At 37.7% G+C, this 252,029-nt stretch overlaps 9 protein-coding genes across 20 annotated transcripts; 1 reads left to right on the top strand and 8 right to left on the bottom strand.

Annotated features, from left to right (window-relative positions):
• Positions 1 to 1,383: 1,383 nt before the first annotated feature.
• Positions 1,384 to 18,400, bottom strand: SrpRalpha (signal recognition particle receptor alpha). 2 transcript variants are annotated; one of them, XM_069822307.1, is made up of 13 exons: positions 18,224 to 18,400; positions 17,569 to 17,766; positions 17,302 to 17,479; positions 15,859 to 15,909; positions 12,681 to 12,813; positions 11,127 to 11,262; positions 9,548 to 9,702; positions 7,553 to 7,697; positions 5,398 to 5,589; positions 4,472 to 4,643; positions 4,265 to 4,392; positions 2,484 to 2,660; positions 1,384 to 1,829 (listed from the first exon to the last, which is right to left on the bottom strand). In XM_069822307.1, the coding sequence occupies exons 1-13, from the start codon at positions 18,338 to 18,340 to the stop codon at positions 1,704 to 1,706; spliced, it is 1,908 nt and encodes a 635-aa protein (XP_069678408.1). In that variant the 5' UTR covers positions 18,341 to 18,400; the 3' UTR covers positions 1,384 to 1,703. The 2 variants fall into 2 exon arrangements, with proteins under 2 accessions (XP_069678408.1, XP_069678488.1); XM_069822387.1 differs by lacking the exon at positions 15,859 to 15,909.
• Positions 18,401 to 24,426: 6,026 nt separating this feature from the next.
• LOC138696951 (upstream stimulatory factor 1-like) lies at positions 24,427 to 54,088 on the bottom strand. 2 transcript variants are annotated; one of them, XM_069822514.1, is made up of 6 exons: positions 53,752 to 54,088; positions 44,541 to 44,749; positions 44,085 to 44,234; positions 43,568 to 43,686; positions 39,039 to 39,167; positions 24,427 to 38,198 (listed from the first exon to the last, which is right to left on the bottom strand). In XM_069822514.1, the coding sequence occupies exons 1-6, from the start codon at positions 53,781 to 53,783 to the stop codon at positions 37,971 to 37,973; spliced, it is 867 nt and encodes a 288-aa protein (XP_069678615.1). In that variant the 5' UTR covers positions 53,784 to 54,088; the 3' UTR covers positions 24,427 to 37,970. The 2 variants fall into 2 exon arrangements, with proteins under 2 accessions (XP_069678615.1, XP_069678703.1); XM_069822602.1 differs by having other exon boundaries at positions 43,577 to 43,686; positions 53,752 to 54,087.
• A 14,509-nt stretch (positions 54,089 to 68,597) lies between these two features.
• Positions 68,598 to 80,304, bottom strand: mRpL41 (mitochondrial ribosomal protein L41). 2 transcript variants are annotated; one of them, XM_069822834.1, is made up of 3 exons: positions 80,118 to 80,304; positions 72,346 to 72,446; positions 68,598 to 68,916 (listed from the first exon to the last, which is right to left on the bottom strand). In XM_069822834.1, the coding sequence occupies exons 1-3, from the start codon at positions 80,278 to 80,280 to the stop codon at positions 68,695 to 68,697; spliced, it is 486 nt and encodes a 161-aa protein (XP_069678935.1). In that variant the 5' UTR covers positions 80,281 to 80,304; the 3' UTR covers positions 68,598 to 68,694. The 2 variants fall into 2 exon arrangements, with proteins under 2 accessions (XP_069678935.1, XP_069679018.1); XM_069822917.1 differs by lacking the exon at positions 80,118 to 80,304 and adding an exon at positions 74,942 to 75,069.
• Positions 80,305 to 88,697: 8,393 nt separating this feature from the next.
• Positions 88,698 to 131,098, bottom strand: Ork1 (open rectifier K[+] channel 1). 4 transcript variants are annotated; one of them, XM_069822775.1, is made up of 8 exons: positions 130,922 to 131,098; positions 126,462 to 126,540; positions 106,337 to 106,481; positions 99,242 to 99,430; positions 96,919 to 97,040; positions 93,568 to 93,781; positions 91,486 to 92,224; positions 88,698 to 90,116 (listed from the first exon to the last, which is right to left on the bottom strand). In XM_069822775.1, exons 3-8 carry the CDS (start codon positions 106,479 to 106,481, stop codon positions 89,660 to 89,662), a joined length of 1,866 nt encoding a protein of 621 aa, XP_069678876.1. In that variant the 5' UTR covers positions 126,462 to 126,540; positions 130,922 to 131,098; the 3' UTR covers positions 88,698 to 89,659. The 4 variants fall into 4 exon arrangements, with proteins under 4 accessions (XP_069678876.1, XP_069678861.1, XP_069678806.1 ...); XM_069822760.1 differs by having other exon boundaries at positions 91,486 to 92,219; positions 130,922 to 131,080; XM_069822705.1 differs by lacking the exons at positions 126,462 to 126,540; positions 130,922 to 131,098 and adding an exon at positions 125,031 to 125,184 and having other exon boundaries at positions 91,486 to 92,219.
• Positions 131,099 to 155,023: 23,925 nt separating this feature from the next.
• On the bottom strand, positions 155,024 to 188,516 carry LOC138697681 (V-type proton ATPase catalytic subunit A). Of its 2 annotated transcripts, none has more exons than XM_069823177.1 (13): positions 188,373 to 188,516; positions 183,742 to 183,827; positions 182,024 to 182,136; positions 177,376 to 177,603; positions 173,792 to 173,929; positions 171,525 to 171,676; positions 169,844 to 169,985; positions 167,174 to 167,303; positions 166,078 to 166,204; positions 164,960 to 165,208; positions 163,610 to 163,816; positions 158,895 to 159,084; positions 155,024 to 155,408 (listed from the first exon to the last, which is right to left on the bottom strand). In XM_069823177.1, exons 2-13 carry the CDS (start codon positions 183,818 to 183,820, stop codon positions 155,316 to 155,318), a joined length of 1,848 nt encoding a protein of 615 aa, XP_069679278.1. In that variant the 5' UTR covers positions 183,821 to 183,827; positions 188,373 to 188,516; the 3' UTR covers positions 155,024 to 155,315. The 2 variants fall into 2 exon arrangements, with proteins under 2 accessions (XP_069679278.1, XP_069679354.1); XM_069823253.1 differs by having other exon boundaries at positions 188,364 to 188,431.
• A 693-nt stretch (positions 188,517 to 189,209) lies between these two features.
• san (Probable N-acetyltransferase san) lies at positions 189,210 to 191,713 on the top strand. Its single transcript, XM_069823051.1, has 4 exons — positions 189,210 to 189,368; positions 189,504 to 189,640; positions 189,982 to 190,168; positions 191,243 to 191,713. Exons 1-4 carry the CDS (start codon positions 189,361 to 189,363, stop codon positions 191,433 to 191,435), a joined length of 525 nt encoding a protein of 174 aa, XP_069679152.1. The 5' UTR covers positions 189,210 to 189,360; the 3' UTR covers positions 191,436 to 191,713.
• Positions 191,714 to 196,838: 5,125 nt separating this feature from the next.
• On the bottom strand, positions 196,839 to 218,214 carry Hsl (hormone-sensitive lipase). 2 transcript variants are annotated; one of them, XM_069823464.1, is made up of 12 exons: positions 217,498 to 218,214; positions 215,376 to 215,562; positions 213,428 to 213,545; positions 209,529 to 209,636; positions 207,113 to 207,303; positions 205,315 to 205,597; positions 204,161 to 204,349; positions 203,164 to 203,343; positions 201,170 to 201,407; positions 200,185 to 200,341; positions 199,980 to 200,105; positions 196,839 to 196,955 (listed from the first exon to the last, which is right to left on the bottom strand). In XM_069823464.1, exons 1-12 carry the CDS (start codon positions 217,869 to 217,871, stop codon positions 196,887 to 196,889), a joined length of 2,220 nt encoding a protein of 739 aa, XP_069679565.1. In that variant the 5' UTR covers positions 217,872 to 218,214; the 3' UTR covers positions 196,839 to 196,886. The 2 variants fall into 2 exon arrangements, with proteins under 2 accessions (XP_069679565.1, XP_069679482.1); XM_069823381.1 differs by having other exon boundaries at positions 205,315 to 205,612.
• A 4,186-nt stretch (positions 218,215 to 222,400) lies between these two features.
• On the bottom strand, positions 222,401 to 234,428 carry LOC138698057 (gamma-interferon-inducible lysosomal thiol reductase-like). Of its 3 annotated transcripts, none has more exons than XM_069823857.1 (6): positions 233,744 to 234,428; positions 231,793 to 231,981; positions 229,024 to 229,165; positions 226,963 to 227,109; positions 224,213 to 224,281; positions 222,401 to 222,830 (listed from the first exon to the last, which is right to left on the bottom strand). In XM_069823857.1, exons 2-6 carry the CDS (start codon positions 231,804 to 231,806, stop codon positions 222,801 to 222,803), a joined length of 402 nt encoding a protein of 133 aa, XP_069679958.1. In that variant the 5' UTR covers positions 231,807 to 231,981; positions 233,744 to 234,428; the 3' UTR covers positions 222,401 to 222,800. The 3 variants fall into 3 exon arrangements, with proteins under 3 accessions (XP_069679958.1, XP_069679879.1, XP_069680018.1); XM_069823778.1 differs by having other exon boundaries at positions 229,024 to 229,197; positions 233,744 to 234,426; XM_069823917.1 differs by lacking the exon at positions 233,744 to 234,428 and adding an exon at positions 233,581 to 233,724.
• A 2,910-nt stretch (positions 234,429 to 237,338) lies between these two features.
• Positions 237,339 to 248,931, bottom strand: Spf45 (splicing factor 45). 2 transcript variants are annotated; one of them, XM_069823670.1, is made up of 9 exons: positions 248,740 to 248,931; positions 248,021 to 248,157; positions 246,494 to 246,616; positions 246,279 to 246,369; positions 244,835 to 244,928; positions 243,905 to 244,154; positions 239,539 to 239,781; positions 238,138 to 238,312; positions 237,339 to 237,755 (listed from the first exon to the last, which is right to left on the bottom strand). In XM_069823670.1, the coding sequence occupies exons 2-9, from the start codon at positions 248,138 to 248,140 to the stop codon at positions 237,658 to 237,660; spliced, it is 1,194 nt and encodes a 397-aa protein (XP_069679771.1). In that variant the 5' UTR covers positions 248,141 to 248,157; positions 248,740 to 248,931; the 3' UTR covers positions 237,339 to 237,657. The 2 variants fall into 2 exon arrangements, with proteins under 2 accessions (XP_069679771.1, XP_069679685.1); XM_069823584.1 differs by having other exon boundaries at positions 246,482 to 246,616.
• Between the last annotated feature and the right edge of the window lie 3,098 nt (positions 248,932 to 252,029).

The raw sequence follows: 252,029 nt of genomic DNA on the forward strand, positions 1-252,029 counted from the left end.
TTCATGCTATGCCACTGGTTAACAGGAATCTATAATAAGACAAACACATAAAATAACGCATCATTATTATCAGGTTTAAATAGTAATATTACGTAATAATACAAAATGACAATTTAAAACTTAAAATCTTGTTATATAGAATGTTCCTTAGAGTGTCCCTCATTTCTTGACTTTTAAATTTTGGAATGCATGAATTTTACCTTCAACTTGTTCAGACTTGCTGCGCTATTTTCGGTTTGAAAACTTTCGGAGAAGGAAGTGTGGAACAAATTAAAATAAAAGATGAAAAAAAGCGACATAAACATCAAACATTAGCACAAACATCATCTGCTTTTTGAGTTTTCACATCTTCTGAGGAATCCAGCGAGACATTTTCCAGTTGACAAGAAACAAGTAACAGCACATCACACAACAAAATGTTCCAACATGTGCTACTAAACATTTTGTTACACCGAAGCTGATGTATTAGACAAATGTCAAATAAGTGTAAGGGATGCAGTATATGTTCTTCAGGTAACAGCTGAAGCCCTTGGCCATAATGTTGATGAACTTTCTTTTATCCAGTCTACCATCCAACGATCCCAACGAAAAATAAGGAAGGAACGTGCGGAAGCCTTTAAACAAGTATTTAACGAAAACAGCCCTGACTTATGACAGTTCATTGGGCCAATAAACTTTTATCTCCATTAAATGTTAGGGATTCGAAAGAGGAAAAACTGCCTAAAGCTATAACCTATGGAGTCAGCGAACAGTTGCAAAATGATTAAGCTATTCTTATGGAATAGGCAAATGAAATGTTTAATGCAATAAAAAAGTGGAAATTAGAAGATAAAGTCTAAAGCATTTGCTGTGACACAGCAGCTTCAAATACTGCACGCATTAATAGTGCCTGCATATTAATTGAACAAATCTTTGACAGAGAACTGCTGTTTTTCCCTTGCCACCACTACATTTACGAACTAGTTTTACGTAGTGTATTTGAAAGTAAAATATCTCAGATTACAAACAGTCCTGATATTGTTTTTTTTTTTAACTCGGACTAAATTGGATATAGCAAGAAATTGGCGAAATTAATATACATTTAATTTAGGAACATATTCATTATAACCTTCACGTGTCAAATGTAAACCAAGCTTATAAATACCTACTTGACTAGTCCAGCTTAGTAATCTAGCAGTCATGCAATGCTAAAACATCTGAGCCACATTTTCCTTTCTGTTTTCTGCATGTTAGTAGAGATGCTTATCTGTAAAGAAAAAGGAACTTGGTCAGCAGTAAATCTACAACATGGGACATCCTGACATCCTTTTGGAGGATCTCTATCACCTTTGTGATGCAGAGCTTACATACGATCATATTATAGTTAAAGTAGGAAAAATCATATGAACCAGAAGGATGTTTATTTATACCAAGGAAATATGTACATCACTTAAGTAATATAACAATTTATCATTCCTCCACCAAGAGATGGTTAGTTGATTGAACCAACATCAGATTGCAACACTCGACAGTATCTCTCATGTGTTGAAGAAAAATGGGGATGTAATGTACCCAACTATAAAATTATCTTACATGACACATGATATATATTACACTTTAGGCAACAAAATAATGTTACAAAATATTCTACAAAACTGACATCATAACCAAACTGTAGGAAGAAACATGCTTCAGATCTGACAGGCAGGAATCAAGAACTGCTGCTACTTCATCAAGGCGTGCACGACTGCCTTGGCGTTCAGACTCTTGAGGTCTGTGTACGTCTGCCCCGTGCCCACGAACACGATGGGCTGCCCCGTGATGTACGTCATGGAGATGGCGGCTCCGACCTGCAAGTACAGTTGCTGTTATGAACCCAGGTCGTAAGCAAGTGTTTCAATATACAGCAGGAAATAAAACGAGAGGGGAAAATAGTGCAAGTGCAGAGATTCATGCACACATCTGTTCGGCTGTACGAGATTTGCAACCACGAAATCTATGATAAACCATTTCTAAAGTGCCTATTGGTGAGGAGAGGGAATGGGCAGCCACTTTTTAAAGTGCACAATTTGGTACGAGTTTCATTAAAATTTCGCGTTTTCCTCTTCTTGTTAGTTGTCAAATGCTGAGCACTGAAAATGAAAAGATTTTGGATGTCGAGTGTGTGAAATGGACAGACAGAATAAGAAACGAAGCTGTGTTGGAAAGAGTGGGTGAAGAATGATGCTGAAACTGATCAGGAAGAGGAAAAGGAATTGGTTGGGTCACTGGCTGAGAAGAAACTGCCTACTGAAGGATGCACTGGAAGGAATGGTGAACAGGAGAAGAGTTCGGGGCAGAAGAAGATATCAGATGATAGACACATTAAGACATATGGATTACGTGTGGAGACTAAGAGGGAGGCAGAAAATAGGAAAGACTGGAGAATGCTGGGTTTGCAGTGAAAGACCTGTCCTTGGGCAGAACACTATGAATGAACAAACACTTTATTTACATTTCATTACCTTATCATCAATAGTGTCAAACTTGGTAAGCACTATGCCATCGATGAGGTGCGGGTTCTCAGATGAGGAGTAGTCGGCCATCGCCTGGTTGAACTTTATGAGCTGGTCCACCGCTTCGTTGCCCACAAGAGCTTCGCCAACGAACAGCACCAAGTCGGGTCCGTTCACCTTGATCAACTGCAGGGAGTGAACAGTAAACAACATCCTGTATTTTCAAAGACATTGTGGGCACACCTGAGTTCTTTAATCTCGTGTTCCTCTTTTATAAAATGTTATCTTATTTGAATAAGATTAGTTTGATTTACTGTAAATATTTTCCCAATACGTTTTTACTTATTTTAAATTCCAGCTCATAAATTTGTGTTATACACGTTGCATATTTTAAATAAAGTAACAATGCTGGTTAAAAGCATTCACTACTTCGTCACCCAAAATTAATTAACCATGTGCATTCAATTGTTAAAACATATTTGAGAACACTTCCAACCCAATTTTCTTTAATTATGGTTATATTTACTTATCATAACCCCTTTTATCGCTAGTACCCTGATTATGTGCAAAATGTATACTTATCTGTGAGGCAAAAAGTGACATGGTGATAATGTATGGTGACAAGTTAAGAACTTTCTGTGTACAGTTTTACCGAACAGTAGAGACACTGTCCATTGTAATTAACTTAGATCATTCTAGAAATAGGTCAAAACTGTAGTTAGTTTTATGAAAATATATAACTCGAAATGAGGTGCTCAACACACAAATGGCACAACCCACAAAATTATATTTCCACTTCACCTCTTTGTAACAGTGCACGAAATGCGATGCACAAATGAAAATTGTGCTGAAATCTCATGTAAAAACTGGGAATGACGATTAGGCTGATTTACACTTTGAAAGAAACAATATGAGGAGCTCTTTAAATCGATAAACTCAATATGCAAATTTAGTGGGTTGGGTCATTTGTGTGCCAAGCGGCTCAAATATAAAAGGCAATCTCTGGTACATAAAGATTTCCGCTTTCTAGGCCAACAGATGAAGAGACATGATGATAAGACTGCTATGTCATGTTTAATCTGTTAAATCTCCATTAAATTTTGTTGCAGAAAATGAAAAATGAATTGTGTACCAATTAGTACTAAAACTTCCATAGCAATTTCAAAGGTCTGAAGTACAAAGAACAAGTGTTACCATCTTGTTTCAAATGCCCCTCATCCCCACAAATTAAAAATGCTAGAGCCACCTTGCAAGACAAGTGTTGACGGAACTGATATAATAGCTGATATTAGCATCAGCTTCAAGTTGTGTTATAATTTTTATCATTCCCAAGAGATAATGAGAAAAACAAGCATAATGTTCCTATATATGACATTAATGCCACTCTGGTGCACGCCACGCCGCAGGTGTGCCAACCTAATATGTTCTGGTGGCAACTCAAACTTATTGGCAGGACTAGGTATGATCAAAATGACGTTAATGGCAGGAAATTTTCAATGTGGAAACCACATCACTGTCCCTCATGGTAAGGTATGAAATGTTGAAGTTTTAAAGAGGGACAATAAAAACAGAGTATTAATGAATAAATCAGAGGAAGGAACATAAAATTCAGCTCCTACAATCAGATATAACACGGTTTTAGTTACCGGTACAAAATGAAAGAGAAAACACTGGGCAAGAAAAGAAGAAGATGGTCACAGTCATGCTCAGTCTAACTACAAGACAGCTAAGGAAAGAGAAGCATGGTTATTTATTTACGATCTTTATATTTCTCATGTTATCTGTCCCACCTTGGCCAGAGCCCTCATGAGTGGCTCGTTGTCCTGCATGCGTCCGGCCGTGTCCACCAGCACCACGTCGATCTTCATGTCACGCGCAAAGTTGATTGCTTCCATGGCAATTCCAGCTGCGTCTTTTCCTGTAGCAAAGAAAATGGCGTACTTCACACCGGCAGCTACATGCCTCTCGCAGTTAAAACTAGAAAGCAATGGACTTACCGTAGCCTTTCTCATAGAGCTGAACCATTTGCAGGCCACCGTGCTTCTCCGCAGGGTGCAGAGCATTCAGATGTCGAGTGTGCGTGCGCAGCTGCTCCACTGCACCGGCACGAAATGTGTCACAAGCTGCAATCAGCACACGCAGGTTGTTCTCTATCAGCCAGAAACATATCTGCAGCAAAGAAAATGGGCAAAAGTCACTAAAAAGTGTGTGTGTGTGTGTGTGTGTGCGATGCACCGGCATGAGCTGCAACCAACACACGCAGGCTGTTCTCTTGGCTCGTTACCTGCTAGCACTAGGACTGCTGTCATAGTAAATTTCATTCACGCAGAACCTGCAGTGCAACTTTTAGGTAAAGCACAAAATCCATAAATTCACTGGCCATTCTTGTTCCTGGATAAGCTTGGGTTCCAATCTAAAAGGCTAATTTTTAATTAGCTGTTTAACGATACTGAATCAAGTCCATGCTTCTCTACAATCAATGGAATTGGTGATAATGAGATGACTTCAGGAAAAATAAATCAGAGAATGCCATGGCGTTATCTGACATTCGTATTACAGCGGAAAGAAAAACAGATAATGAGCCCAAGTAGGATATCAACTCATTAGTCGGCCTCGGTAGCGTAGTTGGTATAGCGCTGGCCTTCTATGCTCGAAATTGTGGGTTCGATCCCAGCCCAGGTCGATGGTATTTAAGTGTGTTTAAATGTGACAGGCTTGTGTGAGTAGAATTACTGGCTTGTGAAAGAACTCCTGCAGGACAAAATTCCGGCACACCGGCGACATGACATAACCTCTGCAATTGCGAGCGTCGTTAAATAAACCATAATTTAATTTATCAACTCATTACTATGCACCATGACAGTATAACCCCTCTCCGAATACCAAAATAAAATGGGCGAAATGAACGAAATCTTTGCCTCACCTTTGCGAGGTTGGTGGACTTGCCCACACCATTGACACCACAGAAAGTCATGACATAGGGGCGCCCGTGCTTCTTGGCTTCCATAGCATCTCTCAAGATGTCGACTCGTTTCTTAGGAGACAGAATCTGCACCAGTGCTTCTGTCAACGTAGTCTTAACAGTGTTTGCAACACTCTCGAAAGTCCCCAACACCTGTAAAGCAAATGAAGCATTTCCTTCTCTTCTTAGATCTGATTTCACTTTTGCTTTGCAAAGTGCAAAAGTAAGTATAATTTTAAAAATAAGTATTTGCTGTTGGGAAAAGTGAGTTTATTGTATGATATTTTAGGGACTAAATTTGAGGAGAAAAATGTGTTACAAAGATCATCACTAAGTGAACGAAAGCCATGTAATTTACATAATCTTATAAGCAACTAACTCCTATTGTTACTTAAGAAACAAAACAGTGAAGTATGAATACAAAAATTATATCAAGTAAAAATAAATAATAATAAATAAGTGCATCACAAAGTCTTTGTAAAACAGAAAGGCACAAATAATTCTCGCTCTGCAGAACTTCAAAAAATGAAATTTGCAAAGATTGGTAAAACAGAGCTGTGCACAGCATTTAAAACAACTGCACTACATGAAAAGACGTAGCAAGCATTTCCATTATTCACTATGTTAACACATTATACATAAAGACAATTCAGGCTGCTGTCACGTCTCACAACGAAACTAAGATTTCTCTTTTGGCTTGGAATTTTTGTAGATAATGATAATATCTAACAGTGCCAACATTACAAGTTTAGAATAAAATGAGAAGCAAAAGAGAAAATGGTACATGCTAGTTAAGGTCCACCATTATGGTCTGGATTTTGATGATCAAAAAGTGCAAAAAAATTACTTACAACCTACAATTACACTTAGAAAATTAAAAACCCAAAACACTTTCAATGAAACAGTAGGAAAGGACTTATAACACTAAGCCTCTACTTCTAGATACTTTATTATAATCTTTACTGACATTCTGTATAGAACGTGCAGGTTTTTCATGTCAGAAATATTTTAAACCTGTTTTTTGGTGCTACTTACACTTCCCACATTTTATAAAAGGGTTATGTACAGAAAAAATATTTAAGATACCGTCAAATGGGCAAACTTGGAACATTATCACAGGGTATTTTCGTTTTGTCACAGCAACACCAAACTGTAATAGAACCAATGTGCTGCACAACAAAGTAACAAGTGAAGATTATGTTGCCACTGTGACAAAACGAAAATACCCTATGATAATGTTCCAAGTTTGCCCATTTGACGATAGTTTAGTCTTAGGCTGCAAAATACACTTACGAAGTACGCACAGCATTGAGTTAAATACGCACTTTAAAAATGGAAGCTAAACTATATCTGCATAGACTGCAAAATTTTAACAACTATACTTCTGATTATTCTACAATGATTTGGAAATAGCCCTCACCTCAAACATAACTCCCCCATCCAAAGAGTGAGAGAGAGAATCCAGAAAGGGATGTAGCTGCCCCAGTACTGTTTGCTTACAGCCACATAATTAATTTTTTGTATATAAAAAACAATATTTCCACAAAGGTTAAGTTTCTTTAGTAGCCATCCCTAAAACCGAATAATTTATTTGTTCATTTTATTGAAATGTACAAGCCTACATTACCTTCTGAGACAATGGTGTAGTAAAAATATTATAATAGTGTACAGTATTCACGTTTCCACTTCACATTGAAAATACATAGTGCATAGCAAAAAAAAAAAAAAAAACTGACAGTTAGTAATTATTAGGCAAAGCTAGGAAACATGGCACAGAAACTGAAAATGAACTATAGAATACTACAGTTTAATTATCAGCCAGCTGATTTTGAAGTTTATTATTTTCGCACTAGCAGCAGTATTTCAGAGCAATGTGAAAAGAATGCAGTCCTGTTACAGAGTGCAAGCTCACAGAGTACCCTTTTTGCTATCAGAAAAAATATGAACATAAAAACGAAACTAAGAAAAGTAACAGATTTCTAGATGATTAGTATAAACATGCTAAGTATGATCACAATTCCGTGCAGGGATTGCATTTTGGTACAGGGTATCTGATTTCTTCCATTCCAATACTCATCATCGTCACTTCCATTCCAATGCAGTACTAAGCACTCACCCTGCCCTCGAGCTTGACTGCCACAGACTCGCACAGCTTGTGAGCAATGTCCGTTGCCACGTTCTTGGTGATCAGGTGGTCCTTCAGCTTGTCCAGCACCCCCTGCATGCCTTCCCGTGTCAGGTTCTTGCTGCCCACCAGACCCCTGCACATCACATCGGCAAGCACTTCAAATACTACTAACTTTTAACTCTTGTGGAGTTGCAGGCAGTATATCTTCATTGCAGCCATATCGTATTTTATAACTAGCAAGAAGAATGGAGTTCTTGTAATGGGGAGGGAGGGCAACATGCACTGCTGAATTCAAATATACTTCGCTCGCACTCTTGCTCCCTTTCATTTTTATATAATTTTATTGTGTTTACATATTTTGCTAACACAGTACACTGTGCTGCAGTGTTGCATGCAGGTCCTTGCAGGGCTGTGCAAGACAGAGGAGCAATGACTCAGCAGCAGCGACATACAAACAAAACTGGATGTAATTGCATCAATATAGAAGATAAAAGATGGAAACAAGAATGCCACCCAAAACAACGCAAGTGTAGAAGATGCCAAATAAAAAATGTCAGATACCTGTGGCTAGCTTATAGAATGATGAATATGATTAGGATTAATAATAATAATAATAATAATAATAATAATAATAATAATACAGCAAGAATTTTCGGTATTAAAGAAGCCAGCAAGGCTAAAAATAATAATGTCAGTAAAGACAGATCCTTACAAACCGTCATCTGTCAGTACAATAATGTCTCCTTGCCTACTAAAGAAATTTTACTTATGCATGTGAAATAACCCTCTTGCAACAACACTTCGGAATCATATTGGTGAGGTAGGATCATAGTTTGTATAAGTAAATATATTTGTGAATAAATATTTTTAAATAGTATTATCTATAATCTTTTCGCTGTAAGAAAAATCCTAATAAAAACAATATCACGTGACTGAAGTGAGGCTTCATTGGCCACTGTTTGGTGCCATAGATTCTCAGTACGTGTTCCCGCCTACTGTTGTACATTCTGTTTCATGTTAAACATTTCCCGTTATTCGTCAAGTAGGCCTAACCTCACTTCTATGCATCTGTTTGCTCAGGGAACATTTACTTTATAATTATTGTAATTAAAACTCACTTAACTTATTATATACATTTAAAACTATTTCTTTTTCTCCGTTTTTGAGAGGGTTTCCACTCTATGTTTAATAACCACACACACCGAGGATGCAGAAGCCATACTTCAGTACCACATGGTTATGTGAACAACTACGAGCTCAAGTAACGTCAGCTTGTTACAAGAACAGACTATCTCAGTATTACTGTTGGTATTCATCCGCGTTCATAGTATATAACAAAATATAAAAGTAACTTTTCTTTTACATATGAGTGAAGTTATATGTTTCATCGTATTTAACAACTAGAATTCAATTTTTTATTTTCAAATAATACAAGATTATGGTTTCCAAATACGAACTATATTCTCCTGCGTCATGTCAGTGTTTCGAATGGGAGCCAATCATGGGTATGACAGCCACGTGCTTGTGTTTACATTAGGATTTTTCTTACAGCGAAAACAGTATAGTTGAACATTTTAAATTTTATTGTTGCTGTACAAAACTTTGACCACTAAGTACTGAATGGATATGCTCCGTTTTTTTTTTCAGAAAAAAAAAAAAAGACTAGAAACGAAAGCACTATTTAAATTTAAAAAAATAGCCTCAGAAGAAAGTAGCCTTGAAATCTGAGCCATTTGAACAAAAGCGAGAAGTCTGAATAACGGCAGGACAGCATGAGGGCAAATCAAATTTTTGTAAACCTAAGATTTTTTGGTTTCTAATATAAATAACACAGTGTAACGTCTAATGACATGGTGCTTAATCTTACAAGTCGTTCAAGTCTGTGATTTCTTTGCAATGTCAATAAGATAAGTTCTAGCTTTTAGGCAATTGAAACCCAGACATGGCAAGGTATGTTATGTAATGTAAGAAGCTCTGTGGTACCTGAACAAGGAGAAGACGCCCTTCGATTTGGCAGCAGTGGTGGAGTTCTGTTTGTGAGCCGGCACAGACTCCTCGTCCTCAAAATCTTCTTCCTCCTCAGAGTCGCTCTCCACCTCCAAGTCGCGGATTCCACCCATCATGGAGCCAATAATAATCTGTCACAAATTACTGAATTACCCGAGTGTTATTCACTATCATTCTGCAAAAAATTTTATTAGCAACTTGAATGCATACAAACTCAAGTTCTGCACTTCATAATTGCCGCAGTGAAAACCACTCCAACGAACACATTACATCACTCTTGAAACACAAGCCCTATATCTTACAAACTCTAACAAATGGAATAACAACAATCAAAGTTATAAACACATGAATTCATATAAGGAGTGATGAAATTAAAAGAAGAATTATAACTATCAAAACATAAATAAAATGTATTATAAAATGCCAATCCAATAGCCAGTATTGTAGTAAATAAAATACAACTTAAATTTAAATACACGCTTTAGCAAGGACAACTACGGAGCTCGGAGGCCCAAAGGTGCTTCATTCCATTGTTTTACATATAACAAACAGAGCCAACTCCGTTATTCCTTTAAGTCCTTGTCGAGAATTTAAACTGATACATCTTCAAGACACAAATTCCTTCGAACTTGATGAGTTGGCCCAGCTGCATGTAATTCTTGGCTATTAATCTTTGAGGGCTCGAGGGAGATAATCTAATATTTCTGTTAGCAATCTTAAGAATACAGAGTCTTAGAAGAGCTGCAGAATATAAGCTTTTGTTCACTGACTGCCATTCTTTCTTAAACCTTTTAAAAAGTTCATTTTCTGGACCATTTGTTGAACCAAAGATGCCGGAGAAGAAGAATTTCCATAATATGGTGCCAGCAAGGTATATTTTAAAATTTAGTGAAGAAGACCTTGCACAACTAGGAAAGGAATATAACAAATGAAGAGTCCACTGCAAGAATGATAGATGTCACTTTCTTGTCGAAAATGAACCAAGACTGTCAATGCATAGCTTAAGACATATAGAATGTACATAGAGAGTTATATGGCATTAACACTGATAGTCATTGTCCAGTAATGATCGGAAAATCACAGTTAAGCTTTGAGCGCTAAGCATTTCAAACTTTCAATTGCTTCTCCTGAAAAATGTATTCCAAATGACATCCATCACTCTTGCAGTGGACTCTTCAAATATTTTCTTGTAACTAATTCGGATATTGAGAGTGTATGTTAATCTTGTAACTAAAAACTGCCACGTGTTTTGTACTTACACTAACTATTTTGGAAATATTTTTATTAACGTCTTTGATGTTACAGGTAAGCAATGTTATTAATCCTTGTACTCAACATGTCATAAAGTGAACGTGACAAATGTTACTAACAAGCCTATCATTTTCCTCCGCTTCTACATCCAATCTGACACAGGAAAACGTATGCAGAAAAATGAATTGCTTGCACACTACCAGGAGAGCTAGTGTCGCTCCAGCTGCACTGTGGAGCGGATCTCCTTCGGCAGAGTGCAGTGCTGCTCATCACGATAATCAAAATGTTCTACGGCACAACTCACCTTGGTGTCAGGCAGGACCTGGTCTCCCTCAGCGGGTTTGTCCTTGGTGTAGTCCAGAGCAGCGAAGTCCTTTGCACTCCCACCCAGGCCCCACACACGGGGCTTCTTCCCTTCCTTCGGTGGCTTTGGGCTTTTTCTGTAAATGTAATGCATACAACAGGACAAGAGACATGTTAACAGGAAATAAGTACTGTTATCCTGAGTTACGAAACTTTCAATTTAACAACAGAATCTCGGAATGCCACTTTCTGGCTTTTAAGAATTTTAATGTAAAAAAATAAAATAAATATCTCTACTGATAGTCTGCTGTCAATTTCGGGGAACAAGATACAGCCAATGTTTGATGTTTGGTATTTATTTTAAAGAAAATTTAGAAACGTTCATCTTCTGATCTGCAATTAGTTCATAACTGCTGGATACAGCATTGCTCCTTGAAATCTTAAGGAGGTTTGTGGTCCACATTTTCAGAAATCAATAATTCTTACATGGATCAATGAAACTAAATGCTGATTTCTTTACACTACAACAAGAAGGGATGTGATAACTGATAACTGTTCAGTAAGCTGGGATGTTGGATGGTTAGCTTACAATTTTAATAATGGGATCATTTTTTAGATATTCTAATTTTCTCAAAAAGTTTAGCAATTTTCATCTACAAATTTGTTCTCTAACAGCAGAGTCATAAGAAGTAATGAATATCAGAAATTTCGAAGGCATATGTACTATTGGTAAGCAAAGATGCTGAAGTGACTACTCGAAGCTGTTGCTTTGCATCACTTCTTAATCAGCAAAGATAGCTGCAGCTTTTCACTCCTGCTGCAGGTTGATAAAAACATTCTAGTAGCATTCTGTTTTTTAAATAAAAATTGCTTGGTCATGCATTTGATACAGTTTTCACTACCACAGATTCAGAAAGGCAGATTGATGTACAAGTTAATATTCTTTTAATACCAGTGTGAAAAGTATCTCCATACTGCCCTGCAAATGTTTTCTCTTCCCAGTTACACTGAGATGCTCTCCCAAAATCCGAACTGTTTTAGAAAAGTCAAGAGAGGAAGGGTATAAAAAAGTTACTATTGGTCCAGAGAACTCTACGATCAATACTGTGTTCAGATGTCACTCTTTGGAGAGAAGGCCAGTTTGTTCTTCTCCACCGGTCATACTTTTGACCCCTGGCCAAGTCTCTAGTCAACTTTGATCTTTCAGAGGTGAATCTAAGCACTCCCCAAATTAGTAAACCCACTTTCAACTCCACGGATATTTGTTCAACAAACAATTCCAGTAGCTCATCACTAATCTGGTCTGCCTAGCAGACGTGTCCTCTGCCACACACTACCTCTGGACCAGCAATTATATCAATAAACAATCAACTTTTCCCTCTCAGCACCAAACTTGACCTTCTTATCCCAACTGCCCTCACCACATCAGAGGAATGCACAGCAGTTCTGAAACTAAACATTTACAGGGTGCCAGTAATACAGACACAATCCAGGAGAATGAGCTTATCTTTAAGGTCAGAAACTGCAAACTGAACCCATTAACATTATCCCATACTTTTCTGACTTGGGGCGAGGACTCTTCCCGCCAGCCGCCACTCTCTGAGCGAGGCGCAGTCGGTTCTGCTGCAACGTCTCCTCATCCAGCTCTCCGTTTGCAGGTGGCCGTGACTCAGTTTCCACAGCCTTCACTTCAATCAAAAACGTGTAACACTAATGTAGAGTCATGGCACACAATAATATTGACAATTGTGGACAGTAAGACTATGTTGCTACAACTTTTGTTCTCTGCCCTGCTGTACGGGTGACTGGCTGGAAGCCAAAGCTCTACTACTGCTTAGTGAATAGTTTCGTCAAAATTAAGTTGAATTCTTCCAGTGTAATTATTTTCCCCGAAAGATAAAGAAAACGAAAACCTCTATATTCCCTGGGTCAGTGTGAAGTACTGTCCCTGAGTTGAGACATTTATACATATCGTGCATTCACAATTCACTTTTTAAAGACTTAGTCACTATATTCCAGAATCTCCTGGCTTAGTTACCTCATGAGTGATGCCTTATTGGTGTCACTTATGAGTAACACTGTATTCTTAGTCCCATAATACTGTAATGAGTAGACTTCGTGGAATTGCCACGAGAATCGTAAGGTTTACTACGCACGCAGTATAGACTGTATGAGAAGGAGACGTGCAACGGACGGAGTATGCCACTTATGTAAACACTGAGCAGTATACTGCGGTTACAATAAAACCTGTATCCTGCATTCAAGAAATATAATGAATGATCTTTGAAGTAGGAAATGTCTAAACATGTAAATACACAATTATTTTATAGTGAGATATATTAATCCTTAAAATTTAATGTAATATACTCATATCATCCTTGAATATGTGCATTGCAGTGAAGAGTTACATACATTTTGAGCGACTGCAAAGTAACCTCCTCCGATGGTCACTTAAACAGTTTTTATATTGGGAAAATGTACGTTCAACATCACACGATGTAATACGTGCATATTTGAAGAACGGAAAGTCACTACTTTTTAGTACACCAACTTCAGATGTCTTGTCGTGACCTGATACATCATTTATAATACGAATTTGTGAATATACACAATTTTTAGCAATAATGTTTCTCAACTTACATTTCACTTTTTCTGAAATTAGTGAATTGTTATTTTGGATAACGGTTTCTTATACTTTATACACTATATTATGGGCTTCTGAGGGTTGTAGATTAGATGATTCTAACAGGGTGATGCTTTTGGACACGATTTTAAAATCAGAATCAATGAACAGAATATCTTCCAATAGCTGTTCAGAAGGCAATGATTTTACAGCTGCAACAGCGGAACTGTCTGTGCTATCCAATGTATCAATTACCTCCAATATTTTGCCGTAATTTTTGCATAATAATTAACAGCATCCAACCACGTTTCCCAACGGGTCAAGACTGGCTGCGGGGGTAAGGATATTCCAGGGGCAATTGTTTGGAACAGCAACACTCTCATTGTAGTATGTTTGATTGAATTCTTGTCTACACTGAACAAATGTTAAGCTTTGACTATTCCAACCACATTAATGCATAAACAAGTGCTTACATAGGTATACATTAGCTGTAGCTGCTCTATCTATTTGGATCGGTCACAACTCTTAACATGAACTGCTTATACTACGAGACCGGGCTGTCGCTCACCTCTTCTATACTACCGTACATCGGCAACTTGATTGCATGCTGCGTGTGGCAATTCACCGAAGTCTAGTAATGAGTATAAGTGTGCATGGGATATACAATACTGCACTTGCCCTCCAGTAAAGGCTCTGCTCACAAATAACATGCACTACAGGTTATGATCCTACTTGAAATAAAGCTGCCTGAAACAAGTGCGAAAGTAGAGGAACTCTGTGTAAGTGGCGACGTAATTTATGTACTCTGTTCTAAAAGATGGTATTTAGAGCAGCACTGCAATTTAAAAAAATCAATAAAAACCATTTGAAGCTGATAGAAAGAAGTGAGCCTGACGACCTAACTTCAACTGGTAATTCAGATGAGATCTGTATGAAATGATGGAGCATGGCAATATTCCTTTCCACGAAACTGAGGACAAGCACTTTAAAAAGTATAATGTATACAAAAGCAGTGCTGGTATTTTACAGCAAAGACTGAGTTCATAAGTATTCACGAAAATGCCCCACAGAAAGTGCTGATGATTTCTTTGTGCTTGTCATAATGCTGACATGGCAAATCAGAATAGGTCTATTTCATTTTATGGTGGTGGCAAGTCAAACAAACTTCGACAGAGTACTGCATTTTAGAACAGTTTAGCTTGAAGAAAATTAATTTAGAATTAGATTTATCAACGATGCCTAATGAAAAATGTGCCAGAAGTGTACTGCTTAAGCAGTGGGTCGAAGGACACGCAGCTTTAGCAACTGATGGTGTCTCGATATTCTTATGTATATATAAAAACCATTAATAATAGTGAATTGCTTAAAATAAAACAAGTTTTTTTTTTTTATTTTAGCTGTTCATATTTTGTTACTTTTAGTTCACATATCTTGGTTTCTAAGCATATTATGAGCATGCTTGCCGTTTTTAGTGCATATGAATCTGCCTCCTCGCCCCTCAATGATAACGCAATCAGCGTATTCCAAATCTCACCGGAGTGGTGGACAACAATGACGTCATGCTGCAGCAAACTATGACCAAAACTGCTGGAAGGTTCGATTGCTGTCATGGCGACTGTAGAAGTTGTCTGTGCTACGCTAGCAAGATTTTGCGAAATTTCTATACTGTCATCTCGTTCAAAGAAAAGAGAGCACAAACAATTTAGTTCTTGAACCAGTAGAAATATCTGATCCGTTGACACGTTCGTTCATAAGTCATTAACATATTGTTTTTACGTTGTGCTCATTACAAACAATACAGCAGAACACACCGCCATGACACAACAGTGCACGATGTCATTCGTCTGCTAATTCCCGAACCAATCAGATTCACTGATGGCGGCTGATGGATACTGCCACCATCTCTGCAAACTGATGGCACCGGTCGAGCATCAGTGACGTCATTGTTGAAATTCGGAACACCGTGATATCATCAGATTGTCAGCGCTGAGATTCAGAATACGCTCAATAGGAAGCTAGCTGCACTTAGTGCTGTTACTGTGACTGCATGAAACAGGAGCGTGTTCAGAATCAAGTCTCAAAGTGCAGTCAGAACCATGTTAGTACTTACTGTTAGTGATGCCTTCACCATTAACAAAACCAACACCTTTCTTCTTTTTCCCTGCAAACCATAACAAATCATTATCGTTTATGCAATACAAGCATCATGAATATGATTATTCCATTCACACAGACTCTCAAGGCACAAAAAAATCAATATTCACAGAATACTGCACATAACTTAGTGTATAATAAATATTACAGACTGTGACAATAAAAGAAGTCATCGTTATCCTGACAAGCATCAGGCCGAGTGGCCTGTTATAGTCTTGTTTCCTGTTCATCTCTTCATTTTGGAAAAACAACATTTTTCGTACGAGATAATATAAAATAAAAATTCCAAAATTATTAAACAAATAAGTTGGTTTTTTGTAAAGGAATTTTGTATAAATCTGTAAAAGTGATTGCAAACAGTGTTAATGTACAGTTAAGCCAACCCATGCTCAGAGAAAGATTACAGTCTTGTAGATATTCATTTTACATAACTACGCTGATTATATGCAAATAATTCATGCAGATTTATTGAAGAAATATAAACAAATGTCATTTGAGCGTGACACACGAACTCTCAACCTTTCTTTGTAATAATTGTAATCAAGCACGAAATAATCACTGTATTACAGTTTCTATGCATTGTAACTATTAACAAAGGTCAGCACTTCATTATTATTTGAATTTAACATACAGACGTAATGATTTATTTGCCTTAAATGTGCTTTCAAATATGTCATTTCTAATAGAAAATTTCGCGCTCTTAGACCACAGACTTTGTGCTTTTTCTTCCACATACGTGTTGTTACACAATCAGTGTTGTCAGATTCAAAAAATTCGGATCATAACGAAAAAAATGACATATAACAAGCAGAGATTCGTGAGATTTTTCTTTTTCATGAAAATGTCGCATTTTCATGGAATGACCCGGGACTAATTTCAGAATGCTGTTTTATATGAAGAGACAACATATTGCATTAATTAACTTCTCTTATCACTGACCCTTACTCTCCACTTCTAAGCCGAAACAAAAATAGAACATTCAAACCAACACATTCCTGAAACTAGTGACATATTCTATGTATCAGTGTATTCCTGATACAGCGCAGATTTTCTTTTCTCTTGTAAGTACCGTCTGCAATCTATCGAATTTGGACAAAAATGGTTCACGTTGTTGTCTGAAGTCTAGACTTACACCAACACCACTTCACAACTGCTGCCAAGCATCTCCTTTCACAAATACAGAATAGTTTGACCGTGTCATTCTTCTAATGCTACGCGACTGTTAGGTCAATGTCCTCAGTAGAGCAATTAAGAATATTGAACATTTACTGCAAGTCTTAACAAAATGTATTTATGTAACTCCGACTTGAAGTTAGGTAGGCCTATTTGATCATTTCTCATCATATCGCATTAACCTGGATCATCCTGAACAATTAATAAATACTTTTTAGATTCTTACCACTTTTCTTATTTTCTTTCTCATCATTTTTTCTTTCAATCATGGAAGCAACGGTTTTCTTTGACTTAGAAGATTCTTCGAATGTTCTCATCTGCTTGGGAATCTTCGCTTGATGTTTTCCCCATTGCTCTGCCGAATTCAAAACAGCTCTAAAATGACTACTAAAGTCGTCGAAGCCCTACAACAGAACACATCAACATGCCCACATTGATGTATAACTTGTATCTCTTTTACAACACTTTCTCTCACATTACAAATATTACCTACCTGAAAGTAAAGACCTTCTTGTAATTCTGTCTTGTACATGTCTCTAAATTCCAGATGAATATCATTTAAGAATTTATCAACATAAGATAACTGCAAAATTTTTTGATAAGCAACAACAAACACAAGCTCAAATTCATTATCAAGCTTGTATTTCAGTGTCAATGCATTATGCTCAAAGCTATTATTTCCAGTCCTTTCCTGAAACATTTACAAAATCAATGTCAACATAATTAACAATCCTACATCATAGAAGGGATGCTCCACTCAAACTAGCCTTTAACTAGAGATGTTCTAGTAGGCTACCTTGTCTTCTATTTCGCTGGAAGGACTTGCAATGTCTATTTCCTACGATCTAAGACAGATACAAAATACGTTCATTTGCATACTATTCATTATGCAGCTTATAGTATTCCAATAATTTAAAAGGAACCCAAAGGTTCATTGCCGCCCTCACATCGTAAATGACACATAACAGCTGCTATATTATTTAAAACGTTCCTTACAAAGTTTCAGTTTATCAGAAAATGTTTTACAAAATAAAAAAAATCATAGAATATAGCATGACATACATATATCACAATTTTCAATATGACTTGTAATTTCTAAATACATTGAAGTACAACCATAACCTTAATTATACAATGATTCTACTTACTTGTAATATGACACTTCTTATTAATGCATTAACTGAAGGTGTAAAAATTTGAGTTGTACTTTGGAAACACCACAGTACTATACCTCCTTTGCTAAATATAGTAAATAAATCCAACATTTTGTAGACACCTATGTAACAGCTGTTAATTTGTCACTTAGAACCGGAAGTACGTATTTTATAGTAGTCATTCTTTTCAAAACATAGGGATCATGGGGTATCGAGCAGGTTGACCAACATATATTTCAGAATTCAGTCGTTTTGTGCACAAGCATAAAATAGAATGATAATAAAATTTAAAGACGTAAACTCTTTCGGTGCATCTACACTGTTCAACTTTTCTTTCAACTTTACGCATTCAGGCAATGTATGCAATAGCGAAAGAAACGCATTCAATTGTGCATGCCATTTTACCTTAAAATGAGGTTGCCGTGAATAACCTGAGAATTGTTTTGAGGTATGTGGATATCAAGGGAACAAATTGAGCCAGAATCTGGGAGAGTTCGTGGGTAGCTCAGGCAGTAAAGCCTTGGCGCGTTCAGTCAAAGGTCCCGGGTTTGATACCCGGTCCTGCAACAATTTTTCTCTTGAAATGATTCAAGTCAGCACCAAAGGAACTATACCTGAAAGCCAGATTTATATGAAAATTAATTGTTTCGTATTAATTAGAGGAGCCTTTACAGCCAACCTCAGCATGATATTCTGTATGTGATTTTCCATAATTTAACAGTGGTCTGTATAGCAAGTTTGCTGGTCGACCAATAAATAAATTAAAAAAAAAAAATTGTTTCGTGATGCTGGACTGAAAATGGCGGGAAGCACAATTAAACTTTATTGAAGATTATCGCAAATACGAGTGCCTATGGAGTCTTCAACAATTTAGAGAATCATATAGAGAGAGATACAAAAAATCAAGTTGAGAACGTCACCTTCACTACGTGTATGCATGTACTTTCCTTTTTCAAAATTAAGAAAAAATGAAGAGTGGATTCCGATTCAGTTGGCATTCTTGCATCTAGAAATGGTCATGGAATGTTTCAAAACTATTATTAAACTCAGCGTTAAAATATGAGGGTTTCTTCAAAACTGTCTTTATCCAAAATAGTTTCTGTAACAAAATTTTCCTTATCCATCTGTAAAATGATGTTTCAAAACTGTCCTTTTCCTGTGCTAGTGTACAGTAAATGTAAATAAACTTTTTTTTTTTTTTTTTCCAGAACTATCTTTATCTTGAACAAACAGTTCCTTATAATATTAAAGAATTACTTTTCTTTCGTGTATTCGATACCTCTTTAGAAGAGTTTTAAGAGGAAAATTTATATATTTTTTTCTTACAGAACACACTGTTCGAGATTGCCGCCATTTTATATGCCAATTGTTGTCATTACTTGTAGTTTATGATGGTGAATACTTGTCTGGAATGTTTTAAGGTTGACATTGGCTACTGACGCGTGTTGTACATGCCTCCAACTAAAAATCAAATTCAGCTAGCTGTTAAGGGCTCAAAGTCAAAATCTGATCTCATTATGCAGCTGAGGGTTCATAATTTAGAAGCCAAAGTGTTTCACAACCAATTCAAGGAAAACAAAATCAACAGAGTTCTTTTATTCTCCTACGATTACCAAAACAACTTGGTCCTTCCACGAGTGTCCGACCAAACTGCATATTACAGTAGGCAACTATATTATTATAATTTTACAGTCTGTCGTGGCCACTCAAAATCTTCAAAAAATGACAATTACCATCTATGGCTGGCTGGAAAATGAAAAAAAAAAAAAAACTAAAGGCTCTAATGAAACCCCTTCTGCTCTACTTGATACATTGATGAATGCAAAATTTGAAAATTACTGTGATTGAGTTTGAGTCTGTTCAGATGGCTGTCCTGGACAGAATAAATACTCGACCATGATTGGGGTAGTGTCTCCGCATATGATCCATATATCTTAATGCCATCTAATCTGATACCTTCTTCTGCTCTGAACTTCTCCTGTTCATCATTCCTTCCAGTGAATCCTTCAGAGCCAGTGATCCAGCCTAGTTCTTTTTCTCTTTCTGATCAGTTTCAGCATCATTCTTTCTTCATCCACTCTTTTCAACACAGCTTCATTTGTTATTCTATCTGTCCATTTCACGTGCCCCATTCTTCTCCATATCCACATTTCAAATGCTTATAGTCACTTCTCTTCACTTCGTCGTAATGTCCATGTTTCTGCCCCATAGAATGCCACACTCCACAGAAAGGACCTCATTAGTCTCTTCCTTAGTTCATTTTCCAGAGGACCGCAGATGATGCTTCTTTTTCTAATAAATGCTTTCTTTGCCATTGCTATCCTCATTTAGACTTCCTTCTGATCGTCTAAGCAGATAAACTGTAAAAATCAATCTATCTAAAACTTCATATTTCATTTGCCCAAATTCTATTGCAGGGCTAAATATTTCCTTTCCAAGGTTGATGCCGTGTAGCAAAATTTTAATTTCAGAAATTAACGCACAACACTGCCTGTAAAATCGATTCCTAAATAAGTGTAATGCAGCACGTTTCATTGCACCTGTGCATATTTTTCTAAGGGTTTATAGTAGCAGCTCAGGTTAATGTCTACAATCTTTAAACAGGGCGTCAGTTATTAAAAAAAAAAGTCTGACTCCTAGCTGAACACATACTTGACGTAAAGTAATAATAATATCACGAATTCCTAAGGACATGACATGGGCCTGGATTACAGTCTACTTCAAACAACAGCGTAAAAAAAAAAAAAAAAAAAAAAAAAAAAAAAAAAAAAAAAAACAGTTAAATCCTATCTATCTAGGACTATGGCTATAGTCTTCATAAATTTATTTTATACGTTGAAAATATTAACATTTAAGTATGGAGATGTTATCAGAGATCATTGTTAACCACACTGACAGTCAAGAACAACGGAGTGATGCCAATGATGTTGATTTGTCAAATCTACCACTGTCGAAGTGAGTTGCACTGGATGCGTTGCCGCTGTCAGGTAATATTGACTTCTCACCTGATGTGTAACTAGGTTTATTTCGTAATCTGCCATATTTAGAATGACGCTGTACTTACAAAAAGAGTAGTGCCAGTAATTGTGAAATGATCTATCATGTTAACACTCAGTAATAAAATACAGTGTTATATTTTGAAAGGATGTGTTTACAAACATCCAATTTCCTACTTATTATGCACTTTTCATCCAGTCTTTTCAGGAGTGTTATATCGAGGTTTTATTGTATGTATGTAATTACGAAAAGTAGTTTACTATATTAACTGTACTGCAGAATCACTCATGTTCAACTTCATTTCCATTTAATTTTACTTGTCACAGTGTTTACGCCTGTTTTTTCTTTTTTACTTCTACCTCTACTTGTGTCCACCACATTTAATTTTATTTCTGCCTCTCCGTGTCCACCACATGTATTAAATTAATTTCTGCCTCTACCTTACTTATGGCTTTTAAGGAACCCGCAGGTTCATTGGCGCCCTCACATAAGCCTGCCATTGGTCCTTATCCTGAGCAAGATTAATCCAGTCTTTATCATCATATCCCACCTCTCTCAAATCCATTTGAATATTATCCTCTCAGCTACGTCTTGGTCTCCCCAATGGACTTTTTCCCTCCAGCCTTCCAACTAACACTCTATATGCATTTCTGGATTTGCCTATATGTGCTACATGCCCTGCCCATCTCAAACGTCTGGATTTAATGTTTCTAATTATGTCAGGTGAAGAATACAATGCGTGCAGTTCTGCGTTGTGTAACTTTCTCCATTCTCCTGTCACTTCATCCCTCTTAGCCCCAAACATTTTCCTAAGAATCTTATTCTCAAACACCCTTAATCTCTGTTCCTCTCTCAAAATGATAGTCCAAGTTTCACAACCATACAGAACAACCGGTAATATAACTGTTTTATAAATTCTAACTTTCAGATTTTTTGACAGCAGACTGGATGATAAAAGCTTCTCAACCGAATAATAACACGCATTTCCCATATTTATTCTGCGTTTAATTTCCTCCAAGTGTCATTTATATTCGTTACTGTTGCTCCAAGATATTTGAACTTCTCCACCTCTTCGAAGGATAAATTTCCTATTTTTATATTTCCATTTCGTACAATATTCTGATCACAAGACATAATCATATACTGTCTTTTCGGGATTTACTTTCAACCCTATCGTTTTACTTGTTTCAAGTAAAATTTCCGTGTTTTCCCTAATCGTTTGTGGATTTCCTCCTAACATATTCACGTCATCTGCATAGACAAGAAGCTGATATAACCCATTCAATTCAAAAACCTCTCTATTATCCTGAACTTTCCTAATGGCATATTCTAGAGCAAAGTTAAAAAGTAAAGGTGATAGTGCATCTCCTTGCTTTAGCCCGCAGTGAATTGAAAAAGCATCAGATAGAAACTGACCTATACGGACTCTGCTGTAAGTTTCACTGAGACACATTTTAATTAATCAAACTAGTTTCTTCGGAATACCTACTTCTATAAGAATATTATATAAAACTTCCCTCTTAACCGAAAAATATGCCTTTTTTAAATCTATGAATAACTGATGTACTGTACCCTTATACTCCCATTTTTTCTCCAATATCTGTCGAATACAAAAAATCTGATGAATAGTCAGTTTATTACGCCTAAAACCACACTGATGATCCTCAATAATTTCATCTACATATGGAGTTAATCTTCTCAAAAGAATATTGAACAAAATTTTGTACGACGTCAACAAAAGTGATATTCTTCGAAAGTTACTACAGTTAGTCTTGTCCCCCTTCTTAGTGGGGTTTGAAAAGGGCACATCACCTAGTATGGCTATTTGCGCCCTTTGTCTCCCTTTTTAAAGATAGGTACAATTATGGACTCCTTCCATTGTTCTGGTACAATTTCCTTTTCTCATATAGTAAGTACAAGGTTATAAATTTCGCTAGATAATGCGCTTCCACCCTCTTGTATTAATTCTGCTGGAATTTGATTGGAACCTGGAGACTTGTACTTTTTCAGATTTTCTATCGCAATTTCGACTTCAGAAAGTGTGGGTGTAAAAGACTCAGCAGTTTGTATTTGAATTTCGTCCTGTATTTGGTCTATGTACATTTAGCAGTTGCCCAAAATAGTTTTTCCATCTGTTCAGGATTGAATGAGAGTCTGCAAGCAAGTCACTATTGTCATTCTTGATCACTTTTACCCTTGCCTGATATCTGTTCTTAAATTCCTTTATGCCCTTATATAAATCTCTATTGTTTTTGTTCTTACTATTAGTTTCTACCTTATTCAGTTTTTCCTTCAAATAATCTCTCTTTTTATTCCTAAGTGTACAACTTGAAATAATTTTCTCTATTCGCCTCAACTGGATCCTGTAACAATTTCAATTTTGCCTGTTTCCTTCTTTCTACTATAATTGTATTCCTGTCCACAAGTGTCATCCCCAAACTACGTACTTGCTCACCCAGTCCCTTGAGATTTTTTCTATTCCCTAACATAAAATTCCAGCTGAGTGACACGACTGACTAGATGCAGGCAGAATCATAGATGCTAAACATAATCACTTTTGATGACTTGCAGGGATGCATGGAATCATGGATCACTGTGTGAATGCCAGAGGGGACATAGTGGAAACTAGAAATTAAGATACTGGTAACATTTTTTTATGGTCAAATTGCCGGACTTTTGGATAGGATCTCGTACATTACTGACATAACTCATTTCTAAATAAGGACCACAGAATAAAAGTGACTTACTGCATGTTTCCAGGTTGAAGTGTCTCAGATATCTGCCTGAAATCATCAATGCTTTGGAAAATGCATCTTTCTCAACAAAGGTAAGGAAAACATTTCTTAATCTCCTCACTGACGAAGAGAACAAAGGGAAGTTACTGGCAAAAATCATGATAAAAGTAAGTGTGAAATCCAGTAGATTTTCTGACTAAAAACTCAAGTATGCTGTCCTTACATCAGCAGATGTGGAACACACTTTTTTTCCAGTGTACATATTATTTATTAACATTCTTGTTGAAAATTTAGAAAAGCTACCAATTATTTTATGTGGGCTTATGGAGCACACACAATGCTTGTGACAAGTGAATTTGGTCGATTTTGTTTAAAATTTGTTTTACGTGAGAAGATACGAAAGAATGCAGTTTTCACTAACATTCAGTACATTGTTATAACTGTTCACTGACAACACATCTCAAATTATGTAACACACAACAAAACCAGTTTATTGGCATGCAAATAACCAAGAAAGGAAAAATGTCTTTTGACACCAGATAAAATTAGGCATCTCATCACATTGTTTGACAAATAATAGATTACTTCGTAGAAGTCATTACCATGGCGACTCAGCTAGTCAACCTACATTTTTCGTGTAATAATAATTATAATAGTAATATGTATAACATTTGATGGACTTAATAGGCTGATTGTAATCTCTAACTCGGTACAACTAGTGCAAACATTTTGCAATGTCTGTGGTGACCACAACATCACATGGAGTCCTTTTGATTTTATAAGCAGCTGCCATTGCAAATTGCTCTCGCTTCAATTTCTGGGAGAATTCGTAAGACGTGAAAGTACATATTCATATCTGGGAAGATGTTTTGGACTAGAAGAAAGAAGATGAAAGTAAGCTGACAGCTTTCGAATTATGATTATTGCTAAACAAAATGAAGACGTTAGGAAGAACTTCAACATTCACCTCCCAATCCAAACAACTGGAGAATGAGTGCCAGAGGAGAAGGAGATGTCTAGTTCGGCTTTTAAGGTGATGGGTGGAAAATTCTTCTTTGCAACTGTAATAGGCCGAGAGGTGTAATACTTGGAAGGCACGAGCTGGAGAAGAGAATGGTCGTATCTGTGTTAGCAGCTTTCTAGCAACAATTCAATTCTATATCCTCAAATGAAAGATACAAATGAAATGTGCTAAAAACGAGAGAAGACAGGACAAACAAGATAATTGAATTGAAGAAGTTTTTAAACCAAGAACACAGAAGTGTATAATAAAATATTCCCATTATCAAAAAATATAAATTTAACTTTTTGTTTGCAGCTAATATATAAAAATTTGATAAATCAAATCAATACATTTTCCAAATATAAATAATACTTAAAGCTTATAAATCCTTTCCTCAAATTCTAAGAATTTAATCTTCACAGGAAGCGTGTTTATCCGGTACTACAAAATACGTAAGTAATAAATAACATCAGGAAAATGTGTGTGTGCTAAGCTACAGACACCTTGCCAAACATCTGGGGATTTCTCATATGTGCATGTGTCTATATGGTAAGCCTTATATGTAGAGCTGTGATTTTTTGGTATTAATGATATGTGTTAAAACTACATTTTATGCTTGGAAAATGCAAATTCTTTAACAAAATTAAGTGAAATATAACCGCGAATTTTCGCAAAATTCGTAGAAATCCACAAAATTACCGCATAACCAAGATATTTTTAAAAAAGTTTTATGAATAATTCTCACCAAAAATGACTCTTCCTCCCAAATAAAACATGAAAACTTTCCTCGTTATAAAATATACATGGACATTTCTTTCTACATAGCTCATGCAGACAACGGTCATTTCTCTTTCCTGCTACAACTGCCTGCATGAAATCATCCTCTCACTGGAATCAAACTGAATTATGAATTTAATTAATGAAGCAAACAATTTTCTGTTATTTTCAAAGGGATTGTTTCAATAATAACATTAAAAACTGTTATTTAATTGTTTTTTAAGTTCCTTTAGAATGTGAAATTGCTTTTTTTTTTTTTTTTAAGAAAAATTCACCGAAATTAAACCATTTTAATCACCGAAATCAGGCTAAAATACTCACACCCCTACTTATAAGGACAGATCAGAACAATCGAAACCCCGCATACCATTACTGAAGTACGTCAGAACATTTATATGAATTTATATACAAAGATAAGAAAGGACCAAACACACTGATCATTGTACAAGCAACTGCTTGGCCACAACACATATTGCACTCTTATTCCTTGATAGACAAGAAACCTCTGATCGTTGTGGCCACAAATTCACAGACATTACAAAATGCATCTTGTACCTAGACTACAGTGTCTTCTCTATACAATCAAATCACTGAGAACAAACAAATATATAAACAGTATCAATTCTTCTCTCTCAATATTGTAATAATAAATATTAAAAACCATTCATATGTATAATATATATATATATATATATATAGTCTGTCAACAACTATCTAGTCTTATTTTTATGCCACCCGGTCAACATGCATGTTGGCTGACTACGTACAAGGCTGGCAACAGTGGGCACGTTATTCTATACAACTGTACACTTTTTACACTTCTATAACACAGGAGAAATAAATACAGCCAGGTCCCAGGACTCATGCATTCATTCATCTTACAGTTTTCCTTTCTTTTTTTCATGGTCCCAATTTTAATAAGTAAACTACATCCATTTAAGGTTTCACGCCAAGGAGTAACAATAGGTGGTAATTTCATTGTATGTGCAATTCAGAACATTTTTTATCTCGGCAGACCTCGATAAAATATCCTTCAGGATTATAAACTAATGAGAGTTTGAATAATCTGTCCAGAATTTAAAATTGCCATCTTGCGTATCTCTGTGACACACACATCCAGCCTGGAGTTCATACAATAACCAGTCAGTGGAAGTTTAAAACACGTCTATTTCATATTAGTAAGCATTTTGAGAATCGAAACAAGATATACACGAATCATGACAAATGAAATAATCAAGCTTCATATTGTCCAATTTTTTTTTTTTCAATAAAATTTATTTTTCAAGGTTAAATGTAAGAAAAAGTTAAAAAGTGAAAAATTGTGGCAAGAGCGAGGAATAAGTCACATGTTTGTGAACACACTTCAAAATACTCAATACTAAGACACAATTTTCAAATGAATTAACAACTTTCACAGAAAGACATTCACTGTTAGTTTCTATTTCTTAAAGATTAACCTTTTAGAAAGTTTTTCTTTGGGGGTTCTGTCAGTGCTATATTTCACTCTTGCATCTCAAATAGAATCTGCACAGTATGGAAGGAAATACAGTAATTGATCTTGTTAACAGGGGAAGCAATCTGAGGAGCACAGTATCCAAGTTAAACTGTGGCTTGGTTTCAAATTAGGACAATTCCTTCTGTAGCCAATGAGAAGCCCACATTCGTACCATCTTTTTCCATCATGCATCGTGAATCCAACATGGCTGATTGTTTATATAATCGGTTTGTGGATGGATAAGTACTGTTTCACGTAAATTTTCTTTGTAAAATTATAAGTTACATAGTTATTTCAATAACAATATGAAAGTTCATGTCACAGAAGTTCCTCAAAAGGAAGCGATGAAGTGTGGTGTCTACAAATCAACGCAGAAAAGAGAAGATTGCCAGGTGAGTAACCACAGCAGGTTTTTCTATAGCTCAGTCACATAATGTTTTAATTAATTGCGATTATATTTAGAAATCTAATTACAGTAGCTACCTGCAAAAAGTAAAGACATGGATACGAAATAGGCTACTTTTTTCCATTTAGTAAACCTAGAAAGTCTTCCTTTCAGTTTACATAACCTACTGGTATATTCTGTTAGTTGTTTAGAAGATTAAACCCTAAGGCAGACTGCAAAAAATCAAAATAATACTTTTTTATGTTATACATACTCTCCTAAGTCATTGCTGATCCATCCAACATGTGTGAAGAATTGGAGTGTGTGGAGCACTAATTGATAACTTGTAAAATAAAAAGGTGTTCTTCACTTCCACACTTTTGGACATATATTCATGTAGTAAGTCTCTCAAGTTGTTTTTGTTTTTAAGGAGGAATTTGTTGTATTTTTTTTTTTTTGACAATTCATGTAACAAAATTTATTCTACTTCAAACAATTGTGATATGCAAATTATATTAATATCGTGATTCACAAGTGTGAAACTTATATAAAGTTGTGCTTTGAAACCGAGTTAGATTCAAAAGTAGACAATTCAACTTTAAATATGGCTTCGTTTGGTTTCAAAAACAGAAAACTCCACTATTTAGTTTCAGAGATGGACAACTCAAATTTTTAAACTTAAATTGCAACCTGAATATTAATTTTAATCACATTTTGAGACTGAAAAAATTTTATATGACCCATGAGAACGTTAAAAAAATATATACGTATAACAGTGACATTGGTTTCCAAGGATCTAGTTTTTTGGCTCTCCTGTAAAAGAAGCAAAAGTGGAGTTGTCCAAGCTTCTCATATGCAACAATACTCGCTCAAAACAGCTTGTAATGCGATCGACACAAGTGCTTTTAGTGTGGTGGAGCATTTGGTGACGTGTGTGGGTCCACAATGCATGACATCCAGAATGACTTTGTGGTGCATACTGGAGAAGCACGGCCATCATGTCCAATGTTATCGGGACGCGAGAAGAAGGCTTTTGCCACGGACAGTTTCTTGAGGCATGACGCAGAGGGAGACGAGCACGCAAGTTGAAACTTGTGCCGCTGTGGAGGCATCAATTCAATGACTGTCGAAATTTTTACGCAAACTTTCTTCAGAGTTAGGCATTGCAAAATCGACAATGCAAGACCAGATACAGAAAGATATGAAAATGAAATATTTTCGTCTGCCAATGCCTGGATTGGACATGAGTCAGGCTCCATTCCCTGGCCTGCAAAAAGCCCTGACCACTATGTACTGTGGGGTATTGTACGGAAACACCGAGCAGCTGAAAGATGCAGTTTATGCAACATTTAAAAGTATACGCTGTTGCGGATGAACAATCAGACATGAAGGCGCATTAGGTTATGCTATGAACATGGAGGAACTCACACAGATGTTTTGGCAGCATGGGAGGTAAGTTGTAAATAACCACATAATTTCAAAGTCAGTGTAAAGGGACTTCCTGTTCACCCTGTACAAGAGGCAGTATTCGATGGCACACGAGAAAAAGCGTATTGCCAGTTAGCACCTTGCTGGCCATCGACTTGGTTTAAAGCACGTGTTAGCTTCAGTTCCCGAGAGAATGTGTAATACATTAATCACACCTTCCAACCAGATTTCACAACCTTGATAAAATTGTTTTCTTTCTTCTCTGAAATGGACTGCTTAGCCTGACCTCCTTAAGCACACAGCTGATCAAGTCACAATGATCTCAGACTGTAGCCTAAATGATTTATTTGTATTCCAAATATTTGTACGTGCAATGTCCAATACAAGTGAGAGTAGTAGTTCTGTTTTATATGTTTAAAATCTGGTATTGTATAGAATGCCAAAAATGAGAATGTAAAGTATGAAGTACAAATTATTTTGTATTTAAATTCAAACTCTAGACCAGATGTGGCAACAGCGGAGTCTGAAGATCAGATTTATTCGATGAAAAATCGGTTTATGATGAATTCTCTGTTAGAAATAAGAGTGTTAAAGTTGTGTTTTTTCTTACAGACGTAAGTAAATATAAAGTGGTGGAGGATATGTTTAAAGGCTGCTGAAAGGTATGATGTGTGTTTGTTGAGAACAGAAGCAAACTAATTTATCCAGTTAAAGAGGGAACCAGTAATTTTAGTACTGTATTATGTTACAGATTCTGACCTACCCCACATGCTTTATGAGGCTCATTTGGCAAATGATATGGAGACTAGACAGCATGTTAAAGGAACTTTCGTCTCATATTCACCTATGTGAGTTGTGGCAGGAAAAATGGAAAGAGCAAAAGAAAAAAAAGTGTTGTAGTGAAACCCATGGTATTTTAAAAATTCAATTCCCATTGTCGGTTTTCAGTCTCAGCCAGATACAGAATACCAATTTATAATGGTGTATGAGGTTCATCTTACCAAATTTGTTGTTCTCTGGCCTCTTAAATCAAAGAAAGCAAAAGACGTAGCCCAACACCTGTTCAATTTTACAATCTGATAATGCAAGAGAGCATAGAAAGAGCTAACCAAGATACTGAAAATATGATTTCGGCTTGGATGCAGGAGTGAAGGGCTACACTTTATTCAGCTGATGAAAAACCTGTGGAGTAACGGTTGGGCTGACGTTTTTTTCCAGGGTTTTCCCTCAACCCAATACGAGCAAATGCTGGGTAACTATCAGTGCTGGACTCCGGACTCATTTCCCCGGCATTATCACCTTCAGATCATTCAGACGCTAAATAATCTTAGATGTTGATACAGCATTGTAAAATAACCCAATAAATAAATAAATAATCATGTCTTTGCCTTCCACTCTGGAATTAAGAGAACACCACAAGAAGCTCTCTTCAGTTGTAAAGTAAATGTGGGCCAGATAACGTCTTCTCTGTCTTAAAACATCAGAACAGAACATTCTGTAGAAGAGGAAGAAGTATCTTCTCTTTCAAACACCGATCAGATCACAACTTATGGCGAAGGAAATATAAACACTGGATAGTCAACAGGCTGCTGTGATTACTTGAAAGAAATCTCTGGTGCTCATGGATGTCGAGACTTCATTTTATCTGGAAATCCTCTTAGAGATGGTGAGGGGAGGGGAGGGGAGGGAAACAGAAGGTTTTACGCTTTGTTTCAATATGGAGAAAGCTGTTGTAAGAAGAAAAGATTCTAAATCGAATCTCGAACACCAGGCAAAGAAAATGAAGTTAAGTTCTGACAAAAATTTCCTCCTGCCCATTTAGGAGTGACTGTTGATTCCCGCAATGTGTTTGCAGTGTCATAATGACTAGGTAATATATACAATGCCTATGAAATTATGAAACGCATTTTCAAAAGTAGAGAAATTTACACTTAGCCAAAAATCAACCGGTATTCTATATAATACCTGAATTTAGTACTTTGCTGGTAACATATATATATAATGTAAAGTCATTCAAGGACAAGTTGTTGTCTACTGAACTGTCCAAAGACAGGTCTGGACCCCACAAGTAATACCGAGAAGGAACCACTTGTAAGGCAACTAGGCCAGGAGATAATGAGGTAGGGTGGCCAGTTCCTTTCCCCCCTCTATTGCATACATCACCGACTAGCTACATATTACACTAATCAGACTTCAGATGCATACAAACAATTGTTCTTCTTCTGACACATCGTCAAGTGAAATGTACTGCCTGGTAATAGATGTACATATCAGCCAGAACCTCAATCAAAAGTTGATCATGTACAAGATAGAAAAATAATTTATTTACAATGTGTACAATTCTTAAAAGAATTTACTTCACTGCACAAAACTGTGTGACCGTTTCCTTCCAAGCTGAGATTTGACTGCTGCGTGCACATGTTTAACACTTTAAGCCTGAGCCAACACTTTTAAATGCCCAGCTTCCCCACACACGAAACATTTTCGATTTTCGTGAGGTGGCAGCATAAGGTGATGCTTTGACAGAGGAACATCTGTTTTAGATGAAATGGAATGTCGAATTGTTAAGAAGGCAAATTTGAAGATGCCCATGGAGCACAGGGGTATAGCAGTACCACCACCAGATTTAAAGTGTTAACAATGTGGGATGACTTTCTGAAAGATGTTCTGCATCATGGTACATATAATTTCCAAGAAGTACTAGAACGATATCATCATTTCATAAATATGAGACATTGAAAACATCCCCTGTAGCTATAATTCAGCTGCAGTTAAGTGAAATGACATGAAGTGCTGTGTGCACTTCCTTGTTATTCGTAAAGTGTAATGCCGTAAGTCCAGTAGCTATCTGTAACAATTTTCCAGTTCATACTATGCTCATCCATTCGTGTATATTTTATTAACTTTTTCAAATTAATACGAAAAGTCCGAAGTTCATACAGGAAAGCCTGCAGGAGGGGATCTTTTCAACTCGATTCTGACTTCACATGAGAGCAAAATATAATTTTAAACCACAAACTTACTAAAATTAATTCCATAATTACTACGCGTTGGCGATGTGCGCATGCATGAGTGCTGGTCACCGTGAGTTCATCTCTCCTTCATACAAAACAGCAACAGATTCACACTTCATACCAACAGCATAAATAAAACTACAGCAACTCAAATAGCAGGCTCACTCTATTCTATCAAGAGGATTACACACCCTAAATCCCAAGCAGAGGGCCAAGGTATGCTTTCAATGCAACGCTCTGTCTTTATGAGAAGCCCCCTGCTCAAAGAATGTGTGTGGTGCCAGTTTCTTGGTGCACCTGCGCGAACTGGGGCATGTGGCAATCACTGCAGTGATATGTCCACAGTGCATTGCTTTCCTGTTCAACTGTCATCATATGAATTCCTTCCTACATCTCTGAGCACAGTCATTCACTTACTATATTTTACAACTTGCAATGCAGATATTTGTCTATGTGGCTGCTGGTCCAGACGGTGTGCAGTACTTCATTACTGACAGGAATCCTGCAATGCACGCTGCACAAGGAACAGTCTGAAGCCCACAACACACCTCCCTTACGAATGTATACAGAAAGCAAGGTAAACAATTTCGTGGACTTGTGACTGTGCATTTTGTGTCAACTAAACGTTGCTGGATAGTGATTATTCCATGTCTGTGGTGTGTAGTTGCTAGCTCCATTCTACAACTAATTCTAAAAATGTTCCAGCAGTTATATGGCAGTGTTCACACTGCACTGTCCTACAATTAGGTATGTTGGAAATTTCTGCTTTGACCCTTGTTACTCCGGGATGCTATTTTGTCCTACAGAATCAGCAATGATACAACTCTTTGTTATATTTGCTTCCATGAAAAAATCTTGATCTGCAGCAATGTTATGAAGTGGTGCCACAGACTTGACTACGGTTTCAATAACAAAATACGTAACCTAAGCTCTCCACGCTACCAAATTAATAACTGGAAGTCTTTCCTGTTATTCCTTGATGGAACATGGAGCGAAGTGGCGAAGTGCATTTCTTGACGAAACTCCTCCTCTACCATTCGCCTCACTCTTTCTTGTTCTTGTGAATTCCAATTCAACAGTCTTCTCAACGTATGGCCTATTCATTTCCAGTGTCTATGCTTCATTTGTTGTCCCATTTGAGGTTCTTTTGGTTCTTCTTCAGTTGATACGAATTCTTAACATTCCTCTCAGGCATCCATTTATGAAACTCTGTCTGTTGTGCTGACAGCAGAAGCTTCGCTTTATTTTCCAGTAGAGTAAATGCTCTTTGCCTCTCATATCTTTCTGCCATGCCAGTGTTCACACAAGGAAGCCAAACTCTTCTATATCTTTGTCATTTATTGTAATTATCTTTCCAACATTACAATTGATTCTCATTTGCTTTGTTCCATGAGGTTTTTTATTTTTAAATCAAAATTAATTTAAAGTTTTGCTTATTATGTAACTGACTGCACACTTGCTATAAACATCCCTCCTCAGCGTTCCGAGTGTTGGAAACAGTCTGGGAGGTTCATCTCCAACAACTGTGCTAAAGCTGGCAGAAATAAGATCACAGTCCACAAAACCACTGTCTGCCCACGAGAAAGTCAATGTGGAGGCACTGGTGAGATGCAAGCAAGATCGGTCATGCAGAATTTCTGTTGATATTGGTGAACTCATCACATCGCTGCTACAGACCTGTTTGAGATGGAGGAAAGTTACATCCCAATAAGAGAACTCTGGCCTTGACTGTCTCTCCTATTCAAAATTCAGGTTGGCCTCAAAGCAGTGCATCGTGTATGTAATCTATTATGAGCATGACAAATCGAAAAGAGCAGCAGTAGGCTCTACTACATCTAGAAGGCCCCCATATGCGTCCTCACAGACCTGTTCTATCCTGGCTGAGGCAGAACTGCCCACCTGTCAGATCTGGACAATCATCGCATTATAAGGATCTGATCCAAGCCAACGGAATCCTACTTGCAAACTTTGTGAAGGGCACAATAAAACTCTACACCTCAAAATCTGTGCATCAGTGGCTGACCATGACAATATCTTTGAAAAATATTGGAGTGCAAGAGGTCAAATGACCTTACTGTCAAATGCCTGGCATTAGAAAACAACATATTTTCATAAATAATCTGTTTTCTTGTCTGTACTGTAAAATGACATACAACCTTTCACAATGTACTGCTGCATATGGAGGGGGTTAGGCAGACATACTATTTCATCATAGGAGAAAGAGTATGAAGAAACCGTGGGTTATGCACTCCTTCTGGTTCAAATAGAAGAACAAATTAAGGAGTAAAATTTCAATCAAGAGGCCAGATATTGTAACACTATGTGGACGACAATCTGATACAAGTGATGAAGTGAAAAAGAAAAGAATGGAAACTTCCAAATTTCACCTAAACATTTTGCCCACTTTACTTGTGTAATTCGTTATTGCACTTTTTAAATTTAGGATGACAATAATCAAAGCATTGACATCATGCACATTACACTCGAAGGATCCAGGGGAAAAACACGTTAAGTCAAAATTTTTCAATTTTCTGATTTTAATGCTAACTTCATGATCAGCCTGGTACGTTTTTGTTTCTTTACAAAATAACTTTATAATAGTGTTATTTAATTTTATTACAATAAATTTAATTCTAAAACGAATAATTTAATTTTTTTTTTTTCAGGGAGCCAAAGTTCAAGAATTGGAAGATGACTGGATTAGCGATTGTGCATTTATTACTGATATGTCTCAACATTTTAACACACTGAATCGCCGGCTATAAGATCAAAATCAAAACATTGTTCATATGTTCGACATGGTTAATTCTTTTGTAACAATGATAGATGTTTGGAAGAAAGTGAGTTGCATCATTTTCCATGTTTGAAGTCACTTTCGAACATTTCGGTACAAAAGATGAAAAAATACTGTGATATCCCAGACATAGTAATTACAGAGTTTAAAGATAGACGATTTGGGGATTTCAAACACTTGGAAACTGATTTTCCTGTCTTTGCAAACCCTTACTGAAGACCCGATTTACAACTTGAAGTTGCCGCCGATCTCCAAAATGATACGTTTATAAAGAGTGAATGTAAGGATTTAGTTGGTTTTGATATTTATAAAAATATCGATCCGGCAAACTTCCCGTGTCTCAGAAAATTCGTTGTGAGAATTGAAGCTATGTTTGGTTCTACATACATATGTGAACAGTTGGAATACTAGGAAATCATGAAAAAGATATCGCTTAACAGATGAGGGTCTTCATGCACAAATTACAGTGGCTGCTTACGATGAAACTCCTGGTTTCAAAAGTCTGCTGGTGCAGAGTGCGTGTTTTCTGTCATGGCGAATAAGGAGATATATTTTGTTTTGATAATTATACAATAATGATGAACAGGAGGAAAAAAAGTTAACATGGATTAAATGTATGTAACTAGTAAGTAGAAGAATATTACTTTGTTTTGCGGTCACGGTCCATCCCTGGACTGCGATACCCATTCCACTCAACTCTCTGCGACAGTGCTGTGAGGGTTGCATTTCTATTACATCACCATTTCGTGGTGTCTGGCAGCCACTGCATTACAGCGTCAAAGACACTAGGAGGAAATGCCTACTGCAACAACTTAACATAAATCAACTTTATGAAATCTGCAGTGCTTAGGAAAAGTGGCATGTCAGTTTTCACAAACATTTATTATTAATTTATTGACAACTTACGGAACATCTGCTCACTTGTGAAAAGAGACATAAGTATTTCTCCCATTACAATAATTCATACAGAAGAAAATCAAATCGACATAAACCAGTGTGAAGACAGTTTTTTTTCCTTCTCCTGTAAAATTAACATTTTTGACTTGTGCCACTTTTCCCGAGCACTACAGAAATGTTCAAAGAGAAAAACCCCAACTTATCTGTGCATTACGAAACATACAGAAATATTTTAAATTGCGATTTCAACATTGCTTTCCGGTATCCCCGAACAGATCCATGCTCACAATGCGATGTTTTCAATGCCAGGAAAAGTAACTTGGAGGCTCATATTTCAGCAGCTGAAGACGAGGAAGAAAAAAATTAATTATAAACTGAAATTCAGGACATCACAAGTGATAAGGATATCCATCTCATGAGAGCAGAAAAATGGTACAGGCTGAAACTGAACACAGAACTTCAGAGCAGGAAAGAGACAGCAAAGGAGGCGATTGTATTTGATTACCCTGGCCTAGCATTACGACAACCGATGTGTTCTACAGAAGGCAACTTTCTGTTTTTTCTTCCACATTCAAATCTTGTCTGCTGGGAAAAGCGTTTTCTATGTATACTCTGAAACAGTGGCATGGAAGGGCAGTGATGAAGTTTGTTCTCTTCTCCATCACTTTAACTACAACTACTTGGACGAACAAGTAAAAGACCCGAAGGCCTTCTATGATTCTTGTCCAGGTCAAAATAAAAACAATACAATCATGAAGTTTTTTCACCATCTCATGCACAAAGAAAAAAGGCTGAAGTCTAATTCAGGATTAATCAAACAGAATACTGAAGCACAACTTCCACGTGAATGGATTGATGTTATCTGAAATCGTCCAAGTTGATTAAGATGTGATTAAAAATGGGCTGGTCATTTGAATGGTATCTTATCGTAATAAGTTGCCATGTGTTATCCGTCTTATAAAGAATCTACAAGTAACTGAAGATCATCCTGGGCTCATACGATGTCGAAATCTCTATTCTGGACTTTGGAAGGACATCCCAGTTTTCCTACCGAGAAAGAGAACTATGCGAAGTCAACAGCTTCAGCAGCAATGTCCAGTGGAATTCATCATTCCTGACACACTCTATGAAGGTATAACATAACAGGGCCTACTAACATTTCTGCAGTGTAATTTAATTTTATTTAATATTTTATCTATTTTATTTGTCATTGTTTAGGGCCTCTGGATATATCCAAAGAAAAGTACGCTGATCTTCAGTGCTCAAAACATTCTGCACCAATCCATAAGCAGCCGAATATTTTTCAAATCTAAGACACAAGGAATGAAAAAAGCGAAAATCTCTTCAATAAGAATTAAATAACTGACAATAATTAACAGTAATTAATATTTTTTATTAATGATTTAAGTTATAGGAGTACCTCTATCGTAAGATTATTTAAGATTTTCTGGTTTTTACTATTGTAATTAAAAGGAAAAACCTGCTTTGTTCTTATTTTCATGAATACGTTTTACTTATGCAACAATTTTTGTAACATTCAAAGTGAAGATCCATTGTTTTTTGTGTTTTCAATTGTCATAAATACATTAAATGATAACACAGTAAGTACAAAAAAAAAAAAAGATATAAATTCTACAAGTCTGTAAACTTTAAAAACCTTCTCCTGTAAAATTTAGAAAATGTGACTTAACGTGTTTTTCTCCTGGACCCTTCACTTCGAAAGGCCAGTCAAGACGCATTCGCCTTTAATCTATTGCACATGTGTGATGGCAGCGACTTCCTCATGATCAACAGATATTACACATCACAGTTAAAAATAGAAAAGCAAGTCAGGTTTCAACCATGACTATAATGCCAACATCCCCAGTAATTCTATACTAAGAGGTAAAGAAGTTGATGCAAAAACAGATCATCAAGTGATTTCTTTTATAGAAGCAACCAACACTTCCCTGCATACCTTCTGAAGGCATTTCTCGGAGGCTCTATCTGATCAGTGCTTCTTTGGTTACAGTTTGTTTAGTGCTATCACAGTCTACCTTGGCATGGCACCAACGAACTAGCCTGGTGGGAATTCTTACATTCTACTTCATTGATACTGAAGCTCCATATCTCGCTGCACTACATGATCGCGGGTTGAAGGTGCTCCACTGTTACCAACTAGTGTGAACCATTCATACTTTACAAAATGCCACACATGAAACGCGGACTGGTCTGTACTAGGACACCGTGGGGTTGCTCAGGTCTGGTGGGGGAAGAATGCCGTGCTGGGACAGCTGCGCTCTCAGCAGCGAGTTGTCCCTCTTGAGCTCCTCGTTCTGCTGTCGGATGATCTCCATGTCCAGCGTCAACCTCTCGTTGTCCTTCAAACACTCGGCAAGGCGCTGGTTTGAGGAGCGCAGTTCCACGATGTACTCGCACGCCTTGGCCAGGATCCCGCCTTTGCTCTGCAACATTCACAACGGATGCAATGCTGACGAGCCAAGCAAACATTCCACTCAGGCAAATGTGCTCTTTATGAATCGGTTATTTGATGATGCTGTATCAACTGCATGCTTACCTAGCATCAGTTGAAATGGTATTTGGTGAGATGAGCATAAGGCCTATATTACACTATCAAATTTCTGTCACAGAATATGATCAAATGTAAGAATCTGAGTACATTACACCATGTCAAAGCTTTCATCACAGTTCTAATAATGTACCCACAACAGTTCTATGTTTGGTGCAATTGTAAATGCAGTACTGTACATTGCATTAATACTGAAGAAGAAATCAAAGAAAAAACGTATTTCGTTGGCTTAGAGTGTAAACCTGCTAACTAACAAAAAGGAAATTTTACAGGAGAAACAAAAAGCTGGGTATAAATTAACTCGAAAATTTTAGAACCAAATCCAAAGTACAGGTTAATTTATGTTTGTTTTCATTCACATATAGCTTGTAATTCAAAAACAGAGCCCAATAGAGACATATTCGAATTTAGCATATACAAATCATGTAAGATCACGTGTTTTCGTTTAGGTTACAAAATGGTTGTTGACTAGTGTAATTTACCATCAAAAGCATACCAGTGGCATGTTGATTTTACTAAAGTCCCAAGAAAAAAAAATTTCTATAATGAAAAATAAACATGAAAAATGTGGGAGCTGCACAGAAGGAAAGTATTTTGTACCTATGTTACATTTGAACTGCTTGAATGACGCTAGATTTTCGGGAAAACTTTGCAGTTAAAAAGTATGTCTTGAGGAAATACACTTCGCACCCTGTGGGGCTCATGTCACAATTACCTGGCCAGTCTTGGCACTTTCGGCTGTGCAGTCGGGGATGATCTTGCTCAGCTTCACGATCCAGTTGTTGATCTTGTCCCTCCGTCTCCGCTCCACTTCGTTGTGTGTGGCGCGCCTCCTGTCATCTCTCTGCCCAACAAACGACCACGGCTGTCATGTACAGTTTGTAACAGTTTATAAAATTCTCTCTCCCAAGATTTACTTAATGTTAATTTGCTGTGATCAGGACCTCCCACAACATTTTACATTTCCCTGCAACCGATCAATGTTACCTTGAATCTGTTCCACCTTCCTAATGAGCATCAGAAGCTCACTGCAATATCTACCTGACTTTTTTAAAATAATTGAGACTTCGAATCCACAATTTAAGTGGGTATATTGGGCAACTACTACAGGAAGATATTCAACTATTAAAGAAAATTGTATATGAAGTTCGAAAGCAGATAAAGCCCTTACCAGAGGGCGTAGTAACACTGCTGAGAACTGCAAAACTCAGCCTACACTCTGGTTCCATGGTTCAATTGTCACGTCACTGATTAAGAACATGAACAGCGCAGTGCTGTGGCTTGCCTTGTCGAAGCACGTGCTCACAGCTGATCGTAGTTAAGGCTACTGCCAAGTCGGTTGAATGAAATTACATAATACTGTCATGGGCGCCATCATTACAAAGGCAATTTGAATGAACACACCTAAGTGAATAGGATTGTAACAGAAAGCTCTAATTTTTGGTAATATTCGCCACACCAGTAACTAATTATGGCTGCTGCAAAATCGGCTTTCTACCACTGTGAAGCCTCATACAATAGAAGAACTGAAAGACAGTATCAAGAGAGAAACTGCTGCGATTTCAGGAGATGAACTGATGTGAGAGGGCATCATCTGCAACACACCAGCAGCAGGAAAACTTGTGACCGATGTTTGTCTGGTTTAGATGTGAATGGAATGCATCCAGATAGTAATCAATAATATATGAAATAGAAAAATAAAAAGACTTGCATTCATCTACATGCTTTAAAAGTTTATTGTAATAGTATGGTTGTAAGTGTATGAAGCTCTGAAAACACACTTTCAAACTCTTTTTCTAATGCAAAACATACCATCTTCAAGACTAAACATTCATCACAGAGGAGGCTTTCTGACTTAGGCGAGAACAGAACCAGATAATCTGCTGCTTTTCCCTCCATTATCACGTAGTTCAGGCCAATGAGCTTTCCTGCACTGAGGTCAAGTTTATTCATGACACTAACAAGAGTATGAGCTGCTCATCAACTGCAGATACTGTTAACTGTATGCAGAGGACGTAACTGAAATCGTAAGTTCATTTGTGCATGTGAATCCACACAACCTTTGTTATCAACGGCAGTGCAAATAAATGTCTGATACTTTTGAAGAAATCACTGTATACAGACGGAATGATCAAAACCGCTTTTCAATAATAGATGTTCAAAAATGTCAGAAGTGCTTTTTGGAGAACCATAACATTTCCTTTGACCTACAGTATTCACATTCATGCAGATCTTGAACTTCATCAAAACAATCCTCGTGGTGCAAGAATTATATTCGCTCATTCATACTGTTCTACCCACGTGTACAGCAGGTCTTTCACTGCATACCCAGCTTTCTCCAATCTTTCCTATTTTCTGCCTTCCTCTTAGTCTCCTCATATGATCCATATTTCTTAATGTCGTCTATCATCTGATATCTTCTTCTACCCCGAACTCTTCTCCTGTTCACCGTACCTTCCAGTGCATCCTTCATTAGGCACTTTCTTCTCAGCCAGTGACCCAACCAATTCCTTTTCCTCTTCCTGATCAGTTTCAGCATCATTCTTTCTTCACCCATACTTTCCAACACAGCTTCATTTCTTAAAGAATTACACAGATTGTTGATAATGTCGTGACAAGAAATTGAAATGTAGAAAGAAAAAAGACAGACAATAATAAAAACAAACAAGAAACCATACTGCCAAGCTTTAATACACCAGCCACAACTGAAGACTGAAACATGTGCTTTAAATGGACTGGCACTCTAGTATCAATCTTATGGAGAGATTATTTTACAGTAATTTAAAGCTACATTTTGTAAATCTGAGGTTTGCGAAATGAAATAGTAACCAAGCATATGAAGAAGATATCTACAGAAAATAATACAATTAGCCAATGATAACAACAGATGAATTTGCCCAGAAACCAATCGTTTTCGGGGGCTGAGGGAGGGTTCGTTCAAATTTTTTTTAACATTACATTTTTTCTTTCGACTATTTTCCTTATCTTATCTTCGTCTCCGGTTTTTACATATTGTACTTTCGACAATTTAAATTGCTTTCCTATTACCAATCACCAAACGAATGAACTGATCACGATTCGAATACTAGACTTTTCAGAAATGCTAAGAATCTATACAGAAACAAAGTGCTAGGGATGCTTAAACATAACACATCATGGCTGGCTGCAAAGGCCCACTCCCACTTAGCGGAATCGAATCGAAAAGAATTTCTCATCACAAGGTATATAAGTGAAGATGGCAGAAAGCGGCGCATCAAATCAAACCGAACCGAACCAAATTCATGAGGTACGATATTTATTCCACTGATGGAACAGAATTTGTTTCGGGTATGATCGTATGTTCTCGTGAAGGCTTCGTAAAAAACAAATGAGCCATATCCATTTTTGGTAGAGTAATTTGTTTACTGAAATAGTACTTACGCAGGAAAATACAATGCAATAATAAATTTTGTTCAGAATCATCCGCTGTTATATGACAAAATACTAGGCCTACTGTAATAATTATTCTCGTGATAACTGAAGCGAAATAAGTAAAAATTAAAATCCAAAAGAGCGCTATAGAACGAAATTTTGTTTCATCTCTCAAAATATAATGAAATACAGAGAAAAATTCTCCATGTGTACACTAGCTAAAATACCATGAATACAGCATTTCCTTTCCTTGTCTTCAACCTTTCTTCTTTACCCGTTTTTTCACATAACTATGCTAAAGCTATTATGAGATCCATTTTAAATTGCAACAGGCTTCAGTTCGATTCCACTAAATGTGAGCGGCAGCAGACGTTTCATTTCGATTGTGCTAAGTGGGATTGGAACATGAGTTGCTATGGAAACGGATGTCACACATGCAACCCATGTATGTATATCGCTAAGTTTATCTCTATCTATGATTAACAAGTCACAATGCAAACATGTTCACAGGGTGCCCATCGCTGTCTGATTCATAAAATTACTGTACAAAACTATAATTATCTATCGCTCAAGTTGGCAATTCTGAAAGAGGGCAAATCTGTGCTTGAGAGCCACATGTCGAGCATACTATGCATTTCTAATATAAAATGTTCTCAAAACCTGCAATATACCCAATTTGTCTGCATTTCAGAAGCACACATACAGGGTGTATAGTGTTTACTGCAGAGACCAACAGACTGCGCATCTTGTTAGTCTTTTCTTTACTGCATTTCTGATGTAATATTGTATGCTCTCATCAGACAATACGCTGTTCTTACAATACCAATTTCAAAGCCCTTGTTTCGTACAACATTTAACGTTAGAATTCATAACTTTTTTTTTTCTTATTTCGATACATACTACCACCTCTCAAAATACTGTTTTTTTAAACACCCTGTACACTGGCAAAGCACAATCATAATAAACTCTTTTAGGTTTTTCTGTATTTCTTGTGTGTGAGTGAAAAATTATCGATATTCCTAGTTACATCATAAGACTAAAGCTCAGAATTTTATCGAAATGTGGTACACCATGCCATGATACTTGCACCAATATTGTATAAAATATTGATTCAACTACCGTATATACTCGAATAATCCCCGCACCCTAATTTTTCTGGAAAGAAATCTTGAATTTTTTTGCCAAGTATTGTTACATGATATATTTATATTGGTCTTCAATTCCGTAACCCCAAGTTCCTTCGCAACAGTCAGCACTTTAAGTTGACATATTTCGCTTCAAACGGCACAACCGAACTGTTATTTTTCACCTATATAATCACAAAACCTTTTTTCGATTTCCAGGAACTTGGCTTTTTGCCCTCTAAATACCCGGTGATTAACACAGAGCTTTGAAGTCACGTTTTGTTCTTATGCCAATCACGTATGCAGCTTTCATCTACACTGCATTTCCTTCCTGCTGCACGGTTACCAACTTGTTCCACTTCTTCAATAATATGCAATTTTTCTTTCACAGTGAAAGATTTATAGCGAGAACTTCTTGAAGCCATGATTAACACCTACTGAACCGACCACACCTGACTCAATGCTTCCCACTCTAACACATGCCACCACGCACAACACACGCTATCGCAGGGTACCAGCCTTGTCGCAGATAATACCCACAACCTAATTTTCAGCTGCCAATTTTTACCAAAAAAAGGCAGGATTTATTCGAGTACATACGGTAATTTGTACTTGATCAATAAACCAAATTCTGTGAAGATACTTGTGGGAGTTTTTCTCATACATGCAAATTCAATTAGCATACAAATTCAAATAAGCTACTGATTACCCCACTTACGGAGACACCTCCGCGTGACGATTCAATCTGAATGCCTGCTCTTGGTGCCAGCGAACGGGGATTCTGTGTTCCAAAAACGTCCTGCGGTGAACCAATGACATAAAACTGACCTGTCAAAATACAGCACAGTGTTGGTTATTGGTTCATGCTCTATTTGTCAATTAATTGTGAATTTCTCTTCAGAAACTACGCTCGTCATTATTTTTATACTATAATACAGCAAAACCTCTTTTAACGAATTTCTGATGCCCTAATTTTATTATTTTATCTTTAAATTCCAGTTTTCCTTAAAAGGGGATTTACACTTCATATGAGAGTACAAATCAACACAGTCTGGGGCACTGAACTACATCCATTAACTTACTACAACGTGGGCAAGTAGCAGCCCACTGCAAGAATTAATGCCTTAGTAAGTACCAGAGAGATGCAAAATGATAGACCTGTGCAAAAATGTCAAATTTTGTAAAAATGATTTCTACAAAAATCCTCAGCTTTGCTATTTGCATACCATTGAGGGGACTGGTGAGAACTGCCTGCACACCCTGTTGCACGCCAGCCGTCGCTGCAGAGAAGCCAGGCGATGTTGACACTATCTGGGGGAGGGGATCCACTGCATCGCCTCCAGCTCCCACTTGCACCACTCTGTACGTCACGGTGCCTGCGAACCAGTACAACGCGCCAGTAAATAGGGAATCTGATTTTATAAACTCAACTCTCTTTACACCCACGGATGCATTTTTCAGATTGCAACACCGGGCAGCGGCAAGCACATGATGCAAGCTGCCAGGGTCTTCATCCATCTTGGACTGACCCTAAATTACCATCCTTACAAAATACCAGCAAACATGGTAGAAGCATCTCCCTTGTGCGCTTTATTTTTTCTACACAAAATAAAGTTTGCAGCAAGTCCAAGTCTGGTAAGTGATGTGGTTCACAGGACACATTTCCTGTTCTGTATACTAACCACCTTCTCCAGAACGGAACTGGTACTGCACATCATCATCGCCAGCATCCAGAAGGCCCTGCGTGTGTGCCAGCTCTGCAACAGCTGCCTGGTCTTCGCCAGAGCCCAAAGACCCATCCTCTTCCACGATGGTCAGACTCTGCGCTGTGATGATCTCTTTATCCGCCCCCAGGCACGACCCGTCACTGACGTCTCCGTCTTTGTCCTGGCTGCAACACAACAACCGGCTCATTCTAAAGCAACTACGAGTTAAGTTCAATTCTTAGTTGTAAATAATTTTGGCAAAAATAGACCAGCCATCACAAGACATCAGTGTCAGGTGATCAAATATCGTGTGAATGTATGCACAGCAGCATCGTGACACCTATACTTATTGCGTAAATTTCTGTAAATAATTCACTTTTTAAAACTGCAGCAAGAAAAACTAAGTGACAGCAATATTTACATGAATTTCTACATAAATTCTGACAGGCTGATTGTTGATTCAATGTCATTTGTCGATTTCATGCGAGACTTTCCGATTATCTGTAGTTTTTCAGGTAAACTCATTCCCAGTGCTGCTTGAGTGTGATAGCAATTTAGGTCGGACTTCAAAATTAATTCGGATAACTTGATTGCATCATCCACTAGCTAACGAGCTGGCTGGGGAAGGGCGTAGCTTGATCGTAAAGGCAATTTACTTGAAAATAACTATTTTTTATGTTGTTACTTACATAATGGATTAGTGCATACATTATATTTTCATACTACTGCCTACAATTCGAAGAAATAAGCATGATTACAATATGTCAGTCTGCTTCAGTAGCATGAACTTCTGTCCTAGTGAAGTACATTAAGCTTATGTGAAGACTTAGCAATGGTTTGCATACCAGATGCATAAGTTATTCACAGTTGCCTGTTGTGATAAAAACAAGTTACTGAGTATAAATATTAATAAGACAGATGATACAGTTTGAAATTTCTGATGAATGAAGTTTCAGTTTAGTTGAATTTGTATACAGCAAACCGATTTAAGATTATGAGTTTGTATTTTAATAATTATGGCAAGAAAGGCAGTTTATTACATGAATTATTTTTTGTACAATATTTTTATTGATTTTGGTGTACTAAAGCCGATGGCAGCTCAGAAGACAGTCATCTGCTAGCATTTGCATTGAGAGAGTAAGACAGCATACATTTAAATTCTCAAAAGGCAATACTGACCTTAGGCACCGACTACTGTAAGCATGACACCAAACAAACCCTGTTTCCTTCACCAACAATTCTTTGCACGGTTTGCAAACTCACACCACATGCTTCTGCATGCTGGCAATGTTCAGCCAGCACATGATGGCTGGTCAACGTTTTTAAAAATAATTATACACATTAAACACCATTTCCTGCAGTACAGTGTCTCTCCTTCCATTCATTTACCTTACACACACACACAGTATATGATAGTTTTACTTATTCAATGTGAACTAACAAACTCGGGAAGCACTTGTTACTGACTGATTCCAATTGGTTCTACAGTACAACCTTATAATCTCACATACCAAAAATGCTATGGCGCATATAGCAGACAACCAACTTCTGAGCTGAAATGAATTTATTATCTAGGCCTATTTGTTTTCCGAGAAAACATAAAGATTCACATTCTTTACTAAAGGGTACTGATATTATGTAGTTGGCATTGGAGCTTCGTTATAAACAAAAGCAAAAGTGATTACCATGGAAAAGAGTATGCTGTTTTCTAATGCCAGACATTTGACAATAAAGTCATTTGGCCTCTTGCACTCAAATATTCTTCAAAAATATTGTCATGGTCAGCCACTGAAGCACAGATTTTGAGGATGAAAAAGAGTATGTTGTTTGGTAAATACTAAGTTACTTCATATTTGGTGGTAAAAAGTTTAGCTCATCCTATACTGTGAACTTTAAAAAAAATTAAGTCAGATAAAATTCAATTTTGATAAAAAGGTTGCCACACAAGTAAATTTATGTGGATATGGTGGATACATTGAGGAATAATTGTTCTTTGTATGCCACCATAAAAAACAGTGTTCGAAAACCTCTTTCTGTGATAACATTGGTTTGGAGGCTCTACAAAATAGACCAATATGTATGATGACTAGAGCTAGAATTCGGATGTAGTAAAAGCTAATATTTTTGGTCGGTATAGTTTATAAACGTGCAAGTCATGCCCCCCACTCCTTATACTTGCCATTCAGTACTTGCATTAGTTAGCACTAAGGGTCTTTAATCCTCTTAACCACCACTTGCAAAACAGCGGGGGGGGGGGGGGGTTAAAAGCTGCATTGCCTAGTCCTTGCGACTTTTCTTGCATTTCGACTCTTGTCAACCAGGCTTAAAACCTTCTTAACCTCATCATATCGACTCAACTATACCCGGCGTCATTCTTAACTCTTACTACATATAAATCCAGCTCTAATAATGACCTATGAACGAATACATCATGACTTGGATCTGCTGAATGGATTCATAAATGCCTGAGCGCTGATGAGAGTGAATTTCCAAGTTGCTTTGCCACAATTTTAAAGACGAGTTCACTAATTTCTTAGATTATATTATAACTGATTACAAAACAAAAGAATGATTAATCAAAAGAACGGAAAAACACTGGTTCTGCTGTCCAAAGAAATTTCGGATTAAAAAATTGGCAGAAATTGCCCTCACGTCAGTTTTTTTAATGATTATGACAAACTACATAGAAAAAGATAAAATCGTGGCAACATTCTGAAAGGTGTACTGTTCTTGCAACACAACGAACACGACCTGACTGCACTGCAGAAAAGTGATGAAATGTGACCATTCCTAACACCTCACACGGGGAGACATTGAAAGGAAAGGAAAGAAGTTTCCGTCAAATGAAGCAGCAGCAGGTATTGTGGAAGAGTGATCTGCAGGCCAAGGCTTGCCTTATGACCAATGTGCTAAGTGTTCAACAAACAGAATCTGTTCTGAGATACCGTACATTGCCTTCTTGTATATTATACAGTACACACATTGCAGCCAGTCTAGAAGCGGCATAGGCATGTCTTTTATTCCCAATGGCCTGCGTTGTGCAACTCCACATTCATTAACGTATTGGCTACAAGCCAAGGTCCTGCCCAGTTCCAGAATGGTCAGGACCACCCACTTGGTTCACTATTTGTCGCCATAAGTCTTCTTTCTCAAACAAATGGAAGTCACTGTTCTTCAATTTGTCCTACTGTTGTGCTTTGAAATCCACTGGGATGTGAGCAGTGAAAGTAACTATCTTGTGAACAGCCTCTCTCCTTGTATTTGACCTCTTTTTAGTGTAATTAAGTCCTCCTGAGTCTTGCTGCTTTTGGCTAGCCTAAGTGAAGTTTTCCCAAGGTTAGTTTCCAAGCTGCATTATTCATTAAACAAGTCATATTTTTAATAGTATTTTCAAAATTTAATCCTGATCTAGAATATCCACAGGCTTTCTGTATATAAATTCCCAAATGTCCACTGCTTGGTATATTTGGGTTAGATCACACAAAGCTCCGTCACTATTGGGATGTAACAGGGAGTACGGTGAAAACCACAGCCATTTCTACAACCACAGGGTAGAGTGAGTCACAAATGATATCCACTACTTTCTTCATTGTTACATGTTAACATACAATCCAATTACTGTCAGTCTGCTAAATTCATGGAATGCCGTCCTTTTGTTAACGGTATATCCCAAAGATGTCCAAAGTAGCAAGACACTCTCTCCTGTCTTGTTTCACCTAACAAATGCATAAAACAATATCCTCATTTTCAACTTGAATATTTCGCTATAATGATAATTTAAACTCATTTCAAACTGTACTACCAAGTTTCCTGACATCATGATAATCTTCTTACTCCTCTTCATCCATACACAGATGCTTCTACTCACTGATTTAGTGATAATGCGTGAATGTAGGTGTCTCCTTACAATGGACCGGCGTAATTTCTAAATGACTGCAAGCCATATCCAGTGGCATGATGTAAACGACCATAAAAGAATGCTGGTGGCATTTCTAAGTTTGGAACAAGAACTTGGTACTGTTAGTGGTGTTGTATTTACAATTATTCAGTAAAATCGTTCACTGTGGCAGAAGAAAAAAAGTTTGTCAGAGAGGTAAGTGTGGCCATTTGAAATTACTAACAATCCTGATGACTACCAAAATCACTTACAAATGGATGTACTCTGTAGCTGCCTAACGATATGGCTTGGGTCCTCCCAGGAAAACTGTCTCAAGAAATTTCGGCCAGTGTACAGGAGTGGTGCCCGCCCATCCAGCATCGTGATGAGCAAAATCCAGCTTAACACCTGGGGGTGAACGTGCTAACCACACATACTGGATGGACGCGAGGCCAGTAGTCGGCTGGTCAGTCTTGCCCTCCATGGGCTGTCGCACAACGGATTTATTTGAGACCATATCTAAAGAAACAAGAGATTTAAAATTTAGTACTGGCATATCTGCATGGTACACTATTCCGGAAACGTGCAGAATATTATTTGAAGTCCTCAAAAAGGATTATTTCAAGATATGGGTCACGTCATCAACACTTCACATGGAGACGCAGTGATTACACACACAAAGTATCACTTTTGGATTTGGAATGCCCCATGCATTCTTGTCTATGTCCAGAATTCTGTAATTGAGGGGAACAGACTTACTTCCTTCCACCTTCAAGTGTACAGTGCTTGATATTGCAGTATATGAGGTCGCCTTTAGTTATGGGCTCCAACATTTTACAATGTATAGCCACACATTTCCTTGTGAATTTTTTTCAGCGATTCCATGTCCTAATGCCTGTTTTGGTTTCTAGATCACAATCAAAGAGCAGTAGGTCTACTCCCCATAAGCGTCGTTCCTTGAAGGTTTCTTTTATTTCGTCTCTACTAGTAAGTTTTGCAACCTTTTCTCTATGTCGAACTACATTTATTAACTTTGGTTCAGTATGTTTGCTGCATTTTTCAAGCTTGATCATTCGGTTTTTATATACCGTCAAGACTTGTCCACTATGTAAGACCATTAGTTCTCAGCTTGTTTCTTTCATTGGATTCACGATACCCATTTCCTGCATTAAGTTGGAAATTAGTGTGTGGTGGGGAAGATATCGAAGTTTCAATACTAATTCTTCATATATCCACTTCCTTCAGCTGTTTCAGCTTGCATCCCATGTAAACTTTCAATTAGCCCACTTAAGGTTGTCTAATCGGCCTTGGGTGAGGTCCAAGCACTCCGGTTCGGTCCACTTTTGCAGGTTTCACATTCAACACAGCTACCTTCGTATTGAGTATCCTCCCATTTATATGTGTAACTTCTGTTCACAGTCTATTAATACAGTATAAATTATTCATTTCAAGTGCCGGTACATGGGTAATTTAATATGGAATCATTCCTAAATACTGTAGCAAATGAGATATTTCAGATGTTACATTTTATATTTTTCTTAGGTAAAATAACATAATATGCCTATGCAGAGCTTCCACTATATGGTCGTCTACACCAAAAACCACAATCTATTGGTAAATAATTTTCAAATTATGCTTCTGATGTGAAATGGTCAAATTCGAAAACCATTCTAATCACATATATTGCAGACTAACTTCCTAATTAATTTAATTCTAACTCATAATTTAAAAACTGTTTACACACACTAAAATATCATAGCATTTGCTATTACTACCCACTACAGGTTAACCAGCAGGCCTGTTAGATATTGATTTCATCACTGCAAGGTGTGCAAGAAAAATCGCACAATTTTACTAATCATGTATTGTGACTGCTGTTTGCATTAGTAAAAATCATAACATTTCAATGTCAATATATTTTTAAAAAAGAAAGGGATAAGTTAGGCCCACTTACAAATGATTAAATTATGGAGGCAGGGAAATGGAAGATAATGCAGTACCTTAATTCATTGGAATAATAATAATAATAATAATAATAAATAAATAAATAAATACGTGAAAAGGGTAGACTACAGTGTTCATGTAAAATATATTACCGGTAAGTTTCTTTCATTATTTCCGAAAGGTTACGGTGTATGAATTGAACAATAGGAAGGTAGCACCTTAGTTTATAATATGTAATATCTTTTAATATTAAGAATGACAGCCATTTATTTTAATATAATTGAGACGTAGAAGTTTTGAAATTACGTCTGTTGACCATAAATTATTGCACGAAGCATTTAATAAGCAACGGTGAGTCCTTTAAATGTCAATGTCATATAAGTGTTCTGCTATGAATATCTAGGATCGAACAGCGCTCCGAGCTGCGGAATTGGTATTACGAGGGAACCACTTTAGACCCGTATTTCAAGAGCTATGTGCCAGCTAGAATAATCTCGTAAGCAACGTTGCCAACACACACACTACTCACGATGTACAGTCATACACAGAAGTATAAGCACATTAACATTAACTTCATGCTAACGTTTATGTATCTACAGGTACCTATCGACAAATTTTGCTGTTAGGACACTTCCCCCTCTTGTTGTGCAAGATACTACATAGGGTACAGAGAAAAGAAACTGAAACCACCAAAGCATAAACTAGGCTACATTAAAATATCTGTTAGTGGCGCTTTATGATGAGACACAAATAGGCTATGGCACAGCAAACAGTATTGTCTTCATTGTTGTGGAATGCACACCCAGCAAGCTATTAGGCCTACTTCATAAACAAGCACTGCAAGTATTACTGAGCACGATGGTAAAAGAGTTGACAATTAAGGAAAGAGAAATTATAATTAACCTACATAAACAGCAAAAATCTTACAGTGAAATAGGAAAAGTTGTGAACAGAAGCCGCTTTACAGTAAGAACAGTAATATTGAAGAACAGGGCACCATCTAAGCTAGACAACAGGGACAGGAGAAAGATTATGAAACTGGTTAAACAAAATCCCACGATTACTTCAACACAAATAGCAGCAGAATTAAAAGAATATTTAGGAAAAGACGTACAATAAGAGGAGTACTACACAGAAAGGGTAGGCTACTATGCAAGAGCGGCAAGAAAGAAGCCCTATATATTTTAGGCAAAGTAAACATGAAGAAGAGAGTGCTGTTTGCTAATGAATGTGTGTCCAAAGATTTTGAGTTATGGAAAAAGTTATATTTTCTGATGAAAGAAAATTTAACATGTTCCAGAATAATGGACGAATTTTCGTATGGAGAACAAAGCATAGAGAGTGGGATCTGGAAAATATTCAATCTATTGCAAAACATGAAAATGGTGGCATTATGACATGGGTGTGTATGTTAGTTAATGGCGTACATCAACTTGTGTTTTTGGATGGGACAATGGATATATAGCCTATATTGCAAAACAATCTCGAGAAACAAACAAACTGGGCCTGGCAGACAATGGAAAAAAAAGAGCGTTGAGGTAGTTCCAGTGATTTTGGAAGTGAAAACGGTCGAATTTGTAAGGGATTTCTTGTGGAGATGGATTTCAAAAGTTAAGGATTTTATAGGGAAAAATTTCAAGAAAAGAAAATTGTTCGGAAATGTAGTAAATTACGTGTGAAATGAGAGGTGCGTGGTAATGGAAGTGCTAACGTTGTGATTTCTAGTGAAGGAAAGGAACGTGGAGGCATAAAACACACAATGCGATGTAATGTGAAGAATGTAAAACTTGTATTAATTCAATAACCACTGGAATACAGTGGAGAACAACAAACAATAATGAAATAGCCACACAATTCCCATATTGTAACTTCGTTTCCACGTCGCTATTACACTAAACAAAGATCACCAGGCTTTAAAAATCCTGTACAGATTCGTATATGCAAGGCATAATAAAAGCCTAAACTAATTAACCTAACCTGTCACAGATTCGTACATGCATGGCATGGCATAGCCTGAGTGTACACTAGCGTGAAACTTTCGTAATGTCACCAAAGTTATGTTGGTATTACAGAGGAGACAACTGAAGATGTGGAAGTGAAGTGGGAAGGGAACTACCTCAGCGTTCGTTTAACCCAGACAATTACTATTTCCAACAGGATAATGATGCTAAACATACTGCAGAAATTGTTCGTCTCTAGATCGTTTACAACATCCCTTAACAACTTCACTTGGGCAGAAGAATAAATAAACACATCATTACTAGCAAAAAACTGAAAGAGAAATAGGGGCTGAAGTCACTGGTAAGCTTGTTGGTTCAATGCAAAACAGACTTAAGATGGTTCTTCACAGAAAAGAGAAGCCAACGAAGTACTAAATAATCATTTTGCGGCTGCAAAAAAAAAAAAAAAAAAAAAAAAAAAACTGTGCTGTGCTTATACTTATCTAATCAGAGACAAAACGAACAATTATTTTATTTTTTGTATTAAAGTAACTTTAATTTTGATTTATGAAACCGGTACCGGTATTCTTTTATACTTACAGAAGTGGAGATTAATTTATTTTCAGTTTCAATGCTATAATATGTATAATAGAGTGAAATATAAATTTGTAAATCTGTATTCTACAGATATGCTTATACTTCTGTCCGTGACTTTATGCCAAACCTTCCACGAGTCACATAAAATGAAACCCCCCCCTCCCAAAAAAAACACGTGCTGTAGTTAAGATCTTAGTAACTGGTCTGTAACTGTGTAGGCCTACACAGGTGATTATGAGAATCAATCCGGTCCCAGATAAATCTCTCTTCAAGTCTATTTCGTGAATTGTAGTCCTTATCGCATAATGTAGGTATAGGTTATATCCACGGCTTATGTCCATTATAATGGAAATCTCTCTTCCTTTGATGTCTCATTACACGGAATATTTTTACAGAACGGGCAGTAAAATAAAAATACCGGTACAAATTAGAAACAAACACAAACTGTTATTAATATGCACAGTCTCCTGTTCAATAAGTACGCCTACGTTTCTTGTTCATTATTTTTAAAGGAAAAACATATTCGTAGGACCATTAAAAATTATTTTACATACCTAACATTGGAACGCTTACTGAACTACTGTCATTTGCTATTTCCTACACCATATAAATCTTAATAAAATGCGAACAATTCTATTTTATGTAATCTATAACCATTACTCTAAAAATTCGTGACACCCAAAAACATGATGAAAACGAACTGATTCCTGTAACTGTTGCATAGGTTACGAACAACACATTACAAAGTGACCTTCGACAGAAGATTAGGAAGACTAATTACATGATTCTGACTTCTGCCTAATATAAGGGTTCTATTATAACAACATACCTGCTTTCTAAAGTATGTTCTAATATATCCATGAGAAAGCACTTCGTGAAAGTTTTGAATTTGCCAGGAAACCTGCCGACCTGATCACGGGGCCAAACAACAGGGTCATGTGAGCACCATGTAATGGCTGACTGTCTACTTGGTGGGAGGGTGTATTTATATAACTCCGCGAATCACTATGTTTTCTACACAAAATCTCATCAATATATGAAATGCTAAAATACTATGTGTACTTCACATAACCTATCAATTTGGCTGCAGATTCACTGTACTATAAATTGTGTCGGAATAAACCCTTTGCACTTATTTCTTCCGCAGTTGAAAATCCTTGAATATTAGTTCTAAGGTCAAACAAAATCATGGCCTCCTATGTTTACTAGTAAAATGCAATTTCTTAAATAAATGCGTAAAAATGGTTCGTTCTATTAAAAGAACCGAATATCTAAATAAATAATTTACATGCATGATATAAATAGTTATATATAATCAATCAATTGTACTTATGCAAGTACCGTATTATACATACTATACATTATTTTATAGAATTCGTGTGCTTCAACCCATGACACGCATACCACAGTAGGAAGCCTGCTGGGTAGCTCAAAGTAATGTTTGCTACAAACAAATTGTTTTAAATTAAATCTAGAGAGGCTAATTGTGGAACTATTGAAAGAGGATTAGTCATTGTCTATCAGAATCAAAAAATGAAAAAAGTCCCCTCTTTCTACCAACATGACAAAAGTATGCTAGAAAGAATGGACACACTATAGGTGCATATACCTAGCATATACACGGTTCACCTTTTCTTTCAACTTTACGCATTCAAGCAATGCATGAAAGATTGATATTTAATATTAATTAATACGAATATATATACGTAGTGATGATTACGTTCAAAACGACGAACCATGTAGACACAAAATCTTCATGCTTCTTAATTGAACGCGCGTTTTAAACTTGATTCTTTCAATATCCCTCCCAGATTGCATATGTACGCGCATGGAAAATTGAACCATATAGATGTAGCTTATGATTCAGCAGAAAATATTGAGGCACCCGTGACCAAAAATTTGGGATATTAAAAAACGGGGCGCTGATTAACACACAATATGAGCACTCTTTCCAGGATCCATGAACAAAAATGACAGAATATAAAATGCTTTGTAACAAGATTATGAGCCACAGTCGAATGCTAATGATGTTAGTAGTTAAGCCATGAACTAATGTAACTTGTGTGACCACACCCAATGACACCACTTCCCTCCGCTACAGTAAGGGTTGGTAAGGTTACTATTCTTTAAATGTAGGAAATGTAAAAGAGTAATAGAAAGAAGGTTTTCGAAGATCTGAGGAAAACAGGATACTTACTGAACGAAATGTAATAGAATTTGAAAGCTGGATATGCCAGCAGTACGTATGACTTGCTGCAAGAGCACACTTGCTGTGCAGTGAACTTGCAAAGATTCAACCCTTGCTGTGTATAATGTGTGAAAGTGTTGGTAGGCTTTAGTCACAAGCAACTGGAAATTGATGGGTAAGCAATCTGAAGCAGCTTGTAAAGAATTGTAGGCCTACATCACATGTGTAGGGCAACCAACATCTACCAGATTGTTTACTGTGTATTGTTGTAAATTACAGAATAAATTGTTTTTTCCTTCCCTCTGTGGACCACCAAATTTTGTATTGGTGTTATCTGCAGAAACCTCTACCATTTTCACCATAATGAAGATATCTGACATGGACAGGAACCAATTTAAAGTCCAGAGTTTTAGATACTGTACCTATCACAGTGTCCACCTTGAGTAGTGATCAGCATGTCTGACTGCGAAACCAGCAGGCCTGGAATCCAATCCTGGTTGGGACAAGTTGCCTGGTTGAAGTTTTTTCCGGGGTTTTCCTTCAATCCATTAAGAACAAATGTTTGGTTACTTTCGCCATCATTATCACCTTATCTTCGACCATCCTGCCTACTTCACACTCATATGTCATCCAACCTAGTGGGTGTCCCAACCTCAGTACAATCGGCTGCATTCAACATCTATCACTACTGACATGAATGGGCATTTGCAGTTCATGAAAACCCTGCTAAGCTGCATTGGAAATGATTGCCACAACAGGGTTGCCAGATTCTCTGATCAGGAATCCAAGACAGGAGATGATACTGCATACCTTAACTGACTACACATTTGAATTACCAGTTAGTAGCCTAATTAAAACTTACGCCATTCATTTATGTATTTCAACTAATTATATGGGGCCCAAAATTTTAAGTTTGTTACATTTTTCTAGATTAAGAAATTTCCTTTGAATTAGTGATAAAATCTACAAAAATATTGTCATATTACAACCTGATCTATACAGACAAAATGCATGATACAGTATTTAAATCCTATTAATAATAAATCAACTTCCAAAGGGAATAAAGATACATACTATAGCATTATCATATTATTTCAATATAATCCATGACGATGATAGGTTGAACAGTCTCGAAAAAATGAATAAGGAATTTTAACAATAATTTTATAGAAATGAGCAAAAAATGGTAGCAGTATTTATTTATTTACTTTTTTTGGCATTCCGGAACAAATATAATTCGACACAGGACACATCATTAAAATCCAGAACAATCCTCGGAAATCCAGAACGTCTGCCTGGGTTATCTCTATGCAATGCATATGTCACTGTTGATAGTGATTCATTTGTCAGATGTCTGGCATCCCTTTGGTGCTATTCAACCAGTGGCATATACTGGTTAAAGGGTTTGGGCTACCGCTGACCCTATTATTACACAAAATATATCTAACAATTACTTTAATTTTAATTACTATGGTAAAACTAATAATACAAAATTATTACATTATGTTATATTATAAACTTTTTCTTTTGTAATTTCCTTGGGCTACCACCGGTAGCCCGCAAAATACGCCCCTGTATTCAACAGGAGTAGCCTACATGCCGGCACCAGGTTGCCCTTCCTCCTTTCCTCACCCATTCCCTACACTACACTTATACGAACACTTACACATGCTCACCCTAGTACACGACATAACTATTCACAGATACACATCATGCATAACATGACCTGCCGAAGTGGTGTGCAACTTGAAAATGGGTCACAGTTCTGCCATCTATCCGCAGTATGCGAAACCCAAATCGCGCAAGTGAAGTAAATAGGGATCAGATACACACACATAAGCATCTAGTAGCTTGGCAATCTATATTTGGGATGAAGTTATTTACAGGGTGGGAAATATTGTCCAATGGCAGTGCAGCATTCATAATTTTGGATGGACAACCCTCCATACATTTAAAATTGTTATGGAAGTATATTATTATTATTATTACTAGACAGGCTAATGTTTCCAATATTATATTATACTATTGATAGGCATACAATTAAATTCCCATTTGCGTCATTTATACAAGAAAAAAAAAACAATCAAGATGAAGGTAATATTTAACGAAATATTGTTTATTCAAAACAAAGAAACAAGTTGTGTTTGCTTAGGAAAGTTGTGACCTAAATAATATACTGAATTACCAAAGTATTCTGAAACTAGTTGCAAGTGCAATTTCTATACAGCCTATGTGCTGACGCCTACGTGTTGTTGCCCTCTTTGACAGTAAAGATAAACTTTGAGGTTAGTGAGAAGAGTCCATGCCACAGTCACAATTCGCATTACTGTATTTTTTGTTCTTGTAATGAGGCCCATGCACTCGAATGTTAAACTGGCACACTGCAGTCACAATTTTGAGTTTTGTTCCCTCTGTGTTATCGAGTAACTGCTCTACCTTTGTTTCTTGTATTATAAAGCGAGAGATGGTGATTATGTAAGCTATCGATCAAAATTAGGACATTCATTAATGTTGTTAATGATCTCTGTAAGTTATATTTTCCATTCAATCTGATTTCCAGGTCAATATTGAACAAGTTCATCTTCTGGCCCAGTATCTGGCATGGAGATGTGTTGGTTACACTGTTCAACTGCTTCATTGTAGCCAGAGGGACGTACTCTTAGTTGCCTTTCTTTGCTTGGTCTCTTACTGGCAACAAATTGTCTTTCATCCTTTAGACACTGAGCTGTGGAAGAAGATCCTCTCTCTGAACCACTCTTTTAGATTTGCATATTCCTTCTCTTTCCTGTTTATGTTTTGAAGTGTATGAACTCGAGGAGAAGATACATTTCCTATATTGTCTCTGTTAAATTTTTTTTGCAGTCTTTGCCCCTGTCTTAGAAGCTACACTTCCATCAGGCATATTAATGGCTTATAAACGTTTGTTTGTTACCCTCCAACTTTGCTTGTTTAATGGGATATTCCATCTATCCGTGTTCCACAACTCTGAGTGTTAATGTTTCACACTAACTTTATCTGGTGAAGCATTCCGAACTTTGCTGTGATTGTGCAAAAGGTGCAGAAGTAGCAATGGATCTTCAGGACCGGTACTGTCTGTTACCTTCACATAATTGTTTAATCTATGTCCTGTTTTTCTGACTGTACACGTGATCTTCCTGTTTCTTCATTTTGTGTAGTTAATAAACGTCTCTTCTTTCTTCCTGCTGCCCAGACTTATCTGAGACTTCTCGTACTTGTATTTCATTCCTTTCAAATGCATTTCTTTTTAATTCTTTGCCTTTTAACTCAAGTTCAGCTATAATTTCATTGATCTCTCCCACTCCTTCCATGAGCTGCTCCACGTGTTTCCTCGACAACTGTAATGTACCTCTCGCATTTCTTCCATGTGGACATCTGCACGTGCCATTGTCATCAGCCAGTGTGTGTTCTTCAAGAGCCACAGCATCACTAGGATTCGAAGCTTCTGGTATTTTTGTATCAGATTGACATTCGTCACTTGAATATTTTGTATCTGCACAGAAAAAAGACGATTCTATATCTTTTTCAAAGGTCGTATTATCTTCATATCTAGAGCCCTGAATCAAGTCAGATGTTACAGAACCAGATATTGGAGCAATGTCATCAGCTTTTCGTTGGTTATTGTCGTTAATCTGTTCCTCAGCAGACGGAGCATCAGTCACATTACTATTTGAGAGAGCTTTATTCTCTGCACTGTTTTTGTTACTTTTTGTAACTCGTTTTTCTTTTACATGCTGCTTATCTCTGTCATACTCTTCTAAATTAAGTTCATTTTCTACATATGACGTTCCTCTGCTTCCCTCTCCTTCCACTTGAGCTTCCTCTGTGTATCCACCATTCAGGAACTTTTCTCCTTGGTTTGGAATGTTGCTTTCATTTTCTCTATGCCTCTGAAAGTCATTTAAACTATGTAACATGAAGAATTCGTTTATATCATCATCCACAGCAGAAAAATCTTTATTATTTTCATTATTATCTACCTCTCCATCTTCATTTCCAATTGCAAATTTGCATATGCCATCTTCTCTGTCAACATGGTCATTAACTTCTCTGACATCAGACTCATCATGTAATGAATTACTTTCACCACTTGCTAATTCTTGCACGCTCTCCCCATTGTGTGATGTGCTTTCCAGTAGTAAACAAGAAGTAAACAAATTCAGCTGTTTATTGTTGCGTGGATCATCAGATTTCTTATGCTTATCTTCTGATTGTAGTCTTATGTTACCTTTCTCAGCTGCATTTTCTTCAAAATCTTTGTCCTGTAACTCTAGTTCAGCTATAATTTCGTTTATTTTTCGCACTCCTATCACAAGTTGCTTCACCTGGATTTTTGACAACTGTACCATATCTCTTGGACATTTGCATGTGCCATTCTTATCAAATGGTACAACTTCACTAGATTTGACACTTTCTAATTTTTCTACTTGGAAGAGATGTTCGTCATTTGAACGTTTTATATCTGTAGAGATAGGTAGTGAGTCTCCATACGATTTCTGTTCTTCTTCTTCTTCTTCTTCATCATAAGTGTCGTGTTTCACAGAGCCTTGGATTGAACCTGATGATGCGGAGGCAGAAGTAGCGGTATGCAAATCTGTTTCAGTAACTGAATTTCCAAGCTTCCGTGATTTGTTCAGAACTTCTAATATGAAAGATTCGTTTACTTCATCACCTGCCGTTGAAGAATCCTTATGTTTACTCTTTTCATCTTCCTCTTCCTCCTGTTTTACGAGTGTACATTTGGATATTTTGTCTTTCATCTTGCTTTCGGCCTCTTCAACCAAGTTCTTTTTGCCAGTGCTTTGTTCACCTCCTTCCTCTTTTCTGTCCACATGAATCATGAGCTTGTAGTCATCTAGTTCCCTTACAGAACTTTGCTTTCCATAGAATGAATTACTTTTATCACTTGCTAATTTTTCCAAATCTTCTTGTAAAGCTTTCTCATTACTTGACCTATCGGTATCTTCACATTCTGACGAAAAAGAAGAAATTATATTCAGTTGTTTACTGTCGCACTGATCATCAGATTCAACATACTTATTTTCTAGTAGTAGTTGTATGTCATTCTTTTGTTTAAAGTCTTTGTCCTTTAACTCAAGCTCAGCTATAATTTCATTTATTTTTTCCACTCCTATCATTAGCTGTTCCACGTGTTTTCTCGGCAGCTGTACTGTATCTGTCGCATCTTTTTCAAGTGGATATTTGCATGCGTCACTATCACCAGGCATTGCACACTCATCAACAGTCACAACATTGTTAGGATTGGAATCTTCTGTATTGGACTGACTTTCACCACTTGAACATTTTGTATCTGCAGAAAAAGATGATTCTGCATCTTCTTCTTCAAAAGTAGTATTACCTTCATATTCGGAGCTCTGAACTGATGTTATGGAACCAGATATTGAAGCAAAATCTTTAGTAATGTCATCAACTCTGTGTTCGTTATCGTCACTAAGCTGCTTCGTTTTGATGTATTCTTCTACTCGTGACTGCTCTTGCTCAACGACAGCATGAGAGCCATCAGAGTCCTGAGTATGAGGAAGTTCAATGACGTCATTACTTGAGAAATCCATGCTTTGGTTTACTTTTATGTGCTTTTCATCTCTGGCCTGTTCAGCCTCTTCTTTATTGGTGTGTGTTAGACCTGTAGTTATGAAGTGTGCACCACCGCTTTGTTTTGATCGAAGTAGGTTCACAATTTCATTTACTTGGTCTATACTTCTCATTACTTCCTCTACCTGCATCCTTAACACCTGTAATACATTCTCAATATTATTAATATCTTCTTCCAGATCTCCTGAGTTCTTACAGCTTGCAACTGTATTTATGTCATTCTTCCCATGGTCAGTATTGTTCTGTCTTTCGTTTGCAACTGAATGACTGGCATTCTCCCGTGCAGCAGTTTGCAACACTGACGGTTCCACTTCAACATCACACTTGAACACTGCAACCAGACTTCCAAATGTTGTTTTTTCAATGTCACGTTTTTGTGGTGTCAGTAAGTTTCTTTCTTGATCACCTGTTATTTGCATCTGTTGGGACTCCTTGCGTGGACAATGTACGTAGTCCCCCTGCTGACCAATGTCATACTGCTTTACTCCATTTTCCAGGATTGTGCCATCACCTTTCGTTGCATGGATCACACTTGATAGTGATGTAAGAAATTCATCCATGGGTGGAATTAAGCTATTACAGCTGGTATTTCCTCGATCTTCTACTTGGAACTTCTGCTTAATATTCGAATATTCTCCGCCATTATCTTTGTTAAACTGTTCAACGGCTCTGTCTTCTGAGTCAGCTCCACTAGACACTGGAGGTCCAATCATTAGATAACGTGAATCTTCACACTTCTTCACATTCGAGTCCTCAGCTGGACGTTCAACAGCATCACTGTTTGAGGAAATGATATTTTCTGCATTGTCTTGGTTATCTTCCTTAACATGTTGTACGTTCTGTTTTTCAGATTTAGATCGATCTTGCACATCTGACTTGCTGACTCTCTCTTCTGCCACATGCAATTTGTTTCCAGTAAAAAAATCTTTCTTTGTTCCTTTTATATCCTCGTGCCCACGCCTTGCACACATGCACAGCTTATCTTCTACATGATTTTTTAAGTCTTCATAGATGCTGCCCAATTCATTGGAATTATTAATTTTCTCTTCTCTTAATTTATTTTCAGTGTTTTTTTCATGTTCTTCTATCTCAATATGCAGAGAGTCTATTTCAACATTTTTATCAGTATCTTTTGCACTCACATGAAAGGATTTTTCATCTTTGTACAGCAAATGACTCTCATCCGCTCTTGACCACTGAGTCTGTTGTTGAGGAGGAGGAGTTTCACTGATATCACTAACTGGCAGGACCGTATTTTTTATTTCTTCTTCATTGCCTCTCAGTTGCTTCATCATTTTATGTACAAATTTACATTTGTTATTCATATCTATAAGTTTGAAATCTTCAACAGTTGGAAACTTTTCCATGTTTTCTTGTAACCTTTTCTCATCGCTTGTGATTTGAAGTTCTAGAGAAACAGAAGTCACATGATCACATATGGTTTTTGATGTTGCAAGTCTTTCCACCTGGCCTGCCTGGTTACAGTCACTCCTCTGATCAGAGACTTGAGAATCTCTATCACACATCATATTCTTTTCTAGAGAACAAAATGTGTACTCAGTTTTTCCAGGCACAGGATCTGTTACATACACTTTGTAGGAAAATAAATGCGAACAATTATCACTGCAGATTATATCAGAATGGCTATTTCTTTTTGATATGTCGGTTCTTCCACCACGTTCCAAGTTAGCAGACATTACTGCAGTGTTACTAGTAGGCCTACTCAGTTTGGAACCTCTTTTAGCACCATAAAGAGTTTTAGCATATTGTGCTCCGTTGACTTTTTTAGTCCGTGTATTTACACATGTGCTGTCTTTAGATGTAGTACCATTTGCGTTGCAATCTTGTGATGATTCAGTTCGTTCACTTTCATCTTGTAGTACAGAGAACTCACACTTGGCGCCAGTCATCTTTGTACAATGTGATGAACTTTCTGGTTTATGAGGAGTTTTGTTTAGTGCATACGATTGGTCACACCCTTGAGCAAGTGCAGACAGAAGCAGCTTCATCCCTCCATCAGTAAATTCTTTAGTTCGTACAATAGAGTTCCCTTGGACATCTGAATTTATATGTAGTTTACCACGTGACTCAGTAAAATGGCGTCTGATTGCTTTGCATTTCCAACAAAGCCTGTCTTCATGAAATGAATTATGAAATCGTTTCTCTACTTCCTGTTTATTAAAATTCTGAATCTGTTTAAGTTTCTCGTCAAAACATGCATCACACTGATGGTGAGCACTTGTATATTTTTCATTGGCAACACTTGAAGTAGATTTCCCTTGAACACATTTTGCATTACAATCACTATGGAAATTTACTTGACAAGAGGGAGCAAAGCATTTGTTTAATTTCACAGTTTTGCGACCCTTACGTTTCTTTTCAATATCTGACATGTTAATCTCGTGACATAAGCAGGTCACATCAAAAGATCTGCGTAGTGGGGGGCTCTGTTTTTTTAGTTTATCCCATTTCTGATATTCAAAGGCTGGTGCAGAAGATGCGTAGTGTCCTGTGTCATAATGGCCTAATTCTGGCATTCCTTCTGCCAATGATTCTTTGAAAGCAAGATTCTGTACAACAGTTCCATTCTTTACTTCAGGGCTGTTGCCTACATCTTCATCCAGCTGTTTATTACAGCCACAACATGTACAATATTTTCTGTCTGTGTTGTCACTCGATGTAAAGTGATCTGAACTTGACTTATATGATTCACTACGATTCGAAAGTGAAGAATTGTCTTTCACAACTTTAGTTTCTGGTTTACTTCCAATTCTTGTACTGGTGCTGCCAGTAAATTCGGCATGTACTGATCTTGTGGAATCATTGGATAAGCCACTTTTACTGATCTCTTCTTTATACGACACCGCAAATGTTGGACTTAACTGTGCTATGATGACAGGATTGTCAACATTTGATCTGTTATATTCATGACTCCCCACATCAAAGTAATTACACAGGTGGATCATCTCACCATCTCCATCTCGATCACGGTCTTCATTTAATTGGAAAGCATCAACACTGTCTGGCTGATTCATGTTATTGCTATTTTCTGGAATATCTTTCCTCATATAATCTCCTAGAATCTTCTCTGCATTTTGCTTCTCACAATGCGAACAATCTCTCTTCAACACTTTCTTTTTTCCAGAAGAACACGTGCTACTACAAATGTCTTCTAATGGAGTAAGTTCCTCAATCAGCCTTGGTACAGGCTTTAACAATTCTTCACTGGAGATTGCATCTGGCTCCTCAGGATCTTCAATCCACTTTATTCCTTGACTGTGATGAGCTTCATTACAGTTACATAGACATTCATAAATATTTGTGACATGATGGATTTTATGTCCATAACAGCTATCAGTCCATTTATCTTTTTGTTTCTTGCTTTTTTTTTGTAGAAGATTCCGAAATGCTTAGCATTTTGTTTAAGAAATACATATGACATAAGCTACTATAAAATAAGTGTTGAATATATGAATTTAATTACACTTAATAATTCTATATCCAGTCTCATACTTACTGCCGTTTTTTGTTACTGTTTTGATTGTATTTGTAAGTATCCACACCTGAGAATTTTTATCTATACTTACGATTCATTTGCAGATTGTATAAGACAACTACTTAATGTTCACACTTCATTATCCTTAATAACATTTTTCTTTTTTTAAAATGGCTACTAAACATGCTACATAAAGATTTTGTTTCATATTATCCAGTAAAGAGTCAATGATTTTTTCCGATGTACACCATGTAAGGCCTTTGAGTATTTAAGTCATTTTTTAATACTAATGAGATGTTTAGAAATTTTGTTATTGTTTTGATGTTCTACATTTTTAATATCTGATTATTTGACAAATTACACGCAGGATAATTTTTGTTGACCTGTAATGATTGTAGTACCATGGAGGAATAAATTACATGTATGTATATATATATACATATTCCTCCATGGTAGCAAAATGGTAGTGTGGTAGTACCGTACGTGGCTAATGTCTTTCTTGTTAGCCATGTATCACAGTCTAGTATATACAGTCGCGAAGCTCAATACGTAGTAAATATGCAAACACTAAACAGTTGCTCACCACTAGGATCGCTAATATCACCTCATTACAGGCAATGCAAAATAGTACCGTCACAGTCTATTGTTTCTAGCACCCTCAAAACTCAAGCTTCGTGACTGTATATAGTAGACTGTGATATTATGTCACAAAATGATTTCCTCACTGTCTGATTTAGTCTCGTTTGAAAAACATGTGTTGAAATTTACCTTCAAAGTATAACATAATATACCTAGTAATATAAGCATATGCTGCATATAATGTGGCAGCAGCAGTAGGCCTTACATTATTATTACTGCTTACTTATCAATGGCTTTTAGAGAACCCGCAGGTTCATTGCCGCCTTCACATAAGCCCGCCATCGGTTCCTATCCTGAGCAAGATTAATTCAGTCCCTACCATCAATCCCACCTCCTTCAAATTCATTTTAATATTGTCCTTGCATCTCTCCCCAAAGGTCTTTTTCCCTCAGGTCTTCCAACTAACACCGTATGCATTTCTGGATTCAACCATATGTGCTACATGCCCTGCCCATCTCAAAAACGTCTGGATTATTATTATTATTATTATTATTATTATTACTATTATTATTTTACATTTCATATACCAGTACAAATTATTACAATTCTTACTTCTTTCTGGATAGTATTTCGTTATCTCATTTTCATTTGTTGCTCCAGTCTGCTGAGGGAATTCTGTTGTTTTTCTTCTTTTTTTTTTTTGGTTCATCAATTATTAGCATGTTGTCGTGGTTTTCGTATTTTTCCTTGATAGATTAATTGCTATTTTGTCTGTAATCCTAATATAGTCAATGTTATTGTAGACTGCACGAAATCATGTATTTCGACATTGCTCCATGGAAGAAGTCTCATTCTGAAGTCTTGCATCATTGCAATGTTACACATGCTAGCAAAACTGACAACAAATTATTAATTGAATTTGCTGCTTATTGTAAAAAATTCTGTACAGTCAGAGCCACCATCTATGTAGATGGCTCTAGTATAGTTCGATGAAAAAGCAAGAGGGCCATGAAAAAAAAAAGTTTATTTTAGTGAGTCTAGTTTCTGATGTTTCCATCATTGTTTTGGCTTATATGAAACAAAATTATTATGTATTTGCATTTTTATCATTACATAATTGGTGACCCCAACATGATCAAGTCCAGTTGTCCAGTTTTAGTTACAATCTTGTTTAGTTACAGTATGGAGCAAAGTAGCAACTCATCCTTGACTGATGAAGCTGTAAAACATATTACAATTTCGACATTTTGGAAGAATATTACAACTAGAAGCTGTTTTCTCTGAATCCCACATAACTTTTGATAGATTACGTAATAATACACATATCAGTAATCAGAATAACTTTATTTCTCACACAAGCCAAAACAACAATGAAAACATCAGAAGGCAGACTCACAGAAAACAAAAAGGTTCATTTGTTTTTTCGTGGCCTTCTTGTTTCTTCACAGAATCCTACAACAACTTAGAAACGACATCTATTAAGGAGTGTAACCTACTGTGAACTGTATGCATGGGCCACCACCTGATAGAATGCATCTGATGGCTGCTTATATTGCTTACTCATAAGACAATGCTTTCACTGAAATAGCGTATTCCCAAATTTCAATGATACGTTGCAGCACCAAATATACCTTGGTCACTGCATGTAGGATTGCCAACCCTCCCGTATTTCCCGGGATCTCCCTATTTGCCCCTAATTTTTAACAGTCTCCCAGCTCCAGTATTATTCTTCTCTTCGAGCATTTTTCTCCCTTATTTTTGCATCTTTAGGATTTTGCCATGAATGATGAGGATTTATATGATGAATTTTGTTGCTCAAGAGATGCATTAAATAAAATATGCAGTCTTTGTAGAAGGTAATACTTGCCAGAAATGGGTTTTAGTGCTCACCAATCTAAAATCAAACCATGCTAATGTTATAAATTTGGAAAAACTGGCTAGTTTTGTTTCAAGCATAGCCCTACCAAGTAGTAATGCGATACAAAGAGGAAGTTTCACCTCAGAGTTGAAAACTGCAGTCGACTTCAACTATTACGCAAAACAAAATGTCTCAAAATACTCTTAATTTAAGCCTAGCTGCCGAAATGTAGAAAAGTTGTTTTTTTAGTAACTGAACCGAATAATAGTCTATTCTCTATGTGAAATTTTCTCGATTCCTTAGTCTCCCGTATTTTCTTCAAAAAATGTTGCCAACCCTACTACCTGCATGTCTGCTTCAAACTATGGGGGGGGGGGGGAATTGTTCTACCTACTTCGTGGCAGTGTGACATATTGAAATGTGTTACAAATAATAATCATCAGAAACTTTTATAGATAAATTCGTGAAACCTCTACTTAGTAATGTAGGGAAGTTTTGACACAGAAAAAGTTTTCTGGTTTTCTTGTTCGGCAAAATCCCTTTCTGGAAAAGCACTCAAGCTGTAAGTTCCTGGGGCGCTAGTTCATTGGATGACAGGTGAGACTATTTCCTTTTTCTTCCAAGGCTGTAGTAGGACTAGCTTCACCTCCTAAGTGATGCAGTCACACTTCCCACACCATGCTTACAACACTTGGTTTCAACTTTGACATAAGTACTACCAAAAATAGAGCCCACTAATTGAAGCGTCGGCTGGAACAACATTGTAAGTTACAAAATTTTCATTCAGCGTGTTTCCATGTGTATGTCATGTTACCTTGCTATAGTCCTTGGCTTGCAACTGTCCATCAATGCAATACGTGAAATTTGTCCAATCAAAAGTTTGCTACCCTGGAACAACGTTGTACGTGTACACATTTTTTCAGCTCCTGTAAATTTTACTAAATGTAACTTATAACCACAGTCTACTATATAGTCACGAAGCTTGAGTTTTGAGGGTGCTATAAACAATAGACTGTGACGGTACTATTTTGCATTGCCTGTAATGAGGCGAAATTAGCAATCCTAGTGGTGAGCAACTATCTAATGTTTGTATATTTACTATGTATTGAACTTCGCGAATGTATATACTAGACTGTGTTATAATGTTGTTCCAGCCGACGCTTCAATTTTTGTAACTCTCTTTTCCACTGTATTTACACAACAGTTCTAAACTTTTCGTAACAAATTTGAAATTGTATCTGAATGCAATCTTTTGAAAATGTGCGAAGTTCATTCTTTTATTGCAATTTTTCGATCTGACATTTTATATGAAAGTATGAACTACATTTCAGCATTATCTTTGAAAAATATTGGAGTGCAAGAGGTCAAATGACTTTATTGTCAAACGCCTGGCATTAGAAAACAACCAACCAACATTTCAGCATTGACCAGAATGTTCCATTTCACTCCGAAGCAATATTTGTTACACCAACTCCTGTTTCATAATTGACTTTAAATAATTTTGTGACATTCTTTTAAGAATTCAAGATCTACGGGCCTTCTCATACTACTAACTTTAGTGAGACTGAAACAATAGATTAAATCTAGCTAGGAAATACAGAGAGCATGTGGAAAGACCGGAAAAGGAAGTGAGTGACTGCAGTGCACTTCCATGGCCAAACCCAAAAACTTGAAATGCTATAAAGTACAAAAAGCGTAATCGTGTCTTGTGTGACTCTTCTCCCCGCATGAATAAATTATTTGCAATGTAAACAAACACAAGCAGCACCACTTTACATGAACAGAAGGTGCAATGAAGTGAAACACACGGTTTGGATTACATTTCGAATGAAAATGGAGCGAAGTGGGGTATTAGGTCAAACTGTGATATGAGGCGGAGAAACATCATCATAACTGGAATAGAGAGAAAGCAGACGATTGAAATCATGTTCCCAGTGCAATGTATTTGTTGTATCTAAAATAAATTTATTTCCCAATGCAGTGGAGCAACTGATGGCACTACAGTACAATGCACAATTCTTCATTGAAATATGTCCGTTCCCGTCTTCCTTGCTTGAAGAAATGCTTCTTCAGGCTTGAGCTGTTCCTCTGGGCTGGGTTCCAAGGGCTCTCCACTCTCATCAAGTTTGCCATTCTTGAAGTCATTCACAATTTTCTCACTGTACACTGCATCGAACAGATCTTTGGGCGTGAATTCTGACTGGATGACGTCTTGGACCCGATAAGAGACGTAAGGCTTCAGCTACCAACACAACAAGAAATTTGTTTAAGACAAGAACTGAGTGCACTCCAGCTTTGTAGTACCAACATGCACCGCGCACTGTGTCCAGTCAACTTGTTTTTGTTTGCAAGTGTATCCCATTCCCAAATTTAATCCAACAGTTCCACACACATGCTTTTACTTGTCTGTTTTCCGTTCCAGGGATTTATATTATACATTATAAAGTAAAACTGTTAACCAGGCTCTATACACGTGTGGGGAGCAATGCATATTATGTCCAATTACAGAAGCAAATTTAAGTGCAGCGTCTCTTGTAACGGCAACTTGCACATGTGACACATTCAGTGCATGATTCAAAAGGTAACTACTTGCCTCTTTTAGCTATTATTAGATAAACACTGGAAGATTTAAACTACGAAACGTTGTGAACCACGCTTTCCCAACTGTAATGTACACCATGCCTATCCATATGTAACTGGAGGCTAGATTAAATATATACGAAGTAGCATTAATCCGTGGCGCTACAGCCCTTGAAGGGCCCAGGACAACCAGTCGACTGCTGGCCTCACGTTCACATGCCGGAGCAGAGGTGGACGATCATCCAACCAGAATGATCCTCCCCAGTCATTATAGCTGGCTTTCGCTGCCTATCATAGTTCCTCAAGTGCATCACGATGTGTGAGCACCGGTCACATACACTGGCCGAAATTTCATGAAAAAATTTCTTCCCTCATGAGGACTCGAACCAGTATGCACTTCATAACGCGAGTCCTAGACAGGATGCCTTAGAACACGATGCCATGGCGCGGGACAAGTAGCATTGCTACTTCATAATATATGCATCATATTAACATCTCCTTAAGCATAAATACAACATTTTTTTTAGTGTATCATGAAAAATGATAAAATCTGATGGGATTTTTATAGTACCAGTACTCTAAAATGGGTCGTTAATACTTATTTGAAGATTTTAGTGCGTAAAATGTTAGTCTAGTTCATTATAAAATTTGTCAACGTTTATCATTTTTACAAGAAGTACCCTTAAACTTTTACACTGCAAATTCTAACACATACCTGTCAAATGTGCTGTTGTTACTGACAATCAACAGTTTCAATTACAGTAAAACTCTGCTTAATTGAAACAGTGGAATAAAAACACATACCACATTTTTTGACCATAAAAGGCCTTTACAGTCTAACTGCGTCTTATGCAGTAGGAAGAGAAATCTGCTTTCCACAAGCCCCTATGTCTGATGTAAATGTTTTCTACTATAAAAGGAACTTAAGCAGTGCATATGGAAAATAGAGATGGTTGCTTTTCCATGTGGCACTGAGCCACAGTAGCTAAGTATGAGGCAAAGGAAGTTGCAGGCTGTTTGATTTTATTGAAGAGTGAAGTAATCCTATATTCAGACAGGTAACTGTGAAGCAGTATGCATCTGAGCATTACCAGATTGATATTTCACGCACATTTTTGTGAAAGGGCTATACCCAGAATGGAGGCTACTTCTCTATTCTCTTATTCAAAGGGAAAAGCAAGAATTACAAATTTAGTCATACATTATAAAGGAAGTGGACCAGAGTTCAAGCAACACGTTAATGCCTGCAATTGGTCCAATGCTGGCCTAAAATAAAAGAATTTACTGTCTGCCATAGAAAACCACAAACAATTACTTTCCAGTGTGGATTCGACAGATTTGTAAAAATGATAAGATAACAGCGTCAAAGCTTATTGAATTGTAATTTGTATTTTCCTTGAATATAAATTGCATTACTCACTATCCAATATTGTTGTGCAACTATGTGAAACATGATTTACGTAATATCATTATAAAAGAGAGTTAAAATGTTTATTAACTATAATTACATTACCCTAATATTTATTGAAATTCAATTATTATGGCACTGTAATGATTGTATCTACCGAAGTTCAGTATAATGCCGCTGTCCATACATATATTCTTGATATTATGAAAACTGTATTAAAACTTGAATATTTATACACTATACTTCTATTTTTTTAAGCAAGAGTAAAATCAGTTACTAGTTACGTTAACAGCAGACGTGGAAAAACATCGTAACTCAGAAAAATTAGTGACATTAAGACATTAAATACTTACTTACAAATGGCTTTTAAGGAACCCGAAGGTTCATTGCCGCCCTCACATAAACCCGCCATCGGTCCCTATCCTGAGCAACATTAATCCACTTTCTATCATCATATTCCATCTCCCTCAAATCCATTTTAATATTATCCTCCCATCTACGTCTCGGCCTCCCCAAAGGTCTTTTTCCCTCCGGCCTCCCAACTAACACTCTATATGCATTTCTGGATTCGCCCATACGTGCTACATAGACATTAAATACTAAATATAAAAAATATTTAGAAACATTCAAATGTTACAATGCATTAATTATTAATGGTGAAATAAATATTTGTTAAATTTAAAAAAAGTTATGATAAAATTCTGATTTTTGACAAGACTCCAAACTTTGCTTTTGCTCTCCTGCTAAAGTGAGTTAAGTTATGGTGTTAATTCCTTGCACAGTGTGATTTCATTATAGACTGAAAGTAGGCCTATGCAGAGTGTGACATGTTGTATCGTCAATAGAAGATAAGGATCTTAATACACAACTGGCAGAACTCTATTTAGGAGTTACAAATATTCTTATGTGAGTTTTCCATTTCATGTGCCTATCCAATTCCAAATATAATATTGTATGATAGGAAAACTGAGCACTGTTACGTGTACCAAATTTGATTACACTGATTTCATCAACATTAAGTCCTAGTTTATTTGCACTGATTAGATTCAACACTGGATTAGAAATGTTGATAACGTGATAATCACACTTGTACCATCGGCAGATAAGATTACTTGAGATGAATTATTTACGGTTGAGGCTAAACCATTAACATAAAGTAGAAACAATAAAGGACCTAAAACTATAGATCAACTACAGATTTCTTCCAATGCATATGTAACACTATCAAAATGTATAATGTTATTTACAAATGAGTGCTATTTAATGACTCAAGATATGAAAAATGACAAATATGAAATTTAAATCTTGAAACATATTATCATCTGAAACAAGTGTGAAGTGAAAAATATAAAAAGTGTGTATCAATTTGTTCCTACGGATATATCCTCCAATGAGAAAAAAAATTCACATCTTTGTCATCAGAATTGTGGAGAGTACAACTTTTCAAATACTTGCGCTTTTAGCAAATTGTGCATGGCACATCCACATACATGTGACTAGCACTAAATGAAAAAAGTATAAGCCACACTTACACCAATAATTCACCATTGCTTTCACTACTTTAATAAATTAGTGAATACAGTTGAAGGCAGTTCCAAAAGAAGCAAGAAAGGTAGGGGAAGACAACACTGAGTTACATATTTCATATTTCCAAAGCAACTAGCATCTTGTAATGCACATTACCTTGAAGCCTGTCAAGTCAGGAACAACCAATTCAGGGATCATTTCGGGCACTTCCACAAATGTGTCTCCTCTTTTATATCCAGTAGGTCTCACTCCGAGATCTGCAACATAATAATCAGAGCATGAGATAGCATTAATACACACTTACATGACTTGTATGTGTGCGTAAAAACTAGAGAATGGATTTTTAATTAAAAAAGTATTTTCTTTTCATAGGTTTCTTTTGCCTAAACCATTGCTATGGATATTTTAAACTTAAATACATTGACGAAATTTGTAAGAATCGATTACTTTTGATCTTGAAATGTTACATTCCCGAGAAGTGAGGCCTGGCTACTCCTTCCATCTCCGAACTGAACATTCCACACCTCTGTTCATTTTTGCTCCTCTAATGAAGTTCAAGGTGCAGTGCCAAAAACAACGGAATTACGATCTTAATCAATCCAAGTATCAAAATAAAGCACTAAAATATGTTTTTAACATATGCTGGTTTTTCGTAAACAGAAACGTATCAGAAATTATAACAATACATGTACAAATATTTTACCTAAATTTATAAATACATACATCTACATAACACACTGCTTGCACAAATGAAATGAAATTTCTTGATTATGAAGAATGCCTTTTTTTTTTGTGTAATACAGAAAATGAAAGTTCAGCTTCTTACTTAGATGCATAACAAATGTTTTCACATTCGCATATCTTGTAATGGACTGTAGTTTGCTTCCCAAAACTGGGTGACGTATTCTACACGTTGGTGTATCAGAATACATAATTTTTTAATGCAAATTTGCAACTAATTTACACTAGCTCTCTCAACTAATATCACTCAATAAAAGACTTGTATTCCAATGGATACCATCCCATTGTGGAATCCTGGGAAACGAGAATGCGGATGCTTTAGCAAAGAAGGGCAGCACTGCTACTTACAGACCTGTTACTAAATCTACGTATTACTCTGTGAAGAGATTTATTAAATCTACATACTTAGACTTCAACAAACAAAATTTGATAACACAATCGCAAGGGAAAAAATGGAACTCTGCATCATAATCCACAGTTAATTCCTGATTTACCACGAAAATTGTCTGTAGCTGCATTTAGATTGGCAACAGGCCATGATTGTTTGGCCAAACACCTGCACAGAATTGGATATATCTCCTAACTGCCCATTGTGCAACTCAAACCAAGAAATGGATTCGGAACACCTCAAAATCTGTGCTTCAGTGGCTGGCCATGATAATATCTTTGAAAAATATTGGAGTGCAAGAAGTCAAATGACTTTATTGTCAAATGCCTGGCATTAGAAAACAACAACAACGCTAGCATACTATTTGACTGTTGTTTGCTTCCAGCAGACCAGTAATGTCGCAGGCAGCTATACTTTTCAAGAGAGGTGGCAGGAGTGAGAAGTGCACCGGTATAGTATGAAACAACACATGACAAATGGTAGTGAGGTTCTACAGAGTTTTGTATATTTATTGATTATTTTATTTTATAATGTGTAATTTATTTCGTTGGGGTGATGGGGAGAATTAATTAATGAATTGCATTTATATGTTTATTTATGGGAAGCTGATCCATTTTTATTCACTATAAGATTTAATTACATTAGGGATATCAGAGTAATTATGAAAACTGTTAATTGGCACTCAAATCGCTCCACAAGTTCTAGAATCAGCAGTACCTGTTATTCCAGCTTTCAAGCCGCAATCACGATGGAGAGGCACAATGTATAATATTTAAAAAACACATTATCTGTAAGAAATTTAATATACAACATCACAATGTATATAATTCCCATGAATAGAATAACGTCACGAAAGATGATAAAATGAAAATAATTGACGATAAAAAAATATTTGGAACTGTAAGTAGTCCAAAATTTTACTAAAATATGGAAAATCTAACTAGGAGTTATAATGCTGTGTTTTTTACAATTTTAAAAGTTTTACTGTGGTTATTATTTATTTGTTTAAATTCCATCTCACTCGTAAGTTTGCAGCAAACGTAATGGAACAATTATTCCTACAGAACATCACAAAAATTCAGATGATTGAAACGTTCACGAATAAAGACAAACCCGGATGTTTGTACATGTTGTAAAACAGAAGAGATAGGAATTATTTTAGTTTTATTTTGAAAAAAATCGTCAATATATAAACATTTTGAAAAGGTGTCAGGATATAACCTACTGCATGGACGGGCAGTGTCATCTACAATATGGTAATATTTCAAATTATTTGTGTTATAATGTGAAAACACAAATTTCCTAAAGAAATTATCCTAGTATTAACTTTACATTCCTGTAATAATTTATTCCCCGTAGGCCTATAATGTACACCCCTGACAGATAGTTTTTCTTACACACCGTGACGCTCATTCAAACTACAGAGCTCGCAAAGTGCAATCTGATAGACAACAGTTCGTAACCTTGCCCATGCCTGCTATAGACTGTTCCCCCTATGCCATGTGCCTATTTTCCTTCTTTAATCCTTTTCTATGTTGGAACCCTCATATGATCTTTGCCTATATCTCACACCCTACTGTCAATCAGACCAGATGTCTCTAAGAAGTAAGATATTGTTCTCACCTAATGACGAAGATGGAGCCAATCTTCGAAACATTGTGAAATTCTTATTCATCAACAGCAATGGAAAAATCCAATCTGTATTTCTTCTGCTGAGAAAACACGGGATTAAGACCATCCATAAGCCGCCCACAAAGATCCAGAACTTGCTGAGACCAGTTAAGGACGACCTTGGTCTTAGGGTACCTGCTGTTTACAAAATACCTTGTGAGTATGGGAAATGCTACATCGGGCAGACGGGACGCACCATTATGGAACGCTGCAAGGAACATCAACGCAGCATAAGACTATATTACCCCAATAAGTCTGCAGTAGCCCAACACAGCCTAGAAACTGGTCACAAGATAGATTTCGGCGCCACCACCATCTTGCACAAGACATCAGGTTACTGGGACTTGGTTATCAAGGAAGTCATCGAAATCCAGCTAGATGGCAATAATAATTTCAACAGAGACGGGGGTCTACAGCTGAGTGCAGCATGGAAACCTGCCATCAATACGCTTAGACCACCAGCACACGGCAGACAGTCGGGACCAGCAAGTAGCTCCTGATTGGCTACCGCTTCCACCAACCAGAATGTGCCTGGCGGTCGGGGACTAGGAACTAGCTCCTGATTGGCCCGCAGCAGGAAGCCCTACTTTTGCATATATACTGGCTAGACGTGGTCCCACATCACTTCATTCCCTGAAGAAGATGGCAGAGCTAGCCGTCGAAAGCTTGGAAGCTAATCTCCAACTCACCTGGCTGAGAACCCGAGAAGAATTATTCTACATCAAACCTGGGAAAGCCTCAAGTCATACATAATTATATTATATTTGCAATTAATTTCCGGATCCTCGTGGTCATCCCTAATTTAAGGCCGGACGATTTATTTCTCTCTCTCAACACATTGGTCATAAAATTATGTAAATTATAATTTTCTGTAACAAAATGATTAAAAATAGTTAGACCTAATTTCACCATCAGTTTCTATTATTAAAGGATACAGTTATGCAGTGTGGCTACTACTGTTCTGCTGTATCAGGAACTTACACTTCTCATTGAGATTGGATTTATTTAGTCAAGAGGAAGGAAGCATTACCAGTCTTCATCTTTAAAATAAGTTCACTCAGGCGTGAGTATAGAAGCTGTTGAAAATGACTTTTCTGAGATACTCATTCCAGTTCGCCTTGCACAATTTTCCAAGTTCTGTATATTTTCAGCTTTAGAGCTCCCCCCCCCCCCCCAGATAACAATAATAAAATATGAAGAACGAGATGGCTTGCTGATGATGTAACTACCACACTCATTGCCCAGGTTTCAATATTTGCACCTTTTTATTCGCAAAAGAATCCATTTTCTAAACATAGCATACAATTCTACAACACATTTTCTTGACGAAATAAGAGAATTAGGATAATCCTCCTGAAATTAGTGATACAATACGACTTTCTCTTCAGAAGGTGTCTTAGTATGACCACAATGAAGGAAAGAGAGTAGTTCTTCGTTTTGAATAAATACATTGTAAGCTGCAGATGAGCAATAACAGTACAGCCTCCTCCTGCAGGTAGCATTATTGCAAATTCCGGAAATGGGGGAAGAAAACCACGACAGAATGCTTTGTCATGTAATAACTCATAAGTCAGTTGTAAAACATATCAAATAGATGAGCTGAAATGCTAGACATAGACAGAAGCTGAAACTGTGTACTGGTGTACTTCACATGGCATGATGACAAAGCAAAAAGGGAATGTACACACTTTATTATTACACAACAGATCCTGTTCAGATTAAACAACTCGTTTATCTGTTATTACAAAACAATTATCTTGCATTTACAAGGTGTGAGATTAGATTACAAAACAAACTTTATCAACTGTAGACGATAACAATGAGAAGAGTAGGTTAGGTCTGTGAAATTACAGAGATTGAAAGCAGCTATCTGAAATATCACAAAACAAGTTAATCTACTGATGAAGAGAACTCAGCAATGGAAAATGATTGAGAAGGGCAAACATTGCAAAGTGCTTATATACATTATTTGGTTTTATAAGCTTACATTTAGAACAGACTGGATATCAAAAACCGTATCTCAATGCTCAGTGGACAAACAAATATTAAGAATAATAAATCTTTGCTAGAATGTATGGAAAAAAAAAAAAAATAAAAAAAAAAAAAAAAAAAAATAATGTAGTCACACCACATACAATAAGTAACTTAATATATTGTAATTTTATACGACTTAAAAGGACCGAATTTTGATATCAAGACGTACAATGATCTACTTTCGCTGTTAGAACTTCAAAACATCCAACTTCTATACCGAATCTAAGAGTCCTTATACTTTATTTATTTACTTTAGAGGAAATGTGGAATAGAACAGCTGCCATTCACTGTAAGGTATCTAATATAAGGCAATATTCTATTACAAATCTTTGCAAGCACTTTTCTGGCTTCCAGCTGGAGATCCGAAGTGATGGCAGTTTTATCTCTGGAACTATTTTCGTGGAGAGGCTTTATGTTAGCACTTACATCTCTCCATCATTTAATGAGTGTGATCCCAAAATGCGTTCAGTCCAATTCTATGTAAGGACTGGCTAGTTTCTTTATCCACTGGTCTAAGGACTGAGCGAGTTTTCAAGGACATGCACAACAACACAAACTTTTGGACAAGGATTGGCATTGTTTGGAAGAGAACGAGCTGAAGCATAATCATATAGGCTACAGTGTATGAGCACTCTCTAATTGAGGAGCATTCTCTCTATTTCAGATGTTGTGGCTATGACGCATATTCGTTTTCCAGAGTCTTTCTGCATAAGCAGGCTGAGGATGAGGAAGGGTATGTAGTGCAGTTCTGGACAAAATAAAATACACAATGAGGCTGATTATTACAGGCACAACCATTGCAGCAGTGCTGAAGGTAATGAAACAATCCCACAATGCACGAAGTAAACTGGCCTTGTTACTGTTTGAAAAATGTATTACGCTGCCCAGGGGCATTACTGTCGACCACAAGAAATAAAACTGAAGACCAACTTGCACAAAATGTAAGGGGAAAATACAGTCCAAAATTCTTACGTAAGTACGTGTGGAGTAAGTTTCCATTGACTACAGAACAGAGCTAATACAAGCCAGGGCAGCATTCATTATCGAATGAAATGAAACAAATAGCCCTTGAAACCTGAACCTGATTCGCTACATGTTAATAATGATGGATCAAACTACAACAATAAGGCTGCAGCGACACATTTGGATGGAGAAATATACGCCATTCATCCTCACTGCAGTAGCCCTAGTTCAACTTCCTATAGAATAAATATGTTCCAAAAAGCTGTCATACTTAGCAATTCTACATTTCTAATAAAATCAGCACCTCCATCTAATATTCCCATAAACACCAATGTCACAGAAATACAATGGTTAATAAAAATCTTTCAAATACAAAATAAATATATACTGCAAGTCTGGCTTTCAGGTATAGCTTGATGCGTACATAAACTAACATATTATGTCACTGTTCATTAACAGAAAACCGCAATTCAAGCCACACAGAGTTTGTGTGCACTCATGCTGAGTTTCTGGCATCTCGTCAGTCCACTTGAGGTAAAAACTGAGCCAGTGCAGTTACAGTTCCTGGGTAGCTCAGTCAGTAGAGTGTTGGCCACCTCAGCCAAAGGTCCCAGGTTCAATATCCGCCCCTAAACAATTTTTTCCTTGAAATTATTTAAATATACAGAGTGGCCATAAAGTCTTTCCAACATTACAACTTGTTATAAAAAAACTATTAAAGTTAGAGTTGTATGACTTGTGACGGACGAAAAATAAACTTTTAAAGTTTTTTAAGGTTTTTTTCTTTTGTTTCCAGATTAATTTAGATAGAATCCAAAATGCCGTCAGAGCAAGAGAAAGTGCAGTGTGTTTTATGGTACCACGAGACACATTCACCAATTACTGTTCAAAGAAATTTTAGGAGGGAATATGGATGATCACCACCTGATTACAAAAGCATTGTTGGTTGGTACACAAAGTTTAAGGAGACTGGAAATGTAAACTCTCATCCGCGATCAGGCCGTCCACCCATGACGGAAGAGAGAGAAGAGACTGTGCGGCATTCATTTCAAAGAAGCCCTTCCAAGACTACTCATTGTGCGTCTTGTAAACTCAGAATTCCACGGTCTTCAGTGCAAAAAATTTTGCATGAGCGACTTCACTCGTACGCTTATAAAGTCCAGATAATGCAAGCTTTGGAGCCAGATGACTGCCCTCATCGTGCTGCCTTTGAGACGAGTCTACCTTCCACCTTTCTGGGAAAATAAACCGACACAATGTGAGGATATGGGGTTCAGAAATTCCTCACGTTGTCATAGAATCTCGGAGAGATAGTCCAAAATTGAATGTCTGGGGTGGCTTGATGCACGACAGAATCATTGGTCCCTTCTTTTTTTCACCGAGGATACAATAACAGCCATCATTTACTTGGATATGTTGCAGCTCTATGTGGTACCTCAACTAATGACCTGCAACCCATGGTGATGACAACCCTGATCACACATTAATGTAATCAGGGGTGACAACTAGCACCACCGACAGTGATAAGGTTAGACAGAGAGAAAAATTGGTGTCAAGCAACACTTTAACAGTACTTCAATTAAAATTTTGACTAAACTAGCGCTGAGGTAACTCCCTTCGTACTCCGCTTATACACTATACCTTGCATATATGATTCTGCGACAGATTAGGTTTGGTTAGTTTAGGCTTTAATTATGCCTTGCATGTACGATCAAATGTATCTTAAAAAAAAATCCGGTCAAGGTAGAGTATCCACCGGCCACTGAACGAATATTGCACAGTTTTATCATTGCCAATGTGGCGCTATGAACCAATTTTCAATACTTTTATCACAGCCACAACACATTTCAATTCTTATTATACTATATATATGGAATTATCATTACATTAACACATTTAATATAACACAAAACATACACTGAACTAAATGTAGGCCTAATTATTATGAAAGTCGTCACATTTTCTTTTCCGTCGTATTGTATAACAATAATAATATCACACCGTAAAGACGATTAAAACTTGGAAAAAAGTATACTGTTGGGATAAGGAACAGTAAGGGATGCAGTTAAATCTTTCTCCCGTACATTTCTACGTTGTAATTTCGACAACCCTAACCTATCACAGTACATACCATGAAATAAGTCTGGATCCGGATTTTCTGATTGTTCCTTTTTGAACAGTTTCGTGCCACGCTTATTGTACAATGGAAACTTTCTGAAGTTTCTCTTCCCGTGACAAACTATTGTTGTTGAAATACCTCGACAGATTTCCAAGCTATATCTACTGACAGCCATATTGATATTAAAGCAGTGCTGTCAAATGTGACAAAAGTTATTTCCCTCAGTAAAGTTAAATTCTTTTTCCAATGCATTAACTTCCCTACTGGATAATTAATTTACTCATTTTATTATATATATCTTCATTGGATTATTTTACGACGCTTTATTAACTGCGATGGTCTGATTAGAAGGGTCTTCTCAATCCAACAATCCTCCTCACCTTTCGCGATTGGCCGGTTCTGTCACAGAAGTATCGCAATTCGCTGAGTGTGAGAGGAAAGAGCATAAAGGCAAACTGATGAACAAAAGAAGAAGCCTAACAAAAATAAACATTTTCAGTCGATGAAGTAACATCAAGAATGTACAATGTACATTTACCTTGAGACGTCATTCATAAGATTTCCAAATCAAAGTTGTCTCAAAATCGAACGACGCGACGACGACCACCATCACCACAACAGTAAATTTACTCAGTGGCTGTCAAATTGGCTGTTTAAGGAGACACTATGGTGAAATAATGCTGAAACTATATTTGGGACTGTTTTAGGCCTAATGATCTAGCCATAATAATCAAATGTGCGTGCATTTTTTTGTTGTTTTTTTTTTAATGCTGTTTTCTCGACTTCAAAATTTTAAGCAGGTTATTGAATTAAAAACTTCTTGCACAACATTTTTTAGATTGGTCTGAAACTTCTCACAGAGGTAAATTAAATGCTGATGAATAGATTTTAATTAGCATTTGTATGAAATATTAATATTAAGTTCCTTTGGGGCATATTCATATTGCACTTAGTTTAAAATACTGTATTATGCTGTAATGGTAAATTCATGATATTTAACAATTTATCGTGACTCTCCATGTAGACTGAGCTCAAAAAGCTAATTAATTTTTATTCCCAGACTATTTTCAAGCTGTAGAACAAAATGAACTAATTTTTTTAAACCTTGACGCAAGGAGCCTTTTTAGTGACGTCAATATAAAGTATATTTTAAAAATCTAATTCCAAAACTATTAGCCCTAATAAAAGCAATTTTTTTACAGATGATAATATTGTGGGGCTGTTTATGTAGTTTAAATTTCACAAAGCTTGGATGAAAATTGTGGAAGTTTGAAAATCATGTGTCCCCTTAAAGTGTAATAATTGGCCTACCAAATTATCAGTCAACTTCGCAAACATCTTCCTGCTCAGAAATTCACAACCACTCGGAATGGACAAAAACCTGTAAATAACTAATGCTATAATAAGGCATACTTTTACGTGGGGTACTTTAGCTATAATATTTTGTTTCTGTTGCTTTATTGAATGAGATGGTTAGAGCGGATTTGTGAGTTCGTAGTTAGATTTAGTAATAAAAATTGTTTTGCACTGAGATCATAGATACGAAAATGTGGTCTAATTTTATGCATGTGAGAGAAAGGCGTAATTTCTCGTTTCTGTGTGATGTATGTAGAAGCTAATTACATAAAATGTGGTTCATTGTAAAAAATAGGTTGTCATCGAACACCTTCAGACCCAACAGGATGTCCCACCTAATGACTGTGTTACATAATTAGATGGACGCCACACATCACCAATTTTAATGTTTTGCAGCCCAGAAATTGTGGGTGTTCAATAGTATGGAGTCGTACAATTATATTGACAATGAAACGTTCCTTCGTACTTTATATAACACGTGGCAGAGGTCGTAAAACTGCAATTTAAATTCATGTTCAACCACAAAAAAATTCAAATTTAAAATTCAGTTTATAAGCCTGTGTTATTTTTCTGAACACAACCATGTGGCTTCGTATCACCTTCCAGCGCAGTTCTGAACGCCAAGGAGCAAACTGGGACGTAATCAGAGTGAAAATAAAATCCATTGTTAGTGTACAATTGTGACAAGTATTTTTTATTTTGGCGTATATAAAATACCGGTAGTTTTTACTTAAATGCACTCTGATGGATCATCAATACAGGTAGTTCATTGCTTCTCTTGCTGTTAACATTAATCATTATTATGAATTAACATTGGCCAGCTAATGCTTCCTGGCCTTCAAGAGACATATCTGTGGTTTAATTATAGCATCTCCTCCAACAGATGCAATAGTACTTCTCAAAGACTCTGTGAATAGAATTTCAGTACAGTTGGTATGTAATTCACCATCATGATATAAAATTTTTAAATTTTAAATCGAGGACTCGTATCCTTAAATAATTACCTCCCGGAGATTTCCTGGATTATACCTGTATCCTTTTCATAATTCCTAAACGACAATTTGATTTATTTTTGGCGAGTTTTGGGCTCTAAAATATGGGTTATCTGCTGAAGATGGAACTTTTTCTGTACAGGTACAGTACGTGACATAAAATCTTACACATTTTAAAATAATTAGATTATAAGATATCATTGGATTCTAAAGAAATGTCTTCTTAAATGTCGTATAGCATTGGTTAATAATAGCCTAACTATCTATGCCGTACTTCAATAAAATAAACGACAAAAAGAAGTAAAAATTTCAAGGATTTATGGAATGGTTTGTCAATGGGACCCGAAAGTCACGGCATGAGCCCTTATTATCAATTTATCGCCAACTTATCGTAGGCTTACTCTTCATCTATGAATGTTCGTGACGTTATTTAGGCCTATATTAGTCAGTTTGATGAATTAAATGTGCGGGAGATTTGTTACAACCCACGGACGCCCTGTACGGTACCGGATACTTTGGATGGTCATTTAATATCTTGATATTTCATATCATCGCTAATTTGAAGTGCGAATCTGGACAATCAAAGTCCTTGTCACTGCACCGTGACATATTACTGTACCTACTGTATTCTAATTCTGGCTTTTGACATGCACTTCTCTAATTTCAATTAAAATAAAAAAAAATTTACGTCGTCTTCTCTTTCAGAATTCATTTCCTACTTCAATGGGCAATTCAACTTCCTAATGAGAACATAGGCCTATTCCATTTAGTCTATAAGCTCACTTATGACTGGCTACAAAGAGTAGTGAGAAACAGCAGTACTTTGGTTTGTAATCTAGTGCGAAAATGGAAATTGTTAAAACTTTTCTGCCATTTTATTGTTCCCACTGCACACTTCTGCATAATATTAACCTTCAGTGAAGCAAGTTCAAGGCAAATGTGTACAAAACTGAAATTTGGTCCATTTTTAGGTTGTAAGTAGTAACGGTAATTCTACAGAAGAACTAGACCAAGGAAGGCATAATTTTTCTTCAATAATTGCGTACTACGAATAGTATAGAGCAGACCTGCAGCTCCTCAGAGCGACTCTTTACTCCCCTTTCTTACCCCACCCACCTTTTCTACCAGTGCGGTCATGACGTTCTAGTTACGCTCGGCTGCATCAATTCATTCTCGCGGCGGCAGGTATACAATACGCTATCAAGATTACAAATGAACAGATAATAAAATCCTTAGGAACATACCTTTAGAAAGTAAGAGAAAAATGAACGAGGGAAATAAATAAATTAAAAGACATGCAAAATAAATTTTAAAATGTATGTGTGCATATACCTATGTATATATCGTCATATTACTAGTAAAGCCGATTAAATCCACTTTTTGTGTAAAATAAGTTAAGTCCGAAATGTTGCATGCAGGCAACAATTACTTTATTTGAAGAATTTATTATGATTTTTCGTGCATCAATAAAGTTTTAATTCCTGTTTTTACAAAACTTGTATTACTGGTCTTAACTGGTTTTACTAGTAATAGGACGATAAATAAATTGAACGTTGATAAGTGAGTGATAGCTATATGGCCGGATGTCAATGCTGTCATTCAACATTGTAACGCACTCCAGCCAAATAAATAAATATATAAATAAATAAATACATAAGTAAATAAGTAAGAAAGTAAGTAAATAAGGAAATAAATAAATGAGTAAATAAATAAATAAGCAAATAAGTAAATTAATAAGTAAATAAATAAATAAAGTAAGTAAATAAGTAGGCTTAAATAAGTAAGTAAATAAGAGGATACAATATCAATTCATTACTTATTACTACGCAGGCACAGCAGATCAATAGTTACAAGTTATTGTGTGCCGGAAAGTAAAACCACGTAATTAGTATCAGTCCCCATTGAGGGAAAGGTCAGGGGATGGGGACTGTCCTCGCACGTAGGCCGCTTGGATGGACCCATTGTACTACCCGGAATAGAATAGTGTGCGTGCCCTGCAGCTACCGCAATTCCAGTCCAAAGCATAACAGCCAGCCCGGGATGAGTCCGAGGTCCAACTGTGCAGTTCTGCTCCAACCAGAATTCGAACCTGGTCAGACATGGATCACTCTTTGTCCATTTTATTCATAACACACAATCGATAAAGGAGAAATGGTGCCTGGAGTCCATCAACAGGTACAGGGCTCTTTTACGTGTCATAAACATATGACATGGGACAAATCACAGCTTTACTTGCCTCCCATGCCATATCTACATGAATTGAACCCGCATGTGTCGAGGACGACTTCACCGCACGCAACGGATATTTAAAATGGAGTGTAAACATCTCCTGCTTGCTGCCTACAGCACATTTCATATGGAAATAAACACGAACTTTCCCAGCACTCCCTTTATGTCAGGCGTTTTGATTTCCATTGTTACGTTTGTCGCTACTCAGCTCACCAATGTCGAAGCACAACAATACAATTACCGGTAGGAGAAAGCTTATGCCTTAAAGAAAAATAACTAATTATATTTCTGGCAAATAATGACAAGGTGTACGCTAGTGAGTGTTGACAACTCAATGAAACACAGAATGCGTGTACCGATGTCAGAGCTTTATTATTGCGTACAGCACACGACCATCCGCTGTTGCCAAATGTAAAATACATTAATGAAGAAAAGAAGTAAATGATTCAACAGTATGAGTGCAAGTGTCTAGCATGGCAATGGTGTAGGATTATCTCAATTCTCTGCAATTAAATTTCTTTTTTATATACTTGTCAAAATTCCTGAATCACAAAACAAGAGGGCCAAAAGTCCCGACTTGGACGCACGGTACCTTCTTCCCAGCAGTGCTGCATTGTTGCACAGCACACTACCGGTTAATAAAAATACTCTCACGCCAGTTCTGGTAGAAATAGGCCTAGATCAGCGGTTGTCAGCTCTCGCTGAAATGGGTAAAGGGTAAGAAGTGTATCGTAATACACAGAAGGAAGTGCATATCCGCCAGCAGCCACGGATGCATGCCAGTGCAATGTCTTATGCACGCTAGCCCGAGGGTGCACTGTGCTGATGACCGCTGAAAAATGCTTACAAATTTCTTATTTGCTGGTTAGACTATAGTACAGATAACAAGACAACCTGTAGGCCTACGAGTGGCATGAACTTTTTCCTAAACTCCATAGCTGTATAGGCTACCACGTAAAAGCGAATCACTGCATCCCTTCTTGATTAGGGCATTGATTCTTATTTCAAGACGACGGCGATCTGTTAATAAAGCTGTAGGCCTGCTGGCATATCGTCGGCGTAGAGTGTAAACCTGCTAACCCCCAAAAAGAAAATTTTACAAGGGAAGCAAAAAACTGGGCCAATCCAAAGTACATTTGGCATAGAGAGAATTGTTTCCTCTATGGTGGTTCAGCTGTTGACCAGATGGGACCAAGCGTGACCTAGTGTCACTACACATTTTCGGTAATCGCGATTGGAGATGATCGCGATAATACTAATAGTGAATAACGACTGCAGTCTGTCACTAGTATTATAGTCTATAACTGAAAAGGAAGTCGAAGACAGAACGTTTGTTTGTTCTGCAGGACTATCCGTTGAGAAGTGAAGGAGTCTTTTAAGTAGAATGCACGATTTAAACTATCAAGTTTCTATTTGTACCGCAGATTTTCTTACACTCGAGCGACTTTTTCAGGGGCGTTAGATCTGAGAGGCTTAATCTTGGCTGGTTTGTGGATTAGCGCCACACGTCATATCAACGTCAACAATATTGCATGGTATTCACATTTCACAGGAAAGTACATATTCTAACGTGACGTGACGTGACGGCTGCAAATGCGCATGCGTGATAAACAAAATTCATATTAACTCACATTTAATCGCCCATGGCTTAACGGTATAAAACACGCGGAAGTCAGTTGTTTGTTTAAAATTCTAGAGAAAAAGATATGAATGACGATAAATCAATAACACGCGAACTGTCTGATAAGATAAATACACCATATAGCAGGAATTCTTACAAATAAGGGATATGGAAAGAGATTAAAGAAGAATTAAGTCAGGTACTTGACGAAGGATTAATTTTATATTGAATAACCTGGATCAATTACTTGAACACTAAACTAAAACACTGGAAGTACAATTTTGATTCAATTGTTACAAAATTTAAATAGGCCTAAAACAGGTCTTCAGAAAATTCCAGAATTACAAAAGATCAGTTCTGATGCCACGGACAAATTCCCTCAGAAGAAATGAAAACATAATTTGTATTTTCACGTACCTTAATTTTAGGTTAGCCTCGTCAAACTGCCATCACAGTCTATATTAGACTGTGCTGCCATCTTGAAACAAGCGCGAATCACACTTGGAGGAGACGATGGTTGCTGTATGTAACTTAAGAGTCCGGCAGAGGAACGGACGATTTTGAGGAGCTATATTATCTCTCACAGCACAGTTGAGGGCCGATAAACTGCGTGCTCATTGTTGCCAATATAATGCTATTTAGTCATCATGGAAAGGTGGAGCGGTACACAACGTGCTTTTGCAATTAAAAAAATTTACAAGAAAAAGAACGGCTTTGAGGCTAATAGGCGTGAATTTCGTCATCTTAATATTTCTGGAGCCATGATCCCGTCCCACCTGCTCATGCGGCTTATATTTTCATCATTACAAAATGCAGGCAGTAGCATACATCGTGATATTCTCGACCGAAGGGCGTTTTGGGAGGGAAATTTCAAACACATGGATGAAAATGAAAACTTCATTGGCACTTTGCAAATGTCTGACGAAGCATATTTTCAGCTCTGTGGCAGCCACTTATAGAATGTGCTCTTCAAGAAATAAATGGCAGACTAAGTACTTTATGATCTTACGTACGCCATTAAAAAAAATCGTTGAGTCAATAACCAAGAATTTGTAATCGGCCACTCCTCTGCTTGACCCTGTACAATGCTAATCTGATCAAGCAGGGTTCACATTTAACAAGTCGCTTGAATCAAGCTTTGGTCATTCAAGTTAACTTAGTTGAAATAATTTCTACTTTTTGCTTGACTTGACACAATACCTATGTAAACTGCACTTGAATTGAAGCTGAAAACGCGCTGTGGGAAATACAACTCCATTATAATTACATGTTTTGAGGTTTACTATGCAAGTAATTAAAATAAGAATCAATATCAATATTCTTAGAGATATATCTGTGGCGATTTATATAGAGGCACGAATGCTCGACATGTGATAAGATATATTTTAAACTGTTGCATTGCTGTAATTGAAATTCCGGCATGCCATTTTTTGAACCGCAAATCTAACTTAATTCAAGCTACTTGACACATGTCAACCCAGTGTGGAACTGAGTCTTCCATTCATATCTTACACGTTTCACCAGTTACCAGTATTCATACATTATTATTAAATATGTGCTGGAAAGTTATGAGCGATTCTCAATAGAAAGGCAGTACGACATCCACGCTCACTTGGCGCAGCAAGGTGTGTTAAGGCACGTTCTGAACAGTAGAAATCTGTCGCAAAAGTTTGTGTGTTAAAATGCATTGCTTGTCCTTTTCTACTGTAATGGCGGTTATATAGTACATTAAATAAATTATAATATATTTAAGAACTTACGTCTCAACAGTTTCGTAGATATTTACAACATTTTACAAAGGCTGCACCGACACAACGCAAGGGGCGCGTCAAGGCTCTCTGGCCACACTCTGTCGAGTGTCTGTCTGTCTGTCCTTCATGCGATTTTTGTGACACTGAAGAGCTTGAGTGAAGTATCAGCTTTCAACATAGCAGATCTAAGTTCGGAACCCGGTGGTGTCATGTGGGATTTTTGGTAGAGAAATGCGGTGTTACAGAAAGCTCTGTCGGAATGTCTACCAGTATTCACAACCATCTTGATCACTGCGATTCCTTCCAACCATGGCGATACCTGAGTATTCGAGTGTGACACACGATGAAGAGAATCGAGGAAGACTACCGGAATGGAGTTCTGCGTCCCGGCGCCCCGAAAATAATTTCCGGGACGCATAAAGTCTCGGTTTACAGGGGAAAAAAGGAAAGACAAAAATTATAATTTCCTTTCTTTCCACACGAACTTATCCTCTTCAATTTATGGATACGGGATCTCAAAAGAGTTAAAAATGAACAACTTGAAGAATACATATGTACGTTCACGATTCAACTAGATTCATTGGTATAAGCCTGGCTATGGTTGCTGTTGTCCGTACTTCAAACTTTGATATCTGAACTTGTGTTATGTAACAAAATTGCCTTTCCACTGAATTCCTTTGTAATTTTAGAACCTCTGTCCACAAAGTAACCGAAAGAAGAATTACGTTTTTTTCTTGGCAAGCTTTATTATACAGAGCGATTCATATAAACCTTTACAATTTCAATGAGTTATAATTTCACCCTGGAAGCTAGTATAAACTTGAAATTGGGTTTAATGATCTCAGTGGCTCTGGGAGATTGGTACCCCTGCCATCCATTGTTGCCTATTATGACTATTGTTGACTATTAGTAATTAGTTCGCAGTTTCTAGTTTTTGCAGTTATAACGCGAACATGCATTCTCAATTCGGCAGCGTGTTTTTATTGTGAAAACGTATTGGAAGACAAATTCTTGGATTCAAACATAATGGGCATTTCGAAGAGAATTCGGTGTGCGCAATGTTCCAACCAGGGCAACAAATTTATCGATTGCAAGAAAGCTAGAGACAATTGGCTCGCTCCTCAGCGAGAGTGAAAAAAAAAAAAAAAAAAAAAAAACAGATCCGCAGTAAGTCAAGATTGTCTTGATGATGTTCGAGAACGTATAACTAGCTTATTCGGTGATCGCCTAATCTAAAAAAATCCATGGCCCTCCAGATCACCGGACTTCTACTTATGGGGCTACCTTAAGAACAGAGTATACAAGAATAGACCGCGGTCATTTGCTGAACTCCATGAGGCCATTGGGAATGAAATCAGCAACATTGACGAGGAGAATGTCACGGAATATGGTGCGACGGGTACAATGTGTATGGATGCAGATGGAAGACATTGTCAACATTTACTCTGAGGAATCTCCCACAGTTACTCTGTAATTCAGAACAGATTGCACACGTTCAGAAGTTATAACAATTAAAATTTCAAAAGTTTATATGGATCGCTCCGTGTTGTCAATCTCGAGGCAATGAAAAGTGTTCCGGCAAACATGGCAACCCTGGACCAGGCCCTACTTGCGGCGGGGCGGCGGGTCGCTGTTCTGGCGCGCGAACAGGTGCGGCGCCAGCAGTCTGATAGGCGGCGGTGGCGGCGGGGGTGGGGAGGGCAGCGTGCTGGTAACGGGGCGCACCGAGAAGCGTCTGGCGGACGGGTGCAGGGACGCGCGCCGGGTGGGCCGCAGCGACATCCGGCGGTCCCGCGCCGGGGTGGGCGTCGGGGGCGTGAAGAGTGACGTCAGCGAGCCCGGCGGCGGCGTCGCCACGCGGTGCTGCAGCGAGTTGACGGCGCGCAGGAAGTCGGCCAGCGACGTCTCCTCGAGGGCGGGGTGCATGGTGCGATGGTGCTCCTCGGGGCGCAGTCCCTCCTCCAGGTCGCCGATGCTCTTGGCCTTGTGCCGCCTCTTGAGCCGCGCCGCCGCCAGCTGGAAGATGGACGGCCTGCGCGCCGACACGTCGGGGGGCACCAGGCTGCAAGCAGAGTGCGTGCTACGTGGGGACCACTGACCACCGTTGAACTTTGCAACATTTGTTACTACACGAATCAGACACTGCTTTGCACTTTCATTGCAACTCCGTGTTGTTGAGCTGCATTTCCTAGCCAGCAAAGATATAGGCTAAGAGTAATATTGTTATTTTGATAAAACTACTTCTTGTCTTTGGTTCTAAAATAGGTCCAATTCTTTAATACTACATTATGTAACGAGCCTATAATGAAGGTAATTAAGAAGTGAGTATGGATATTTATGAAACGAGCGCAAGCGAGTTTCATAATTTTCATACGAGCTTCTTAATTACCATTATAGGCGAGTTTCATACGACTTTTTATGCTCGACCATATTTCTAACTTGATATTATTAATTTTTTAGCAATGTCCCGTATGTTGTGAGATGTGCGCAGACGCGAAAGTATTGATTTTTTCCGAGGAACAGATGTTCACATTGATCTTGCTAGGCCATAAGAACCTACAGAGATAACATTGAAATTAAATTAGACATTGAAAAACGAGATGACAAATTGAATTTATTTGAATATTATTTACAATTAACGCTAATTATTATAGTAACAGAACATAACCTTCTGCGACAGTATTGGATTTCCAGCCTCCGTGACTTTTCGCTAATTCTCTTTCGATTGCATATCCGAGAATAATCGATACTTGCGGTTTTATAACGGTAGAAAGCTGACCTGTCATTGGCTGAACAGTTGTAACCTGAGTCGTCATTGGCTGAAAGACCTGACCTTTAATGAGTAGGTGTACTTTAATGACATGCATTAAAGGTCTGCTACCAGGTGTATAATTACTACATTTCGGCATGGTCGAGCATAAAGAATATAATGTCCTTGAGTTGGCGTCATTAAACAACTTTTACAAAACTGACACAAATTGAGGTTATGGGAATTGATGCTGGTTTTTACATACTTTTTCATCTGTTGTTCGTTGCTCGAATCACTTAATAGTAAATTTTCTCTTATTACATTTCTTCTCTAAATTGTTTTCAATCCAACGCAAAAATATAGTGAATATAATAAATTCATCCCAATGGCAAAGAGACTTCGTTCTTCGCCAATTTTTAGCATATGACTCAGCACTTTTCAAAATTTTTGTAATGGTGGAACAGAACTAAATAATATATTTGAAAAGTTTCTTCTACTTTTACTTTTCATGCCAGTTTTCAAAAGTGATAACAGAACAGAAAGTGCAAAGAAATGTAAAAGTTGAAAAGTTCACTGACGGAACAGAGCTCAGACTTTGTAGTTGTCGGTGCACAAGTACAAGGCAAGTGCGATGCGATCAGTCAGCCCCGACCGACTAGTGCTGATACCCTGCCTCACTCACCTCTTGTGGCGCGCCCTCATGAGCTCGTGCACGCGGCGGGAGGGCTGCGCCCCCGACCAGGTCCACTCGGCGGCCGGGTCGCTGGGGGGCTCGCGCGCGGGCACGCGCACCTCGGAGGCCGCCCGCCCCCGCAGGGGCTCGCCGCCCAGGCTCCAGCCGCCCTCGCCGGCCAGGATGTCGGCGTCGCTGAAGCCCTGCACGCCCTCGTCGGCGCCCAGGCTGCTCACCACGTGCGCCAGCAGCTCGCCCGGCTCGATGAGCGTCGCGGCGCCCTTGAAGGTGGCGTCGCGGTCGATGCGCTGCAGGTCGGAGTCGCTCATCACGCGCGGCAGGCGCAGCGACGCCGCCGTCTCCGAGTTGGCGCGCCTGCGCCACACGCCGGTGCCCGGCGCCGGCAGGCCGCCCAGCGTGGGCTCGCTGCTGCTGCGCGTGCGCGCCGGGAAGGCCGCCGCCTCGTCGTCCTTGTAGACGGGCCTGAGCTTCATGACGTAGAGCTCGTTGAGCGCGCGGCGCAGGTAGGCCACGTCGCGCGTGAGGCTGGTCCACAGCTTGCTCTGCGTGTGCTTCAGGTTGGCGGCCAGGCGGTGCTCCAGGCGCGCCATCCGCTTGGAGCGCATGGCGCGCGTGATGAAGCCCAGCAGCATGACCAGGTAGCCCAGGCCGAACACGATCCACACCAGCAGCAGCGCCTTGTACAGCACGAACAGCACGCCGCTGTCCCGCCCCTTGTCCGTCTGCCCTGCACAAATAGTTATCGTTGTGGCTAGTACATCTCTGAGCTCGGTGGCTTTGTATTGCTCCATTTTATTGGTGACAACAATCTAACAAATACCAGAAATAGTGAAGTATGGGGATCGTTGTGGCTAGTACATCTCTCTGAGCTCGGTGGCTTTGTATTGCTCCATTTTATTGGTGACAACAATCTAACAAATACCAGAAATAGTGAAGTATGGGGATCGTTGTGGCTAATACATCTCTGAGCTCGGTGGCTTTGTATTGCTCCATTTTATTGGTGATAACAATCTAACAAATACCAGAAATAGTGAAGTATGGGGATCGTTGTGGCTAATACATCTCTGAGCTCCGTGGCTTTGTATTGCTCCATTTTATTGGTGACAACAATCTAACAAATACCAGAAATAGTGAAGTATGGGGATCGTTGTGGCTAGTACATCTCTCTGAGCTCGGTGGCTTTGTATTGCTCCATTTTATTGGTGACAACAATCTAACAAATAGCAGAAATAGTTAAGTATGGGGATCGTTGTGGCTAATACATCTCTGAGCTCGGTGGCTTTGTATTGCTCCATTTTATTGGTGACAACAATCTAACAAATAGCAGAAATAGTTAAGTATGGGGATCGTTGTGGCTAATACATCTCTGAGCTCGGTGGCTTTGTATTTATTGGTGACAACAATGTCAACAAATAGCAGGAGTCTAGGAATCAGAAAAACAAACTCCATGTGGCTCGACCAACTTAATGAAGTGGAGTCAGAACTTCTCATGCAAATGAACTCTGTAACTACGAATGCTGCTCGAAATTGTGGTGCCAAATTTAACACCTTGAGGGTGTCATTGCTTCTTATTGAAAGTTGTTTTACGCGATCCCCTCGACGTATGGGTCAAACTTTTCGGGACACATTGTATAAGAAGTAGAAGTATCACAGGGACTTCATTATTACTTAGTGCCCAGCCTATCAGGCAGCTTCTTTATCCCTCCCACAAGAATATCTTTCGTTGAGTGTGCAGCCACTTCAGCAGCAGGTTATTCGTTGCAAATGTCTTTTGCCTCCATAGCTTTTCTTCAGCGGTCAAAACAGATCATGATCGTATGGCGATAATCAGGGCTGTAAGGAGGTTGTAGAGGCACTTCCTAGGAAAGATGAGTAAGGGTATATTTTTACGCATAGGAAGTGCATTGTCATAGAGGAGAATGATGCGTATACATAGACTCCTTTTCATATCTTCCGATCTAATGGCTTCTTTTAATTTGCCTTTGGAAAGAGTACTAGAGTATGCCGCATTCATAATCTAAGAGGAAATCGACTGAAATTGTGAATCATTCGCTCTGCTAAGGCACGCACCTGCGACGAAGTCCCCGAAGCCGATGGTGGTGAGCGTCACGAAGGCGTAGTACAGGCTCTCGTCGAAGGTCCAGCCCTCGAAGTGCATGAAGACGCCGGTGGGCAGGAAGATGAACACCACGAAGCCGGGGATCAGGTACAGCACGATGTCGGCCACCAGCCCGGCTCGCGTCTCCGAGCGCTTCGTCTTGTAGCGGCGGTGGACCTTCAGCAGCTGCACAGCACGATCTCAGTGATAGCATAGCTACATGATATCGGCACCTTTTTATTGCATTTCTCATAATGAAATGTGTTATTTTCTTTGAACCCAGCTCAGGTCTTCAAAGTCTTGTTGGACGAAACGACAAAATTCCCGTCACTGAACAGTAATCAGTAAGGAGCGGATTCCTATGTAATTAAATATTCTTTTTGTGTGTGATAAAACACAATTAACAAAGTTAAAAATTCCGAACATGAAGTTTCAAGTTTAAAACCCGAATTTTATTTCACATAAAAACACATATTCTCACAAAAAAATATGTAAATACATATTTTCAGGAAAACTATTATAAACACATAAATCTTAGAGTTTTTTACTTAAATATTTTTTTTTACAAGAACTTTTAAATATTTTAAAACTAAATCAATTATGTCATTCAGAAGTACGTTATCTTTTTAAGAATTCTTGGTTGCTTCGTGTTCCTAAGCGCTGTGTGGTGTATCCGTGATCCATTTTCGTAATAGTATCGCCTCAAGTTCTGAGAACTGCTAGGCAGCATATCAGTGTTATTATTAGAGAATAAATTAACGTGGACAAGGAGGAGAGATCTTGCAACACGTAATTAGGAATGTTTATTGTTGCTGAAGGTGATTTCATTCCACGCTTTGTTTGTGAAACACAACAGATAAGAGCTCGGGTATGAACATTATTTAATTTAAACAAATCTCTCGCCTCTCGCTCTTGTCTATCAAGTAAGGCAACATATGTTGTTGTGATTCCCTGTTATCGGGCTTCGTCAATCGATATCCTTCAAGATATACTGAAAGATGATTGTTTAAAAAACAATTTGGCTTTCCTATTAGCAAATCTAAGCTTTTTGTGTGACATCATAAAAAACTCGAAACATCCAAAGACCTGTTGTCTGAAACAGGGAGGTGCGTGCCGTGAAAATTAAACTAGACTCGCTACCAGGTTCAGAAGTACAAGTACTAAGGGACAAATTCCAGAATGTGTTTGGGAAAAACAGTGGATATAAAAAATGTGTAAAGTTGCTCAAGTATTGGAGGGTGTGCCTGTAGGTGAAATTGACGGTGTTTGTGTTTGTGACATTCCTCTCTTTAAATATGCACGTCTGACGTCCTGCGATGTGGAAAGATCGTTTTCACAGTATAAGTCGTTGTTCAGAAATAATCGGCATGCATTTGTGATGGAGAATTAGGAGATGACCTTCGTTGTTCACTGTAATTCTCGGCCAACTACTAGCACTCAAGTGTGGTTGGTGAGTACCTAGTAACATTTTTTTTTTCAAGCTAAGTAAGGTATTTTTGTCATATTTAAAAAAATATATATATTTTTTTATTTTTAGCAAATATTTTCGTACTTTTTAGCACATGAAAAATAAATATATTTAAATTTTTTAGCACATAACAATCCGCTCCCTAGTGGTCAGCCCTGTCCGCTATGATATAGTCTATTCTACACAGAGTTTCTGCAGAAGAAAAGCACTGCAACTACTTTCATGAAAGAGAATAAGTACGTACTGTAAAGTAAATACATGGCGCTACAGCCCATGAAGGTCCAAGACCGACCAGCCGGCTGCTGGCCTCACGTTCACATGCCGAAGCAGAGGTGGACGATCATCCAACTAGAATGGTGGTATCGTGTGGTTAGCACGATGATCTCCCAGCCGTTAGGCCTATAGCTGATTTCCGAAACCGGATTTTCGCTACCTATCGTAGCTCCCCAAGTGCATCACGATGCTGGGTGGGCACCGGTCCCATACACTGGCCGAAATTTCATGAGAAAATTTCTTCCCCCATGAGGACTCGAACCAGCGCGCCTTCCGTAACGGAGTCCTAGGCAGCATGCCTTAGACCACGACGCCACGGCGCGGGACAAGTAGGTACTGTACTTCGTCAAAATTGAGGCCATGTGTCGAAAAATATGCAGCACGGTACTTTTTGGTAACAAGAAACAGAGAATGTTGTCTGGATACCCCGAGTCAATCGCGTCCGAGCCACATATGCATATTACAGATTCCTTGGTCAAAATTAGATTCCTATCGCAGTAACAGATGACGAGCGGGAATGAAAACAAAATAAGTGCAGGAAAGACGATGTATGATGGGTCACACCAATGACACTGCGATTCTGAGGCGCATTTTATGTATGATTAAAAATGGACTTTGTTAGGTTTCGGAGTAAATGTTATGAGCAGGCTTCGAGACTTTGGACCCGATACAATAAGTTTACTGTTGACTCGCTGCAGGTAGATAGAGATGTGTTGAGGTAACGACGTTGCTATTTAGAGTAGAGTACGGTAGTATGGGGGAACACACATATGTACATTCTGAAAGTAAATATACATTACACAATGGCAATGTCAAAAGAATGTGAAAAGCATTTATTCTCCTGTCTTTTATAAGCATTTGTGAATAATTATACACAGCGTTAATGGTGGAAATAAGCATGTAGCAATTTTAATTTTTTCATTTATCCTATTGGTCGTCTTTAGGAAGTGCAGTTACAGTACCGAAATGCAATCTACCTACTACAAGATACATTCTCAGTGTCTTAAACGAACTGCCAAACACAGTTTGTACTGTGGAAAGCTGCGCTCTACGTCGCATGACGTGATAGGAGCAAAACGAAAAAACTTAACATCATTGCAGTCTCTAAGAGACAGTCCTTTATTCTCGGGTGACTGTATGTCCACTAATTTGCTGTTTATATTACACAATGTTCCATATCCGTTATTTTTTCATAAAATTGATTTCCACTTCTGTTTTACACGTTCAGTAACCGGTGTACTTGATGTCTCATTAATTCTCTGCATCATTTTCTAAATTAATTTGAGGGCTTCCGGCATCTCTTGCTCTGACTTTTCTAACCGTGTAATAGTTTCAGACACAGTTTGTATGAAAACCAAATTATTCGTCAGAACCTTCAAATCCAGAGCGTTTCCTTTGCGTATTTGTTGGCATTCACTCTACAGTACCCCCACCCACTGTACGCTTTACCACTATACTCAGTACGCCGTTATGCGGATTTCCCACTGAACTGCTCTATTGGGTCCGAAGTCTCGAAGCCTGCTTATGAGCTTATACCTCCTTGCAAAGAACCGAACCTCTCTGTTAGAGGGCTGGCACTCACCGCGGTGCTGAAGAACTCCGCCAGCGTGGCCAGCACGATGCCGTTCATGGGGATGCCGACCAGGGCGTACAGGATCATGAGCAGGCGGCCCAGGGCCGACGACGGGGACAGGTTGCCGTACCCTGCAACGAGCCAGCCTTCAGTGTCTGTCCCTGCCTGCAGGCTACATCATCATCACCACCTTTCATATTTACATGTTTTTCGTAGCAGCAGTATTTTAGTTTTCCTGTTGCCTATTCCTTAAACCTGCATTGTAATCTGAAAGTGTTGTCTGTGTTATGTTATGTACCGTAATAGGCTAGGCCTATATTCATTTATATCTGTAGGCCTAACTCTCTCACTTTAATTTATCTTACCTACTTACTTACTGGCTTTTAAGGAACCCGGAGGTTCATTGCCGCCCTCACATAAGCCCGCCATTGGTCCCTATCCTGAGCAAGATTAATCCAGTCTCTATCATCATATCCCACCTCCCTCAAATCCATTTTAATATTATCTTCCCATCTACGTCTCGGCCTCCCTAAAGGTCTTTTTCCCTCTGGCCTCCCAACTAACACTCTATATGCATTTCTGGATTCGCCCATACGTGCTACATGCCCTGCCCATCTCAAACGTCTCGATTTAATGTTCCTAATTATGTCAGGTGAAGAATACAATGCGTGCAGTTCTGCGTTGTGTAACTTTCTCCATTCTCCTGTAACTTCATCCCTTTTAGCCCCAAATATTTTCCGAAGAACCTTATTCTCAAACACCCTTAACCTATGTTCCTCTCTCAAAGTGAGAGTCCAAGTTTCACAGCCATACAGAACAACCGGTAATATAACTGTTTTATAAATTCTAACTTTCAGATTTTTCGATAGCAGACTGGATGACAAAAGCTTCTCAACCGAATAATAACAGGCATTTCCCATATTTATTCTGTGTTTAATTTCCTCCCGAGTGTCATTTATATTTGTTACTGTTGCTCCAAGATATTTCAATTTTTCCACCTCTTCGAAGGATAAATCTCCAACTTTTATAGTTCCATTTCGTACAATATTCTGGTCACGAGACATAATCATATACTTAGTCTTTTCGGGATTTACTTCCAACCCTATCTCTTTATTTGCCTCAAGTACTTTAATTTATCTAGCACATTTGTTATGTTCCTATCATTTCATTCTTATCGCCTCTTTAATTTTGTTTGTTTGTTCGTAATGGTGGCATTGCCATAGCCCTATAGGCCTACAAGTTTAAGTATTCCATTTTCCCCCTTAAGACATATTCTAATGATGCATTCGATTAATTTATTATTCTTAGCTATGTATATAAGTACGGGAACTCCTAAAGTTTCCTATGTTTAGCTTGCTCTGAGGCAGCGTTTCTCAAACTGGGGATCGTGGTGTCATATCAAACGGCTCGCGAAATGAAATAGTACATTATGCAACGAGCCTATAATGGTAGTAATTAAGACCCGAGTATGTTTGTTTATGAAACGAGCGCAAGCGAGTTTCATAATTTTCATACGAGCGTCTTAATTACCATTATAGGCAAGTTTCATACGACTTTTTATGCTCGACCATATTTCTAACTTGAAATTATTCATAAGTATCATTTTATTTATATCTGACTGAAGATCGGAAGTGACCTTGTGTATAGCTCGTGTGAGATGTGCGCAGACGCGAAAGTATTGATTTTTTCCGAGGAACAATAATGTCATTGACCTTGATGTAGAGAATAACATGAACTAATTTTGGTATAACCTGGAAATTGATTTAGAATTGAAAAAACGAGATGACAAATCGAATTTATTTGAATATTATTTACAATTAACGCTAATTATTACAGTAACAGAACATAACCTTCTGCGACAGTAATGGATTTCCAGCCTCCGTGACGTTTCCCTCGTCGTCTTTCGATTGCATATCCGAGAATAATCGAAAACCAGAACTTTAATGAATAGGTGTACTTTAATGACATGCATTAAAGTACTGCTACCAGGTGAATAATTACTACATTTCGGCATGTTCGAGCATAAAGAATTTAATATGTTACGGCAGGGAAAAAAATGCACTTTCTGAGAAATAACGAACACATTACAAAAACAGACGCCTGGGTACAAATGTTGTACCAAGAGATAATTTCAGCATTGCTCAAATAAGATACATGTACTAATTTTTTGAAAATTAAAATATTTTGTTAATTTTCACGTGCAATTATAGCCTATTAATTTATTGATTGTGTTCCTATTAATTTCTTTGCTCTATCAATATCTAAAACTGCTGTAGTCTATCTAAACCTAACAACGTAGCTTTCATATTGCGCTGCTGTTCCTCATTCTCACCGATAGTGCTGACGACGGTGATGACGAAGAAGACGGAGTTGTAGAAGTCCCACACGAAGGGCTCGAAGTCCACGGCGTCGCTGCCGTTGGGGTGCACGGACATGGGGCGGCCGCAGTACTCCGACAGCTTCTGCAGCAGCTGCGCCTGGGAGGCAGGCTCGCCCGCCGCGTAGTGCTTGCTCAGCAGCGCTGCAACAATCGGCTGCATGTCAGTGAGTGCAGGACGAGTGTGTGTATGTGTGTATGTATGTATGAAGCATCATGATGTAATCCCTCTGCTATAGATTTGTATTTTAGTAGGTTATTTTACGACGCTTTATCAACATCTTAGGTCATTTAGCGTCTGAATGAGATGAAGGCGATAATGCCGGTGAAATGAGTCCGAGGTCCATCACCGAAAGTTACCTAACATTTGCTCATATTGGGTTGAGGGAAAACCCCGGAAAAAACCTCAACCAGGTAACTTGCCCCGACCGGGAATCGAACCCGGGCCACTTGTTTTCGCGGTCAGACGCGCTAACAGTTACTTCACAGGTGTGGACTCTGCTATAGAACTTCAGCCTTAATGTAGTCAGTAAACCCAAAGTTAAACCAGCGCTTCCTATGGATTCGTTATGGATTAACATCGAGGACTTAAGAAATAGATTGGAACAAATTCAGAGTCAAAAGCATGTCAGCAGTATTTCAGCGGTTGGTTGGCTCGCGAATATAAAATAAGCACAACAATGTGTTGGAGATGAAATAAAAGACTGACTTCTTGTAAAAGTAAACATGCAAATCAAAATTTCACACGGGCAGCGATTCGCCAACATGGCATTCGTGTTATGCAAGGCATCAGTCTAATGTGCACGGTATTATCTTATCACAGCTCAATCGTTCACATCAGTGCGTTTGACTAATTTCTCGTAATAGTTGCCAGATCAAGCAACAATGTTGCCAGATCCGACGCTCTGTAATTGGCGTGACATGCCTGTTTTGGCAGGTCGATAGACTTCGAAACGGATGGAAGGATGAGGTTTTGAATTTTCAAAGCAAGTCATGTATTCATGCGATAACCTGGGAAGCGGAGACTACACAGAAAATGTATTAGGCCTATCCTACGCATCAAAATTTACTGTACAGTTCAAGTGACCAATTTGTGAGTTCTAGCACAACGCGTATTTTATGCTGTTCAGTTTCAGAACAAAAGACTATATAGAATATATATATATATATATATATATATATATATATATATATATATAATTTCATTTGGACACTAGAACAATACGAAATATCCAAACACACAAAAACACATCCAAATGAAATTCTCAATACACAACTCAATTTCAGAACACACACGCTCTTTGACTCCACATTATACTACACAAACACACCGCCACAGGAAACAAAACAAAAGGCGCCAAGATCAGCAACAACCAGTTCTGATGATGGCCAATAGCAGGCCGAAACATGTTAAAAAGGTGACAAAATTTAACATGCGAAAGACACATAATACGTTTTCCAAAGAGAATATTTGTGGAGTTTTACCCAAAACTGACTGTAAACCTCTCTTTATTAAACGGGGGGGGGGGGGAGCTTTCTTTGTCATCGGTGTTTGTGTAAGTAGTCTTCTCTACGTAAAAGATATTCATCTTTATTCTGATACTCTTCAGTTCATCCATCATCTTTCAACTCGTGGGAGAAATAAGTTGTCTATTAATAAATGTAACTACAGTAGGACTCAAAATAGTTAGTCTATGAACTTTTTTCAATTGTCTACCAATGTTACAGATTTGCCTTATACATGTTTAAAAGGACTATGGAATCTTCTCTACTGGCAAAATCTCTTTACAGTATCCAAGAATTTAATGGTATTTTGTAAATTAAAATTGTATGTCATTTATTTTATTGACGCTGCTATACATTGTAATACAATATAATAATAATAATAAAATTACTACTACTACTATATAATGCAGAAGTTTGAGATGGTTCAAAGGATAACAAAATACTTCGAAAAATTCCTACCAGTCGGAGAATAGGAGGCAAGTCTGGATGACGATATGAAAAAGCTATGATTCGGCGATATTATTATTATTATTATTATTATTATTATTATTATTATTATTATTATTATCGTTAGTTGGCTCTCGTGACTTTGCACGGACTCTTGACTTCTCGGTTTCAACAGCCAAGGTGAAGTTCAGTGAACTGTTTATCGTGTCTGCTTGCTAATTGCGAGCCATTCTGAGTGATGCTGCACGTATTCAAAGCACAGCCTTCTGATATGAACCTCTGTCGTCGATGTAACTATTGACACGATTTTCACATCAGTTATGCTCCAAAGTTGTGTAATTTCAAATGCTAAATTAGTATCCATAGTTTGGTATTTCGGCTGTGTGTGCAGACTGCGTTCGAGATTATTACATCTACTAGAAACGCAATTTTGTTACTTTTGTGTGTGGCACCTCTCTGAACGTATAGAAATGTTGATTAGTATTTCCGGTTGAAGTCTATATCGACTTGAATTATTAATATCGTCTTACGAGGACTTTGGTGGAAACAAAAGACAAACACAGATACAGAAGGCATTGTAAACGCTACTACTATTGTATAATCAATTATAGCTTTCAGCTTGTATGTGTAGGCTTTGAATAAACTGCATAATTATTAGAATAAATTGTATAAAATATCGATGGTGGACACATCGTAGAAAGCGGGAAGCAGGTCTGCTTATAAAGCAGATAGTGCAGCGAGATGTGAGGACTGTCTGTATTGTATTGAAGGCATCCATGGATAATAAAGAAGCATATGAAGTGCGGTAAGCTTCTAGGCTCGTTGTAATGAGTTATTCTTGTTAATGTTATCTGATAAAAATATATGAATAATTCAGTGACAATAAAATAATAAAGTGGAAATGTCATACAAAGCGCATTTAGATTTTTTATTATAATTAATCTCAGAAGAAGACCTGTGTACCCCATGTTCCTAAAGTCCTCGGCAAACGATACAAATTTCTCTTCACAATGTATTCCGCTTCCAGTTGCAGCACAACGTGCGCTAATGTTTAATTATGCAACGATATTTCGTGTATTAAACGGGGATTACTTACTCACAAAAACTGTCAGGACAACTCCTATACCGCATTATGAAATAAAAATATAATTGTGTGCATATATCGTTTTATGTGGCTCGTGCCCGCGTTCTCGGCCAGGATCTCTGCACAGCAGTGGACCGACTCTTGCAGCTGATTTCAAAGCGTCGGTGCACATTCCTTGGACCTGTGCAGTTGAACAGCCACGCAGCTGGTCACTGTTTTCGTCTTCATTGAACGGCTCAGGTGCGCCGTTCAGAGTGAACTGATCAGCATCGTCCGTTCAGGCTAACCACCACGATGAAATGCTGAACTAGAGCTCTTGCAGCGTCACAATGAGACTGGAAATATTACCAACCGTGGAAACAAAGTCAGAACAGGTTATTAGCAAAATGCCTGTTTGTGTGTTTCTCATATCACAGTGAACTCTTGTGTTTTCCATTTTTTTCCGCAATCAGAACGAATTTAATCGAGATGTTCACGTGCACGATAAGAGGGACAGTTGATAACTGAAGTGCCTCCAAGCGCTTCCGACGGCGTTGTTCAAAATGTTGCCTCCTGCAATTCTTAATATTGAATTATGGGGGAATTCAACTTGATTCCAGGGGTTGATTACTCATCATAGGTTTAGTTTATTGTTGCTAATATATTTTCTGTTTATAACTTATTTAAATATCATTAAAAAAACACGCAGAAATAACTTACTATGTTCTAAATGAGAACATAACATTTCACCACAGTCTACTATATACAGTCGCGAAGCTCAATCAATACGTAGTAAATATGCAAACATTAGATAGTTGCTCACCACTAGGATCGCTAATATCGCCTCATTAAGGCAATGCAAAATAGTACCGCCACAGTCTATTGTTTCTAGCACCCTCAAAACTCAAGCTTCGTGACTGTATATAGTAGACTGTGATTTCACCATCTTAAAGTCCTGCCAGCATTCTGAGTTTTCTCCAAAATCTTCTAAACTTGATTGCTAGTTAGGCTTTGTGAAGGCACACGTGCTCTGCGTTGTCGGTTCGGTGACATTGTAGGCTTTTGCCGCATGAGACGCAAGAATAAATGCAGTCCGTTATGAAACGCTTTCCTGAATGAGTTCGTTTCCGTCTTCAACGGATATTATAACAATTATTATTATTTCATTCAAGTGTTTATTCCAGCGAAGTGGAGCAAAACTCATTTCGCCAGTAACATTCGGACATCAGCGACACTATCTGTTTTTTTTTTTTTAAGATGGGACATGACAGTAATACCAGCATTGTCCTGTGTGCGCTAATGAGATCACTACGTTACGAGGCGCAGAGCTGTGTTCAAACTTTCCCACGGGCTCTTTTTACACGGGGCAGTTGGTTGTGAAGCGCATTGTTGTGGAATACGCCTGACGACTGGTTTTCCACGTAATAGCACATGAAGTGCAGAACTGCAACTTTAAAACGAGTCTCAACGTGGATATTTATTAAAAGTCTATGTGTTCAACAGACTGCCATCACATCACTGACGTCGCTTTTGGGACGCAGTGTTGCCAGAGTTACAAGGAAAGTTTCCTTTCTGTGTACTTCTCGAACATGCCTCACGCTATCTTTGTAGACTTCACATTGTCAGTTTAAAAGAGCATTATGGATCATGCGAAGTGCAATGGAAGTGAAATAACCTTGTAGATTAAAAGAGACGATACGGTACACGTAAATGAATAGAAAACATGTATTATGTTTTGTGATTAAATGCACGGTTAATTAGAAAATTAATTTGGAAGTTTCAGCAGTCTGGCAACATCGCCGCTAACACACTCTGCTCGTGATACAGATGTAAGAGGTCAACGAACTCGGTCTGTCTGCCTAGGTGGGCTGCTCTCTGGCTACGACTTTGCGATCTGCTCGCATCGTGCAGTGGCTTGAAATTAGTGCTTTCAAAATTAAATTTACATGAAAACCATCCACGCTGTTCAAATACTACTCGTAATAAGAGGGTGGTAAACATTTAGGAGGAAAAGCATTTTTTCCTGAAGAAAAAAATATGAAGTTTCCACCAGTATTATACTACATTTTTCTGTTACATACAGCGTGAGCTATTCGCTCTGAAAATCTACAAGGTTATTTCACTTCCACCCTGTAGTCTACATACGTCAACAGACTTGGTCTACATCGTTTATCTACGCCTTGAGGATTAAAGTCGCTCCTTGACGATGACTTTATCTACCATATCGATTATTCCGGCAAAATATTTTCTTTTTCCAGCATTGTAACATTTACATTGCTTTGCTCCTAAATCATCTGCATCACACGATTAGTTTCTGTGCACCAAATTTATGTTATTGTGCTGTCGCACACAGAGTGCTTGCCATTAAACACGCATGGTATTTCATTCATCTAAACGATATTGCAAAGAATAATTCCCAAAGGCTACGAGTGAATTAAATAATAATTAATTAACATTCACGCTGTTTTAAGTGTGCAGAAATTTGATCCGAACAAATGTAACCTTTCGATGTGAAAAGGAATTTTAAAATGTTATATTAAATTTTATTTGGATCAAATTTGTACACATTTAAAGGACAAAACTAAAATTCTTTCAATGATATATTAACATAATACACTGCTCTCTTAAACTGACTGAGCTGATTGGGAATTAAATAAATGGCTTTCACAAAACGCGCTGTGAGATGTTTCATATAATATGTAGATATTTATGAGAGAAGTTTGTAAAGATTCTCTTTTTAGCAGAGTGTAAAGTTTGTGAAACAGACAGATTTACAAACACACGAGGGCCAAAAAGGTGACTTTACGAATGTGTGTCATACAATGTTTTTTCTACGATAGTACAGATTTACATTAAATAAATGTTTCAAATTGGAAAGATTATAAGGTCACAACTTCATGGCCATCTAAACTCAGAACCATTAAGAAGTAACGTGCAATGGCAGCCTGTTTTATTCATGTTCACGATATCATGGCTGGCATAATAATCAACAAAGCGGTTAGACAAATCTTGTTACAATGAGTACTACAGAATAATAAGGGCTAAAATGTAGACATGAATGTTAAATTTGTTACCTATTTGTGTTACGTGTAATATTTAAGTAATGAAAGATCGAGGTAATGTATTCATTTCTTACTGAATGAAGTTTGTACATTGAATATTGCATTATCTTTGGCAGTGCGTAAAATGAGTAGCAGTGCCTAAAGTGATTACTTACTTTTTTAGGCACTAGTGTTTTAAACGCTCACTTTAGGCAGTGATAACAGTGGGTAAAATGCAACTTGACGCACTATCGTAGAAAAAAAACAATTTTTATCTCGAAAAGGAAGCAAAAACGAGCAAAATTGTATTACATTTTTTTGTTTGAAATACTCTGAAAAATAACCCCCTGAAATTGACATTACACTATATAACAGTTATTCTCTCTATTGAACGCTGAGAAGTGGTTTATGCTATAAAAAAGTTCATGGCTCGCTAATGATTTCCACCCTAACCTTGGCCATGTTGTGGATGAATTTAGCCCTTGTAGCCTGTTCGACTTGAATAGGCGCACTGACACAAGGCACCTGACTAACACAGTACATACCGCGCCCATATTTATGAGAAACAATTGTTGTTATAGAGTCCTGTGAATTTAAAAACATGTTTAGTTAAAACATTCAGTTTTAAAATCACTGAAAAGAATAATAATTTTAATTTTCCGAAAGAATGTGACGAACTCATTAACAAGTCATGGACGATGCTGGGAGGAAGCCATCCTTCGAGAAGGAACTACTGCGTTTAACAGAAAATTCGCGGGGACGTTGGCAAAATATTTCAATAAGTCGATTTCTTAGATTGATTGATATGAACAGGCCTATATTTTCATGAAGTGTTGCGTTTTTTATGACGATCAGTGTAGAAGGCAACTCCTTCATATCAGGAGATTTAGTGGAACGGTCAACGTCATCTTGATACACCCTGACGCCAGAGGAACTTATCACGGCACGCACCAATCCCAGGGGCAACGGTCAAGCGCCGGTCACACTGATTACCGTGGATCTCGATGCGCTCGGCGCGCTCCTGCTGGCGCCGCTGCACCTCCAGCTCGCTCTCGATGTGGTGGAAGAGCGCCGCCCCCAGCAGCAGGTACAGCACGAAGAGCGCCAGCAGCGCCAACCACTGCTTCTTGGACATCATCTGCGCCATACCACAAAAACAATCAAATATGAGTCTCATCATCAAAATCAACATTTATTAATTTCGGCACGAATATCATTATCATTATCAGAAGCAACACGAACGTCTACATGGACATGAGCATGAACGTCAGTAACGTCACATTATCTTAAAAGACATAAACATTAACATTATCAACATTGTTAATATTACGTCATTGCCATCTATTATGTAAACATTATTATTATTATTTACATCAATTTCAATATCCCTAGCTCTGTAATAGCACATAGGCCTACTGTCTGCACCTGAGTCCCATGTCTTTGTTTCCTTTGTGTACCTCATTTGAAGTGTAATGCCGATTATTCATTAAATCCAACTGTACCTTGTTTTACTGGAAGGACCCTGTACAATTGTATTCATTCCTGTCAGACGCAAATGGCAGAACATCGAGAGTATCTTGAGATCACACAGCCAGAGGGCGCTGAACCTAAACCTTCAAACGTTGAGTTGTTACTCTTCGTATCACGTTCTGGTGGTCTTTTGGACCGGTTTTACCAACATTCGTCAAATTTTTCTTGACGAACTCACCAACATTATCCTTCTAACGTCTAGCTGTTATACTACAGAGTGATTTATATAGAACTAACACATTTCTTTCTTTCTTTATTTATTTCAAAACGAATGATGCTAACCACAATTTGTTATACCTCAAATGTAGAGTATCTTTTGGAGATTACTAACCTCTATTGCAAATGTTGAAAATTCTTTATTTATTCGGCTGGAAATTCACTTAATGATCAGTTTTTAACGTCAAATTAAGCAGGAGTTTTGATTCCCTGTCATGAAATGCGAAGATGTTTATTTTTTATTTTGTATATTTGTCATATTCTTTTAGAGATCCAGTTGTTTCCAATTTGTTTACCAGTCCCAGTATTGTGTTTCTTTGGGGGGCATTACGAACATCAAATTCTCTCTGGTATGCCCCCTGAGTAGCTGCAATTGAATTCGTAATCCAGTATTGCTTCACAAGGAAGAGTCGTTGATTTAATGTGTACTGCATTTTCAGTGACTAAAACAAAATGTCGAAAACAGCTGCCAACAATAAGGAATAAAGAATAAACATCTGCGCATCTCGTGACAGGGAATCAAAACTCCTGCTTAATTTGACGTTAAAAACTGGTCATTAAGTGAATTTCCAGCCGAATAGAGGTTAGTAATCTCCCAAAGATACTCTACATTTGAGGTATAACAAATTGTGGCTAGCATCATTCGTTTTGAAATAAAGAAAGAAAGAAATGTGTCAGTTTTAAATAAATCACTTTGTATATCTACAATGAAGATGTGCACAGTTTGCAGTAGAAGTGTCCTGATTGGTCGGTTAGTCTTATCAAGGCCCGTCTGCATATCAAATATATCTATTTCGAATCAGAGCTTGAACTTTGTAGGAATTTTATTCAATTCCGAAAATGAGTGTTAGAGAACGTGATACCAAGAAAGCATGCGTAATTTACTGAGGGATATAATTTGAAGCCCGAGAGAAGGTGTGGGACGGGACGGGTGAACTTCGATATCCCTCCTCACTGCAGCAGGGAGAAAAGTCTTATTTAAATTATTGAAAATAACTTAAAATGTAACATATGCCCCCAGAGACAAGATGTGATCAATGTGAAAACTATTATCCCATCCGATCCGTCCCAGATACCTAGCCGACATTTGTACACACAACGATAACATAATCCATGCCATTGCACTGCGCTTACGAAATCACTCCTCTCTTTGCTACATTACGAGGCAAATCTGTCTTTCTACCAAGATCACATATGCAACGAACCAAACTTAACGTGGCACTGATCCTCGCCCAGTCATCTTGTCAGATATTGACGCGCTTGCCCAGATAATGTAACGGACAATTTTCATGATATGTTTCTTGAGCGGAATTAAGGGATGTAGGCTATATAAACTTACAATGTGCCGCATGTATATTTGTAAAGTTAATCCATATCTCGCTTTCATTTAATCCACAAATAGCACAACACAAGTCTGTAGTGTGGGAAGATATCGAAGTTTCAAAAAGCATCAATACAAAGAACTTGCATGATAAGAAGCGATGTGAAATGAACACGTTCAGTAAGATTGTAAACAGTGAATATCAATTATTGTGAACTATACTAAGAGGTCCATTTCAGTAATTAATATCGCAGTTTTTAACAGATGATTTCGTAATGTGGATGTGCTGTGTTCAGCTTCTTTCTGGAAAATGTTAACCATACCTGACATCTTCTGGATGCTTCATGTACAATGTTATTCATACCTGACATCTTCTGGATGCTTCATATACAATGTTATTCATACCTGACATCTTCTGGATGCTTCATGTACAATGTTATTCATACCTTACATCTTCTGGATGCTTCATGTACAATGTTATTCATACCTGACATCTTCTGGATGCTTCATGTACAATGTTATGCATACCTGACATCTTCTGGATGCTTCATGTACAATGTTATGCATACCTGACATCTTCTGGATGCTTCATGTACAATGTTATTCATACCTTACATCTTCTGGATGCTTCATATACAATGTTATTCATACCTGACATCTTCTGGATGCTTCATGTACAATGTTATTCATACCTTACATCTTCTGGATGCTTCATGTACAATGTTATTCATACCTGACATCTTCTGGATGCTTCATGTACAATGTTATTCATACCTGACATCTTCTGGATGCTTCATGTACAATGTTATTCATACCTGACATCTTCTGGATGCTTCATGTACAATGTTATGCATACCTGACATCTTCTGGATGCTTCATGTACAATGTTATGCATACCTGACATCTTCTGGATGCTTCATGTACAATGTTATTCATACCTGACATCTTCTGGATGCTTCATGTACAATGTTATGCATACCTGACATCTTCTGGATGCTTCATGTACAATGCTATTCATACCTGACATCTTCTGGATGCTTCATGTACAATGTTATCCATATCTGACATCTTTTGGATGCTTCATTTACAATGTTATCCACATCTGACGTCTTCTGGATGCTTCATGTACAATTTTATCCATATCTGACATCTTTTGGATGCTTCATTTACAATTTTATCCATATCTGACATCTTTTGGATGCTTAATTTACAATGTTATCCATATCAGACATCTTCTGGATGCTTCATGTGCAATATATTGGCATCAACATTAAGCCTGGGCTTATCTGTAGTTCTGCTATAGAATTTTATGGAATTCACAAGATAAGTGTGAACAGCACTCTTCACATTCATTAAGATGGCCAACTACGAACTATTCATTTAACGATTTATTCAAATTGAAGCCCTACTACCGATTTGATGGATGCTAGAGAACTCGAACGTTGACGAATGTTTGCAATCGTTCTACATTTGACCGCGGTGGGTGTGGGTGTGGGTCTGCAGTCACAAATGGAAGGGACGACTACGCCCTGGGCCGGGCCGGGCCGGGTTTGATGCCGCTGCACTCGGGTGGCTGGGAATCCAAGCGATTAGTATAATGCATAACCGTTAAGTTATATTATTTACTATCGAGATTACAATAAGTGACAGTATTCACCAATATAGACTGATATGAACGCAACGCTTTTGCATGTATTGACAGCTTGACTACACAGAGTGGGACTGACAGGTCTAAAATACTGAAGCGAAATAACAGTGGTGATGGTGGTGGTGATGATGATGATGATGATGATGATGATGCATTGCCTATATACACATCATTACCACAACTAAAATCGAATAGTTTTCGTAAAATGCGTATAGCCTACAGTACATTAAAAGATCACAATCTTATATTTCTTATAGAATCCGCGAAATAATGCAAGGAATATATAAAATATCCTCCGGAGGTACAGAGTAATAAATGATAAAGGGCCAATGACAGCGCTGACTATTGAAACAATTGCACACAACTGAGCGTTTGCAAAATTCTAGCTGGAGGGAAGAAGTGTTTAAAAATGAATAATAGTAAGAGACGCAGCAGAATCAGAGCAGCGCAGCTGCGAATAGCTAAGTGGAAAATTTCCATGGCGTGTTCGTAAAATTTGAGATAAAGAAATTTCAGCAGACCAAGGAGGAGATGGAATCTACTGAATCTGAACACTTACACTGTAAAACTATGTGATGATATCACAGATAAACAAGATCTATAATTTGCGTTTTACGTAAGGACCTTCGCGTTTCAATATCGCGTCAGTTTGTCATTTCACTTAAGCCTACTTCAGACTGTTTGCTGACGTAAGAGTAAATCATCACTTTATTACGTGATAAGTGAGCCGGGGGAGATTGGGGCCTCATGGCTACAAGTAACCAAAAATAAGTTCCTTAATAGATCCACAGCACGGCACCTTATTATCTAATTCAATCGAGTTGGCATGAACTAAACAATATTGCAATAACATTGTAATTTACTCATTTATTCGATAATAATTCGTGACTACTATAGTGTAGGTTATAAGCTTCACACTGCGTCCGTTTGCTAACATTTCACAATAATTGTTGTGAAAAACATCACTAAAGTAAATTTATTCACAGTCTACAGTTGGCGTCAGACAACATGTCATTGCAGGCTCTTATTTTTTAAATTGCAGAACAGGCCATTAAAGTAAAAAAAAAACCGTATATAAGTTATCATGAGATTTATCATAATTATCGATAAAGAATTTATTTATAATTTTAATTTTAGTTATTCATCTGGAAATGAATCAACTTCTAAAACAGTCTGCAGTCTAGTGACGAAATATTTCCACAACTAAAATCGAATGGCTTTCGTAAAATTTCTTATACAGTACATTAAAAGATCAGAATCTTATATTTCTTACAGAATCCGGGTAATCCGCGAAATAATGCAAGGAATATGTAATAGTAATATGCGTTACAAGAGCGGTATGTTGAAGTTTTCATGTTCGAGGAAAAGTTTGAAAAAGCGAAACGTAGTTGAGCTTTTTTAATTTCCGAGAATTGAAACAAAACATACCGCTCGTGTATCGTACATTATTTTGTGCGAAGATCGTTTATTACATACCTGAAAGAGGAATTTCTAATTAGTTGCAATGAAATCTCCATCTTAGTTTCTGTTCAATGACGGCAAATTTGCAAAACAAAAATATCTATCTTCAACATTGTTGCTTTAAAATTTTTCTGTGTTTACTATACTCCAGCAGGCCGTGATATACGTCTGTCTTTTTTCCCCCCAGTCTATAAATGCGAACTTAAAAGAAACGGTAGGTTATGTAATGATTTATTTTTCATTTTAATATTTTAACAATATTATTTATATAACATATTGCATTAATAACATCGGCAAGTTTAATTTTGCCGGTCAAGGAGATGATTTTTTCACGGCTTCCTTAATGTTACTTGCATCACGAATGCAGTAACTTTAGTGGAGTTGTAGAGTTTAGTTAATTTTTGCAAATATTTAAAAACAATAATTAACAGTGCAATTTAGGTGAAATTGCAGTGGTAAGTTTCCAATTTATAATTAACCCAGATAAGACTGACGTCCTATATATAGGACACCGGACGTTTCACACAAATATGTTAATAACAATGACTATGACAGACTAAATATAATAAAAAAAAATTGGAGGCAATTTATAACACATAAGGATTATGGTATCATGATTGCCGACTATGAAAATCTTACACAGCAATGTTAAAAAAATAAAACGTTCCGTCCTACATATAGGACGTCAGTCTTATCTGGGTTAATACTATATTCAACGTCTCTAAAAATAATATGTTAAAAGCCTAAAGCAGTAAAATCAATATGTCACTTAAGCGGTAAGAAGAGGGAAATTGTTATGTGTGTTATGTTGGGAATACTGAATGTGAAATTTTAGACTTTCAGCGGATTGGTTTTGTGCGGAAACCAAGCAAATACGCACGATCTCGCACAAAATATCCTCCGGAGGTACAGGGTAATAAATAACAAAGGGCCGATGACAGCGCTGACCACTGCGAGTGGAGGGTTCCTACATGGGGCTGTTGATCTAACTCTGTCAATCTGACACGGCTATAACTACAGGCTCCTAAAAATACGATTTTATACAGCTAAAATATGTTTCTGTCCACGATAAGTACTCGTATAAAAGTGAATTAGTAAGCGAGTATTAAGCTGTACGTGACAAAAACAGAGAACAGTAATTGTGGTTAGATCTTCACTTTGGCTAGTTTTAAATTACAAATAATGAATCATTAACGATTCATCGGCGTCATTGCTCGATGGTTGCTGGCACGTAAGTGTTAATATACGCTACTGTATTGTTCATACAATAACATTGCAACAAAGTTTCGCTCTGAATTTTCTATTGTGAAACTTCGCCATTTCTTAGACAGAACTATTTGATAAGAGGAAAAAGATTTTTCTAATGATACCAAAGTAATGGGTAGGTGTACATATTTGCTATGCTGACTTGCATCACATCCCTACTGCCGGCTCAAGTGCTCAACACAACCAGGAATTTTTCAATTTCTGCAACCAAACTATGACAAGGTCTTTGAACCAATCTCATCCCATGATATTGAAAACTTTATCTTTCATTGCTACATGAAAAAAAAAAACATTTATTAGCAAAACAGAAATAGTAACTTTAATGCTCATTGACCTTGAAATGGTTCACAATGGGCAAAATAGGCATTTTAGCACAATGAAACCTCTTCCAAACGTTCATATTTTATTCAAAACTATTTTCAACTTATACCCATAGAAAAAAATAGACATTAAGTCTACATTCAGAAATCTACTACTGATGAATAACATATTCAAGGCACACAGTACGATTAGAGAAACTTACTTCTATCGCAAGTGTAGCGTTAGAAAGATCATAGAGGAGGGCTTCACGAAGTGTCCAAACTGACTTACATGGTGCCCACCTACATTTTGTGACAAATAACTTCTCCACGAACTGATCAGTGTGCCCACAGAGAATTCAGTGGAGACTCTGATTTACGAAAGCTCTGATTGATTACGCACTTCAGTTCGCTGCTTAAGGGGAGAGGATGGTATTTTTTTTAACTTTTTTTCCTATTTGGTGTAAAATGTTAATTTTTTGTATGTAGAGAGCTTATAGCTGTAGCAACGCAACCAAATATAAATATAAAAAAAATATATTTGTGGGTCCAGATTTGAAAAAAATATACCCAATGCAGGACATTACTAAAACCGATATATCTAAATCGTTTTTAAAGATAGATTCAAACAGTTTTTTGCAATGTACTTGCAAAATCATGCTCTACAAACTGTCTGTAACAGAATTTTGATATTAATCCGTACGTTTGTAAAATAACCAATTAAAATTTAATAACACTTCTTTTTTATTTTTTTGCAAACAAATGCATGTATTTTTAAAATGAAATCAAGAAACAAAATTTGTTACAGAGAAAAGTTTCCGAATAGTTTAAATAATCTGTGTTCTAAATTTCATGCATGTATCTTTAATAGTTCAGAAATTATATCCATTTTTGTTTGGCAATGTAGCAAAAAAAAAAAAAAAAAAAACGAAGTTACCGAAAACCGATCAAAGGTGGCGTGTGATTTAAAAATCCATAGCGCAGGAAATTTAAAAATGACGTCTAAACATCTGGTAGGAGCACAAATACTCACAAAATGTTATGCAATGCATTCTACACATATCAAAGAGTATTTTAAAGAAAAAATATATATATTTTTTTGAAAATTTAATTTACCGGAAACAACAATAAAAGTGGGCGAGTGATTTAAAAATCCATAATGCAGGAAGTTTAAACATGGCGACTCAACATCCGACAAGTGCACAAATACCCACAAAATGCTATGCTATGTATTCCACACATATCACAGAGTATTTTAAGGATTTTTTTTTTTTAATTCACTCATTTTTCACCAAAAAATACCATCCTCTCCCCTTAACGTATCTCGAAATATGACATTAACACATGAATGACTGTGATGTATTTGAATAAGCGAGACAAGAAAACCTAGAGGTTAGGCAATCTTCAGAACAATACACACGAATGTCCACCTGTCTGACTGCACTAAGGTTCGGTGTCGAGCAGGAAACCTTATCAGCCCCTTCGCGCGTCGCCAGTCGACAATCGGGTAATGCTATGGAATGATGTTGATGGGGAAAACCCCAACTGCACACAAATGTCACCATGAAGCTTTCATTGGGAAATCTCAGGCCGACAGGAACTCAAACCCGGACTGTCTCCGTGACAGGCCGACAGTCCAGACCACTCAGTCAAAGCTGAGATGCGACTTAATTACGCTAGATATTCTAAAGTTAATAATCGCATTAATAAAAGACGAAGATGAATCTTATACAACATAGGCCGATTTTAACAACCCCGTCGTGAGGGCGGGGATGAAAGGGTTGTAGCAGCTGTGGTGACACGACCGACTATGAAGAATGGTAAGTGGAAAGGAGAAGCACGAGAGCGACTGCTGCATATCAACCCGGATGAATACGGGAATGTAGAAATCTCTGCAGCCTTAATGAACATTACGCTTTTAAACAAAAGAAGGTGAATTCACACTATAGCAGGATCTGCTGATGATACAAACAGGTCAAGTCAGTGGCTTCACATTGTCACTCACGACATCGTTGGAAAATCTTAGAGCTGTGGAAATGGAAAATATTTAACTTCACTCCATGCAGCTAACCAAGAATGACGGAATATTGTATGAAGTCAGAATATTGATATGAAATGTTAGTTTTCACGGTGATTTTATTGAGAGAAGGGCTTTGTTTTGCAATTATTCAAGCCTCTAATCCATGCCACACCGAATACTGTTGAAGTAACTGGGATGTTTATTTTCAGTTTCTTGGTTTAGTTCACCTTACTATAGAATTCTGTGGGGCCTCGTAAGACGAAGACTGGAGTCATCAAGTCCACCTATTCTCAATTGGATATATTGGAAATACATACATACTTAAAATATACAGTTTGTACCCAAATCCGGAGCTTCGGGCAGTTCCTGTAATACTACAAGTTAAATCTATGTTTAAAATAGTAGTTTAAAAAAAAGAAGAAAAATATATCAGTTCGAAAGAAGTTATTTATAACGCACAGTTTCAATTTGAAGAAATGTAATCCTCTTACTGAAAATGTTATTATTAAGGTTACTTCATTCCGGGTTTATTTTAATAATCTTACTCTATAATCTGAAGAATGGAATTGCTCAGGTTTTGTCTTGTATTTTGGTTCAAGTAAAAGAGGTAACTTATTTCGCCTAGTAGCCTATTACGACATGTTTGTACGTCATCAATTAATTACAACGATTTTTATGGAAAAGTTGAACGAAGCTAATTGTAAATTTGTTTGATACTAAGAATATGAAAATCTGAAAGAAAAAAAAATATGTTGGTACTCAATAAGTTTTGACAAACACATTTTAATTATTCCTCTTTGGAGCAAATACAACGAAATAAGATGAGGTTTAGTTGCGATAAGATGGCTTGGGGGTTCTCACTTTGATTGAGTGATTGATTCATTCATAATGTTCTGCCCAACGGCAAGTCTTTCACTGCAAACCCAGCATTCTACAGTCTTTCCTATGTTCTGCCTTCCTCTTTGTCTCCGCATATGGTCCATACATCTTAATGTCTTCTTCTGCCCCGAATTCTTCTCCCGTTCACCATTCCTTCCAGTGCATCCTTCAGTAGGCAATTTCTTCTCAGCCAGTGACACAACCAATTCCTTTTCCTCTTCCTGATCAGTTTCAGCATCATTCTTTCTTCACCCATTCCTTCCAACACAGCTTCATTTCTCATTGTCTGTCCACATCACACGTTCCATTCTTCTCTACATCCACATTTCAAATGCTTCTAGGCGTTTCTCTTCACTTCGTCATAATGTCCATGTTTCTGCTCCATATAATCCCCAATTTCATACAAAGCACTTCACTAGTCTCTTCTTTAGTTCTTTTTCTAGAGGTCCGCAGAAGATGCTCCTTTCTCTATTAAAAGCTTCCTTTGCCATTGCTATCCTCCTTTTGACTTCCTGGCAGCAGCTCATGTTACTGCTTATAGTACACCCCAAGTATCTGAAGCTGTCACTTGCTCTAAGAAGTGAAATAACTATGTATATTGAAAGGCGTGATAGAAGACATTAAAGTAAATAAAAAATCTCTTATGCGCTTTGTAATTAAATGCGCGGTTAAATATAAAGATAGGCCACTACTATAATTATAAATAAGTGTTCACGCCCTTGCATTACGCCACCCGTCCGTAAGATATGAAAGTGAAAATGCTGCAGCAGAGAGGAGTGAAATCGCCTTCAATGAAGATATGAATATTTTTTAAATTATTTTATTGGTTTTAAATGTAATCTCTTGAATAATAATACTCATATTTCGGGTAACGGTATGGCGTACCGGTGTGTATTTTTTTCCTGGTACGCTAAGCCAAAAACAAATTCTTTCCGGCTCAATTAAGCACTGCATTCAGCAATTCCTCGCCAGCCAGTTCGCCATATCTAAAATACGACAAATAACTTTGGAGCTTGACAAATTTATAACTAGTGTTACGGAGTCTGCTACATGTTTATATGCTGTTCAATGATAACAGTTGAAAGAAAAGTGAGCGGTTACAGCCTAAAAGACAGAAAAATATATATATTAATTATAACGGCATTATAATAAAAACTATGAGTTTATTATATACTAGCCGTACCCGTGCGCTCCGCTGCACCCGTTAGAAATAAATATAAAGTAATTACATAATTAAAATAGGACGTTTGATCCAGGGAACATTCGTGTTTGATAGAAGTATAAATCGTTTAATATGTTACTTAATTTAAATTACATCCAAATAATTAAAATGCGATCATTTTGGTCCAGAGACACTCATTTGGTGCAATGACAATTCCTTTAACATGTTTCTTAATTGTTATTACATGCAACCATAGTTTAATGAAGATTGACATCATTTAGATTTAATGTGTATATTTTATTTTACTTGTTATAGGTTTCCATTGAATTATGGTAATAACTTAATTTTAACCATTGTTTTCTACGTATTCAGTAAATGGCGCTTGGCCCACTATGGTCCTGAATCCTTCAAATAACTTAAATTATATAATATAATATTACATATTATATTATATATTATATTACATTACATTACATTGCATTATATTATATTATATTATATTATATTATATTATATTATATTATATTATATTATATTATATTATATTATATTACATTACATTATTATATCAGAAGTTACTGTAATAACATTATAGCATTATGTCCATCTAGAGAAACTACACTTTCCAATGGTGAAATAATAATTAATTATACAAATCGGTTAATTTAGCTTCCGATATTACTTCATACAAACACAGAAACATTCTCTGTAGGCTATCTTTCATAGCTTTCGATTGTTGTTGTCCAAGGCCCCTTATAGACCAAGTCATTTGTTTTTTATTTCGCTTACACGGCCTTAGATGGCAGTTATTTTAATTTTAAAACTCATTTATCTCATTAAATATCAGTCCTATCAAACTTTTTCAAAGAATAAAACTTATCGCAAATGATTTTTAAAGAAACGTTTGTTATGTAACATTTTTCACAAAAATCAATAATACGCGAGATATTTCGATTTATTTAATTCAGGCCCCCTTATAACACCCCTTTTAAATAATGTATTTTGAATGCCATATAGCCTAAAATCTAAGTTGCAACGAACTTAATTTATATTCCAATTTTCATCGAAATCCGTTAAGCCATTATCGCGTGAAAAGGTAACAAACATACAGACAGATAGACAGACAGACATACAAACAAAAATTTCAAAAAAGCGATTTTCGGTTTCAGGGTGGTTAATTATATATGTTAGGACCAATTATTTTTGGAAAATCGAAAATTACCAGAAAAATTTCGGCTACAGATTTATTATTAGTATAGATGGTGTTAATCACGCAAAGGAGCTGACATAGGCCAGAGCATGTTACCACAGGAAACCAAACTGGCTGTGACTGCAGATAGACAGAGGAAGTTTGGACGTCACAGAATAGCCGAAAAGAGATGTGAAGTCCGCAGACAGCCAGAGAATAAAATTATGATGAGAATAATCGTGCAGCGCTAATGGACCACAAGGCCACGCAGCCCGGTAAATAGCATTCATTAGCATCTGTCGTATTTAAAGCAGATCGCGGAGATCACGTGTTTCACGAGGTGCTCTTGTGTGAGAAATGGCAGACACATTTTCCCTGGAGCCCTCTATAAGAGACAGGATACTTTTACGTGCCGTAAATCTACGACACGGGTCCCCAGCTTCACTTCTCTCCGGAAGGAAGCCTTATCGCCATTGTCACTGGTCGGGATCGAAATCTGAGCCCACCACACATCATTGAAGATGTCGTTGTTCGCAACTACTGCATTTCTATATCTCTCTTAAGGAAAGGAAATCATTCAGTGTATACGCAAGTAAAAAAATACCATTAATTTTTTGAACTGCTTACAAAATACGTTTCTCAATTCCAAAAAGTAAATATCTAACTTGTATGCTTTAATTAAAGCAGAATACGTGCAAATGCCGGTGACATACGAGCAGCTCGCCGCCGGATTTTGTGTAATAGGAAAATGAGGAATATCTACAAAAATATGTAACTAAATATGTAAAAAATAAAGAAATATGCAACTTAAAATCTAAGCTTCAGTACAAGTAAGAAAACAGAACTGACAAAAAATACAGCTGCACATTATTGTTTGGAGGCACAATTAATAATAATTAAATATTTCCCACATTTTCTGCGGTCATCGATTGCCTTCTGTTCTTATAAATGGAAAACGACCTCGAGCTTCACACGAAGTAGGCCTAACTGGCGAATAGATGAGGAGCGACTAGCACGTCATTAAATTTTACAGCAACACACTCACCGGCTCATAGATACATGGAAAGTCAGTGCAGAAGTTTCTAGCTTTTTAATGGTGTTCGAAATCTTATTGAAGTGACTTGTGATGTATCCTTCGAATCTTGAAAGACACTCATGGACTCCCGCACAACGATGCACTTCCAGGAGAAAATGTTTCCACCACCGTCTTCACTGCCTCGAAATGTTCTTTAAAGAAGTTCACAGCTTCATCTAGTAATCACAGGCTGTGGAGGTAAAGGCACATCTGGTAACACTTTCCTGTAGCAATGCATGTCTGCAGAACAAATCATTCAGGAAATTGATCTCTCATGGTCTCGGCCACTCGGTGTGCCAAACACGTGAAGTGAACCATATTGGGGTAAAACACAAACAGGGCACCCGCAGCTTGTAACATATAGAATAGAACACCAGCAACTTTTCTTCGTTAATCCCTAACTCCTTAAGTCCGTTGTTAACGAATCGAGAAACTGTAGCATGATTTGTCTATTCCAGTAGTTTGCAGTAAATTAAATAATAGAATCAATTTACCTACAACGAAATTTGTCATAACAGGACCCAAGGCATCCGATGTCTCGTCGTAAGGGTTACCAATTCAGCTCTATTTGTGTCAGTGTAGCAGGAGTTGAAGCAATTTTTCCTTAGTATTGAAGTTGTCCAGCATTTGCTCTTAATGGGTTGAAGGAGAACTCCGGAGAAAACCTCAACCAGGATTTGAACCCAGCCCGCTCATTCCACGGTCAGGCGTGCTAACAGTGGATTTTTTATTTATTTTATTTTATTGGGTTATTTTACGACGCTGTATCAACATCTAGGTTATTTAGCGTCTGAATGAAATGAAGGTGATAATGCCGGTGAAATGAGTCCGGGGTCCAGCACCGAAAGTTACCCAGCATTTGCTCGTATTGGGTTGAGGGAAAACCCCGGAAAAAACCTCAACCAGGTAACTTGCCCCGACCGGGAGCTAACAGTGGAGGGTGGGTATGGAAGTTCATCAACTGTGCATTTTGATTGGAACGTAAGGACGATTTGTTTTAAAATGTTAATGAAGGAAGCATTGTAACATCTAATCCAACTCAGCAATGCATATTTCTCCAGGGCATTTTACTGACAAGTCACAAATTACAAGCGACAGTAATATGCTGTTCTAAATGTCAACATGCATTTGTCTTTTAAAGTGCAGGTACCACACACATCCATTACTCCCTGTTGCTGGATGCTGTATGTTCTTTAACTCAAAGAATCTTATTCTAACCAACACTGGAATTTACAGTATAAGAGATCCGAAGTTTCTGAGCAATGAGAATCAATGACGATGAGATCTGTGCAGTATTCCCCACATTATAACAACAAACTTACTATTATTGGCAGCACAGAGCTAGTGGCTGAAGTACTACGGCGCTGGTCTTCCATCCAGGGTTCGATCCCCGGCCAGATCGTGTTGGACAAAACAGACGTCGCAGGGTTTTTCTCGGGGTACTCCCATTTCCCTTATATCATCCCACCAACACTCTCCATCCCTTCATCTTCGGGGTAGTACTAGTTTCTGATGCTGATATAGGAAGGGTCCGCGAAATGGAACCAGGATGGCCCACTTGTCAGCGTCGGATTCACGAATGCAACCCAGACCATCTCTCGGACTTGGACATCACTGCATATATAGGGCGCACAACAGGCCGAAGCGTACTTTTTGGGCTGAAACCCGCTGCACATTGAACAAGGCGCGTGCCCTGACAACAGTACGTGTGGCAGTTAATCACAAGTTGGTCTGCTGCGTACATGCTTGTTTCTTCCATGACACTGCTCTTCAAACAAACACACGAAATTCTTTGTTGGCTGCAGTAACCAGCCGTATATTGCTCCAATCTCAAGTTACATGGAGTCCAGTCAACAAGGGCTCTGTAATTCTTTTTAACTCCTTCTCAATTCAAACAGTGTAATTATCGACCCAATGTCTAAAAATGTTAAATTAGTGAAAAATGAATTATCCAGCAATGAAAGCATCCAGTCAGACAGCTATGACATCACGCGAAAGAATTAACGAGCCTGCGTTATTAGTAATAATATTGGGCGCGTTATCGCTCTTCTAAACCAAGAGTCTATAAAATATGAATTATGGGCACGAAGCGCTTTGCGACAACTGAAATGGGTTTGTGACGATACGAACTCGCTCATAAGTCAGGCTATAAATTTAACTATTTACAAAGCGGCGCATTTTAACAATCTTTGCCTGCACACCCCTGAAGATGTATTGTATGGTGAGAAAAGGCTTGGGGCTCCGGACCCCTGGGCCCTATCAGGGTGCTCGTCCGCGAAATGGGACTGGGGCATGATGGCTGACCTGTCAGCATCGGATTCACGAATGCCACCTGTCATCGCAGATACAAGGCGCACAATGCACCAAAGCGAGCGTAAGTGTAGGTCCAGCCTTAAACCAAGATGTAGAGGAATCGACTTGGACACGTACAGCTAGCGTGACATTCATTTAAAACGACACAAAATGGCAATTTCCTCAACATGGAATGCAACAACTTAATTTCAATTTCCTTGAAGAGTTAATTATCATTCACATAGTTGCCTGTCCAATCGAGAACTTCTTCAGATAAGTCTCTCTCTCTCTCGCGTCTTGAAAATCTCTAAATGAATTACGCAACACTATTCCTTATGGCAGCCGTGGCGAAAATGTGATTCGCGAGCACATTGTGCCTCACAATGATAGCTGTGCATTTCCCTTGCTTCTTACCTCCCTCAACCCCCACCCTCTCACTCACTGGAGTCAAACTCCGTTCCATTTGTATTTGTCTCTGGCCTGGGAGTGGCGTCGTCGCAAGTCTTTCTAGAAACCATGTACCTCTACAAAAACGAAACTTTCAAGTAGGATGGGAGGACGCATTTTTTGCTGCCAATATGATGAGAATATTAAATGTATGATTTGTTCACAAGTATTACGAGGAAAACGGTTGTATGACATAAAACGGTATTTTACTACATATCACTCATGAAACATTAAAAGGTTGTATTATTATTATTATTATTATTATTATTATTATTACCATTATCATCATTATTATTTTTTATTAAGAGTAGATAAATTCCGAGCGCCAGGTACTCATGGCGACTAGCAGTTATTAATCCGTGTTCATATCTATAATTCCTAAAATATTTGCCTCAAAAATACTCATCCGAGCATAATTTTGCAGATGATTAAAAAACTCTCTATGTAGCTTTGTGTCCTTAATTTGATTTCGGAAAGTAAATCTTACAGATGTAATTGAAACTTAATTTGTAGTTGAGTCATCCGACTCGGGGACATCCTATACATATATTATTTATTCATTTAATCTGACAGTATTAAGGCCATAAGGCCTTCTCTTCCATCCTACCAGATAGCACACATAAATACAAAAAATACAAACACTGATAAAAATTATGTAAATTAAATTAAAGCTCTATAGAGGGTCAACAGTGACAAACAACACTACAGAGTTCTTATTAAGCTAAGAAAAGGAAAAAAAAAGACAGTTGAAATAACAGTAATAACAATGATTACAGTAGTAGTAATAATAATAATAATAATAATAATAATAATAATAATAATAATAATAATAATGATAATAATAATAATAATAATGACAATAATAATAATAATAATAATAATAAACACATTACATAATAGTTCCAATAGTGATCACCAAGGCGAAGTTGCACAACCTAACACGTGTTCAACAAGCAATTGCAAGAACTAGAATATGATTCCTTAATTTAAATTTGAATTTTGATATTGTCAGGTCAGAGAGAGAATTCCAGAGACTGGAATCGATATGTTGAAAGATGAATAAAAATATTTCCTGTGCAGAGAAGGTACATGTTCCGTGATCGAGGTAGTTAAAGAGATGCCAGGTAATATAAAATTTAATTGATTATTTATGGAAGAAGTGGTAATTGCCAGTGCAGTCTTGGTTCCTAAGGATCGACGTAAATACGTCTTCAATTAAAATCACTTTTCATTAATATTTGCAAGGGAAATTGGGGCTGAGAAGAAGTGTGTATGTGAGCTCCAAGCCCGTTGGACACTTGTCTCACTCCCATTTCCATCGTTCTATTTGAAGGAACATTCTACCTGGTCTGTGTGTTCCCAACCAGAAGTCTGCATAAACTTCTCCGACTAGACATGCTTCGTCTTTTGTGAGGAAGACATTTAAAAGCAGCAAAGGAGAACTCAGACACGCCATGCCATAACCACTTTGCTGAAGCCATTTCTGCAGAATCACATTATATATATCGCAAAATCAGGAAGTAGGAATAGAATAGCGCGAAATATGTATTTATTTAATAGCAGGGTTGTAGCCTTTCAACAAGACTTGAACCTTAATAACGTCCATCGTTGTGTATTTCTCATTAACATCGCTTTGTGGCGCGTCACTGACCCGGTGAAATAAGGTCTTATACAGTTTAATACCCATATCAATGTTTAAACGTTGATTTCCATGAATAAGAAAATTAGAAATGATTACAATGTACTGCAGCACCCCTGCTTAACCCGTGCCAATAGGCTGAGCACAATGCAGTGCTGCAAACTGTAGTACTGCGGTATTCCAAACATATCAAAGAGCAAGAAAGTATGTGTCAACTTCGTTACGTTACTGCTTTTACACAAGGTTTGTATTCAAAACTATTTTGTGCGAGATCGTGCGTATTTGCTTGGTTTCCGCACAAAACCAATCCGCGGAAAGTCTAAAATTCCACATTCAGTATTCCCAACCTAACACACATAACAATTTCCCTCTTCTTACCGCTTAAGTGACATGTTGATTTTACTGCTTTAGGATTCTAACATATTATTTTTAGAGACGTTCAATATAGTAATAATTATAAATTAGAAACTTACCACTGCAATTTCACCTAAATTGCACTGTTAATTATTGTTTTTAAATATTTGCAAAAATTAAGTAAGTGATGCAAGTAACATTAAGGAAGCCGTGAAAAAATCAACAAGATTCCAGACTCAACATAGACTGGGGGAAAAAAAAGACAGACGTATATCACGGCCTGCTGGAGTATAGTAAACACAGAAAACATTTTAAAGCAACAATGTTGAACAGAAACCAAGATGGAGATTTCATTGCAACTAATTAGAAATTCCTCTTTCAGGTATGTAATAAACGATCTTCGCACAAAATAATGTACGATACACGAGCGGTATGTTTTCTTTCAATTCTCGGAAATTAAAAAAGCTCAACTACGTTTCGCTTTTTCAAACTTTTCCTCGAACATGAAAACTTCAACATACCGCTCTTGTAACGCGTATTACTATTATCGAGTTAACAGCTTAGAGAAAGCCTTCAATGGAAAACGAACATTCAGACTGACTAGCAGCGCCTCCTGTCCTGCATACCAGGCAGAGCGCTCTGCTGCCCTTCACGGTGCTCTTGGTTGCTTGACAAGGGATCACTGCTTCAGTGTTTAAATCGTACACTCCATAAGTCTTACTTGTTGGGATTATATGTGCAATAACTTAGTTGGTAGAAATCAGCAGACACAAGCCTGTAGCATTACGAGCTATAATGAGAACGGGTGTCATGATTGCTTTACTTTGTGACCTTTCTAGAACAGAGTTGAAATTTTGATCTTGGAAGTTGCTACACTACAAGCACGCACCTTAGCCGTGTGCCATCCTCGCACCAGACGCACGCCGCTCACTTGTCACCCGCATGGTGCCTGGCCGGGTACTGAGCGAGGAGCGAAGAGCGACCGGCGACGACGAGGGAGCTGTGCTGGCTGCGGACCTCGCAGGAGTCATGGTCAGCACGGCGCAAAGGACAAAACTCTGCTCGAACGTGAAGGGTGGCAGGGCAGCGAATGTGTCGAAATGCCTTAGGATGGGAATCAAGGAGACGAAAAGCCAGACCTTGCGCATTGTTTAAGGCACAAAGCATGGACAAATCGCCTTTAAGGAACCCGGAGGTTCATTGCCGCTCTCACATAACCCCACCATCGGTCCCTATCCTGAGCAAAAATAATCCAGTCCCTACGATCATGACCATCTCCCTCAAATCCATTTCAATATTACCCTCCCATCTACATCTCGGCCTCCCCAACGGCCTTTTTCCCCTCAGGTCTTCCAACTAACACTATATGCACTTCAAATAGATTAGTGAAACCGTCATATTTAGGCAGGGCTGAACATATTGTTGTTGTTTAGTCAGCTGTCCGAAGACAGGTCTGAACCTCACAAGCAACACCAAGAAGGCACCACTTATAGGGCAAGTAGGCCAGGAGATAATAGGGTAGGGTGGCCAGTTCCTTTCCCCCTCCACTGCATACATCGCCGATTAGCTACATATTACACTAGTCAGACTTCAGATGCATACAAACAATTATTCTTCCTCTGACACATATCGTCAAGTGAGATGTACTGCCTGGTAATGGATGTACATATCAGCCAGAACCTCAATAATTAGAGAATGCTGATCATATTATGAAGTTTAAATCCAGAAAACAAAGAACAGATGTGGCAAAATTTTCCTTTGTTAACCGCACAGTGGTAGACTGGAACAGCTTACCTGCGGCAATCTCAAAATTTAAGAAAAGGTTGAGGAAACTGTGCTGAGATTTAAAAGTAATGAGGATGCAATGTAATGTAATAATGATTAACGTGGCTTGTAATTAATTAAACTGATAAGCTTGAGTACCATTATTATAGTAAGCGGTACACTTTCTCTTATCTGCTGAGTGGCTGCAGCATTAACGTCAGTCGCAGTGCGACTGGAAGCATTACGTGAACGGGAGAAAATCCATGACCCTCATCGGGAATCGAACCCGCGATCTTCCTGCTTTGAAGTGTTAGGTTACGCCTTAACCGCGATGCTACCTTGCGCCCTTCGTGGAATATTAATTTTGAAGTTCTAAACAATGCCACGCGGCAATGCACGCCTTCACATCGTTCCTGTCACAAATTAAAGTACCCTGCAACAGGCAGGATCCCCCTGCCAAGGGGAATTGTAATACACCACACAGAGTGGTTAGCACATGTTGAACAGCTTGGCTCTTGGCATCAGACTGACTGCTATCAGTGCGTGTTTTACTGACCTGTGTTACAGCAGTTGTCAAAGTGGCGTCCGTCTGCAGTCACGCGTTCCCGACATCTTTTGATGCAATTGTTCACACCCTAAAAAATAAAACGTACAGTAATAACGCCTGCACTACAGAAGAACTCGGACAAACTGCACACAGTGATATTCCACCGCTCACACTCACCAAGAAATTAAAATCATGGAATTACCGAATAATTCCATAACAAATTTGAAACAAACGGAACACACTGTGGTTTCATAAAACTGGAAAATGCGAACCAGTGAGACAATAAGCACCTCACAATGAGTTCCGCGATTCTGAAGTTTCAAGTGAAGGCAAACTGCGAAGCAACGTGTGCTTCAGATCATGCCGAACAGAGGTGATTCCAGCTTCAATTTGTGGGGACCGAAAACTTTAATGATAATTGAAATTCATTATAATACTAGTTGGAAGCACCCGGCGTTGCCCCGGTTTTACTTTCTGCTTCTATTTTTAATAAAAACTGGTTGTTAGACTTTTCGGAAATCTCGGAAACCCAAACGAATTGTCTTTGCTCAGCTTCCCTCGTCCATAAAGCTAAATCTTTACATGGCGTCACTTACATGAATTAATTAACTTCTTAGTCAAATGCCTGTCAAGGTTAACTAACTTAATATAAAACAGGTGTAGATCAGGCACCGAAAAGAAAACCTTTCATCATGTACCTTACGTTCAAATGTTTTTTTATTTATATATTTATTTGCTTTATTTATTTTTTCTGGTGTACTTAAGGTCATTAGGCCTTCTTTTCCACACCGCCAGAAATACAAATAAAATAATATAAAAATAAAACTATAAAGAAAGTAAAATCAAACGAAAGTATATAATAACATATATACAATAAACTGTTCAAAGAAACTCACTTGTAAATAGTGTTGATAAAATAGTTCTAATATCAACGAGGTGTTAGAGAGATGACAGTTGTCAGTTGTTCGAATTGGAAAACAAAGAGCACCAGATAACTTATCGCCGTTATGTCTCAGATCCGCTCTGGGTCACGATATCCGTAGTTTTGCGACACATTTCCTTCAACGAACAACACATATATGGCGCATATATTGCACTCTAAAATGGTGAGCGCTACAACATCTGGTTGCTGCCCAGTCAAGAAGGTAGAGAGAGTGATGCAAGGTCATTTTTCAGTAAAGACCACATAAAATGCTTCTGCTAGGAAATGTAATAGATAGGTGAAATTTGCAACGGACCTCTTGATATTGGAGTGGCTACTGTTATTGAAATACCATTTAATTTCAGTAAATTTAGAATGTATCCTCTTTTATATCTTGTATCAATTAGTGCAGTACCGGTCCGCAAATATCAAAAGGTTGAGAACCTGCGACCTAAGGCTTCCGGCAATGCTGGACGTTGCTGAAGACAAGTGACTAAAGAGGTGCTTTTCATGAGTTGGTTAAACTGGGGCGTGAGTACGAAATCACGAGTAAAGAAAACAGCGTTTAGTCACGAGTCATAGCCTATACTTCTTCCTTCATCGTTAGAACATTTCTAAAATGTACAAATTTTAGTTACCCTACTTACGAAAAATTAAACTGAAGCAACCCAGTCGTGAGCACGCATTTACAGTAGATACATTTCCAGAAGGCGGCGGTTGTAAGTTTCGATGGTTTCCATAGAGACAATTTATCAACAAGATAAAATAAGAACAGACATTTGTAATTTGTTGTTGTTTTCTTTGAATTTTCAATATAATAAAATTAGTGATAGTTAGTGTATTATTGCTGAGGCATAAATAGAAGATAAAACGGAAATCGCAAGCAGAAACACAGAAAACACTGCCCGTCGATTAGCATTGAAGAAACCTGCCGCCATATTAATAGAGATGGATCAAGTAGAGCTCGCATTTCGAAAATTAATCTGAATAATATTAATAACAACACAATTAATATTAATTTTCGTTAAAAGTTAATAACATTTCATTGAAACAATCTAGTTTAAAGTTTTACTGGATTTTAAGGCAAGAATTGTTATCCAAGTTTTTTATGCTGTGTAAAAACATTACTGTCAATAATGACATCCACTGGATGCTCAGAGACTGTAAGAAAAGTGATATTTCAGGGAATGGTGATCAAATAATATATTTCCTGACACGTGCAATATTATTAAAGTCAAATATTCAATTCACACCTTTATGATCGAACGACAATAGGCTACTTAGATTAAACACGCTTATATACAGCTCTTCTTACTGAATACAATGAAATCTGGTCAGTTTAATCTATCTGAAATACCGAAACAGAACAAATTCTGGTTATCACCATTTGAGTTCTGAGGATTTCAAGACGCACACTTGGAACCCCGGCCGGACTCGATTATTAACAACAACTCCGTGGGGACGCTGCGTTGCGACAGCTTCCTGTTTCACAACGCACGTCTGCTTGGTGGGACTCGGTGTTGTTGCTAGCCAAACAGCGCATCTACTGGTCTTCCAGTCAATCCCCGGACAGGTCGTGATGGTAGACAGAGGAGATATTGCAGAGACTTTTATTCGGAGTGCTCCCCTATCACTATCCCCATCCCCATAATTTCATCTATCATAGTTGGGAGTAGTGACGTCACAGTTTCTGATGATATAGGAGGGTAGAAATGGACAAATTGATCTGACCCATGGATAATAATGTTAAGGACAAAGGTAGAAAGAGAAGTTATTGTTAGCTAGAATTATGAATGAATCATTAAATTTAGCGAATTAATTTCATTTCCAATTAGAAAACATTTCTTATGCCAATTCTGGACTGTATGTAATCATTAGACTAACCAATACGTTGCACTTAAATGTAAGCCACATTATATGGAATGGCCATAGTAACAAAACATTTTATGTACTACATACAAACAAAAATCCCAGTTCGTTATTTTGAAAATCTGGGATTCCTAATTTGCATGACAACTTCGCTATGTATCAATGGAGTGTAAGAACTTATTCAAATATCACAAGCATTCTAATCATCGATAATGCACTAAATTAAAGTACTTAGTTCAAAATAAAATGTTATAACCTCAAACATTTGTTTAATTTTGCTGTTTCACTAATCATAATTTCTACATTATTGTCAAACGTTTACCTATGAGTTTCATATTTCAGGAGGCCCAGGCCATGTGGACAAATGGAATAACTTTGTGTGAAATCAAGAAAAACGTTTTTAGGTATAAATTTCTTACCAGTAGGCAAGAGACATTATGAAACCAAAGAGGTTGGGTGCATTTAGAATCAAATGGGAGCATGAGACTCTTTTATTCCAAAGGTAGAAATAATATTTTGTCGCAATTTTTGCTGCGGACAAGAGTCAGTTTGATTCCAATAGTCACTTTTAACGCAATAATTTAGTGGTTTAGAGGGCGTTGTGAAGGGAAATCATGACAGTTGTATGTAGAGTTATATTTTTATAGAGTTCATGGATACTGAAAGCTCATTTTCGTTATCAGGTGGACAAAAGACGTTTTGAAAATGAGCTCCTCATTTAATAATAATATAGTTATATATTATTATTATTATTATTACTATTATTATTACTATTATTACTATTATTATTATTATTATTACTATTATTATTACTATTATTATTATTACTTCTATTATTATTACTACTATTATTATTATTACTACTATTATTATTACTATTATTATTATTACTACTATTATTATTACTATTATTATTACCATTACTATTATTATTACTATTATTATTATTACTATTACTATTATTATTACTATTATTATTATTATTATTACCATTACTATTATTATTACTATTATTATTATTACTATTACTATTATTATTACTATTATTATTATTATTATTATTATTATTACTATTATTATTACTATTATTATTATTACTATTACTATTATTATTACTATTATTATTATTATTACTATCATTATTATTATTATTACTATTATTATTACTATCATTATTATTATTACTATTATTATTATTACTATTATTATTACTATCATTATTATTATTACTATTATTATTATTATTACTACTATTATTATTATTATTATTATTACTATTATTATTACTATAATTATTATTATTATTACTATAATTATTATTATTATTACTATCATTATTATTATTACTATTATTATTATTATTATTATTATTATTATTATTATTATTATAGGGAACTCGTCTCACTCAAATATCACGCGAGTTCTAATCTGTTTGAATAATTCACTCGCGACGCAATCTTATGAGAACTACGAGAATCTGGAACCCGATCCGTAACGACAGAGCAAAACAAGATAGAATTAGAAAGCAGCACAAAGGCATGCTGTGTGCGTGAAGGTGGATGAAGTAGTAAACCGTCCTACGGGGTGGAAGAGTTACCAAACGTGGGGAAAGAGTTGAAATCATCATCAGAGTCTGAGACACTAAATGAAAGACGAGCAGGAAGACGGGTGTGCTTACCTGCTCCGGGCCCGGCCGTCCTGTCGCACTGAGCTCCACTCCCGCCGTCTTACAGAAATCAAAGCCGTTATCTCTTATCGAGGCCAGCTTGAGAATTATCTGGCCACGCAGTCCGACGATCAACTGGCCTTCCTTAAACTGACGACCCTCTTCCATCGCAGCATATAGCCTACTGTGCATTCCACTTGTTGCTTCTTCCTTCTCACGTATTCCTGAAAACAAAGCGTTGTTTGAGTATCTGAACGTTGCACTGTTTCAAGCATTTCACTTGCCAAACATCAAATTAGCAACTGTTCATTTCTTGCTGTGTCATCAGTTTGGCGGCCCTTCGCTTTACCAGAATATTACTATAATAAGTATATCCGTAGAAAAGAATGAAGATAGAAAAGGAGATCGTTTTGTTTTTTTTTTGTCTCCATTTAATACCAGATATAATATGGAATAAGAACTACCGAATAATTCCATTACACAAAACTATCGAATTGTTCAATAACTTGAAGCCAATTGAATTAAGTCACATGGTTTACAAGTCGGCATAAGTTGAGAGTGTCATGGTGAAGAGATGACACATACTTTCTCATTATACTATACTATAGAGGATTCGGCATTGGTTTTATGGGTCTTGTCTAGTAGGCCTGCACTGTACAAGCTCTGTGATAGGCAGGCGTTTCTATGGCAACTGGTCATTTGGTGGAATAACTCCAAGCCCAATGCTTTCTTCTTAACTTGAAATCCTCTGTATACAACAGGAGGGGCACAGGCTGGGACTACCCTCACAAGTAGGCCGCTTGGATAGACCCATTCTGCAACCCGGGATGAAATGATATGCCCTCCACCCCTACAAATTCCCTTACGGGCCGCCCCCAAACTCCCCCTACAGCCTGCGGAATTCCTTTACCTTTACAAATAGGGATAGGCATCATCCCTGTCCCAAGAGGTACACTAATGGGTATAGAGGGGGAAGGTAGGTTTCAGTCTGAAATGAACTTCCTTGTCGGTAGATTCGTATAATATTAAACTGGCAATTGGAATTAGGTACAATAGCCTATAGTGCGATAATATGCACAAAAGAACTGAAGCCTGTATCGGAATGAACGGCCACCATTTTCAAAAAGTGTTTAAATATTACGATTATTTTTCAATTTAACTTCATTTTCTATATTGTATGCTAATGTGCTGTAGACAGTATAATATACACTGCATAATGAATACGTCCGAAGGGACAGCTCAATTCGTGAGTAAAAACACTTATTGTTAATACAGTACTGTATTTTGATTAAACAAAAACCCAATGAAAATTATCAAACTCAAAATTTCGATATATCCTAGTTTACATAAATGGATGAACTACTTTTCTTCCCTCCTATACCTAGTAAAGTGATTTGTATTTTACGCCAGTACCATCGAACTCCAGTCTTGGAAGGGGGAGCAAGCGGTGTTCCCGGTTCTAGACCTTTAATCCAAAGATATACTCAGGTTAATATTAAAAATGTTAGTTTAGCAGACATCTTGCCAGCCACTTCCGCTAAAATCTCACAGTCGATTTTTCAACATCGCAATACATTTTCTTTGTATTTAGTGGAGTAGTGCGGGAGTGAGGAGACTTCTGGCTTGCAGGCTGGCTGGCCGTAACTGGGGGGGGGGGGAAACTTCCTTTCTTCACTCTTCAAATCTTGTATAGTAGGGAGCAAAGATATTGGCGAGTCGTACATAGCAGTTTTTGCACGAACCTCCCCCTCTCTTCTAACCTGTGCATTGGGATGAATGACTGGCAGTGTACTGAGAAAGTAGTCATCGTGCTGTTGTCTGTTCATATTCAACAGTATTTTTCAATACCAATAGTGAAATTGCTTCTGTGCCTAGTTGAGCGACATGTCTAGAAAGGGAGCGGATACGCGGAGCCAAGCGAAAGGAATTATTTATAGTTTTTACGAACATGTGAGGACATGAACATGTTATTCTGCAACTCAGAAAGCTACTGCAGATGCATGTGGAGTTTCTGAGCGTGCAGTTCAAAGAATTTGTGCAGAAGCTAAATCAGCAGAAGATACAGTAAACATGGAAGTGCCAAGACCATCTTCCTCTTCCCCCAAGAAGAATGTACCTCATAAGACTTCGAGAAGGAGGTGATTTGTAGGACAGTTCAAGAGTTCTACGAGAAAGGATTATATCCCACCAGAGGTAAGGTAACGGAAATCATGAAACAAAAAATGAACTTTTTCGGTTCAAAATGTTCGATGGGAAGAATTCTGAAAGATCTTGGTTACCGTTACAAGAAGTGCAACGACGACAGACGCTTTTTAATGCAGAGAAACGACATTGAGAATATCATTAGTGAGAAAAATGCATTCATTAGACAGGAGCTACCACCAAGACCGATCATCATGTCAGGAATTTGCAACACAAGTTGTTAAAGAAGATTAACTCATCAGAAAAAATGCGTGACTTTATTTGAGAAGAGCTATGCTTTACATTTCAATCTTGTAACAATTTAACAATAATAGCAGATAGTAATGATAGTGTGACGGCCACGTGAGGTTCGATCTCACGACCGACGGAGGAAGGGCTAAGTCGGCCGTGTTTTGGGCGGGTTGCGCGCGCATCTGCTCCCTGGGGCATGTGCTATGGCGGAGTGGAGAGAGGAGAGATATCCAGATTATTCGAGAGTGGAATCTTTCGGGAACTCTCCAGAAACTGTGGTTTAGTTATAAATACAAGACGCAAGTGAAAGTCAGTCAGTCAGTCAGTCAGTAAGCCAGCGTTGTTACAGGCAGATTTGGACAGTAAGCGAGTTAGTCTTGTGTAGCAGTGAAGCCAGCTTCGAGACCAGAGCGCGACTTGAGTTGTGTCCGTAACTGTGGAGCCTGAAGCCCGGAGTTCGAGTGCAGTGGACCGCAGTTGGGGGACCTGAGTTCGAAGTTCAGCGGATCGTCTCTGAAGGTCTGGGGTTCGAGATTCTGTGAACGCGAGTGACTGAGCTAGAAGAACTAGCCAAGACAAACGAGCTGTAAACTGAGAACTGACAGTTCTGTGTTGTAAATAGTGCTTTTTGAATTTTAGTTAAGATTAACAGTTCATTGTTGTTCGTAACAGTCCAAGTAAATTGTCATTGTCGTTTGTGGAGTGCAATAACGAACGCTGTGTTGCTGTGCGGAGAGCAAATCCCATTGTTGACGGGAGTGAAATTAAATTGTAGAGAGTGATAATTATTGTTGAGATAGTAAAATGTACATTGTTGTTCAGTAAAAAAAATTACAATATTATAATAGGCTTAATAGCAAGGAAAAACAAACACGACGGTAACAGTAGGCTACTGCGGAGCTGATCGGAGGTGTCCCTGGATTTCAAGTAACTTTACACAATCGGCCATTCGAGCCTAGCCTACGTGCTTTTATTAGTCTGAGCAGGAGGAAGAAGAAGAATCTTAAATATAAGTTAACAAGTTCAATTTGCAATACGAAACTTTTATGTAAGACACATAAGTTATATATTAGGACAATTATCAAGAAACATGTGAAACAACAAGATGGCGGCACTGGAAACAAAATGTCCTCCCTGAATGCTACTTTAAGCCGTCTGGCCGGTCGCAGAATTCGCAGCAATTGCTTCAATAAAATAAGTGAGAATGAAAGCGCGAGGCGCGCCCAGCTTCCTCCCAGCAGTCATTGTTCTCAAACAAAACACGATCGCCACACAAAAAGTTCAATCCTTGACCGAAATACAACGTTGCGATATTTCAAACAGGCGTGCCCGTCCATTCCGACCTTCAGGTCACCGGTTCGAATTCATTTCCAAGAATCGCACAACACTGCGTTGTGGGTGTCGTACGCACAGAACTGCGCTGTGATCCGAAATATGGAAGAATTATTAGACTAGATGTTAAATTAATTTCTTACAAATCATAGTTAGTAATTTAACTCTCAATTGTAATTCGCAAAAAAGTGATAATAAAATTATCATAGGGAAATTCTTTGTAATAGCATACGGGCCGAAGCTGAAGGCCTGCAGGTGTGAATTCCTTTTGACATAGTGAACTACATCACATTTTGCCTGTGAACGATTGAAAAATGAAATATTTTCTTCTAACGCTTCTCTGTTCACAACTGCCTTACGTCATAAAACACAAAATGGCATTCGAGTTATAAACCAGGAGAAGCCTCCATTAACGCTGTTATCATGGCAACACTCGTCAAGCCTGCGATTATCCATCCTCGTTTGTTTTCATATTTTAGGAAGTTATGTGCAAACGCAGCCTCGATAATAATTGAATAAGGCATCTGGGTGATGTCTGAATCCCGTATCTCAACTCAACTAACAATCAGCAACTAGGAAAAATCTGCGGTAGTTCTTATGCACGAGTATGGCTGTAGACAATTTTATTCCATTTTAAAAAGGTCCATTTCTTACAGTAACTTTAATTGCATCGGGCTTTCATACTTGCATAAAGTAATGCAAATACTTTTAATCATGTTCATTAGGCCTACTACAACAGATATTGCAAAAAGAAATAACTTTCTCCTTGACTATTCATTATTATTGGTCTGCATTGATAATGGATTTTTTGTTACAACAAAAATTATAGTGATTAGAAATTCAATTTATTGTGTAATGAATTACTTTATCGCTAGTGCAAATAGGTGAAGGTGAGACCTGAGTTTAACATTCATCCGTGATAATCCGCCGAGCTGAACGCATTATCTGCAACAGCCGCTGATTAAAGATGAAGCAATAACTCGAGGGTCACGAACTGAACTAAGAACATGCATTTTACACGTTAAAGAGGGTCGCTTCACGTTCATCAATTGATCTAAGCAGTAATTCGCTTTACGGCATGTCACAGCTAGAGAGCGGAATTTAGGCAAAAACCTTTTTTCTTCCTTGATAAATACAGGCTTTTGATTTAATATTTACATTTTTTATGAAAATATAGGTATAAATAAACACACCTCGTCTATAACGTCAAATTTTCTATGGTCCCAACTAATTTCCCATAAGACGTATGCTTTTCTACCTTGCTTACGTCATATGTAAGTGTATTCACCTCGTATATATCGTCAAAATCAATTTCACTTTTGGATACTAACGTATGGCCCATTGTATGCCTAGGATATGCAGAGTGTGCTATTTTTAATGCTGATGAAACTGGCATTTTCTTTAAATCGACACCTGGCTAAACCTTTAAATTTAATGGTGAGAAATATGTTGGCGGCAAACTATTCAAAGACCGAATCACAGTTCTTGTTTGTGCAAATGCGGATGGAACGGAGGAAAGAAAATTCCTTGTGATTGGAAAGTCAAAGAATCCCAGATGTGAAGAATCTGCCAGTACCGCTATAATGCAAACAAAAAGTCCTGGATGACTTTCGATTTTTTTAAACTGAACTGAGTCGTGGGACAGGGAGCTCCGAAAATCCTGTTGCTTGTGGACAACTGTCCAGCACACCCTGTACTTGAAGCTAGTGTTCCTCCCATGGATCAGGGAGTGATGCCTCGCCACTATGCAAACTCATATCGTTAAGATGAGAAGAAGCAATACGATGCATGGAGATGAATAGCAGTCACGCGAAGTCGCAGCTGATGATGGGGATGAAGATGTTTTGGGTCGGCATGTTACGAGGAGTATGCAGCAACAGACGACGACATTGTTACACTACGATATTGGGACAAGTGAAAAATGCCAAAGAAGAGGAAGTGCCAATCCCTACTGTGAAGATCTAGATGCCATTAGAGTTGTGAATCAATTCTATGAAGCCAGAAGAATTGTGACTGAGGTTATGAACATAGAACGTAATTTAGAAAGGGCCAGAGTGCCAGAAAAAAATGACTGATTTTATTTTACTAACATTGTGTGGTTAGTCCATACAGCCTGTAATTTGTAATGTAAGCCTATAATCCCGTTACACTATCTAGTACCGTACTTTCAAAAAATATTTTCTGTAATCTGAAAAAGTAAATGACAGTAAATATGTTAGAACACTAATATTCATCTACTCTATGGACAATTTTGTATATCTTCCTATACCTATTTTATCTTTAAGCATAAAACTATATCCTCGGTTATTACGTCACTCGTTTATAACGACACAATTTTTCAGGTCCCTTGAATGTCGTTATAACAGAGTTCTACTTGTATTAAATTATAGGGAGTTCCAATTGAAACGGTGACTGATAAGAGTACCGGTATCGGGAAGTGTTAAGATGAGGTATATGTGGAGCTATGGTGAAAAGTGGGAAACCGAACACTATTGTATGTATTTGGCATTTCCAATACCTACTGCACGCATGCCCTTATATCACTTCTCCATCACCCGCCCGTGTGTCGCAGGATCTGTAATACGTGTGCGTGCTAATACGTCACGCAAACAAGTGACGCTCAGCGGACGATATTGTGCAGAAAGGTCTCGTTCACGTCATTCCGACAATTGCACCATCTGTTGACACATTTAACTATTCAGAAAGTATTTTTTCCTTTACAGTTACACATTTGCCGTATTCCGTCTGTTGAATTATGCATGGCCCGCTGACTGACGTCTTCAATGTGAAAGCAACAGCCTCATTATTTAGGAGTTAACTATTACCAACTATGCTCAAAAATTCATTCTACTCCTACCTACGGAATGAATTTCTTGTAGTTGCCGATAGTTGATCTATATTCAACTGTTTACAACATTTTAAGGCATGCTTATAACTAAAATTCTGGTTATAGCTTTTCCCTGGCTCGAAAATACCCATTAAATTGTAAGGGATAGTAGAAGAAGCCAAAACAATTTTAAGGAATGGTAGAAGAGGCCAAAACAAACATTTTTATCAAACAGCCTGCACAGTTGGAACACCACTGAACTCTGAACAGAGCTCACAGCAGTGAACCATGTGACCCCATAAGAAGAATTCCAGGCTAGTGAAATCAGGAGATCTTAGTGGCCAAGCAACAGGTCCACTACGACCAATCCACTTATCTGAAAATACACTGTCAAGAAACGCACGAACATTATTATGTGAAATGTGCTGGGTGGCCACCTGACCAAACAGAACAGTTTGACCAGCCTAATGTACTTTCAAGACAACAACTTTTAATAGTTTCACTATGTTGCCATCTAGCGACTGCAAAAGAAGTCACGTTATATAACCCTGATGGAATTGCATGGAGTAATAGCTTGCAGTAATACTTCCATCTAGTGGTCGTTACCAAAAAAATTATTTCGGCAGTGGAGATCCTGGTGATTGTTCTCTTTTATAACATGGGAATAGTCAATCTGATATGTATGTCAACATACTGCAACCATATGCCAAGAGATCATTTTCCATTAAGGGGGAGGATTTCTTGCAGATAGGTTTCGTCTGGAATTAAGATGGGATCAATCACCGTACCAGCTCAACAAACAGAATTCCCGATTCTAACGACGTCTAGTAGAGGGTAGCTGCGAATATATTGAATAAGCAGTCGTGGACAGCCGATAAGGGGTGATCTTTCGAGGAATATCACTTTTGTTGACGTCGTACAAAATTTTGTCGAATATCCTTTTGAGAAGATTAACTCCATATGTAGAAGAAATTATTGGGGATCATCAGTGTGGTTTTAGGCGTAATAGATCGACTATTGATCAGAATTTTTGTATTCGACAGATATTGGAGAAAAAATGGGAGTATAAGGGTACAGTACATCAGTTATTCATAGATTTCAAAAAGGCGTATGACTCGGTTAAGAGAGAAGTTTTATATAATATTCTTATTGAATTTGGTATTCCCAAGAAACTAGTTCGATTAATTAAAATGTGTCTTAGTGAAACTTACAGCAGAGTCCGTATAGGCCAGTTTCTATCTGATGCTTTTCCAATTCACTGCGGGCTAAAGCAGGGAGATGCAGTATCACCTTTACTTTTTACCTTCACTCTAGAATATGCCATTAGGAAAGTTCAGGATAATAGACAGGGTTTGGAGTTGAATGGGTTACATCAGCTTCTTGTCTATGCGGATGACGTGAATATGCTAGGAGAAAATCCACAAACGATTAGGGAAAACGCGGAAATTCTAGTTGAACCAAGTAAAGCGATAGGGTTGGAAGTATGTAAATCCCGAAAAGACTAAGTATATGATTATGTCTCGTGACCAGAATATTGTACGAAATGGAACTATAAAAATTGGAGATTTATCTTTCGAAGAGGTGGAAAAATTCAAATATCTTGGAGCAACAGTAACAAATATAAATGACACTCGGGAGGAAATTAAACGCAAAATAAATATGGGAAATGCGTGTTATTATTCGGTTGAGAAGCTTTTGTCATCTAGTCTGCTGTCAAAAAATCTGAAAGTTAGAATTTATAAAACAGTTATATTACCGGTTGTTCTGTATGGTTGTGAAACTTGGACTCTCACTTTGAGAGAGGAACAGAGATTAAGGGTGTTTGAGAATAAGGTGCTTAGGAAAATATTTGGGGCTAAGCGGGATGAAGTTACAGGAGAATGGAGAAAGTTACACAACGCAGAGCTGCACGCATTGTATTCTTCACCTGACATAATTATGAACATAAAATCCAGACGTTTGAGATGGGCAGGACATGTAGCACGTATGGGCGAATCCAGAAATGCATATAGTGTATTAGTTGGGAGGCTGGAGGGAAAAAGACCTTTGGGGAGGCCGAGACGTAGGTGGGAAGATAATATTAAAATGGATTTGAGGGAGGTGGGATATGATGATAGAGACTGGATTAATCTTGCTCAGGATAGGGACCGATGGCGGGCTTATGTGAGGGCGGCAATGAACCTCCGGGTTCCTTAAAAGCCAGTAAGTAAGTAACGACATCTAGTGGGCTAACGGCACAATGTCGACCCTAAGTTTTCTGACAAAAAAATAGTTTAGGCCTCTTCTATCGTCCCTTAAATTCAGTGCACGAGATGAAAGATTTGCCTCATTGCACGCTATGCCAGAATAGAATAATAAATATGTTCTAAAATTCTAATTGCTTATACCTTATTTTTACTTACTCGTATTTCAATTAATTTGCAATAATTAGTTTTTAAGTTCTACACCAATCCAATGCCTGAACACTGACAACTCTTTCTAAGACTTGAACAACACAGAAGCGTGGCGTTCACATATTCCGTGCAAGCAGTGTTTATATACAAAGACAAACTTTTATATTATTATGAGCGAAGTATTTTGTTAATGTTCCTGACCTTTCACTACCTTATCAATTCCAAATTATATTTGCCGCTGCACTACTCGCGATTGCAGTGTTGCCAAATCATTCCTTTGTTACCAGTACGTATTTTACGAAACTATGCGTAATTTATTTGGTTTACAAAACCAGTTTTTTTACACAGATGTAAATAATTTACTTTGTTAAATTGAGAATATGAAAGTGCTCAATTTAAACTTAGTCTAAATTTTGTTATATTTTACATTACGAAATCATTACTTCTCAGACTGTTTACACGGCCACCTACTAACAGATATTATTAGAATTCATATCTGTTCTTTCGTGTTCATTCAAAAAATGAGGAAACTGTGAAATGTACAGTATTTCTCGCATTAGTATTAGTAATAAAAACGGCAATTTATATCAGATACAAGGCAAGTGATGTTTCGATCCTGTGTCAACTATAATATTAATCTGACAGAGTCGGCACTAAGATAAAACTCATTCTTATTTTAAAACTCCCCTATCTCGTTAAATATTGGTCTATGAAAACGTTGGGTAGAATAAAACTTGTCTGAAACATTTTAAAGCAACTTTTGTTATGTAATATTCTCCTAAAAACAATAATAAGCGAAATATTTACTTCAGGCCCCCTTATAAGTCCTAAGTGGATCTAACTTATCTCGCATACAAACTGATTCAACCATTATCGCCTGGAAAAGTACTGTAACAAACAAAAATTCCAACAATGATATTTTCGGTCTCGGAATAGTTCATTACGCAATATGTTAAGTTATTATTTTTGGAAAAGCGAAAATTACTTGAAAAATTAAGGATACTTTTATTATTAATATAGATACCGGTAACTGATGGTTTTATTAACAGCGATACCTCTGGCTGATATGTACAGTCCTCCAAAGAAAGAATTGGGCGATGGAATATTCCAAGCCCCAGATACAAGACACTGCGCATGATCGGAGACCCAGAGCACTAATACACAAGGTAACATGTTGTTTAAATTCACTCTCTGTGGTTTGTTGTTGGATCTAGTTCCGAAACTTCCTCGAAAACTGCACGAACAATGTTGATATGTTGTAAACAATAAATAAATATAGGCTGAACATGACAGCCGGCTGCGCAGAAGAAAGACCTTCCAGCTCGACGCCTGGTGCGAGAGAGCGGGTTCGAATCCTACATCGGCCAGTTTTTTTTTATTATTTCCTGAATACAGTCAAATTCCTGGAATTGAGCGGCCGGGCATGAACACAAGGAGATAGGTTACTGACCACGGACAATACAAAACCACTCATATAATATTATATTAACAGTGAAAAATACAGATACAGGGTGAGTAAGAAGTATGGAACAAGGCTTGTAAGTTTCTTATTTCTAATTTTATGAAGAAACTGTTTATACAAAAGTTGTGGGGTGTCAAAGAAGAAATATTTTGAACATGTTTTCAAATACTATGCTTTTCATTTATAAAGGCTGTGCCAATGAGTCTGTTCTTTTTTTAAATGGCACTATGCACTTATTTCCCCATTTTTGGATTCTTCAGGTCTCAGGTCTCAGTACGTACAAAATTATATATATGGCCATTTATAAACTATTGTTTTGTAAAAATTACTTCTTTTGATGACAATGTGTACTAAAGAATGGAACATTTTAATGCTTCAGTACATCAATTTGAGGAGGTTTTGGATTAAACAATTGCAGACAAAACTAACAGAAACAAGTGAATACAATAAAAACTGAATAACATTGTTATTTAAATTTATAATTTAAAAAAGACACGACTGCCTTCGTGGTCTGTTGGTCAGCATGCTGGCTTCCAGATCAGGGGGTCCCGGGTTCGGCTCTCGGTGAATTTTTCTTGAAGAAGAAGAATTCGCTGGGTGTCTAGAGTCTGGAAATTTGTATGAATGTGAGTGTGATTGTGAGTGTGCCGGGTTAATATTAATTAACCAATCATCACAAATATAAAAATACATCAGGACTGTCGCTAGGCAGTAACCTGAATACATGTTTCAGCGTCACATTGTTGACAAGTAACTCCATCTGTTAGCACAACCATACAGCATCTAATAGATGCTATAGAATTACCAACAATGAAGAAAAAAAAAACACTTGTAGGATATCCACCATTGAAATTTAACTGCAATAGTAATGCATGGATTTTAAGGCAAGAAAACATATTAAAACCAAAATTAGCATTGTTGTGTTGTGTCACATGTTGATTTCAGTTAACAAAATGGCCAAAGAATGCATAAATCTGTCTTTGAAATTGCTTAATGTTCTCAGCAACGCTGTTCGACCGATCTGCTGTATTTCATCTCTAATTCTTCGTTTTAAGTCTTCAGGTCTCATGGTCAACTGCAATGTGGGGTTTCTTCTGCTGCTAATACAATATCAAGAGCTTTTTCACTATCTGTAATTTGTTTTGGCCTTCCAAACTTGATCTTATTTTTAACACTTCCAGTTTCATTAAACTCTTTTAAAGTTTTAGACACTGTAGAATGAGTAATGTTCCTTTCTGTATGCATTTCATTAAATAAGACACAAACCTCTTCTTGGATCTTCCTCCTGTCACCATAGCCGGTCATTAGTATTTCAATTCCTTGTTTTCCTTAAGATTTGCCATGATTAATTACTTTCAGGAAGATACTGGAATGAAATAACCATCGTCATTCAATTGTTTTTATTAGCTTTATTCCCTTGTTTCTATTAGCTTTTGTCTGCAATTGTTCGATTATCAATAAATTTTATTTTTTTTTATCTGGATAGCATTTTATAGACTATAAAACATTCAATTTAAATCTCTCACTTAACCACTCATTCTCTAATTAATTTTATGTTTAATGAATTTTTTTAATGAATAAAATTATATTTAAATTAATAACCTCATAAAATTACTTACAAAAAACACTCCCAAAAATAATATACACTTATGAAAAAAAAATTATTATTTGATTAACAATATTTTCACCGTTACAATTACACATATATAAAAACTAAATATAAACATTTACATAGAGATAAAAAATTTTACAGGAGAAAAAGTTCGTCCAAAGGGCTGGACTCTGGAAGAGTACCCAAAACGCTCATGCATTTCCGCGTTGAATCGCAATACTTAAGCGTTGACGCAAATAAGTAGTGCAACGGCGATCACCAGTAATGGAGATCAAAATTTGGCCGATTTGAGATACCAAAACTTTAGCGTCATGACTGCAAGGACCGAAGGTCTCCACAGCAAATGGGACAAAGATATAATTGTCTAAAAGATGAGCATATTTATTGACTTTCTTCTTCACGGCTAATTCAGCAGCAGATACTGCGTGTCTGGAGGTATTTGGCAAGTGAGATGGAGCTAGAGTGTCAATGCAAGTGGAGTCCCAAATTAAAGATTTTCCTCTAGACCATGGAATTAAGGTGAGACCATCGGGTCGTTTACCATCTGCAATTGTTTAATTCAAGGCCTCCTGAACTTCAAGTACTGAAGCTTTAAAATTTCCTTTGTTCAGTATACATACATTGTCAACAAAAGTGGCAATTTTTACAAAGCAAAAGTTTATAAATGGCAATATATATATATATATATATATATATATATATATATATATATATATATATATAAATTTTGTACGTAATGAAACCTGAAGAATCCAAAAATGGGGAAATAAGTACATGGTGCCATAAAAAAAAAAGACTTATTGGCACTTTATAAATGAAAAGCACAGTATTTGAAAACATGTTAAAAATATTTCTTCTTTGACACCCCAAAACATTTGTATAAATAGTTTCTTCATAAAATTAGAAATAAGAAAGTTACAAGCATTGTTCCATACTTTTTACTCACCTGTATATTTAAAAATTGCTGACTCTGCAATGTTTTTCAATATTCAACAAACAATAATAAATTATATTTGGATATTACAGCATCATGCTAAATGGGGTGACTTTTCTTTGTAACAATTACAATGAAATGTAAAATGTTTTAACAACAAGCGTTAAGGAACTGATTTTAAATAGTGATAACAACTAAATTTTAATGCTAATCGTATAAGTCACCGACAGCCTTTTGGTCTTACTGCAGGCAGGTACCGTTCCAAACTGTGACAAATTTTGTTTACGGACCATTACAAAGACAACAAGGACCATGATAAGAATCACGATGAGGACCATGACATCAACGAGGATCACGACAATAACCATGATAAAGACCATAACGAATAACGAAAACCATGGTTCTTATCGAGATCCATATCACCATCCTTGTAGTTGGCCTTAATGTTGTGTTTGTCCTAGTTCTTATCGTGATTCTTGTTCCTTTTATCATGGTCCTTATCATGATCCTTGTTCCTTTTATCATAGTCCTTATCATGATCCTTGTTCCTTTTATCATGGTCCTTATCATGATCCTTGTTCCTTTTATCATGGTCCTTATCATGATCCTTGTTCCTTTTATCATGGTCCTTATCATGATCCTTGTTCCTTTTATCATGGTCCTTATCATGATCCTTGTTCCTTTTATCATGGTCCTTATCATGATCCTTGTTCCTTTTATCATGGTCCTTATCATGATCCTTGTTCCTTTTATCATGGTCCTTATCATGATCCTTGTTCCTTTTATCATGGTCCTTATCATGATCCTTGTTCCTTTTATCATGGTCCTTATCATGATCCTTGTTCCTTTTATCATGGTCCTTATCATGTTCCTTGTTCCTTTTATCATGGTCCTTATGATCCTTGTTCCTTTTATCATGGTCCTTATCATGATCCTTGTTCCTTTTATCATAGTCCTTATCATGATCCTTGTTCCTTTTATCATGGTCCTTATCATGATCCTTGTTCCTTTTATCATGGTCCTTGTTTCTTTTATCATAGTCCTTATCATGATCCTTGTTCTTTTTATCATGGTCCTTATCATGATCCTGTTCCTTTTATCATGGTCCTTATCATGATCCTTGTTCCTTTTATCATAGTCCTTATCATGATCCTTGTTCCTTTTATCATGGTCCTTATCATGATCCTTGTTCCTTTTATCATGGTCCTTGTTCCTTTTATCATAGTCCTTATCATGATCCTTGTTCCTTTTATCATGGTCCTTATCATGATCCTTGTTCCTTTTATCATGGTCCTTGTTCCTTTTATCATAGTCCTTATCATGATCCTTGTTCCTTTTATCATGGTCCTTATCATGATCCTTGTTCCTTTTATCATAGTCCTTATCATGATCCTTGTTCCTTTTATCATGGTCCTTATCATGATCCTTGTTCCTTTTATCATAGTCCTTATCATGATCCTTGTTCCTTTTATCATGGTCCTTATCTTGATCCTTGTTCCTTTTATCATGGTCCTTATCATGATCCTTGTTCCTTTTATCATGGTCCTTATCATGATCCTTGTTCCTTTTATCATGGTCCTTATCATGATCCTTGTTCCTTTTATCATGGTCCTTATCATGATCCTTGTTCCTTTTATCATGGTCCTTATCGTGATCCTTGTTCCTTTTATCATGGTCCTTATCGTGATCCTTGTTTTTGTAGTGGACCTTATCGTGGTCCTTATCATGTCCTTATGTCGTGGCCCATATCGTGGTTCTTGTCTTGTCTTTGTCCTGTCATCATCCTTGTTGTTTTTGCCATGGTACTGATTTTCTTTGTCATGCTCCCTACCGTAATTGTTGTGTTTATTGTGGTCCTTGTCATGCTCCCTATTGTCTTTTTCATGATCCTTATATTTGTCCTTGTTTTCTTTGTAATGATCCTATATTTCTCATTTCAAAATTAATATTGTTCCCCCCCCCCTTTCCAGTGGCTTCTGTGTAACACGGTATCTTACATACTGTCATAAAAAATAAAGATCACGGACGTAAACAGAGACGTATACCAGAAATAGACAACTGATAACATTTTGCACTGTTACGTACCTTGGAGTAGGGTGAAAATACTCATGACGGCCCGATGTCTTCCTGTGAGGCCGCGTCGACATCGTGTGAATCATGCTATATAACAGCCAAGAGTCGTCTCATCCTTTTTTGGGGGGACTGTACATCTATTATCACTAGAGCCCGGATTTCCTTGAACTATCAAATCTTTAAACATGCATGCACTATCATATGACAAAACATATATAATGAAGCGGAAAAACAGTAAAAATATGCACTATTAAAATTGAGTCCTCTCTGTAGATTAAAAACTCAAAAAAGTTTCATATCTATGGTTCAAGAATTAAAACAGAAAATCTACGTCCCGAATTTAAAAAAAAAACCTACAAATTAAATCAAACCCTTTAACTCTATTAAATATAGAGTATAATCTAAATCTAACACAAGAAATACTGAAATCAGAAGTAAACACTGAAATAATGAAACAATTGTCTTTAGAGACAATTAATATTAGGTACCCTCCACAAAATTGGCTTCATTTATACACCGATGGATCCTTGATCTGCAGGAAACAAGGTGCCGGTGCAGGTGTTACGTGCTGTCTCTTCTCACTTTATAGATCTCTTGGATATGGAACAACAAGTTTTGATGGAGAAATCATTGCAATAAGTGAAAGTCTCAGGAATCTTCTATGTCACATCAATAAATTTAAAAATGCAGTTATATTGTTAGACTCCAAAGCAGCTATTCTATCAATAGTCTCTAGACACACACCTTCATCTCAAATAGCAGAAATAAATAAGATGCTCTCTCAACTAATAACATTCAATAAAAGAATTGTATTCCAATGGATACCATCCCATTGTGGAATCCCGGGAAACGAGAATGTGGATGCTTTAGCAAAGAAGGGCAGCACTGCTACTTACAGACCTGTTACTAAATCTACGTATTACTCTGTGAAGAGATTTATTAAATCTACATACTTAGACTTCAACAAACAAAATTTGATAACACAATCGCAAGGGAAAAAATGGAACTCTCTGCATCATAATCCACAGTTAATTCCCGATTTACCACGAAAATCGTCTGTAGCTGCATTTAGATTGGCAACAGGCCACGACTGTTTGGCCAAGCATCTGCATAGAATTGGAATATATCAGTCTCCTAACTGCCCATTGTCCAACTCAAATCAAGAAATGGATTCGGAACACCTCAAAATCTGTGCTTTAGTGGCTGGCCATGACAATATCTTTGAAAAATATTGGAGTGCAAGAGGTCAACTTTATTGTCAAATGCCTGGCATTACAAAACAACAACAACAAAATTGAGTTTTCCATTGTTACATTTTTATGTTACTTTGAAACAACGTACAACTAATTTCTCAATTTTAATCACTCGTGTGTTTATCTCAAGCACGGCACAAGTGACAGGCACACACTGAAGCGAAGAAGTTTGGGACGAAGTGAGGTCTAATTGTCTTTTACATTTCTGCATGACCATAACCCCATCGGTTTTTTAAGTAGGTTATTTTACGACGCTTTATCAACATCTTAGGCTATTTAGCTTCTGAATGAGAAGGTGATAATGCCAGTGAAATGAGTCCGGGGTCCAGCACCAAAAGTTACCCAGCATTTGCTCGTATTGGGTTGGGGGAAAATCCCGGAAAAAAACCTCAACCAGGTAACTTGCCCAGACCGGGAATCGAACCCGGGCCATCTGGTTTCGCGGCCAGACCCGCTAACCATTACTCCACAGGTGTGAACATGACCCCATCGGGAATTGAACCCGTGACCTTCCGACTTTGCAGCGTTACGCCTTACTCACGACGCTATCGTGCGCCCCAAAGTATACAAATACTTAAGTCTTTATTACAACAGTCACGATAAATTACACGTTTGAGATGGGCAGGACATGTAGCACGTATGGGCGAATCCAGAAATGCATATAGAGTGTTAGTTGGGAGGCCGGAGGGAAAAAGACCTTTGGGGAGGCCGAGACGTAGGTGGGAAGATAATATTAAAATGGATTTGAGGGAGGTGGGATATGATGGTAGAGACTGGATTAATCTTGCTCAGGATAGGGACCAATGGCGGGCTTATGTGAGGGCGGCAATGAACCTCCGGGTTCCTTAAAAGCCAGTAAGTCACAATAAATTACATCACTGTCCATCTTTAGAATTCCTTTCCCTCAATCCATTTCTTGACAAGATCTCTTCTTACACTTCTAACAGTAGCTATAGCAACACTTCACAATTCGACACAAAAGTGTACTAAATTGCAGTTTGCAAGCATGCTGCTTCTTCCTTCGTTTCTTTCAATGTTTTGACCTCTGGCTTGTAACAAGCGAGAGTTGGAGGTTGGAAATTCCAATGTAACAAAAGGAGGATTTAGTGGAGAGTCCAACGATTACTTGTCGCATAGGATGCCATGAAACCATATTACCAGTAGCTTTCTTTTATCTATTTTTTCTCAATAAACAAATAAAGTGAAAATATCAGATTCTATGAAGCAATATTCATAAAAGGCACTATTATGCAAGTTAACATAACATATGCACTAAAGCCAGAAAAAAAAAAACATAGTATCGAATATAAAAGTCTAAATATGCTATTAAATGTAAAATTTTCCAAATATCCATTCTACATGAATTTACTCCCAAAAAATGACCAAAACATGCAAACATACACAGAAGAAGTGAGGTTATTTGGAATATATGCAAAGTTTGAGAAGTATAACAAGATTATATAAAAACATGCATTTGCTCTTATTGCCTGGCAGTACATCTCACGTGACGATGTGTCGGAGGAAAAACAATTGTTTGTATGCATCTGAAGTCTGATCCAGACTTGCAACTGAACCTCGTAACGCGTTCCTATATGGACAGTACCGTACTTCGCAACTTCGGCGCGCTGCGTTCCATCGCTTGTCGGTTTTCCTGCGTAACATCAAAGGATCCAGCGCACTCAAGTGAACCTGGAAGCGTAATACCCATTCGTGCCGCGTATGTGACTAGTGTTACTGTGCTAGGTTCTATTTCCGGTTAGGTGAGCGTAGAATTTGTGATGGAAAGAAACCAGACATTGCAGAGGTGTTTTTCTCGAGGTACTCCCGTTTTCCTTTCATTCCAACTGGATAAGATGGACCGCACAGTAGCACCGACTATGTGACCGGCCATACCGAAATAAGTGAAATAAAAGACAATCGAAATGTCGCTAGTACAATCCGCGACTATATTCTTTAAACATTGTTTCAAGTGCAAGGTTTACGGAGTTTAACGGCAGTCCTTTGAATGAACTAAAAGAAAATACAGATTTAGTAATGTATATCAGGTTATTACAGAGAAATAAACGAGAAATATGGTGTGGTTCAGGAAATATCACTGAAATCGACGAAATAAAATTCCGATACAATCTCCAACAATGCGTTACGTATGTAATTATTACCGCGTTGGCGTTGTAGTTTGGTTCAAAGAAAATATCTCGCCTTTTACGAAAAAATGTTTCAGCAGCCATAAAATTAGTTACTATTTTGATAACACTGTTTATCAATTTTACGAAAAAACTATCATAAGGGCCATAGGCGACTAGAAAAACAACTGGCGAAGCGATAAGCACATTCCACCGTGTTGAAACAAAATCTAACACCTCTAACCTTTTAACTCGCACTATTTACGCAAATAAGGTGATTCAACTGCTGTACCATGGCAAGTACGGGTTTCCAATGCTGATCTAGGACTTGGGGCTCCGGGTTCTATTTGGGCACCTCAGTAATCATGGGACTTTACCTGCAGGATAGCCCGCCTGTTAGCGTCGAATTCACATCAGTCAACACCCATTCGTCTGTCTGTGTGGGCAGTGAACATGGCATGACCGAGCAGAACACGTTGCACTTTACACAATTATACAGAGGTAGAGAAATGTTGTGGAATGCAAAACACCCCATGGCATTTTAACAACGATACTTGGGAGAACCTGGCAAACGAGCTGTATGCAACAGCAAAGGAATGACCATCTTGAAGAAATAAAATGTAAAGTATGAGAACAGCAGTTTCCAAAAATTGCACCGTCATTGCCAAGCTTTCCTGAACTGAGATAGCCCCTCTGAATGTGGTATCCTTCTTTGCAACCAATTAATCCAATATTCAAAGTCTGTAGGTGCATTCTGTTGCAATTTTTATAACGTCTGCCGTTTGAAACTTCATGTCAGCCAGCAAATTGAACCTCCACATGTAGTCTATTTCTACATGTATATAACTGTGTTGGCCACCATTGTCTCTGTTTCTGTTTCTTTTTGCACGCATAAAGCAAATAAATATAGGCTGCTGCAGCTACGTCCATGATTTAAAGTAGCAGTACCATTTTCATATGCTAGTACAGGCCTATATAACATAGGATGCATGTTTTCCTTATAGCTTTACCATTTTTATAGTTTAAAGCGATTTAATAATCTTTTAATGCTTAAAACTAGCAATTAGAAGCGAAAAATAACAATTTTCGCCAGGAAATTTCGAAAATTTCCCTTTGATGTGCCACACTGTGAACTTAACCCGGGCTATGGTTTGGATGATGATGATGATATGTGAATTAATGATGACGAAATGAATCCGCAGTCCAATGCCGAAATTTACCCAGCAATTCTGCTTCAGTTGGTTCACGGAAAAAACTCCAACCAGGTAACTTGTTCCAACCAGGATCTGAAACTCGGCCAGCTCGTTTCACAGTCAGACGTGCTGACCGTTACTTCACAGCAGTGTACTAATTTCTGTGATGCGGCAGTGCAATTGTCCTGTGATGCGGCAGTGCAAGAGTTTTATGATGCGGCAGTGAAAGTGTCCTGTGATGCGGCAGTGTAACGCATTTTACGATGCGGGAATTTGGGAATCCTACAATGTGGAATTTTGGACATATCAGGGTTTGAATTTTCTTATTGTCCTCAAAGGAAGGAATTTTGAACTTACTTTGAACAGTGATCCTGTAAAGTAGTGGATATGGTGTCAGGCTGGCTTTCCTAGATTTTAGAGTTCATGTGTACAAGTTCCGTATTTTTTGTCGAATTTTTAATTATGAATTTTTCTTCTCATTTTCCTTTCACTTTTGTGTAATTTATATATTTTTGTCAGTTCCTTTCATTCTTATTTATTTCATCATCGTGGAAAACTTGACAGTATCAATAAAGGACCAGCTCATCCTATTGTGGAGTATAAGCACAAGGGGTGCGGCGAAAGTTTTTTGAATATAGGAAATAAATAGTATACAGAGTTTATCAGAAACACGGCTATATGTTTGACAGTACTATTGTTACAGGAAATATGACATCACTGTTGGAAAGGCAATTCTTCAAATAACACTACACCACAACAATGCTGAGCTTACGTCATTAGTCAAGATGGCGCTGAACATGCAACACTTGCAGCATGGACAATAACGTACGGTAATCATCGTGATGCCGCGAGACTGGTGAGACGTGATTTAACGCAGCATTGCAGCCGTCGACTGTAGGTAACTGCTGGCAATGGGAAGGCCTCCATAGCAATCGACCCGCCAAGCCGCACGTGAGCTTGGTATCAGTCATGCCCTCCCTTCAAACCAATTCGTGTCCACGAACTTAGCGAGGACGACCCTGCTAGGCAGATGAATGTGTTGTAAGGGATTGTGTAAACGAACATGGGTTAAGAAAATGACTGTTTTCCATGTGAATGGACATAACTGTCATTATTATGCAAGAGAGCATCCTCAAGTTATTGAAGAGACACGTTTAATAAGATATGGAAAGGTCACAGTTTGCACTATGATTGGATGGGAAGAATTGTTAGGAATGTGAATCTTGGATGAGGCTGTTAATGCTAATCGGTATTGTGATATCCTTAATGAAATTGTGATGCAAACTGCAGAACACAAACATCGCTTATTCCAGAGGATGGTGCGCCCCTCACTATGCTATTGTGGCAAGGGAAATTTTGAATCGTGATTTGCAAAACAGGTGGGAAGAAGAGGACTGACAGAATGGCCAGCCCGTTCCCCTGATCTCAGCCTGTGATTGTTGGTTGTGGGGTTATTTGAAGGAGAAGGTTTATGGCTGGAAACCGCAAGATGTCGACATGTTGACAATAGCAATTGAAGAAGAAATTCATGCTATTCCAATGGACATGTATCATAAATCAATGAATGACTTCCCAAAGTGTCGCCAATTATGCTTGAATGTGAATGGTGAACAGTTTGAGGCAATAAAGTGACTTGTTTAATTTCACAGCTTTCTTCGAAACTAGTGCTCTCATAGTCAGCTCAAAGGAAATGTGTTATCTCCAAAATGGTTTATTTGTGGACAAATGCTTATTGGAGATACTCAAACAGAATATTTACTCTTGTGAGAACAATATGTCTGCCTTCAAATCGTGTGTGCATTTTATTTTCAACAGCATGTTAAGTCATGCATTATTCTAAAACTACTTCCCAGACGACAGATTAGTGCTCATAGTTAATTTTAAAATCGTTATTTGGAACTGTTGAATTGGCACAAATAAAACAATTCCAGAAAACTCTGAACAGCAAATGAAGGAACTCCGCACTCACATGACATATACAATAAAATGGGATTTTAGATTAAACCAATGGACTGGAAGGCTATATTTACCACGCTGGCAGACATTAAGCTCGCCTGCACACAGAGGAATGCAGATTTATTGCAATGTCGACACACTACAAAGAGAAGTAACCAATCACCAAGCCGTAATTATATGTAGTTTTTATAAATGTTTAGAATACAAACTGCATTGTATTATCATCATTATGTCTTGCTTATTTCATTCTAAACGTCCAGGAAGTTAACAGGGATGAGACTTATTTCCCAAAACATGATTATTTAAAACACAAATAAGATTAAATGATGCCTATGTACATAGCAATGAAGAATAATTTGGTTTCTTCAGGCTTTTAAGGAACCCGGAGGTTCATTGCCGTCCTCACATAAGCCCACCACTGGTCCCTATCCTGAGCAAGGTTAATCCAGTCTCTACAATCAAATCCCACCTCCCTCAAATCCATTTTAATATTATCCTAACATCTATGTCTCGGCCTCTCCAAAGGTCTTTTCCCCTCCAGTCTCCCAACTAACACTCTATATGCATTTCTGGATAATAGTGCGAACAACACATAGTCCGCCACTGACCTGGCAGTCGTCACAGCGAGCGAGCCTGGGGCTGACCTGGAGAAAAGGTCGGTTTCAGTGTTTCGTAACATGTTGGAACTGCGAGATATGGACAAATGATGTCCACTGCATGCACGAACAAGACATTTCCAACTATTTTCGGAAATATGAACTGAAATTGTACTTTAATAGCGAAATCACGATTTTTAAACATCTTTTCTGAATTAATATTTTTCCTCAGCAGTATTTTATTACAAAGGAATGTAAGGTACATGGGCAAATGTGACTCCACTTTCATTTTCCCAGGGTACATTTACAATTATTCTATCAAATTGCCATATCTGTAGTACAGTACATTACGAGCACCAAGATGTGAATTTTCATACAAGTGCATTGTAACAGGATTGAAAAAACGAGGCTTCTGTTACGTGCATAACACATGTGCATTGCATATAATTATTTCGACGATTGTCATTTAAATACATTTGTTTTTAATTTTAAACACTGCATAAATTTGTTTGATAAGTAAAACCTTCTATAAGAAAGTTTTCAATGCCGTTGCCAGGGCAGTATGTAGCTAGGTTGTTTTGTTTCAGTATAAACAGTCATTGTTGTTTCTGGTAATGAAATTTGTATTAATTTGATCAATATTATGAGTTTAATTAGAAGTTTTGTAACCATTTAATGATTATGGAAGAAGAATTAGTTGAGAATTTAGTGGATGAAGAAACTGAAGGCACATAGAGAATCGGTTGCGTCAAGTTAATACTGGCTCCATTGTTTCCACTTACCAATGTGGTAAGTAGTTACAACAGCACTGTGATTTCCTTTGTTTACATAGCAACAGAGAAGCATGTAAACAATGGTAAGTAGGGGAAAAAAAGGAATGATCGTCCAAAAACGTTTTTAAGAATGTAAAACCAAAGTTGTGTGTGATCTAATACTCCAATACAGTGTACGGCTTTTGAGTTAATGTCAAGATCACATTTTATGCCATCTACATCAACGACCTACACCTTGCAGATTACTTGATGTGCCTTCACGTATTTCTGAACGACCAGAAAGCTATTTTGTTAGGAACTGCTTGACACCAACTTCAGTCTCTACTGATGTGAGTGGAGGCATACAAAATGTTGCGAAGACAAGCCTGGAAAAGTATTTCAAGGAACAACAAACCTTAATAGTAGCCATGCTTATTGGCTTCGACAATTAACATGGGCTTTACGGGAGCAGAAAGGCACTCAAGGACGTGATTGTCTGACAATATATATTAATGTGGGGATTGACGAAAGTGCTGGTCCTTGAGTAACAAATGTTGTTGTTGTTATCTAATGCCGGGCTTTGGCAACGAAGCCATTGGCGTAACAAATGTAGAAAGTAAGATATAATATATAAATAATATAAAGTAAGAGAAGTTTTCTGTAGTTAAAATTCACTTACTGATAATCAAACCAACCCTTGTCCACAAAACATTGAATCCTTGATATACAGCCTGTATCCTGGAAAAAGTATGAATATTATGAGATGGAATTGTTTTGCTGTATTTACACACCTGCTTGTTGTGCCGCAGTGGCTGGAATACCACTGTGTAAAATCAGACCTACGACCATACTTTTTATCTGACGAAATACTCACCATTTCACAGATTTTTCATTTCACCTCAAATAGAGTCGCAAATGGATGGACTTTCAATACGTAATAAAACTACATGGAATGTACTTACTTCATATGGCAGAAGACACACTTCTTCCAATAGTGATAATGATGACAATTATACATCCAACATGTCATATCCCGTAAAATTCACTGGCTGAAAACCATGGTCAGGACTGAACCTTATATCTTGGCTTGTACTACTAGACAACCGAGAAAAATCCTGTCTAGCCAAGCAGCTCTGAAATGAACACAGGTACTCTTGTGCACTGAGTTACAGAGGTTCATCACATCTTAATCTACTTTATTACATCTGTACATTACTTACATAGGGCTGATGACATTTGTACACGTAATACTGTGATGTGACCTGCACCACAACTATCTAGTTTGGAATGCATTACGATGTTGCCAACATGATAAAAACAAGAACAACCTCCACCCATCCGCACAACAGTTCAACATGAAAATGTACACTGATTACATCTTATCCTATGCTGTGGACTACGGCACAAGCTGAATGCTAAGTTAAATGCGCGTAGAGGGAATGAGACACACGAGGGGCTAGCGGCTGCCTAGTCTTCCAGGTTGCGGAATGCCTGCTGGATGTCTTCGTGCAGCTGCTCAAAGTCTGCCTTGATCTTGGCCTCCCCGTCCTTCACAGGATCCTGCAGACAAGCAAGGAAGCTTCCATAGTGACCAACACGAAAATGTGACCCAGGACATACGTGATTCGGAGAAAACACAATAGTACCAACTGATACAGAAAGGAACTAAAGTCAAGGAATGAAGAAAGCTGGTACTTGGACCTCATGAAGGACAACAGGTACAGAAAGGAACTAACGTCAAGGAATGAAGATAGCTGGTACATCGGACCTCATGAAGGACAACTGGAACAGAAAGGAACTAACATCAAGGAATGAATAAAATTTGTACCTTGGATCTCGTGAAGGACAACAGGTACAGAGAGGAACTAAAGTCAAGGAATGAAGATAGCTGGTACATTGAACTTCATGAAGCACAATTGGTACAGAAAGGAACTAAAGTCAAGGAATGAAGATAGCTGGTACATTGGACCTCATGAAGGACAACTGGAACAGAAAGGAACTAAGGTCAAGGAATGAAGATAGGTGGTACATTGGACCTCATGAAGGACAACTGGAACATAAAGGAACTAAGGTCAAGGAATGAAGAAAGCTTGTACATTGAATCTCATGAAGGACAACTGGTAAAGAAAGGAACTAAAGTCAAGGAATGAAGATAGCTGGTACATTGAATCTCATGAAGGACAACTGGTACAGAAAGGAACTAAGGTCAAGGAATGAAGATAGCTGGTACATTGGACCTCATGAAGGACAACTGGTACAGAAAGGAACTAAAGTCAAGGAATGAAGATAGCTGGTACATTGGACCTCATGAAGGACAACTGGAACAGAAAGGAACTAAGGTCAAGGAATGAAGATAGGTGGTACATTGGACCTCATGAAGGACAACTGGAACAGAAAGGAACTAAGGTCAAGGAATGAAGAAAGCTTGTACATTGAACCTCATGAAGGACAACTGGTAGAGAAAGGAACTAAGGTCAAGGAATGAAGATAGCTGGTACATTGGACCTCATGAAGGACAACTGGTACAGAAAGGAACTAAAGTCAAGGAATGAAGATAGCTGGTACATTGGACCTCATGAAGGACAACTGGTACAGAAAGGAACTAAAGTCAAGGAATGAAGATAGCTGGTACATTGGACCTCATGAAGGACAACTGGAACAGAAAGGAACTAAGGTCAAGGAATGAAGATAGGTGGTACATTGGACCTCATGAAGGACAACTGGAACAGAAAGGAACTAAGGTCAAGGAATGAAGAAAGCTTGTACATTGAACCTCATGAAGGACAACTGGTACAGAAAGGAACTAAGGTCAAGGAATGAAGATAGCTGGTACATTGGACCTCATGAAGGACAACTGGTACAGAAAGGAACTAAAGTCAAGGAATGAAGATAGCTGGTACATTGGACCTCATGAAGGACAACTGGTAAAGAAAGGAACTAAAGTCAAGGAATGAAGATAGCTGGTACATTGGACCTCATGAAGGACAACTGGTAAAGAAAGGAACTAAAGTCAAGGAATGAAGATAGCTGGTACATTGAATCTCATGAAAGGACAACTGGTACAGAAAGGAACTAAGGTCAAGGAATGAAGATAGCTGGTACATTGGACCTCATGAAGGACAACTGGAACAGAAAGGAACTAAGGTCAAGGAATGAAGATAGGTGGTACATTGGACCTCATGAAGGACAACTGGAACAGAAAGGAACTAAGGTCAAGGAATGAAGAAAGCTTGTACATTGAACCTCATGAAGGACAACTGGTACAGAAAGGAACTAAGGTCAAGGAATGAAGATAGCTGGTACATTGGACCTCATGAAGGACAACTGGTACAGAAAGGAACTAAAGTCAAGGAATGAAGATAGCTGGTACATTGGACCTCATGAAGGACAACTGGTAAAGAAAGGAACTAAAGTCAAGGAATGAAGATAGCTGGTACATTGGACCTCATGAAGGACAACTGGTAAAGAAAGGAACTAAAGTCAAGGAATGAAGATAGCTGGTACATTGAATCTCATGAAAGGACAACTGGTACAGAAAGGAACTAAGGTCAAGGAATGAAGATAGCTGGTACATTGGACCTCATGAAGGACAACTGGAACAGAAAGGAACTAAAGTCAAGGAATGAAGATAGCTGGTACATTGGACCTCATGAAGGACAACTGGTAAAGAAAGGAACTAAAGTCAAGGAATGAAGATAGCTGGTACATTGAATCTCATGAAGGACAACTGGTACAGAAAGGAACTAAGGTCAAGGAATGAAGATAGCTGGTACATTGGACCTCATGAAGGACAACTGGTACAGAAAGGAACTAAAGTCAAGGAATGAAGATAGCTGGTACATTGGACCTCATGAAGGACAACTGGTATAGAAAGGAACTAAGGTCAAGGAATGAAGAAAGCTTGTACATTGAACCTCATGAAGGACAACTGGTACAGAAAGGAACTAAGGTCAAGGAATGAAGATAGCTGGTACATTGGACCTCATGAAGGACAACTGGTACAGAAAGGAACTAAAGTCAAGGAATGAAGATAGCTGGTACATTGGACCTCATGAAGGACAACTGGTAAAGAAAGGAACTAAAGTCAAGGAATGAAGATAGCTGGTACATTGGACCTCATGAAGGACAACTGGTAAAGAAAGGAACTAAAGTCAAGGAATGAAGATAGCTGGTACATTGAATCTCATGAAGGACAACTGGTACAGAAAGGAACTAAGGTCAAGGAATGAAGATAGCTGGTACATTGGACCTCATGAAGGACAACTGGTACAGAAAGGAACTAAAGTCAAGGAATGAAGATAGCTGGTACATTGGACCTCATGAAGGACAACTGGTAAAGAAAGGAACTAAAGTCAAGGAATGAAGATAGCTGGTACATTGAATCTCATGAAGGACAACTGGTATAGAAAGGAACTAAGGTCAAGGAATGAAGATAGCTGGTACATTGAACCTCATGAAGGACAACTGGTACAGAAAGGAACTAACGTCAAGGAATGAAGATAGCTGGTACATTGGACCTCATGAAGGACAACTGGAACAGAAAGGAACTAACATCAAGGAATGAATAAAACTTGTACCTTGGATCTCGTGAAGGACAACAGGTACAGAGAGGAACTAAAGTCAAGGAATGAAGATAGCTGGTACTTTGAACCTCATGAAGGACAATTGGTACAGAAAGGAACTAAGGTCAAGGAATGAAGAAAGCTTGTACATTGAACCTCATGAAGGACAACTGGTACAGAAAGGAACTAAGGTCAAGGAATGAAGATAGCTGGTACACTGAACCTCATGAAGGACAACTGGTACAGAAAGGAACTAAAGTCAAGGAATGAAGATAGCTGGTACATTGAACTTTATGGAGGACAACTGGTAGAGAAAGGAACTAAAGTCAAGGAATGGAGATAGCTGGTACATTGAACTTCTTAGAGAACAGCCGGCACAGAAAGGAACTAAAGTCAAGGAATGGAGATAGCTGGTACCTTGAACTTCTTAGAGAACAGCTGGCACAGAAAGGAACTAAAGTCAAGGAATGGAGACAGCTGGTACCTTGAACTTCATGGAGGACAGCTGGTACAGGATGTTGCCCATGCTGTCGCGGATCACACTCCACGTGATCTTGTTCTCACTCTGTGCAGTGGACTCCACAGCGTGTCGTGACATGTCGTAGAATGCGATGATATTCCTCAGCATGCCCACTGTCTTGTAGAATGGACAGAAGCGATCATAGGGGGAGTAACTGCAATGCAACAGTAAATCAGGATACAGATCACACGAAAATCATTTCCCGTTCATATTTTCTTCAGTAATGTATTTAAATTGACTCTGACTGTTATTTCAAACCACAATCTGAAGAATACTAAGGATTAGGAAACGAACAAATAACACATTCTTTCTTGAATTTAGTTTCATAATTAATTCAATGAATTCTTGAATTGGAGAAATATCTTTTCTTTTGCTTCGAAGAAACCTAAAGGACGAATAGTGGCAGCAAGAGAGTTTTCAAGTTTCTCTGACACCTGTATCAGGAGGCATCCCATGTGAAGGAAAAGTCTAACAACAGGCACAGAGCTCCTCACGTGTGCATTATTTATATTTGGAATATGCTCTAGTCTTTCAAAACCTAACCTCTGTAGTGCGGACAATGACTGTAGGGGATGACCTGACGAAATGATGCACACTGGAGATTACTTCATGAGCCCAAGACACTACAGCCATGAAAGCTCAAATGGTTCTCTGAAAACTGACTCTAATCTGGGCTTGCAAATTGGAGAGGGAGCCATTCAGAAATGGAATATACTATTATTCATCATACGCCACAGGAAGACAAAATGGACGAGTGAGGGTACAGTGAAGATCAACTTGAATATAAAATAAATACTAAGTATGGAGAATTGCTCCGAATCAACAGACATAATACGGTTCGTTCTCTCATCGCAGCTTCAATCCGTCAGAATGCTTCCTATGAGGTTTATGAGGAGGTTGGTTGCGTCTCTTCTGATGGCTCTACTAGACGGGCTGATATCATCATAATTGATCGGCAGAAGGATAAGGGTGTCATTCTTGATCCCACAATCCGTTTCGAGATACATGAGCAACAGCCACAAGAGGTGTGTCGTGAAAAACAAGTCATATATGAGCCTTGTTGTCAGCATCTTGGAGCACAATACCACGTCACACATTGGACAGTTTTTGGGCTCATGTTCAGTGCCCGTGGCACGATCCCACGTGAAACTTTAAATCAACTTAAACAATACAAAATTTCTGATGCAACGATTGATGCCATAGGATCTCACGTGTTAAAATCATCCTTAGCTATAATTAGTAATCATTTGTACCCAACAAAATTTTTATTGTAAACGATTTCCTACGTTTTCTTATCTTAATGTTTTTTTCTTTTTCTTTCCAAGTGTCACAAAATTGTTTTGTTTACTTATTATTCTTTATGAATTGATTAGTAGGCCGATCTATCGAACCCTTATTTAGGGCGGCTTTTGTTTATACAAATTATCTATAGTTACTAAATATGCATTTACAATATTAATATAATGATGGACATCACAGCAATGGATTTATCCTACATTAAAAGGGAAAAGAGCAGTCTTGCCTAACTAGTAAGCATCAAATGTTAATTTTTATTCCAGTGTGTGTTACTATGAGGTAAACTCAGATCCTACTTCACCAATTTGGATAATTCTTCCACCAATGGAAAATGTAGTTTCTCTAGATGGACATAGGCTATATGCCATTACTATCTTCAATAAATGAAATTACAGTAATTATAAGGAAAGAGCGTTTGTTAACATTATTTAAGATAACGGTATTCGTTGTTCTTTGGTTTTATTACAAGTATACAGTCCACCTGTCATCAAGTTGTAATAGTAGCGGTTCTGCTGTACCTTTCACTTCTATTACAGAGCTATTTTGCTATGTTAGGCACACTTCCTCATAATGGAGAACCAGATAATCATATACAACATTCATCATGAGAGCCATTACGATGACTCCTGAGTGAATTGAGGACAGAGTTCAAATGAGCCGTAAGGTAGGATTAAAACAGATCCTTACGCACATTACTGGTAATTAATTATTAGTACACACTATGTATTTGTGTGAGCCACGGTAATGTATAGGCCTACTTAATCTTTATTTGGTCCACATAAAATACTTATTTTATACATTTCAGTTTCTTTTTGTCCACAGAACATAATCGTATTTTTGCGAGTTTTATCGTAAAAGGTGAGTATTTCCCCTGAACCTGAACAATACATATGGAGTAACAATCAGTATTTTATCGTTGAGCTCAATGGAGCCGAGTCATTTTACAAAATGTCACAAAATGACATTCCTGCGCTCATCATTTACTCATATTTATTTTCTATGTTTTTTTTTATTTATGTATTACGTTCATTTTCATTTGTTTTCATTACCTAAAAAATGATATACACAGTGAGGCCAACAAAAAAAAAAAAATTATCTTTGTACACAATCCACTCTATATTGACTTTAGTTTAGAGTGATTTATTAAGGATGTATTCAAGATTAATTTAGAAAAATGTTAAACAAATTATCCTTGCATTAAAGACAGATGTTCCTTGAACCAAATGACCGTATTTTAATTATGTGCATATAATAACAATTACAAAATGTGTTAAACGATTTATCCTTGTAACAAAAACGGATGCTTCCTGTACCAAATGTCCATTTCAATTATGTAATTACTTTATAGTTTCATCTCAGCATTATATGACTGAGATGCGAATTGTTAATTGTAGGCCACAGTGATCGAGCATATAAGGACTTGCACACAGTGGGGTTCAGGATGAACAAAAAGCCTCAAGTTGTGCTAAATATGTTAATTATTCAGTATGGAGTATTTGCACCACAGAACTGTTACCCCCACGCATATAACTTTCTCAGTGATCACAGCACGTCTCTAGAGTGGTGTGTTATAATTCTGAAGTTATTTTCATTTTTCTCCCATGTGTTGTGTGGGAGAATATCGAAGCTGAACCTTATTTTGTTGTTTAGTCAACTGTCTGAAGACAGGTCTGAACCTCACAAGTGATACCAAGAAGACGCCACTTATGAGGCAACTAGGCCAGGAGATAATGGGGTAAGGTGGCCAATTCCTTTCTCCCTCCATTGCATACATCGCCGACTAGCTACATATTACACTAGTCAGACTTCAGATGCATACAAACAATTGTTCTTCCTCTGACACATATTGTCAAGTGAGATGTACTGCCTGATAATAGATGTACTGTACATATCAGCCAGAATCTGAATCAGAGGATTTTGTAGTGTAGGCTGGACACGAATAATTTCGGGCAGTTCTAATTGTTAACACTAGGTAGACAGGCCTATTGCCTTTTATATAGCACGCACTTCAAAATACCGAAGTCTTAGTTATTCCGAAATGCTTTAATATGAGTGAGGAAGAACAGGAGATTCATTTACCAACTAACAATGCAATCATTTCAGTAGCTCGACCAAGGGAAACTAACATCGAACACTTTGATCGACTTGCCGATAACAGAGTTCAAACTTACCAGGCGCTGAAGGTTGAGAGAATTAACGAACAACGAGAATGTATTCAGTATGTTAGCTTTGCATTTCATTATGATCAAAATACTGATTATGTCATTTCAATTGTGTTCAAATAGGTAAAATGAATAAACTATGCAATAAATTCAATCCAAAAAAAAGGGATGAGTCACACAGATTCCGTTATGCTGTTGTAAAAGTTGTTCCTCTTGAGATCCAAGAGTCACCCACAACCAATAACAACTTACTTATAGGAGTACATCCGTTATCAACACACTTTTTAAATAATATAAGTCAGTACAACAGCTTACTCCATGTGGCATTGTTTGAAGCAAAAGAAATATATGAAGTCAATTCTACGCCATCATTTAAAGTTCAAGCATAGGCTTATCATTTAATTGGAAGTTTTCTTCCAGCTAAGAGTAAAACCCCTCAGTTCTTACAAATATATTTTCTTTCAGATGCTGACCAATTGTCTGTTAGGTCTAATATAGCATCAAACTTTTAAGTAGAGTTGAATCAACAACTCCAGAAAGTATTGCTTGATAATAACAGTTACATTCATACGCAAATCTAGCTTTTGGTGCGTTCAGCCAAAGATCCTGAGATCGATACCTGGCACCGCAATAATTTTTCCCTTGAAATTATTCAGTTACATTCATAATTTTAAATACAATTATGAAAATAGAAAGAAACGACTTACAACATATAATAAGCTGTTATTCATAAGTACTGGTAATTACAGAGCCATATTTGAAAATATAATAGATTTAAGTCAATAGTATTTATTTCTAACAAGTGCAATGAAGCACATGAGTATGGCTAGTTTTTAATAACCAACTTATTTACAGTGTAAAGTCAACAAACAATTCACATTCTACGTACATTAAACAGGGACTGTTGTTCACAGGAATTCACAATGTCACAGTCTTCATTTACCGTGACAAAAGCACTTTTATGGGCAAAGAACTGGAATTCTAAGAAAAGAAGGAGTGTGGGTAGGCCAAACTCTTTCTTCTATCATGCCAACAACCCTTTACAAATATTAGGAGGTCCAGTTGTGTACTGGACTATAATCCATACATTCAGTTTACAGGCAAACTGGAGCCTTCCTTAGCTATGGGTCCATGCTGCTTAATTTACTAAGATCATAACACATCAATCGAATGTGTTAGCCTTTCAGCTGAACACATGTTCTCTTATTGCAAATCACCCACCTGTTCTGCTGCAGGAAGTCGTCCTTGAGCAGCTTGGCAACCTCGAGTGTGATCTTGTCTGTCTCAGCGAGGGATGCCTTGCCGACAAGCTGCACAATCTCAGACAGATCTTCCTCCTCCTGCAGGATTTCTTTCACCTTCGTTCTCAATGGCACGAACTCGGGGAAATTCTTGTCGTAGAAGTCATCGAGGGCTCGCATGTATTTACTGCAGCAATACAAACAGTTCAGGTCTCAGTCTGCAACTTTCGCACCTTTCCTTAAGCCTCCAGCTATTCTCTGTTTATTTTCCTCTACTGTAACTTCATACCTGCCCCAACAATGAAGATTGGCCCAACTTTCGAAATGTGATTCACTAATGGAAGAAGTCCAATCCAAACACAGCCTATACAGTATTATACAACATGTCCCAAAACAACTGCTCCAATTTTACAATATTCTGTCTCTAGCAATGCAGTAACAGGCAATCTCTCCTAGTTTTGTCGATACCTTACAAATTCTCTGGTCACACATCTAGGAGATATTTCAATGTACATGCCACAGCAACTGTGATGCAACAACAGGTTGTGAACGTAATAAATACTGTCCCTCACAGGGGTTAGGTCTGACAAGTATCAAGCTTTGGACTTTGAAAGAGCTCATTGAGGTGCTCACGCACAATCTTGCTGAAAAATGAGCTCGTCTTCCTCTTCCTTCAGTCACAACAGAATGATGAGCTGCGAAATTCAGGACAAAAAAAGCTCTCTGAGGTTTCGATAGTGTTATTTTCTAACAACAATATTTGTCAGCCATAGCCAGCACATGGGTGCATGGTGGCCTTATACTTCATAAACTAGGAGATATTAGCTGTCTTATCAGATTAACAGCTTACATTCTTTCCAAAATAAAACATTAAAATAGGAGTACTCATTTTGGGATACACTGTCCTTTGAGTTATGAATTAAAGATTAACTACAAACAATTATCAAGAAGAAAGTGGGAAGTTGTTTCTGAGCTAATACAACTTTCTCACTTCAGCCCTTCTTAAAAGACTTCAAATATACAAAATAAAAGTCAGGACAGAAATCGGACAACAGCAAAAAAATAAAAAGTCAATTACGAAACGTTTAACATTACCTAACTGAAATGACTGTAAAATGAAAAAAAAATTTACTTAACAGGTATCACACTAGATGGCACTGACACACTTTTGGAATGAGGAAATTATATAGGCTTACGAGTAAGAACTGAAATTAAGGAATGGACAAATACAAGAACAGATGGACTGACATGTTTCGAGAATGAACAAACACAAGCCATAGAATAAAATAGAGAAAAAACCAGCTGACTAGACTACAGAATGCTGACGTACCTGTAGGAGATGAGCCAGTTGATGGAGGGGAAGTGCTTGCGCTGCGCCAGCTTCTTGTCCAGCCCCCAGAACACCTGCACGATGCCCAGCGTGGCCGACGTGACGGGGTCGGAGAAGTCTCCTCCAGGGGGCGACACTGCACCCACAATGCTCACAGAGCCCTCACGATCAGGGTTGCCCAGGCACTTCACACGCCCTGCACGCTCGTAAAATGAGGCGAGGCGAGCACCCAGGTAGGCGGGGTAGCCACTGCACACAACGGACACTAATCACTTACAGCCCGGGTCACGTCAGACAGACATTCAAGTCTCTTGCATTCATATACCAGTAGTAGTAATAATAATAATAATAATAATAATAATGATAATGGCACCTTGCATTAAGTTGAGAGTGGCTTTGTCACTGAAATGCTGCAAAAAGTAGGGATTACAAATCAATCGCAGTATAGAGACAGAACGCTGGCAAGTGGACAGGATTGTTTCTTTCTTAAGGCCATATTCTCAATAGTAGTTTAAAGTGAGATTAATTTAAATTGCTTGAAATTTAATCCATGGTTTAAACAATGCTCTGTATTTTCAACACTATTTTGAAGGCTGGTAGATCAGTTTGTTGCTAGCAATCGCAAAATTTAAAAAAATAATTTTAATTATAGCTTTACTTTCTCAAGATACTGCACAACAGTAGAGCGGACTGTTGTTAGTGGTGATCCAAGAAATAGTGGAACTTTAGTTAAAATAATAAACTGTATTCTTCAGGTTTCCCTCCCCCACCCCCAGCTAAAGATTTAAAGTGAACGTTTATTATCCACGGAGTTAGCTTCACGAGTTATCTACCTTGGAGAGTTACCACTACCACTACCACCACCACCACCACCAGCACCACCACTACCACCACCACGACCACCACGACCACCACCACCACCACCACCACGACTACTACTACTACTACTACTACTATACGAGAGGCCCTGTTTTAAGACTTCATAAACATTTCCAAAATATGCTCCAAGTGAACAGGCTAACAAAGTGTCCATCACGGGCACCTCACAGCACCGAGGTGCTCACCACCTCCGCTGGCATGTATAAACAGTACAGTAGCTCGTTCCTCATCAAACTTACCTGTCAGCAGGCATTTCTGCCAATCGTCCTGAAATTTCTCTCAAAGCTTCAGCCCAACGTGATGTGGAATCAGCCATCATGGACACGTTGTAACCCATGTCACGGAAGTACTCGGACAAAGTGATGCCTGCAACAAACAAGCAAAGCTTTGCCTCACATTCTACTGGGAACTGCAGACATCACCAAAATTACGCTTAAAATTGAAAGAAACAACAATTTTTTTAATGCTAATGGACAATCAGAGTATGACGCAATGCACCAACGACTTTGTCTCTTTACTGCGAATTGTAAGAACTTCTCCCAAGTTTTCGACCACCAGGACAATTGTGGCATTTCTTACAGAGTATTATGCAGGTTAGGTAACAGTGGCTAGAGGCAGTTAGGGACGACCCTTTGCACGTTGGCCACACTGAAGCCTATTGTGCACCCCAAATTTATGGGATGAGGATAACATGTACCAGCCCACCGGCCACATGTGACCCCTCACCCACTCACCCAAATCTTCCTCTGTGGCTGTGTTGCTTGTCATAAATATGAGAACTAATGTACTATCACCTTCATGTCGTAGTGAGAACTACTGGCCAAGTGATTTCCTGTAGCAAAAGTTGCTCACTGCATTGACTCTGCTTCTCTTATTTTAACACATCCACAAATGAATTGCAAATACAGTTCTAAGCATAAAATGACGTGGTAAAATAAAAAAAAAAACAAAACAAAACAAACTGACGTCGAACAACAGACCTCTCGAATAAGTCTGGCATTTAAACTCTTTGGCAGAAGTGGACCAATATCTGGGTAACCTTCGACTGTTCTTTTACATTTAGCTTGACATCCTTCTGAATGTCAGTATCCTCACTACGTAAGTTTGTGCCACATGGAAGAGCCTTAAGGCATGTGAAGCACTGCAACTATACTGTCCACCTACAGTTCTACTTCCATTTTCAGATAGCTCTGTGCAGATCTATTAAAACTGTAAACTTACATAGTAAAGATAATGATTCCTTTGCTACGGATATGTTCAATGTTTTCTGTAGTTGAAATTTTTAAATTAAATAATTATTGCCCCATGTTCATTTCAGACGTATCGCCCACTGACCTGTGTAAATGGAGGCCTCTCGGGCAGCCACAGGCATGTTCGATGTGTTCGCAACGAGGGCAGTTCGCTTCATGATGGACTCCGTGTTCCCTTCAATCTCCACTGTCAGCTCTGGGAAATCCCGCAATACCTGCACAACAAATCAAAACACAGTGTAACAGGATATAACATACTATTTGCATCATATGTTTAATACTATGCAATGCATGTAAAGTTATGTTTTATTGGTCTGCACTGTAGACATATCAGTGACATGAGGAAATCTGAAAACATTTCATTCTATTTGAATTCCGGTATAATACTCCTGTTACTACACAGAAATATCTGTTGAATTCTACTCACACATGCTATCCAATAGCAGATGGTGAAGACTGGAGCATTACTCATGCACGGAACTACCTGAGCTTTACAAAGTTGTCTTCAGAGAGAAAGCGGATATTGCCGGGCAGAACTACTCGCTAAATTGAATATGTATATCATAGTATATAACGGGCTATTGATATATGGAAGAATTAATCACTTAACGGAATTATTTTGTTATAATGTTTAGCAGTGTTGATGATTTGACTGTTGTTGGTTACTTTCAAAATTTCAAGAGAGTCCTCATGTCGGTGCATACCCATAAGCACCATTTATGTAAACTTTTCTACAACTTTCTTTCCTAGAATATAATACACTATTAATACAGAATCTCCAAGCAATCACTAAAAGAAACGTAAGTTGTACACAGGATTTTTAAACATATTTTAGCTATATAATATCACAGAAAATTACCAAAGTCATAGGATGTTATCTATTGTATATGTAATCTGTGTTTTTTAAACAAGTTAATATGATGTAATGCTTTTACACTGTTTTTAAAAATGTTTAACTGATTTAATTTTATATTATTACGATGTACCAAAGTACATAATATATTTCCACTCATCCATACAAGCCTCCAAACTGTAAATCTTGATTTATGTAAACTGTTATGGAGACATACACCGAATGTGATTTGAATGTAATCGCTTGAACTTAGTGATGGATCGTTCACTCTTTTGAGCTGGTAATGAGCTAGCTCGCTGGTTGTTTCAGCTCCTTCAGCTCACGGCTCGTATCACTACTCCCGCTCTAGAGTAACTAATGGTATTCACTGCATGATCACATGACATCTGCAGTTCATTAGAACTTAGAGAATGTAATAACCTCCGAGAGACTACACTGTATGCCAACAGTGGACGGATATGGAACCAATATTACATGGCTTTCGATCAGCTGATGTGTGGCATGACGTTTACGATTTTCAGCTTCATACAATTGTGCTTGTTATCCTTCTGATTCCTAAATGTCATTAGACTATTACTAAAATGTTATGCAGCCACAACAAAGACACTTGCAAACGAACAGACACTTTTGAACAACTCTCTCTTGAGAGCACAAGCAAACAACCTACCTTTGTATCACACATCACCACTGGACCTGAAGATGACTTAGTAAAGTTGAAAACGTTAGTCCAGATAAAACCACACTATGTCTAACAATTAGATATATTTACGAAGGGTAAGTTATAGACGGATCAATAATAACAAAGTTTATTAATCTTAATAAATAACTTGCCATGTCAATAAAGATCTAGTAAATTCAAGGGGACAGTACATGTTCCAGGATATTACATGCAGGGACAAACAAGGATATTATTCTGGTTCTGAATCTGAATGAACTTAGAATTAACGATACCTCACAACAAAGTTTTGAAGACTAGTGCTGCAATCATTGCTTCAGAATATTAAAAATATCACGTTCCATGTGACGCACAAAACAGTGTAATGGTGTTTGAAAAGTGAATATTACAGTGCTTAATTTAAAAGTACTGATATGTCTGCATTCATTTGCACTTTCATGATAGCCTATGTGAGTATAAAAACCTTCCTCTGTGCAGTTATAGTTAGCGTTCAAAGTTAAGGGGACACTCAACTATATTTTGGAACTTTTTTCCTATTTGACCAATCTTTTTCAAATTTGGAGAAAAAGTTTAATATACACATGGAAAGTAACATGCAAAATCTCAGCTCATTAGATTCAATACTTTTCAAAATAAAAAAATATTTCAATTTTTAATCAATCAATAATTGAAATATCACTTTTAATTATCATTTTTTATTTTTTGGCTTTGTGCATTTGACTGTCACTTCTCAATGTATAGGGGAAGAATTCTGCGAATTGATTTAGTTCTGTCATGTAAATTAGTGTAGAAATTTAATTTTTCATTTCTATGACACTTTTTCTCCAATTTTTAAGTTGAGTGTCCCCTTAAAGTAAAATTTTGTTATTTTTTACTGTCTTGTAATTCGAAATTTTACGAACACATTTCTTACATGAAAAGGTGAAAAAGTCAGTATTTAATTATTTTCATAGTCATATAGGGTGTATTCTTTCCAATCAAAATAAAATTAACGTATTTGTTACAATTTTAAAATTTGGTTCCTTAGTTTAACTTTCCAGAGAATTGTCTATTTGTCAAAATTCAGACTAAAATTAAAGAGTTGACACTGCACGTGTTCCCTGGTAGTGCTAAATGAGTAACAACGGAGACGTAACAGCTCGAAGGAGAATGTTACCAGCCTGATGTCATTGGAGAAGAAGATCAAGTGGTTGCTGCAATGTTTCATGTCTCTTGTGATTACTTACTTCTGACATTTCGTTGCCTCGCTCTCCACAACCTACGTAGATGATGACATCAGAGTTGGAATACTTGGACAATGATTGAGATATGACAGTCTTGCCACAACCGAAAGCACCAGGGATAGCAGTGGTACCACCCTGCACACATCTGTAAGAAAACCATGTAGACTTACTTAAATATTGTAATCATTTGTCGGTAATGAAGTAAAAGGCCGTAACCTTCAGTTTAAAAACTTTTCAGGAGAGCTAAGAAGAGAATTATGTAGATAGTTTATTATATTAATTTTTTATGAATAAGCCACACGACATCACAGTGTGAACTCACTGTCACTGTTAATAAAAATCAAGATTCGGTAAAATGCTAACCCAATACCGAGAGAAGCACAGCATTTTACTAATGTACATAGTAAATGAGTGAGGGTCACAAATTCTAAGAATTGTTACTGGTAATCATACCAAAAATAATTGTCTGAGATTTAAATCCTTTTACATACACACAGAATGGATATTCAAATAGTATGGTGTGAAAATGTCAATGTTTCAATTTTCGTGAATTACGAACTTTTATCTTAACACAGACGAATGAAAAAAAATAAAAATAAAATCTCTCAAGAGAAATTCCCCCTTTCTATGATTGAAACTTGATATAATGAATGTTATATTGTGCGTAAGTGTCTGACAGACAGCACATTTCCCCAAGCCGTCTGAATCTCGAGCTCAGCAAATGAAGAGTTTTCACTATGCTGAAGATGTACAACAGAGCAAGTTTCGATTATCGTCGTTAATTCATTCTACGAAACTAGAATAGTCAGTGAAATTATAAACATAGTTATTAGAACTTTGAAGAAAATTAAATATTCCAAGATATATGACTATCACAAAAATCTAATTTCATGAAAGATTGTTAAATTCATAAATCATTATATTTCTTCAATGATCACACAAACAAGCTAATGGATGGCTGTGAAATTCAATGAACACTGAATGGCGCGCATTGACTGTTGAAATGAACAGCTGATGCTCTTAGATGCCTACATCACAAGGATCGCGGGTCATCCAGCCTAAATGAAACATTTGTGTGATTGTGATTGTGCAACTGTTGGTCATCCAGGAGCAGAGAAATGTCCTGGTAGAAATGACAATCGAATTCAATAGTTGGTACAAACTACAGGTCAACACGATAATCGAGGCCCTTCCAAGTAGGAACGGGAGTATGCAACACTTATATCTCAGAAACTACACAAGCTACAGCTAAGAGGCATTACACCATCGTGCAGAGTACATAATTATGATCAATCACATCCCTTGATGACGTTATCACAGTGTAGCGAGGGGAAACTAAATGGCGCTGACTGCAGCAATGTTGTGTTTTATTAGTGGCTGTAACTTCAGACTGATGGACTTACTTCAATGACCGAAGTGTCATTTCAGAGGGAATGAAGAGTTCTTTAAGGCATAATAGACTGCTGTACAGCAATATTTAAAACAAGCGGATGGTGCGCATGTAAAGTGAAATTTGGCGACAGTATTTTAAATATATCGAAGGCTGTCGTTCAAAATGCCAAGACAAAATAAATGAAAGGGCATCAAGGTGATGGAGGACATCGTGATGAATCGCTTGGAGTGTCTCAACATCGTACAGAGTACAGGGCACGTGCCTGATATCAGTGGCCGTAGCCATACTCACGGGAACAAGGAGTCCAGCACGCGCTGTCCGCACAGCAGGGGGTGGTTGGCGGGCAGCTTCTCAGTCACGGGGCGGGGCTGTCGCACGGGCCACACTTGCAACATCGTGTACTTGGACCGCTCACCGTCGAACTCTGTTTCCAACACCACGTCCTGCAGCATTCAAGTACATAATAGATAGTAAGCATATCATTTCAATTTACAAGGTATGAATATGAAGAAATTTTGCTAATTCTGACCCTCACAGCTTCAAGATAATTGAAGACTAATACATGAATAAGAATGAACTTCTTTTTTAAAACTGACATGATGGAGATTTGATTTGTGTCTTCTAATAGAAGATTAGAAAACATCACCAAGGAAAGAATGCACTCAGCAGCAGGGTGGAAGAAGGCACATAACCAGGTTAAGGAACTGTATCATAGCCTCAGTTCCATTAATATCAGTTCGTGAGCCATGTTTCAGCTGGACAGCACAATGTTGCCATATCAACCTCACACGAGCTCGTACAACTTGCAGCTGTTTCACTATGTGAGAAATGATTATTATATGCAGCTGCCATGGTGGTCTCGTGGCTAGAATGCTGGATTTAAAATCCTGTGGACCCGGGTTCAATCCCCAGTGCACCCCCGATTTATAATTTGTAACACAGGGGTTTGCTCCAGTTCCCCTGTGGCAGCCCAACAAATCTCCATCATCATCTCATATCATCGTGGGTGGCAGTAAACTGGTCTACACAGCTGGATTCAAGTACCCGCTGTTATATTATGTGATCAGATAGCTTATATTGTTCTGGAGTATACAGAGTCTAAAGATAGAACGATGAAAGAGTAATGGAACGGAGAAAAATTCTCTCCGGCACCGGGATTTGAACACGGGTTTTCAGCTTTACGTGCTGATGCTTTACCCGCTAAGCCACACTGGATACCACCCCGGCATCGGACAGAATCGTCTCAGATTAAGCTCCAACTCTTGGGTTCCCTCTAGTGGCCGCCCTCTGCACTACGTCATAGATGTCTATGAACGTTGCACCGAAGTCCACACATGTGCTGAGGTGCACTCGTTATTAGTGACTAGTTGGCCGGGATCCGACGGAATAAGCGCCGTCTTAAATCACGAAGTGATTTACGCATATCATATATATTATTTTAATGTACCGAAGTACATATGATATTTCCATGCAGATATTCTGCATCATCATACGATGAAAGAGTAATGGAACTGAGAAAAATTCTCTCTGGCGCCGGGATTTGAACCCAGGTTTTCAGCTTTACGTGCTGATGCTTTACCCGCTAAGCCACACCGGGTACCACCTATATATATATATATATATATATATATATATATATATATATATATATATCTCTAAAGATGGAAGTTTATAATAAAGTGACACCTGTAACATGTTGGCAGTAGTCTTCATTTGTATTGAAGTGAAGAATTTTAACAGAACTTTGTAATTTGGAGTCATAAAGGACAGCATTGCCAATTACATCTTTAAAACAATTTTGTATAGAAGGAAACTGTGCAACAAATTGGAGGAAGTTTAAAAGACAATTTATTAATTACGTTATGATGCATGGTTTCCAGCAACAATTATTGGAAAAGGGAATACACTGTGGTCACATCAAATAGAAGGGGAAGGGGGAGGAAGTTGTGTAAGAAATGAGTGCCACATTTCACCTAGATCTACTAGAGGTGAGGCTGAGTCCAAGGAAGTAACTGAACAGCCTGATGGCAAGGGAGAGGGACTTGTATTGCACTAGACTACTACAACAAGCAGAAGGCAGATACATATTGTATAATTTTAAAACACATGTACACGAAAAACGTGTAACCAAAGCAATTAATATGGGAAGTATAGGAATTTTGCTAAGACTTCAGAAAATAAAAGTAGAGTATAAGTGTGAAAGCTGCATAAAAGTACCTAATTTTAACTGCAGTAATTCTATGTCCTCACAAATCTGTACTTGAGAAAAGTTATCAATATGCCAATGTAATATATATACACACATATAAAAAAGCAACTCTCTTACAATATGATGTAAGAAGCTATGTAACCATCTACTTTGCATATTGTAACGTAAAATGTACATTTAAATTTTTAATCTTCCCCAGAGGTGTTTGTACAGTCGTCTACGGTTGCTACTTCTCCACATGAGATATCTGAGCATGGCAGCATACCTAATAAGAGGACAAAATTCTCGACACTATGAGGTTCATGGGTTCAAACCCAGCCCAAGGTAAAATCTATTAGCCACAACTCACGTCCACTGTGTAGTTGCCGGGTGCTGCGATGTATGTGACGGTGCCCTTGGCCCGGGGTGGCAGCAGCAGCTTGTGCTTCACCAGGGTGTTCTCATGCACGATCCCGTACAGATCTCCCCCAGTGATGTGGCTGCCAACCTGAAACAAATACATTCCTTTTGAAATTCACTTTATTTCTCTCGTCACCAACGCGGAGTCCTTGAGTCCTCCAACTACTGCTCTTTCTAAAAGAAATAAATAAAAATCAGTTAAATAATTAGTATGGGGCAGCAGCTAAATAAGGTGGATGTGGCCGCAAATTACATTTTAATTCATCAATTATCCACTGCTGTGAAATAATGGTTAACATGTCTGATTCTGAAATGAGCAGGCCCATGCTCGAATCCTGGTTGGGGGAGTTTGACCCTCAACCAACCGAAGGAGAATTCCTGGATAACTTTCGGTGGTCCTCGGACTCTTTCCCTTCATTAAAATTCAACTTCAACTATCATCCAGCTTCAGAATACAAGCAAGACTCAGGTGTTGTATGGCTGAATCGATAGAGGGTCCCAAATTGTGAATCAGGATACCTACAGCAACATGAATTGTAGGAAGCTGTACAATTACCAGGGGGATGGAGTGTTGCAGAATGCAGTCCTGAGGATTTCTCCATAATAAGAACAATGAACTTCACACGTACCCTGCCCTTGTGTCATGTCCTGGAGGCATCAGCCTAGCATGGGACAGTCACCGATTATTATTCATTCAACACGATCACTAAGCAATCACTGCTCAGCCATTCCACGTGGACGGGTGTGACATTTGCATAACATTTGTAAGTAGTTTACAGACCCCCGATTTTTTGCAGTGCATGCTACAAGTCTCATATCCGAATAACAGTGTAATGCATTAAACCTTGCACCTACTGTGTAATTATTGTCGCAGAATTCTAACTATACTTAAGATAGCAGCATCGTAAATGTCCGAGGACTGGTGTGACAAAAATATGCACTCTAATGAAAACAAGAAAACTCTGTGAACTTAATAAAACAAATATCTTGAGAATTTTCGTACTAAACGTTATTTAATGTTATACATGTTTCCTATAATAATTGCATATTTATGCCTGGATCATAACATTTTAAAAATAATTATGCACAGGACAGGCGTGACAGTTTTCAGGTGGACGGGTGTAACACTGCGAAGTTATATTTGGCTTATGTGTTGTATATCAAAATAATTAAAATTTAAACCTAAAAATGATCCATATGATTTTAGGGAGCATTAAATTAAATAGTAGTAATTATAATAACATATTTTAACATTACAACAAACATAAACATAGAAATCAACTTAGCTCTAAGATTGTTCAAGAACATCAATACTTCTATAAAATACATTATAGATCTTGTTTCCTGTAACCTTTATAGTTGGTTCTGGAAGAATACCTATCAATTATTCATATCAAACATAAGATATATCATTTTAATCGATTCTGAAAATGTGAGTGTTTTCTCAAGCACATAATTTTAACTTCACCATCTTCTTCAGCTGCCAGAACCTCGTTCCAAGATTTCTTCCTTTTCTTGAACGCTGTACTTGGAACATCTGGATTTGCTTCCCAAAGTTTTTCAATAACTGCCTGTTTTTTACTTGGGCTTGTAGGAAGCGCCTTCTTCACTCTTTTAACTGCCTGCACACACTTGTAAGAACCAAGCTCAGGAGTTCCATTTCCAGCCTGTGCCTGCTGCTCTCTTCAGCATCCTTACGTCCACAGGCCTTCAGTTTGTTCATGTCTGCTGGTCAACATTTTTTGCATTTGCTCACCTCTTCCTATCTCTCTCTCCTTTCCTTTAACAAGGAAACTTTTTTGGTTTTTTCATTTTCATTCAGTTTTTCTCCAATTTTGTTTTGATGTTCTCCACTTTTCTGTATTCATATACGAAGAATAATAATAAGAAGGAAACCATTTGAAATGCCTTATGTCTTGGAGCAAGAACAAAATTCATTCATATTTTTTAAAAACTATTCTTATTTGTGAGAATGAGCCTATATGACATGAACACAGAAGTCTCCTATAATTCACTTTTCCACAGGTAATAGTAACAACCTCAGTCATACTCTTAGGACGGGTGTGATAGACATTATCTAGAGCTTCATTATGTCTTAATTCTGAAATATTCAGATTGTATTGACCAGTGACGTAAACTTTTATTTCTTTTATAGTTTCTTATTAATAAATAAAATAAACTTCAGAGTAATTTTTGAGACAGGTGTGACACGCACAACTGTTACCATTAATGTAATTAAAACTCGCTATCTACCTCACCTGCTTTTAGAATGAATTCCTAAAATGAGAAAGGAAACTACTGTTGTAGTTAAGATGACACCAAATCAGCTGATTGATGAAAAGAAGGAACAATTCAAGGACTCTCAACATAGATCATTTTTGAAGTTCAGCATATAGACACAAATACAGTGAATTAAGTTGCTGAACTTATTTCTACTGTAAAATATAAATAATAAGGATTTAATTATTAGTCTCCAGAAAGAAATACTAAACTTTAAAAAATAATGTCCAGGCTCAGTTTAGCTGTGCTGCTTCATCCGATGAACACTTCTGTTCTTTCAATGTGATATGTCACAATCCGAGGAGACTAGACATGGTGAATATAGAGATGGTGAATCAACGTCATCAGTTTTGTACAATGCAATCAGGGACTTGTGTGTCTTGCAAGAACAGCACTTCCTGGCAAATCTTACACAACATTTCTCCAAAGTTTAGTTATTATTATTCGGATGCAGTGCGTTACAATCTTGAATGACAACAATGACCTCTGGTCAAACGAAGTTTCGTTAACAATGAAGAATAATATGTTCCTTCCAGTTCACAATAAACCAAGAACTGACGTGAGGACATACCCTGTTCATATCTGAATGCGACATTTCTTTGGCCGAAGAGCAACAGAGTGTTTCCATTCATCTGATTATTCTTCTGTTTTGGATCATTATGATGGTCCATGTTTCATCCGCAGTTATAATACCATCAAAAAAGTTAAAAGAATCCTCTTCAAAATGGCAGCAAAACAACATGGAAATTGTCCACCGCGTCATTTCTGGTCAGCATTCAGGCATTTAGGAATTCATTTAGCAAATAATTTCCTCATACTCAAATCATAATGTACGACGAGAAAGACATGTTCACAGGAAAGCCTCTGTCATATGTTGAGTCCAAATTCCTCAATCCTCCAAAATCATATTATACATAACATCCAACATGATGTTCGTATCTGATCTCCGTTCATCCTCTTAAATTCCGCAACTCAAGTTTTCATGATGGCGTACAAAGGACAATGACCCCTAATATATCCACCATATCTGTATAAATTTCCTTCTCAGATAATCCTTTACCTCTCCCCCACCCAAAAAAGTACTTTATCATTGACTAGACACACTATTTTTTATCGAAACTGAAATTTTTATTTGAAATAATTCCTTTAAAAATTCACAATATTGAATAGGCTAAACTTTTTATCACTAAACATGGAGTAACCAACAACATACCTACTGTTTTCGTTCTTCTTCATAATATTTCCATGCCTTACCTTTATGTTGAAAGGGGCGAAGTCCCACTGCACCGTGCGGCTGAGTGCGGGCACGTTCACGCCCTTGGGGATGTAGATGCTCTGTGTCAGTTCATTGATGTCCTTCAAGGGACGCTGGATGCCATCAAAGATACTGCCCAGAATCCCCGGGCCCAGTTCTACAGACAGGGGCTTGCCTGTTCGCAGCACCGGGTCGCCCACAGTCACGCCCGATGTCTCCTCGTACACCTGCAACAGTTATGATTGTGATTCCAAGTTCGTTTCTGCAGAATTCTCCATTCCTATGCATCTTGTGCACTAGCGAAGGCTTGGTAATATCACCGCAACTATTACGTCTGTTTCTTTCTTTACACTCTTTTCATTGTCATAGGAAATATTTCACTCCAAATATGTGGACGTGTTGATCTGTTACACCATAACGTTTCTAATACTTATGTATCGTTATCTGCATTTGAAAGCCAGGTCTTAGCCTTTGTAATTAAATTTCAAACTAGTATTTTCAGTCTGCAAAACAAATGGTATCTTAGTTTGGTATTTATATTTATGGCAATATAGTATCTGTAGACAAGTAAAGGTACGATCACACGTCGCTACTTTTGCAGCGCTGCAGTACAAAAAACTGCGCAACTCTTGTACTGCGACGTGTGAACAACGGTGCAACCCGAAAAGTAGCGGCTGCCGAACCTGCTGCCCGCTACTTTTCCATGCTGCGCGCAACTTAAAAGTAGCGACGTGTGAACAGGGTTCTCAGGGTTGCAGCCGCAGCATTTTTGATATCGGTTTTGTTGAAACTTTTGCTGCGGTTGCAACCAGTGTTACCACCCAAATGTGTCAATGATACTTTTATTGTTTGGATATATTTTAATGTTAAATGTGATGAAAATAAATTATTTGTAACAGTTATTAAATACACAACACAGTCTGAACATAATTGGTGATGACATAATTATTTTTTAAATTTTCCGTAGCGTAGTTCCAAACAGGAGGGTTGCCAACATTGATTACGTGAATATACTGTTGGTTATCATTTAAGTATACAGGCGTTTTTAAAAGCTTTATAGTAAAAATAATGTCAATTTCTGAATACTAGATACGACAGAAAAGCAAATAATAGATAAGGAAGCTTTCGCATGAGTGTCTTAATAATGCGAACATAACCACAAAATGTATATTGAGAAGTCAACACGGAGATGGAAACCTGCAGCATGACTGCGGCTGCGCCTTGCATGTGAACAGACTCGCAACCTCCAGTTGCAACTTTTGCAGCACTCAGGTTGCGCAGCACGAAAAGTAGCGTGCAGCGCGCTACTTTTGGCTTACGTGTGAATACGACACGCAACTTTTGCAGCTGCAGTATAAAAGTAGCGCTGCAAAAGTAGCGACGTGTGACCGTACCTTAATCATGATATCTACGTGAATTGTGAACAACAATGTTGGAATAGCGCAGCCATGCAAAACTCCCTTATGAAGATGAAAGAGTGATAAAATGGAGAAAAATTCTCTCCGGCACCGGAATTTGAATCTGGGTTTTCAGCTCTACGTGCTCATGCTTTATCCACTAAGCCACATCGGATACCCAACCCAGTGTCGGACAGACTCGTCTCAGTTCAAGTTCCAACTCTTGGGTTCCCTCTAGTGGCCACCCTCTGCACTACGTCATACATGTCTATGTCTAGTGTGTTGAGGTGCACTCGTTATGAGTGACTAGTTGGCCGGGATCCGACGGAATAAGAGCAGTCTTAAATCACGAAGTGATTTACACATGAATTTTTCTCCGTTCCATTACTCTTTCATCGTATGATGACGCAGAATATCTGCATGGAAATATCATATGTACATCGGTACATTAAAATAATATATATCCCTTATGAAGGTTAAATTTTAAATTCTAACAGCTGTACTTTCAAACTCCATACATGTACTAGACCCCAGACTCATACGCACACACTTTGACACGGAAATTGGTTGCTGTTCAGAGACCAAGTCCCATCTCAGAATAGCTTGGGAATCGTGTGTGTTGCGTGCATTTTATAGAGAGAGATTGGAAGCCCGATCTTTGTAACCAAAAGAAAAGCTCTATTGCTCCATAAAGGCTTCGTAGGGAATATGTCGTTCGTGACGTACAGATACATCGCTGTTACAACTTGATTACATCCTCGGACCTCGATGCTCAATATTTCCACGTGCTAACCCGAACAACACTTAGACAAATTCTCACTACAGGAGAGCGACCACTTTCCATGTCAAAGAGTGTACAGAAAGTTAATATTTTTACTCAGTATAGTTTATAACCATACAAGTCTTGTCCACACATATTTTGTCATTCAGTCTTTAACGCTACTTACACATCAGCATGTGACTCACAAGAGGCATTGTGTATTGTGAGCCAGACTTGCCACCACAATACTCATGGCCGAGTGCATCATCTCGGTTAGGACTATTTAATAGATATTAGTTATCACGTATTATGTTGTTTTTCTGTAGCACCAAGCTCGGTTACGAGTTAAGCCACGCTAACCATGAGAATTTACTAACCAATCGAGTGCGAGCAGTTAAGCAGCTAACCGTGGCAGTGAAACCAAGTGTAGTCTGATGATAGAGAGTTTCTGCAATAATGTGTTTCATGATATGGTCTAATCAGTCTAGTACATAGTCACGAAGCTCAATACATAGGGAATATGCATTCAATGACAGTTGAACTTAGCCATTAGGACCACTACTAACGCCTCATCAGAGACAATGCGAAATAGTACCGGCACAGTCTATTGTTTCCAGTACTCACGATTGCTAACTGCTTGGAGCGCTGTATTGCGAAAATGCAAAAAAAAAAAATCACCTCAAGCTTCGTGACTGTGGTATAATCTAAAGCTACGGTGACTGCAATAACCTTATACAGTATGAGAGAGTTTTTTACCAAGTTATGAGTGATTGGATATGGTAAAGGCAAAAATAATAACTGCGTCAGATCGTAGCATTGAAGGATATGATATTAAATAATGTTGACAGAAAAAGAATCATTCAGGAACGAGGCTTTCCGAAGCCTAGTGATAAAAACATTGACAAATAATATTTGAGGTTATATTCACATAAACATCTATGCTTAAAGTCAGCATTGCCAAGTTAGCAACTTTTAATTATTTTTCGGAGAATTTCTTATAACTTTTCTATTGCTTAAATAGGGACCTTTGGAGAAGACGAGACCTAGATGGGAGGATACTATTAAAATGGATTTGAGGGACATGGGATATGACGGTAGAGACTATTAATCTTGCTCAGGATAGGGACCAATGGCGGCAATGAACCTCCGGGTTCCTTAAAAGCCATAAGTAAGTATTGCTTAAATAGGGATTTAGTGATTTTTCAGGATCCTCTAGCGACAAAAATAAAACTTTATCCATTGATAATAAGGAATCTAGTGACATCTGAACTATGTATGGGTTGACGATTTTCCACACACTTCCTCTTTAAAGATTAATAGCCTGTATTCAAATTATTGTAGGTTTTTCTGTACTTAACGCATGAGAAATAAGCAGATATAAAAATGTTGCTACATCACATACAAAACATAGGAGAAAATCGTACGTATTTTTAATTAACTTACCTGGCACATCGAAAAATTCAAGCGACGTTTTCTTCCATCAATCTTCTTTTTGTCTCATTGTCAAGCCATCAGTTTGTTTATTTTCTATTATGCCTTTATAATATTTCTCAATAAGATCGAGTAAAAATTAATTTTTGTATGAGCTGAAATTTGGTGCTCTCTCTCTTTTCATTTATTTCAAAGAATTATAAATAGAAAACAGGCCTACATTTATATGTACACAGATAAATACAAATTGCAACACCGCTTCGAAAAATCAACTAGTCACTGCCTCCTGAATACTATGAAGAATTTCTCTGGAGAGAAATAATGACGAAATAAATCCGCGGAAAGTAGCCATGGTTTCGTAACCAAGTAAGTTGATGATGCATCAGTTTATTTTCTTATTAGTTAACCATGAGTATCTAATCGTGGATTCTAACACAGACTGGTGCACTCAGCCATCAGTGTCATTGTCAACTTTCATTACAAATAAATCCGGGCTCCATTATCCACAAAGATCTGTGGAGTCGTGAATATGCACTGCTAGGGTTTCCTGCAGCTCAAAGTGGGACGACAACATACACTAGAGGTCTAGTTGAGAATTCTGATTATGGCATTAATTGGGCCAAGATCAAAAAGTTTGTTTAAAAGCCACGAACTTAATGTGATGCAGCACATCAGCTTGCTGCTCCCAGAGGAAGCCTCGTTTTATTTAATTTTTTGCATTCGAAAAATGTATCACTTATGGTTGGGTTTGAATTTTGAATATTTGGCATGATGGACATCAGACATACAACTAAAAACAAGAGTAGAATGTTGGGCAACACATAGAGACATTCGGAAATAGTACAACAAATTATGATAGCACATTGCTATTAGTCAAGGGTCAAGGAGGTCTAACATGTAATATGGTTAAGCAAATACATTTATTCTTATGGACACTGCACAATCCAACAACCATAAATGAACTTCCTGTATATACACCAGTAAAACTTTGGAAAGTTCCAAAATACTTCTGCAAGATGTCGACTTATTTCCAGATGTCAACGAGTTGCACATACTGACCTGAATAGTGGCCATGTCACCCTCAAGTCTGATGATTTCACCAACCAATTCGAAGTAACCCACTCGCACCAGTTCATACATGGCAGATCCGGACATTCGTTCTGCAGTAACCACTGTTAAAACAACGAAGTGACGTATTAATACAACGACATGTCTGCAACACAATACCCATAATATGCAACACTTGAGAAAGATATGGCACACACTTATTTGAGGAGAATTAATATGAACAAGGAATGGAATACGAGAAGCACCGAAGACAGAAATATATGTCACAACACAGTTCATGTAAAAACAAAAGAAAGGGAAATCATAAAAAAAAAACCTGTCGTTTCTGACAACTTTACTTTAAGGATAGGAAGGGCACCTCAGCCTGATCCTTATTGTGCTGACCACGTCTGTTCTGTGAATGACAGCCAAGTTCTAGTGCACAACGCACCGTGAACTTAGCCCAGGCTATGGTAACGATGATTATGACATGTGAATAAATCATGGCGAAATGAGTCCGAGTCCAACGGCGAAAGTTACCCGGTAATTCTGCTTCAATTGGTTGAGGGATAATCTCAGGAAAACCCCAACCAGGATTTAAACCTGGGCCCGCATGTTTCACAGTCAGACATGCCAACCATTACTCCACAACCACTACAATTCGAAGTCAACTCTAAATATGTTTACATACGCACAAAGAGGTACACATCAGAAGGTGTGAACTGCGTATTCCAACACATCTAAGCTATTAGGTACAGATGGTCAGTAATTTTTCCGAAAACTGATTGTAAAATTTCTTAACTGCATATCACTAGCTAAAAAAATGACTCAAGATTTGTACAGATTGAGTTCCTGATCTGCATGCATGTACACTATACTTCGAGTATCCAGGCTACACTGCTTCTAATAATTCACATAGTTTGACTCAAATCATTTTTAGGTTGTTATAACCAAGAATTGTGCTAAAATATAATTATTCAATACACAAATGAAATACTTTATTACAGTTTTTGAAATTATAAGAGAATTCCTTTGATATGTTACCCAGGAAAGTCGAATTCATTCTTTCATTCGTGTACATGGTAAAAGATTTCATTCACAGATGCATTTTGGATGATTGTTTTAAAAATACAGTATAATACAAAGTTACCTCTAAAAAATATTTTAAAAAATGAAATTAAAATAACGAACAGTAAAAATAAAAAAAAATAAAGTAAAAAAGAATACTAAATAGTTACAGAAACTCAAACTCAAGACCTTACGCACACAAGATTACATTGTTATGCATTCAATTTTATCAGTTCCAGACAACTTACAACAGAACCTGATAACACTGTTTTAAATCTTGTAACTCCAAACCCCACAACTGTGCGATTTTTATAAAAACACGACTTTTCCCTTCCCTGTCGTTCTCAATAGACATAACACTGTTGTAAAAATGGTTGACAGTTCACGCCTATAAAGATGTGTTTGAATCTATTCTTCAAACTCCATAACTTGGTGTGAATTTCATTAGAATGACTTTTCACCGCATGACAAAATGAGAATTTATTTAAACTGATCTGACTGTCTACGGAATTTACACAAGCAAAAAGTTCAGTAATATTACAAAGAAGCAGCAGCAATATTGCACAGAACACACTTCTGATATGAAGAGGGGCAAGCAGAACATGGATCAATTACAGAAATCGTAACAATCAGACAACATACAATGAGCTGACAGCACTCACCGGGTCCAGACACTGCGAACACGTATCCGTACTTCGACTCTCGATCCTCATCTTGCATCTGCGGCAGGCCTGGCGACATCTTGCTTCTGCAAAGCAAACAAGACGTACACTATGACCACCAATCTTTTAGGAACATTTGCTTTGAAATCATTACATCAAAGTAACACGATTGGAATTACTTATCATTCACCAGTTAAAACCTCAGTTTTACATGCTCTTCAGGTTAATTGGAAATAAGGTTAATATGTTTTTCGAAGACAAATGAAAATCATTCTTTAATTCGAAACTAGCTATATAGGCCTATAAAACTTTATTCTGAATAACACAGATCCCATCTATGGTAATTTGCTGGTTGGTCCCTTATTCGAAACTAGCTGTATAGGCCTATAAAACTTTATGCTGAATAACACAGATCCCATCTATGATAATTTGTTCGTTGGTCCCTTATTCGAAACTAGCTGTATAGGCCTATAAAACTTTATGCTGAATAACACAGATCCCATCTATGGTAATTTGCTGGTTGGTCCCTTATTCGAAACTAGCTGTATAGGCCTATAAAACTTAATGCTTAATAACACAGATCCCATCTATGGTAATTTGTTCGTTGGTCCCTTATTCGAAACTAGCTGTATAGGCCTATAAAACTTAATGCTTAATAACACAGATCCCATCTATGGTAATTTGCTGGTTGGTCCCTTATTCGAAACTAGCTGTATAGGCCTATAAAACTTAATGCTTAATAACACAGATCCCATCTATGGTAATTTGTTCGTTGGTCCCTTATTCGAAACTAGTTGTATAGGCCTATAAAACTTAATGCTGAATAACACAGATCCCATCTATGGTAATTTGCTGGTTCGTCCATCTTTTGCTTGTTGGCGTGATTCAAACTAATTATCTGCTTCTGCTTTTACTTCTACAGATGTAGTGTTTTGAGAGTTTCTCCCACACTCTCGTCAGTAATTCAGGAGATGTGCTGTGCAAATGCGTGTTCAACATCCATAATACTAAACAACTGATTCATCGCATGTCATCTGTCTGTCTACAGTAATAATATCTCAACAGATTTTATTGTTATTCAGTATCTACAAGTCAATTCAAAAGGAATGATGCGCATGACAATCATTTTTACTAATACATCAAAGGATGTCTATTTAAAAAATGCAATTTACTAAAACTGGCTTTTATATCTTTACAATTCTTTTTATATAAGAACCATATGACCAAAATGTACACAGAGTTGAAAAAGCAAACTCAGGTGGCCTTGCTCAATAATTTATGTTCCATTAATTGTTGTTTCCTGTAACCATGTATATTAATAAATAGAAGTGAATTTTCACGTCTTGTTATACAGAAAGTATTTATTTTCTATGGATAATTAATAAATGAAGAATAATAACATTGGAAACCATGTTGAGTACATTTTTTTTCATACTGAACAACTGAGTCGCGAAATTTTGGTACGTGAAAGCCTTGCTTTTTAAAAAATGATGCCTGGGACTGTATAAATGAAACAAAGGAATTGATAAAGTTTTATAATGGGATACTGCAGACAAGAAAGCCAAAACAGATTTGATGTGTATTGGTGATTAGTTCAAGGAATTAAAATAAGCATTGCACGACTTCACATGTCTGGTGTAAACTACAAACGATATATTCAAGTCAAAGAAAGCTGCCCACAAGGCTACGAAGAGTTGCGATAACATTCGAGATCGAGTACATCTCTTTGCATTGTGGATCAGAGAAATTTACTAATCTATATATAAATGTATGTTCCGGATACTTTCCGTGTCCCACAGAACTGCTCATTTTCTGATTAAAACTGAAGACTTTCCTTTATGGTATTACATCAACAGTCCCCATTCAACGTGAGTGTCCTCAATCAATAAATATATCTGAAGTGGTGACTCTGATTGTCCCCTGCATGGAATGGCTGTTTAGTTCAGTAAATCAATTTTGATCTTGAACCATGTTTCTGTTCTAATTCATGTTGGCTTCTATCAAGTGCCCCGTAACATCACAGTGAACTATGTGAAGACTGTGAAACAGGAACTAACCCTTACCTTGAAATACCGGTCTGCCAGGCCAGTATGCTATTTTGTGTCTTGAAAATATTTGCAACACGCTTAATATTATGTCTTATCCTTTGAGCTGTGTTTTTTTTTAGTCCTTTAGGGTGCTGTAGTGTGATTGTAATCTAAATTTGTTCAATGTATTGTTGTCGCTGCTTCTTACTGAAGTATGTAATTGTCTGCTACATTTCCCGGTCTCACAGACCGACATATCGTATTAAGCAGTAGTTCATCAACTTCAATATTGTTGTATATATGTTTTGTGTTTAATTCTTTTTCGATAATTAGTTTTTATTAAAATTCTTAAAGTATTGGAGCTAAGATGAGATTTGCCTAAAGTTGTCCTCACCTGGAGATCCGATTTGGGGACTGTTTTACCTTCGGAATATTTATATACTTTAGGACATTTCTCATGATCATTATGGCTAGAAGGTAATTGTTTTTTACTTCGGCACCACATTTTTATGAAGATTAAGTTTTTATTATGTTCCACGGTTATTGAAAACATATCCCACCATGTCAGTTATGCCAACTGATCCAAATTTTCGGAAAAAAATACAGCAACTTCATCTTCGAAGTTGGTGATGAAAATGAAGTAGGCTAGGTGAATGACATTTCGATGATTTTGCCCAAACCTGATTTTTATCATTCCTAGTGCTAATCAGATTGAAACATCAAATTCAGGGTCAGATGACGAGTTGATAGAACATACACATCCCTAATGAAGTTGCCAGTCGTTCTCCTAATACTTCTGCAATAAGATCTTGGAGAAGACAAGTTTGTGTGATACAGCCAACCCCAACGAAACGCCTTCACACAATATTATTCGAGGTCTAACTGGTATTACCACATCCGTTAAAGACTTCCATAGTGCGGCTGCTCCTGTAGACATCTGTAACCTGCTTCTGATTAATCGATAAAAATAAATTATCTTGAATTAAATATGTTTAATTAAATTTATTGTAAAATATGTGTTTACTGATAAAAATATATTATCTTGAATTAAATGTGTATAAATTTCTCATGGGAACAATGAAATATGCCCAGTCTTTTTTTTTTTTTTACTAGGTTAATTTACGACGCTTTATCAACAACTTAGGTTATTTAGTGTCTGAATGAGATGAAGGTGATAATGCCGGTGAAATGAGTCCGGGGTACAGCACCGAAAGTTACCCAGCATTTGCTCATATTGGGTTGAGGGAAAACCCCGGAAAAAACCTCAACCAGGTAACTTGCCCCGACCAGGAATCGAACCCAGGCCACCTGGTTTCACGGCCAGACATGCTAGCCATTGCTCCACAGGTGTGGACTGCTCAGTCTTCTAGACCGATCTTTCTATAAGTGTAATTTTAATGTATCTTTGGGGTTAAAGGTTAAAGTTTATCCAATTTGTACTACTTTCACTTTGAAATTGTTCAATTTAGCTCATCTACAGAAGATATCGATTATGTAATCATTAATCGGAATATTTTTAGTATTATTTGATAGGTCATTAGGTCTACATTCTCCCCCATACGCAGCAGTTGATTATAGATATGCATAGAATGAGTGACTAAGTTACCAATGAAATGGAGATAGGTATGGAAGTTTTCGCGCTTACCTATGACAGTAGCCTATTTACCAAAAATGTGTTCACCACAATAAATAAGGTGGCCTAACCACTAATCTAACCCACGATGCTGTTTTATAAGTCAGCCAGCTTCAAGATGAGATACGAATATGGTTAGTGGAAGTAGGTCACAAGTCACTACTGACTATTACTGAAAGCTGCTTTACTGTTCCCTCAATATACAGTCGCCCACTTTGAAGTGATAATTATATACTGCATAAATCGAGTTTTTTTAATAATACATTCATTTATAATTTTCTACTAGAAACTATTTTCTAACAGTAGACTACAGTTGTGTTCTCATCGTGCCGCACCCCACAGGAGACTTACGCGAATCAAAAATGATGTGTACAACTATTAATACAATTAAATAATCCCTTAAAATCTACAAAAGTTTGCTGTAATGTAAATTATGCTTTACATAATAAATACGGAAAAATTGTCAGCTATTTTACATAAACTTCCCCTAAGAATAAAATGTAGGTCAGCAAACAAATATTAATAGAAATACATTGAAAATTTAATTTAGTTTAAAGAAACCATATTACATCAAACGTATCATAAATAAAAAGTAAAAACCTTCAAGGAAACAAATCATAAAATGATTAGACCTTCAAATATAACAATACGCTACAAATAAGTATTTGACACACACTGTTAAAATTAAAATGTTTAACAAGTAATTAATTACAAACGCTAACATACTACATAAACAAATTCTATATCTAATTTCTCAGAATCTGTGTGTGCTACTTCAACCAGACTTCCACTCCACACCTCAAGACAGAAGACACAGGTTGATAGCCATAAAATTAAAACTATTAAGACAATAAATGCACTTATTTGGGTTGGTATTTGCTTATGACTAAAGCTATATATTTACTTCATAAGCAATTCACTTGCATTGTTTCTTACATACAATATTACAAGAAATTACATAGAAAATATACCTTCAACCTTTTCCAATCTTGCCTACTGAAATCACAAGACTTGTCAGCTGACACTTCACGTAATACGATAGTCATACAATTAACTTGTACACTCTACTTTCAATGTTTACCTTAAATATTCATTTTCGCCTTATCATTGATAATTGAATTTGTAATATTTATTGCTGTAATTTCTTCCATATTAGTAAATTGTAATCTTAAGTACGATACTAAGAAACTTTAAATATCTATATTGATTATAAATATTAACCTCGTTCAGAAATTCAATATATCCCACAATGCACTCGATACGTGGGAAATGGCAACTCAACCGTTGTTACCATAGCAACAGGCCTACCACGCTATGTGACATTCAGTTGTTTTTCCGATCGCAACGCTCCTGTCATGTCCCATCTTTCAAAAAAACAAGTACAGCGAGATGAGGCCGAGGATTCGCCATAGATTACCTGACATTTGCCTTATGGTTGAGAAAAACCTCGGAAAAAACCCAACCAGGTAAATCAGCCCAAGCGGGAATCGAACCCACGACAGAACGCAACTCCGGATCGATAGACAAGCGCCCTAGCCGACAGAGCTACGCCGGTAGTGTGTATATATATATATAATTTTATTAATAAATATTAAATATCAATCCAATTGGCCTACAACGCATAAAATATCCACTGCCACTGGCGATGGGTGGCTTTCAATTTCTGCATGCGTTCTTATTTTTAGTGGAAAAAGGTATGCGCAATTGAATGCGTTTCGTTCAATCTTGCATGCATTGCTTGTTGAACCGTGTGAATGCACCTTATGAGGTTACAAGAGAGCAGAGATTATAATCCTTCAACTGGTTACGAGTTACGATGAGTAGATCCGACTACTTTTGATTATTTTGTTTAAAGTTGGAGTGTTAGTCTACAAGTACCTGTATAAAAAATTTCGTTGTTCTGGTTGAAGTTAGTCTCATTGTGTGTATTGGTTTTACCGAATACAGTAAGGTGGCATTATGACTAGGTAACTTAATTTTGTAAGACATTCATTACTTCAAAGAATGATCATGTAAATTTGGAATGCAATGTGTAAAGTTCTAGGTTAAGGTAGTACTATTACAAACATTTCGGCTTGTTGATCTTTACTTTTTATTTGCAGGTCAAAAATCGAATTGGGAGACGTAACTCCACATAATATAAAACAACTTAAACGCCTTAATCAAGTTGTATTTCCTGTTTCTTATAACGACAAATTCTATAAAGATGTCTTAGAAGCAGGGGAATTGGCCAAACTAGGTAGGCCTATTATATTGACGCTGTTCATTCATTGCATGTACCTGTAGACTTTTTATTGTAAATTTAGAAAATAACGGGGAAAATTTTAGAACACGGATTGCACCTACCAAATTATGTCTTAAAATACTAAAAAGAGCAGATTTGTCTGCGTTTGTCGAATGCGCATCATTATATTTACGAAAAGGCACTTTTCAGTGCCAATAATTTATTTTGTGTGCACAAGGTTGGAATTTTGAAGTAAGAGGGGAAGGCTGCAGTCCGTGTTCTGGAGTTTATCCGGAATGATTAAACATTTTGATTTGCTATGTTCCGGAGGTTCGTTTTACTTTGTGTGTTGACAGCATACTACAATGACATCGTAGTAGGTGCTGTGTGCTGTAGAATCGACACGTCGGAGAACTCGAGGCGGCTGTACATAATGACGTTAGGATGTTTGTACCCTTACCGAAGGCTCGGAATCGGCTCGAAGATGGTAGAACATGTCCTCAAGTATGTCCACGCCGATGGAAACTTTGATAGTATTTTCCTGTGAGTAACTTATAGCAAGTTTTCAGTTAATGAGTTGTTACCGTTACAGATTGCGAGATTATTCAGAAGAGCTTTTCATTGCTGGTGAACTAGGCAAAAAATCACAATCAAGGATTTGTTAATCAGCAAGATACGGCTCTTCTGAACTGTAAACAGGGTGTGCACATTCTGGTAGTGAGAGAAGTTAACTTTGGTCTTGGAAAGTCATGGATGTCGTACTAATTCTTTAAAAGTTGGGGAAATTTCCAGTGATGAAACTCGAGGAGAAAATGTTATGCTTTAACCTGCCATAACCCAAGTCATAGTAACATTTGTTTTTCAAGTGAATTCAAAAGGTCACTTCGTATCAATTCACTCTTACTTCTGCTTCAGTTAAAATTTGTTAGGGCCTAAAGGTTTTCATTGTTAAAGCTTGAGAAACAATACTATTATGCCTAAGCAGTGTATATTTTCCATGTATCTTATTTCTAATCTCTTCAGTGACTGCTCCTAAAATCGGAGTCAAAACTTTTGGGATGACTTGGTAATGCTAGTTTTCTATCCTGAAAAAAGTTATTTGCAGTGTTATTGTTGGCAGCCATTCAACTTTTGCTGTGTTGGTTTCTAATTAAATAATTGTTTTGTAACTTGCATTAAGTTTGTAAAATAAATATAAAAAATTGAAAAGAAAAATGACATCCAGAAAGTGGAGGGAGCTAGGCCAACCATGGGGGTTTCCTTGCTTTCTTTTTACTGGAAGAAAAAGAAAATCATTCAGAGCACAGAGCTTAACATTCTTCATTCAGATCAGGAGAATCATCAGGTATTAAATTAACCTCTCATCTCGTAAGCATGAAAATCACGTCAGGTTCTCACAAAAAATTTGTGAAGCCACCTTATGTCTTGATTTTAATGTCGGGATTGTTGAAAATAAGATTTTGATACGATTGTGTTTAATTTCTTGGTGAAGAGAAAGCCTCTTCGTACATTGATATCTTTTTGATGAAGGCATTTTGAATTGCTGTGTTTTCAACCAACCTGTCTTACTTCTGCAGGCTCAATTTCGTTTCGTATAATGTACTTTGTTATTTCTAGGCATGTCCAGGTGAACAACGAGGGAGCAATAGATTTCTACAAGAAGTTCGGCTTCGAAATCGTAGAAACAAAGGAACACTACTACAAGCGGATTGAGCCAGCCGATGCTCACGTGTTACAGAAGACGTTGCGGCCTAAAATCACGAACGGTGACGTGAAAACAGGAGAAGAAAAGAAGGACAACGAGAAATAATTGAGTTCAACTGCATCGTTAAAAACTTGTACCTACGTCAGTTTATTGCGAATGTAATTCCATTGTTTTCATTCCCCCTGGTTTCCATTAACAACAAAATTCTAGTGAATCACATTGCTCCAGTGCAAGAAGGAAGCCTCCATGAACACATCGTCGTGTCACTTCTTTTAAATGCACAAATGGATTGTAACATGGCCTTGATTGGTTTGAGTTTCTAAACTAGCGCTGTGTAAGACACTTTTTATAATAATTGATGGAAATACATACAAATGTTGCAAGTTGCGTTGTTCTGCTCACCCCTTGTCCTCCAACCCCTAATTATCATTGTTTCACATTCTTGATTTTTACAAGGAAAGACTTATGCAGATTGTCGAGGGCACAGATCTGATCTTATAGTATACAAAGCAGCCATGGCTGGCTTACTTTCAAGCAATACATAGCATTTAAATTTTGCATTTGTCAGGGAAAATCATAGTGAGATGTATAAGATGAGCACAAGGCAGATGGTGACATCACAATGGTGATACATTTGGATTTTAAGAAAGAGGACACTTGAACTTATCAGATGTCTGGGTATTTCCCGACGAGATATAGAAAGAAATAGTATGGACGAAATATTAAACCAAAACAAATAAATAAGACCCGCAACATTTCAGCATTAAAGCAATACACTCACTAATGGATTATTATGCAGGTAGGTTTACTCAGCACTTCACTGGGTTTGCTACTTTCTTACGTCTATCTTTAATTTATACAATATTTTCCTTTTATAATAAATCATTATCCTATAACACGTTTCTGCTTAAAGTACACATTCTTTGAAATTCAGAAGAAGCTAAGTGTCCAGGCCAAAACCAGACGTCTGGTCACATTTAGGGTGGTAAAGAATTTTTATGAAGCAGAGCAGATTGTCAGTGATGGAGAACAGCTGATGCCTCTCGTTTGATAATGTAGGGCTGCTGGACACTCATTCACATGAAACTTGTTGCTGCAAGATGGGTCCCAAGATTGTTTTTATTTTTTTTTTACTAATGGCAGGCACTCGAATTTCGTCATTCACTCAAGCGCCACCTATTGGACAACATACCAAAGTTTGTAGTTCTTTTAGCTGCCATGAAGGCATCCTTGGTGCACCATAAGAGGCGAACTATTTACACCATGCAATGATGGAATGCCAGTAGGGGAAATGGCAAACCTACTACCAAACAGTCTGTCCATCACAAATTCAAGGTGAACCTGGCAGGATTCGAACCTGGGTTACCAGTGTGGAAAACAGACATGCTAGTCATTTGCTAACCGTGCATTGGTCTCAAGATGGTTAAAACAGACAAAAGTAGAGGTGTGCAAGCATCTCCAAGATTGCCTAACATTTGTAATAACAGCAAACAATACTCCCTTCATCATAAACTGCAGTCCTCCATCTAAAAGTCATGTAGATAGTAAGGTACATCCAACATGAGAACGCACAAGACTGATTTCTAGACAACGCTATTGTTCTCACTCATCACATTTCAATAACAGTTAGGTGAGAATGCAGCACTAATTTAGACAAGTCCACACAACTGTTGTGTACATTCTCAGATCACAACCACGTGTTTGTATAAGCATAAGTACGAAGTTTGATGCTAATAATAGCTGCTGAAAGGAATTCATAAATCTGAGATTTAAAATTGAAGCATTTAGTTTCATAAGTGCACAGTACTAGGTTTGTGGAAAACAAAGAAAAAACATTTGAAATGTAAATTTAGACATTTATTTAGGATATTGTGTGCATCATATTACTTCTGTTAGGTGACAAAGAGGGCTGAAGATGACTCATATCCTATTCATTACAAAATTATTAAAGTCTCTTGTAAAACGAAAGTAGCAAAAGGGTCTATGTGTCAACTCAGAAAAACCCAACATGACATTAGAACATATTTCAACCTTCGGGGGGGGGGGGGGGGGACATTTTGAAGCCATTTAACAATGAGAACACACAAACATTCACATTAAAAGATATGGTAAAGGAACAATGAAGAAAATATAACCAAAGTAAATGACCTTAATGTCATTTTTGTTGGTTAGGAAAAACTGTACTTTTATAAGTCTGTAGCTGGGGCGTGCACTTTAATGTCCAAGTAAAAACTTTTTGCTTCTTATGGAATGTATGGGACCATATTTTCGAGGGGTTTTCCCTTGCCCTGAATTTTTCTTCCGCTTTGTGAAATACACAAACTTCCTTCACCTCTCTTCCTCTTTTCAAAGCATTTTCCTTCATTTCAGGAGATTCTTCGAGTTTTCTTAGCAAGAGTATCACGCGACACACAACAAATCCCTGTACCACTGATCACGCTGTTTTACAAAATGTTAATAGCAACATGGCAGGTAATGTGAGCTGCTGGAGATAAATTGGTACTAATATAGTTTTCGGTATGAAATTCATTGGGCAGGGCACATGGATCCATTTAGAAGTATTAGCTGTAAAATAATGATTTTGGTTCTTAGACCCTTATAAAACTAAATGCTTCGATTGAGAAAAGCAAGGCTCTGAAATTGGAGTCGGTAGAAATCTGTATATTCCACAGGCTTGAAAACATGTGACAGAACTTGTAAGATCGGTCTGCATCAAAACAGTGAGTGAAATATCACTACAAAGTCATTAATTTGTCCCTCTAGAATTTCACTTTCACAGGCTGGAGAGTTAAACTCTTTGGTACCATGCAGTTCTAGAAACAAATTCAACAATTTGGGACATCTGGCCGAAATCTACGGCTGACCACTAGGATCCAGAATACAAAGCAGAGGTTAAATTAAAAATACAATATGATTGCGGAGAGAATACGGAACAATGATGAATTTAAAAATAAAGTACAGTTTGAGTTCGGAGAAACATGAGATGAAAATACATTGAAGAGTAATGAGATGAAGTGAAAAAAGAATTATATACTATTATACAAGTGATTGTGTAGAATGGATAATGAATCTCTCAATACCATTAGACAAAATTTGTTAATGTCCTCATTGTTCTTTATCAAGGCCACCTGTGAAATCGTGAGTGTACCTTCTGAATCCCCATGGAGAATAATCTCTCCTCACAATTCATCTATGATAGAGAATTATACTTTTTAAACTTGCAGCCATGAAGTCTGAAGATGTTCCTTGAATCCTGTTCAATTGCAGAAGAGTTCTTGTTAGGATTTTGACAGAAAATCTTCCAAAGGATTAACCAGATTACACAACCACTTTTCCTGCTGTAGTGCGGTTAACCTGGTTCCTGGCTAGTATTCACCTCAGCTTCACAGTTTCTGCTTGAATGTTTGAAGGCAGTTCTGACAATTTCGGACAAGTAATATGAGAATACGTTCACAATAAAATTGTAGCCCTTCTCAAATGTGTCTGCTTGGAAACTGTACAATAATTCCAAGACTAAGGGAGGTTTCTCACTGTAGCAACTCTCAATGCAACTACAGCAGTGCGAGCGAACAAGCTGCGATTGTTGCGGTTCAGAGCCACTCCTCGCTAAAAGGAGGTACATTATATTGTCGCCTGAATACAAGAACTAGGTAACTTGATTTTTCATATTTTGTGACATTGCCTATTTACTTATTTATTGCACTAAGGAAAATGTCTCGTTTTCTTTTACCTATTTGTTATATTGGAAAATAGATGTCGCGGTATCGTTCGATCAGTTATCTAGATCCTGGATTACATTTTGTGCGATTTTTGCTATGCTATAAAAGAGGTAACAAAAAAACGCAAATTTCGAGTTACCTAGTTCTTGCATTCACGCGACGATGTATATGCCAGCTCCAGACTGTATTCAATAGCATCTGTTATTAGAACGTGGCCCCTCTGCGATGTAACCAATAGGGTGCTACCCAGCACAGGCAGGTCTTCACAGCCTCGCCTATGCCCAAGGTTGCGGGTTCGATCCCAGGCCAGGTCGATGGCATTTAAGTGTGCTTAAATGCGACAGGCTCATGTCAGTAGATTGCCTGGCATGTAAAAGAACTGCAGGACAAAATTCCAGCACATCTGGCGACGCTGATATAACCTCTGCAGTTGCGAGCGTTGTTAAGTAAAACATAACATTCAACATTCACAGCCTCGCCAGTGCTTTACATTATTTGTAGCAGCCAATGGCATATCTGAGATTGAAGCAGACTGCAGGACCACGTAAGTGTCGACTTCTTATTCAGTATGACGCCTGTGCATTTGAAAATTTCAACCTGAACACCACAGATGCTTCCAGTTTTCAAGACCACTCAAAATTTTCTTTTCGGCAATGGACAGCGTTGTTTCCAGCGACCCCAGACAGCTGCAGTGTGGCTCGGCCTAAGCTATGTCAGTGGTTATTATCCAGCTGACTCAAGATGTCAACAAATGCACTTGTTACATCTACCTCAGTATACCTCTGTAACCATATTTTATACTTTACTGCTTACTTTTTTGTTTTCAGATAAATATTGTTATAAATTATTATACTTTAAGTGCGAATATATTTACTGTAAGACTACGACTGTATAATCTCAATAGTAGCATCGCTCAAAAAGTTCGTCTTCTTCGCACCTTCGATACAAGCTTTAAGTGTGTTCAGAAAAACTCATCAAAACTGCTCAGTGTGACATAACTGATGACCGAGCAATCATGCCAGGTCAATTCATCCCAATATACAAAAAGTTCACTACAAAAATGTCCACAACCCAAAACGTTCAATCAAGTAAGGCCACTAGTCAAAATGTCCACAGATCAAAATATTCAATTTATACAAATGTCCAATATATATACAAACGATTATTCAACATTTCTTCGAAGAGCGATTTCCACTTGCTATGTGGAATTGCTAGGAAATAACGTTGGAAGGTTACAGAACCAATAATGTAGTCGAAGGTCTCCACCCTAAATTTTAAATTGGTTGCTGGACATCAAGTCGGTATTTATACAAAACATAATACATGAACAGAGTACCATAATCCAAACCATATTTGGTCACATAAAACGCAATCCACTCCCTAAACGAGAAATGTATTACAAATCAACGGCGAACTGAAGGCATTATACAATACAAGGACAAGAAGAACGTGGGACAATATCACACAAAGCTGCATGCTGACTCAGTGGAGAAAAAAAAAAAAAAAAAAAGCAGAATGTTACAGGATATTGCAAATTTAGCTTACATTTCGTTGCTAAATTGTTCATTTACATTGGATATCCATGATACCGTATATGTAATAACTGCTGGACTTTTAATGACAACATTTTTAGTATTGATATTTAAGATCATGGTCATTTGATACATGTGGACATATTTTATACATGACATTTGATGACTGGACATTTTTGCAGTGGATCAATTGACTGATAACTGATGTCTGTTCATCTCCCAACAGACAATGACTGGATATTAATCAAACACGTGGGAACTGTGAAATATATGTTTATTACTATTGCATGAACAACATCAGCATCTCACAAGTCCAGCAGCTCCTGGATCCTCTTGACACACTGGCTGGACCCAGCCCGCGCCTCCTTGCTCAGCTGTGGGCAAGCAATTACATTGAGGGGAATAAACAGAACTGGTCTATGAAGCGTTGGGATGACGTCTGAGAAATGATACAACAGTGTTGTGTAATATAGGAATAAACAGGGGAACTTTATTAATGAGTTAAAATGGTGATAATGATGCAGCCCTAAGCCACAGGAGAGTGTGTTAAATGCGGTATCATAATTTCTTCGATGTCATTTGTTGAGCAATTTTTATATATTTTACTAAAAAAAATTGCTCAACAATTTTTATACATTTTACTAGTATCTGTGTCGGATACAGGGGGAAGAGCCATTAATCCTTCCCATTGAAGGCTTTAAGGAACCAACCTGGACAAATACCCAACGTCCCATCCCTACCTTCCCGTGGTGCAGCTGTTAGTAAGCATAATTTTACGAGCTGAACTAAAGGGAGGGGCTACTCATCCATTAGCACTGGTCAGCTTGATGAGTTAATGACTGAATTTGGTATAATTTTCCTCTATTCAATACCTAATTCCCTCTTTACCCTTTCCTATCCAGTCCTCTGACTGAACTCTTACTTTCTTCGACCCCGACGGCATTACAGCATTCGAGGCCTAGGGGTTCATTTCCCTTTCCTTCCCCCTCTTTCTACTTTTCTGTTCCTAGTGCTGACCTGCTATGGCACTAAAATCGTCCTCCAGTGGCCTAAGGAGGGAAAGCTGGTGATCAACAAGATCTCCCAGCTAGGTCCAATGGACCCGTCGACCAACAGCAGGTGTGGTCCTCCAGACATTCTGGGGGTTGTGTGTGAATGAAGTAGCCACCAAAACGTTAAAATATGGTGTTCGCTTAAATCGGCTACAACTTGCCATTTCCACTCCAATATTGGCAACAGGCCATGATTGTTTGGCCAAACACCTGCATAGAATTGGAATATATCAGTCCCCTAACTGCCCATTGTGCAACTCAAACCAAGAAATGGATTCGAAACACCTCAAAATCTGTGCTTCAGTGGCTGGCCATGATAATATCTTTGAAAAATATTGGAGTGCAAGAGGTCAAATGACTTTATTGTCAAACGCCTGGCATTAGAAAACAACATATATTGTACTAGGAGGTTCCCCATAGTGCAAGAAATAAACTTGTTGTTAGAAGTGTGGCTTTCGAGTATCTCATTCTATATACCAACAAGAGATCGGAAGTGTGATAAGATAGTTACAACATTAATGATATTATCTGTCATAGGAAGGCAGAACTGTAAGAAATGATTTTTCAGTGAGGGTTATCAAGGTTTTATTAGCAAAAGAGAATAGTGTGGTGAAATGTGTTCGAAGTGGGCAAAAACAATTTGAAGTGCAGTGCAGTGAACTGTCTTGCAAGGAAATTAACTGAGACAGTGAGATGATATTACAAGAAAAGATCATTATTTAAGGTTAATGTAATATGAAGACTTACTAACCACACACCAGATAAAAATGGCTACTCTTATGAGTTGCGAAAGTAATGTCAATAAAAATTCTAATCTAAGACATTATATTTATTAACAGCTAATAATGGTAATAACATTTCATGATCATAACTGGTAATTAAGATGTGACCGGTATACAGAAATGTGAAGATACCATAACCTCTGTTGACATTAAAATATTCATGTTTAATTTTGTCACGAATTTAAGGTTCTGCTTAACAACACTTTTGCTCAAAATTCTTCAGTTTACCTAGCTTTCATACTCCAGTAATCTCTACTTATTAAAAACCCAAATGGACACTTAAGGTACGGTCACACATCGCTACTTTTGCAGCGCTGCAGTACAAAAAACTGCGCAACTCTCGTACTGCGACGTGTGAACAACGGTGCAACCCGAAAAGTAGCGGCTGCCGAACCTGCTGCCCGCTACTTTTCCATGCTGCGCGCAGCTTAAAAGCAGCGGCGTGTGAACAGGGTTCTCAGGGTTGCAGCCGCAGCATTTTTGATATCGGTTTTGTTGAAACTTTTGCTGCGGTTGCAACCAGTGGTACCATCCAAATGTGTCAATGATACTTTTATTGTATGGATATATTTTAATGTTAAATGTGATGAAAATAAATTATTTGTAACAGCTATTAAATATACAACACAGTCTGAGCATAATTGCTGACGATATAATTCATTTTTTTAATTTTCCGTAGCGTAGTTCCAAACAGGAGGGTTGCCAACATTGATTACGTGAATATACTGTTGGTTATCATTTAAGTATATAGGCGTTTTTAAAAGCTTTATAGTAAAAATAATGTCAATTTCTGAATACTAGATACGACAGAAAAGCAAATAATAGATAAGGAAGCTTTCGCATGAGTTTCTTAACAATGCGAACATAACCACAAAATGTATATTGAGAAGTCAACACGGAGATGGAAATCTGCAGCATGACTGCGGCTGCAAAAGTAGCGCCTTGTGTGTGAACAGACTCGCAACCTCCAGTTGCAACTTTTGCAGCACTCGGGTTGTGCAGCACGAAAAGTAGCGTGCAGCGCGCTACTTTTGGCTTACGTGTGAACACGACACACAACTTTTGCAGCTGCAGTACAAAAGTTGCGCTGCAAAAGTAGCGACGTGTGACCGTACCTTTACACATCACTTCTCAAGATAAACAGCATGGCCTGCAGAAGTGGTGTACAAACTAAAAATGGGTTACAGTCCTGCCATCTATCCGTAATATGCGGAACTCATCTCACGCAAGTGAAGTGGGTAGGTATTAGACGCACACTCTGCTCAACCCTATCATTGATAATTTCCTGTTTGCTATGAGTGTGAGCAGAACATCAAACTGCATTTGTGTGGCTGTATTGCAGTTATTTAGTTAACCTAATTCTACTCAATAAAATGCATTACAGGCAAACAAATATAGAAATCTTCAAAATAAATTGAACTGTTTCAGCTACCGTAATATGTTATTGATAAACTTCATGGCCTTGACTTCAAAATATGAAGAACTAAAACTTCACAAGCCATTATACCATAATTTAATTAGCTGTCAACATATCTTGGCCACTGCGCACTTTAGCGAACCTCACCTGACTGAAGTTTAGAAAGCCATGTGGCAGGCCATCAATGACGTCCAGTGACACCGGCACCCCGAGATTCCTCAGCTTCTTGGCAAACATGACGCAGTCGTCCAGGCAGGGGTCCAGCTGCACCGACTGCAACACAAGACATGCGTATGTGCAGCGCACGGTGCAGACCAACCCTCCCCTCCTCTCCTCAGGGCGCAGTACTCACCAAGATCCTAGTGGGAGGGAGTTGCTTCAACACCTCGTCACTTGCCCAGTAGGGAGACAAGTACGGGTCCCTAGGGACGGTGAAATGCAGCTCATCAGACGGACTGCGCTGCAACAGTGAGTCCAGGGCCTCCAGGGACTCGCTCCCTAGACTCACACTGAAACACATCAGCACCATGTTATAGCATCCGACGCTTCGAACTTGTGTTGCTGCAACTGCTGCTGTGCCTCCTCGGCATCTTTAGTTAAGAGCAGCGAATAAATACATTTCTACTGTACTACAGTTAACTTGTCTTTCATTTCACAACTTCTGCATCAAACCCCTGACTGCCCAACACAGATCCACTTATGCTACTGAACTGTAATGAACCAGTGCATCTGACGTCACTGCAGCACAGTGGTGACCACTCGTGCTCTGAGTGCACACAGTGCTGAGTTGGCCGCAACGGAACAAAGTATATTTTAGGCCGTCACACTCAGTTCGAGGAAACGTTAGCCTGCTTACAACAAGCAACTGTGTACAAGTACCGGTATGTACGCAGGCCCACGAACTTGTACGACGCAGAAGATGTAGAAATGCTAGATGTTACAAAGTTCTACCTTAACAAGCATAACCAACAGCGCCTTCTCCTCTGTGATGAACAATAACATTCAAGCACTTTATTGGGAAGCTAGAGGAAGAATGATGCAAATCAACTTTTAATTGCCATTCAACAACAATAATAAGTGTTACAAAATTCTGATACATTAGGACCTTGTTTCAACATTGCTTATTGCCCTTTTTGCCTGCACTTGCAAATTTTAAGGCAGATTTTTTCCCTGATGTTATTAAACCACGAAAAAAACCTCAACTTCCCTCAACAATTCCATCCTTCTCTGTGCCTACTGGTTGCAATCAATAACAACCGCCATCTTGAAGAAAGGGCCACATGGCTCGTCATATCTTGTGTTGTCTGTAGATATTTCTCTGGTCAGTTAAACGTCACCTGCGGTCCTGCTTCCCCGTGACGTACTGGAATGTACTGCTGGCGATGTTGCCGACCGCACGCCCCAGCTTGGAGCTCAGGCCGGCTTCTTGTCTAGGCACCTCGAACAGCACGTTCTCCTCCACCTCCGGCTCCGTTCGCAGCACAGGAATCTTCCGTCCCTCGGAGTCCGTGTCAGAGTCCAGCACGTACTTCTCCAGGAACTCGGACACGTAGCGCTCTGTAGGCGTGGCTCCATCTGCATCATTCATATGCCTTCTAATTACACAATTCGTTGTGTTGCGAATTACTTTTTTTTTAACCAATGCCACCACGTTTTTGGTCTCTCCTGGCAATGGCTCATTTGTAACCCACTTCTAAGGTTGGGGCGCCTGGAAGTGGAGTTACGCTGCCCCGATGATATTATGATAGGATGATTATGAAGTGCCAGGAGAGGTCTTAAACCTAAGCCCAACCTAATTTCCAGACCATGGACGAACACAAGAACATTTCCCTTTAAGGAAAAATTCCTGTGTTCTAACCAGGACTCGAATCCAGGACCTCATTAACTGTAGTCAGAAGTTCTGACTACTAGCCCATGAGGCTGGTCGCAGTAATTTTCCTTATTTATTGTTCAAAACATTAGTTTTCCAGAATGAACACAAAAGGCATTTTCTATAATCCCAAGATGTTAGGCATCTGATTTAATCCATAAATTGTATGGTGCATGTAGCCACATACAAGAAATTCTATTGATGGATGGAAACACTCGTGCTACATGCTGTTACACTAAGTTCACTGTGCCATTTCCCAAGATTGTGGACTAATGAGAACTTCTTCCCGCAATCTGTGATCAATGTTCTTGCTGAGCATGTTCTGCTCAGCGGTGACTAGAACTAATATGCATGCAAAAATACACTCCAGGTTTATTTGGTTAATAATGATATGAAAGTAATTTAAAATAATAATTGTCATCAAGTCATCATTTTAATTAAATCTATTATTTTTTGCTTGAAATGTACTAATTTCTAATTCTATACACAAATTTGAATTGATACCTTTTTAACGTCCTAATTTTTTAACTTTCTTCACCTTTCTGAGCAGAATGTTTAATTTAGTTTATTTTTCTAATAATAATGTAGTACAGGTTGCATCAATGCAAGATGCACATAGACTAGAAGAAATGGTAATGGATATTTTTACCAAATAGATGACAGAGAAAGCACGCAAACGGATGGACAGACACACTTTCTCGTCTGCAATGCTCAAGAAAAGTACTTTGGTACCTTTCAATCCATTAGTATTGCATTTTAACACGTTGACTGCCACTTGACGTGTATATACGTCCCTATACGTGCTGTGAGACGTATATACGCGTCAAGCGGCAGTCAACGTGTTAAATATGTTTATATCACATTGCATTTTGCATATTAGAAATATATTTGTGCAGAACATTTTTTGAACAAATCTAAGAATTTTATGTAAAATAATTTTTCATTTAAATCAGGAATACAATCTCGAGAATGTATGTACCGAGTGCATCACAACTGTCTTTCGCAACTCAATTTGTCTTCTAATCTTCGTTGTGTCTACAGTAATTAAATGAATTTCAGTCTGGTTTTACGCCAAGTTATCTCCAACGGTCGTCTACTCGATTGGGTATGATAAAGCTCAAAATAACTAATTCAAAATATGCACGGTGTGTAAACCCAAGAACTTTTCTTCTAAACTAAAGGATCATAAAAGCTACAAGTTTAATACAAAAAGTCTGCTGCTTCACTTCCCTTCCTTTATATCACAATGGGAAGGAGTCCACTGTAATTTTTTTTCTGTGGTTTAGTTAGGTAATTATAATTTTCTTGAAGTCAACCATTATAAAATATCCGAAAAAAAAATATATATATATATTTTTTTTTTCTGTTTCTCCCGAATACAAATTCAACACTTAGTTTTGAACACAAATTCGTAATGTAAAGTACCAACTCCTCAGTGACACACAACATGTCACTACTCACCCTTGGCCTGCTCGGTGCCGTCCGCCTGCAGGGATGTGAGGGACACGGTGGTCAGCGTGTCAGAGCCGCTCTTGTGGGCTGCCAGCTCCTGCAGATCGCTCTCCGATACCTCCTCAAACGACTCTGAGATGCTGCCTTCCAAAGTCCTACTCAGATCCTCCTCCGAGGGACATGCATAGGCTGCAACATAACATTTCATTCTGTTCCTTCCATTGTTGGACAGATGCACAGGTCCGGCTGGCAGTGGTTCTGACTAATTTGAGCAGATATGTTTGAACAATGCTATTTATTGAAAATGACTCATTTCAAGTGATCCAATCACTACCCCATGGTTTGTTGCAATCTTACCTGAAAATGGTTCATGACACGTTGCAATAAATCTGGCATTTCGTTGATTTCCGCCTTTCTTCAGATCCTGGATGGAGTGTGATTTAGTTTGATACTCCTTCTTTGAGATATCCCCACAGGAAAAAAAATCAGCAGTTGTAAGGTCTGGGGATCGAGTTGGCCAGTTGATATTTCTAAACCGAGAAATTAAGCATCCAGGGAAAATATTCAACAACCGCCGCAGTATGGGCCATAGCTCTGTCTTGTTGAAACCAAGTGTGTCTCTGTTTTCCAACACCTTGAAAAAAGTACGGAGCAATGACAACTCTAGCAGAAACAACGCACCATACAGTCGGTCACCTTTTCACTGTGATCTGCAGTGCCTAGACAATGTTTAATTGTTGCTGCTCTTAATTCATTTTACAGTTCTGCCAAACGTGTCACGAACAACTTCTGGGTAAGACTCCAACAAGTCAAAAGATACCGATATGCTCTGCCAATACAGTGCATGTTCAAGTCATAGCCTGTGTTATTTTGATTTTCCTAAACCTCACAGTCACTGAATTGCCAGAATCTGTGCATATAAAGAAAAGCATTCAGAAAACTCTGTATTACAATTTTGTCATATTAAACAACAAATGCAGTGATGGAGTTCTTTTAAACTGAACACCTTTGAGGCAGCGAATCATGAAGCCGAAGGGCAGCAGCGGGTCCATGAGACAGAGCAGCCTGGAGGGCGAGGGCACGAAGGAGACCAGCACGGGGGCATACGCCAGGAAGAGGCCGCTGGGTGGACGGATGCCCAGCTCCACGCACTTCATGGCCACCCCGATGTTCAGGTTCGCTCCAGCCGAGTCCCCTGCACAACACAGAGTCTTCAATTAATTAAAACTTCACCTAAATTACAGACCACGAATGAGCAGAGGAACAGTTTTTTTAAGGAAAAATTCCTGTGCTCTAACCGAGAATCGAACTAGGGACCTCACGAACTGTAGTCAGAAGCTCTGACCACTAGACAATGAAGCTGGTCACCTACGAACTACCACAATATAAATATGTACATCCTTTGGAGAGTAACTAGGTTATACAGAACATAATTGTGTCACTTAGCTGTACGGTGCTCAACCTGGGGTATGCGAAGACTTCTTAAGGGTACATAAAATTTAAAACAAGCGTGTGTTTCATTAATGATCACAACTAATGAAAACTATTTCTGCAGAGCGAATGTGTATTGCCTTCTGTTATTCTACCCAACAATGACATTTTGTGCTCCTGTAATAACATGTGTCACAACGCCTTGGGTATACTGGTTCAGTAGTGCGCAGGCTCGGCTTTACTTCTTACACTAAAGTCTGGCTCCTCGTACTTGCGAACTAAAGTGCAGATTTATAATCGTTCAGTTTCTTCTCATTATTGTGCTAGTCTCATCACACACATTCCGAAGTGATAGTGTTAAAAGTTGTGTAATCAAGATGTATAAAATGTTTCTGATTAGTATTCGCTTAGGTTATGATCTTCATTCAGGAAATACATGCACTGGCACTAACGAAATGTCTCCCTTGCAATTTCCTCATACACATTATTTTTATTATTTGTATTGTGGTATTTCTCAGAACCCATGGAGTATAGATATAGGTTTAATCCATATAATTAAATTGCAAATAACTTTTCTCGGCTAGGACGCCATGTTTTCTGTCGTTCTTGGCGCCATAATGTTTTCGAATTCCACTGGTCAATTTCTTGAAACCAAACACATTAAAAGTGCTGTGCTGTATTGTAAGTGATTTGGCAATAAAAGTTGTTAAGTTCTGGTTTGTAACTCACCAACGAGCACCACCTTCTCCGCCGTGGAGCCCAGGATGTGTGCATTGTTGATGGCCCAGCAGTAAGCATACAGGGCCTCCTCCAGGGCGCGGGGGAAGGGTGCGCGCGGGGCCAGGGAGTAGTCGACGGACAGGATGGGCACCTTCAGCTGGCAGGCCCAGTCCCGCAGGTACATCTCGTGGGAGCGCGAGCTCTGCGCCACGAAGCCGCCGCCATGACAGTGCACGATCAGCCCGGGGCTCGGAGGCAGCACCTGCGGGCCGCGCTCCTTCAGGTCCGCGATCTGCAACAGTTCACACTGCGGCACCCGACAACTCACTAGGATGGAAACCACACAGCTCTGCTGCTCTGATACATCACTGCGCAGTGGACAAGGTGGTGAACAAATAATTACAATTTTCTTCAATTGTTTTGAGAAACAGTCATGCCCCGTGGATACAACTGCACTTAAATAGTACTATGCCTTTATTACTACGAAATTTCAAGTAATAAAAGATGGGAATGTCTCCATGTACAACAAATAATTCTCGAGTACCGAAGAAAAATGCTAGTAAGTTTGAAATGGAATTAACTTGTATTCATTTCATTTCAAACTTACTAGCACTTTTCTTGGATAATCGGGAATTATTTGTTGTACATGGAGACACTCCCATTGTAGTCACAAAGGTATAGTAAAACTGTTCAGTACTACAAGTCGTTAATTTAGCATCTTTTAACGTATTATAATTATTATTTATTTAACCTGGTAGAGATAAGGCCATCAGGGCTTCTCTTCCCCTCTACCAGGGAATTACAATTACAATATTAAGAATACAATTACAATTATAATTACAAATAATATTAAGTTTACAAATACAATAAAAATGAAAGTACTAAAAGATTAACTGATTAATAAAAGCTAGAGAGTTTATTGTAAAAGTTAAGAAGAGAGAAACATTTCTTTTATTGATTAAGTAAAAATTAAACATACTCTACGCAGTTAAAAAATACTTAATAAGCTTGCTTTTGAACGCTACTAAATTAGTGTTAGAAGTGTGAAAATCAACAATGAAGACTACAATTTCTATCTGATGAAGTTTTCAATAAGACGCGTAATTATTCTACAGGCAACAGTTTGAGAGATAAGTAAAGTTTTTTTTTTTTTCCTTGGAACTTCTTTAATAACTAGAAATACTCTACATCAATCTTGGAGCTTAACTGTCATAGATTACCTTCAACCTAACTCTGTTTAAAGAAGTTTATGACTGAAGACTTAATTATATAAATTATTGTTAATTTCTCTCCCAAACACAATTTTTGGAGACCAATTTCAGCATTTTCACTTGAATACAATTTTTCTGCATCCCTGATACCGACACAGGGATTTCTTGGTATGCCAGTTATATGTACAGCAATTTCTCTAAGTATGAACTCATTTGGTTAATATTCAATATTTATGACTCAATTTATATGCAAATGATGCAGGTGAAACACAAAAATTAATAGATCTTTACTTAAAACAAAATTCACAATACTTCAAATCACTGAATGACGAACATCTGAAAACCTGCAGCACATGTCTGGACAGAACAGCAAGACGCTAAGGGCTTCATTGCCAGATGCCAGGCGTTAAACAACAACAACATATTAAGATTCTGAATATGAACAAAATCCATCCAATAGCTCAGTAGAAATCATGTCAAGACTCAGGATGCTTATACTTGATGGGAATGAGGATGATACAGAAATGTCTCTGGTGGTGAGAATCTGCAATCCATCCCAACTTCCTTCAAGCAACTCATTGTGACTCTTCGCTTACCATTCCTTCCCTCCTGACAGACGACAAGAAGCGGGCCATGACGGGGGCCGGGCCCAGGTGTGCCACAGGCACTGGCACACTGACTGTGGAGCCATCTGGTGCCGTGTATGTCAGTGGTTCAGGTGGGATGGAGATCACTTTGTTCACTGCCACCGCAGGACACACCATGCCAGGCAGACGACCCATCAGCTCTGCAACCCAACGACTCGGCTTCTTCCAAACTTTTGTTTGCGATCATTAACCCCACTCAATAAATACAAATCGAAAACAACGGTAATCATTTTACTCAAAACCAGTGGTCACCACCCAACTACTAATGTACTGCAAGACAAGAAATGGATATATGCAAACATATTTTTCATTTCTCTTTCGTTCCCTTGCTGATACATTTTCTTTTATTTCCAATTCTCTTTGGCTTCCTTGCTGACACATTTTTTTTAAATTTTCAATTCTCTTTGGCTTCTTATATAGTGACAGACTACAATCGCTAATCATGATTATCTCCAATCGCGATTACCGAAAAAGTGTGGACACACTATACTTGTTTTTTTTTAAAGATGAGACATGGCAGGAGTGTTGCGATCGGAAAAACAACTGAATGTCACATAGCATGGTAGGCCTGTTGCTATGGTAACAACGGTTGAGTTACCAAAGTTACCGTTCCCACGTGGCGAGTGCTTAATAGCTCTCTTGGCGACATTTATTGTGCACACAATGTTAGCATTGGCACGATTCGTCTTTGGTTCTCTGTCGATTTTTGTTTTGTATTGAATAATTTCGAGGGGAAAAATTGTTCCGGGGCCGGGTATCGAACTCGGGACCTTTGGTTAAATGTACCAACGCTCTCCCACTGAGCTACCCGGGAACTCTACCCGACACTGATCCAATTTTCCCTCTACATCCACAGACCTCAAAGTGGGCTGACAACCGTCAAGCAACCAACATTTGAGTGCACACTAACTCTGTGTGACTTGTTTTGTATTGTTTTCTTACCTTTGCGTCAAATGTCAATGAATGTTTTAATGTCAGCCATCTTAACGTCGATTGCTAGCTTCCATCAGCTGGCAGCATGGTAGTCCATATTGGCAATATAGCACTGTAGTTCCAAGCTCTGTCACTTAACTGTAATGTTCCATCTTAAAAAAAAAGTATAGGTCATGCTTGACCCCGTCTGGTCAATAACTGAATTACCATAGAGGAAACAATTTTCTCTATGTTCATATTTTCATGTAATTTTCATTCCTGAACAACATCTGAAGTTCATACTTTCTTTCGATATTTGTTCATTATTTTCCCCCTTTTTTTTTTATTGTTTCTTGCAGCTTGATATGGGAATTTGTTTGTTAAAATATTTTAGAGATTTTATAACCTATATAATTTAAATCATTAGGCCTACTATTTATATTATTTTGTAATAATAACATATTTTTAAAATTAACCCTAACCAACCTCAACAATATCACCGTAATGGAAACTGAAATAAAAAATCTGCAAAATGAATCAGTTAGACCTAATCCAAGTTTTATTGAAATTAAACATCTTTCAGCAGCTTTCTGTTGCCCTCCATATATGGATAATTTGTCTGACATTTGTTAACGTAACTTACTTCTCTTTACTCTTCTCGTATCTCCATTACTTCCAATAGTACAAACTGTCATTTTCTAGCCATTCACTTCGTTTTCTTTTCTCTTCCGTATAATACAATGGAAGGGGTAACAAAATTCCACAGCAGAAACTATCACTACTTCAATGTGATTCAGAACCAAAGTTTACTAAAATCTTATTTTCGTCCACCAGGCCATGTATCAGTGCAATTATCTAGTTCTGGAAACAGGATTAAGCTTCTGATCGCGATTGGGACGTGACACACTACAACCACGATCATGATTAGGTCGATAGTCTTCTTAAAGCTGCACATTATTCAATGACTCTAGATGTATGAACTGTACATTCTAGGTTTCTTGAAACATCTTTGTGGAAAGATTGGTTGATTATTTCATGATATACAGACAGAGAGGTTTCTGTCTGGTTTCTTAATTGACAACTTCAAGGAAATGGGTAAAATTTGATTAGCTGACTTTAAAAATTCCCTCTAGGAACAAAGTTCGATTTTTCATTAATATTTCCAAATTCTGTATTGTGTCAAACATTATAAAATGATTTTCATTGTTACCTTCTGTATAGCAAGGATCCTTCTTTCTGTCTGGCATAAGGACATAGGTTCTTTCTCATCTTCCCATTCAGGTAACAAATCTAAGTTGTTCAGCATGCAATTCATTTAAGAGTATTTGACAATACATTAGCAGGAAGGCAGACGCTTGGTCATTTGGAACAATAAATCAGTCACAACAAAGAACGTTAGTAAAAGATCATTCAGTATTTTCGATTTAGAAACATGGGTGCAGTAGGAACATACCTGTCTCTGTCAGAAGCCAGAACGACTTGCAGAAGTCTACTGATGCATGCTGGGAAATGTTCACAATTCTGCGCGCACGCAGCTCTGGATCCAGAAGGTACTTTCCACCTGCAATTCGTAAGGAAAGCTCTCACACTGCAATGAAGTCCACTCACTCCTGCTTTATGGACAGTGACAAACTTCTTGACTCAGTTATAAAGGGTGCGGCAAAACATCCCCCCTAATTTAAAGTTTAAATAAAAGACAGATGGATCAAAATAAGGAAACTTTATCAATATGAATGGTATCTTAACAGTGGAAATTTTTCATTTTTTGAATAACGTGTCTCTCAAGTGGTGTCCTTCACTATCAATGCATTGTTGAATGCGACTTCAGAAATTCTGAATCACTCTAACTAGCATTTCGTGAGGAATAAGGAAAATTTCTTCCTGTATTGCATTTCTTAGGTCTGCAAAGTCCTCGGCCGATGTTTGAACACCTCAGCCTTAAGATGCTCCCATAGAAAAAAATCGCAGGGTGCAAGGTCTGGTGATCGTGCTGGCCAGCGGACATCGCCACGTGAAGAAATTAAGCGTCCGGGAAACATCTGAGCAGCAACAATGGAATTACCACTTACCAGAAACAATACCACAGCGTAAGCACGTTCTTCACCCGTCCACGGCACAGTTGGAATTCGTTACAGATTACAATTTGCACTAATTGAATGTCAATTCCGTGTATTCATGTCCTATTCAATTCTTGTTGTTTTGCGCATGTCATTTGATATCGCTATGGCAACGCATGTAAACCTAAATTTCCCACTGTTCAGATACAGTTCATATTAATAGAGTTTCCTTATTTTGATCCGTCTGTTCTTTATTTAAACTTTAAATTAGGGAGGATGTTTTGCCGCACCCTTTATTAATAATCAGGGAACGGATTTATATGGACTAAAAATATATGAAATATGTAAATATATATGTAGTTATTTTTACCAAAATATGGAATTAAATATGGATTTTTACCAAAATATGGAATTAAATATGGATTTTTACCAAAATATGGAATTAAATATGGACTTAAAATTATAAAAAAATGACTATGTACGTTAAATATTGGTACATTTTAATCAAACTAAACAAAAAATATAATGGACGTACCTTATCTTCCAATGTAGTTTCAACAAAACACAATTTTTATTGTCTGTTACCATAACAATAGGTTACAAACATTTCTTTCAAGTGCTGAAAAGTGAATCTTCTTCTATTGTCTCTGAGGATAGATTTATACTGACTAAAAGAGCGTTCGACGTCACAAGAAGTAACTGGTACATAATTCAATTTCACAATGTCTGCTGGGGATAAGTCCAAGTTAATCTTCACTGTTGATTCACCACTCATCACAGCAACAACCTTTTGTAGTTCTTCATATCCAGGGTTTTTTGAAAGTACAGTGTCCACCTTAGCTCTTACTGCATCTGCAACTTTACCTCTACCACGATTCAGTTGTTCCACAGTACTATTTATAATTTCAAAACTTTCAGATAGTGAAAGGTGCCTATTTTGGAGACTTTTGAGCGTTTTTATGATGCATGAAAATGTATGCTGAATGTGAGCTAAGTCATTCTTCACACTTATGTCACAGGTAACTGTTTTCGCAGTATCAATTGAGACTGCATCTTCAGAGTCCAATGCAAGGAGAACATTGTTAATAGAGTCTATATGTTCGGCATAATATTCAACTGCTTCTAGCCATGTACCCCATCTAGTTAAAATTGGCTTTGGTGGCAATGGAATTTCAGGGTACATTTCTTTCAACACGTTAACTCTACTGGGAGCTTTGAGAAATACTTTTTTCACTGATGAAATCAACAAATCTACTTTAGGGAAATTGTCTCTGACCACTTCTGCCACACGATGAAATGCATGCGCCACACAAGTAAAATGAGTCAATTTAGGATATACAACAGATAATGCTTGTCCAGCTTTGACCATATAAGGGGCAGCATCGCTAATAAAGAATAACACATTATCGTACATAATACCCTTTGGCCACAGGATACCCATAGCTTCGTTGAACAGTTTAACTATAGTTTTGTTATTGCACTTTTCTAGAACATCACAATGTAAAAGAATTCGTTCAGAATATTGTTCACTTAACAAACCGATAACTACATTACCAACAAGTCTACCTTCTTTGTCGGGAGTCTCATCAATGGAAACCCAAATTGAACTATCTTTAATTTCATCTCTTATCTTCTGTATTGTCTCATCGTAGATGGATGGAGCATACGTCTTCCTAAGTGTTGACTCATCCGGGATTGTATGTTGAGTATATTTTTCAAGGAATTCCCTGAAGACCTTATTCTTTAGTCTGTAGAGAGGAATATCAGCAGAGATGAGAGAACGGCACAGGTCGATGTTAAACTCAGATCTTACATTCGATGTTGTTGGTTGTGTTAAAAACAATTGTCTCTGCTTGGAATTTAGTTGTTTGTTGGCCTGATGTTTACTAGTTGTAATGTGTTGTTGCACCAGGAACTTTTGTGTAGATGATACTGCACACTGACACAAATTACAAAATAATATTTTATTGTCAGTTGATAAACCATCTTCTTTAAATTCTGAAATGTAACTTGTTAGTTTTGATTTTAAATTGACTGAATGACGTACTTTTGGCATATTTACCGTCTTTATAGTATGATTTACAAAACTGAACCTATGTGTACTCTGACTGGCATTTAACTGTTGAGCTGCACAACTGAAGTCTGTTAAAAATTTTAAATTAAATTAATACAGTTTTGTAACTTACTTTCCCATTGTTGATAGGACTGCTAATTTTCAAATAACTCTGATGTTAAAGGGATTACTGAACATGTGTTTAAATCTCTATTGTTGAAATGTATTTTTAAAAGTTAATGGAATTTTGTTTTGTTTTATTGTTAAACCTAATATAATATGGACTGTTTTATATGAAATATGGAAAATATATGGAAATTAACGAAAATATGTACTAAACTCTAAAATATGGAAAAATATGGAAAATAAAAGTAGGATTTTTCAACCCTACACATTGTGAAACATAAAGATAATGCAAAATATAAATTATATTAGCTTTATAAGTAAATATGTATTTACATATAAATCCTTTCCCTGTTAATAATGAAAATGACTAGCTGCATTCACATGTTCCGTTCTTTCCTCCACTAATCAAATTTCAGTATTCCATTTGAATACGTCGACAGTTTTCATCAAGATGCACCGCTAGCTACACTCTGCGTTAGCAGTGTAAACGGCATCACAACCATTTAGTGTGCAAAGAGAGAAAAAACTAACACACTTCAGAATGAGATTAAATACATATACATAAATGAATGAATGAATGAATCAATCAATCAATAACAATTTTAAATTAAAAAGCAGAACCTCTTAACTATTTATAACATTGGTCATATTACCTGTTAGCTGCTACATAAAGATTGACAAATTTTATTTTTACAAAAATATATTAATGTAGCAGCAACATCATGTCTGGCTAGAATAAGCAATGTTTTGACACCGCATGAAATGCCATGCTAAATTCTCGTATTACCCCCTGTGCAAGACTGATTGTGTGAGAGCCAATAATGAATTCAGTGGAGCACAGAATAAGAAAAAATTAAATGATTACATTATATACTGACTACCACAAAAAATTACGTAATTTTATATCCATTCAATACAGGATGGATTGATGAAATGCGAGTCCATTCACAAATTACAGCAATATTCTGTGTCCTTTGCCAAATGTACTAAATTTAATTACGTTGAGGTTTCTGTGTATCAGAAGATTTGCAGCTGTCTTACTGTTCGGTAACAGTGTTGACAAGAGTCCCTCTACTTAAAGTCAAGGATCTAGTTTCCCAGAATGTTACATTTTACCTGTCCACACGGAGTTGGTGGCTCTTGCCAGCAGGCCTCCATTGCCATAGTAGATCTCACTGAAGGACGCCATGCAGATCGAGATTGTCTTCAGGATCTTCTGCATTGATTCACAAAACTGTGCAATACAAACAGAACAATCTGGTTGGCTAATACGTTCCTCAGCAATTGAGCACGTCTTGTATGAGACTTTTAATTTCTTTAATATTATGATGGATGAGTGCAACAGAGAAAAATTCTCTCCAATACCGGAATTTGAACCCAAGTTTTCAGCTCTATGTGCTGATGCTCTATCCACTAAGCCACACCGGATTCCCATCCCGATGCCAGATTGAATCCTCTCAGTTTAAGTTCCACCTCTTGGGTTCCCTCTAGTGGCCTACCCTCATGCACTGCGTCATAGATGTATGACAGTGGCACAATGTCCACACATGTGCAGAGGTGCACTCGTTATGAGTGACTAAGTGGCCGGGATCCGACGGAATAAGTGCCGTCTTAAATCACTAAGCGATTATTTTTTCGCATATCATATATTACTATGTACGAAAGTACACATGATATTTCCGTGCTGTCAGCACATAGAATTGAAAACCTGGGTTCAAATCCCGGTGCCGGAGGGAATTTTCCTCTGTTCCACTCATCCATCATCATATGATGATGCAGAATTTCTGCACGGAAATATCATATGTACTTTGGTACATCGTAATATAATTCTTCAATATTGTTCAACTGTTTTAATTGAGCCCCAGTTGCTTGGAGCAGGAGACTCCCTCTGCCCTGAGGATGGTTCCAGCAGTGGTGACCAATGCCAATGCTGCTCAGGAATGCACACAATGCTGCCTAAGAGCAGCTGAGTTGGGTTGCCATTGGAGATCCCCCGTAAGCATCGAAAGGCACATAAATTCTTACTGACATATTTTCCCACACAAAAGGCACCTACTCAGACTTTAGGTAATTTTCGAGAATATGCCGGTCTGTTACATATGTCGTTTTCTATTCATCTTAAGTTTCCTCGAAGCCCATGTAATCTAAAGAGCTGCATGTTCTTACATTTCTTCTGCCAGTGCACCACACTTCACACAATGTTTTAGGTAATATTGTATTATTAACGCAAAAATCTAAACCTTTATCTTCCGATGATAAAGATTGATATAATTTGTCTAAGTTCATTACACTACCACCAGCGGAAGTGCTCTGTGCAGATCACATACTGGGTTCAGCCATTGCCCAATAACTGAACGGTCTGAACTAATTAATGATTCCTAGCTACACTACTTAGGTAAAATAAGAGTGATGACATCTGGTGGATTTTAGTAAAAATATCTGAAAACATGGCATTCCTTAAGTTTAGGATGAAAGTAAAGACTGGCAGATTCTCAGAAATTACCCAACTTTGTTTTAATTTTTTATCAATTACTATCCTTGAAGTTCCTATCACGTAAATGTGTAAACCAACTTGAATTAACTAAAAGAGGCCAGTAATAAATTCTTTGTACAAATCTGGCTTTCAGGTAGGCCTAGTAGCTCCCTGTAAACCAGGTTTGAATAATTTCAAGGAACAAATTTTTTCCTTGAAATTATTCAATAAATTCTTTCTTTTGCGGTTTTTCTGTAACAATGTACGAAATTGTAAACATTTTAAAGACTAATGAAACCATGTAATATGCCAGAGTCCTGCTTACAGTTACATTCTAAATAATACATGCAGTCCAGAAATGTGCTAAAATTCAACACGTAGCGTTCGTACTTGTCCATCTCCCTATTTCTTAATCACTTACTTTCTCTACTGAAAAGTGATGCAAAATTTCCTGTTCAGAGTTAATTTGGCAATGTTCTGCAAATTCACGTGTACATATAAATGCGTGAATTCTGAGAATTGTTCATTGTTTTATGTCAAGCAGACAACACGATGTCGATGGGCAGATGTCTCCACTAATTCAAGACCCACCTGGAACCCCAAGCAGCGGCCGTAGAAGCAGTACATGTTGATGCCCTCCGCTCGCTTCAGCAACTCGTCTGGCGAATGCTGCTCATCCGGGAACAGCTCGCCCTCCTTGCTCCAGGACATCAGGGTCTGCAGATGAGCCATGCAAGTTCCGAGAGAGGCCAGCAGATGGCTGCATGCTTCCACTTCCCTGCAACACCATGCCATGGAAGTGACACACAAGTCTCAAGCGTTTCAGATATTTGTCATGTTCATTCACTACACAACCAACTTTCGTTTCCCACACTGTCTGCATACTCTGGGTTCATTTGTGAACTATACAGCTGATTGCACAACTGCAACTCCTGTACAATATATAGGCTATTTTCAATACGTAAACTGTTAAACAGTAATAAATAGTAATCTATAATGAAATTCAAAGTATACGGGGTTGGCCACTCAGTACAGTGGATTTTAAAATGGTTCTGTAAGACACAGTAATGCCAACAAAGTAAACTGTTTGAGAAAAAAAATCCTGTTCACGTTTTGAAAATAACTTGAGTTAAATGTCCCTGTTACAATTGTGTAGCCTTCCACGTGTTATGTAATATCTCAAACACAGTCAGTGCTTATTACTTCTCGCATGCGTTCAAGCTCTTCTGTGGTACGTGGGCGATTCTATACTTCAAATAGCGCCATACACTCAGATCCGGAGATTTTGATGTCCTCAAATCCTGAAACCAGTCAACACGGTTCTGTGGGTAGTCAAGCATTCTTTTGCTGTATCCGCAGTTCTCGGGATATTCAACGCTAGCGACTGCCTCACTGCTAAGTGGTCAGAGTTCTTGCCACAGCAGTTCGCACTTCTTCAATGTTCTCGGGCATTCGAACGGAACGTGTAATACTGCCATGGACATGACAATTGCTAACTCTATCCTACCATGTCTGGCAACTCGAAATTCAGTTATGGAATTTATTTGTGACTGCACAATGCACGCGGTTGTAAGGAACGTCTCCACAAAATATACCCATCCATTGATTTATGAAGCTTGAAAATTACATTTTATTATGCACATCATCCAGTGGAACTTAACAAGGAGACGTTTCACATGGTGAGATCACGCATGAACCTGACCTGTCCTCTGCTATGGGTGACAACTGTGGCTGGCTATGAAAAGCAGTGTGTAACAACACAGGCAAGGGAGAGGTTTACTTCTGGAATTACCGAGTCTGATTCAGATGGAAGTTAACGAGGTGAAGCAAAGCTCAAAGGTTGAGTTACAAGCAACCACAGTTACAGTCTTCAGATTTCTTAGTTAATATACATTTCTTCCTTCTGCTTCTGTCAAGTCACATTCTCAATAGAGAAGTTCCGAGTTCGAGGCTCGTTTATTCTATTTGTCTCTTGTGATGTTATTCTACATTTCGAGTTGTATTGTTAGTCATTTTTAGTAGAAGAACAGAACGAAATTCATACATGACAAGAATGTCGGACAACAAAATATTCAAAATAGCATAAGATGGGATATCCACAGAAAGGTCAAAGAAAAGTTGGGCAGATCCCTGCTTTGGTAAACAGGATGTAAACTATGAAGAAGAAAAAAATGTGTTTCGTATGTATAAAATAATGAGAGAGAGGTATCGGTTGTTTCCTTACTGCAATGATACTACCCAACTCAAAGCACCGGCTACTGTGAAGCATTCATCGCAACTACGAGAAGACGACATACATTTTCGTTTTCATGATGAAGCAAACCCAAATGTAGTCTCTGTCTGATAATATTTAGCGCCTATATTGCTTCAACAGAGGAACACTGTGACTGAAGGTTCTTCTCTCCATGATACAGAGAGCGCTGCATTAAAAACCTTACAGATCAGTGGCACTTCAATTGTCCACAGATGTACTACGGGTACTCGTGCAGTCTGTAAGATAAGCTCTTGACCAGTCACTAATTGTTGTTATTACAGATAAAAATCATAATTTATACGCTGTTAGTTCTTGCCAGTAAGGACCTGAAACTGCCGTGAAAAACTAACCCATAAGGTAAGTTGTTACACTTACTGGGAAGCAAATGCTTCACATAGTTGCAATGTAAATTAGAACAAACGTAGGCCGAGGCAATTTTCTAGAAAAGGAATGAGTTACCTCATATAGAAGCTCTTCCGAAACAAGAAGGAGTCCCGGCTATCGCATACAGATCTGCTCAACTTCACTCCGTGCTGAATGCATAGATCAACCACCGCCACAAAGCTTCTGTACCCATTCCCTGGAGTGTCCTGGTCAAAATCAAATTTCGAAGCAGCTTCCCTGACTTCTCCTACCATAGGCGTTATCATATTCACTTGATCTATTAGTGCCAGGAAGCCGGCATGCAATCTTTGCCCGCTTTCACTTTCATCCTGTTGAAAGAACTGTGCATTGTTTTTGCACAGATCTTTGAGTACTTGGTATAAAGAGAAAGATGTCGAGCATGATGTATCATTAGTTGTACTGCTGCAGTTTTCTTCACTATCTGTCATATTTATGAATTAAAGTTCAGAAATGAAAATATTAGACCAACAAATTACATTGTGACAATGTAATCGTTTTTAAGATCTTTCCTCTTTCATTAACATATTACAAGAACGATGCATCACATTTTAACTGACGATGGCGTTATCGCTTGCTTAAACTGCATTTTTAGGGCTAACTGGGACAACACCGAAACTCTCACACTGTTCATATTCGAACCCCAACAATTATAGTTTCAAAATAACATAATTCACTACAGCAACCAACGAACTACACCAAATGACGTTTCACTTTGACCTCCTATTGCAGGTTGTCAAAAAAAGGCTAAGCGGGAAAAGAGAATTGAACCACCAATGCAACCAACAATGATTATAAACATCCCACGACTATCGATCACCATTTTCTTCTTCTTCTTCTCCCCTTCTTCATACCCTAGAGCTAGTAGTGCCATCTGGTAGAGAAGGTTGAGGTATAATGTGATCAGGGATACCACTTCACTGATTGTGAAACAACACTCGGGTTAGCCGGTAACCGCTGATATTATCAATTTTGAGAATTTACGCTACTGGTGACGGACTAGTCACTAATCGCGATCGGGTTTGTAGTGTCACCGTCCCGATCGCGATCAGGAGCTAAATCCTGTTTCCAGAACAAGATAATCGCGCTGAGGCACGGCCCAGTGGACGAAAGTAACATTTTAGTGTGTTTGGTTTCGAATCACCTTGATTTATATTATTTAGGAAGTCGTGATAGCTTCTGCTGTGAAATTTTGTTACCCCTTCCATTGTATTATATGAAATAGAAACGAAAATGAATTTGGCTACCATTAGACGTAGTGGAGAAATTTAATTCAGATGTGAGAAAAGTAAAAAGAAATATATTAATAAATAACAGCCGAATTATTCATATTACAGAGAGAGAGAGAGAGAGAGAGCTGCTGAAAGATGTTCCATTTCAATAAATAATGGATTACAAACTGGAACTGGTTTCTTTTTCAGATTTTCAATTTCAGTCTCGACGCTATCGTTGAGGTTCAAAGTTTGTGTCAGGTTTTCTTTTCTTTTTTTTTTTTTTTTTTTTTTATATCTCGTGATTGGAAAGTTCGCTTACACGACCATAAAATACGAAGTCAGTGAATTAACGAAGAAATCAAAGAATGAACTAGAACTCTCGTTGGAATGAACACTATTCTATTCTCCTTAAACAATGTTTGTTGATGACATTTATTTACGTCTCTTGGCAGTACTTTGCACTGTACTTTCTAAACATTTATACAAATTAAAACAATAATTTCAACACTAATTCATGAAGTAAAGATCAGCTAGAGAAATTATCGATTTTTACATTCTGAAATAAAGTTTGATTAAAATGTGAGATTTTTGCGAGTTCCGACAAAAATACGTGGACGTCGGATATCTAGGCCAAAAAGGGGACTGTTCCGTTATAGCTTCTTCTCTTTATAATAGGCATCCTGAATACAGATATCGCCATCTTCTAGAATAAATAGTACCTTCAGAATCTTTGATTTATTCCTATTCATTTTTCTGTAAAGTCCTTGACCTATTTTAACTATTTTACATGACCATCTGTAGTAGATGAAAAGGATGAAACAAAACAAATGAGAATTAACAGCGATGTACTATACACTGATAAAGAAACCACTTCCTGACGATCATCGCCAGCGTTTATAATCACCGTAAACAAACCGTAGCTTTATTGAGGTGATTAAAATAGGGTCAGAAATTTTGAACATTGGTATACACAACCTTTGGATGTCAATTAAACTGTGGATGTTACCCCTGATCACAAATAAAGGGCTTTCATTTCAAAACTTCCCAGTCTAAATAACTAATTATTTAAATTGAATTCAATTAAAAAAAAAACCACGTCAATTTAGAAATTGAGGGGAAGTCTGAAACCAGGCTTAATTGCAATTTTAGATTTAATCCCCTGTATTTTTATACTTAAATATGAGAGCATTTAATTGTTTATAAACCGAATTCATTTATTTTACATCTTTTGTTTTATATCGTTGCCTGGTAACCTCGATTGTTGTCACTGCTGATTAGAGCTGAAGCTACAAATACCATTGAACATTTTTTGTAGGCCTAATAGTTGTGTTCACTAAAATATTTAATTTATGCCTATGCTATTACTATTTCTCTGTGGTTTGGAAAAGAGCTGAATCATAGCTATTCTTAAGCCTGGTAAATGCCCATAGCTACAGATCAGCAAGTGTACTGTGTGTACAATTCTTGAATGCTTAATATTAAATTGCCTCAGTTCGATCTTAAACTCACCTGAAAGAATCACATACGATTAGGTGTAAGATGCTTTGTGCAGATTGACTTCTCTTACATAACGTGGATTTCATCAAAGCTCTTACATAACGTAGATTTCACCAAAGCTCTTATATAACGTGGATTTCACCAAAGCAGTGGTACAGTTGCTACCTTTCTGGACTTCGAACAGACATTTGATAAGGTATGGCACCATGGTCTGATATACAAACTGTATCAATTAAACTTTCCAGATATTTACATTCATCTGCTAGCTGACTACCTTCAAAATAGTAAATTTCAAGTTCGAATTGCAGCAGCCCTCTTTACCTCCAGAAACATCGACATAGAGTTCCTCAAGGATCTATTGTTGTCTGTTTTTTACTCCATCTATGTTCAGGATATGCTTGCAATGCTGGACTGCCTACATGGTCTGTATACTGATAACACTGTCATGATTTACTTTACTTACTTACGAATGGCTTTTAAGGAACCCGGAGGTTCATTGCAGCCCTCACATAAGCCCGCCATTGGTCCCTATCCTGAGCAAGATTAATCCATTCTCTATCATCATATCCCACCTCCCTCAAATCCATTTTAATATTATCCTCCCACCTATATCTCGGCCTCAGGTCTTCCAACTAACACTCTATATGCATTTCTGGATTCACTCATAGTGCTACATGCCCTGCCCATCTCAAACGTCTGGATTTAATGTTCCTAATTATGTCAGGTGAAGAATACAATGCGTGCAGTTCTGTGTTGTGTAACTTTCTCCATTCTCCTGTAACTTCATCTCTCTTAGCCCCAAATTATATATATATATATATATATATATATATATATATATATATATATATACTGTGTTATATATACAACACTGTTTCTTGTAACCAAGTCAATCCTCCTATCTTCTTTCAAAGCTGCAAATCGGTCGATGTCTGTTTCACATCACATCTCTATGAAGAGCTATGGTGGCAATGATGAAAGTCTCTTCTGTGATGTAGCATCCCAAATTAAAATTTCCAATCTTTTCAAACAGGAAAAGCTTTTATCAACATAATTTTTTAAGTTGTTATTTTATATAAATTCTCTTTTTCTTAACACTTTTTAAAAAACAAAATCAAGTGTAACTCTAGGTCGCCAAAAATTTAAAAGATTTTTTGTATCTTCTCTTTTCATCTTCAAAATGGCGTTTCTAGTAAATTACAAACTACGTCATTTTCCAGATACATGATGCACTACACGGTTATCAACATTTGCTGTGTCAGTAGGCCTACCTACGTACTTATATAACAAGCACTATAATTTTATACAGTGTGTCCCACATTGCTTTACTGTCTTGGAATTATTTTGAGTGAAAGAAGTTCAAATGAACTGCAATGGTTGCTGTCCGAAGACAGGTTTGAACTCCATAAATGACAACATCAAGGCATCACTCATGAGGCAACTAAGCCAGGAATGGGGTAGTGTGGCCAGTTCCTTTCCCCCTCCATTGCATACATCACTGACTAGCTACATATTACACTAGTCAGACTTCAGATGCATACAAACAATTGTTCTTCCTCTGACACATATCGACAAGTGAGATACATATCAGCCAGAACCTCAATCAGAGTAGGTTGTTCAATAAAAACATAAATTTTAAATTAATAATTTGACTAATTGTGATTTACGTACTTCATTCTAAGGAAATAGCAGATTATGAATTGTTACGTGTGATTGTCTGACTGACTGCCAAGGTTCGCGAGGCAGGCGTCTTTGAGCTCTTTCTGTCACCTCCACATCAAACTCTGCTTTTTTTCAATCTTTTATAGTAGACGAAGTCTTGGTGCGATTTTTGAGAATTTTTTTTATAGGTTTCCAGAGGCAATTATCACTTCTCATGTTGAATAAGAACATGCTCTGGCTCCAGTTTAATTGGCAGTTAACTGAAACTGCCGCTTTATATAATTTCAAGTTGGCAACACTGTGCACTGGGATTTCGCACATTATTGATAAGGGACTTTAGGTGTGTCCAACATTTTCTGGCCTATATTAAATGAGAAACTGAATCACTAAAATTTATTTTTCAAAGAAGAAGTAACTAAACAATGTTAATGAGAGTGGCTTGCAATACAGTGAAGCTCCTGAACTAGTGGGACTATTTTAAAAGGAACTTAAGATTCACTGACTGAACAAGAGTGATGAAAAGATATAACAAGGAGAGATTACAGAAACTGTCAACCAATGTTATTAATAAGAAATACTGAAACTCATTATCCTCTTAAGAAAGCTGGAAGCTTTATTTTGTTCCAAATATACAAACTATTTCCTCCAAGCGTGGTCGACATTCTGCTTCCATTTAAAAATGAACTCGACTCCGTATTTTGTACAATGCATAAAAAGAAATATTATTTCGTTCTTTATTTATAGTCGATTTTATTCAAAGAAGAATATGAAAGAATATATTTCTAAACGAAAACTCTGTAATAAATAATGTTCTAAAACATAACATCCGACTAAGGGTAAATTACAAATTAAAACAGTTCATGTCCTTCAGCACTTCTCTGCAGACGCGATATATTACAGCCAGGAAAAGCCCAAACGAAGGCAGCTCAGTCACCTTGCGGTCCGTGAGATCGAAGAAATGGAAGGAGATTCTGGAAGAGCTGTGACTCAGTGGCACTCTGGCACCAGCTGCATCCTCTGTGGGAGCAAACGTACAAGTTGCTTTATGTCACCCTAATAGTACGTGAGGCACGTTCAGAAACAAGTACCATGTGGCTATTACAACTGACTTTTTTTTTTTTAATCCAATGCCACCAGGTTGTCTTTCGACATTTCTGGTCTTCTCTCCTGGCCGTGGCTTAGCTGTAACCCACTTCTGAGGTTGGGGCGCCTGGAAGGCGGAGTTACATTACCCCGATGATGTGATAGGATGATTATGATAATGTGGTGCCAGGAGAGGTCTTAAATCTAAACTTAACCTAAATTCCAGACCATGGACGAACACAGGAATAATCCCCACAACTGACTTCTACATAATAACCACCGAGGCACTTGCCGCACTGGAGTGATTCTCTGTAATACCCAAATTGTTACATTTCTGGAAAAAGAACTGAGGAAGAGACTAGTGAAGTGCTTTGTGTGGAGTGTGACATTGTATGGGTTAGAAACATGGGCATTACGACGAAATGAAGAGAAACGAATAGAAGCATTTGAAATGTGGATATGGAGAAAAGTGGAGCGTGTGAAGTGGTCAGAATAAGAAGCGAAATTGTGTTGAAGAGTGGATGAAGAAAGAATGATGTTGAAAATGATCAGAAACAGGAAAAGGAATTGGCTGAGAAGAAACTGCCTACTGAAAGATGCACTGGAAGGAATGGTGAACAGGAGAAGAGTTCGGGGCAGAAGAAGAGATGGATCATATGAGGAAACAAAGAGGAAGGCAGAAAGTAGGATAGATAGGAGAATGCTGGGTTTGCAGTGAAAGACCTGCATATGGGCAGAACACTTATGTATGTATGTATGATCATTCTCAGACAAATTGACTAAAAGATACAGTTCAGAAGAAACTGCTGTACACAGACAGATAGAAGGCATTTTCAAAACCACTTCTTTGATATCAGGATGTTGAAATCATTTATTTCCGTGAAAATCTTGTGATTAATTTTTTTTTCCCAGCATCATAATATTCCTTTTACACATACTTAGACTTCAACAATTCAAGGGAAAAAATGGAACTCTGCATCATAATCCACAGTTAATTCCCGATTTACCACGAAAATCGTCTGTAGCTGCATTTAGATTGGCAACAGGCCATGATTGTTTGGCCAAACACCTGCATAGAATTGGAATATATCAGTCCCCTAACTGTCCATTGTGCAACTCAAACCAAGAAATGGATTCAAAACACCTCAAAATCTGTGCTTCAGTGGCTGACCATGATAATATCTTTGAAAAATATTGGAGTGCAAGAGGTCAAATGACTTTATTGTCAAATGCCTGGCATTAGAATTTTATTTAAAAAATCTGAACTGTTATGTCCCTCCTTGGGCCTGGAATAATATATTATGTGTTAACCTGACCTTGTGCTGTAGCACGCCGCACACCTCCTTGAAGAGGTTCTTGAGAATCCCAGGCTGGTTGTCGTCACTCTGAAAAACAAGTCAAGTTATCAGAGGTCGCAATCCCTACGTCAACCACAACTTTCTGATGTGATTACTACCTGATAAATGCATATATGCCACTTTTGTTCTACCACCCAAATAGTTCTGGTCATGATAAAATAATGGTAATGGCAGCATATCCTTTTGGTAAAGCTTTTTCTTATATAACATATTTGAATAACTCCAAATTCAAAAACAATATTAGAATCAATTCAACTGAAACTATAGTGACAAATATTTTCAAATGGCAAGATGAACCTTGTTGAAGTGAATAAACAAAAGCTATGGCTACATCATTCACAATATTTGATACTATCTGCCACTTGACTCTATTATCTAGCTGGGTTTTTCCAAACTATAACAAGTCTTGGAAGTCAGGAAAAGTTGATGAAAAAAATTAGGGTCAGTGGAGGCCTAAAAAATTCATGGAAATTAGAAAGTTCGCCAATGATGAGAAACTGAGGAGTACTCCAGCTTCTGGTCACACAGAGCAGCAACTGTATGCTGCATGTTAGTTTATAAGTAACAATAAGGGTGTAACTGCTGTATCAGTGAAGCTATGGCTTACATTGGTAGTGAATAGTTTCGATCAGTGATAATTTATAATGTGTTAATAGTGCCAGTACAATGGATGAGATGAGAATGAAGTGAAAGATTATCAGTACCAATGTGAAACTTATGTAGGCCCTACACATAATTAAGAAAAGTTGTAATGGAAAATTAGGTTAACTTATTAATTAAGTTATTTTATGTATTATTGTGTGTAATTAAACTTAACCCAATCACCTTGTTTGACGAACTGTACTCGCGCGAAATTTACCACACCAAAATATCTTGGTAAGACATTTTAATCAAACTTTTGGCATGGCCTCTGGTAAATTCTGTATCAAAAGTCTTGCGTAGTTATTTTGTTTATCGAATTTTCTACAGCACACTGCAAATTGGACCTTACATCCTAGTGTAGGAATTTAAATTATTTACATACGAGTCCACTGAGTTAAAACATAAAATTAGTGAAGCACTGCCAGCAGGTGAAATTAAAAAAAAAGAAAAAATCATAAATTCGCAGAAGGATAACACAAGAAATTATATAGTTGTTTCAGGTTAGTACTCAATTGTACTAGTTTCTGGGGAAATTGCATAGTTAGAGAAGTAAATGGTTGGTGAATCTAAACTTTTTAAAAGGTGTTTGCTTGAGATTTTTTATAAAAGTTTACTTTCTTAGTTTTCCTTCAAAGGTGGGGTGAAGTTGGCTGAAGGAGGGGGGGAGACCAAAAACATGTCATGTTACCGCACAGTTTAAATATAATTTGCAGTCGGGAAATGTTATGAAAATTGCAAGGGAAAGTCAGGGAAAAGAAAGTAGAAAATGCTCTAGGAATCCGTGTAAGGCAAATGAAATGTCAGGTTATCTCATGGCGAATCCTTGCTACCACCAATCCCACTAACACTAGATATCTTGCAGTTGATACAGTGTGTTAAATAACTGACTGACAAAAGATACCAACTGGCCTTCAAGTGAACCACACTTGACCATACCTATTGTTTTGTTTGGAGTTTTGTGAAGAACACAACCACCCACGGATATTGTTCATCTCGGGAATTGGCCTCACATAATGACTTATGTCTTATGTTCATGTTGAGGCTAACATGGCCAAAGAGAATACAATCCTCATATTTTTAAAGTTTATATGCAAAATTCTGAATAAATAGGAACAATTTTTTTCAACATAATTATGTCAATCCAAATTAAAGAATGTCACAAAATGATCCAACAACTTCAAAAACTACAGAAAAGAATTCAATTGCAATGGATACATGCACATTGCGGAATTGCTGGAAATGAAACTGCTGACTTTCTTGCCAAAAAAGGATCCAATTTAATTCAGAATACAAATACAAGCCTACCTTTTACATCCATCAAAAGACTAATTAAAAATAAATATAAAATCAAGCAAAACCAAGCACTATGTACCAAAGCCAAAGATAAAGATAAAAAATGGAGCATTTTAATAAAAAAAAAAAAACTGAAATTATTCCAGAAATCCCACGTAAATCCGCAATAGCAAAATTCAGACTGCTTACAGAACACGATTATTTGGCCAAACACTTGAATAAAATAGGAATTTACACAAATCCAAATTGCCCTCTATGCAACAAAGAAGAAGAAATGACTGAAGATCATCTCATAACCTGTGAAGTTCTACCCGATGGATCCACCACAGAGAAATATTGGAGAGCAAGAATGCTAATGGCTTCATTGCCAAAGCCCGGCATTAGATAACAACAACAACATAATTATGTTATCCATAATAATATTACACAGTACGCTGCTATGAACTACTTTCAAAGTAAAATAAAAAGTTATTTGCTCTAAATGCAGGATAATTTTTAATCTTGAAAAACTTTCTGAGGACATTGGGATTCGCAGGTGAAATCTGATACAATTCTACAGAATCGAGGATGAGAAGAAACTTTACTAGTTGCAGGATGTGTTCATATGGGTTCTAATCATCTTTTCTAATTAGACTCAAAAGTTACTGCCAAGTATTTTACATAAAATGATGCCAAAATAATTCGACTTATGAAGGTTTTTCATGAGAGAAATAATGTTCAGCAGGAGTGTAGGAACTGTGACTTGGAGGGGGGGGGGGATGAAATAAACTGACCTGGTCTAACAAGATAGTTGGAACGAAGCTGATTGTGGGCTGCAGAGAGTTTGTCAGGTCGCCATGATGCTTGAGCAGTTCGTCCCCCTCCCTGCCCCCGGCACACTCCACGATCGCCTTCCACTGCACACTGTACTCCTGCGCACACTGCAACACGTGGACGTGTGAGCAAGCTAAACATACAGCTCAGCAGCGCTTCAAACCTACAAATACCAAATGTGTCACACTATTTGCTTGCTTTGTAATTAATGAATTAGAAACTTAATTATTGCGTTTTGCAATTCATTTTATGTGATTTTTCAGAAAAGTCTATATACATATTGAAAGTTTATTGTTTCAGTCATTGACTTTACTGTTGTGTATGTTTCAGGTGTTAACCTTTACATTATAAGTTACAAGACTTATAAACGTCTTCGTTGAACAGTGTCAACATCTTCAGATACGAACAATCAATTTTACAATATCATTACTCTCTACATTCTCTCACATACAATGCATGTTTAATGGCGTACGGGGATAAAACCTGTTAAAAATTAGTATAATTACAACTAAAACCCAATATGTTGGCATAAAGATCATCACAATGATCTGTATAAGCAATTACAACAGGCTACAAAGCATACATTATGATATATAATGGAAAGATGTGCATCACTAAAATATGGAAATATGAATAAAACATTGTAATTGCAAATCTTCACATGTATAATATAATATAACATATAGTCAGTTCACTTTTATTATATTTTAACCTTATTTTTTAGCATCACATTAATAACCTAGCCTACATGTGATGACTTGCAAAATATATCTATTGTACATTATTCGTACACTGTTAAATGTTGACATTAGGGACACCAACATTTCAATATTAGAATATTAATGTGTATTATAATTATACTAATTTTAACAGGTTTTATCCCCGTAGGCCATTAAACATGCATTGTATGTGTAGAGAATGTAGAGAGTAATGATATTGCAAAATTGATTGTTCGTATCTGAAGACGTTGACACTGTTCGACGAAAACGTTTATACGTCTTGTAACTTATTATGTAAAGGGGGGAGAGCCGTTAATCCTTCCCATTGAAGGCTTTAAGGAACCAACCTGGACAAATACCCAACGTCCCATCCCTACCTTCCTGTGGTGCAGCTGTTAGTAAGCATAATTTTACAAGCTGAACTAAAGGCAGGGGCTACTCATCAATTAGCACTGGTCAGCTTGATGAGTTAATGACTGAATTTGGTATAATTTTCCTCTAACCAATACCTAATTCCCTCTTTACCCTTTCCTATCCAGTCCTCTGACTGACCTCTTACTTTCTTCGACCCCGACAGTATTAGAGCATTCGAGGCCTAGGGGTTCATTTCCCTTTCCTTCCTCCTCTTTCTACTTTTCTGTTCCTAGTGCTGACCTGCTATGGCACTAAAATCGTCCTCCAGTGGCTTAAGGAGGGAAAGCTGGTGATCAACAAGATCTCCCAGCTAGGTCCAATGGACCCATCGACCAACAGCAGGTGTGGTCCTCCAGACATTCTGGGGGTTGTGTGTGAATGAAGTAGCCACCAAAACATTAAAATATGGTGTTCACTTAAATCGGCTACAACTTGCCATTTAACATCTCAAAATCTGTGCGTCAGTGGCTAACCATGATAATATCTTTGAAAAATATTGGAGTGCAAGAGGTCAAATGACTTTATTGTCAAACGCCTGGCATTAGAAAACAACAACAACAACACAACAGTAAAGTCAATGACTGAAACAATAAACTTTTAATATATTATTTATTGTGGACAGGGATGAAGAAATTGTTTATAAAGTTACAGGATCAACTGAGAGATGAATCAACAATATGCCATACACATAAATGGACTGGTAACACTGGCTAAGGTAAATGTGGCAACATTTCTTTATGTCTCTATGGCAAACTCGTATTCCACTAGCTCAACAATTGTCGAACACAAAGTACAGCCTGAGACCCAGTAAACAGAATGGCTGAAAATAGCAGTGTTAATAAAAATCTTTAGCATGGCTCAGTGAACTCCTCACCAGAGCGGACTGACCTGTTCCCCGATCTCCTCCGGGCTCATGTTGTCGCTGATCATGCAGGTGGCGTACCTCAGCTGCACGTCAGCCTGAGTCAGCTTGGAGATGGCGCAGGCGTGGATCTTGTTGGCCTGGCATTCCAGCGGTCCGTGCTGACAACTGAAGGCATAGCCAGTTCCTGTCAATTCTGTCTGCGTAACACAAATCTCTCTTAACCACAAGCTGCACATTCCACATTCTTATTGCTTCAACTACGATCTATGGTCAGTTCCAATAATGCACCATTAATTTCATGCTGCTACAATCAACTTCATTTTCTCATTATATGAAGTATAGAAAGAGAAGATATAGATGTTTGAAGAAACTAATGAGACACAAGTTTCCAGCATGTGATATCGTCTAACTGTAGGTGATACTGTTCCATATTCAGTATTAATCCAAAAAATTTTTTCAGACCTTGAGAGACATTCAAAAGTTAAAAGTTTTAAACAGCGAGTTTAATTTACCTTTACGAAAAGTTAACGAGAGGTAATTACATTCATGTCACCACAGATCACAAATGTTTTGTAAAGTTTTCTCATTAACCACTTCCCTTATTATCCCGAGTTAACTCGGGTTGCTAACATGTCAAAATTTATTAACCCGAGTTAACTTGTTTGAGTCCCATTGTCTATTTCATAGTGATCTTTTAAGTATGTAAGAAAATTAGTGATGTACAGTGGTTCTGCAATATTAAATGACCTCTTTACGAAAATAAAAAAATATGACACTTTTTTTCACAAAACTGGTAAAATATATAGTAAGGGAAGAGGTTAATAAATCTAAGTTAGGTAGGCCTATTAACATTTTTAAATCTCCTACTGGCACCCTACAAACACACATACAGTATAATAAAATTTGATAACTCATCACCGATTTAAATCCCGCAGATTTCAATAACTACAGAAACAAGACATACCGGTACTGAATAACAGATCACCCCAGTGTGCGATTTGTAGGGAGGGATCCCCCCCACTGGCTCAGACCATCTCACCCTCTGGATATAAATGATACATCCCTGCCAAGCATAATTATTTCCCATCCAGACCTACTGGATGCCTTAAATTATTTACGTAATAATCTTATTGTTAGATAATAATCTAGGAAAGGACCCCTGAAAAGAGAACATTTTTAATAGTAATCACAACAATCGAGTATTAGTCAGAAGCTTGATGGTGTGAGCCCTTACTTCCTGGACAGTGGTAGCAACCACAACTATGACATCAAAGCTCCAAGGAGGACAATTTTATAATTATTGGATTTTACGATGCTGTGGTCATCTAGCTTCTGAATGAGATGAAGGTGATAATGCCAGCGAAGTGAGTGCAGGGTCCAGCGCCGAAAGTTCTTTTAGTGGGCTATTTTACAACGCTGCATCAACATCTCGGGTTATTTAGCGTCTGAATGAAATCAAGGTGATAATGTCGGTGAAATGAGTCCAGGGTCCAGCACCGAAAGTTACCCATTATTTGCTCTTATTGGGTCGAAGGAAAACCCCAGAAAAAACCTCAACCAGGGAACTTGACCCAACCAGGATTTGAACCCGGGCCTGCTCATTTCACAGTCAGTCATGCTAACCATTACTATACAGCAGTGGACAAGAACGGATTTAAAACTTCAGGAAAGGGAATTAGCGAAATGAACACGTGTTCCTTCCAACAAAGCACACAGCACAGGCTTGTGTGATGTGAGAAAAGTATTGGGGGAAATTGTTCTAAAAAACTTAAAATCGACTCTGACAGTGCGGAACCTACAAGATAGCAAACAGTGTGTCTTCAAGATAATGAACTAAAAATAAATAAGTGTGAAGCTGTGTTGTGCTTTGCTGTTTTCAAAACTGGCAAAAAATCAAATCTTGGTTATCTTACAATAACAACAATTAACTGATAATAAACTATCAACATATTCTCAAATATGCGAGTTTAATGTTGAAAGTATGAAGAATCGATCATGTGTCTCAGCTTACAATGTGATCCTAGTCTGGAATGTAATGCCACTCTGATGTCATAACAAGATGGGTCCACACATTCCAATGATCTTGGGAAGTACCTCGAATTTTCCCTCCTACATTGTACAAGTGTGGGACTAGTTGATTACCAGACGCATCACAACGGTGACTGGCGCATGCTACACAGTTTACAGCGCAGTCTGATATTGTTACACTGAATTAATTTTTATTGTATCACAATACTTGTTATTTCGTATCATAAAAAGTAAGAAAAACTTTATAAAACTTAAAACTTTAAAAGTGTTAAAAAAGAAAAGAATATACCTTGTACAATGGACGGCACTGGTTTCGTGTCTTCATAAGCATCTGGTCTTACTTCCAGTTCTGAAGCTCCTATCATCTGTGGTGGGGGTTGTCTGTATGTTATTTAGATCGAATAATGTGCACCACAGATGATAAGAAGCAAGAGTAGCTGATGCAGCTGCGTTCACCAGACACAGAACCAGTGCCATCCATTGCACAACGTAATCACCTTGTTAACATGTTGGAGTAAACATCAAGACGATTAATACAAAATAAGACTTTCAAAAGATTAGGAATTCCTGAATGGAAGAAAATAACTGACTAGCAGCCAACAATGTAAGGAAGCATACTGACAGTGACAAGGGCTAATTTCCTCAGTCGAGTGATTCTCTTAATCAAAAGTCTAGTTAAGAAGCACGAGAGCTACTTTCTGTACGCCCGCCCATCCACTTGCTCCACAGAACTGCAGAGTGTGACACTTATATTTACGACTCACCTTAGCCTTCCCATATGGTACCAAATTAATCTGTATCAGATGTGGAATTTTTTCAAAAGTTGGTAAAAGTTGTTTGGTAAAGAAACTTCTGGAATCTGGACAAAGAGCTTCATAAAACACAGTTACAACAACAGGCGACACCAGCGAACTGACTGATGGTGCTCCCGAGTTCCATCGATGATCCAGGCTCTGAAATATTTCAGATCATTAGACTGTACATCACTGTACCACCTCATCGCTGGTCTCCAAGTTGGGCTATGATTTCTCTAGTTGGCCTATTTTATGGATCAGGACTGAAATATTACTGCTACTTGAGTCACGCCCGTGCATACGTTCTGCAAAGTGATAATTAGTGTAAACTTAAGATATGGCAGAACTGTGCACAGAATCTACAGATCCAATCGGAATTAATACTATGCAGCCTGATCACTAAGAAGAGGTACCTTCTATCTACAAAAATGGTTATTATTATTATTATTATTATTATTATTATTATTATTATTATTATATTGGCCTACGTCAATTTTGCTGACTGCAAAGTAACAGCTAATCTTTATTAACTTGGGGATGATAAGTCCATAAATCATATCGATTTTTCATCATCATATAAGGTTTTTTCTCAAATGGCAACTTCATGTATTTTCCGTTGCCAATTGCTGTGAGAATGGCCGTCATTCATCGAAAATGTAAAAACAACTCTAACATATTCTGCTATATTTGTGATTGTTTTACAACACTAAAATAAAGGACAAATGTATCAGACTTTGTATCCAAAGCATATCATGAATATTTTCGGAATTAAACTAGGAGACCAGGACAAATACTGTGCACCACATGAAGTGTGCAGGACATGTGCTGAAAATCTAGACAGTGGACTGACTAATGTACCAGTAAACACATTGAATAGCTGTTAACATTTCGGTCCTATTTTATTTTTTGAGTTTTCTATTCCAAAGTAGCCTTACTACAATAATTTAACTAAATCTGGTGAACTTCCTGTACATTTTATGTTCATTTATAAATCGTGATGAGACTACGGAAAACTGTGATACCGGTATTTCAAAGTTTTATTTTCACTTCACTCATATAGGCCTACAGAGTGATTCAAAAGAAAAGGTCGGCCTGCGAGGAGGTGGATAAAAGCGATGTGAATTGTAAATTAAATATTTGACTCAATTTCTACAAATCAGTGCTATAAATACAAGGCATTTTCAAGGTATTTTTGATTTATTTATTAGTGGCTGGGACAGAAGAAAGATTCAAAGATTCACCAACTAGTTATAACTATGAAACGGTTCCAACTAAACAAAAATTACAAAGAACTTTTCTGTTCTAAACATCGTACTGATCCTCCTCTTCGCCGGTTGACCTGTATAGACTATTAACACAGTAATTGTGTGCTGAAACAGTTGAATCACAAATTTGGTCCACAATAAAATATAAATGGGGTAAACAAAAATACAGGGAAAATACTCTTACTTTACGAAACACTAGTTTTGTTATTCATTTATAGTAGCTACTACCGTGAATCACTATAGCTTGGCCTGAAAATATTAATATTACTTCTGTGTAAGTTAGGCCTATACTATATTACTGCGATTTATAATATGAATTTAACATTAAGGTACTTATAACATAATCAAGTTCGGAGTTTTATTCTAAAACAAGAACGACAAGTATAAATATGTTACAAAGTGATTCATATTCCGTAATTCCGAAAAGTAGGTTATTTGCTTAACATTCTGTAATAATATTTAAACACTGTAATTGAAAAATCAAATTACGTACATGATGTAAGTTACTGTACCCTTCACAAAATTATTATTTTTATAACAATATCTTCAAGTGTAATTATTCCACAAAATCAGATGGGCCCACTTTTGTTTCACGTTACACTTCACAAACCTGTTTCACGATTCACGTCAATAGCCAATAAGGCACAGCAACTCACCTGACTGGAGAAGTCGGAAAACGAAGGAAAATGTCTTAATGCCTGCCACAGCACAAAACAGACGACAAAAAATGCCATTACTTTTATACGCGTCATGTATGTCACTGACATTTTATAGCAATGTTAATTTCGAGTTTAGGTAATATAAAATGCCATACATTGGTGCTAGAAAATACGACTTCATTTACGTAAATGTTACAAGTGCCGTTTGAATTTCACAACCTTCAAAACATATTGTATGAAGCACAGAGCACACTCATACACAGACACTTCTGTCTTGCTTCTGTGTAACCTGTGAAAGATCCACGCATACGCCATCTATTAACAGGGTGTGAACCATAGACTAATTATGGAAAGGTACATCTACATGGTTCAATTTTCCATACGTTTACTCATGCAATGGAGGATATTAATAATATGAGAATTGAGCACAAATGTGCAATTACGAGAAGGTTCACTATTATAGCGAATGGAGGATATTGAAAGAATCAAGTTGACAATGCGTATTCAAGATGCATGCAGAGATTGTCTACACGGTGCGCCGTGTTAAACATCGTATTCACATAAATATTAAATATCAATTCAATACTTAGGCCTGCTTGATTCGCACTCGTATTTGTAATAATCTTCAATAAATCATTAGAGCGAATGAAATTCTGAATTCTATAATGAGGGTATTTCTGTACTATTGCCGACACTGACTGTTATCTTCGCCATCTATTCATAGAAGTCATAACTAAAAAAAAAAGTCACGCGTCTTGGATGAATACATCGTCACGTGAATACAAGAACTAGGTAACTCGAAATTTGCGTTTTTTAGTTACCTCTTTTATAGCATAGCAAAAATCGCACAAAATGTAATGCAAGAACTTGGTAACTGATAGAACGATACCAGCGACATTTATTTTCCAATATAACAAATAGGTAAAAGAAAACTAGACATATTCCTTAGTGTAATAAATGAACAAATTGGCCTCTACTAATCGATAGTGATCAATAATTTGATCATTTAAGTGTGGTTTCTCTAGTTATTACTTCCACCAATAGATGGCGAAGATGAGTCAGTGTTGCCACACTTGTCACAACATTTTTCGCACCAACTTCAGCTCTATTCTCAACATGAACATGTACATTCCCATTTGCAACACAATGGGCATTGCAGTATGAGTGGAACTGATATACTGTAATTGTTATAAACTATTTTATCCGTCCCTTTAGACGAAGAAAGTAAATATGCCATTATAATGTCCTTGAAAGTGTACTGTATAAATTTGATTCTTCATTAAGAGTTCTGGCACATCGATTAAATTGGATTTTACTGCCATAAGAAAGCACATTAATAATGAGAAAATTTTTTCTATTAACTACAATAATTCAACATCATGTCTTGTATTTAGTTGTATGGACAAAATATTTGTGGAGCTATGATATTAATGGACAATAATGGAAATGGACAAAACATTTATTGGAGGGGGGGGGGGGCACAAAGTCCGTGTACCAAATGGAGATGAACTATGTGACTCTCGAATGCATTCGTTATCTTGTGAAACCTACTTGTGTGTAAGGGAAAGAAGAAAGTGGACTGGGACGCTACACTTTCACTTGCAGCTAGCTAGCTCACTTACCCTCACCACTCTGAGCTATGGCGCACACAGATAACTGCAGAACCTGCTCTCTGTACTGGTGATGTTTTATTGATCTCTTTGTTAGTGATTTTTTCTTCGAACTTCAACTCAGGAAATTCTGGTGTGAAATTATTCTTTTTTTTTTTTTTTTTAATACTGTTATGAATGAGATACGAAATAAAGGATTAGAAGAAAATCATATAGCAGATACAAAAACACAAATTTATGCTGATCACATAATGATTTGGGGAGAAAATGAACAGAAATTAGAAATGAGATTTATACATTAGAATATTGTAATAAATGAATATGGATTAAAAATAAACGAAGAAAAAACTGTAGCAATAAAGATAGCAAGAATACCAAAATCAAAATTCAGAATTAGATTAAATGAAAAATATTTAGAAGAAGTAGAAAATGTCAGGTACAGTATTTGGGAAGTAAAGTGAATAATGATGGTAAGATACAACATGAAATTAGCAGAAGAATACAGTACAGATGTTACCAACAAGTAAAAGATTTACTATATAATGGAGACATGTGAAAAGTGCAAGAAAGTCATGTACAGTAAAATTCACATCTTAAACCAATATTGCATATGCAGCAGAAACTTGGACTATGACAAAAAAAAAAAGGTCAGGGCAGAATTCAGGCGACAGAGATTAAATTCCTTAGAAGAATAATACAGAAAGACGAAGAGAGTTAAAAATGAAGATATAAGAAATATTTTGGAAATTGCAAAATTTCAGGATATATTGGAGAAAACGGAATTAGATGGTTTGGGCATGTTAGGAGGATGGATGAAGAGAGATTACCAAAGAAAACACTGAAATTGACAGTAAAAGGAAAAAAAAATTGTGTTGGAAATCCTAGAACAAGATGGGAAGATCAAATAAAGAGAGATGTTGAAAAAAAGAGGGAAACCGTGGCGAGAAGTACTGGAAGAGAATAGGTAGAAGGACCCTCAAACAAGAGTCTAGATGAAGAAGAATAACAGTAATGCAATGATTAAATAAAAGCCTACATATGATTGATCATAAAAGTTACACAACGCAGAACTGCACGCATTGTATTCTTCACCTGACATAATTAGGAACATTAAATCCAGACGTTTGAGATGGGCAGGGCATGTAGCACGTATGGGCGAATCCAGAAATGCATATAGAGTGTTAGTTGGGAGACCGGAGGGAAAAAGACCTTTGGGAAGGCCGAGACGTAGATGGGAGGATAATATTAAAATGGATTTGAGGGAGGTGGGATATGATGACAGAGACTGGATTAATCTTGCACAGGATAGGGACCGATGGCGGGCTTATGTGAGGGCGGCAATGAACCTTCGGGTTCCTTAAAAGCCAGTAAGTTAAGTAATATGATTGATCATATAAACATGTTTTTCCTAAAATAGAAACAGGTACAAATAAAAGAAAAAAACCATTTCTTGGAAAAAAAGAAAACACTAAAGAATACAAATACTGTAACCTGTTCACATGACAGCCTAGGATATTGAAGGAATTACACAGTTCCAGTGTTCTCGGTATTTGGTTGGCTGATGAGATTTCTCTTCAATTTTCTTCACCTCTTCCGTACATTCCCCATTGGGTTTCTCTCTTTGAAAACCAGTTCATCATCCCAGACGATTATCATGCTGAAATAGAATACCTTCATCCTCACAGACTCTGATGCATATGGAGAAGCAAGGCAATGCTGTCGCTGCTGGTGCCTCAGAACGGCAGACATGATAAAAGTTTGACATAAAAATATGGGATAACTGAAGAAAATGAAGGCACTTATAGATAGACAGCATGGTACAAACTTCTCTAATTACTATGAGAATCTTTCAAACAACTGCACTGCAATTCTGACATCCACGAAATTTATGAAATCAAAGAAGTGGTATTCAAGAAATTAAAAAGTGGGAAAATTGCAAAGGGAGACACTCTACTTTCTAAATTATGTAAGTATCCATCAGAAAATTTTAAAATAATATTATTAGAATTTTTTAATGAATTTTTTGTCTCAGGAGAATTTCCACAGAATGAAATGATCATTATCCCAATACTGAAAAGATCTTAGCAGCTATACAGCAATAAGTCTCTGCACTCCTGTTAATAAGATCACTAATAAATTAAAGACATTTATAGGTGAAGCCCAACATACACTGTACGGATGCAGCCTTCACTCTCAAGAATATTTAACAAAAAGGGCTGCTTCTGCACAAGAATAACTGAGAAGCAATTTCAGTTCTGAAGGATGCACTGAACCATTAACATGACGCATGTTCAGCTCACTTCAGTCCAGCAGTTCCAAGTTGTTCAGCTTCTCCCAACTGTAGAAGCCGGCTTTCACTTGGCGTCCACCAAAGAACCGGCCGTTCAGGTCCACCACAGCTGAAACGCAACAGTCGGCATTACTCCACACCAGAGGCGGAATTATTAATGATTGAGCAGTACCACGTGAGAACGGTGCTTTTCATATTAAAATGTTCCACTTTTATAAAGACGGGCTAGATAACGACTGCTCAAATGAAATGGAGGCATTACCCTTTGCTTCATTAGTGGTTGTTGTTACCTATTCTAAATAAAAGTACAACTTTTTTTTTAATCGAAATTGAAATTTCTTCATCAATAAAATTGTACTGACCAACTAGCACACAGTGCAAGCAAAACCAACAGGCAGCTTTTCCTTTATTAATTTTCCAGTCACCCACCGCTAATCCCCAAACTTTGCTTTAGTTTCAAATAGTGTGGATTATGAGAGCTGGAAAGTCACCTTTGATTGCTGATTCGATACGCCGGAACTCCACAAAGATCCGGACAGCCTCATCGCTGGGCACATTTGGCTGCTCAAATATCACTACACGCACCACTTCGCCATATTTCGTGTTGCACTCGTCCTTGACCTCTGGTTCCAAGTCATCGTCCACTTCTCCAGGCCCCACCATGTTCTGAAACATCAAATTTTCAAGAAAATGTTTCATTTCTATTGTAATGACAGCTAGGTAGTTCGTACCATAATTCCGATGTTGAACTTGGACTGTAACGCAACCGAATGCATAGCAGCAGAGACGTCAACATTTAACGAAGAATAATCCGGGAAAAATAAACGTGTTACACACTGCTGTTTGATAATTATTTAATAACAGATGAGTTTTACTTTTTGGAAGCATGCATAATATTAACATTACCGGTACGTAAATAATACAATAGTAACAGAATAGTTTACTTCGTTGAGAACCTAAAATATTAATAAAAATTAACAATATTCTTCAAACTATTCACGACTGTAGGCCTACAGAATGAAACTATGCGTTGTTTATGTGAACTGGATATCGTTTGTAGCGAGCGGGAGCAGGGCTGTATATTCTATTTTTTTTCATGGAGTGCAGTTTCATAGAAAGGACTTTGCCGACAGATCTTCTACTGCCCGCTACTAATTGGTTGTCATAAATAAATGTCTTCCTTACTGTGACAGAAATCTTGTCTTCTCCTGTCAGTAACCAATGACAACCCTTATTCAGAAGAATTGACAGGCTCCCGTCAAATCCACGCGGAGGCAGAGTTGCTGCATCTTTTCCGAATTCCAAGAATCCGTCAGTCTCATTTCGAGGGTCACCAGGATTGTGGCAACTGTGCAATGTTGGGACGAGGGGACAGGATGGAATTGTCAGAGGTGTTTGTGTAGGAAGTCATAAATCTGTAAGTGGGTGTTCAAAGGAGCCACCGAACTGCACTCCTTGAAATAAAATAGAGTATACTTCTGAAATCTACTGTTTTGGCAAAAACTTCCTACCTCTGAATATCACAGCATAATTATATGCATATGCCTACACCACTAGCTTTAAACCAACACTGGAATCAGCTCTATGTTATAATAGTGTGGACTGGAGCTAGAGACATTCTTGTTCCACAAAGTACGCACGAAATAGAGTAATTTTTCATATTTCGAAATTAAAATATACACAATCTTTGGGTTCAAAAATTGTGAAACTTAGTAATGATTGCTTACTCCATGTGCGCATGCAACAAATAAAAAATCATGAATATCTGAGGCTACAGGATCTCAACCTCCGGTTCATTTCACACAGGACTACAATGAAGGTGAGGAGGGAGTCTTCAAGTGACCCTGATCCTCGAACTAGGCACAACTCCCAGCTGACCGCCACCAACTCACCCGAAGCAGCACCACCTTGGAAGGGCTGCGCATGATTTCTGTGATGGATGGTTCTGGCTTAGGTGGAGCAGACGGACTCTGCTGTTGAGAGTTTGCTCCTGGGGAGTTGGGCCCAGATGACGTCACAGGTGGAGGGGGCATGATCTCCTTCTCACTTATGATTCGTCCCCCTCGCTTGCTTGTCTTCTCCACTTGCAGCGCCATGGAGATGCCCTGCTCCTGCTTGCCCAGGCCCTGGCCCTCCTGTCAACAATCAACTGGCTAGTTAAACAAAGTTCAAATCCATACATTACTACATGAATATTATTACAGTTGTTATTCCCTTGAGACAGAAGGAACATGCTGTCCCGAAACATTAAAGTTTACATACTTTGCTTACTTTCGTTCTATTAGGAGTATGGTTTAATTTATAGTGTATGTTCTCAGATAGCAAACACATTTTTATTTTACAAAAGGAAAGCATTTGTTTAAGGACACTGGGTAGCACTGCTTACAGTATTTTCGCGTATAAATATGAAGATATAAAATATTTTTTTCCTTGTTTCTATCAAACACAGACTAACGTCCTTTGCACCACGTGATAAACAAATGTTGTCTATGGTGAGTTGTCACCTGGCCTCAGAAACAAATTGTCTTTCATTGTTTTAATGTAGGCATGGCAGGAAAAAAAGTCTACCGAAAAAAGAAAATCTGCGATTGTCAATAGTGAGGAACAACTATTACAAAAAAGTTATAATTTTACACAATCAAAAACATATTATTTGAGAAAATAAGTGGACTAAAAATAGTACTTTTCCAATTAGACAAGCACGTGACAAATCCCTATAAATTTATTTTGTCATATAAAAATATGACATGTCTCTCCACATTTTCACTACTTGAATTAAATATTTTAAAATTAGTAGTCCATTTATTTTGAAGAACTGTATAGCATACAAAATTCCAGCCCTTATCTTAAGCAGTTTCTGAGTAAATGGTTCCTGAATTCAGAACAATAAAAATTATTATATTTTCAATACTCTTTCTTTCTCCCATTCCTGCATTAGAACGATGGAAGATAATTTGTTTCTGTGGCCACCAACATTTATCACACGGTGCAAAGGACGTTAGTCTGTGTTTGATAGAAACAAGGAAAAAAATATTTTATATATTCATATTTATACTGTATACAGCACTACCCAGTTCCCTTAATAACCGTTGCAAATGAAACAGATTCGTGTGAACTTTCATTTCAAAAGTACCTGATATTTAGCCTTCTCTTAGAACAGTGGTTCCCAACCTGGGGTCCCCAGAACCAAGCTGTTTCAAACGATATTTTAACCGAGCTTAACTATACAGTGTTCTCTGAGTTCTATCAGCTTGCCGGAATATTTTGTTATCTCAGGCTAGTGAGACAGGAATGAATGGGCTTCTCTTGGCTTGCAAGTCTGGTGTAATCTTCAGGGTCCAACTTTAACTCTGTTCACTGTTCAGGATAAGACTGAAGCAGCAATAAAGAAATTAAACTTGTGATGCTGAGTCATCAATCGAGAATTAGATTCATTTCCACCTTCATTGGCTTTCTAGCATCACATGGAGATGAACTCTCATCTGATGTCTTTGAAGTATAGAAGAACAACTTCAGTGATTGACGTTAAAATTAAGGGAATATTATTCTTTCTGTAATGAAGAAAACAAGTGAAGAGCACAGGGGAAAAACATAAGTAAAAAATTATCTATTTTCTGTTTTAGATTATTATTATTATTATTATTAAGTTGGTTATTTAATGACGTTGTATCAACTACTAGGTTATTTAGCATCGATGAGATTGGTGATAGCAAGATGGTATTTGGCAAGATGAGGCCGAGGATTCGCCATAGATTACCTGGCATTCACCTTACAGTTGGGGAAAACCTCGAAAAAAACCCAACCAGTTAATCAGCCCAAGCGGGGATCGAACCCGCGCCCAAGTGCAACTTCAGACCGACAGGCAAGTGCCTTAACCGACAGCCATGCTGGAGGCCTTTGTTTTAGATGTCATGTGATATCTCAGGTAGTGTAGTTTAACTTTACAGAATACCCTCATTAGTCCAAAGAAATCTGAAGACAACACAATATAATGGGTCTTCAAACTTTTAACTTGCTCTCCTGTAAAACATGACATCAGGTTTCTCCTGTGTACTCGTCAACTGTATGAAAGATTCCATCTTGGTGACAAATAATGGTTTGTCCATTAAAAAAGAAAGAAATGTTAGAATTATCTTAAATATCGTGTTTCCTATATCGTTTCAGTCGCAGTCTTGGTTGTATGCACCACCCACACATCCCGATGTTACAACACATATTTTGCATCAGCATACATTGTATGCTCTGGCCTTCTTGAAGTACATTTTATGCAATTTAAAGTATCTACAATTGGCCAGACTTCGCAAAGCTACATCAATATTCCCACTGAGAGCAAATCTAGAAAACTGATTTAATTTTTCATAGCAAAAAAGTGATATAACGTAAAATAACTTTGCATTTACTGTTCTCCAACCAGGAGATCAACCGTGAAAGGAATGTGCTTACTATTGCCTCATCTATTGGAACGAAGTAGATAGATAATATTACCGTTATAACGTCAGTTTAAAAACCATGCGCTCTCCTGCATATGTTATTTCCTGTATGAAGACATTAAAAGACCAGGAGATTAACTGTGATCTAATTTTGTAACTAGGGTAGTATCAATGTCTGTATCAATGTTATGGTTTGTGCTGTGAGAGCTAGCCAATAGAGATAAGAGTACCCACGTGTGTGACCTTATGACATCTTATGACATCAACATTCATTCACAGCATTACCCTCCTTCGTCTCATCCGGCAGAGACTTTCTCGTGGTTGGAGCACAGTAGGTATTTTCAGATTACATTCAGAAGTTAATATTGCTGCCAATTAATTAAAACACGTGATTACCAGCCTAAATTACACAAAATGAAATATCAGCTTCAAGGGTCCACGACACTCGATAGGTTGGGATCCACTGCCTTAGAACATGTATATTTTCCCGAATGATGTTTTACGTAGACAAAATCAAGCTGAATTCTCAAAAAAATGGAGACATAACACAAAAATGATCTTCATAAGCCATGAGCATCTCAAACACGTTTCTACTGTGTATGTTGTAAGCAGAGCAAGAATGGCTGGAACCTCATAAGTGACACCACTCATGAGGCAACTAAGCCAGGAGATAATGGGGTGGGTTGGCCAGTTCCTTTCCGCCTCCATTGCATACACTGCTGACTAGTAACACTGTTCACTAATCAGACTTGTGAATAAATAAAGCTTTTAATTTTTTACCCTTAGAAATAAAATGAATAATAAATAAACGAGAACAATCAGTTAAATCTATTCTCAAAGAGTAGCTGTGTCCACGTGCTTTGTTGTTCTGCCCTCATGAGAACTACAGTACGTTGAAATATAATTAACTTGTAGACTCTAAGAATAGTAAACATGTTTTGTCTACTCACTATCTTCCTCTGTTTTATTTGTGTTTTATTACTACACTGCATATAGTTCATCACTGAATGCTCTCATTTACTTCTCAGTGTAGCTTAACTGCATTACTTGAATTCTTATATGCCGTAACTGTCTTGTAAAATCATTTTAGTGTATTATATCTTATATTGTTTCTAGTGGTTAGGTCAGTTTTAGTGGAAGAGCAGGCCTGATGAATTAGTAAATGAATAAATACAAATAAATTCCTCCACACACCACAACAATGTTTTACAAATCTGGCTTTCAGCTAGTAGCTCCCTGTAAAGCAGGTTTGAATAATACCCGGCCCCGGAACAATTTTTCCTTGAAATTATTCAAACCTACTTCACAGGGAGCTTCTACCTGAAAGCCAGATTTGTATAATACATTCGTTACTGGAGGTACATTAACAGAAAGCCACAATTTAAGTCACACAAGTATTTGTGTACACTCACAGTTGAGTTCTGGCATCTTGTCAGCTCATGTGATATAAAACGAAAAATTGTGACAGTGTCGTGTATAGTTCCTGGGGTAGCTCAGTCGGTAGAGCGTTCGCGCGCTAAACGAAGGGTCCTGGGATCGATACCCGGCCCTGGAACAATTTTTCCTTGAAATTATTCACAACAATGTTTTGTTGGAGATTTCCCACTCCCCATGTATTTCACGACTGATTTTGTACCATGTCACTTATGTAAAAACATCCACTGTTTGGGCGCTATGTGTTTGATCCAATCCCAAAAAAAGGGATCTTGGCAACCCATCTGTTGCTCCACATCAGACATCACTGAAATCTTGCTGAATTTTATTCAAGCGACTTCATCTTTCATGTCTGCTTACAACATCATACACTTTCTGGTCCTATGTAAATTACCTTGAAGCCATATTTGGCCATTATCTTGGCCGCCACAGAGCCTCCGAAAGACAGCCCGTACTTGTCGCCGGACACTGGCGTGGTGGGCGGTCGGGGGCTGTCACTGGAGGGGGTGCTCTCCTGCAGTGAGGGGGGCGGTGCGATGGCCACGCCCCCCACCCTCGCCACTGGCTTCTCCTCCTCTTCCTCCTCATCAGAGTCCTTGCGGCCTGCGAAACCAGACTTACGACGGTCATCAGTCCCATCAAATCTGCAACAAGCCAAGCATGAGCCCACCAGACAGTGCAGTGGGGTGGCTGGGTCACGTCACCACCAGCCCAAGAGACTGGGTGCAATGCTTAAAATTCAACTCTGGAGATAACACAATGGCCCTTCTTATCACATCAAGAAGAACGACTAAATTCAGGGAACCGTGGACTAAAACTATCATCAACCTTCATGCATTAGACACCACAATACGTAGCAATCTACATCTTGTTCACGCTAGCACTTTCTGGGCCAACCACTCTCTCTTCTGCACTATAATCTCTAAAATAAAATGGCAGTTTTGCTTATGTAGATTAATTCACTGACCATGTTAAGAGCGCTGCAAAGGTTAAGCTAATGGTGGGGCTGCCACCTCATGCCTCCAGTGTGCAGTAACATGGCTAAGCTAGTTCTCTGGTTGACTGAGCCTTCCTGCCATGAGGTCAAATGTTAGTATAAATGCAACTTAAGCAAGACAGAGGATTCTCATGCTGATCCCACTACAGCATGCAGGCAAGATCTGATATTAAAATAATTATCTTTCCTTGCTTGCAGTCTGAAATATGTAAACTTACTGTGAGTTCTGCACAGCAAGGCTCAATGCAAGGCAACTGAGAAAATGTGACGAATGAATGCTTGCTGCATATCACAAGTTTCAGCAATCATGTTGTTATTTGTAACTACCTGTCACGGACCCGTCGGTCGCGATCCTCTCTGTTCTTCCTCCTCTTCTCCTCCTCCTCCTTCTCCTTCTCCCGCTCCCGGATGTCCCGCAAGTCTGGAGCAAGAGAGACAGCAAGCAGGAATAATACTTGTTCTGCTATTATGAAGGAGGAAACGGAATGCTTTGCTCAACAACATTGTTAGGAGATATATCAATCTAACACTGTGGTGAACAGACCTCAGCGAGATCACCAAATAACTGCTGTAGAAGCAACAAAAGATGGAGGACCTGTGTCATTGAAAAGGAGCCCTAGCTGACATACAACCAGCCTCCTTTACACCCTTCACTTTTCATCAGATGATATTAGCTCACATCCCAACTCATCAGTCCATCCGTGCTGCTTGTACAGTTGACTCTGCCTCCTCCAGCAATTCTTCATTATAATGAATAACTTTCTGAACTGTATGTAGTGCACAACGAATTCTGCACACATTTTAGACTATAATGGTATGACCTCCCCCCCCCCCCATTTCTCCTGGTTCTTCTTGTGTCATTTAAATTCCTTTCCAATGCTTTAGTTTCTTAACAGCTAAGGTTACATCACTTCTTACTCACTTATGACTTTTAGAGAACCCGGAGGTTCATTGCCGCCCTCACATAAGCCCGCCATCAATCCCTATCCTGAGCAAGATTAATCCATTCTGTCTACCTCCTCTAGAAAGTAACTTGCAACACTGTATACCTATATATATCTATTTGTAACTTTTGAGGGAGTTCAGTGGGTCTCGTGTCCAGTTAGACATAACTGAAACCAAGTGAGTTGGCTCATGCGTTTCGCATGGTACTCACATTCGGGAGGTCCGTGGTTCGATTTCCGGACCGACCAACCTGACTGTGGTTTTCCACAGTTACTTAGGAAAATGCCGAGTTGGAATTTTCATTGTTACGGTCCATTTTCCCTTCCCCTCCCGTGTAGAAAAAGAATAAAGATTTTCATATCACATCATTCATCTTTCTCATCTCATTCAATAGCCATATTCAGGTCAGACGCATGTCTTCATCTGCTTATGGAAGGGGGCGTCCTCTCTACAATCGTCCCTGAGTTCCCAGCCTTCCGAAATATCTCTTCCAGGATCCATTCCTTAAGAGCACTTCCAAGGGCGCTTCGACACCTTGGAAGGGCTGTTGGAATGGATCCTGTGCTGCTTGGTCACCTTGGTGTGAGCTTAGAGTGAGGAAGGGCAGGAGGTCCCAACTGGGTGAGCGGATGAGGGGTCACATGCGGCCGGTGGGCTGGTACACCCTCCCATACACTTCGGGTGCACAATACGCCTCTGTATGGCCAAAGTGCTAAGGGTTGTCCTAACCTGCCTGTAGCCACAGTGACCTAATCTATAACTGAGGTGACCCTGATATAGAGTCAGGGACATTATCAATTGCACCAAAGCTGACATGCTCGCTCACCTTTAACGACCTTCTCATAATCGTTGGGCCACATGGGGTCATATTCTCCCTCAAAGTTCCACTCCGTGTCTCTGGGAATTCCTCTTGCATCCTGCCAATTATGCAAAGTAAATTACGCTTTTCCACATAAAACATGAATGAATTACAAGTACTATTACCTCAGAATACCAAGAAGAAATATGTGCACAAAAGGGAATACTCAACATGGATCCAACCTTGCCAGAGTTGTAGCTACCGAAGCTCGAGTTGGAATTTGAGTCCTCGTCTTCCTTCTTGGATTTGAGATCTATCACAGGTGCCAACGTCGCACCTGATTTGCGCATGGCCTCACGTTTTGGCTGAAACAATCCAGTCAGACGTATTATGTCACAAGAAACACAACACTAATTGTCTAGCTACATGGATGTGGGGTTAGCGATGACAATATGATTGCAACTGATGCAAGAAAGGTGAAATTAGCGCACAATTAGTTCTGATGATTTCAGAAGTGACCAGTACTGACATCACAAAATAAAAAATCACTAGCTTTTGCTCAGAATCCTTTACAGATTCGTATAGCAAAAGCATAGCGTGAGTACTCTTGCGTGAAACTTTCGTAATGCCACCAAAATTATGTTGGTATGACTGAAGAAAGAGCTTTAAACACTTTATGGTATAAACAAGCAGAGTACGAAGGGGACTAGTTTGAACTGTAAGCACTTCCAACACGACATTATGAACGATCACTACATATGATGTGGCATTAGCATCTGAGGAGCAGCCAATTTGTGGGCGGTGAGACATGATACTGCCTAGCTTAGGGTTACAAAATGTTAAATGGTTTGTTTAGGCTAGTTTAAATTCGATCTGCTTAGTTTCCTGAACAGCTTTAGCCAGGTAACAGCCTAAGTAGACAGCACAGAATAAGTAGAGCAGCCCAGACAAACAGCGCATCTTACATGAGGTAGATGGCACAGATTAGGTTAGATATGCCAGCTTAACGAGACAGCATAGGTTAGATAGGCTAGCTCAGATAAATAGTGTGTAGGTAGGAAATGTTAAATAGGACAGCATAGTTAGCTATCATAGAATAAGTAGTAGCTTTAACGTTCATTTAGATTTACTTTATTAGTTAGATTTACTTTAATGAAGTAGGTTATTTTAAACTAGTATTACTATTATTTCACCTGACATAATTACGAACATTAAATCCAAACGTTTGTGATGGGCAGGACATGTAGCAAGTATGGGCGAATCCAGAAATGCATATAGAGTGTTACTGTAAGACCTGAGGGAAAAAATCCTGGGGAGTCCGAGACGTAGATGGGAGGATAATATTGAAATGGATTTTAGGAAGGTGAAATATGATGCTAGGGATTGGATTAATCTTGCTGAGGATAGGGACCGATGGCGGGCTTATGTGAGGGCAGCAATGAACCTCCAGGTTTCTTAAAAGTCATTTATATGTAAGTATACATTAAAATTATTATTATTATTAATTGTAATTATTGTGTTATTAAGATACCACTGTCACTGGTCGTTTGCCCATTTGCATTGTGAATAAATACATACATACTCTCTGCAAACTGAATTGTCCAATCAGTCAATTTATGTAAATTGATACTTGTCGAACAATGGCCCAAACTAGCTTCAAAACTTTTCCTGAAGAAAATAGAATAAGGCACAGTCGAAGATTTTCAAGACAGTTTTTGATCCCTCGGTTTATGATCTGATTCCCGTCTGTTGTCACGTGATCGGGGTACCTGGGTCTGCACAGCTTTCTTCAGCTGAAGCTGTGACTGCAATAGCTTGATGCCCGATGACCAGCCGGCCACCTGCTCGGACTTCTGCTTGATGGCATCCATATCATCGTACAGCGACATGTTTGGGCAAGCAAAGCCTGTCAAAACAAAATTTAGAATGTGAAAGACTTTTAAATTATTAGACCTTGGACAGGTCGTACACTGGCATTAAAAGCTTAATATGCACGTTATGTCTGTACGCAATCTACCATTATTACGAGAGACAGCTTACTTTACAATTATTTCCCCCTATCACGAAAATAAAAATACTTTCTCTACACTCCAGAATTCCAGGACAGCAAATTTGAATCGGGATAAACAGCATGAGAGGAATGTCATGAAAGGAAACCAGTGTATAGTTTCCACACTGCCAGCAGTTCATTTCAAAATAATGAAGAGGGCATATTTACCTCTATGTATCGAATGCGCATAATCACGTTTACGAAAAGGCACTTTTCAGTGCCAACAATTCATTTTGTGTGCAAAAGGTTGGAATTTTGGGGTTAGAGTAAAAGGAAGGTAACCATGTACGTAAGAGGGAATGAAACCGTAAACAAAAGTTTGTTTATTATTACCAGCAACAGAAATGTATTAATAACCTCAATCCTATTTCCTTATTAATGCACTTTATAATAATAACCAATAATAATTCATACATAATACAGCTATAAACAATATACCTATATTTTACAACTTCAATGATTTTCCGCTTTTTATCTTCGCTATTTTGAAGTTACTTTCACCTTCATCATGATCACCCAATACATCAGATACTTTAATACTAATTCCAACACATAAATTCCATTTTTCTGATTACCGCAAACATAAACAACTCTATCTCGTGGAGCACCAGCTCATTTCTAACAGCAGCACTGTTGCCAATTCCCAAAGTGTAAATTTGGATGAATGTACCGTCATTATTATTAATATTATTATTATTATTATTATTATTATTACTATTATTATCATCATCATCATTATCCATGGTCCGCTGTTAAAATTTATGTACCATGAAATTTTTAATTCTATAATGTGGACATATTTATGTACTATTGGCGACACTGATTGTCCTCTTTGCCATCTATTGGTAGAATTAATTACTACAGAAGACAAACTTACATGAACAAATTGGCGATCACTATCGATTAGTACGGATCGATATGTTGTTGTTTTCTAATGCCAGGTGTTTGACGATAAAGCCATTTGACCTCTCGCACTCCAATATTTTTCAAAGATATTGTCATGGTCAGCCACTGACGCACAGATTTTGAGGTGTTCTGAATCCATTTCTTGATTTGAGTAGCACAATGACAAATATATCCAATTCTATGCAGATACCTGGGGTCAGAGCCTTTGCTGGGGTCCGTTTCACAATCCTTACAAATTACTAATTAACAATTTACAATTAACAAAAGATTACAAATGTTTGTAAATTGTGTTTCACAATGCTATCTATTAATTTGTAAAGTTCGACGAACTGGGCTTATGATGTATGTCAATAGACAAGACGGTCTTGCAATAGATGACGATAATTGTCAGTGTCGCTAACGGTACAGAAATATATCAGCATTATAGAATACACATTGTACGCTCTTTTCTTTTTTATTATTATTATTATTATTATTATTATTATTATTATTATTATTATTATTATTATTATTATAGAATATTCAGAATATATTTCACAAGCTAGGTCTGATGGTGGGAGCGCGAGGTACCATACCCTCCTCCTTTGCCAACAAATGTGAAAACCTAGGGCCTGTGAGGATAAAAAGAGGGCTAACACACAGCATTGTGAAGGAAATAGCCATTAGTTTTTATAAGAGACATAACATAAATTCAAAGAAATACCTCCGTCTTTGACGGTCTTATTAATCAATTTTCTATTTATATTTCAATTTGTATATTCATATTTTTGTACAAGGCAAGGGTCCAAGAGACCTGGTACCTTTAATTAAAAAAACATCTAAAAAAACGCATTATAGAATTCAGAATTTCACCAGCTCTAATAATGAATTAACAGCACTAAGCTGAGCGGGATATCTTCGATAAACTTAATAATCAATTTAATCTATATGTAATCTATAGATCTATATCATTATTCTCTAATGCGTGTATAGCCTATTTATCTTCTATTGGCGAAATTATCAGTTGTCATCTATTGGTGGAAGTAATAACTAAAGCGTGCAGAAATATATCCGGATGATGAATTCACAATTTATTTCACTAGCTCTTATGATTTAAAAGCACAAAGTTCAGCTGGAAATCGCTGAAACAGATCATTTATACGCAATCTACATCATCATCCGCAATATTTTTGTATCTTTTTTTACTTGATGAGATGTAATGGAATTATTTCATACATAATTTTTTTCCATTTTGAATCTTGCGTACACTACTTTTAACACTTGAATATACGTAATTGATTAACTAGTGGACTTACTAGTGTTAATTATGTAAGTCTGTGCGGCTTACAGCTGTTTCGGTGCTTCATCACACCATCCTCAGAGCCTACTAGATCTCGGCGTCATCTCGTACTTCTCTGCCTGTTGTGTGGGTGCGTTTGATTGTTGAAAAGTGTTGAAAAGTGGAGTCAAATAGTGTGTGTGTATGAAATTGATCTGTGTGTTGAGAATTTGATCGGGGTGTGTTTTAGTGTGTCTGTATATTTCATATTGTTCTAGTGTGTTGAGTTTTTGGTTTTTGGGTTGTATGTGTAGGATTTCCATGTCTGTATTTATGTTATTGTATGTATGGTTAGCATTGGTTATGTGATCGGCGTGTGTAGATGTATTGTGTACTCTGGTTATTGCTTTAATGTGTTCTTTGTAGCGTGTTTGGAATGATCTGCCTGTCTGTCCAATGTAGAACTTGTCGCAATTATCACATGTGAGTTTGTATACACCTGTGTGTTCGTATTTATTTGTTTGCGTTGTTTGTGTGTTGAGATGTCTTTGTAGTATGTTTTCTGTTCTGTATGCTATGTTGTATTTCTGCTTTCTGAATGAAGATGCGATCTTATGTGTGCTTTTGTTTTCATATGTTAGTGTGATGTATTTCTTGTGTTTGTGTTGTGTTTTTGTGTTTGTTAAGTTTTTGTTTTGTCTTCCTTATGATGTTGTCTATTATGTTTGGGTTGTAACCATTTTCTTGTGCTATGTATTTGATTGTGTTCACTTCTTCATTGTAGTGTTGTTGGCTCATGGGTATGTTGAGTAATCTGTGTACCATTGTCCTGAATGCAGCATGTTTGTGTTGTATTACACCCAAAACTTTAATACACAATGGAACTTGAAAACAACAACTCTATAAACTTCCTAGACATCACCATAACAAAAATTGACAACAAACACACCTTCAAAATATACAGAAAACCAACCACCACCACCACCACACACATACACAACACATCTAAGCACCCTATACAACACAGAGTCGTTGTCCAGGGTGCATCATAGAAGGGTGATCTATGCTACACCTGGGATGAGATGATACCCAATGTCAACAACAGACATGGCCTACCTCGTTTATCCATGATTTAAGGATTAAACTCACTCTATGATGATGACTTCCTGGATATATAGAAACAAGTGTCAAAACTGAACACGGGGTACATCCACCACTCGGAATAGTGATCAGCATGTCTGACTGCGAAACACGCGGGTCTGGGATCGAGTCCTATTTGGGACAAGTTAATTGACTGAGAGTTTTGCCTCAACCATTACACTAAATTATCAGTAACTTTCGGCGGGGGGGGGAAGTGGAGGAGGGGGAGAGAGAGAGAGGAATTCCTCTTTGTCATTATGTCTGCTGAAATAATTGTGGCCACCACTTGAGGTTTATTGCAATTTATTTACAAACAAATGCAAGACATTCAGCTGTCGAAGACAAGGAAGGTGAGGAATGCAATGCTCACCTTCAGCTGATGCTGATGTTTATTTACTATTTTCTTGTTATTCCTCAATAAGAA

This window comes from Periplaneta americana, chromosome 1 (genome assembly GCF_040183065.1).
Source record: "Periplaneta americana isolate PAMFEO1 chromosome 1, P.americana_PAMFEO1_priV1, whole genome shotgun sequence".
In the NCBI taxonomy this organism is placed as follows: Eukaryota; Metazoa; Arthropoda; class Insecta; order Blattodea; family Blattidae; genus Periplaneta; species Periplaneta americana.

Excerpts from the sequence above, each read along its gene's own strand:
- SrpRalpha (XM_069822307.1), bottom strand. The coding sequence starts at position 18,340 with ATGTTGGATTTATTTACTATATTTAGCAAAGGAGGTATAGTACTGTGG. Across the intron at positions 7,698-9,547 it reads GGCGTCTTCTCCTTGTTCAG|GGGTCTGGTGGGCAGCAAGA; the intron begins GTACCACAGAGC and ends TGTGATGTGCAG. Across the intron at positions 2,661-4,264 it reads TCATGAGGGCTCTGGCCAAG|TTGATCAAGGTGAACGGACC; the intron begins GTGGGACAGATA and ends CACTCCCTGCAG.
- LOC138696951 (XM_069822514.1), bottom strand. The coding sequence starts at position 53,783 with ATGGATATATTAGAACATACTTTAGAAAGCAG. Across the intron at positions 44,750-53,751 it reads GAACATACTTTAGAAAGCAG|CCAGGACAAAGACGGAGACG; the intron begins GTATGTTGTTAT and ends GTTGTGTTGCAG. Across the intron at positions 38,199-39,038 it reads AAAGTGCCAAGACTGGCCAG|AGCAAAGGCGGGATCCTGGC; the intron begins GTAATTGTGACA and ends TGAATGTTGCAG.
- mRpL41 (XM_069822834.1), bottom strand. The coding sequence starts at position 80,280 with ATGGCTGTCAGTAGATATAGCTTGGAAATCTGTCGAGGTATTTCAACA. Across the intron at positions 72,447-80,117 it reads GGATCCAGACTTATTTCATG|ATCTCGGAGTGAGACCTACT; the intron begins GTATGTACTGTG and ends ATTATGTTGCAG. Across the intron at positions 68,917-72,345 it reads CTGACTTGACAGGCTTCAAG|CTGAAGCCTTACGTCTCTTA; the intron begins GTAATGTGCATT and ends TTGTGTTGGTAG.
- Ork1 (XM_069822760.1), bottom strand. The coding sequence starts at position 106,481 with ATGATGTCCAAGAAGCAGTGGTTGGCGCTGCTGGCGCTCTTCGTGCTG. Across the intron at positions 92,220-93,567 it reads CTTCGGGGACTTCGTCGCAG|ACGGACAAGGGGCGGGACAG; the intron begins GTGCGTGCCTTA and ends TGTGCAGGGCAG. Across the intron at positions 90,117-91,485 it reads ATGAGGGCGCGCCACAAGAG|CCTGGTGCCCCCCGACGTGT; the intron begins GTGAGTGAGGCA and ends CTCTGCTTGCAG.
- LOC138697681 (XM_069823177.1), bottom strand. The coding sequence starts at position 183,820 with ATGTCGCCAGGCCTGCCGCAGATGCAAGATGAGGATCGAGAGTCGAAG. Across the intron at positions 182,137-183,741 it reads GTTCGCAGTGTCTGGACCCG|TGGTTACTGCAGAACGAATG; the intron begins GTGAGTGCTGTC and ends TTGTTTTAACAG. Across the intron at positions 166,205-167,173 it reads AGAGGCCTCCATTTACACAG|GCATCACTTTGTCCGAGTAC; the intron begins GTCAGTGGGCGA and ends TGTTTGTTGCAG.
- san (XM_069823051.1), top strand. Across the intron at positions 189,641-189,981 it reads AGGGGAATTGGCCAAACTAG|CATACTACAATGACATCGTA; the intron begins GTAGGCCTATTA and ends GTGTGTTGACAG. Across the intron at positions 190,169-191,242 it reads AACTTTGATAGTATTTTCCT|GCATGTCCAGGTGAACAACG; the intron begins GTGAGTAACTTA and ends TGTTATTTCTAG.
- Hsl (XM_069823381.1), bottom strand. The coding sequence starts at position 217,871 with ATGACAGATAGTGAAGAAAACTGCAGCAGTACAACTAATGATACATCA. Across the intron at positions 201,408-203,163 it reads CGGCACCGAGCAGGCCAAGG|ATGGAGCCACGCCTACAGAG; the intron begins GTGAGTAGTGAC and ends TGAATGATGCAG. Across the intron at positions 200,106-200,184 it reads TCCCTCCCACTAGGATCTTG|TCGGTGCAGCTGGACCCCTG; the intron begins GTGAGTACTGCG and ends CTTGTGTTGCAG.
- LOC138698057 (XM_069823778.1), bottom strand. The coding sequence starts at position 233,854 with ATGTCAGTGACATACATGACGCGTATAAAAGTAATGGCATTTTTTGTC. Across the intron at positions 229,198-231,792 it reads TACCATATGGGAAGGCTAAG|ACAGAATTGACAGGAACTGG; the intron begins GTGAGTCGTAAA and ends TGTGTTACGCAG. Across the intron at positions 227,110-229,023 it reads CGGAGGAGATCGGGGAACAG|TGTGCGCAGGAGTACAGTGT; the intron begins GTCAGTCCGCTC and ends CACGTGTTGCAG.
- Spf45 (XM_069823584.1), bottom strand. The coding sequence starts at position 248,140 with ATGTCGCTGTACGATGATATGGATGCCATCAAGCAGAAGTCCGAGCAG. Across the intron at positions 244,155-244,834 it reads GACCGACGGGTCCGTGACAG|ATTTGATGGGACTGATGACC; the intron begins GTAGTTACAAAT and ends GGCTTGTTGCAG. Across the intron at positions 237,756-238,137 it reads TATCGAATCAGCAATCAAAG|CTGTGGTGGACCTGAACGGC; the intron begins GTGACTTTCCAG and ends GTTGCGTTTCAG.